Here is a 247935-nt window from a genome sequence, read left to right on the forward strand (position 1 = left end):
CTGAAGGCATTATTACCACATTGCAAGTAAGCATGCCATGTAATTTGTAGCTCACATGTTACTAATTTTGGCCTAAAATTATTGATATTGAAAATCAAATGAATATTGTAATTCTTCCCCGTCACAGCTCATTGTACACTGATATAATCATTATCCTTGCTTTTGCTAATACTCAGCTCTCATATCAAACGTTATGCTAGGAAAGGAATCTGGGTGTGATTCGGCGCTTGTGCTCATCCAGGCTGTTGTCATCTCCCACCTGGACTACTTCAACTCCCTACTTGCTGACACCCTGCGGTGTTGGCCATCAGACTACTGGAGAAAGCTGCTGCTCACCTGGGCCCACATTTATAAACGTTGCGTAGAATCCACATAACTAAGTTCGCTTAGCTAAGTAAGTACAAAAATATATGCACAAAAAATCTCTGATTTATAAAACGCTGCGTATCACAGCCCATGTTGACTTACGCCACGCCAACGCCAGCTGCCCTTTATAAATCACAATCAACACTTAACTTGGCGCATGTGAACGCGTGTTCTGATCACACCCCAATTAACGCCCACAATTGCCTATAAATGGTTAGTGATACGCCCCTAATACATATGCAACGAGAATGGAGCCGAGTGCAAAAGGCAGAAAGAGAGAGATACATTTTACTGAGTGCAGGGTGGAGGTATTGGTCAATGAGGCAGAGACGCACCAAAAGGTTATTTTCGGAACGATGATTTCACATGTGCACAACTGATAAGAGCACCTGTTAGGCCTGAGTGGTCCCAATTAGATTATAATTAAATATCTATCATGCAGGCTATATTGGCATTCATTTAGTGCGGTAGGACTTATTAGTTAGCTGCTGATATCCAAACTGATAATCATTATAAGCCTATAGTGTTGTTGCATGGGTAATGGGGTTAACTTTAAACTGTAACTTCTGTACTCCCAAATGCCCGCCCGTAATCACATTGTGAAGCTGGCTCAGCACCTTGGGGATCAAAGCACGGGGAAGCACCACCTGCACTTGAGAGGCAGTGTCAGAGTGAACTGGGGGCACTCGCACCAACCTAGGGCCGTGCACCTCCAGCTGTGTCCAGATCGAGGCATACTTTCGCATGACTGGATCAGTGGGAGGCTCTAGCTGCTCAGTACCACTGTTCTTAAGATGAATAAGCTGTCGTATTTCCTCATCTTCCATCTGGACTGGGCCAGCTTGTCTAGCTCACTCCCCAGACTAGACTGTGGTGCTTGGTGCTTTGGCTGAACCCCTACTGCTCATATGGCGGGCCCCCCCTGGGGGCAGGCCGATGCTACCTCAGGCTCCATGAAAGCTGGCAACCAAGAGCGTCAGCATTGGCATGCACTTTGCCAGGATGGTGTACAATCCTGTACTGGAAGTTTGCCAGCTGCTCCACCCAGCGAGCCACCTGACCCTCCAGACCCTGAAAATTGTGCAGCCAACGCAAAGAATTATGATCTGTTTGTAAAATAAATTCCTTCCCCAAAAGATAATGTTTAAAGTATTTGGTGAACGTAATCATGCTCAGAAGCTCCTTCTTAGTCGTGGCGTACTTCCTCTCCGATTTTGTCAGCGCACGACTTGCATAAGCTATAACATTCTCTAACCCTGCTTCCTCTTGGGACAACACCGCGCCGATGCACACATCACTGGCATCGGTATCCAAGATGAATGGCTTATTTGGATCTAGGTATGACAGAACAGGGGCAGACAACAAGGAACTTTTCAGCTGATGAAAAGCATGCTGGCATTGCTCCGTCCATTTAAAACGCCTGCCCTTTTTGGTCAACTGATGGAGAGGCCGTGCAATTTCTGCGAACCCCTTCACAAAGCGCCGGTAATAAGACGCCAACCCCACAAAGCTCTGCACCTCTGTCTGATTCTTAGGTACTGGCCACTCTCATACTGCCTGCACTTTACTGGGGTCTGCCTTAATCCCTTCGGCAGACATAACATGGCCAAGATACTGCACCTCTCTAGGGAACAAATTGCACTTGGAGGGCTTAACTTTAAGCTTAGCCTGACACAATTTCTTAAATACCTCGTCTAAACGTGACAGGTGCGCTTGGAAAGTACGCCCAAATACTATAATGTCATCTAAAGAGACAAGACAGGTGTTCCATTGGGCAATCTGCAAGGACCTGTTCCATAAGCCTCTGAAATGTGCTTGGGGAGTTGCACAGCCTGAAACTCAGAACATTAAATTCAAACAGGCCTTGGCGGGTGATGAAAGCGGTCTTATGCTTATCTTTCGGATCCATCTCCACCTGCCAATAGCCGCTGGCTAAATCCAACGTGGAAAACCAACAAGCCTTCTTCAAACTGTCTAGCGCGTCATCAATACGGGGTAGGGGATACGCATCTTTAGTGGTGACATCATTTAACTTGTACTAATCTACGAAATCTACCCCCCATCCTGTCCCTGGCACCAAAACGACCGGAGCCGCCCATGGGCTACAGGAGGGGCGGATAATATAGTTGTCTTGCATTTGCTTCATGTGATCAGCAACCTCCTGTTGCAAGTGGAGAGGGACACGCCGAGGGGGCAATTTGATCGGTTTAGCATCACCCGTGTCAATCTGATGCAATGTAAGGTGCGTTCTTCCCAAATCTGTATCCCCCCGACTAAACACTGGCTGATTACGATATAACAGCTCTTTTACAGCCTGCAACTCGCTGAGAATTACTCTCCCCAGAACCTCCATCCATAGCCCCTTCGAGAATGTCCACATCGGTGCAGAAGGTGCCTACTTTCATCCCTTGTTTAAGAATGAGCTCGTCATCAGTCACATTTATCACCCGGATGGGTAACGTTCCCTTCTCCACTCGGCAAACCACCCGAGCCACTAACACATTGCAATGGTTAGACAACGAGGTAGAGGGCTCCAGCAAACCCTCTATCCGACCACCAGTTGTGTTGAGGACCGCGCCTAGAAGGATCGCCTCACTCCGGGGCGGAACCACCGCATCCGCATGCACTACCACAGCTTGGGGTTTATCATAATCTTGTGGAATTACAAGTGGCAACGTCTTCCCCATAATACGGCACATATTCCCCCCAAAATCTATCACCACCCTATACTTGGCAAGGAAATCAAAGCCCAAGAGTATGTCGGTGGACATCATTCGCTGCCGAAACAGTACCTGCATAGCTGGTTAACTCTGAGCCCCCACCATTAATAGTCAACCAAGTCTGCTTGGGAATCACAGACACTGTAGCCCCACTGTCTACCAACACTAAAAAGTCCAACCCACATACTTTGGCTGCCAGGTAACCAGAACAACCGCTGTTCGTTATAGGGGCCATCACTGAAGAGAGCGGGGAGGGGGCGGGCATTTGGCCCGTTGTGCAGACAGGCGAGACAGTAAGCACTCCTAAAACCCATCCCTCACGCTAGCTGTTCCCCCCCCCACGCTAGCTCGCTATCTTCCCCGCCGGTGGTCCTACCCAGCCACGAACGGATCCCTCCCCCCACGAGTGCAACAGCGGCAATACTGCAGTCTTTAGAGATCTGTAGCCTAAACAATCGGTTCTACCCCCGGCAACCACGCTCACACTCCCGGCTCTGTCTCTTATAGAGTCCCTGGCAGAACGTAAGACACAGGTGATCAGCATCAGAGTCAATTAGGCCTCCTCGGCCAGGTGATCAGTGTTAGTGTCAATCGTGGTGGGCGAAGCTCCATCACAATAGCATATATTATGACACAAATGGGTCAATTCACAGACACATCCAAAGCAATGCAGACATTATTTAGTGATTACGCTACGGTGGCGATTGATTTAATTTAAACTGTGTGACACATTGGAGGGTTTCTTGCAGTGACCGATGTATTTATTATTCAATATGTCATGCGTTTCGCAGACATTCCCAAGTTTCATCCCTCTGCCATCGGAGTCGCGTTTTCCCGTTTCTCCAGAAACTTGCTTATCGTAGTTAAGGGAGGGTCGGAGTGTGCGTAGAGTTGCGCACACATTCTGCCAACTAATCATTAAGCTCGTTTTTTATAAATATGGAAAGTTGCTTAGAAAGTTGCTCCGCATGGATTACGCCGATTTTGTACTTAGGAAACGCTTTTAAATGAGGCCCCTGGTGTCCTACGGCCCCATGTTCTTCCACACAACTTCCCTTCTCCGTTCTCTGCACTGGCTCCCTGTAGCAGCACCCATCCAGTTTAAGACTGTTGCTAGCCTACAGGGCAAATTAAATGAACAGATCCTTCCTACCTGCAGGCCATGGTCAAACCCTACACCCCTGCCCAACCAACTTTCTCTGCTGCATCATCAAGCATCCTCAAGAAATCTTGAGCAACTTTCATTGAAATGAATAGGCAGCCATTTCCAATGCCTTCTCCACTTATATTATACCTCCATGCATCAGACCTTTATGTCAGCTAGGAGCAGCTAACGCAGGAATGTTGTATGAGAATACTATTGACTCTATATAAAAGTCTCACATAAGTGTTATGCAATTATTTCAGCCACATGTTGGTGAGTACAAGCCCAGAGCTTGGTTCAAAGCTGTACAACCGCCCACACAGTTCTGGTCTTTGCACTGCTAAATGCCGTTTCATGTTTAACAAACAGATTTTATGGCTGTGTTGAAGTATGGAGGGCCAAATAACTCAGTAATATTCAATCATTTATTTTTAAATCAATAAATCATTAAATATATGTCTATGTTACAGCATGTCATTTTGAAAGTATGTATGAATTGTCAACACTTCATTTTGAAAATATTTTTTCATAATTGAATTTCACAGTAATGTGAGCTTTTTCATTGATTATTCATTGATGATTTCACAATAATACATTGTGTCTATTGTGTATCCAAGTGTGAGTCAATTCAACTCAAACTTGATTTATAAAGCAAAAACAACAGTGGTTGACCAAAGTGCTGTATAGTACAGGCACTAAACAACAAAATACAACATGCAAATAAATAATAAATAAAAATAAATAGCAAAGAAGATAATAAAAGAAAGACTACATACTGTATAGCCAGACCTATTTCCACACTTCGTTTAAGATGTACCAGTGCTGGAGAAAGGTCTGGCTGGACTCATTACCATTCGGGGATAGGGAGAAAAAAACAGTACTTTTTAAACCAATCACACTTGTCTTGTGAGGTTGTTGTTGTTTCACAAAGTCTGGGAGAATCTCTCATTGCCACTGATTGGCTGACCACATGAATTGACGCCACTGATTGGGAAGTCCTAAACGAATGACAAGGCTTATCCCAAAACCTACATCTGCTGAGTCAGACAGGAGTGACATGACGCCCCAGCATATTTACAAGATGAGTGCACAGTGCCTGTGGACCTGTAGTGGTTTGTTCTGATCTATCTATCTATCTATCCATCCATCCATCCATCCATCCATCCATCCATCCATCCATCCATCCATCCATCCATCCATCCATCCAGCATCCATCCATCCATCCATCCATCCATCCATCCATCCATCCATCCATCCATCCATCCATCCATCCATCCATCCATCCATCCATCCATCCACCCACCCACCCACCCATCCATGAGATATTCAGATATCTATGGGTGATTAAATCTGTGACCCATTCAGCAAACTCTGCAGGCTGCAGCTATAGAAAGCATGCACCAGGCACCAGAGGCAGTAAATCAACTCAATCAGTTAAAATTCACCATTCAAATAATCACTTCCGTGGTACACCTCAAACCAAAAGGATTCTTTTTTCTTTCATGCCAGAAACAAATGGACCCAAAACTGAAGAATCAACTCAATTTCAACACTTGAACAGCAAACTATTGATCTGACTGTAGATAAGGGTTAGCATTCACATTTATGGCCGTTAAAAATGCACTTGCCATGATACAGGTGCATCCTCTAGAATGTGTCTGAAGTGGAATTAGTGTTTGGAAACAGTTTTGTTTTAATAGTATTCTGAGTAGAACACCTTATGTTTTAATGCACGATATTTGAAAGGATTATGAAATTCCACCGTGTATCGTTCTGGAAGTGAAATTAGTTTCTGAAGTTTAATTAGTGATTGGAGACAGACAATTTCATTTTCAAAGTATGCTGAATATCATACCCTGTTATGATATCAGTATAAGAGACATCAAGGCTCCAACAGTGATTTCCACAGTAGTGACTGTCGAGAACTGCTGATCCAAATAATGTTAGAGGCGACACTGCACGTCCAGGGTGCTGAGGAATACAGCCACCGAACGTCAGCTTCATACATCTACCGGTTGCCGAAATAATAATGGACGCTGGACACCGGTCGCTGGTCGTCCTCCATCTCTGCCATTATGTAGAGACATATAGAGAGATGTTTACATACAGTAGGAACAATCTGGATTAGGCTGGAAGTCACCAAGGCTTCACAGAGGACTACTATTCCTTATATGGGTATTTCCATGATGCTGACATGTCTGTGGGCACTGTAGGGTAATTTCAATGAGCGCCCACAGACAGCTGCCAAGGAAACAGGCACCTCAGAACATGTTATATTTTTTCTTTAAAAAAAAAAAAAAAAACAGTCACAAGAACAATACTTGTTTTGTCACAAGAATAATGATTCTTCTTTATTGCTGTATTTAGTTTTTAATTGGGGAAAAATGCAGCTAGCATTTTGCAAAGGTTGGAATGTAAAATGTCACAAAAGGGTTCTATGTCAGACTGTGGTGCACTTGATCCCCCATACTTGCAACAGAAACTGTTGATTTAATGATGAATACCAGATTGCATCATCTCCTTTCTAATATCTATAATGTATTACCACTTTTACACTCCCCTAGAAATTATTACATCCATATTAGTGTTTCTCGGTTCTTAGCAGCGAGCAGCAACTCTATACTGTAGCTGGCTCCTTTTATCAAGGGTGACTGCTTTAAAGAGAGTCCCTTGTTTTGTGGTTGGACATGCTTTTCTTTTCTATTATATATATACAATATTTTGTAAAACCTTTGCTATACTATACAAAAAATAAAGTTTATATTATTATCATTATCTGCCATCCCTCCAGCCCTGAAGCGGGCTAGAAAAGTTGTGGCTGACCCCTCCCACCCTGGTCACAATCTCTTTGAACCATTCCACTCCCATCAGGAAAGACCTCATGCCACAAAAGAAACATCTTACTGACTGCCACCAGCCTCATCAGTAAGGCCGGTCCCCTTTTGCCGACACTGTCCCTTTTGCACTACTTGCACATGACCGCTTACTGTACTGTACATAGGCTCGCACTGCATACACATATCACAACAGCAGACACTGAATATACTGTAAAAACATCACACTCACATTAACACTCTGTAGCCTACACATACTGTATACACACATCGCACACCATTTTGTATTTTGCACTGCTCATTTCCACTGTCCTGTCTTTGCACTGTCCTATCTGGTCCTGCACCCAGTCTGATGTTGTCTACCCATCAGTGTTATGCACCAGAACACATGGTTACTACCCTATCTCCGCTTGCTCTCACCTACTGACTACTTTTCTCTGCCGTTACCTCTGCTCTCGTCGCCCCTGAATCCTTCTCTCTCCTACCCTCTGATACTGCCACTGATCTTCTCCTCTGTACTCTTTCCTCTTCTCTGGACAACCTCTGTCCCCTCACCTCCAGGCAAGCACGCCCAACTCCACCTGCCCCATAGCTGTCAGACTCAGTGCGTACTGATAGACGGAGCCTGAGAATAGCTGAGCGTAAATGGAGAAAAGGCAGACTCCCAGAGGACCTTCTAAATTTCCAATCTCTTCTTTCCACATTCTCCTCCTCCCTATCTGCTGCTAAAACTGCTTTCTCCACTCTAAAATTCTAACCTCTCCTTCCAGTCCTAAATCAGGCCAGGTCCAGCCTGGCTTATGTGCGTGGCTGGCTTGTTTCTGTTCAGGACCGCCACCACCACAGAAGAAGACTACCTCGGAAAAATAAATTCACTCGGACAAAACGCGTCTAAATAAGTTATTTAATGGTAGCGCCGAGGCTTCAAAACCCAGCATTTGTTTAAATAGACCCCTTTGCTTAGGTAAGTGAAGTTTCATGTTTATCTGACACTTGTAAATATGAGCGCCTCTCCTAAATAGGCCGACACCGATTTATTTTGAGGGCGAAGTGAACGGAGGGTGAAAGGACTGTAGTCTGGCATGAGCGAGCATGCGACTACAGGACTGAAAAGGGCTAGGTCCAACCCTGGTCCAACCTCACATACTCTGACAGTGTCTGCACACCGCCCCAAACAAAACCAGCGTTGGATTGGTGTGCCATGTTTGTTGGCGACTGTTAATGTTGGTTGGTTGGATTTTGCAGCTGCATTTTTAACTTCCAACATTCTAACAGCACTGCCATCTTTAGAATCCAAATATTCTTACAGAATACAAATATTCCTATTGAAGTGAGTGTTGATCACTATGATTTTTCTCCTGACACTCCTGCTGCTTACCAGCCCACTGGGTCTCTCCCCTGTATCTGTTTCTGATAGCCTACTTAGGCCCCTATACCCCCTTCTCACGTGGTGATAAGATTAATCTGGCTACTAACAGTCTTCCTCCCAGAGCCCACGCTGCTTATGCCCCAGCAGCGCCCCCCTATGACCTGTGATAGAGGATGCAGCCTGGAGCCACTAGCTACTGGTTAACAACTGCTCTCCCCTAAATGAGATATCTGTTGGTGTGGTTGCCAGAAATAGTTTTAGCAGCTAATATACTTAAGCTACAATGATAGGTTATTTGTAAACCAGGACAACCTATAAGAATCACTGTGCAAGCGTCACCTACTGTAACATTTTACATAACCTAAGTACTCATAAGGATGACAGGAGATAATACTTACTTTTATAATGCTCATACAGCGGTTTATTTAGAATAGAAGGAAATTGCAAGAGGCAGATTTATGCAAGGTATATAATCTAATTTAATAACCTAATCTATAGGTATATAATCTAATTTAATCGAATCAAATCAAAACATAATAAATTGGGAACATGGTTGGAGAGGGATTCTATAAAGATAGCCTATCTTATATAAAACTCCCTATCAGTGCTTCTTACCTACAGAACCAAACAGATTTCAAGTGAGAGAAGTGTCTGGTGACAAATTGACAAGCTTTGACTTGGCTGGCTTACGCCCAATGTTCATGGGGATGCAACTTCCTCTTTTTTGGTTCTGGCAGACGTGACTTCCTCTTTCATGGTTTTGGCAAAAAGCAGAAGTCCTCCTGTAAGGCTACTGCATGAGAGATAAAAAAATTTAGGTTAAATATACTGAGGTGTGCTTATGAACTCACAACATAGTTGAATGCTTTATGCACATCAAATGGAGTGTTTGTACTCTTTTGCTCATGTATCTAGCACAATGATGGGATCGAGTTCCTTAAGCCATTCACTTCCCTTCTTTTTTCTTTTTTTTTAACCCCTTTTTACCTGGGGGTAGGTTTCACCTGGCCCTCAGTCTGTCTGGGAGTCCCAATGTCCCATATACCACACAATCCTTAGGGTAGTCTTATTGGTGAACAAAGGTGGTGTGATTACCTGATTTTGAGTCAAGCTTTGTCAGATCTCTCCTCTGAATGTCCATCGTCCTATAAGGCAGTACTGGGGGACTCATTCCAATTTCTTCAGATGGCCAGCGCGTTGGAGTCCCCAGAATCTCCTGTGTTCTAAGGTTTTATACCTGTCTCTAACCTACTTCTCTCTCCTCCCAGTTTCCATACACCACATGCATGTCAACCAGTCAAATACAACATTGCATTATTATGACTACAACAAAATCAACTTAAGATGATTATTTACTCAGTTTCCTGGAACAAGTTCTGATTACATTTTCCTGGAACAAACAGTAAAACAATGACTTAACGGTAGATTTCTTCTCTCCTCTCACCTCAGCCATGCACAATGTGAACCTACATGCATTCAGTTACACATGCCAACTGCTTTCCATGACTTAGCAATTCATTTCCACAATTGAACAAGCACAGCCCTATCCTATGATTAAGTTACAGCAAGCAACATGGGCTAATCGTCCTTACACTGATTCAAAATACGTGTCTTTCTAGTCTACAGATATGTAATTAATACACATTAATTATAGATGAAATTAATAATAGTTGGTTGCAAGCATTTTACTGTATAATTTTGATCCTGTTTCACCAATCGTCATCAGATGAAAGCCTCTCAGACTGATAGTGATCCCACTGGCTCTGTTTCTCAGGTGATCTCGCTCTGAGACTCGGGATTTGGGTTAGATAGAGCTTCAGATCCATCCTCACTATCATCAGTACTGTTAACCTCACATTCTGTTTGTGCTTCAGGCCAGTAGGCCTCATTCCCTCTCCAGAAGATACAGATCTTTTGACAGATGATATCAACTGGTCTGGGTTGTCATGTTGTTAGTGCAAGTGCTACCAGACCCCTAAAAAAGGGTTAAACAGAACTTACGCCAGACTCCAGATGGGTAGTGTTCACTGAAATCTTTTATTGTTACAATGTTTAACACAGATAGTAGTCATGTGGTTCTTCTCTTTTTAAAAAGCAGCATGATCCTAAACATCGGTCAGGTGTGGCCCATAACACAGGACATGGACGGAGGGCTTGACCCAGAGAGGAACAACACAACTGCACACAGAGAAACCTGCACCTGAAACAGAAGCACACTGACACTGGACCACTAGAGGACCCTAACCACGGCCCCCCACCCAACCATGACCCCCACGCCCCCACCCACCTCCCCCTTTTTGCCACTCCTGCAAAAACGCTGTCCTCACACGGAAAGTATACAACACTGTGAATACGAGCACACTTCCTTTATTTTGTACAGAACTTGCGTGTAAATAACAAAAACATGACAACAAATGTTTTTTAAAAGCACTGTTCCAATGGCTCCCACTAGTACAGTAGTGGCATTATACATTTGATCTATCATCACGTGTTGCCTGAAGAACATTTTGGCACGAGCCTGGCAAAGATACCGAAAAACACTAAAATCAACAACAGTGTACGGAGGGTTTCAAAATAATGCAGAAACCATCGAATCTACCCATGCACCAAGTAAGGCAGCCTACTGCAGATTTTAATATAGAAAGATATATATGGTCCTGCACCATGACGAGTGCTCCTATAGTCTACCACATCTGTAAGGACCGCTATCAGCGATGTCTGCTGAGTCTACGCTGCAACCGAGCTCCTTGCTCAGTGGTGCCTCCGGTGGCCAGAAGGGGCAGGCCACATCCTACTGGACAGCCGATTGCCACAAAAAAAAAAACACGGCTATAACTGCCCACTACCATATTAACAGAATGCAAGGTATGCTCTTATGCTACAGTAGCCATATGGATTTCAACAGGAAAATAGATGTACAGTATCAAACTCCTAATTTGTTATTTTTAGAACTACACATTGATTTGTTTTTTTCTCCTCTACATTTTGATGCCTTTTGTCTAAAAGAAACACTGACACGTTTGCATCAACCAACGTTCTGTATGTGTGTTCATGCACATCTGTACATGTAGTCTACAGAGTGTGTGTGGAAACATGGTGTGTGGTCGTGATGTGGTGATGTGTGGTCGTGTGTTTGGATGTGTGCTGTCTGTGGCGCTTTTTTTCTTCTTTTTTTTTTTACAAATCCTTGGTTTTGATCAGAGTGACCAGCGGCTTGTCGTCGGGGCTGTAGTCTTCGTAGGTGATGGGAGTGGCGTCATACATGGCCGGCCTGGATTTCTTCCCAAATCTGACAGAGGAAATGCAAACGAAAAATTAGCAGAGCATCATATCTGTCTCGAATAAACTCATTTCTACTAAAGCAATGACACACGAATGCTCAGTTTAAGATAAGTAGAACAGTAGAGTAATTAAGTAAGTAAGTAAGTAAGTAAGTAGGTAAGTAAGTAAGTAAGTAAGTACTGTAAGTAAGTAAGTAAGTAAGTAGCCTTGAGAACCAATGGTTCTCGAGCCTAGTGGCCCATAGGGCAGGAGCCTATCTCCTGATCCCTTAGCGTGAGGCAGCTTGATGTACAAGTACACCCCCTGGACATGACGCTAGTATGTCACAGGGACTTAGCCCCAATTCAATCCTTGATGCTGAGTGCCAAGCAAGGGAGGCCATGGGTACCATTTTTTAAGTCTTCGGTATGACTTGGCCAGAGATCGAACCCCCAACCTCCCAATCTCAGGGCGGACACTCCAGAACAGGAGAGCAGCTCTTCATTTCTCCAATGCTGCTCCTTACCTGGCGTGACGGATAGAGGCGATGGCGTTGCTGAACTCGCTGTCGATGCTGCGGCAGTTGTAGAACTCCTGGTAGGCGTGGCGCGATGAGCCCTGGTACTCGATGCGGCTGATGCGACAGATGCCCACAATGAGGATGATGAGCATGAGGACGAAGGCTACGCACAGCGCCCCGATGATGATGTAGAGGGAGTGGCGTGGCATGTTGGTCAGCGTGTCCTCAGGGTGGGCCGGCTTCCACTGCAGGTCTGGGAAAGGCAGACGAGACACAAACACAGCAGGGGTTCCACAGACTAGTCGACTATCAAACCACTAATCAACTGTGGGCATTGCTGGTCAACTAGTCATAAAAAACACAAAAAATAATAAAGTTATGTTTATTGTTTTTTTTGCAGTTGGGGGTGGCTGTGGGTAGTTCATCGTTGTCATTTAATCGTTTTTAAATATTATAATTATAATAATTCTTATTGTTAGTATTATTGCTATTATTATGTGGGAACAGCATTACAGTGGAACCGAGGGTGCTAGGACAGTGGAACCAAGGGTGCTCAGACAGTGGAACCGAGAGTGCTAGGACAGTGGAACCGAGGGTGCTCGGGGCGGACGACTTACGGATCTCACAGCTGGCCCCCACCCAGCCGGGCGGGCAGTGACAGACGAAGCCATTGGATTGGTCGATACATGTGCCTCCGTGATGACAGGGGCCGCCCTCGCACTCGTTCACGTCCACCTCACAGCTCTCCCCTGGAACAACAGGCAGAGTGTTCAGCTCTCCCCTGGAACAACAGACAGAGTGTTCCGCTCTCCACTGGAACAACAGGCAGAGTGTTCAGCTCTCCCCTGGAACAACAGAGAGAGCGCTGTGTCTTTCCATCATCACACGCACATACTGTACACACACACACACTCCACACACACACTCACACAGTTTGACTCTTCTTACCCCGGTATCCGGACGGGCAGACACAGGAAACGTTGAGCCCGGCGCTCTCACAGCGACCCCCGTTCTGACAGCGCACCTTCAGACACGGCTCCCTATACACCTCACAGTGTCTCCCTGCAGGAACACACACACACACACACACACACACTATGATAGACTACTCCACACACCATCCGCACAGATACTGTACCTATTAACACACAAAGATGCTCTCTCTCTCTCTCTCACACACACACACACACGCACACACACACACAGACACACACACACACACACACACACACACAGGCACACACACACAGGCACACACCTTCATATTGAGCGGTGCAGACACACTCATATGCGTTGATGAGGTCCCTGCATGTAGCGTAGTTCTGGCAGGGGGCAGACAGACACTCGTTGTACTCCTCCTCACAGTACAGGCCATGGTAACCTGACACACAGAGGAACACACACACACACACACACAACAACATTGTTTTTGAACATTATTGAATACATATTGAATACATTTGTGAAGTATGTTCTCATGTCAATGATGAGGACAACATCTCTCCCACTCCTATAAGTCACAAAGAGCACAAAGATATCAGATTGTATTGTATATAGGATTGTATTGCATATACAGTAGGATCATATTGTATATAGGATTGTATTGCTTATACAGTAGGATCATATTGTATTTGCCTTTACTTGTTGTCTATTTATTGTTATGCACAAACAGTCCTAAGCAAATTCTTATGTGTGAAAACATATCTACATAAACCTGATTCTGATCAGTATGTAACTGCATGGCTGGTATGTTCATTCAAAACCTCTGCAATGCCTCATAGTTCAAACATCACTGTACTGGAATGGAGTGCGCAATGCAGTTTACTCTGTTTGCCACTAGATGGGAGCGATGCACCAAAGCCGAAAAAGACAAGTCACCTCTGGTTCTCCCCACATTAAAGCAACTCCAAGGTCAGTGAATGCAAATAAACAGAAGATCATTCTGTTCTTAACTCAGTATTCACAAGCCACAAGTGCAAATACTGAATATCTCGTTATAGGGATGAGAGCGGAATACCAACAGAGCTAGAGTGTGTATGTGTGTGTGTGTGTGTGTGTGTGTGTGTGTGTGTGTGTGTTCATACTAGGGGTGTAACAATACATCGTGCCACAATATATCGTGATACAGAAACGTCACAATACGTATCGTCAAGGTGAAAACAATATTGTGATATGTTTATTGTATATCAGTGAACGCTGGCTACACAACGCTGGTAATAAACACGTCTTTTGTCTCTAGGCCTATCCATGATATTACAACAGTTAAGCTTTAAATTCACAAAGTGTATTGGAGTAGAGATGTGGAGAAATGCACTATTGGTGTGAACTGCAGCGCTACTGCAACGCTTCACACCTGCCCTTAGTGTATCGTATCGTATTGTTATCGTCAACCCAATATCGTGTATCGTGTCGTATCGTGAGATTAGTGTATCGTTACACCCCTAGTTCATACAATATTAGTTTTTACTTGCATATGTGTGTGTTTTCTACTCTTAATGTAAATAATGAATAAAATGCCTGGATGAAGTGTAGCTCAAGCCATTCCCAGTGGAATGTGTAGCCCCATCCTTTCCCAGGGTCCATCTGATGTGATCCCCTCTGAGAGGACGAGATCCTCAGATATCAGCTCCCTAATAAGAGCCTCCTCTTTCCATCCTCCAACACACACACCTCTCACACACACACACATCTCACACACACACCTCTCTCACACACACACCTCTGGCACACACACACCTCTCACACACACACCTTTCACACACACACCTCGGGCACTCACACACACACCTCTGGCACACACATCTCTCTCTCTCTCACACACACACACACACCTCTGGAACACACACCTGTCTTTCACACACACACACACACACACACACACACACACACACACACACACACACACACACACACACACCTGTCTCTTACACACACACACACACACACACCTCTCACACACTCACCTCTGACACACACACCTCTCACACACACACACCGCTCACACACACCCACCAGGCACCAGCTGGCATATCGATGAAGAGGAGAAAAGGTCAATTATATCCCCAAACACTGTGGAGTGTGTATGTGTGTGTGTGTGTGTATGTGCATAGGTGTATGTGTATGTGTGCGCGCATGTGAGTGTGTGTGTGTGTGTGCACGCATGTGAGTTTGTGTGTGTGTGGGGGCTGACTGTATCTGTCTCGGATGGTAATTGCAAAAGGCATTTGATTGGACGTCATCCTCTGCCCAAGCTGGTGCAGTCGCAGCTGTGAATGGCGCCTCGGGAAAGCGAAGCAGCCGCTTCGCCATGGCAACCGGTTGATGGATGGAGACGGGGGGGCAGGTGAGGGGTATGGGAGGAGAACAAAAGAGCGCGGGCGGGAAGCGGCGAGCCGCAGATCAGAACACTGAACACGCCAGAGAGAGACGATGACCGCCGGAAAAAACGCCTGCTTCTGCAGAAAGACAGAGCGCTTCCATTCCCAGACCGTCCTAAAGATATCAGCTCAACTACAGAGAGAGAGCTGAATCCTATGGAGGTGAAGAGCCAACCAGATGGTATAGAATGACACGGACGAGAGATTTCATGTCACATGGTGTTTATAGCTCACTGGGGGGGGGGTGAATCTCTCGTCGCCCAACCACTGAAATAGAACGGATGTCTGTTCGTCATCATTCAACACAACTTATTTGGGTATAGTGCCATTAAAATATCAATCACACAGTCATTCATACAGCCGAATGATCCATCCATTCGGGATGATATGTGTACCTGCAGAACGGCTGCATGTGAGTGCAAGGCTACCCTAGATTCACGGAGAGAGAGAGCGAGAGTGAGGGCGGAGCTGACCTGGGACACACAGGCACCTGTAGCTGGTGCCCACGCTGCGGCAGACCCCGTGGGCGCAGGGGTTGAGGGCGCAGAAGTCCAGCAGGCGGGTGCAGGCGGGGCCCGTGAAGCCGGCGGCACAGACGCAGCGGTGGCCCAGGCCGGGCCCCAGAGGGTAGCAGCTGCCATTGTTGTGGCAGGGAGCCGAGGCGCAGGGGTCCACCCTCTGCTCGCACACGCTGCCCTGGTACCCTGGGAGAGACGGGGGGGAGGGAGACAGAGAGATGGGGGGAGGGGGGTAAATGGACTGCACTTATGTAGCACTATCCGAAGCACTTTACACAATGGCCTCTCGTTCACCCATTCACATACACCTTCACACACACCTTCACACATACCTTCACACACACATTCAGGCAGTAGGTGCACGCCTGCTCATTGGGAGCAATTTGGGGTTCAGTGTCTTTGCCCCAGGACGCTTGGATGTGTGGACAGGAGGAGCCGGGATTCGAACCGCCGACCCTGCGGTCATCAGACATACCGCTCCCCCTCCTGAGCCTGGTTGTGTGTAGTTAGTATATTTCCGCTGACTCGTCCAGACCAGTCCTCCCTCTCCCGGTAGACGGTAAGCGTCTGTCGCTGTGAGAGGCTAATGCCCGGCCATGACCCAGACATCCCCTCCGCCCTGCCGGCCATGACCCAGACATCCCCTCCGCCCTGCTGGCCCTGCCGGCCATGACCCAGACATCCCCTCCATCCTGCCGGCCCTGCTGGCCATGACCCAGACATCCCCTCCACCCTGCTGGCCCTGCCGGCCATGACCCAGACATCCCCTCCACCCTGCCGGCCATGACCCAGACATCCCCTCCGCCCTGCCGGCCCTGCTGGCCATGACCCAGACATCCCCTCCGCCCTGCCAGTCATGACCCAGACATCCCCTCCGCCCTGCTGGCCATGACCCAGACATCCCCTCCGCCCTGCCAGTCATGACCCAGACATCCCTCCGCCCTGCCGGCCATGATCCCCACACCACGCCAGGAAGGGAGGGATGGGAGGGAAGATGGAGGAGTATGGAGGGAGGGAGGGATGGATGGAGGGAGGAAGGGAAGGAGGTATGGATGGATGGATGGAGGTATGGATGGATGGAGAGGCAGGAGGGAGGAGGAGTGGGGGCATCTTTATCGAGAGCCAGCGTTGGCAGTAAGAGTTACAAGAGGTTTGAATGAGGGTAACCTTGGTGCACCATCAATCTAACCAGAGTACCAGGATGAGCCAGGCACAGAGCAAACTGCAGCTTTTACTCAGAACCAGGACACATAGAGAAAAAATTAAAACATGGTAGAAAAGGGAAGATGTGGAAGTTAAAAGAAGCAGCAGCGAGAGGAGAAAGAAGCAGCAGCGAGAGGAGAAAGCGAACCTGCCTGCTCCTCCGTCTGCCAGTCACAGACCAGACCTGGAGACTGTCGTCAGGGAGACGGGCAGAGTGTGTGACCCCCCCCCAAGGACCCTCCCCAGACAGGACCACTCAGGACCAGCCATGATTCACTTGGACATGAGGTCTGGGTCAGCGGAGTGAACACTCCAACGTGCATCACACACACACACACGCACACACACACACACACACACACACACACACACACACACACGCACACACACACACACACATACACACACACACACACACCCACACATGCATCCTCTCCGCAAGGAGACACCAAGCACAGATGCAGTATGTTTGTGGGAGGACCTCCCACTTTCTCAACCACTTCCTGAACTAATAGAAGCCTGGATAGACACTTCCTCCTGTTTGTTCCAGACAGTTTACCTGAGTGTTTGCCATGTGTCTTTTGAATTACCATCAATGTAAGTTATGATACCTTATAAAATGTTTGCCATATTGCGGATCATTAGTTGAAATGTATGATGATGGAATGTATTATGGTTTGAGTTTAATGCGCTAATATTCACAATTTGTTTGATGACATTGGATCTTGAGACTGCATAATGTATGTTTGTTTCTTGTTTAGTTTATCCTATTTCCAAGATATTGTAATATTGTTGATTGATTTGTATTTCTTTGTTTAGAACCATGGCAACCTCTTCCAAAATGGGAAATAAATGGAATACTAATTGCTAATTAATACATATCCACATACACACACAGATATACACACATTCACACATATCCACACACACACATACACACATCCACACACACACACACACACACACACACACAAACACACACACACACACACACACACACACACACGCACATGCACTTGCACACATTTCAGCAGAGCCCCAGAGCTCTCTGAAGGGGCAGTCTGAGTTCAGAGATATGTATTTGTGTCCCATAAACCTCTAAATATGGACTTCCTCCTCCCACCCCTCCTCTGGGCAGTCACACAAACCCCAGAACACGGCTGTTCCACAACTCGCAGCCCTAACCTGCTCATCACTATTCAGCACATACACCTGTCTACGAACATGAGAGACAAACTGCAGCATCTGGCCTGCGCTGATCAGGCTGCTCTGATGGCTTCTGCTGTCGCTGTAGTTTGTTATCGTCGTCTGGGGCTGTCTGTCACTTTGATTAACGCACAACGTTCCATGCTGATTACTCCCACCAAGCGGAACATGTGCTGAACTTTGAGTGTGTAGGAAGAGAGAAATGCAGCACCGAACTGGAAAAAAATGTGTGTGTGTTTGTGTGTCTGTGTGCCTGGCTACCTCCCCATCAAGACAAAGATTAATGTCACTTCAGTCAATGTGGGCCCCAGCGCTACAAGAGTTGACGTTTAAAGTTAAGAAACTGGTCAAAAATGAAATCAAACTGAATGAAAAGGAGCAGTGTCCTGCTGATACCTGTAGGGGGAAGGGAGATGGAGCAGCAGACTTCATTTCCCACATGGGGATCATAGACGACTAATTCAGAACTCAAAGTAAGAGTTCTCTGACTGGTACAAATATGCCCTGAAATGCAACCAGTGAAGAAAAATAAATACTTTGTCAACAACATCAGCTACTGTAGAACTCTTCCTTTCTCTCATCTTTGTATTGTTAGATGGGAATCAAATAGACTGTAGCCCTCAGCCCACTACTGAAAAGTGCAGTATGTTTGGCCATAAACAAACCCGGAGGAGAGTCAGGGACCCAGTCCTCTACAGGGAGGGGCCCCAGGCCTCTGGAGTGGCCCTACCTTTGAGCTCAGGAGAATATAGCATGGCGTCTGATCACCTCTGTCCCTATGCAGCCTTCTCTCAGGTCATGTTTTACACTGGCTGTGGATCCCTGACTCATCATTGTACACTGTATTTTAAAGTTAATTGGCCTGCCCTTTCTATATGACGGCTAACTCACTGGTATATTTTTATGCCTCCACCAGGCGATAGCCTGACCGGAGGCATTATGGTTTCGGGTTGTCCGTCCGTCCGTCCGATATTTGTTAATGCAATATCTCGGGAACGCATTGACGGAATTTTTTCACCTTTGGTACAAATGTTCACTGGCACTCACGGATGAACTGCTTAGATTGTGGGAGTCAAAGGTCAAAGTTCAAGGTCACTGTGACCTCACAAAATGTGTTTTTGGCCTGATGAACACAATCTCAAGAAAGGCTTAACGGAATTTGTTCATATTTGGGTAAAATGTCCAGTTGGACTCAAGGATTAACTGATTACATTGTGGGGTCAAAGGTCAAGGGTCACTGACCTCACAAAATGTGTTTTTGGCCTGCTGAACATTATATCTCAAGAACGGCTTGACATAATTTGTACATATTTGGCCAAAATGTCCAGTTGGACTTAATTAGATTAATTGGATTAGATTTTGGTATTCAAATGTCAAAGATCAAGGTCAGCATGACATCACAAAAGGCACTTTTGAACGCTAACGCTAGCTAATGCTAATGCTAGCTAACGCTAATGCTAGCTAGCTAACGCTAATTCTAACACTAATGCTAGCTTTAGCTAGCTAGCTAGCACCGTCAGGTGATGCGCTCTGTGACCGGGCCACAACAGACCCTTGAGAATAATTCTACTCTGTACCTGTGTACTTTGTCAGTACTTGGTATTTTTCGTACTCTGCCACTGTATTACTGTAATCTTTGATTGGGTTCGTACATTGTCATTGTTGCCTGCACGCTGTCACTGTTCTTGTATTTTTCTGTCTGCCACCGAATTACTGTACTATATGTTGTTTGTAAGCAGGGCACATCTGTAAGAGAGACCTGGTCTCAGTATGTTCGCCCCTGTCTAAAAAAAGGCTTCTATCTATCTATCTATCTATCTATCTATCTATCTATCTATCTATCTATCTATCTATCTGTCTGTCTGTCTGTCTGTCTGTCTGTCTGTCTGTCTGTCTGTCTGTCTGTCTGTCTGTCTATCTATCTATCTATCTATCTATCCATAGGCGATTTTACCCTCTGAGAGTAGGGGGGCCACATTTTGACGTGAGAAAAGAAAAGAAAAGAGTTGCCGTCCCATCCCATCTATTTACAAAGAATGCGAGTTGTGAACATATGCTAATAAGAAATCCGTATGACAATTCAATATGTACAACGTTTCAAACTTCATCTAGACACCACAAGCATGTCAATATGACTTTATGACCGAGCACTAGGCCATACCCAACATCACAACATCAAACTGCAACTGCCTGCTGGTGCTAGCTTCCTCGCCAGTCTATTAATACATCCATGTGGTGAAGTTGCTAATGCTAGCTTCGATAGCCTCTGGAGCACTTCTGCATTCGATTGCACTTGTCATTTCGAGTGGTAGCTTCTTCATTAGCATTGCCAGTTTTATTTTCTTTTTTTATGAAGAAGTGGTCAATTGTTTTTATAGCTCTTTTCGCCATTGTGAGCAGGTTGGCTAGTTGTAGCTTGTTGAGCACTGAGCAGTACAGTCAGATCTCATTTTTTGCGGTAACAGATCAAACCGGAAATAGTTGAGGTCGACGGACGAGTTGTGCCATTGGTGGATTATTAATTTTTTTAAATTAAGGTAGCCTAGTTTAAGTAATAAATACACTAAAATGAATGATGACCTAACACGAACTGGTACAAACCACAATTATGTATTTAATAATTGTGTTAATTAGTTTAAAAAAATATATATATATTTTTTAGAATTTGAGCAGAGTTGGGCTGGCCAATCAGGGGGGGGGCACTTGTCCCCCCTGCCCCCCCTATAAAATCGCCCATCTATCTATCTATCTATCTATCTATCTATCTATCTATCTATCTATCTATCTATCTATCTATCTATCTATCTATCTATCTTCTGTCACATTGTTTGGACAGTGTGTTTGTACTGTAGCCCTTCTGTGGATCTGAGCCCGTTGACTGCTGGGAGATGGTAGACGACGTACTGTACCAGGAAGAGAAGACATGATGTCCCGGCAGGTTTTACACTCATCCTCTGTTGTTTCATTTACTGTATGTGTGTGGAAAGGATTATTGCGGCATCTTTGGTGTGTGTGTGTGTGTGTACTTGCGTGCGTGTGTACTGTACGTGCGTGCGTGCGTGTGCATGTGTTTACACACTGTAAGAATGGATGTGAGTGGCCTGGTTCAGAAGTGCTGTTTTAGCAGTAGTTGTGAGCGTTGATTTCCCCTGAGAGGCCAGAGTGGGTCGTTGGACTAATTAGAGCAGCAGAGGAGGGTTTAAATTAAGCTACTGTAGAGATCAGAACTGACACTGACACAGAGATAACCAACGCTAGCGTGATCTGTATATGCACACCACGCACATTCTGAGACACTATTTCGCAAGTATTGTTTAGTTACCATTAAATCAGCAATAGTTAAGGAACAACCAGAAATGGAATTGTCAAGAAATAGGATCCGCAGGAACATACAGTCAAGCCCTGAACATACAGTCAAACCCTGAACATACAGTCAAGCCCTGAACATACAGTCAAACCCTGAACATACAGTCAAGCCCTGAACACACAGTCAAGCTCTGAACATACAGTCAAGCTCTGAACATACAGTCAAGCTCTGAACATACAGTCAAGCTCTGAACACACAGTCAAGCTCTGAACATACAGTCAAGCTCTGAACATACAGTCAAGCCCTGAGTCCTTTTTATGGCAAATGGAAAAGGATATGGAAATCCTGCCCCCTCTGGGCTGACACGATGACAGAGGTTGAGTATGGTACCTACCCTCCAGACATACGTTATGGTAGAGGGTTAGAGGGGTACCTACCCTCCAGACATACCGCTATGGTAGAGGTTTAGTAGGGTACCTACCCTCCAGACATACCGTTATGGTAGAGGGTTAGAGGGGTACCTACCCTCTGGGCAAAGACAGTTCTATGGTAGACGTTGGGCAGAGACAGTTCTATGGTAGAGGTTTAGTAGGGTACCTACCCTCGGGGCAGAGAGAATAATGAAGGTTTAGGAGGGTACCTACCCTCGGGGCAGAGACGGGTATATATGGTAGAGGATAAGGAGGGTACCTACCCTCGGGGCAGAGACAGGTATATATATGGTAGAGGTTTAGTAGGGTACCTACCCTCGGGGCAGAGAGAATAATGAAGGTTTAGGAGGGTACCTACCCTCGGGGCAGAGACAGTTATAGGGTAGAGGGTTAGGAGGGTACCTACCTACCCTCTGGGCAGAGACAGTTATAGGGTAGAGGTTTAGGAGGGTACCTACCCTCTGCGCAGATACAGGTATATGGTAGAGGTTTCGGAGGGTACCTACCCTTGGAGCAGAGACAGTTATAGGGTAGAGGGTTAGGAGGTACCTACCCTTGGGGCAGATAGTTATATACTGTATATGGTAGAGGATTAGGAGGGTACCTACCCTCGGGGCAGAGACGGGTATATATGGTAGAGGATTAGGAGGGTACCTACCCTCGGGGCAGAGACAGGTATATATATGGTAGAGGTTTAGGAGGGTAACTGCCCTCGGGGCAGAGAGAATAATGAAGGTTTAGGAGGGTACCTACCCTCGGGGCAGTAGCACCTGGGTCCGGCCAGGCTGCTGGAGCATGTAGCTCCGTTCCTGCAGGGCTCGGACAGGCAGTGGTCCACCAGCCACTGGCAGCGGTTCCCCTCAAACCCTGGTAGCAGTATAACGTCACCAAGGATCACCACAGTAGAATGTTACAGGATTATACCAATGATCATCACTCCATTAGGAACCAAATAACCACCCAGCCTTGACCCCAGACCAGAGAAACAAACACGCTGCACATGAGAACACGCAAAACTCGGTCTCAACCATTCATACTGGTGGAACCATGCTATGCCATAGTCCTTTACATGAGTGTTACGTAAGGAAAACACTCTCTTCCAGTGAGGAAGTTAACCACGATACGTCAAACCAAAACAGTCAGTTAGCATCCATCATGTATTTCTGAGATCCCTCTGTCTGTCTGTCTGTCTGTCTGTCTGTCTGTCTGTCTGTCTGTCTGTCTGTCTGTCTGTCTGTCTGTCTGTCAGACAGACTGACTGTCTATCAGATTAATCCTGTCTGGCACACTAACCCAACCCTATTGACATTTAGCTCTAATTGGATGTAGCTGACTATCAACAGCAGCTCCAATCTCCAGATCCTCCTCCTGTGGATCAGAACAGCTGACAAAGTCTGGGCCCAGAATACATCTAACTGACAGGATCAAAGAGTGCGTGTCTTCCGTTCCCTTTCTCTCCTTTAGAAACTCACCCATCGCTTTCTAAAAAAAACAGTCTCGACAGCCTAATCAACCCCCCAGAGACAGTCAGACGTGCTCTTTGTACACACACGCACACACACACACACACACACACACACACACACACACACACACACACACACACACACACACACACACACACACACAGACACACACACACACACACACACACACAGACACACACACACCACACAGACACACACAGACACACAGACACACAGACGCACACAGGCGTACCAGGGGGGCAGGTACATGTGAAGTTGCGCCCGTCGCCCCCCTGCCGCAGGTCGCTGCAGGTGGCATTGTTGTGGCAGGGCCTCGGGTGGCAGGCGTCAAACTCCTCACAGAAGATTCCAGAATAGCCGTCCTCACACTCGCAGAAGAAAGTGCTCTGGGGGACAGAGAGGAGGCAAGGAAGCATCAACTGGAGCTCCGAGAGAGGCCAAGAGCTAACAAGAGGCAATGGACGAAGCATTTGTTACTTAAAGACTGATGCTGGCAAGCTAATTAGCGGTGCGCTGACTGTGACACTGATGTGAGGTAAACATCAGCCTTGGCTGTGGACGTTCTGGGATCCACAGCCATGGGTGTCTCCATACTGTAGTTACACGCCCCTGTACCCCAACACACCTCCGCACTGCCCTTCACTTCCTGGCTCAGCTCCCCCAGTGAGGGGAAGGGGGGGGGGGGGGGGTAAAGGTCCCCTCTCACCCCCAGCACACCTTGCTGGTACTCTGTGTACACATTACATGACTTTAGAGCGACATTAGAGCACACACTTGAGGATCAGAGTTGGGGGGTGGTTGGTTTCTTAAATCACTTGATTCGAGCCCCGCCAACGTGACACGGGTGCAAATTTAGATATTTAGATAGCGTTACAAGCCAGCTAGCTAGCGTTCTTACTAGCTATAGGGTTCTTACTAGCTAGATTGCATTCTTACTAGTGTCCTTACTAGCTAGCTATAGAACCCAAGTGAGCAGCAAAGACAAATACAGGCCTCTGTTATAAAGGACTTCTCATCCCATAATTCATAATTCATTCAAATCATAGTATAGTTTCCATGTTCCCGTGGTCGTAAGGCAGCATGGTCTTTCTATGTCCCATTTCCTTTAACCTCTTCATGTTGTGTTGATCCAGCATTATAAAGAAGTACTGTAACCTCATGTTGCCATGCTGAGTCACAACAGGGAAACAAACCACTCTGTTCTGAGTCCTGCCAGCAGCCATAATCACATGAAACTCTGACATGAGGACTGGGTCATTTCAGGAGGAGCACGCCTCTCTGGTCCCTGACAGCTTACCACAGAGGGCTGGGTGACGCACTTCCCCTTCCCAGAGCATTGTGGGTCGCTGAACCGGCTCCCGGGCTCCACACAGCTGCTGGCCTTCACCGTCAGGTTCAGACGCAGCGTCACCTCCGGGCCATTAGGGGGCCCCACCTGCAGCACACCTATGATAGGAGAACCAAAAACGTAGGAGAGAGACACAGCGAGACAAACTTGGTTTTAAACCGTGTCCATTATAATTCAGTTTGTGGATTATCAAATCTGTGTAGTGCGCTGTGTTTGAAGAAGCATCGCATAGATGCATCACTGCCCTAGATAATATGCTGTACTGCACTGCACTGTCACTACAGGAAGATATATACTGTAGTCCCCAGTGGCCAAATGTGTTACTGAAGAGAATACATATCAGTAAATATAAATCTTAACTAAAATAGATTTTGTTTGTTGCGTCATTATTACAGCCAAATCCACTGCAGGCAGTTATAGAAACATCAGCATGAAAACAGATGCAAAGTGAAGATTAAGAGCTGTTATTAGGGACCCGTGTACGAACCAATGAGCCGCAAGCACATCAAGGACCAGATAATGACACTGTGTGGCCAGCCAGCCAATCAGCAGTCAGCCAAAGCTGGTGTGTTCCTCACACCTGACCAAATTTAGCAGCTCAGTGAACCAACAAATGCCCAGTCACTACTCCTCTCTCTATCTCTGATAGTGATGCTCTACACGTACACACACACACACACACACACACACACACACACACACACACACACACACCTGCTTTATCTTTGATACTGATGCTCTGCATGCACACACACGCGCGCACACGCACACACACACACACACACACACACACACACACACACAGGCACAAACGCACACACACGAGCACATAAACCTACACACATACCAGACCAGTACACATTCCAACACAGGTCTTATAAGTCATTCAGAGTGACTCACGGATCAGTCATTTATCCTGAGTGATAACAGAGACAGACAGGAACATCTCACCTCCTGATCCTCTAGTCTCATCCTATCTGCCTTTTGTCTTTCTCCATTTCCTCATATCTCCTTCCGTTCTATCTCTACTCCACCCGCCTGTCTCTCCCCTTCCCCTCTCTCTCACCCCCCCCCCCCTCACCCCCCACCGCCCACCCCCTAATGGCAGCAGCAACGTCCCCTCAGACAGGGAAGGGCTCCCGGCGCTGTGCTCTGAGACAGCTCAAGGTCACCAGGCAGACAGGAGCCGCTGCTCTCTAAGACAGCTCAAGGTCACCAGGCAGACAGGACATGGCGCGGCATCGTGTACAGAGAACAGGCCGAGGAGTACGCTAAAACACAAGGGTTGCCCCGCATCACAGCCGGAGAGCAATGGGATGCCAGTTACCTCCCCACAAGCAGAATATTACTCCACTTCAAAGCACACTGATATTCAGCGGGGAAAAAACGTAAAAGGTGCAGAACTACAATGAGGAGCGATACCAGAGAACACAGACAGTGAATGTGAATGAAAATGGAAAATTATCATCCCAGGTTTCGTGGATACCGTATCACTTTCTGGACTTCAAAGACCGAACTATTTGATTCTCATTAGGTCGTCCTCAGACGAGCTTGACAGCAAAGTCTCCAATCATTTCGGTCTTTCATACATCCAGCCAGTTCCTCTCCACTCTTGTGTCCCTCCTGAGTACATCCACGTATGTTGGTGTGGGGCGTCCTCTTAATCGGTGCCCGTGTGTTGGCTCCCAGAGCACCAGCTTGCTGGCTGGGAGTTCATGGTGTCTGTGGCAGTGGCCAGCAAGTTTCATCCTCCTGGATGCCACTTTCTCACTCAGCTTTGGTAGCCCCCCATATAGGTGCTTGTTGGTAACATGCTTGTTCTGGTTGACATTTAGTACCACATGCAGCATTCTGGTGTAGCACTCATCCAGAGACTGCAGGGAGGGCTTCAGGGTCCAAGTTTCACAGCCGTATCGGAGGACAGACTCTACGGTCGCATGGAAGAAGCTCAGTTTGATGTGTCAAGGGAGATTGGAGTTCCACACACTATTTGTGCCATTCAGGGCTCTCCATGCTAGCACTTTTCTCACCTTAAGGTCCTGTTCTGATGAGTTGACCCAGGAACCCAGGTATTTGAAGTCACTAACTTCTGCTAGAGCATTGCCCCCTGCTGTCTTGAGAGGTGGGTGATCCAGGGGGGTGTTGTAAGTGATTGCCTCAGTTTTCTTTGCATTCAACCTGAGGCCAACCCTGACACATTCTCCCTCTACTCTGTTCAAGAGCTCCTGTGCCTGCTCCACACGGTTGGACATCAGACAGATGTCATCTGCGTTGTCCAGGTCTGCCAGGACTACAGCAGGGTTTCTTCTAGACTTCCTAGGTGTTATTATGAAGCCAAGCTCCTGCTCCTGCCCACTGATGGCTTTCCTAAGCGTGTAGTCCAGGGCTACAATGAAGAGGAAGGGGGCAAGAGTGTTCCCCTGTAGCACCCCTGCTAGGATGTTGAACTCCTCACTGTTGCCATCTGGGGTTACCACTCTGGCTCTTGTGCCCCTGTAGATGGCCTCTATGGCCCGGAGTAGGTTAGGAGGGACCACGTAGGCCTTAAGGATTTTCACCATCACGCCTCTGTGTAATTGACTCAAATGCTTTTTTGAAATCAATAAAACACAGGCCTGCTGTTACAGTAGGTTGTTCTTTTTCACCTCCTCGATGATCCTCCTTAAGGCCAGGATGTGGGCTACCGTGGGCCTTCCTTTTCTGAAGCTATTTTGGTTGTCCCTCAGGTGAGGGTCAATGGCATCTCGAATCCGGTTTAGTATCATGCGGTTGTACATTTTCGCTATGACACATGTCAGGCTAATGCCACGATAGTTGTCTGGCTTAGACAGATCTCCAGATTTCGGCACCGGGATGATGTTGGAGAGGGACCATATATCAGGCTTGATGTTTTCTATCAGAGCTTGGTTGCAGATCTCCAATATGATGCTGTCAAGATCACAGTTCTTAGGGAGCTCTGGGGGGATGCCATCCGGCCCAGCGCTTTTCCCTTGCTTCAGAGCTGACTTCGCTGTGGCAAACTCCGTAGCTTCTCCGTTGCGATTGGTGTTGTTGTGGTATGTGAAGGGTGCATCTTCTGGTCTGAGCCTCACATTGAAGTCCCTCAGGATTATCAGGAAGTTGTGAGCCGGCACATAGTGGATCGCTGTGCTTACATCCTCGTAGAACTTCTCCACTTCCTCAACTGGTGCTGCGTTGGTGGGAGAGTACACACTCATGACAGTTGTTACACCAAGTCAGCGATAAGGATCCTGTCAGTGTGTTGCTGCACCCTACGAAGAGCTTTTCATGCTCGAGGGCTCACCATTAGCCCCACGCCACCTGTGGAGGCCTGGGCATCATTCCGCCATGCAGATGAGGTGATGAACGAACATTCCCCCACTCTGCGGTATACAATTGGCTGGTCAGTATGCACTCTCCTGTGCTCCTGGACTCCCAGGATCTCCACTCCCCTCTCACCAACACAGTGCACTAGTTCCTCTAGCCATATCTCCTCCCTTACTGTGTTTGCGTTGAAGGTTCCCATAATAAATGGTCTCCTACAGTGCAAGAGTGCATTGGACAGTGGGCTGTGGTCAGACTGAACCCTTCCTCTGCAATGGAGAGGGTTTGGGGTCCAGTCGTCATAGTATCCCCCTGAGGGAGGACCAGCACCACCGTCCACTGCTTGGTTCCTGCGGACTCCCGCCGCTGTGCTGGAAGTATAGGATTCTCAATGATCGGTGTCTCCATTGTCAGGCTTTACAATGCTAGTTAAGGACTGTGGGGCGCAACTGCTCACAGCGATATTAAACAGGGGTCTATCGAGTGACTTCCTCACCTTTACAGGAGGAGGGTGAGGTACTAATAATGTTGTAGGCTCTTACTGAGGAAGTAGTTTTGTCCCAGGGGTAGGGAGCGGTCGGGGATCACAAGTCCGTCAGAGGCCTGCTGGAACCACACGATGGTGCCCTCCAGGACGGAGGAGCGCTGGAACCCCTCCTCACCCACGTGCCAGAGCACTGGCGCTACGCTCACGTTCACCACGATCCTGGGGGGAGGGGGTGGAGAGAGAGAGAGAGAGAGAGAGAGATCTGTTAATCTGTTAAATAGGGGATAATACACGACGAGGTGTGCTGTTATCGAAAAATAATGCACGACGTGGAGGCTAGTAACCCCACAAAGTTTGCCTCCGCGAAAGTGCATTATTTTTTGACAAGCACACCTCGGAGTGTATTATCCCGCTTATACCATGTGCACTTGTCAAAGACAAAAATGATGGCCATTTACTCAAATTTTCTACATTAAAATATAAAGAAATATGTCATTTATTCTTTGCTCACTGCTTTCATTATAGTCCCTCAGTGCTAAATCACGTTGCTATGGAATTACAAATTGTATATCATATTCCCTGGAGGAACAGCGATGACATCCAATAGTTAACATGGGTTTGGAACCGTTAGTGAAATGGAAAGGGTCCGTTAGCTTTTCTTTCAGCAATGTCTCTCAACCCTGGATGCTACCTCGCAACCCAAACCCCAATGAGCCTAGCACCCCTCCAGCCAATCAGAATCGAGTATTCACCCAGGCCATGGTATAATGAGCAGTTAACAGCCAAGGTAAAACCATGACCTTTGCACCACAGAGTGACCATAACCCTCACAGCTTGTAGGGTCACGGTAGCAGGCTCTGAGTAACCACTGGTTGTATCTGTCTGTGTGGCCGTGATGCTGCTCCCTGTGGAGACGACGCAGTCCTGAAGGCAGAAGGGAAGAGTCATGGCCCATGTGGTCAAGGGCCATAGTCATCTGAGTCTGGGTCGATTACAGCAAGAGATAGCGTCTGTGTATAGAAAGCAGCAAGGTGAGCAGATGCAAGCAGATGCTTTCTCTTTGTTCTGACTTCAGTTCGTTTTCGAGCCACTAGGGGGCGCCATTGGTTTTTAGTATTGTTTGTGAGCACCGTAGTTAGACTTAGACCGTAGTTTTTCCTTGCCTCGGTGAGAAAGTAGGTCGTGAGCAAGCCCCCAGGATTCGAAATCTAAAGTGAAGGCCTATTGAACCGCGCCATCTTGGCTAGATTTGTAGTCATTCTGCTATTTCCGGTGACTTTTGTACTTGCGCAGTTGAGCTTTTCTGTCCGACGCGCGTCCACGCACGTTCCCGGCTCTCCCCGCTTTGATTTAGCAATGAAAACCGGCTTGCATATTAACCTGTTTTTGTAAAATATATCCATTGGAGAAATTATTTTTTCATCCAGGCATCTTAGATTTAACAGGTTAATTATAACTGAAGATGTTTTGTTTGCTAGTAGATGGTATTCATTCCGTTCGCGATAACGTTATTGCAGCCAGGCTAAATTGGGAGCCAGTGACAAGCGAGTTGAAGAGCTTCACTCCCCGCCAGCAGGAGCTTTGGCCGCTGCTGCCGCATCTCGGATAACCCGCTGAGTTCGTGGCTGCTATTTCACATTCGCCCTTGATCAATCCCAATACCGATCCATGGTAATAATGAATCAATCGTTCAGATCAGATCGGCAGTGCTGCATGCATGTTACAACATCATTTTTAGCTTTATTAACATAACCATAGACTACATTTATCTCTCTAACGTTAGGCTATCCATCTTACACCAGTCGGCCATTCGATAGCTAGAAGCGGTCAACGCCAACGTTGACCGTGGACGTGGACGCGCGTCGGACAGAAAAGCTCAACTGCGCAAGTACAAAAGTCACCGGAAATAGTCAAATGACTACAAATTTGCCAAGATGGCGCGGTTCAATAGGGCTTCATTGTTGATAGCGGTCAGTGAATGGAGTGGCTGTATCCAGTTCTATTAATACATCCATGGTCGTGAGCAATAACGTCACAGCAAGCATTCGTTCATTCTTCCTTGCAATCATTTATAGAAGAATCGTCTGTAAGTAAAAGAAAACTTGTTTTAAGTAAGTTTAGTCAATGTTTGTGGTGGCTATATTAGTTAAATAGGCTATTTGCAGTGCAGTTTGTTGTCCAATGTAGCTACCGTCAGCTGTCTAATTGTAGCTAACGTTACTGTTAGCCGAGCTAGCTATTCAGGCATTGATATTCATAACCTAGCCTATGTGTGATCTGTTACACAAGTTTATAGACAGTATGTTTCAAAAGTACTCAGAATGTTTATTGTATTTCGTAGTTCGTGTGTATCTGTCTGTCTAGTTAAGGAAGGGGACTCGTTGACGAGGGCAGAACACTCTTTCTTCTCTCTCGCTCTCAATCACACGCACGCGCGCACACACACATACGCGCGCACACACGCACCAGTGGCGGCTGGTGACTCAAAAAACAGCAGAAAATTGTCCCAGCCGGAGGCTCAGTAAACATGGAAGTATTCTCACTGACCGGTGAGCGTGAAAACTCTCTACCTGTCGAACACACAGGGAGAGGCTCGAACGCCCGGCCTGAATGAACGAACGCCGTCTGGGGGTCTAGCGCATCTTTTTCGCCGCTAAACCCTGCCACGGGGTCTCGAGAAAACTCCGAACAGGGCAGTACAGCCATAGCACTTGGCCTGGGCGCACACATCCCCTTCGTTAAAAACCCAAACGGTCTGTTTAGAACAGGGGCGGCGAGACCTGCCGTGGTCAAATCTGACTTTCTCACAGACGACCCGGCGGCTCTAGCCGAGTATATTACATTCGCTGAACTGGCGAGAGCTACGCAAAGAAAGACTCCGCGGCTTGAACCGGTTGTACAGCAGCGGCGAGACCTGCCGTGGTCAATTCCGACTTCTTTACGGAAGACCCGGTGGTTCTAGCCGAGAATATTACAGTAGCTGAAACAGGAGGAGATGCGGACTGTACGTGACAACCAGGATAGCGTTGCATTGTTATTGTTATTCCGCGGGGATAAAAGGGAAAATCGCTCACCGCCGCTCTTAAAAGAGAATCAGCCGGAGCATGCGGAGCAGCGAGGTGGCGAGCGAGGAGGAGCCGGTCCTGCTCCAGGCTGCAACACTGCTCCAGGATGTTAGACACAGCCGCCCCAAACAACCCTTCCCTACTGACCGGTGAGTTGAGGAGGACATCTTTGTTTTCCTCGCGCAGACGAGTCAGGGAGAGCCATAGGTGGCGCTGCTGCACCACCGACGTGACCATCACTCCACCCAGACAGGAGGCAGAGACTCTCACAAGCTGAGCAACGGCTCCGGCGGCTTCGGCCATCTCCGCTCTCCTGTCTTCATCCATAGAGGGGGCGGTTTGCTCCATAGCTAGCTGGCCGATGTAAATGGCCAGCATAGCAATGGAAGAGGAGGCAGCCACGGCCTGCGCAGCCAGCGAAAAACTCAAGGACAGGGTTGTCTTGTCCTTGACGTCCGGCATGAGAGGCTTCCTGGCCGAGCCCCAGGCGGAGGAACCAGGCACCAGGACCGCTGCAATGTCGGGTTCCAAGGGAGGAGAGCCGATAGCTGCTACGTCAGTCCAGCCTGTTACCCTCGTAGCTCTGCTGAACTGGCGAAGCGGACCTCTGATGGCCAACAGCAGCTCCCATTCAGCCTCGACGAACGCCTCCAGGTCAGGCATAGCCGGCAGGAGACGAGGGGCAGGCTGGGAGGGACGCCCGTAGCAGACGGAGCTCCACAGGGGGAGCAGCAGCCTCCGGGACGGAGATACCGAGGTGATGCGCGGCTCTCTCCAGCAGCCGGGGCAGGTCGCGATCGAAGGAACCCTGCCCTGGGAAGGAGGCGCCACTAGCCATAGTGGCTTCTGAGGCAGAGAGACCATCGTCTGCCTCGGAGAGCTCTTCCTCATCATCCGTAGGCGGGAGGGAGGTAATCGGGGCCGCCGGTTGTTGCAGGGGCGCGCCGATGTCCTCGCCGTCGACTGCGCCGACCAGCTGGGCCAGACCTTCAGTCTCCAGCGGCGGCAGAGCGAAGAAATGCGCCCGAAGCATCCTCTCCATGGGGTCCAGGAGGGCGCAGATCTCGCAGGCGGGTGACGGAGCCAGACCCGCTCTGGCGTGCTGCAGCCCCAGACAGCGGAAGCAGAGGTGGTGTCCCACGTCGCTGTAGCGGGATCCGCAGACACAAAAACGATCCGGCGGATCAATCGGTGCCGGCAGGGGGTCATCGAGGGATGCCGCCGGCTCCGCTTGGGTCCGCTGGGTAGACATCATTTCTTGATCTTTCTTCTTTCAGTACAATGCAAGCTGAAAATTTCGAAGGAGCAGATGTGCGGGCGAAGCCCGCTTATACAGTGGTGCACCGGACTTGGTTGGACACAGACGTGTATGTTTTTTTCTTCAGTCAATGTGGCTAGCTGGGTTTCGCTAGCCAATAGGAGCTAGCCCTGTGGGGCGGAGCTCCACGAAATAGAACTGTCCTGTTCAGACGGCTCTAGCTCAAAAAGTATTTATGTCAGCTTAGATATTTTGATGGCTAGAATCAAGACAAATAGACGAACAGTTTGATGTATAATATGTCCCATAATACTTTCGGATGTATTATATTATGGAGCTACGAACACACAAAAAGTCTCCAATGGCACAGGGAACAGAAACACAGACATCAACGCTGACTCAATCGGCCTTCACTGTGGTAAATCTGGAATGTGATTGGACTCACAAAATGTCAATCATTAAATCCTTTTCGGACTGTCCTCCCTTGCGGTAATTTTTCAGCGTTTTGGCCAATCACAAATTAGCATGAAAAAATGGCATTACATTGATAGACCCCTAGGAATTCCTCCCTTCCGTAGATATCTGGGTCCTCCAGCTGCATGTTATAGATAATAATGGGTTTTTATCCATAGGGAAAGCCTGATGTATGAACAAAACTGAGGTAATATAAAATATTAATTAAATATTAATTATAAATGAATAAATGCATATTTATATTTGAATCCCTCTCTTCTCTCCAAAAACTGAGGAGGACTGTCCTCCTCTACCTCAATGAACGAGCCTCCTCTGGCACACACACATCTACACTCACAATCTCCACTACTTGAAGACCTGAGTGCTTGCAGCTACGTACATCATTAACATGATCAATTAAATTGATCATGTCAGTCAGTTCAGATCATGATGTACAGTATGTGTGTACTGTGTGTGTTCGTGTGTGTGTGTTTGTGTGTGTGTGTGTGTGCATACAAACACTGTGAGTCACTATAAAAGACACAAACAATAACATTTGCATGTAGCCGTGGCCTAACAATGGCTACTGTATGCTGATCAGGTCTTCTGTTGTGACTTATTTTGGAAATAAACACCATAAAGGGTATGGCACAATCTTCCTGAGCCATACAAGGTATTTCTGAAGTGTTGTGTGTGGTTTTGTGGTATTTCTGAAGTGTATTTGGTTTTGTGGTATTTCGGAAGTGTGTGGTTTTGTGTTACAGTATCTGAAGTGTTGTGTGTGGTTTTGTGTTACAGTATCTGAAGTGTTGTGTGTGGTTTTGTGTTACAGTATCTGAAGTGTTGTGTGTGTTTTTTTGTGGTATTTCTGAAGTGTTGTGTGTTATTTTGTGGTGAAGGGTTGACAGCGTGGAATGCGCTCACTTGACTGCAGTCTCCTCAGGCATCTCCAGGGACAGAGTCAGGGTTCCAGACGGTTCCAGCTCACACAGCTCTGGACTCACACAGCGCAGACCCTCAGTCACCTGCAACAAACACACACACACACACACACACAATATTAAGATAGAGACCCAGAACTAAGAGAGGTTAAGAGGCTTCTCAGGAAGTCTCCATACCTGTTCTCTGAGAGGGTTCTCTGGATGTTTCCATACCTGTTCTTTCTCCCAGGGCACCACCAGCAGCCTCTGTCCAGGCTTGGGTTGCCATGGTGGCAAGGTGTGCGGGGCCTGGGTGGCGGCAGGGGCGGTGGCCGGCTGCGGAGGTCGGGTGGCGACAGTGGGCGTGGCCTGCTCAGGATCGGGGGGCGAGGAGGTGATGGGCGTGGCCTGCTCAGGGCCAGGGGGCGTGGCGGTGGCGGGCGTGGCCTGCTCAGGGCCGGGGGGTGTGGCTGTGGTGGGCGTGGCCTGCTCGGGGGCACGGGGCGTGGCGGTGGTGGGCGTGGCCTGCTCGGGGGCACGGGGCGTGGCGGGGTCCCAGTCGGATGCGGGCAGGTCCAGGATTGGCTGGTCACACTTCTCCCCCTCATAGCCGTCGCCGCACTCGCAGGTGTACGCTGCCCCCTCACTGCTGCGGATACAGTTGCCATGGAGACAAGGGCTGCTGGCACAGGGGTCTGCGAAGAACTGAGAAGAGTCGGAGGAAGAGCGAGACTGAGTAAATATCATAAAGGGACACATGTGAGCAGTACACAGCTGTGGCTTAGGAGGTAGAGCGGGTCGATCAATGAACGAAGGGTCGGCGGTTCGAATCCCGGCTCCTCCTATCCACGTGTTGAAGTGTCCTTGGGCAAGACACTGAACCCCAAATTGCTCTCAATGAGCAGGCTAACACCTTGCATGGCAGCTGCTGCCATTGGTGTGTGAATATGTGTGTGTGTGTGTGTGTGTGTGAATGAGGGGCCATTGTAAAGAGCTTTGGATAAAAGAGCTATACTGTATACCATTTACATAAACATGTTGCCCCCCACCCATGATGCATGTGATAATGATGGAGTGGAAACGTGATGTTTTCTTCATGAATATGTTTTCTTCATGAATAACTCCCATAGCTCTGAACCACAGTAGCTCTGAAAAATCAAAGGGCCCTGGAGCACTTTCTTTCAATTCTGGAAATCCAGAAAACATGACGGTCCTCAGTTGTCCGGCAAAGACGCAGTGTGCATCACTCACTTTATTTTTTTGTTGCTTGTGTCGTGGCAATGTGAAGCAGATGCAGTTATGCTGTTCCTGCATTTGTGAACTATTTGCAGCTAAATCAAATAATTCAGTGTGCTATGATACATTATGTAGCCTCTGACTAATGAGTTTCCTTCGCTCTGGTTCTCGTTCCGACTGCTCGTTCCATCTAAAGTGCGTTTTTCAAAGCACATGCTTGGCTAAAGAATGTGGAAATCCAAAGCACAGTTGTGTGAAGCTTCGCAGAGCTGGATTTTGTTCGTCTGTGCTGTTCAAGAAGACTCATTCCGTCTGAAGTGCAAGCCCCACAGATTCCCTACTTGAGGGCATGACTAACGATGTCCCGGTTGGACACATCAAATCAAACTTTATTTATATAGCGCATTTCATACACAGAGGCACAAGGCACTTTACAGAGAGCAATGGGAGGGTGGGCATAGGTCCCACCCCTACATACTGTATTCCAGAGGGAAGCAAAGTTTGGACACATAGCCATGATCGCTGATCTATCCAACTCGATCGTACTACTTAAATAAGAGTAATCTGATCTATGTTGTGAAATATAACGACTATAACTAATGATAGTACTCACAATGTACCTACCTACAGTACCACAATGACCTATGAGAATCCTAACATTTAGAACAAAAGTAAAACACTCTGGATTTAAAAAGCAGACAAATTCCTGAGTAGAATAGACTAAATTTTTACTGAGACACCAAGCATTGTTATTTTAATCTACAAAGCAAAATGTACTGAGCTGTGACTAGCTGTGCTGATTGGAGACTGTTATGCAAAAGCTGAGAAGATCAACTTGAAAAACAGAATCTCATTAAGCAACTGGCATCAACAATCAGAGACAGTGGTTGGATGAGCTGCTGGACTCACTCCCTCCAGAGACAAACGCACACATGCACACACATACATGCACACGTACACACAGGCACACACACACATGCCCACGCCCACACACACACACTAAACGCTACAGGTGTGTGAGCAGGCTCCACCTCAGGTTATGCGTTTGTTCATTGATTCAAACATAGTGATTAATGTATACTGTCCGGTGTCTGTAATGGATGGGATTAGCAACACTCATGTATTCAATACATGACTGCTTAACAAAGGCATTCCCTGAAATCACAGAAGCACACAGGAGCAAAGGTGATCTCAGGCAGCCCGGCGTGTTGGTGATACAGAGCTGTGTGGTGTTGAGGGGCTGTGTTGGTGGCAGAGCTGTGTGCTGTTGAGGGGCTGTGTTGGTTACACAGAGCTGTGTGATGTTGAGGTGCTGTGCCCTGGGCCTGTGGTTTTAGATGGATTTAGATTAGATTTAGATTAGATTTTATTGTCCCTCAAGGGGAAATTCTTTTTCACAGGACTGCAGCACGATACATTTAACAACGAACAACATTTTACATAGACATTGTAGGTGGACATTACATAGACATTGACAGTACAGTACAGTAACAGACATCACCTCCCATGGACAGACACTACAAAGTTACACCCATCACCATCGCCATTGAACAGACCTCTTTCAGCATGGAATAACTCATAATTGAGCCTGTTTAGTGACTTTATCACCCAGTAAATGTTTATGGCTGAATGGTCTGTGGGCGTTGCGGGGGTAGTTTAAATGGCCAGATACACTGTAGTTAGAACACCCACAATAACCAAGATGCCAGACCTGCTCAACCCAGCAGGAACCTGGAGGCAAACACACAGGAAAGCATCACATGACCATTACATCACATGACCATTACATCACATGACTATTATGTCACATGACCATTACATCACATGACTATTATGTCACATGACCATTACATCACATGACAGGACATCGCATTACAATCAGGCTGCGTTCCGAATCGCATACTACCCTACTATATAGTGTGCCAAAACAGGATGTAGTATGTCCCAATACATAGTATGCCACATGCAGTATGGCAAAAATACCAGGATGTCCTACTACATCCGGTCGTATTTTGCAGTATGCAAGCCAGCAGGCTTTTCTGGCTATTCTGACCCACAATTCTGTGCGCAGCGGAAATGTGCGTCACATGTGCGAGTCGTGACGGCTAGACCATGAGCTAGACGAATGTCGCGTTATGGACAGCAACGGATGTGGGAAAATTTCAAGGCGCAATGTTATGGCAAGGTAGTATGTCCCAATTAGATGACTACTGCTTGCAAAGTACGTACTTTCTAAGGGCAGCTGTAGAAGGTACTGGTAGTAAGAAGTAGAAGTATGCAATTCGGAAAGCAGCCTCAGTGAAGCAGACATGGCTCCCTGGCATGATGTCACCACTTCCAGACATCTGTGTTGCCATAGCTACAGTAACTAGGTTACCTGAAAGCAATTAGCCTTCACAATGTGTGTGTGTGTGTGAGAGAAAGAGAGAGAGAGAGACAGATTGTGTGATTGCGTGCACTGCACAGTGTAGAAGACATACATGAAGCAAGTTTGTGCACTCACACCACAGTACCAGTAGGCTACATTCACACAGTATCCAGAAGCACAAAGTCGCTCACGGTGCTGATGTCCCCCTGTGCACAGGAGGGGGTGGACACATGAGCATGTAGCCCTGAGGACGGTACCTGGCAGGGAATGGAACTGTCTGGTTGAGGTTTCACTAGCAGTACCTGAGGGACACACAGGCCCCTCCCCACACCAGATAGGGTGTTATTGTTTGTGTCCGCCTGTATGGTCTGCGACAGCGTGAGGCTACGGACTCTGAGAGGAGCGGGTGAACATGATTACTACGTCTCCTCTCAACTGTTCACAACCATTTCCCTCCGAGGGGCCATTATCATTGTGGATACACCCTTTTTCATTTACACCTGATTTTTGTACTTGCTTTTCTCCGCAAATAATGTGATTGCTTTTCTCCGCAAATAATGTGATGTATCATGCCAAAACTCGATGGGAAATATTGTGTATATATCTCACAATATTTCCCATCGAGTTTTGTCATGATACATCACATTATTTGCAGAGAAAAGCAAGTACAAAAATCAGGTGCAAATGAAAAAGGGTGTATCCACAATGATAAATGAGGCCACAGGGAGATTTCTTCTTGCATCCGCTTTGAAGAAACTAAGCTAAAACAAAACAAACAAAAAAACATTTGAGTTTAGTTTAGCAGGCAGCTCACACACTCCCATCCCCTGTTTGGCTTGTGTACTAGCGTTACCACATAGATGGGCCAGGGAAAACGGACCAATCAAAGGCAGTGGAATCCTAACGAATGTTGTGTGACAGAAGGGGAATTATGCATTGGGAGAGACATGAGCCAATTAGGAGCAAAACAGCCCAAACGAAGTGTGAAAATTAGAATTAAGGCTGCTGCAAGACAGCATAGAAACCTTCTAGAACGCTCCAGAACTCGGGGTTGTTCATGGTCAGACCACCAGTTGCTACCAGTCAATGTTCCAGACAGGACTGCAGTTTTGATGTATAAGGGCTACTGTATAAAGAGCAGAGGGGCATGAAATCTCGTATTGCCCCCCACTTAATGAAACTGGGTGGAAGGGATTTTAGATCGACAAGTTAGTTAGTTTGTATTTTCGTTCGTTTGTCCCTCACACATGTACCAGAGCCCACCACCTGGGGGCACTCACCACAGTTCATTTTTCCCATTGGTACATTTTGCTTTGTTGTAAACTATGCTTGGTTCTGAGCTTGAGGAGTTTAGTAGCTCTTTTGGTGCTTGTTCTAAATGTCAGGATTCTCATAGGTTAGTATCGGGGTTAGGTGTGGGTCCAATTCTTATTTAGCTAGTTTGATCATGTTTAGAGCTCCAGGAGTTATGTACATAAAATGAATATCACTTAATATATATACACAATATCACGTTTCCACTCCCTTCATGACCCCAAAGGAACATGTATCATGGGTGGGGGGCAACGTGTTCACTGTGCACTGTTCACTGTCCCTAATGAACTGACCGTCTGGGCTCAGTCCCTAATGAGCTGACCGTCTGGGCTCTGTCCCTAATGAGCTGACCGTCTGGGCTCTGTCCCTGACAGCAGTCTGGTCGCAGCCCGGAGGGGAAGGGTGTGGCAGGAAGCAGACAGACAGACTGGATCGGCCCCCGGCGCTACCGTGAGGCAGACAGCCGTGGGTTCAACTGGGGGAGCGAATGGATGTAAAACATGACAGCAGCCTGTCAGTCCACCTCAATACGTCACCTACTGGGCACAGGGTTAAAAGCCTCACATATTGTACATTAACCAGAACAATGGTTCCCTCTTGGCCAGGTCAAAGCTCTTCATTTCTCCTGAATATCCTGCCAGGTAAACGGAGGGAGGTGACTGTAGCTGCAGTTCTTTGCGATACGGTACAATTTCTACCCGAGCCAGGTCCACTTTACAAGCTCTGAGTCAACATGACCTCATACACAGAGTAAACCTGTCTTGTTGGAAGAGACAGGTTTGGAGAGAACTGGGTCTGATTACGTCTGATTTCAACCTCATACCTGTACAGAGCTTCTGTGTATGCTTACGTATCATTATTAGGGGGCCAAGCACAAAGTGCGCGGCACCCTACTGTAATTGGTAGTTTTATTATTATTCTTCTGCCATGGAAGTCAATGGCAGCCCCTATAACTGACTGGTCGATTTTTACAAAACTTAGCACAGTGTTAAAGGGTAATGCCAAGATGCCATGGACCGGATTTTACATCGATTGGCCAAAGGGGGCCCGCATATCTCATGCCTGGTTTGACGTAGAGTCATGAAACTTTTCCCACATATGTCTCTCTAAATGAAGAAAAAAATTGCCTCAAGAAACTATAACCTCTGGTTATGTAGATTCTCTGCTATTTTGAATTTTGGGAAATCTAGAAAATTTCACCAATTTGCATGGGACATGGTAGACAGAATCTAGGGATCAATATCTTAAGTTCCATCTCAGCACAATTTTGAAAACTTGAATTAAACAGCCACTATGAGCCAATGAAGATTGCAGAGGGTGTGGCTTTTCACATAAAGGGGTATAATTTCTGAAGGGTTATACTGTACAGAACACCACAAAACATTGTAGGCACATAACCCGAGAATACTACACCACGAAACGTTGTAGGTGTAGTCCCCACACATAACCTGAGAATAACCCTACTGTACATTATTGGCCCGATCAAACCCAATAGGGGCGCTAGAGAGCTCGTTTCCGGAGAAATATGAAGCAGATTGGCCACAGGGTGGCGCTATAACAAGCCAAAATGCTTAGAAGTGACTAAAACGAAATCAATTGCTGTGGCGCCCCCTGTGGCTAAATGGGTTTCATATTGCTTGAATGGGTAGGTCATCGCATGCTCTACAACTTACTCATTGGACTCGAAATCACCAGATTACATTTTTATGTCGATATAAGCATTTTTGTGAAAAGCCAGCCATCACGCTTTTATAGGCAGGCAGACAGGCATACCTCATGCCCCGTTTGACCTACAGTGACGAAACTTTGTATATATTTGCCTCTCCTTACGAGGAACAAATTTGCCTCAAAAACCCATAACTTTAGGTTATTCATATTTTCCACCATTTTGAATTTTTTGAAAAATGCTTAAAATCTATCTTCTCCTAGGAAGTTTCACCAATCTGTTTGCATCTCGGTAGACATAAACTAGGGACCAATGGTCCATGTAACGTTTATCAGTATAGTTATAAAAATGACATGACTAAATAGAATAATACGTAATTGGTTGCAATATTTCAATTTTGCATTTTTCATACCTGACATTGAATAGAAATTTGACTATGTGGACTTGTTTTTCCAATTGTCAATTTTTGTATACGCTCCTTTGAAAATAAAAATCGAAATATTGACGCAGGTCAGAAACCTGGAGTATTTCCTGATTTTTGGCATGGCTGTAAGCCAGCGCACCATGGATTGCAAATGTCGGGTTGTCCCTATGTCCTGGCGTTGTTGACCTGCAGTTCTATGTTGCCTACCACAAGGGGCAGTGGTCCCAGAACATCAAAACAAAAGACTATGACACCATTGATTTTCAAAAGCTCTGGTGGCCTAGTGGTTAAGGAGCTTGTCTGCCATGCTGAACGTCTGAGTTCAAAACCCACAAAACTTGTGGGTTCAAAACTGGTGTTGTGGGCAGATTTTTGTCACTGGATGTTATAGAAGCTATGTAAAAATGTGGTTACCTGGTGGTTCTATGTCAGTTATTGAATTTATGTGGTAGAGCCACCGCCCATAAATAAACGAGCGTGGGTCATATTTGTTCATTATAGACCCTTTTACAGCCTTCATCAGCACAAGTATGCGCGCGCATTCTTGAAATAGTAGCCGGGGGAGACAGACGAATTCAGAGCGAGACGTATTTTAGTGCAAAGACTAGTATTTTATATACCATCAAGATGTCTGGCTGTTGCGTCTACGGGTGTACAAATCGGCGCTCTAGTGGCAAATTGTATTTGTTTCAAGAGGAAACCGGCCTTTTCAGAACTGGAGTCGCCTGTGGCTACAAGCCATTAAGCGTACGGAATGGACTGAGGACATCATCAGAAATGCCCGCGTTTGCGGTGCCCATTTTATATCAGGTAAGTTATTTTGACTACCTGGTTTCATGTGCCTGCGACCTCCAGCACTCTCTGGATAGGTTCGCAACTGAGTGTGAAGCGGCTGGGATGAAAATCAGCACTTCTAAGTCTGAGGCCATGGTTCTCAGCAGGAAACCGGTGGTTTGTCCGCTCCGAGTAGGAAATGAGTCCTTACCCCAAGTGAAGGAGTTCAAGTATCTGGGGGTCTTGTTCACGAGTGAGGGAACCATGGAGAGGGAGCTTGGCCGGAGAATCGGAGCAGCTGGTGCGGTTCTGCATTCGCTTTACCGCACTGTTGTGACGAAAAGAGAGCTGAGCCAAAAGGCAAAGCTCTCGATCTACCGGTCTATCTTCGTCCCCACCCTCACCTTTGGGAGGTGTTCCAGGCGTGTCCAGCTGGGAGGAGGCCGCGGTGTAGACCCAGGACTAGGACGTAGCACTGTCCATATGCAATTCAACTCAACTTATTATTCGTATCTATCTTTCCAGCTCTTTGGGATCTCTTGAAAATGAGTAGAATTTGCAACCATTCCTCTCATACCGATGGGAGCAATCTGGCGCAAAGCACAGCATTTTTCTCATGAGTGACGTACATAAGCGCTGTAGTCATATTGTAGTCCATTTATGAAACGAATGGAGCAATTTCCAAAATTTGAAAGAAGGCGAAATACTGTTTGAAATTCTCACAGTTAGTAGGTTATTACTGTAAATACACTCACAAGTTTTTGTTTTGATAACTTCACCGAAATGGCTTCGTAGTAATTATTAGAAAATCCGGTCTATAGGAGTTTACTCCTCTCTGATAGGAACAAATCCGCTATGGGCGCATGTTTTCACTTTCCCTCCCTATGTCTATATACTCTATTCATGTAATCGTACCAACATAGCAGATATATTCAAGGCATATATTCACTATTTTCGCCATGTTAAAATCGCTGTGCTACAGTTGCAGTACTGCTAGTTCAATGAAATTGATAGTCTTCTGCTCGATCTAGCCTTCAGTAGGCCTAGGCTGGCCTACTCTGGCCAAATGTCAAGGAGTGGACACGGCCTCTCTTCCTAGAATCTGGTTATGTGCAGATTACATTTCCTTCCGGACAATTAAGTATTTATCTACCTCAATCTTGAGCAGTTTGATTAGTGTCATTATAAGCACGGAGAATAACCAGGCATTGACCCGACCCCCGGTCGGACATTAATTAAATTATCCATTCATTTTCTATGCGGTTGTGTGTGTGAGTGATCCTGCCCACAGAGTAGCCTGTATGAGTCAGAGCTATAGTTTATCTGCATATTATCATAGACTGAGCCTCCAGCGTAGGATAACACTCAAATAAATGGTTGGATGTGCACACAGCTACTCTGACACTGTACATATATGGCATACTACCAGATAATGTAGGCTATGTCATTGTCATATACCCTAGTTCTATACCTGGAATAAAATTTGCATCTGTCTTTGTTTTGTTTGCCAACAATCTAAGGGCTGCAACAGTTACCGTGGATCTTCTCCCTCCCGCACAATGTAGACTATACTGTAGATACCCATATTGCTCTTATAATAGTTGAGCCTTATCCTCCGCTGGAGCCTCAGAGTCTATGATATTTGCCTCAAGATCCCATAACTTCCGGTTATGTCGATTTTCCGCCATTTTGAATTTAAAAAAAAAACGCTTAAAATGTATCTCCTCCTAGGAACTTTGACCAATCTGCATGAAACTCGGTACACAAAATCTAGGGACCAATATCTAAAGTTCCATCTAGGCAAAAGTTTGAAAAGTTAAATTTAACAGCCAATATGAACTAATGATTGCCATGGGCGTGGCTTTTCACATAAAGGGGTATAACTTATCAAGGGTTATACAGAACACCATGAAACTTTGTAGGACTCTCCCCACATACGACACCAAAGTGACTCGGGTGCAAGTAAATACAAGTGGTGCACATGTTTGTGAGTTTGAAATATATTTGTGAACCACAAAAATACATTTGTGAAACAAGAATTTATTTGTGAATCACCAAAAAACACTTGTGAAACAAGAATTTATTTGTGAACCACACAAATTTATTTGTGAATCACCAAAAAACATTTGTGAAACATGTGGTGTATATTGACAAGTATTGAAACAGATCTAACCCCATACACGTGCCTCTTCCCTTCGTCGAGCCAGACAGCACCTACGGACATCGCGCTTCACACACCACTAAGGTTGACACCCAACATTCTCTTTGATGTGTGTGTGATCCCAAGTGTTGTAAACTTAGAGGATTTAGGATAGCCTGTGATAATCTGACATCATTCTTTTCATTTCTGCTGTGTTTTCATATTGCCACCTGTGTTCTTCCATCTATTATTGAATTGTGTTAGAATATTATTTTGATAATTGATTAATATAATTTAAATAAATATTAACTTTTGACCACGTCCGAGCGTCATCACATTATTTTAGGTCACTTGATTGAGTCAAGAACTCCTCCTACAGACTGAGATTGATGAATAAATTAGACTATTGATTAATAAATTAGACTATTGATAAAGGTTATCTTGTTTTCCCTGTACAAAACAGGGTGGTGCCCAATACGAGTTTGATTTAATGCCTTAAATCCATTTTCCTTCATATTTGTGATAACCGCGGTATAATCATAAATTATACCGGTCATAGTCATAGCTCTAACGCTAGAACACGCTACAGCTGCTTGCAGCTATATTTCAAATTTTTTATCATTAAGTAATTGTTAGTTAAATCTACAAATGGATTATAAATGACTTACTGTATAAAGGATAGACTTTTCTGAGTGACAATGATGCTTATCAGACACACCGTGGGGAGTGGAGGTCATTCAGATATCAACTCATCATCCTGAGAGGACGCAGACTGGAGACAGCTACCGTACCATCCCACCCTGACCGCTACGTCGGCCACAACACATCTATAATTAGATCTCATATTCACAAGTAATCGTTCTGTTTTGACTCTGTGCGATCATGTCTGATAGAGTCAGACCGCGAGATGAAGAGTGACAGCTATCAGCCAGGATGTCTGGCAATGATGGACGGGCTGCCCAGAGTGGGAGATATGGACACTGTGGAGTGGTATCTCTCAGAGTGGGAGATATGGACACTGTGGAGTGGTATCTCAGAGTGGGAGATATGGACACTGTGGAGTGGTCACTCTCAGAGTGGGAGATATGGACACTGTGGAGTGGTATCTCTCAGAGTGGGAGATATGGACACTGTGGAGGGGAGATATGGACACTGCGGCGTGGTCACTCTCAGAGTGGGAGATATGGACAATGGTAGGTAGTGACTTTCTTGTTTAATGACATGGTGAGAACTGAGTGGATTGAGAGAGACAGTGAGGCTGGCACACAGAGATGTGATGCCCCCCATGCACACAAACACACAGAGATGTGATGCCCCCCATGCACACAAACACACAGAGATGTGATGCCCCCCATGCACACAAACACACTCTCCCCATGGACACTCTGCCCTGCGTGGTACTTGGTTTCCACATTAAGATGCCACACATCACAGAGGAAAGTCTAGCGCCCTATCAGGCACTGGAGTGGACAGGGAGCACGCAGACATGAGCTTGTCTTTAATGTTATCTACCCCTGCACATCTACCTATTATACCTCTCCCTTGGTCTGTAGCATTGATGGCTATACTCTTAAAAACATGTTTTAAACAAAGAGAACAACTCACACCTAGTAGCATCAATAACCACCCCCAAATCAACCCACTTAAACAGTATAACACCACTAAGTATACACTGAATAGAGAAAGAAAAGAAAGAGAACGGGTGGAGAGAGAGAGAGAGAGAGAGGTGGGGGGGGGGGCGGGTGGAGAGAGAAAGAGAGAGAGGTGATGGGGGAGCGGGTGGAGAGAGAGAGAGGTGGGGGGGAACGGGTGGAGAGAGAGAGAGAGGTGGGGGTCGCGGGTGGAGAGAGAGAGAGGTGGGGGGGCGGGTGGAGAGAGAGAGAGAGAGAGAGAGAGGTGGGGGGGCGGGTGGAGAGAGAGAGAGAGGTGGGGGGATGGGTGGAGAGAGAGAGAGAGGTGATGGGGGAGCGAGTGGAGAGAGAGAGAGAGAGAGAGGTGGGGGGGAGCGGGTGGAGAGAGAGAGTGAGAGAGAGAGAGAGGTGGGGGGGAGCGGGTGGAGAGAGAGAGAGGGTAGACACAGAGAGGGTGGAGAGAGAGAGGGAGAGATATATATATATAGAGAGAGAGAGGATAAAGATAGAGAGGGTGGGGATATATATATATATATATATATATATAGAGAGAGAGAGAGAGAGAGAGAGAGAGAGCGAGAGAGAGAGAGAGAGGATGGAGAGAGAGCTAGAGCAAAGGGAATAGAGAGAAGAGGAAAGAGCAAGATGGCCTCCTGCAGAGGCAGAGGAGCACTGGAAGCAGAGCGACTGTCAGCAGAGCTCTATTTATACCTGGCCAGGTGGGGCGCGCTGACACCGCTCCTGAGGGATGCTGGGAAGGGAGTGTGTCGTCACAGGACATCAACCATCTACAGGGCTGTTTCTCTGCATTTTACCATAAAACTGGTGCACTGTAGTTGTAAAACAAAATAATGAACTGAGATGAGGTCAAGCTAAATACCAAACTGGATGAAACGTGTATCCATGCCTGCGTGGGTGCGGGGGCTGGAAGTATGTTGAAGGGGGGCTGGGAGTTAAATGGGATCTGTTAGTTTTCTAATAGAGATCGACGGATATGCTTTTTTTAGGGCTGCTATGATCATTGGCAAATTGAGGTGGCCGATACTTAAGGCCAATATCGAATGCCGATACTCAATATCACCAATTCACTCTTTTTTTTCAGAGAATGCTGAATTAAAAAGCTATGCAAATAAAATAGTTAATATGTTTTTATTTTGGTCATCACCTGGGCACACATCATGTTGCAGATCACACATATATACAAATTAATTAAAATAAATATTCCATCAGTCCCATGTCCTTCTTTCATAAAAAGCAAATGAAATACAAAATTAAAAAATTAAAAATAATAATATGAAATTGAATGTTTTACAAGCTACAGTAGCTGAACGTTGCCATCTAGAACAGGGCAGGCTACTGAGAGTGAGACTGAACACTGCTACTAAATATAAAACACCTAACCAAGCATGCCCAGTGTAATAAGGTGTCATCAACCTAATACTGAGACTCCTCTGTCTGGTTCATTGGCGATGTGCACAGGCACGCTCGGTAGCGCTCACCAAAATTACATGGCTCTTAGGCAGTGACGCAATATCGGCTTTATGAAGCCGATAGCTGATATGACGGCAAAACGTGTTTGTCATAGAAATTGTAGTTTCACCACCTCAACACCTCCCTCAAACATTCACATAGCTGTGCTAATCTAATTTATGACAGGATCACCTCTCCAGGAGGTTGATACACCAGACACGTCTGCCCTAGAATAACCATCCTTTGTCCCATTGTCCCTGCAAGAATTACCGCCTTTTCTCATGTCACGTGTCTGTATTCTCGACCACTGTTGATGATGCCTGCCATTTAATATGACGTGTACAATGGGTTAGCCAATCACATCCCTGGAAGCATCATACCTGTGTATTGCTTTGAATATAAGGCAAGACCAGACCACGGCAGTTCTGCTGGATACCACTCACGTGCGTTTCCTCTGAAGTCCTTGCGCTCATATGTTTTCTCAATAAGCCAGACTTGACCTCTTTGAGCGAATCTTGGCAAATCCTTTTTGACTAGATCAGTTAAAAATCCATTACAGTGAATATCGGCCATAATTATCGGCCGAGACAATTATTGGTCAATCTCTATTTTCTAGTATATATAATATTGGTTTATAGTCAATCAATGTGTCACATAGACGTACCAGCACAGACACACACACACACACACACACACACACTCACACAGTCCCTCCCTGAGCAGCTCAGATCCATGGCAGTGAGCTGGCCACAGCTAGCCTGAGTACAGACTGATGTCATGCTGTATGGTGATATATAGGAGGTTCGTCCTCCCTCTGACCTACATACAGTACAGCTACCCTGCTGCCTGCAGGGCTGTAAAAACAACCCAAAGAGCCCTGGTACTGCTCATGCCCAAAGAGCCCTGATACTGCTCAGGCCCAAAGAGCCCAGTTACAGCTCAGGCCCAAAGAGTCCTGGTACTGCTCAGGCCCAAAGAGCCCTTCCCCGCGTCACACAGAATCTGCTGTCACTTCACAGTAAAAAAACAACAACACATTGAGTAGATATTCATGGGTAGACATTCATCCATAGACATTCATGGGTTGGTATTAATGGGTAGATATTCATGGTTAGACATTCATGGATAGATATTCATGGGTAGATATTAATGGTTAGACATTCATGGGTAGATATTCATGGGTAGATATTCATGGGTACAGTAGATATTCGTGGGTATGTATTCATGGGTAGACATTCACTCTACAAAATAATTTATTGACAACTCAAATGTACACATCTGGTTATGTAGATTCTCTGCTATTTTGAATTTTGGGAAATCTAGAAAATTTCACCAATTTGCATGGGACATGGTAGACAGAATCTAGGGATCAATATCTTAAGTTCCATCTCAGCACAATTTTGAAAACTTGAATTAAACAGCCACTATGAGCCAATGAAGATTGCAGAGGGTGTGGCTTTTCACATAAAGGGGTATAATTTCTGAAGGGTTATACTGTACAGAACACCACAAAACATTGTAGGCACATAACCCGAGAATACTACACCACGAAACGTTGTAGGTGTAGTCCCCACACATAACCTGAGAATAACCCTACTGTACATTATTGGCCCGATCAAACCCAATAGGGGCGCTAGAGAGCTCGTTTCCGGAGAAATATGAAGCAGATTGGCCACAGGGTGGCGCTATAACAAGCCAAAATGCTTAGAAGTGACTAAAACGAAATCAATTGCTGTGGCGCCCCCTGTGGCTAAATGGGTTTCATATTGCTTGAATGGGTAGGTCATCGCATGCTCTACAACTTACTCATTGGACTCGAAATCACCAGATTACATTTTTATGTCGATATAAGCATTTTTGTGAAAAGCCAGCCATCACGCTTTTATAGGCAGGCAGACAGGCATACCTCATGCCCCGTTTGACCTACAGTGACGAAACTTTGTATATATTTGCCTCTCCTTACGAGGAACAAATTTGCCTCAAAAACCCATAACTTTAGGTTATTCATATTTTCCACCATTTTGAATTTTTTGAAAAATGCTTAAAATCTATCTTCTCCTAGGAAGTTTCACCAATCTGTTTGCATCTCGGTAGACATAAACTAGGGACCAATGGTCCATGTAACGTTTATCAGTATAGTTATAAAAATGACATGACTAAATAGAATAATACGTAATTGGTTGCAATATTTCAATTTTGCATTTTTCATACCTGACATTGAATAGAAATTTGACTGTGGACTTGTTTTTCCAATTGTCAATTTTTGTATACGCTCCTTTGAAAATAAAAATCGAAATATTGACGCAGGTCAGAAACCTGGAGTATTTCCTGATTTTTGGCATGGCTGTAAGCCAGCGCACCATGGATTGCAAATGTCGGGTTGTCCCTATGTCCTGGCGTTGTTGACCTGCAGTTCTATGTTGCCTACCACAAGGGGCAGTGGTCCCAGAACATCAAAACAAAAGACTATGACACCATTGATTTTCAAAAGCTCTGGTGGCCTAGTGGTTAAGGAGCTTGTCTGCCATGCTGAACGTCTGAGTTCAAAACCCACAAAACTTGTGGGTTCAAAACTGGTGTTGTGGGCAGATTTTTGTCACTGGATGTTATAGAAGCTATGTAAAAATGTGGTTACCTGGTGGTTCTATGTCAGTTATTGAATTTATGTGGTAGAGCCACCGCCCATAAATAAACGAGCGTGGGTCATATTTGTTCATTATAGACCCTTTTACAGCCTTCATCAGCACAAGTATGCGCGCGCATTCTTGAAATAGTAGCCGGGGGAGACAGACGAATTCAGAGCGAGACGTATTTTAGTGCAAAGACTAGTATTTTATATACCATCAAGATGTCTGGCTGTTGCGTCTACGGGTGTACAAATCGGCGCTCTAGTGGCAAATTGTATTTGTTTCAAGAGGAAACCGGCCTTTTCAGAACTGGAGTCGCCTGTGGCTACAAGCCATTAAGCGTACGGAATGGACTGAGGACATCATCAGAAATGCCCGCGTTTGCGGTGCCCATTTTATATCAGGTAAGTTATTTTGACTACCTGGTTTCATGTGCCTGCGACCTCCAGCACTCTCTGGATAGGTTCGCAACTGAGTGTGAAGCGGCTGGGATGAAAATCAGCACTTCTAAGTCTGAGGCCATGGTTCTCAGCAGGAAACCGGTGGTTTGTCCGCTCCGAGTAGGAAATGAGTCCTTACCCCAAGTGAAGGAGTTCAAGTATCTGGGGGTCTTGTTCACGAGTGAGGGAACCATGGAGAGGGAGCTTGGCCGGAGAATCGGAGCAGCTGGTGCGGTTCTGCATTCGCTTTACCGCACTGTTGTGACGAAAAGAGAGCTGAGCCAAAAGGCAAAGCTCTCGATCTACCGGTCTATCTTCGTCCCCACCCTCACCTTTGGGAGGTGTTCCAGGCGTGTCCAGCTGGGAGGAGGCCGCGGTGTAGACCCAGGACTAGGACGTAGCACTGTCCATATGCAATTCAACTCAACTTATTATTCGTATCTATCTTTCCAGCTCTTTGGGATCTCTTGAAAATGAGTAGAATTTGCAACCATTCCTCTCATACCGATGGGAGCAATCTGGCGCAAAGCACAGCATTTTTCTCATGAGTGACGTACATAAGCGCTGTAGTCATATTGTAGTCCATTTATGAAACGAATGGAGCAATTTCCAAAATTTGAAAGAAGGCGAAATACTGTTTGAAATTCTCACAGTTAGTAGGTTATTACTGTAAATACACTCACAAGTTTTTGTTTTGATAACTTCACCGAAATGGCTTCGTAGTAATTATTAGAAAATCCGGTCTATAGGAGTTTACTCCTCTCTGATAGGAACAAATCCGCTATGGGCGCATGTTTTCACTTTCCCTCCCTATGTCTATATACTCTATTCATGTAATCGTACCAACATAGCAGATATATTCAAGGCATATATTCACTATTTTCGCCATGTTAAAATCGCTGTGCTACAGTTGCAGTACTGCTAGTTCAATGAAATTGATAGTCTTCTGCTCGATCTAGCCTTCAGTAGGCCTAGGCTGGCCTACTCTGGCCAAATGTCAAGGAGTGGACACGGCCTCTCTTCCTAGAATCTGGTTATGTGCAGATTACATTTCCTTCCGGACAATTAAGTATTTATCTACCTCAATCTTGAGCAGTTTGATTAGTGTCATTATAAGCACGGAGAATAACCAGGCATTGACCCGACCCCCGGTCGGACATTAATTAAATTATCCATTCATTTTCTATGCGGTTGTGTGTGTGAGTGATCCTGCCCACAGAGTAGCCTGTATGAGTCAGAGCTATAGTTTATCTGCATATTATCATAGACTGAGCCTCCAGCGTAGGATAACACTCAAATAAATGGTTGGATGTGCACACAGCTACTCTGACACTGTACATATATGGCATACTACCAGATAATGTAGGCTATGTCATTGTCATATACCCTAGTTCTATACCTGGAATAAAATTTGCATCTGTCTTTGTTTTGTTTGCCAACAATCTAAGGGCTGCAACAGTTACCGTGGATCTTCTCCCTCCCGCACAATGTAGACTATACTGTAGATACCCATATTGCTCTTATAATAGTTGAGCCTTATCCTCCGCTGGAGCCTCAGAGTCTATGATATTTGCCTCAAGATCCCATAACTTCCGGTTATGTCGATTTTCCGCCATTTTGAATTTAAAAAAAAAACGCTTAAAATGTATCTCCTCCTAGGAACTTTGACCAATCTGCATGAAACTCGGTACACAAAATCTAGGGACCAATATCTAAAGTTCCATCTAGGCAAAAGTTTGAAAAGTTAAATTTAACAGCCAATATGAACTAATGATTGCCATGGGCGTGGCTTTTCACATAAAGGGGTATAACTTATCAAGGGTTATACAGAACACCATGAAACTTTGTAGGACTCTCCCCACATACGACACCAAAGTGACTCGGGTGCAAGTAAATACAAGTGGTGCACATGTTTGTGAGTTTGAAATATATTTGTGAACCACAAAAATACATTTGTGAAACAAGAATTTATTTGTGAATCACCAAAAAACACTTGTGAAACAAGAATTTATTTGTGAACCACACAAATTTATTTGTGAATCACCAAAAAACATTTGTGAAACATGTGGTGTATATTGACAAGTATTGAAACAGATCTAACCCCATACACGTGCCTCTTCCCTTCGTCGAGCCAGACAGCACCTACGGACATCGCGCTTCACACACCACTAAGGTTGACACCCAACATTCTCTTTGATGTGTGTGTGATCCCAAGTGTTGTAAACTTAGAGGATTTAGGATAGCCTGTGATAATCTGACATCATTCTTTTCATTTCTGCTGTGTTTTCATATTGCCACCTGTGTTCTTCCATCTATTATTGAATTGTGTTAGAATATTATTTTGATAATTGATTAATATAATTTAAATAAATATTAACTTTTGACCACGTCCGAGCGTCATCACATTATTTTAGGTCACTTGATTGAGTCAAGAACTCCTCCTACAGACTGAGATTGATGAATAAATTAGACTATTGATTAATAAATTAGACTATTGATAAAGGTTATCTTGTTTTCCCTGTACAAAACAGGGTGGTGCCCAATACGAGTTTGATTTAATGCCTTAAATCCATTTTCCTTCATATTTGTGATAACCGCGGTATAATCATAAATTATACCGGTCATAGTCATAGCTCTAACGCTAGAACACGCTACAGCTGCTTGCAGCTATATTTCAAATTTTTTATCATTAAGTAATTGTTAGTTAAATCTACAAATGGATTATAAATGACTTACTGTATAAAGGATAGACTTTTCTGAGTGACAATGATGCTTATCAGACACACCGTGGGGAGTGGAGGTCATTCAGATATCAACTCATCATCCTGAGAGGACGCAGACTGGAGACAGCTACCGTACCATCCCACCCTGACCGCTACGTCGGCCACAACACATCTATAATTAGATCTCATATTCACAAGTAATCGTTCTGTTTTGACTCTGTGCGATCATGTCTGATAGAGTCAGACCGCGAGATGAAGAGTGACAGCTATCAGCCAGGATGTCTGGCAATGATGGACGGGCTGCCCAGAGTGGGAGATATGGACACTGTGGAGTGGTATCTCTCAGAGTGGGAGATATGGACACTGTGGAGTGGTATCTCAGAGTGGGAGATATGGACACTGTGGAGTGGTCACTCTCAGAGTGGGAGATATGGACACTGTGGAGTGGTATCTCTCAGAGTGGGAGATATGGACACTGTGGAGGGGAGATATGGACACTGCGGCGTGGTCACTCTCAGAGTGGGAGATATGGACAATGGTAGGTAGTGACTTTCTTGTTTAATGACATGGTGAGAACTGAGTGGATTGAGAGAGACAGTGAGGCTGGCACACAGAGATGTGATGCCCCCCATGCACACAAACACACAGAGATGTGATGCCCCCCATGCACACAAACACACAGAGATGTGATGCCCCCCATGCACACAAACACACTCTCCCCATGGACACTCTGCCCTGCGTGGTACTTGGTTTCCACATTAAGATGCCACACATCACAGAGGAAAGTCTAGCGCCCTATCAGGCACTGGAGTGGACAGGGAGCACGCAGACATGAGCTTGTCTTTAATGTTATCTACCCCTGCACATCTACCTATTATACCTCTCCCTTGGTCTGTAGCATTGATGGCTATACTCTTAAAAACATGTTTTAAACAAAGAGAACAACTCACACCTAGTAGCATCAATAACCACCCCCAAATCAACCCACTTAAACAGTATAACACCACTAAGTATACACTGAATAGAGAAAGAAAAGAAAGAGAACGGGTGGAGAGAGAGAGAGAGAGAGAGGTGGGGGGGGGGGCGGGTGGAGAGAGAAAGAGAGAGAGGTGATGGGGGAGCGGGTGGAGAGAGAGAGAGGTGGGGGGGAACGGGTGGAGAGAGAGAGAGAGGTGGGGGTCGCGGGTGGAGAGAGAGAGAGGTGGGGGGGCGGGTGGAGAGAGAGAGAGAGAGAGAGAGAGGTGGGGGGGCGGGTGGAGAGAGAGAGAGAGGTGGGGGGATGGGTGGAGAGAGAGAGAGAGGTGATGGGGGAGCGAGTGGAGAGAGAGAGAGAGAGAGAGGTGGGGGGGAGCGGGTGGAGAGAGAGAGTGAGAGAGAGAGAGAGGTGGGGGGGAGCGGGTGGAGAGAGAGAGAGGGTAGACACAGAGAGGGTGGAGAGAGAGAGGGAGAGATATATATATATAGAGAGAGAGAGGATAAAGATAGAGAGGGTGGGGATATATATATATATATATATATATATAGAGAGAGAGAGAGAGAGAGAGAGAGCGAGAGAGAGAGAGAGAGGATGGAGAGAGAGCTAGAGCAAAGGGAATAGAGAGAAGAGGAAAGAGCAAGATGGCCTCCTGCAGAGGCAGAGGAGCACTGGAAGCAGAGCGACTGTCAGCAGAGCTCTATTTATACCTGGCCAGGTGGGGCGCGCTGACACCGCTCCTGAGGGATGCTGGGAAGGGAGTGTGTCGTCACAGGACATCAACCATCTACAGGGCTGTTTCTCTGCATTTTACCATAAAACTGGTGCACTGTAGTTGTAAAACAAAATAATGAACTGAGATGAGGTCAAGCTAAATACCAAACTGGATGAAACGTGTATCCATGCCTGCGTGGGTGCGGGGGCTGGAAGTATGTTGAAGGGGGGCTGGGAGTTAAATGGGATCTGTTAGTTTTCTAATAGAGATCGACGGATATGCTTTTTTTAGGGCTGCTATGATCATTGGCAAATTGAGGTGGCCGATACTTAAGGCCAATATCGAATGCCGATACTCAATATCACCAATTCACTCTTTTTTTTCAGAGAATGCTGAATTAAAAAGCTATGCAAATAAAATAGTTAATATGTTTTTATTTTGGTCATCACCTGGGCACACATCATGTTGCAGATCACACATATATACAAATTAATTAAAATAAATATTCCATCAGTCCCATGTCCTTCTTTCATAAAAAGCAAATGAAATACAAAATTAAAAAATTAAAAATAATAATATGAAATTGAATGTTTTACAAGCTACAGTAGCTGAACGTTGCCATCTAGAACAGGGCAGGCTACTGAGAGTGAGACTGAACACTGCTACTAAATATAAAACACCTAACCAAGCATGCCCAGTGTAATAAGGTGTCATCAACCTAATACTGAGACTCCTCTGTCTGGTTCATTGGCGATGTGCACAGGCACGCTCGGTAGCGCTCACCAAAATTACATGGCTCTTAGGCAGTGACGCAATATCGGCTTTATGAAGCCGATAGCTGATATGACGGCAAAACGTGTTTGTCATAGAAATTGTAGTTTCACCACCTCAACACCTCCCTCAAACATTCACATAGCTGTGCTAATCTAATTTATGACAGGATCACCTCTCCAGGAGGTTGATACACCAGACACGTCTGCCCTAGAATAACCATCCTTTGTCCCATTGTCCCTGCAAGAATTACCGCCTTTTCTCATGTCACGTGTCTGTATTCTCGACCACTGTTGATGATGCCTGCCATTTAATATGACGTGTACAATGGGTTAGCCAATCACATCCCTGGAAGCATCATACCTGTGTATTGCTTTGAATATAAGGCAAGACCAGACCACGGCAGTTCTGCTGGATACCACTCACGTGCGTTTCCTCTGAAGTCCTTGCGCTCATATGTTTTCTCAATAAGCCAGACTTGACCTCTTTGAGCGAATCTTGGCAAATCCTTTTTGACTAGATCAGTTAAAAATCCATTACAGTGAATATCGGCCATAATTATCGGCCGAGACAATTATTGGTCAATCTCTATTTTCTAGTATATATAATATTGGTTTATAGTCAATCAATGTGTCACATAGACGTACCAGCACAGACACACACACACACACACACACACACACTCACACAGTCCCTCCCTGAGCAGCTCAGATCCATGGCAGTGAGCTGGCCACAGCTAGCCTGAGTACAGACTGATGTCATGCTGTATGGTGATATATAGGAGGTTCGTCCTCCCTCTGACCTACATACAGTACAGCTACCCTGCTGCCTGCAGGGCTGTAAAAACAACCCAAAGAGCCCTGGTACTGCTCATGCCCAAAGAGCCCTGATACTGCTCAGGCCCAAAGAGCCCAGTTACAGCTCAGGCCCAAAGAGTCCTGGTACTGCTCAGGCCCAAAGAGCCCTTCCCCGCGTCACACAGAATCTGCTGTCACTTCACAGTAAAAAAACAACAACACATTGAGTAGATATTCATGGGTAGACATTCATCCATAGACATTCATGGGTTGGTATTAATGGGTAGATATTCATGGTTAGACATTCATGGATAGATATTCATGGGTAGATATTAATGGTTAGACATTCATGGGTAGATATTCATGGGTAGATATTCATGGGTACAGTAGATATTCGTGGGTATGTATTCATGGGTAGACATTCACTCTACAAAATAATTTATTGACAACTCAAATGTACGCGTGTTTTAAAGACTGAATAGAGCAGTGCGCACTTTGACCTTCAGCTGCTGGAAGCTGAAACGCGCCAGATCAAAGCGGCGTGGGAGTCACAACACTCACGGACAAACGCGGGAAATAACAGACACCCACCCCCTGTCTAGTTGACATTCACCACCTGGTCATCAGCCCCCAGTCATGACCTCATCAACATGGGAATACCCTGGAATATGGAGGGTTTTCAAAATGGATGGTCTGTAATGCTGACCAGTGTACAGATATAAGCATGCTTGTGTAGGTAACAGAGGAAAGAGTTTCCGTGTCCACCAGTGTACGGTTATAACAGCGCTGTTATGGTTATCAGCTGAGAGATGTAAGGAGTCAGACACATGAACCAAAACATTGGCTTCAAACAAGTGAAAAAAAAAAACTCCAACAGCAACAGTATTGATCCCAGCTTGACATCCCAGGTGACGAGGGCGATAGCAGTGGGTCAGCTGCACTCCAGGAAGCGATCACAGCTCAAGACAGGATCACCCCTCCCACACACACCAAGACAGGATCACCCCTCCCACACACACCAAGCTCCCCAGGCAGGGCCCCACAACCCCCCTCCCACCCCTATCAACACAGAGACCCAGCTGCTCACAGAGACTAATCTAGTCTGACACCCCCGGCTAGTGACAGGTCTGCTAGGAAGGATGCTCTTCTCTCTGTGTGTCTGAGGCACCCTGTGGCTCCTCATGACATGGGGATGTTTAAAGACCAGGTCCCTGTTCTATTGCAGCAGACCTAAAGAAGATGTTCAGGAGGACACACAACATCCTGGCTCTCAATCACACATACCTCCATTAACAAAATACTGCTTGTCAGTTCATGACTGACACACCGTGCTGTCTGTGTGTGTGTGTGTGTGTGTGTGTGTGCGTACAGTATGTGTGTATATGTGTACAGGTATATATATGTGTGTGTGTGTGTATGTGCGTACATGCGTGTGTGTGTGTGTGCGTGCGAACATGCGTGTGTGTGTGTTTGTGCATATATATGTGTGTGTGTGTGTGCGAACATGCGTGTGTGTGTGTGTGTGTTTGTGCATATATCAATCAATCAATCAATCAAAGCTTATATGTGTGTGCGTGCGAACATGCGTGTGTGTGTGTGTGTTTGTGCATATATATGTGTGTGTGTGCGGGCATGCGTGTGTGTGTGCGTATATACTGTATATGTGTGTGTGTGTGTGTGTGTGCGCGTGTGTGCGTGCAAACATGCGTGTGTGTGTGTGTGTGTGTGCGTATATATACAGTATGTGTGTGTGTGCGGGCATGCGCATGTGTTTGCGTATACATGTGTGTGTGCGGGCATGCGTTTGTGTGTGTGTTTGTGTGTATACGTGTGTGTGTGTGCGTATATATGTGTGTGTGCGCGGGCATGCATGTGTGTGTGATTGTGCGTATATATGTGTGTGTGTGTGTGCAGGTATGTGTGTGTGTGCGGGCATGTGTGTGTGTGCAGGCATGTGTGTGTGTGTGTGTAGAAATGATATGAACAGTGGAGGAGACAGCAGGAGATGTGACTGCACTGTTGCTAAGAAACACCTTATCCTGGAAGAATGAAGGGCAAAAGAACAGATGACACACACACACACAAACACACACACATAGATACACACATGCGCGCACACACACATACACACAAAAACACACACACACGCTTACACACACGCAGACACACACAGACCACACACACACACACACAAAAACACACAGCTGATGGTATCTATTTAGAGGCTCTCTCCTCTCAGCCTCACCCTCCTCTCCTCTCTACATATTGATCCTATCCCTAATTTTCCAGAGGGAGGCACAAAAAACAGTCCACCCATTTGAGTCAATATACAGTAGGGGAGCTGTAACAATTATTCCCATCTGACCAGAGGTCTAATGACCATGGGATGGTAGGGGAGTTATTGCTGAGTAACATCCGCTGCCCCTTTTTTAGCCAGCCCTGAGCTGGGTGACGTATGGATCTCTCATTCCTGACCATACGGGTTCAAAATGGCTGCCGGGACGGACAGAGGAGAGAGGACAGAGGAAAGCATGACCATAGAACTGTGCAACACAGATACTGTACATCTAAATAGATTATTTAACATGGGTCTTATTTAAAGGACAGGCCTGGGTTGCACCAGCTGATCGTAAATTGGAACGTAGCTTAATTTGAACATACAGTAACTTCCAAGATTAGGTCGGAGTTTACGAGCTACTAACATTTATGGGTTGCACCACCTGAACGTAGGCATAAGTTATAACTTAAATCTTACACCTAGCCCTTAGTAGGTGTAAGATTTAAGTTATAACTTTAAATAGCGGTTGACATTTAAGTTGAACAGAGTTGAACAGAATGCCATTTTTACCCGTTGAAAGATTTGTGGAGAATAATATATGCAGAGAGAGGGTACTAAGAGACTGAATTCATCCCCTAGTTGAATACAACGATGTACCAGACTCCGATTGTTTTTCACTGCCGTTGTTTTCGTGTTTGGAAATACATGGAGGTGAATGAGTTAGTTAATAGTTAGCAGTCAGCTGCAATCACTCCGATGTATTTCCAAACGCGAAAACAACGGCAGTGAAAAACAATCGGAGTCTGGTAATGATGAGTTTGTAACCCCGATAGTGTATTCAGCCTGTTATTTTGACTATTTTGGTTCTTGAAGTGGTGTTTTTACAGCGAACCTTTAACATTGAAGTCAACGGGCACTTCCGCATCCGCACCCCAGACTGACCAATATGGCTGCCAGGTGAATAAGGCGAATTGGCTCAGTTGCTGGTTAGCGATGAGAGGGGGAGTCCCAGCCGAGTTGATAACCCTCCGTTGCGGGTTGGAGGGATGCAACGGTCGGCTGGGATCCTGCTTCTCATAGCTAACCAGCAACTGCAGTGGACTGTACCAGACAGCCTACGTTATGTCTGAATCAAATAACGTTATCAAACAAGCTTGGGAACTAGCTGGCTAGGATCATTTAAGCATAACAATCCAACAGCTAACTCCCCCAAAATAACCTCTCCACTGCACACGCTTCTCACCAGCCGCAATAATAATAAGCTATTGTTACTACTACCGAGTGCAACGTTAGCCCTGCTAACGTAGATAATTAATTTGGAGGAGAGTGTTGCAGCTGGAGTGCCCCGTTATTGTTCGTTGGATGCTGGATGTCAATTGCTAGTAGGTCAGTGATCCTTAATATATGGGTTCTTGGGAACGGAAAATGCGAGTACAAATTAATATCATCAAAATTGTCTAAGGGGTGTAGCCTATTGCGCAAAATGCGCTGCCGTGGCAAAATAGCGTTTTCTTCATGATCCTCCTCAAAATATCTCTCTCGACGAAGCGCCATGGCCATTGCCGTTAAAATTATGCAAAGGAATACTTACACCTACTAAGGGCTAGGTGTAACATTTAAGTTATAACTTAGGAATTATTTCAGCTGGTGCAACCAAAAAATCTAAGTAGAACTCACCCTAAAACTCCACCCTAAGTTAGAATTTAAGTTCGAACTAGGCTAAGTTTGAACTTACGATCAGCTGGTGCAACCCAGTCCAGTTCACATACAAGATTCGCACTAGACTGGTTGCAACTTGCAACCACCTGCAACACCCAAAACTGCGCTTTGCAACATTCTAAAACTGAACTATTCAAACCAAAGCAACGAGCGGAGACCGTTTACCGTTTCCATAACAACGGCTCTTCTAACCCTCAACCTATTTCCTTATCCAGCAACCTGTTATTTTGTATCTATTAGCTCTACTGTTGTATTATATTTTGTCCGCATTTGTTTAGTCTATTCTGCGATCTTCTGCCTTTTCTGTTCTAAAATCAATGTACAGTAGCCTCTTGTTAACATGAACTAGCCGTTACTGATTACTAACTAACCGGTAGCCTACTAGCCCTCGCGTGAACCCAGAGAGCCTGACACATTGTTGTGTACACGCTCGCGACAGCACACGGGCACAAATTGTTCAGTCGCTGATTAGTTAGAAAATCGTAACAATGGCCCTGACATTATGTTATGTTCTAAAACTTGTTGCTTGCAATTGGAAGTCAAATCTCTTGAGACTCAATCAGCCGGCTTCAGCCGACCTGCGACGGGGTAATTCACACCACTGCAATTTTCCTCTGCAACATTCTAAAACGATTTTGTCACGCTGCGAATCTTGTATGTGAACTGGGCTTAAGACGGAACTTAAGATGGAACTTAAGATCAGCTGGTGCAACCGGCTGTAGGTTTGTTATTTAGCATTATAACCCATGTTATTTATATAAACCGGAGCGGAAGCATACTTTGTCCCAATTTTTTGGTCAGAACATCAACGGACACCAGTGACCACTCAGTGAATTTCCTGTCTTTGAAAACGAGTTTATGGTGTTTTGGAGGGATTTTATCTATGCACCTATGGGTCCATTGAGTGTGTTAGCAGCGACGGGCTATATCTCGAGAGTGCACCATTTGATGAAACGTTGATATTGGCGGTTGTATGTGATCGTAAACAACCTTATAACATGGCTTATAATGTTAAATTCCGTACCTGTCCTTTAAAATGGGTCTTATTTAACACGGGACTCACCACTCGGCCTGATTCTTTTCCTTGCTCTCTCTCTCTTTGTCTCTATCTGATGGACCACAAAAACAGACTCTACTGTATACCTGGCTGACTTGACAACGACACTATTACGGACCCTTGAGTAAAACCATGAAGTACTCAAAACCAGGAATGACAGAGAGGTAGAGAGGTGTAGTTCCTTCTGAGCTGGGTGGTGAGGTATGGATGAAGTCTGTCCCCCTCCCTGGTGAGGTATGGATGAGGTCTGTCTCACCACCCCCCCTCTCTTTCCCCTGGTGAGGTATAGATGAAGTCTGTCCCCCTCCCTGGTGAGGTATGGATGAGGTCTGTCTCTCCCCCCCAATGGTGAAGTCTGTCCCACCCCTCCCTCACCTGGAGAGGTATGGATGAAGTCTGTCTCACCTCAACCGCTGCCCCTGGATCAAAAGGCCAGCCTAGCCAGGTGATGTGTGATATGGAAATGAGTCATAAATTGCAGGTAGAACCTGCACACCGACTGTAGTTTAAAATACTTCTTTATTCATTATCATTGAATAAAGAAGTCTTTTAAACTACAGTCGGTGTGCGGGTTCTACCTAGAATTTATGACTCATCTTTAACCCAGCACCCATTGCCGATGTGCGTATTATATATCTCTCAACTCTGATATGGAAATGAGCCCTCCAAATGGACAAGAGCTCTCCTCTCCTCCACCACATCAAAGGTCATCAACGTGGGGATGAGATATCTGAACAAAAGAGCTCATCTGTCTCATCTCCCTGAAAGAGAGCTACAGAGATACGCAGATGGTTATGTGTAACAAGACTAATTCAAAACCTAGTCTCACGATACCAGACTTTGGAGATCTCTGCTTCCAAAAGTCTGGAAAAACAACGCTACCAAGCAGAGCACTACATTTACATTACATGACAGTCATTTAGCAGATGCTTTTATCCAAAGCGGCTTACAATAACTGCATTTAATGTAGGAAGTCTGTATTCATTATCTAAATTCTGTAAACTGTACTGACTTGTAATGTTTCCTTATTATGGTGACTCAATCTCAGAAACCCAGAGTCCCTTAGTGGGTGTGTGGGAGGAAGGAGAAGGTGAGAGGATGTAGGGGGAGGGTTGGGTGGGCTGAAGGGGGGATGTAGGGGGAGGGTTGGGCGGGCTGAAGGGGGGAATTATGCAGTTTGCATAATGCGTTGTATTTTATTTTTCCTGTTGGGCTTGCGAGACCCTTTCTGTTGCTGTCTTTGTTTGGGTTGAAAGACGACAAAGCATAATCTAGCACTGAAGGCAAGTGCAAGAGTAGCAAACTAAAAATACACCTGCTTGTTGCTTGCAATTGGACAAGTCAAATCTCTTGAGACTCAATCAGCCGGCTTCAGCCGACCTGCGACGGGGTAATTCACACCACTGCAATTTTCCTCTGCAACATTCTAAAACGGTTTCGTCACGCTGCGAATCTTGTATGTGGGCCTTGGAGTGACGGGGCAACACGTCGCCCTGAAGTAGCAGAGCGTAGTGGTCGGGAGGGGGTATAGGGCTTGACCATGGGCCGGAGGTAGGATGGAGCTGTTCCTTTCATTGCCCTGTAGGCTAGTACCAGAGCTTTAAAATGGATGCAAGCTTCTACATGGGAGCCAGTGAAGAGAACGGAGAAGGGAAGTTGTGTGGGAGACCGTGGGATGGTCCAGGAGCTTTCAAGCTCCAGAGGTTTAATGGCTGATACCGGGGCTCCAGCAAGTTGGGAGTTGCAGTAGTCCAGGCAAGAGATGACAAGGGCCTGGATGAGCGCCTGCACCGTTTCATCAATGAGGAAAGGGTGAATCTTGCTGTAGAGCAGGAATCTGCAAGAGTGTGTAATGGATGTAATATGTGTCGAGAACAACAGTTGGTCATCCAAGGTCACACCCAGATTCCTTGCAGTCCGAGTTGGCATCACCACTGTGTCATCAATGGTGATGGCCAGGTCGCGGTGCGGCAGCCCTTCCCCCAGAAGGAACAGCAGCTCAGTCTTGTCCAGGTTGAGTTTGAGGTGGTGTGTTGCCATCAAGCCCCCAGGATTCGAAATCTAAAGTGAAGGCCTATCGAACCGCGCCATCTTGGCTAGATTTGTAGTCACTTGGCTATTTCCGGTTACTTTTGACTTGCGCAGTTGAGCTTCTCTGGCCGACGCGCGTCCACGCACGTTCCCGGCTCTCCCCGCTTTGATTTAGCAATGAAAACCGGCTTGCATATTAACCTGTTTTTGTCAAATATATCAATTGGAGAAATTATTTTTTGATCCTGGCATCTTAGTTTTAACAGGTTAAATATAATTGAACATGTTTTGTTTGCTAGTAGATGGTATTCATTCCGTTCGCGATAACGTTATTGCAGCCAGGCTAAATTCCTCCAGGGAGCCAGTGACAGGCGAGTTGAAGAGCTTCACTCCCCGCCAGCAGGAGCTCTGGCCGCGGCTACCGCATCTCGGTTAACCCGCTGAGTTCCTGGCTGCTATTTCACACTCGCCCTTGATCAATCCCAATACCGATCCATGGTAATAATGAATCAATCGTTCAGATCAGATCGGCAGTGCTGCATGCATGTTACAACATCATTGTTAGCTTTAGTAACATAACCATAGCCTACATTTATCTCTCTAATGTTATATTAGGCTATCCATCTTACACCAGTCGGCCATTCGATAGCTGGAAGCGGTCAACGCCAACGTTGACTGAAAACACCCAAACTCAGTGTATCGTTTCATCTTCATGCTACACATCAACTCCTTTACATTGTATGTGAATAAATTCCTGTTATTCTAAAAATATCCCATTTCTGTCCATTCCTGGAAAAGGCTAATAATTGCTGTCAAATGATCACTCCAGTTTATCACCGTATCCCACTACCATTTCAACTATGCACAGGAGGTTGTCTTGTGGTCATTTTCATTAAAAAATGATTAGCCTGATCAGTTTGTTGTATGTATTAAGCCCTTTTTGAGCGGTATGCTTGTATTAATAGCTTATAGCTTGCCATACTCACCAACCTTGGGACCTCAGAAATAGGGAGCATTTCCAAACCAAATTGCCAAATAACCAAATTTATTCACATACAATGTAAAGGAGTTGATGTGTAGCATGAAGATGAAACGATACACTGAGTTTGGGTGTTTTCAGTCAACGTTGGCGTTCACCGCTTCCATTTATCGAATGGCCGACTGGTGTAAGATGGATAGCCTAACGTTAGAGAGATAAATGTAGGATATGGTTATGTTAATAAAGCTAACAATGATGTTGTAACATGCATGCAGCACTTCCGATCTGATCTGAACGATTGATTCATTGTTACCATGGATCGGTATTGGGATTGATCAAGGGCGAATGTGAAATAGCAGCCAGGAACTCAGCGGGTTAACCGAGATGCGGTAGCCGCGGCCAGAGCTCCTGCTGGCGGGGAGTGAAGCTCTTCAACTCGCCTGTCACTGACTCCCTGGAGGAATTTAGCCTGGCTGCAATAACGTTATCGCGAACGGAATGAATACCATCTACTAGCAAACAAAACATGTTCAATTATATTTAACCTGTTAAAACTAAGATGCCAGGATCAAAAAATAATTTCTCCAATTGATATATTTGACAAAAACAGGTTAATATGCAAGCCGGTTTTCATTGCTAAATCAAAGCGGGGAGAGCAGAGAGAGCCGGGAACGCGCGTCTACATTTCAGATAAATGTGAACTTTTTCGTGGACGCGCGTCGGCCAGAGAAGCTCAACTGCGCAAGTCAAAAGTAACCGGAAATAGCCAAATGACTACAAATTTTGCCAAGATGGCGCGGTTCAATAGGGCTTCATTGTTGATAGCGGCCAGTGAATGGAGTGGCTGTATCCAGTTTATATAATACATCCATGGTTGCCATACACTCCGAGAGGTCAGCCAAGCACCCAGCTATGCGTGCCTCCACTCGTGTGTCAGAAGGGAAGCCATGTGAGCGAATGACAGAACCCAGAGATGTAGTGTAGAGGGAAACAAGGAGAGGACCCAGGACAGACCCTTGTGGAACCCCCATAGTCAGACTACGCAGGTCCAACATCGACCTTCTCCATGTCACCTGTCTACAGAGCCACTGCCTACATCTCCAATAGGGTGAAGGACCCGCCTTACCGGAAATTATGTCCTCCAAACAAACTGGAGTTGATAATAAAAACAAAACAAACATTCACCGACCCATTAGGAAGGAACTCCCTAAAGACTTTTTTTTCTCAAATTGTTTCCACCCACTTTTACCAACGAAATCTGGACAAATGTATTCAGTTTTCATTAGTGTTGTCAATTGATTAAAACATTCAATCAAGTTTATCACAATAATAGGCTGTGATTAATCCTGATGATGAATAAGTTTAAAATACTAGTATTTGCTTGCATTTTTGAGAGGTTTTCGGTATCAAAATATAATACAATGCCATGTCACTACTGCCCTAGAAAGCCTTGCCACAGCAACATTAACAAAGGCCCAATCCAAATCACCCCCCCCCCCCCTTAGCCTACGAAAGGTGAAAGGTTAACGTGTAGAACCAGGGATGGTGCTTCTCAACTTTCACAGCAGTAAAGAACCCTCCCTTATCTGCAACAAATGGTTCTTAGTGTAAACATGGTTCAGCATAACTCTAGAGCCTTTTCCCCCTATCTCAATGCAAATATTCCTGGTTGCAGTCCAGGCCATGGGTGTTCTAGCTAGCAAACTGGAGCAGGAATATTCTCTGCACTCTGCTTTCCACAGCAATGCAGTTATCATGTAAATAGAGTAATGAGGAGTCCCTATGCAGAGGGAGGGGGAGATGCTGTGGGATCTATATTATCATATTCTGTGTGTCTTCTGTCTCTCTCTGCTCCCTAACAAGCCCTGGGTAGAAGCGCAGCCCACACCAAAAGCTGCAGATGCGCTTTGAGCTCTCTCCCTAATTGGATGAGGCTGTATCTCTAGCAATCCAGTGTCCCTCAGAGACAGGAGACGGCCACGTTACACAGAGAGCTGCATCCCTCCCTTGAATTAGTATGCAGTAGGTCCTTGAGACTGGGAGAGGAGGCTGACTGAGTTATCCCCCTGGCGGTGTGAGGTGAGGAGCACTAGAAACCAGAAGACTGCTGCTTGGAAAAACAGATACGCTACTACTATTTATCTTGATAGCTTAAAGCCATATCTAAAAGCTACCGAAGTATTCTTCTTCTTTGGTGCTTCACAACCTCCGGTTCAATGAACGCTTGCATTTTTACAGCAAACGTTAGAAAAATTGAGCGCAGGCAGAACATAAAATGCAACACAACTGCTTCTGCAAAGCAATGACACAGTGTGTTGCAAACGTCCATCCATGACAGCAGACACGCACATGCACAGATACATTAGACCTCAAAGGGGGCTTGAACGCCTGCCGGTCTCCTAGAGAAGTGCCCTCTTTACCTCAGTTGAAGAGTAATACTTTCAGTCACGTGTGCAGTTCTGTTAGTTAGTTAGTTGGTTAGTTAGTTAGTTAGTTAGTTAGTTAGTTAGTTAGTTAGTTAAGAGCCCATTACATTTTGGAGCCAATTTAATCCACAAATTAAAACAAAACTTTGAGCGAAGATTATGCAAAATCTAACATGACCAATTGTCATGAAACTCAGTGGATGGGAGTAGCATGGGCCATGGAAGAACCAATCAAATTTGGTGTGGATCTGAATCATGGGGTGGATCCAAGGATTAAAACAAAACTTTGAGCGAAGCCAGCTCCCCGTGTGGGGGAGTGCTAGAGACACGGGGTGCCCTTTTCTGAATTTGAGCCACTGCCCCTCTTAAAGTCCAGCTGAAATAGACATTTGAGATCATCTAACTTCCATAGTTTGACGTATTTCCAACACAAACAGGCTATAGGGGCGGGACATAACATTTAGAGGAACTTGACTGGAACGTTAACAAGTGGGTGGCACGTTTGGAATGATGCGTGTAATCCCTACGCCTGGTTCTAAAAAAATTGTTCAGAGTATTTCTGCTTAGAAAACAAAAATGTTTAATTAAAAATTGTGATCACTCAACATGGTAAATACAAACATTAAAAACTCTAAACAGAATAGTTTTGGAGTTGTATTGGGGGGTTATTTCGTGACATTTGGAAAGTAGGCTAATCGGCCTAACCTGGTACCAGTGAATGCGGCTAGCTAGGCTAATCGGTCCAGGTCTCGCCACTCCATATTGCACGCACAGAATTGAAAATGCTTCATACTGCTTGTCTCACCCCAGGGAAGATGGAAAACAAGCATATTTCCCAAAATGTTGGCCATGTCCTTTAACCAACCAACCTCTAACTGCCACCATTATACCTGGGACCCAAGGACATTTTCACTTGGTTAAACAAGTCTATTTTTGATGGAAGTCACTTCTGGGACGCTTCAAGTAGGAGAAGAAATGGGAAGTCAGTCCCAACCTCATAATAACCCGTGGCATCAGGCCAGAGGTCAACCGGTCAGAGTGTTCACCGTGGACGACAAGAGGCTCATCCTTAGAAGCCGTTATATGACATCACAGGTCCTTTTTATAAGATCAACCCCAGAAAGGACAAGGCGTAGAATTTCATTGCAGGAGTTTTGGGAGTGGAAGAAAAAATGATATTAAGATGAACCAATGGCTAAGCGATGGGAGATTCTCCCACTGTCCATAGAGATCTGTGTAGGTCAGTTTTGTAGTGCTGTTGTCCCAGATTATTGTCAATGCCGAGCATGGAGGTCTCGCATGGAGGTCTCGAATTCGAACTGTAATTGGAATTGAAGGGTGCGGGGGAGGGGGGTCACATGTGAGAAATTATTTGGCTTGAACACCAGACGGGCTGCAGCGGTCTGGACATGTTGCAGAGGTCTGATGGCGGAGGCAGGCTGCCCGGTCAGTCGTCAGGGCGGGAGATGACAAGCGCCAGGACCGGGAGTTGCTCTGCGTTTGTAGTGAGGAACAGGCCACGTATCCTTCCAATGTTATAGAGGGAGAATCTACAGGAGCGGGCTATCGCTGTGACGGTGGTCGTACAGACAGCTGGTCGTCCAGGATCACACCAAGGTTAACCGCGAACCCCCACCCACCACTCCCTACTCCAGGGAAACGGACTGGCTAATACAGAATGCCTCCGCCATTACTGGACAACACGGTCTTACCGGTCTCACGTCTTACCATAAACTTACCGTACACACACACATACACACAGTCATTATACACTGTATGCACTATTATTTATTTATCCTTAGTAAATGTAATGTTTATTGTGTAATAGATATGTATTCTGTGTCTGTTCTGTGTCATGTGTATCATGCCTTATATTATGTCTTTCACTCCACAAAATATGTTTCTAGTGGAAAATGAAGTACTTTGAATTGAAGGTTCTTGAGATTAAGTGAACCCAGTTAAATCTATTATTATTTTACATATCTAGTTAAGCAGAGAAGCTGAATAATGTAATGGGAGCTCCCTGGCTCCTCATCTTGGGACTGCTGCTACAAACCCCTTTACACCAGTTTACCAAATCATTCAGGGTGTACAATAAGGTCTTCAATTAGGGCTGAACGAGCAGTAAGAGTAGATAATATATCATTTCACTACAAATCCAGTCTTCTTGATGCTAAAACAGACCAAACAGCATATAATCAGTGTGTCCCACTATCCAGGTCACTGGTGAGTCATTTAACATGGCTGAATTTCTCTCCGTATCTAAACCAGCAGGTCTGGGTGAGAGTGGGAGAAAGGTTGAAAGACTGACCCTAAAACAGTAGCACATCCATGAAGACCAAATATTGGCTGTGAAAACATTTGGTCTGCATAATCTCAGTTTTAGCAGATTCACTGAAGACTCACTCTCTCTCTCTCTTTCCCTCCCTCCCTCTCCCTCTCTGTCTCTCTCTCTCTCCCTCCCTCCCTCTCTCTCTCTCTCTCTCTCTCTCCCTCCCTCTCTCTCTCTCTCTCTCTCTGTCCTCAGCCCAGCTCCGTCTGTAGTGTGACGCACAGAGGGAGACAGACAGCCTGACCAAACAGGCCCACTAACAAATCTATATTTAGTACTGCTCTAGTTGCCATGGAGAAAGAAAGGGGGGGGGGCGTGGGGGGGACTGGGAAAAATCAATGAATTCCCCAAAGAGCCCCTCCCATAGGCCGGCCATGTGTGGCGGACGGGGTGCGCTGGGGTAGTTACAGACTGCAGCTGGCCTTCGTTCTATTCCGAGAGATGAAACCAGGACATCCAAGGAGAGGGACGGCGGAAGGGTCCCTGCCTAAATACTCCAGTAAGTGGCGCGTTCCTCACCTGGACACACAGAGTGCTGCACCTGCGCCCCTGAGCCAGGGTGGGGTACAGAGGGATGACACGTGGGGGAAGGACTCCTCAGAGTCACCTTGCTGCTGTAGTATAAATCACACAGACGCTGCCGCAGTTCTGTTTGAGCTTTTTTTAGTCAGTAGTGGAAGCGTTGTCTCCTGCCCCAACACGAGCCTGGAACCACACGACTTCCTGTCCCAGACTCACAAGCTGTCACTGCACACCCACACCGCAGACGTGATGAGGGTCCTCTGGGCCCGTCCAGTCTCCTTGAGGACACAGATAGCAGCAGGGCAGTGTTGGCCGAGGTAAACACGCGCACATTGAACCTGTCCCCCCCCCCCGTCATCATGTACGGTTGTTGAATGAAATTGGTCATCTTCTTGTCAATCTAGTGGTCAGTAAGATCTACCAAAATGTCAAAGAGGTAGACATTATTGGATTCCTCTGGGCCTACAGAATCTAGCTACAGTATATCTGCTTTTGAAACAGTTTGGAGTTGATTAGTGTCGTCATAAGCATGTAGAATAACCGCCCATTGATCTCCATTCAATCTCTATGGTGGCCGGTTTGATACCCATATCTCATGTTCTGGGTGGAGGGGGGTTCTCTATGTGTTTCGTTTCTACTTGGAACCTGTGGCCCATGTCGAGCAAAGTTTACCCACAGAGTAAATAAGATTTGCATATTTGCTTATAAGATTACTATTAACATGTCAGACAGTGTGAGACTTGTCACACCTTTACTGAAAGCTTCAGTGTGATATGGCACATATGAATACTGTGCTTCAGTCACCTGTGCCTCATGTATCCCCACAACCATACTCTCTCTCTGATCTATACAACATGATGCAACTACCTAAATAAGAGCCTATGATCTATGTTGCGAATTATAATGACCTATGAGAATCCTGACATGTAGAACAAGCACCAAAAGAGCTACTAAACACCTCAAGCTCTGAGCTCTGTGGGTTTAGAAAGTAGACAGGCTCCTGAGAGGAACAGACCATACTGTAATTCTACTGAGACACCAAGCTTATAGTGGAGCAGCTTAGCTAAAAAATCAACAACAGTTGTGCATTTTGTGATAAAGGCATGGAATTTGGTACACTTCTAGTCAAAGGTACTGCATGTAAATAAAGGGATATTGAGCCATCATGATAACTCAAATAACTCAGAAAGATGTAAATGAATGAAACTAGGTATGCTGGTCATATCTTTCCTCATGGGGAACAAATATGTCTCAAGAACCCATAGTCTTTGCCATGATGGAAACCTATATAACGTTTCTTGTCAAAATTAATGATGGTTCAATCCATTTTTAGAGTACATTATAACAGCTATAACTGTACCAGATTTCATGCTTTTATCACAAAATGCACAATTGTTATGGTTATCTGCCCCACTAATAGTTTTTTATGTACAGTACAAAGCAAAATGTACTTGGCAATGGGAAAAATGACCTGTGGCAGGTGTCCCCAGGTGGTGGGCTCCAGCCTCTTCAACTAGGCTTGTGTCCCCTCTGACTCCACAGACTCCCCCCCCCGATGAGACTCCGTTGAGACACATGCACACAACTGACTGACTGTACCGTATAGGACGGACCGCACTCACACACCACTGACTGACTGACCGTATAGGACGGACCGCACTCACACACCACTGACTGACTGACCGTATAGGACGGACCGCACTCACACACCACTGACTGACTGACCGTATAGGACGGACCGCACTCACACACCACTGACTGACTGACCGTATAGGACGGACCGCACTCACACACCACTGACTGACTGACCGTATAGGACGGACCGCACTCGCATATCACGCCGCACACACCATATGCACACACTCACATACACACTACACTCTGCACACACACCATATACACACACTCACATACACACTACACTCTGCACACACACCATATACACACACTCACATACACATTACACTCTGCACACACACCATATACACACACTCACATACACATTACACTCTGCACACACACCATATACACACACTCACATACACACTACACTCTGCACACACACTCACATACACACTACACTCTGCACACTCACTGTATACACACTGACCGCACTACTTTTAGTTTTTTTCTTAGCTTATCCTTTTTTGCGCTAACATTTTGTACTCGCTCTTTGCACTGTCCTGTCTTTGCACTGTCCTGTCTCGTCCCTGCACCCTGTCCGATGTTCAAACGGATACGGATTCTGATTCTGATGCTCCAAGGTTTCTCATTTGCTACCAATCAAGACCTCCACACCATGAAATGGAAGATAAACCACCATCTCACAGACATCAGCTGCTCTCTTCAGACTAATAACAAGCTTGTATCAGGTTGTTAACTCTGTGAGGTGTGCTCTGTGAAGCTCAGTGCCATCCTAATAACACAGTACTGCTGTACTGGTATAACATAGTCCTGTCTTCTCCTGGTGATACTGTATAACATAGTCCTGTCTCTCCTGGTGATACTCTATAACATAGTCCTGTCTTCTCCTGGTGGTATAACATAGTACTGTCTCTCCTGGTGCTACTGTACTCTTTCTCCTGGTGGTATAATGTAGTACTCTTTCTCCTGGTGGTATAACACAGTACTCTTTCTCCTGGTGGTATAACATAGTACTCACTTCTACTCCATCCTCCTGTTGCCACAGCAACGCATTACTTCTCTACACATTTCACAAGCTGCACATGCTCCCATTAAAAACTGTCGGCAATCGAAAAACAAAACAATAACAACAGCAACAACCACAATACGCTTACAGTCCAGAATAGCGCCAGGCTGTTCAGGGCACAACACATTAACGCTGCAGCCATTAAGAAACTATAGCGATCGCCGCGCTGTCTCTCACCTCACAGTTGTGTCCGGTGAAGCCAGCGGTGCAGGCGCAGGCGTAACCCCAGACCTCGGGGCCGGGCCGCCGGGCGGAGCAGGAGCCCCCGTTGAGGCAGGGCCAGCCCTCGCAGGGGTCGGGCGGCGGCGTGGTGGGCTCGGCCGGGGCCGGGGTGTCCGGAGCCTGTTTGAAGGCAGAGGGCAGACCCCCGACGCCACCGGCGCCCAACAGGAGCAGCAGAAGGCCGACGGAGAAGCGCCGCAGGGGGGGGGGGGGACGCTGCTTCCGCGCCACACGGAGTCATCCTCTTTCCCTCGCTGTCGTCCCTCTCGGCTCTGTCGTCCCTGTCTGCTCTGTCTGCCTCTGCGCTGCTGTCTGGTGCTGCGCTCTACGCTCCGTCTGCACGAGCCGATGACTGTGAGTTTGGGGCTGAGAGAGAGAGAGAGTGAGAGAGAGAATCAGGCTGGTAAGATGCTCTACCCTGGATGTGTGTTTGTGTGTGTGTGAGAGAGAGAGAGAGAGAGAGAGAGTCAGGCTGGTAGGATGCTGTACCCTGGCTGTGTGTGTGTGTGTGTTTGTGAGAGAGAGAGAGAGAGAGAGAGAGAGAGAGAGAGGGAGCGAGAGAGAGAAAGAGAGAGAGGGAGCGAGAGAGAGGGAGAGAGAGAGGGAGAGAGAGAAAGAGAGGGAGAGAGAGAGAGAGGGAGAGAGAGAGAGGGAGAGAAAGAGAGAGGGAGAGAGAGAGGGAGAGACAGGCTGGTTGATGGAGGCTGAGGAGGGGGGGGGCAGCTCCTGTTCGCTTACAGCCTCTGATTCATATTGACGACACTCTCACTCTCTCTCTCTCTCTCTCTCACACACACACACACACACACACACACACACTGGCAGAACCCTGTGCAGACCTCATTTAGAATATCGTCATTCATAGCCTCTCCTTGGTGCCGGCGTCCGTTCTCTCCGGGCGATGGGGGGGGGGGGGGGGGGCAGACAGGGAGGAGAGGAAGAGGGGACAGGGTTCTCTGCATTACAGCTGATAACAGACAGCATTACCATGGGGGGCAGGTGGCCTGACGTCTAAACTCTCTCTCCACACAGCAGCCTGGCTCACACCTCCGGTCTAGTCTGTGTGCTGGATGAGGATGCTCTAGTCTGTGTGCTGGATGAGGATGCTCTAGTCTGTGTGCTGGATGAGGATGCTCTAGTCTGTGTGCTGGATGAGGATGCTCTAGTCTGTGTGCTGGATGAGGATGCTCTAGTCTGTGTGCTGGATGAGAATGCTCTTGTCTGTGTGCTGGATAAGGATGCTCGCTTCAAATGTATTCTGGCCCTTTCCTTTTGTAATGAAATGTTAAGCCCACATGAAAACAATACTATTAAAATCAAATAAGCTTTATTGGCATGAATGGTAATAAACCGTTGTTGCTAAAGCAGAATAATAATACACAATTATGTACATATACATACATATGACATACACATATACACATTCATTACATAAAATATGTTACATTTGTCAATGCAATCCAATGGAGTATTAACCGGAGAGATATTACTATGTTTACTTACTATCATTAGTTACTATTACTTACCATTGTATAAACACTACCCTCTACTTATAACTATTATCATTATTATTATTATTATTATTTTTGTTGTTGTTATTATTATTATACAGAGTTATACTATAGTATTTACTGTAGTTTTTTGTAAATTCTAGCATTTACTAGTATTTTTGTGCATGGCTAAAATGTCTCCACTTCCCAGTAAACTGTTTGAAATGGAGCACCAACAGAGATGGACTGCTGTTCAACTGGTTCCTGGTTGGCATCATAAAATAAACAATTCCATCCACCAGCAGAGTCCGGTGTGCTTTGGCACTTTCAATCATAGTCATATGAGGCCATTAACAAGTTAATGAGATTGAAAGGTCCCAACCAAATATACTCTTCCCTATATAATGTCCTTAAAAAAATCTCACAAGGCTGGTGTGATTCATGACTTTCATTTGTGTCAGTAGAATGTGTGCCCTGGTCTGAGAGCTACATGCTCACCATGTGTCAGTAGAATGTGTGCCCTGGTCTGAGAGTTACATGCTCACCATGTGGCTGACATGATCAATAAAGCTGTGTGGTCCTCTTTGGTTCTCTAACTCTCCAATCTCCATAATGAGCTCTCTCCCGGGCCAATAAAGCTGTCACCTAAACCTATGGACTCCACTGTGCAGCCACAGAATTCCATTATTGGCCCAGAGCTGTTTGACTTGCATGGATCCATGAATTAAGACACTACAGCATGGGTGCACACAATCCCCACTGAGCCCTTGATTAGTCATGCGGTCAGTCGGGGCGGCTCATAACTCAGGAGGTAGAGCGTCCGGCTGGGGATCGGAAGGTCCCCGGTTCAATCCCAGCTCTTGACTGTGTGCCTAAGTGTCCACCCAAATCGCTCATCTGTGGCACGGTACTTAACAGTGTCGCCTCACAGCTAGAAGGTCTCTGGGCCTTTCTGTGTGGAGTTTGCGTGTTCTCCCCGTGTTTCCTCCATAATGAACCCACTATGGCGAAGATGGACAGGAGTGCTCGGATTGGTTAATATTGATAATTGATTAGTATAACTTCAATAAATATTATTAAGCTTTGATCACGTCCGAGCGTCATCACATGATCTTTAGGTCACTTGATTGAGTCAAGACCTCTTCCTTCAGATACGAGTTGATTTAAAGTATTAAATACATATTCCTTAATATTTATGATAACCGTGGTATAATCCTAAATTATACCTAGTCATATAGCCATATTTCCATAGTTCTAACTCTTAGAATGCTACAGTTACATTCTGTTTTATTTGTTTATGGCTAATCATTATTTATGGATATTCATTATTTATGTCTAGTTTGGTTAAAGGGCAATGCTCGTTTTTGACAACCTGGACCTTATTTACGACATATTATAAGAAGTTTGACTCACCGAGATCACTTTGGTGTAGTTCGGAGGCCTGTAGAACAAATTTAAAATCCAGCGCGAGCCAGTATATCCATGTAATGACGGTGGTCGGGGCACCGAGAATGCAGTTTCTCAAAATCCATTTTCGGCCGCTAATCGGTTGTTTTCATCAATCAGATTGAATGAATCGACAGTTGAGATTCCTCAACGCGAGCCATTGTTGTGGTTTTCAAATACGGGGTCTCTAGCCTCTGTAATATGATCTTTACACGCCTTTCCCCACTTGCTCCAGCACGCATGCGCACAGGCCAGCGCGCAGACTGGCTATTCTCCGGCTCACATTCTCTGCGCTACGATCGTTGTTGGTGCCGAGAATATTGTCGTCGTCATTCATCAGCAACAATCCGATCGTAGTGCAGAGAATGTGAGCCAGTCTGCGCGCTGGCCTGTGCGCATGCGTGCTGGAGCAAGTGGGGAAAGGCGTGTAAAGATCATATTACAGAGGCTAGAGACCTCGTATTTGAAAACCACAACAATGCCTCGCGTTGAGGAATCTCAACTGTCGATTCATTCAATCTGATTGATGAAAACAACCGTTTAGCGGCCGAAAATGGATTTTGAGAAACTGCATTCTCGGTGCCCCGATCACCGTCATTACATGGATATACTGGCTCGCGCTGGATTTTAAATTTCTTCTACAGGCCTCCGAACTACACAAAAGTGATCTCGGTGAGTCAAACTTCTTATAATATGTCGTAAATAAGGTCCAGGTTGTCAAAAACGAGCATTGCCCTTTAAAGCTATAGTGTGGAACATTTGCTCTATGAGCCTGCAACGAGCTAGCAGTGATGGAAAATTCCATCTGCCAAGGCAAAATCACTCTTCAGTCTTAAAAATGCTTCAAACTCCTGATTTGTGTGTTTAGGTATACCCATACTGGCCAGTATTGCTGATTGAATCTCAGCTCATGCACACACTTTTAACCAGGTGTGGCCATGCCTCTATGGAAGGACGCACCCTCAGCCTTATTCAATCTCAGTGGATCATTGCAATGTAGATGTTTAAAAATGTTTATCATCTAACATACTGTAGCTTTAACATTTGAGAAAAAAGCTGTGTGCTGTTGGACCGAGCCACTGCTTTCGCGGCATTCACCATGCTGGCGAGGACGACAAAGATGCTTTCATTGTTGAGGTCGAAGAGGACATTCTGCTCACATTCTGTTTCTTTCTACAGATCAGCCTGGACAAGCTCCATAGAGATCCGTTTAGGCCTGAACAGCATTTGGTTGGGCCAATCAACGTCCTATGAGGAGGAACTACTATACAGGCAGCTACAGGGGTGGTTTAGGTGTGACGCCAGCATGACAGGACTGTTAGCTCGTGATAGATGGTAATGGACGCGCATCTTGGAGCGACGCATACTGATTCACCACGTAACAACCCGCCCCGCTCCGCTCGCTCACCACAACGGTGCTGCCACAGCCGGTTCACGATGGCGACATTTGCACAAGGATCGACTTGATGGATGCCTGCTTTCATGTCCCAATTGCGCAGAAGCACAGGGGTTTTCTCTGTTCTCGCCTTCCTGGGGGCTGCCTACAGTACGAATACACCAGGGTTCTGATTGGCCAAATGCGCGCTCCGCATGTGTTCTCCCGCTTGGTGTCGTGACGGCTCTATGGCCACTGAGTCGCAGAGGCGTCAGAATCCCTACACACCTCCATGATCTCTCCATCCCAGCTCCATCCAGGGAAATGGCGGCCACTCACGCCAGGCTTGACCGCTCACCTCTCAGGCTTGGGGTTCCGGTGACCTGTTAGCATTGACAGAGAATGCTCAGTGTCCCCCGCTGTGGCTCTCTCTCCATCCAGGAGCCATTCACGCGTAAGGCTGTGACAAGCCCGTACGGATTGATGGTTATCATCCTGGATACCTTCTCTCCTCTTCACCAGAGAGGAACGGCTGCATCGTCCATGTTCCGCTAGGGTGCTGCATGGACCGCACAGCATCGATCCGGTTGTCCCAACAACCGTTGTGCTATGAAGCCACTGCCCTTGGCCAGCCGCTCTCTACACAGAGCCCATCTCGTTGGCTGACTGCTTATGATGACTGCTTATGAGTCGGTGGGTCGGTCTGCACCCACCGCTCTTCGATTAGATGAAATTACAGGACCCAAGGGGGGGGGGGGTCTTTATTCAGCCACAGGTAACACACACATTGCACACAGTGAGCGGCGACAAGGCACACACACACATGCAATTTACTTGGGTCGCTGGTGGAAATCTTTCCCTGCATTTCTCCCATCCAAGCCGTCCTCCAGGAGCAGTGGGCAGCCATCGTTCATGGCGCCGGGGAGCAAGTCCAAGTGCTCAGTCCAAGTCACGGACAGGATTGGAGAGCATCTCATCTAGCCTGGTGTCGCCAGTCTGATCTTGCGAGCTCACATTAAGATGACAGAACAGAGGAGCACCATAGAGGCATTTTCGCTGATTGGTTGTAGGTCTATCCAATTGCGAAATAATTCAACTGTTAGCTAACGTTACGATCCCAACAAATGTCCGATTTCCTGTCAACTGCAGAGGTCACGTGATTTCACCGGTTTTGAGGTACTTTTTACATTACTGACTGACTAGCTAAATGCAGAAAAGCTGTGCAGCAGCAGGGTGGTTGGGTCGTGTGGACGATGCAGGTGAAACTGACGCTCTCTTTACCAACCACGGCTCCACCTCCTCCCGGAACGGACAAGGATGACATTGCACCAAGACAAAATGAGTCACTTCATAGGCCAACCATGGGCCTCAGTTTTCGGGTGCAGGGCAATGAGCAAAAGCGTAGTATCTAGTATAGAAAGCACCTAAAGATTTTACAAATTGTCAGTGATAGAATTTGTATTGCTTCATTTGTGTTTAAATTCATTATCACCCTAATGAGAATCAAGGTAAGATTTTTAGTTTTTTCCCCCCCCTATGTACCACAGGTTTTCAAATAATTGAGTTTATTTTGCAGTGGACAGTAGCCTACAATATACCAGAATTAGACATCTGCTAACGGTCCTTTCCTCATTTCAACTACTGTAATGGCATACTGTGGTACAAAAGAGCAGAGCTTCAACACACGGAACCCTATCCAACATTAAATCCAGTATGCTATAACTAGAATGATGACCTCAGCTGTCGACAACCAATAACGCACGTCTGCGTCTCTTGTACCACAGGACTCTCCAGTTAACACAGAACCAACAGAAGGCTTCGGCCTCAGTGCAGGAACAGACAGACGGCTTGAATAAAAGAGAACACTGGACATGAGTCAAACAGTTAACTTTATTTATGTTCAGGTAAAAACATGAACCTGATGCAGTAAATTATTGCAGATCTTAGAAACCAGCACATGAACGATTGAGCCAGAAGAGCATACAGTGGCGCCCTCCCCTGGCCACAGACTGCAGGTGCACACCACGGTTTGTTCCAAGCCAGCAGTGCAAAAAAAAAACTACAGCAAAAAAAAAAATAAAGACAAAATATAGAAAATTAAAAAAGGTAAAGCAGACATTCGCACCCCAAACTGGGTGTGACACTGCATATAAACTTTATTCCTTAAATGAACCTGAAATGCTATCTGGCCATGAAAAGATAAAATGAGACCAGCCAAATGTTGTGCTCAGCTACATTATGGGGACTGGTGTTGCCCAGAGCACACTATGCTGCCCGCAGTCCAACAGAGACACACTACTCTACCAAAGTAAGAGCAAAATAAAGTTTATTTATCCAACACACTGGATAGAACTCTTACATTTGAGCTGAAGCTCTTTTGTAGGCCAGAACACAATTTCAACTTGGGTTAAAAAAAAGAAAAAAAAAAGAAAAGAAAAGATGCTACTCTCATCACTACCCACATTCAACCAACTGCAACTCCCGCTTCCTTGTTTCCACAAATTTATAAGCAAAAACACACAAAGGAATAATAGCTAAACCAAAATGCAACACACAAACTGGGGCAATATAATACAGAAAAGAAAATGCGAACAGACAAAACTGAAGGAAGGAGACGTGAGAACAAAGAGCTATTCTATCAAATGTGTAGAATGAGCAAAGTCTGCAAATTTGTCTGTACAAATGATCTTTGGAGCTAAAGTGAACCTAGCTTGCTCAATGGACCCCCCCCTCCCCAACACACAGTGACATTATCCACCACTCTGGAGAGGAAACATCCCTTTTTTAAATATCACACAGCAATGCAATTTTAAATGTCAACCAGGTTTCCTGTCTTTTTTTCTTCTTTTTTTTTTTTTTAAACATTACTCAGCTACTGATATACGTTTTTCTCTGTTTTTTTTCTCTTTTTAAGTTCTGTGAGTAATGTAATGCCTTTCCGTTTGTAGAGGAGACGGGGGCAGCAAATATATATATCTGAAGTCTCATTTTCTGCAAGCTGCTTTCTACCGAGAAGGCTGTACACATTGCCTTGATGTAAGTGATTACAAAAACAAAACATGAGAAGGAAGTCATGATTTCATCGGTTGCTGTAGAAGGCATTTTAATGTGAGACGAGCGATCAGGACAGGTGGAATGACTGCTGGCCCTCGCGGGCCGCGATCAACAGTTTCTCGCGCATGATCTCGATGCTGGAGTAGTCGGGCAGCTTCAGGTAGTTCACGCAGGTCATGACCGACGGCAGGAAGTCATCCGGGTTCTCCGTTGACTCGAACGTCTTCCTCACGATGGTCAGAGGAGGATTCAGACTCCGGAAACCTGAGGGAAACGGGAGGCGCGGTCAACATCGAGGCCCTGATCCCGACAGGAACATGAGGACGTACGCGGCGGGATCTGAGGAGCCCTTACCTCCCACGGGCAGTCTGGGGCTTCCTGTGACGAACTGCAGAAAGAGTCTCTGCTGCTCTGCGTCAAAACTGCTGAGCACCTCGAACAGGAACCTCACAGCACGACTGGGGAGGGAAACACAAACACACAACCTTCAGGCCTCTAACAACATTCCAGACAAGACGAGCCCTCGCCTAGTTCACACGCACCAACGCCGCTCCACACTCAAATATCTGCCATGTTCTTTCTGAAAGAACCCAGCTCGCCAAAGCAGCTCCCTCTGGGTGGAAGAGAAGCGAAAGGATAACAGTAGGGTTGCCAACAACTCAGTTCTAAAAACTCATACTAACAACTCATGACACACGTCTGTTGTTGATCATTACTTTGAGTAGTTGCAATTTTGCAACCTACAGTCAGCTTAACTTCGATCCTTCGTCCTACCATGTGGCCAGAACGACTGGCGGTAAAATAATTATTACAACCGCAACCACGAGGGGCAGTACAGCATTGCTACAGGGGCAGTAAACTGCTACAGTGTAGTAGGCTACTAGGCTTCTCTGACAAGCTGGTTGCCGTTTCTTATAATGTAGGCTACATTTCTCAGTTTGACTGGTCTGAATTGGACACTGCTTTTTGGATTAGCTACAGCAGAGACGGTAGCCTACATAAAATTGGTTATTTGAGGGGCTATCATTTTACCAACTGATCGGACTTCATTCAGTCTTTAGATTCAAATGCAGAAACTCAGAAATCACTAATTTTCAACCCGTACTTTCAACGATGCAGTCAGAGTAACGGAATTAAATATACAACAATTTGTTCTATTCAAGGCACATGGCTGCCCAAGTGGCACAATCGTTAGTGCAGCAGACTTGTAACATGAAGCTTGCGGGTTCAACTCCCCGTCCTATTGTTTGAGGGTAGTACCTTTAGAATTCTATTAAATTGTTAAGGAAAGACATTATTTTCTGTTATGTATTATTTAATTACTTTTAAGTAACAATGTAACAACAACAATGGTACAGTAGCCTATCCCTCAAGGTCTGCAGCTTTATAAAATAGTTGGTGATGTCTTAGAAAATGCTCATCTTCTTAATACAGTATACTATAGCTATATACTATAACTATTCCTAAACTCATGGTTGTGTCCTAGACTATCCCAGATCTCATAGGCTATTGTATCTTTGCTTTAGAAATCCTAACTATTCAATTCCATCTCAAACGGTCGGTCTGCATTTGAATTGATAGTTTCTCTATCCTACTGGGCTGGAATATTTGGGGCAGATTGCCAGGTCAACACTTAAAATGGGTCTGGTGATACTGTAGGTGTAATGAATTTTTAAGCAAGTAGCCGAGAGAAACAGCAGTAGCCTGGTTAGTTTGCTCAAGCTGCAGTGGACGGAGGGAGGTGGAGCGGTTCATTTGAATATGAATGAACAGGTATCAGGGGGAGGGGTGTTGCAATAGTCCAGGTTCGTTGCTGGAGAGTGGTGAGCTAGTGTAGCAAGCTGAGCCATGGAAAAAATCTAGCAATAAGATGAGTAATATGGACAAACATATCAGTTGACCAGTCATCAAAACGAAATAACATTAAACAGGTAATGCTAGCTTACCGTTTCCAAATAAATGTCAAGCTTGTTTGATTTAACTGCCTATATGGGCAACCTACCAGTCGCAATTGACAGTCAAGTGGTTGCATTTCTTCTGAGCCAGTGAGTCTTAGCAAATTATTATTTAATATTTCAAAAGTCAAAAAATCAATCCCATCAGGAAAATATAGGCCCTATTTTTTCTAAATGAAACAGCTGTTGTACAAGTCATTCAGCCATTTTTTAAGCGATTATCCCAGTAGAACGAGAGAAACAGCAGTAGCCTAGTTAGTTTGTTCCAGCTGCAGTGGGCGGGGGGAGGCTACCAATGCATGATACTTATTTGATTCAAGGCATCCCCAGCCTCGTTTCTACACTTCCTTAGAAGTGACAGCAAAAAAAGTTACACGGTTGTGCTAGGTAAAACAACTCTCCAGGGGAGGGAGTTCCCGTGCCCCCGGACTTGGCTGACCGTGCTCTTCAGGAGGCCATGAAGACAATGTCTCATCCAAGTAAAGACATACTGCCCGGTTGCGCTTTAAGAGTCCCAATACTTAAAGGAGTAGTAAAGGGAAAATGCATGTTTTGCCCTGTTTTAAGGTTATTTATCATCATAATGTTGACAAAACTAGCACTTTTGAGAAAGTCTGATAATTGCTCTACCACCGTTTTGGTCATACAATGGATGTGGGTGGGCACCTTGAAAAATCATTCAAAAACATGTTAAACTCTCGATTTCAAAGACAAGAAGCTCACCGATGGGGTAATTGGTGTCCGTTGGTGTTCTGACATAAAATTCGCCGCAAAGTATGAATCCTGTAGGGTTTTATTGATCATTTTATGAAATCCATTGACTTGTATTTAAGCGACCGTTGTAGATCAATCCACAGAGGGGATTCAGGAAGCGGAACTACTTACGGTAGCTATTGTTATTGTTTATGTTGCTAGGCTACCTAGTTTGCGGAAGTTTACACACGTATGTGCTGTGACTAAATAGTTCTATGCTAAATATTTAAAAAAGCCTTTCCAGATGAACTAGAATCTATGGCGAATTATGTCAGAACGCCAACTAACACCTTGGTGAGTTTCTTGTCTTTGAAATTGAGAGTTTAACATGTTTTTTGAATGATTTTTCAAGGGGCCCACCCACATCCATTGTATGACCAAAACGGTCGTAGAGTAATTATCAGACTTTCTCAAAAGTGCTAGTTTTGTCAACGTTTTGATCTGAACCATTGTATATGATCATAAGTAACCTTAAAACAGGGCTAAACATGCATTTTCCCTTTACTACTCCTTTAAAGCCCCTGGAAAGCCATAATAGCCTTCTATGTAATTTAGGGTCTTATGTACTTAATAGTAAGCATCAAAAAGTATTAGAAATTAGTTTTAATCTAAATTCTAAATATTTATGTTTTTGAACATTCTTGATAGTGTGGTTGAATTGGCCGTGGTTATGCTTGGATATCATTATATAATTATATCCGCAAACCACTTAAAAGAATCCTCGTCAGTTGTCCCACCACAACACTGTTGGGCTTGTTGCTTGGCAATTGGCTAGCTAACTACAGCTAGCCTCGTGGTTCAGGACTGAGGGACTGTTCTGGGGCTGAGGGCAACACTCTAGCCTAGGGATGAGGGCCTGGTCTGGGGCCAGTGTTACAGCAGACCATACGTTAGTCAACCAGTTGGCTCAATGTTTAATCTTTCATTCATTCATAGCAGTGTTAGGTAATGTCGATTTTTGTGACATGCATGCAGATGAGGAGTATTCACTTCCATCATGGCAAGGGAAAAAGACGTAGGTGTGCGTTCGATGGTGTTAGTAACCTGACACGCCAGACGGTTTTGCTTTACATAACCATATGGGAACTCTCCATTGGAAACTCTTTGGAAAAGGGCAGACACTTTCAAAACTACTTGGCAGGTGATTGAATGAACCATCTGAAAAGGTCTATTAGGTGCCAACTTCAATCGCTCCTTGTCATAAGCCCGCCCAGCGTAGCCATTTGTATTTAAAATTCTCAGAACCAGCACTGATTGGTGAGATCATTTTCAGATTGGGCTCAAAATGTTCTCTATGGAGAGTATCCAGGCTGATTTAAGCCTCATCTTGCCCAAAAGGACCTCGAGAGGGTCATTCACGCTCTGATCACCTCTCGCCTAGACTACTGTAATGCCTTATACATCGGCATCGAACAATCTGCTTTACACCGCTTACAGTTAGTCCAAAATGATCAAAATAGTGAAAAAATTATCCAAGTCCAGTATGAAAGATTTTACTTATCTACACTATCTATAAACTATATCTACGTGGCTATCATCAGTCAAGAGGGATGGTGAATGAGATCCTTTGTGAAAACCGTGTCTTTGTAAACTGCTGTTTGGTTTCACTAGAAGTGCTGCATCTGAAATGAGCCCAACTTCTTTATGGCAACTTCCCTAAGGAACTGTGAGAAAGTAGTAATTGGCTCATTAATTAGGCCAGGGGTGAGACTTGTCAGTTGATGCATGCCTGGCTCTAGGAGTAACGTATTGGACCTGTAAGAGCTGGAGTCCCACCTGTCATGTGTGTAGCCATGGTCGGGTCGACAGCACTCCATCAGGGTCTTCACGTCCCAGGTCTCTGATTTGCTGCCACACAGCAGCTGATCCAGCTGAAGAGATGGAGATCGGGCAGCAGTCAATGGACGCACACAGATACAGACAGACACCCACCCACACACGATGGTCAGGGAACACCATGCTGGGAAAGCGTTTGTGGAATAGCACTCACCTCTTCTGGGTAGAAATACTGCAAGTGATGCAGGGGGAAGACTGACTCAAACCCTTCCCTGAACGACTCAAACTGCCTGGAGACCCCTTCGTTGAGCGTCCAGTACACCACCAGCTGGAGGCAAAAACAAATGTTCAATAACTAGAAAAAGTACATTTTCTGAAGAAAAACCGTGTGCTTGGATTTGTATGTTGGAGACGTTTAAGGAAGTTATTGGAATAGTAACTAGGATGTGTGTTTGTTTGACTTACAATAATCACAGTTGGAAAAAAAGAAAGCTAGATTGGTGAATTGAGAGAGGCGAAGTGATATTGATGTCATGAGCGTACTAAGCACTAGTAGTGTAGTGGTCATATCTAAATAGATTTAGTGGGTTAGTCAAGGCCTGGATGGGTGGAGTTGTCATGACTAAATGTGTCCGCTTTTCTGGGGAAAGAAGTCCCGATTGTATTATAACATTTTGTGATCTTTTTGTTGTGGGGTCAGTAAACATATCGTTTCTAATTCATTTGAATGTAACTCCCAAGTAGCTAACGTTTGTGTACCAGATTGCTCAGTTCTATAGATGTATTTTTCATTCACATGAACTAGAAATGTTGATATTATAATATAATATCAAGGTTTCTAGCTCATTAAAATATATTTTATACAACGGTTAGTTCTGGTTCTTGATTCTGATTGGCTGGAAGCCATGTTAAAATACTTTGTAACACACACCTGGGACCGCATATCATTCCATTTTCAGTAATAATGCGCCTCCCATTTGATCCAATGCATTGTAGTTGTTGTTGTTGCTTGGCAACCATTTTGTTAGGGGAACTATTTTGCTCAGCAGAATTGAGGGAATGATGCTTCGTTTGGAATAAATGTTAATATTTTACATTGCTGTGTGTTTATTTTACACTAATAGCTGTAGTAACCATTGTATAAAAGCAATAAACCACTCGAGGCCGTGTGTTAGTGATTTTATAACAGCTAGGGGGCGTTGTTAGGCACGACGCGAAGCAGAGTCTTGTGGTTTATTGCTTAAATCAACACGGCCTCTCGTGGTTTATTGCTTAAATCAACATTTCTAGTTCATGTGAATGAAAAATACAGCTAGTACATATGTTTACTAACCTCAGACAAGTTAGCTAGCTATATTTTTCAGCTAGCAACAAAAAAAAAATGGTCACAAGACAATCAAAAGTCTTACCCTGGACACATTTTGGCATGACAGAGCCATTAGAAAGAGGGTGAGTAAATGACACACAGCTGTGTGTGTGTGTGTGTGTGTGTGTGTGTGTGTGTGTGTGTGTGTGTGTGTGTGTGTGTGTGTGTGTGCGCACTCACCCTGAGGTACTCCTCCAGGTTGTAGATGGTGACGGGGACGTCCTTGCCTCCTTTCTTGAGCTCGATGTTGGGGAACCCTGGCAGGGTGAAGTCCAGGCCCAGGTCCTCCACCGAGCAGCCGTTCATGTTGAGGCTCTCCAGGGCCTGCTGCAGGGTCTCCCTGGTCTGGGGGGTGAACAACACAACCACCTTCTAGGAAACACTACTAAAAAGGTGCCCATGAACTTAATTGTGTGTGTAGGGTTCCTGTGATGACAGAGCGGTGACTGCTGAAGGACCTTCTGACCGGTAGAACCTGCCTGCATCCTTATTATTCAACACAAAGGAAGCACCCACGTCTGGGCAATTTTAAAACCATTTAAGCCATTAGCACTACAGTAGTGAGCCCTTGGGGGTAGTAATCTTCCCTGCGGGATCTCAACGCACCATCTGCGGCATTCCGCACCACCGCTCGCACGCCCATAGAGGGAGAAGTAGGACTACTCATTGACCCATACTGCGCTCGGCTAAACTAGCTGGTGCTCCGTCTTCAAAGCTACTTCCAGGGGTTACGAATGAGGTCTGATGCTGCGTTCCATTTGTTTCGGAGCTCGGGATTTGGTGCCCGGGACGGCGTCGCATCCAAGTTGAATGTTTTCCAGAAACAAAACGCAAAAACACCACTTTCACCCAAAATCACCCAATCTTTGTAGTTCTAAAAGCAAGTTAGCTATTCTTAGCCATTGTTAGCAATACCAGCTGATAACAACAAACTATGCTATTTTGCGCATATGACTTGGACATCACGTCTTGACCCGACATCATATAGATAGAAAGCGTTGATAGATATGTCCGTAATAAAAAATGCATTTGAGAACAAGGTAATAACAATAAAACGTTATTTGTATAGCACCTTTCATACAGATAAATGCAGCTCAAAGTGCTTTACAAGAGAATTTACATGCCGTGCTTCACATAAAAATAGACATAAGGTACTCATCAAATGTTGTGATGTGTATCTGTACTGTGCATGACCTTCATAGAATGTGTGAAATTTAATGATGCAATGATCAGACTCGTCTTCATTCATAGACTATAGGAGAAATACACTGTGAGCCAAGCCTGCTAAATCTGCTGGTGGTGGTGCATCACTGAAATGAAATAACACCCGTCTGAAATCCCACAAGATTTCCCACAGGATTTCCCTGTGAAATGCTGCAGCACTGACAAGTCTAGAAGCTCCCCACTGTATTTACCCTTTACTCAGTCAGTGCCAAGCTTCCATTTGCAGCTATGACTTTTCTTTTTGACATGACCTTTTACTCTTAAAGTGGGGCCCACACATGACCTGAGAGCATCTGGACTGATCCTCATCTGGATGTGTTCATGCTACAGACTCAACTCAGCTCAAACCTTGATACTAAGGGGTACTTGGGGATTCAGAATGTCACTTCTCTACCATTTATGGGTCAAAGACGTGACGCTTGTTTTTTTGTGTCCCTTTGGTTAAGTTTACATTTTTTAGGTAAAAATTTGAAAATAAACATAAAGATTACTTGCATACATTCTTTTCTGACAACCTGCCCTAAAAAGTTGTGGTTTTAATTCATTGAGAGAATTGAGTAAAAATGGCAAAAATGTCTAAGTGGTGTAACCATAAAAACTGAGTACAGAAAAATTCAAATTGCTCAAAAGAGCTGAAAGTAAAAAAATAAAATAAATAGTTTGGCATAATCTTACATAAGAACTATTTTAAAGTTAATAAAAGACGTGGAACTATATTGTTCTGGATATTATAAATAATCTTGGGAATCATGTCAGTCAGGTCAGTGTCTAGATGGTGTAACCACCATATAAGGAGTTTATTTTTTCTTTACAATAAGACAATTTTGGTGGGAAATGTATCACAGAGAAGGACCCCCCTCTGCTCTTCATGGTTGCATGTCAAGGTTCGTAACTCTCTTAGAAATATTGAGATAATTAATAATAATATAATGATTAGGTTTACATGTAAAATGGTGTAACCAGTGGAAAATGGTATAAAATTGATTATTGATCTTTATCATAAAAACAAGTATTTACTTTAAAAAGTATGTTTGAAAGTAGTTAGGTCAACTAGCTAGCTTTCATGGGTGTCCATGTAAATGCCTGACAAATTTGATTTTTAAAGTAAATGTCAAATGGTGTAACCAGTTACACCATTTGACTCAAATATGATTCCTATTAAGGAGACTTAAGTCTTTCTGTTTGATGTTATTTTAGGCAAGGACCAATATTGGAGGTACTGGGAGGCGTTACGTGGGGGTTGGCGTGGCGGCGGGCGCAGACGTGGCTGCTGAGCTCACCTGGGAGCGGTCCTGCTCCAGCCTCTTCTTCTGGCGGATGATGTCCTCCAGGTGCTGGATGGACTTGGCCACGCCGGGGTCGATGTTCACCAGGTCGTGGGAGCTGATGGACGCCTCGTGCCTCAGCATCCACTTGTAGAAGGGCAGCCCGAGGGGCAGGTCCAGCTAGAGGCAGGGGGAGAGGCTCATTAAGGTGGCAGAAGAGAGAAAAATAGCTGCCGCGGGTTGGAAAATATGGCGCCCAGGTCGAGAGCACAAACAGTAGGACGCCATGGAACCCAAGTCATACCAGTCTGAAATCCATAATGGCTTTGGCCATCAGTTTGCCCAGGAAGCGGAACTTCATCTTGATTTTGGCGATGTGCGCCGGTTTGGTTGTTCTTCCGAAAGGAACAGCAAACAGCCCTTTGGAGCTGAACATGTACTTGGTCCCTTCCTGGCTTCCTGTGGACGGACAGACAGACGTTTAGAGACAGACAAGGATAGATTTAGAGGGGAGAAGTTGGAAGTAGTGGTGTCGCCATATACCAGTTTTGCGATAACCGTGGTATTAAAAAAATGAAAATACTAATATGTAAATAATTGTGCCATGATATCATGTGAAGGAAATTCAAAGAGGAATATTACCTCTGAAAACCCTGAAATGGGCACCATTGATTTTTAATGTACACAAAATAAAGATGCATTTTAAGTGATCACATTCTTTTTTTAATTATGGCTATGGATATTAATAATATAGGTAGCTTGATATTTTTGGGCCTGATAATCGTATTGTGAAAATATATAGTGCCACCCTGGTACCTTTAGGGTTGGCCAGGGTGACCTCATCACCCCTCCAGAGCCCGAGGTCGGCCCGCTGGAGCTCCTGGGAGACCAGGGCATAGAACTCCAGGGTCGGGCCCAGACCAGTGCCCACCTGAGGAGAGGAGAGGGGGGCAGAGAGAGAGAAAATCAATCTGTTATCAACACTGTACTCTAGGTGCCGAGGTAATATCTGCAGTGGTTCAACAGTATTTCGTAGGTTCTGGTCTCATCAGTATTTCCTGTTCCAGGTTCTGGTCTCAACAGTATTTCCTGTTCCAGGTTCTGGTCTCAACAGTATTTCCTGTTCCAGGTTGTGTCCGTGTACCTCGTTCTCGTACTGGATCTCCAGCATGGCCCTGGAGCTGCCCAGGTCCTGCATCACAGACTCCGCCTGCTTCAGCAGCTCCTCGCGGTTTATCGTTCGCTGTGGGCAGAAAGACAATGGGTACAGAGAATTATTGGGATGCTAATAACAATAATAAAATAAATAATTTAATATATAATAAAGCCAGTAAAAGCACTTGATCATTGCAGATACTGGTCTGCTAATAAATCAATCCCTCAGTTAGGATACGGCCATGTTTAATCTCATTCCAGAGGTATTTCGGAACAATGTACAGGTCTGCCCGTCGTCGTCACCTTTTTCCTGTCGAGGCGCGGAGCCACCCGGCTGTCCTGGGAGTCGGACTGGTTGATCTCTGGGTTGGTGTCCAGCAGGCGCTGCATGGCCCGGTCGCGGTCGAAGGCCGTCACATAGAACAGCATCTGCCGGGTGTCGAACGGGAAGAAGAAGGGGCTGGGAGTGGAGGGGAGAGATAGAAATACAAGTGACTAAGAAATACAAGTGACTAAGAACACTGGTTATAAAGTGACTAATAGCATTGGTTATAAAGTGACTAATAGCACTGGTTATAAAGTGACTAATAGCACTGGTTATGAAGTGTGATCTTAACAGCCACCAGTCAAGCAGGGCTGTACCTAGTCAGGGTTAGGTCACAGAACTATGGGCAGAGGGGCATAACCAGCGCATCAGCCTACCTTTCAAGTCCAGCTGCATTCAAACATTATTTCACCGGGAGCGTATAGTCGGGACCAAATGAAAAACTAATTAGGTGAAACTTAATTTGGACCTGAATGACCCCGGTAGGCTACGTTGTGTCACACAAAAGTATCATTGCCTTCAAACAAACTCGGAGGCGGATAATCACTTCTTTCCCATCTAAACGGAATGTTTACTTTCAAAAAACTCCCAGATGGGACAGTTAATAAGAGCATGGTCGTTTGCATACCATCAAAGCAGTTTTAGCCCAACTTATCATCTCAATGCTAAACATGTTAATAGCCGTCAGCAAAGGCCTGAACTATACTCCTCAAAAATAGTTTTGAAACGTTATTTCAGTCGATTATTTATCCCCTTTAATAATACCACTTGGTATTGTATTTATATCGTTGGAAAGCCTGATTAGTCACCATTACAACGAGGTACAACTTGTAAGGATCGTGCATTCGTGGAATGAGCAACACAGCTAAACATGTGGGTATTATTAAAGGGAAGAAATAATCGACCAAAATAACGTTTCTGAACTATTTTTGAGGAGTATATTTTACAAGGATATATCCATGAGATTTGGATTTCGGACGGAGCAGGTGTCAACATACAAGTTGATGCTAGGTGTTGGCAATGTGGAAGGCACAAACGCCTCACAGACTCCAGATTGAAATTCATCAGGACAAAATCGTGGAGTCTAACTGCATATGTAAAGCAGGGTGAGTAAGTTAGTGGCATCCATTGTTAGAAAATAAGCCTGTGAGAATGATCTGTTAACTACTAGCTACGTGCTAATTAGCTACTGTACATCAAGCACCTAATGTCTTCGTAGCTTTTAGTGTCAGCGTTGCTGTAAACTGATGTGTGGAGGGAGGTGTGGAGTATCGTACAGCTTGTTTTCTTATAACATTATGGTACAGAAGGCGGGTTTTCTGTATGTTTTAAGAACCATTTTCTTCAAACTAATGACTAGTCTATGAACACAACACAGGACAAGCTTTGTTTGTGGGACACAAAACAATCTTATTGGTTATTATTCTCAGCGTGATTGACAGGTCAAAAAGGTCTATTGAAATATCTTAATTTGGGGGCTGTTGCCAGCAAAAAATGGATATAGGATCAATTTGTGATTAATCGCGATTAATTAATTACAGATCATGTAATTAGATTTTTTTTTTTTTTCCGTTTGACAGCCCTAACAAAAACCTCTTTGAAGTGAGAGTTTACGTGGAAGAAAGTCCCAAGTAAATCGCCCCTTGTGTGCTGGATATGCTACTGACAGCTCGCTAGAGTGCAGGACTCATGAGAGCTTCTGGGTACTCAGAAAGCCTACCTACTCAGCCTAGCCTACTCAGAAACCTGACTAAGAAATTACCTGGTTGAATCTTATTCGTCAGTTTGAAAATGGAACGATTTTAATATTTTTTTAGTTATAGTTAGAGTGGACGGGCCTTAAAGGTCCTATACTGTAGATACCATTTATATGTAGATTAATAATTTAGAAGAAAAAAAAAAGGCTTGTGAGCCAATAGTATTAGGACTCCCGCCTCCCGACATACCCTGTGGTACCCAACGTCGTAGACTATAAAATACTATAGGCTCGTTAGAGGTGGGAACCAAACCTCGAAAATCTCAGACGGAGATAAACAACAACAAGAGTGGGCGGGCCTTAACCTCTACCTCTGAATGCAGAAGTGAGCAGAGGCCTATGAATTAAGTGAGCAGAGGCGTGTCCGGTTATTTACCAGGTCTTGCCGAGTTCGGTGAGCCAGGTGGGGATGTTCCCGGTCATGATGACCAGAGGGTCCTGCAACTGACGGTTGGCCTTGGCCGTCAGCTTACTGTTGATGAACTCACTGGTGGGGATGATCTCCTTACACACCGCATTCTGAAACACACACACACACCATCTCCACTTAAGACCACACCAAGACCCACTTGGCTAACGAGATCTGGCGCTAAAATAGAAGTGGAGTAACAGTTTAATCTAATGAGGAGCCTGTATAATTGTGCCCTGTGTCGACTCACTTCATACAGGTAGAACCAGTATCTACTGATGGAGTGCAGGACCCTCAGCAGGAGGTTGACCTCCAGGGAGGGGTCGTCAAAGGTGATGGTCTCTGGCGGCTCTGATATGAGGTACATCTCCAGGGGGCTGGTCACGCTGGGACACACGCCGTCTGGGGGGGGCGCAGAGCAGCGACAGCTGACAGGAAGTACAGCACAGGAAGGCAAAGCCAGTACCGGCTGCTCAGGGAGCGCGGCGATGAGAGCCGGGAGTCTCCTACCGTGCCACAGCTCATCCTGTTTCTTGGCGTTACGGGGGGAGGTCTTGGTGGGGGCGGTCTGCGCTCTACCCCTCTTCCCCCCCACGGCGTCTTTGCTGCCGTCTTCGTCCTCCCTCACTGGTTTATACCTGACGCAGGGACACGACGCCGAGGCAAGTTTACAAACACACATTCAAGACATGGGTCAAATCGCTTAGAAGAGAGCGTTTTAGAGTGTGTGCGTGAACGCGTACCATATGGTGTGTGTTTTGGTCCAGATGCCGGCTCGTCCGAGCGGGTTGGCCTCGTCGTCGGTGGACTCGCGCTCCTCCTCGGCCTGCAGACTGAATTGCCGGACGGCCTGGTACACGGTCATGTTGTAGGGCAGCAGGTGGTCGCCGATGTAGAACTGCAGCCTGTGGCGCACGCTGCCAGAGTTGAGGAACTGGGCGGCCTGGACCGCGGGAAAGACAGCAGAGGTGGTGGGAAAAGAAAAAGATTCATAAGAATCATGATTCTGTTCTCGGTGATTATCGATCGATTCATAAATCCTGAAAAATTTATTTTCCCATAAATTTACAAAATAAATTTATTTTGGGGATTTTATCCTGTTTTCACAATCATTTTGTGCTTAGGATGTATTTCAGTGTTTCCCCTACCATTGAATGTGTTACTGCAGTCAAATGGTAGATTATTCTATCATAATCAAAAATAATCGATTTGAAATTGAATTGTGATCCCAAGAATCAAAATCAAATCGTGAGATCACTACCAATTCCCACCCTTAAAAGGCAGTAAATCAAGAAGTCAGGTTAAGTTCAAGGTCAGCGAGCAGAGTGAAGTTCAAGGTTCCAAGTTCAGCAAACCACATACCAGTGATTCGTCGATTTCATCATCCGAGCCGTCGTCATCACTGTCCTCGTCCTCTTCTCTGATTCGCCCATAACCTGAACACAAAATGTACCATTGAGTAAACTAGACCCGTTAACAAGACAAGCCGTCATCTGGTAATGGCCGACGGCAGTCCTCACCTCGGACGACCAAGTATCTCTCGATGGCCTGTACCAAGGCCAGGGGGTCGATCTTCACAGGACCCCCCTTCCACTGCTTCACATTGGTGCAGTCCGGGTGCCTCTGCAGTTGACACTTCAGCTGGTGTGTGTTGAAGAACTTCAGTGCCTGAGAACCTCTGGAAAGAGAGACACAGTCAACGCCCAAGCTAATAACCCAGCCAGGGGATACAAAATTAGAGACTGGTAAACGGGGCTCTCCCAAGTCAAATGTCACATTCTCTCTGACCGGTGGGACCCCTGGGTGATTGGCGGGACCGGTGGGACCCCTGGGTGAACGGCGGGACCCCTGGGTGACGGGCGGGACCCCTGGGTGACTAGTGAGACCCCTGGGTGAGGGGCGGGACCACTGGGTGATTGGCAGGACCCCTGGGTGAGGGGCGGGACCACTGGGTGATTGGCAGGACCCCTGGGTGAGGGGCGGGACCCCTGGGTCAGGGGCGGGACCCCTGGGTGAATGCAGACGAGGGGGCGTGGCTGCTGACCTGCTCCCATTGCCGTTGCCGCTGGGGAAGTCGTGCACCTTGACGGGGAACTGCTCCATCTGGCTGAGGCAGTTGTTCATCTTGTGCACCAGCGCCAGGAGAGGCCCGTTCTCGGGCGGCTCCAGGCGACCAGTGTGCTCCGTCCCGGGAGCCTGCTCACCACAAGACACACGCACGCGCGCACACACGCGCACAGGACAGAACTCGGTCAAACATGGCTCAACACACACACAGTACAGCCCTGACACATACTTCTGCAATAAGGAGAGGGAGTGCAGTACCGTGGTTACCTTGTACTACCAGTAACCACGGTGAAGCCCCACCTCCAGTGTTACTGTCTCTATACAACAGCACTGCACACAGCACTGTCTTTTTCTTGGCGAAAAATATGGGGTTGTAGTGTTTTTGCTAAATCGTGTTGCTGTAAGCCTCCTCCACAATCTGAAGTAGTTCTACTTTGTTTACCGTTGCTATAGGCAACCACAACGTATCAAAGCGGAGTGATTTTCCCGTTGGTATATCGTGGTTATCACACACAGCTCCGAATGCCTCTTGGCCAATCACAATTTGCGGTGAGAACTAGCTGTTGTATTCGACTGGCTCAACGTGTGTGAGAAGGGGCGGTCAGATAAACCAGTAGCTGCTTGGCATAGCGCAGTTGGTTGGGCGAGGCCTACGATCTCACCGGGCAGCCGAAGAAGACGTGCAGGAACCTCTTGAGCCGCACGTGGCGGCACACCAGGTCCCGGTCGCTGTGTGAGGTCAGGTAGAGCAGCAGCTGCTTGACCAGCCCGCTGTGCTGGATCTCGAACGACGACACGTCCGACTCCGACACGATGCTGCAGATCTCCACCAGGCACTCCACACCTCCGTCCACCTGTGGGACCAGACACACACGGTCGCTCACCACTGGATCCACACACACCCAGCTTAGGAGACCCAACCCTGAGGGGTGGACATATCGTAAGTGGGGTTAGGATGTATCTGAGGGGAGTTAGGACGTATCTAAGGGGGGTTAGGACATATCTAAGAGGGGTTAGGACGTATCTAAGGGGGGTTAGGACGTATCTAAGGGGGGTTAGGACGTATCTAAGGGGGGTTAGGACGTATCTAAGGGGGGTTAGGACGTATATAAGGGGGGTTAGGACGTATCTAAGAGGGGTTAGGACGTATCTAAGGGGGGTTAGGACGTATCTAAGGGGGGTTAGGACATATCTAAGGGGGGTTAGGACGTATATAAGGGGGGTTAGGACGTATCTAAGGGGGGTTAGGACGTATATAAGGGGGGTTGGCGCTGCTGTACCTGCAGGTTGAGCTGCTCGGTGGCTGTGCAGAGTCTCTGGAGTACATTCAGTGCAGGGTTGCTGCCATCCACGTTCTCGGAGTTGAAGTACCGCTCCACAAACTTGCTGGCCTGCTCTTTGATCCAGGCCTTTATCTTGTCCCTGTGGAGAGACCATCTTCATCGGTTGATCATCATCATCACTCACGACCATTGTGTTGGTTGGCAATAATCGTATTGTAATTTGTACATTGCACTGCATTTTGTTGCACTGTTCTTTGGGGTATTTTGTATTCCGATTGCGTTTGCACTGTTTTGCGTTTTTTGTACAGTTTTTCACTGTCATGTCTTTGCACTGTCCTGTACCTTGTCCTGTGTCATCTACAATAGCGTATGCCTTAACCCTAGTCAAATTCCGAGTCTGTGTGAACCATACCATGGCAGTAAACCCATCTTGAATGATCTAGGACGGTGACCTTCGTACCTGTTGTTGGAGACGGAGTCCTTGGGCGGGGCGCGCGCCATGCCGCTCACCCCCGCGGTACGAGAGGGCTCGGAGCTGGCGCTGTTGGTCTGGGCGCCCAGCTTGCCCCACGTCTTGGGGTTAAGACTGGCCAAGAAGGAGGATTTGGGGGATTGAGTAGTGGTGGGACTCTTGGCTGTGGGGCAGAACAATATTAAGAGACACTGAGAAACAGAGAAGAGAATAAAGAGATAACGACAAACAAAGTCTGCTGGAGTTACAACGGGAGGCCGAAGGGCCGCTTAAATACAGGGCATTGCCGATAATGGGACATGATCATAAGGATAGGAATATAATCACCCTGATTGTCTACTTTGTCATCGTCCCGGGGAGGAGAGTACTTGGGCCTTCTGGGCCCTCTCTTAGGCAGACGTTTCCTCTTCAGTACATCACTTAACCGCCTAGAATAATGGGAACAGTTTAAAATGACCGGTCAAACTCAAATCAAACCAGGTGCCATTACCGATACATTACAATGACATTGCGCGATGTCTGCATTTATTGTTTAGGGCAGGGGGTAGCCTACGATATCCTAATGTTGGTCTTACACTACACAAAAGCAGGAACTCAACAACATGCTTTTTGAGGGGGGGGGGGTCCACTGTGCTAAAGGCAAGGAGAGACGAATCAAGAACATTAATTGCAAGGTGTAGAGCAGAGCAGTGTCGAAACATTGAACATTGTCATAGGTGAGTCATTACTAGCATGAGCTAATCGAGAGATTTTCTGTTGATTTCCTTATGAATGGATGCTCCAGGGGACACTCCAGGTAAGACAACATCTCCAGGGGAGCTCAACGCTGTGATTCTAGTGAGGCGCCCACAGACACACCTATGAGCATGACAAAGACACTGGGCCACATTCACCCACCGTTCTTATGAAGCATTTTCTTCTTAAGCCCACGGGGGCGCTTATTTGGGCTCTAACCACATTTGGTGCTTACACTTGCCATCTCACATGTCAACACCGCCTTAACCGGTTTCACCATCAAAAAGCTAGCGTTTCCACAGCATGGATGGCCAATACTCATACTGAGGGCTGACAGGCGCACAATACCCAATGGTCAAATTTGGGGAATTCTCTTGCGCCAAGTATTCTTAAGTTGTTCTGTTGCGTGCTGTGTGTTTTGTTGCTCTGGAGCTGTACAGCACTTTGGTCAACCTCGGTTGTTTCAAATGTGCTTTATAAATAAAATTTTGAGTTGAGTTGAAGTGTGTAGTTGCGTCCAGTAAAGTGGCGGAATAATGGTGTTAAGCGGCGCAGGTGTGCCTTTCCTAACCCAACCAGGAATGGACGAAGGAGAGAAATGCTTTAGGCGGCAGGAGGACCTCTATGCACTCCTGCTGCGTGAAGAACAAGAGCGCAAATTGCAAAAGCACCAGTATAATGTTAAAGCGTGCGCAGTCACATTTGTTTCAGTAGCTATCATTTTCATTAAATGCTTGAATTCTGTGTGCAGGCCTTTTGAGCCGTCCCCGTCACAGCGTGTCCGTGTCCTGTGTGCACGTCTCACCCCTGGGGGCTCAGGTCCAGGGAGTCGTCCATGCTGTGCTGGAAGCTGGGTGAGCCCAGGTCGGGCGTGGCGTTGGTGGCGGCCGTGGTGGTGGTGGTGGTGGTGGTGGTGCAGACGCTGGTGGAGCCGCTGGTGCAGGCCTTGGGCGGGCTGGTGAGGAAGGCCTCCGACTCCGCCAGGTTCTTCACCTGGTGCATCACACCTGAGGAGAGGCCAGACCGGGAGAAACCTGTGGTCAGGACGCTGGTCCATCAGGAGAGTACGTTATATGATGTTAAATCTTCTACTAGAACATGAGCAGCATTAGCCTAATGTGGAGGAGGCGCCATACGCCATGGCAGGTATTCCCTTCAACAGCAGCGGTGCCGTTGTCTAACTCCTGGGTGCAATAAACGTGCCATGTTCCAGCTGACTGGACTTGTTTTAAATCAGCCACTCTGGAGGAGGGAGGGCAGGGAAGGGGAAAGGTCGCAGGACCCAATACCTTCTCTTCGGAAATAGACGCTGAAGACGTCCGGCAGCTTCTGCATCAGGATCTCGGCCATCTGCAGAGAACCCACTACGATCTTCAGGTCCTGACTGGACAGCATGGAGGCGATGTGACTACGAAAAAAGGATGAAAATACAACACAGGTTTACAGTCATGAAGTAGAAATGGTGCTTGGAGAGCACAGGCCTCCATCCCGTGAGTTCGTGTTGTGTCTGTGTGTGAGCGCGCGTGCGTAGGACATGTTTGAGATTACTGCCTTCGTTAGGTGCAGAGTTTTATTTCTATCTCTGTGACCTTCCCACATCCGAGAAAATTGGCTGTTTCAAGACCAAACTTTGTGATTGGGATCCGCTCCCGAATTTAAGGGGTTCTATGTTGGCCCACGCTACACCCCTCCAAGAGTTATGAAAATCAGTCTGGTAGTTTTTGCGTAATTCTGCGGATGGGTGGACGGACAAACAAACCGACCAGCACAAGCCACCGAAAACATTACCTCTCGCCCTGCGCTGTCGCTGGGGCAGAGTTAACGATCACAGCGCTTGTTGTTAAAATATTGGGTTATTGCCGCCGTCGCCGGACTCGCCGCTCACCTGGACACGGCGTGGTTCCTCAACACGTCCTTGAGCAGCTCAGCGTCCGCAAAGTAGATGATCCTGAGGATGGCGCGAAGGCACTTGTGTCTGACGGCGGGGCCGGCCGAGGAGCTGTACACCTCGTACAGGACGCCGAATAGGGTCTTGATGAAGCACTTGGCCAGCTCGGGGTCCTCCTTCATCAGCTGCGCCCGGGCGTCCTCGCGCCTCGCCTCCTGGTGCCCCCCTGACGACGCGCACATCAAATAAGAGCTCAGAGAATCACGGTTGGGCTTCCGAGAACGGGAAACCTCCAATTCCCAGGGAATCGTTAACATTAAAGGAACACAACAACTTTGGGGGAAATTAGCTCATTTGCCATCTTACCGATGCAGAGCCAGATAAGATGATACATACCGTTCTGTTCTCTGTGAGTGCAATAGGAAGCATCGAGACCCGTTAGCCTAGTTTAGCTGCAATCACTGGGCTTAGCTTGGCACCAGTTACCCTAGACTAACGGGTCTAATGGGTCTCAATGCTTCCTACTGCACGCGAAGAGAAGGGTATGCATCTTCTTATCTGACTTTGGGGAAGATGGCAAATAAGCTAATTATCCCAAAGGTTGGCATGTTCGTAAAGAAATTTAATCCATCTTATTAGTTCCTAAATCAATGTCACTTGGTGCTAGTTTTAGTTAGTCAATTGTGAATATGAATATCACTCGTGTAAAGGTTTTTTTATTTATTTTTTTTTTTTTTTTTTAAATACATTTCTCTACTGTGAAATAAGCATGTGATGTGTTTTGACCACTCCCCTCCAAAAAAGTGGAACTGTAAAGCAGAGTGGGAATCGTTATAAGCCAAACGCTAGAATGTCACCGTTTATAACAGCTTACAGGAGGAGGGCTGTTATAACCTGGTTATAGGAGCTGGGGGGGGGGGGGGGGTCTTACCTGTATTGGGGTTGGCTAGAGGGTTGGGTTTCCTCTGAATCCCTCGCGCAGTGCCCGTGTCCTCATTGATCTGCTGCATTGAGTTGAAGTCTATGGTGTAGACCCGACCCAGGGTGGACAAGCTGATCTCGTCCTCCCCGTTCTGATGGGCCGTCTGGAAGATGACAGATAAACCACAGACCCCCAGACACTGAGATAAGCGGGGGCAGCACTACTCTAGGAACACAGTGAAGCAGTCTGGAAACGCACAGCTCTGATGGGAGCTATAATTTCAGCGTAGGCTTAAACAACAGCATTGTGCTTAAATAACAGAGAGGGGTTAGCGACCTCAATGATGCGGCTGTCTATACGGTTGTAGGGGTGCCACAGTCCCCGGTCATCCCTCCACTGCCAGATGGCGCCCTCCGTGGTCTGGGCGCTGCCCTTCTTCAGCATGAGGTCCACCGCAAAGATGCCCTCTCTGGGCAGGCAGGGCATCAGCTCACTGTGGGGACGTCAACGGCCAAGGTTAGCAAAAGCTGCAATACAGGTGTGCATACTGGTAGCTGCTAGTAGTCTGACTCAATGGATGTAGGTTTTGGGAATAAGCCTTGTCATTTGTTTATTTTATTTTTTTAAATTGTATCTTTATTTGGGAAAGGCAAGAACGTATAACACAGAAAACAAGTAGAGAAGAGAAATTCCCTTCCCATTTTTAGAAGTTTAAAGTCCAGAAAGTGTGAGTCATTAAACACCGAGACACACATGAACAATGAGTGTGCAGTTAATGTCCATTCAATCACCTCTGGTGGATCCCACCCTTTACTAATGACTTCAGTTTATCATCAGTTGTGAGCATGTCACAGCATCCTTTCAAAATACAGTTGCCGTTAGGACTCGGACCAAAAGGGTCTCTGTAATATGATCTTTAGATCTTTAGATGATCTTTAGAAACTCTTTAGAAACGAAATAGCTTCCCCACTTGTGAGGAAGCCATTTCGTTTCTAAAGACGTTTCTAAAGACGTTTCTAAAGATCATATTACAGAGGCATGTGAAAAACCACAACAGACCTACGCTCTATGTAAGCACAACTAGCGATTCATAAAGACAGATTGATATAAACAACCGTTTCACGGCAGAAAATAGATTTTTTAGAAGCTGCATTCTCAGTGCCCCGTCCACCGCCATTACATGGATATACTTGGCTCGCACTGGATTTTAAATTTCTTCTACAGGCCTCCGAATTACACCAAAGTTATCTCGGTGAGTCAAACGTCTTATAATATGCCGTAAATAAGGTCCAAGTTGTCAAAAACGAGCATTGTCCTTTAGGCAACCCTTTGTATGGAAGTTAAGAAGTACTTTGGAGTTAAGTGCTTATTAACTCGTTCGGGAAACTGACGTGTAAGGACGCCTTTAGGTTTAGTTACAATCTTCAATGTTCTTTGTTCAGTAGTTGAAGTCGAATCAAAAAGGCACTGGTGACCGGATCAAATGCAATAGGCTTTATTTGTTGGTACAATCAGTAACAGACAACTAAAACCGGTGGGCTCTCGAGAGATATCACACCCGACTGACTTGTTGACAGCGTCTTATATACTTTATCTTATGAACAGTTTTGAGAGCAACTGCTTTCCTACGCTATGTATTTTCTAGCCTGACTGTTATCTGATACAATGTTTCAATCTCATTTCAACGTTTCTTTTGTGGCATCTGCTTTCCCACAGGAGCCCACAGGAGCTCTCCCCCTCCCTTACAAAACAAACCTCGTGATAGCTGTTCTGGCCCTACTGTCTGTCACAGTATGCTGCTTCTGGCCTAAACTGACTAAGAATAGACACATATAATATAATCTTGATTAGAACAAAGGGTTGAGCCTAATTAGGCAAATTAATACACGACAAAACCCGATTTGTCCATGATTTAAAGCTGGAGTCACCTCTATTGGGAATTTAATCTGAATCCTAGGCAAACCATCTGAATAGTCTCAACAGTTTGTGTATCTTACAGATACTGGTCACCTTCTGCCAAACCTGAAGTGTGTGGTTTAACCATGGGTTCCCCATCCCTTCTAAATGACACATCAAGCCCCTATCAGCAATTACAGCCTGGATGGGGGACTGGTTTGAAAGATTAGACTCTAGCTCCTTCCATTTTAGCCACATATGTTCCATTACACCTGTATAGCAAGGGACATATGTGTAGTAAGTAATAATTTCTTAGACAAGGGAGGCCAATCCCCCGCTCTTCTGGGCCAATTGAAAGGTAACAAATCTAATTCTTGGCTTCTGGCCCTGCCATATAAATCTGGATATCCATTTATCCCATTCACTGACTTAATTATCAGAGACCTCAAATGGTAGGTTTCTGAAAAGGTAGAGCAATCGAGGGAGAGTATTCATTTTGAGTTTTGTCCTTCTCTTCCTGTCCTAAGATATGTCATATTATTCTTATGTTATTCATCATAGTCTATGATGAATAAAACCAGTCTGGTCTAAATCGATAAAGTCAGGTAATCACTTCTCCAATCTATGGGCAAAAATGGAAGTGAATAGTTTATAGTCTAAATTGAGCACACCAATTGGCCGGTAATTCCCACATTCTAGCCTCTTTCCCCTTTTTCGGAATAACCGAGAACCACCTTCCTCCAAGAGTGAGGTGTTCCTCCCTTCTGTAGAACCCAGTTGAATGTCGTATGTAATAATGGCACTAGTTCAGACTGCGGTACCATTGGGAATTGTAACCATCCATCCCTACCGCCTGTCTGGACTTTAACCTAGTGATAGCTGCATTTATTTCCTCTACAGAAATTGGTTTGATTAAATCATTATTTTGTGGATCAGAAAGAGGGTAAATCTAGAGATCTAAAAAAGACATCAATACAATTCTCCTCAGAGGCAAGTGGGCGGGAATACAACTCACTGTAGAAAACCTCAAAACACTCTTGAATTCTCTCTATTTTGGTTTCCAATACACTAGTCTTTGGGTTCTTTATTTGGTATACTATATTCTCCTCCTGCTGTTGCGCAATTTATATGCCAGATATTTTGCAGATTTCCCTCCTCTCTCATAGTACTTCTGTTTCATGAAAAGCAAGTTCTTCTGGGCCTCTTGTGTATAAATGTCATTGAGTTTACCCTGTATTTTCCTAATTTCCCGTTTCAGGATGGGGTTTGGGTTATTGATATCCTCCTGTTTCTGCCTTATATTTCCCTGGATATTCCGCATTTTTTTGTACTTTCAATTTCTTCAGGAAGGAGGTGATAGAAATTATTTCTCTCTCAATACTGGCATAAAGGACCATACCGGTCTAAATATGATTTGATCTTAAACTAGTCACCCAATGTATATCACATTACCACAATACATTTTTTTAAGCAAAGCTCAGGTTAAAAGATCCCTTGTTGCGCTGGCAAACTCGCCCCAGTTAGTTTCAAATAAATTCCACTAGGATCAATCTGGGCTGGGAACCGTCTCTCGGAGGCGATGATAGTGATCTGTGCACTCGATAGTGATCTGTGCATTCGAGCATCTGTAACGCTGTAGATGAGGGGGTCGGTGAAATTCCGTAGATCCTCAGCGTCTCTCTTCTTAAGCCTCCAAAGATGTTAGCTTTGCCTGGAGCTTTTCTTGCAGTGTAATCATCTCAGCCAGTATCTCATTGGCGTTTTGGAGCTCGTCTTCATGCCCAGTGACCCTGGTTTCCACATCCTCGAGCCTCGCCTTAGTTTTGGCCAATTCCCCTCTGATGTCTTGCAGCTGTTGTTTTGTCTTTTTTTTTAAGTCTTTCAGCACTTTACCGACATCTCTTAGCTCCTTCTTTTGGTAGCTGCAACTCGTTGTTTTCAACTTGCATGTTGCCGGACTTTTTACTTTTCCTATTCTTGCTAGACACCATCGTAGTCCCTTCCTAAATGTTTGACGTATTTCGCTGGTTATTTTTTCACTTTGGGGCAGTTTTATTTTCTCTTGTCGATAGCTCTTTCACTAAGCTCTTAGTGAGCACTAAGCTCTTTCACTAAGGCCAATCCAGACTACGTGAAACAACAACCTAGCAACCGCTCCCTGAAGACCATTTGTTTGTTTGGTGCATTGGATCTTTTAGTATTGTTACTCAATCACTGTAAATGAGATTCACACCTCAGCTGATTTTCAAGGTTTAATAACAATAATAGTAATAATAATAATAATAATAATAATAATGATTGTGATTGGTTTAAAGAAATACAGCGTTTTGCCCGCCTTATTGGAAAATGGTAATGAGTCCCGCTAGATCTCTCTCCAGTGTTAGCTAGGGATGAGACAGTATACTGTAAAACCGTGAACCGCGGTACAAAATGTCCACGGTATTAGAACCGTGACATTCCCTGTGTTTACGGTATTACATTTACGGTACTATACTGCTGAAACTTCCCATTTCAAGTAGCTTGCAATAGTTAATTTTGTAATTTAATATAAGCTTGCTATTAATAAACAGCTTAATTACAATAGTGTGTATTTTCCATCATGTGTTGCACTGTAGTTCCTTCAAAGTAAAATACTTGTTTTTTTATGTGTGTTGGGGAGGTGAAATGCCGTATACCGTGAAATACTGTAAACCGTACCGTGTAACTAGATACCGTACTGTAATGCAAAAATCCATACCGTCTCATCCCTAGTGTTAGCACAGTGTAAACCAAGTGTGGAGAGAGTCTGGCTGGTCTGGTCTGGCTACGCAGATAGTGGCCTGTAGGGCTGTCAACTGAGCTCAGAAATGATATTCAGCTTTCTCTGCTATGGCAAAACAAAATGTTTATATTTATGTCTGTATATGACAAGGTAAATTGTTTGTATATTGTACAAATGTTTGTAAATTGTATAAATAACCCCCAAATTCCCTGTTTATTCCTGTTAATTCCCATGGAAAAATTTCAAATTTTGAATATTGCTGGAATTTTGCAATCCTAGTACAAGATAAGGGAGGTGAGTTAGTAAACATGATGTTTGAAGGGAGGAGAGGTCGGTACCAGATAAGGGAGGTGAGTTAGTAAACATGATGTTTGAAGGGAGGAGAAGTCTGTACCAGATAAGGGAGGTGAGTTCGTAGAGCTCCTGCGGGCTCCTTGGCACCAGGTCGATCTGCTCCTGACAGCTACCGTTGGACGCGCCACACAGGAGGAAGCGCAGAGTCTCTGCAATGTCTGAAAATGAAAGGAAAAATCATGTTTATTCGTTAAGGACTTTTCCCAGGCATAGAGCGCCCAACCACTTTAGTTTTAAGTTCATTTATTTTATAGTGACAGTGCACATTGATCAATTGTAGCTGTAGTAAAATAGCAATGTTAAAGCCAGCTGGCTAATTCTCAACTGTAGTCCCTGGGAAGGTTATTTTCTCTTACTCATCACACGTGTCATGGGGTAACAGATGTACAGACTATTCTCAAGCAAATAATCTAAGCCAACACAGCTTTAGTGTGTCAAACTGGGTGCGTGTTCCCTCGGTTGTGTGGGCGTGAGCCACTCACTCTGCTTCATGAGCTGCACGGCCAGGCAGGGGCAGTTGGAGCACATGAGGGAGAACATGCGCACCACCATGATGAACATGCCGGAGCTGAGCACCGGGGGCGTCACCACCAACAGCTGCTGGATGTTGGTCAGCAGGTCCCGCGAGGCCACCTGCTGCAGCAGGTTCTGATGGTACAAACGCACGTGCGCACACACGCGCACACAGACACGCACACAGACACGCACACAGACACGCACACAGACACGCGTGTCAGTCAGGGGTGGGGACCTAGAAGCAAACAAAGTGAACTTAGTACAGTCAAAGAGTTGGTTTACATACCTCCTCATGTTGAAAGTTGTCCACCAGTCTGGCGAAACAGAGACAAGTGCTTTCGACAGATTTCTTGTCCTGTAAGTGAAAACAGAAGACAACATTTAGGTGATGATGAGGGACTTGGGATGCACCGATGCATCGGCCGAACATCGGTATCGGCCGATGTTGGCCTTGTTGACTGCCATCGGCAAATAAAATGGCATTCACCGATGGCAGTGGCCGATGTTATCACAACAATTACTGCTTTTTTTGTTGCAAAACGTAGCCTACCCAGCTGCAGATTCTGAGAATGCCGCAAACGCACGTGTAGTTTGCTTTCATGGTATGATAAATCAGATAAATGCCGTTTCCATTCCAGCTACACTGTGAATACGTTGTTTTGCTTTGCACAAAAATGTATAGCCTAATCTTAAAATATGATGCCAGAAATAGTTCACACCTAGATAAAGAGCCTACCTATTATGCAACTGTGAAAAATTGGCGTTTTGGAACCACACACTTCATTTCTTTGTTTTTTGCACAAAAGGGGGAATTAAAATAAAATAAACATCGGCATCGGCCGGATTGTTATTTTAAACATCGGCATCGGCCCAGAATTTTACAATCAGTGCATCCCTATGAGGGACAACGGCAGAAGTCCAACAGCGACGTTAGAAGCAGAGCGTGTGAACTGGGAGCGGGAAGCTACAGTCAGCCAAACTCCAATCCTTCGCCCGACCACGTGGCCAGGACAATGACAGTGGCGGTAAAATAATGATAACAACCCTCAACCAGGAGGGGCAGTAGAACACCTCTACAGGGGCAGTAGGCAGTTTGCAATTCAGACCATCGACCATCTCCAGACAGTGATACCCAAACTCATTGCGGCTGGTGGTGGCGATACGGGCCACTAGGCCTCCTACTCACTGCGTGTTCGGCTACAGATGGCTTTCATTGGAGTGGTCCAGTTGTGTGGTCGGATAGGCCAATAATAAATTGTATACATAAATTGAGGGCATGTATTTTCAGTGTTTGCTGGAAGCGAATGTCACAGACAAGAGTTGTGACAATTTTGTGAACTTTTTATACCTGTGTATCTAGGACCCTCACCAACCCCAGTGACTGAATGACATTTATACGCCACGTTTAAGCTTTTAAAATACAATCTGAATGACATTGTTCAAGTGGATTAAGTCAATTATAAGCTACATGAGCCATTGCGAACTGACTCATTTCAATAGATTGCATCTACAAATCCACCTCTTATTTCTACACTTCAAAATTATGATTTCCCAGTCGAAATTAGAACTGATTCCCACAGATTATGAACGCAAATGTTCTGTTCTGAGGCAAGATCAAGGCTGTTTTTACAGCGGGGGTAGCTGACCAATGATAGCTGGAAACAGCGCTGACCAGCAGGCTAGAATGTTTAGCTACATTTCAATAGATCGTGTCTACAAACCATCTCTCGTTTCTACACTTCCTTAGAAGTGACAGCAAAAACTTCAATAATAATGTGTCTTATAGACTATGTCAATATACACTATATACAATATGGTGTACAATATACACAATATAATATAAATATACTAAAATAAATGCAAATTTTAAAAAAAATATAGGCAGTTAATGCCAGACAAATTTAGTCGACGGAAAACAACGTCTCCTGGCGGCCATTGTGCAACACTGAATAAGGAGGTGGTCTGGAGTGGTCCCAACGCTCCTCTAAACCTTCGCTGCTGCGGTCGTTGTTGCTCTCCCCATGTGGTGGGGCGAAGTGTTGAGGTTTGGCTGACTGTACCTGGTGACAGTCTCTGGGTCAGCAGTGGTTGACTGTAGTGTTAGGGTTAGTTTGGCTGACTGTAGTGTTAGGGTTAGTTTGGCTGACTGTAGTGTTAGGGTTAGTTTGGCTGACTGTAGTGTTAGGGTTAGCTTGGCTGACTGTAGTGTTAGGGTTAGCTTGGCTGACTGTAGTGTTAGGGTTAGCTTGGCTGACTGTAGTGTTAGGGTTAGCTTGGCTGACTGTAGTGTTAGGGTTAGCTTGGCTGACTGTAGTGTTAGGGTTAGCTTGGCTGACTGTACCTGGTGACTGAGTCTCTGGGTCAGCAGTGGCAGAGAGTCGGCAACAAAGTGGAACTCGTCTGGGGTGATGCTCTGGCAGCAGTTGGCGGCGATGGCCAGCGCGTTCCTCTGGGCGTTGATGCTGAAGAACTCCAGGTACAGCAGGCAATCCGCCAGCCCACCCTGGATAGGAGACAGGACCAGAGGATCAGGCTGAGCTTTGCTGACAATGGCTGAGAGATATTTCTGTTCTCATCTAGTCTGGAAAGACTGAGACACCACCGTCTTACAACAAAAATTAACTTGCTGGGAAATTTATGCGTAACCATTTGTTGGTAAAAGAAAAAGAAATGCACAGTATTTACTAATTATGTTACCATCACTGTAACACATTTTAGAGACAGTTTGGCAGTTTGTTTTAAGACTTTACACATAGATAGGTCAAACATTATACAGGATTCCCACTCCCAAGTCAAATGTCAAAATCCCTTACTTGTCCCCGACTTTCCCTGACTAAAAAGCTGAATTTCCATGACCTATAATGAAGGGAAGAACTGGCCGCATTTGTGTTGAGAAGACATGGCTGTGAAGGGCTTCCTCTCCCATAGTTGATATATCGATAGTAGTTTTACAACAGTTACATTTAGCTTTTCTGACATCTACTCAACACTTTTTTGAAGACGTCCTTTTGTAGCCAAAGTTCTTGAAATGTATATTTTCCTGAAATGTTCAGTTAGCAGGTAAATCTACTGGGTTCCAAGTTGGCCCATGCTACACCATTCAACCAAGATCCATGAAAATGAGTTGGGTATTTTTTGTGTAATCACGAATAACGAATAAACAAATAACCACGCCACCGAAAACATTACCTCTCGCACTGTCGTTGGGGCGGAGGTAATTAATGTTAAAACTAATGGTGACAGTTTTTCTGGTGAGGCTGCACCGAACCTGCCTATAATGAGCCAGCCATAATGAGTTATTATAATACAGTATGGTAATGAGTATAATAATACAGTATGGTAATAACTATTATAGTACAGTATGCGTCAGCATCTCTCTTCGCCTTATTCACCTGGCAGCCATATTGGTCAGTCTGGGGTGCGGATGCGGAAGTGCCCGTTGACTTCAATGTTAAAGGTTTGCTGTAAAAACGCCACTTCAAGAACCGAAAGTCAAAATATCAGGCCGAATACACTATTGGGGTTACAAACTCATCATTACCAGACTCCGATTGTTTTTCACTGCCGTTGTTTTCGCGTTTGGAAATACATGGAGGTGAATGAGCCATAGTTAGCCGTCAGCTGCATTCCCTCCGATGCATTTCCAAACGAGAAAACAACGGCAGTGAAAAACAATCAGTCTGGTAATGATGAGTTTGTAACCCCGATAGTGTATTCAGCCTGTTATTTTGACTATTTTGATTCTTGAAGTGGTGTTTTTACAGCAAACTTTTAACATTGAAGGCAACGGGCACTTCCGCATCCGCACCCCTCATTACGTCAGACTGACCAATATGGCAGCTGAGGTGAATAAGGCGACTAGCCTTCCCGGCCTGATGAGACGGGCAGCACAGGCTTTAACAGAGGAGAGCCACGGGCTTTAACGGAGAGAGCCACGGGCTTTAACGGAGAGAGCCACGGGCTTTAACGGAGAGAGTCACAGGCTTTAACGGAGAGAGTCACAGGCTTTAACGGAGAGAGTCACGGGCTTTAACGGAGAGAGCCACGGGCTTTAACGGAGAGAGTCACAGACTTTAACGGAGAGAGTCACGGGCTTTAACGGAGAGAGTCACGGGCTTTAACGGAGAGAGTCACGGGCTTTAACGGAGAGAGTCACGGGCTTTAACGGAGAGAGTCACGGGCTTTAACGGAGAGAGTCACGGGCTTTAACGGAGAGAGTCACGGGCTTTAACGGAGAGAGTCACGGGCTTTAACGGAGAGAGTCACGGGCTTTAACGGAGAGAGTCACGGGCTTTAACGGAGAGAGTCACAGACGTAAATGGAGAGAGAGTCACGGGCTTTAACGGAGAGAGTCACGGGCTTTAACGGAGAGCAACACTTACAGCCTGCAGGATGGCTTTGCTGTGTCGCCTTGACAACATCTCCAGGGCAGTCAGCGCCTGCTCCGCCACGTCAATGAACTGGATCACCTGAAGCTGCACGCACAGACGGGAGGAAGCATTAGCATATCACAAAAGCAACAGCATATCACTGTAGCGCGCAGATGAAAGGTTAGAGAGGTGGGTCGATGCCGTACCTTCTCTAGGAAGACGGGGATGGCGTCGACCACCACGGCAGAGGAGCGAGGCAGGGCCTCCATCATGTACGTGAGAGCCCGAGAGGCGTGGTTCATCTGTGAGCAGAGGAGACAGACGCACACAACGGCATGCATGACCACAGCACGGGCGAAACACAGACGCAGAACCACAACACTGATGACAGGAGATGTAATACTCACAATGTCAAAGTTATGCTCCATCTGTAACAGTGTGATCTGTAAGGAAGCAGAGCAGGTTAGCGGTAAAGAAGAAATACAGGTGCTGATTCACTAGAGACGACGGCATCAAGAGATGCTTTACATTCCCGTTTAAAATCACCTAGCAACCGCATCCAGCTCCATGGTGGAGATCGCTGAGCTCTGCAGGCTATAGAGACCGTTTCTGTACCATTTGGATTTGCAATATAACAAAATATTATATTCAAGCTTTGTGGTGGGGCACCTACGCATGCAAGTTTAATGTGTAGTCAGTCAGATTCCTTGAACGGCGCAAGGAAAGGTTTGGCTATAAACAACCAAGTGAACCTGTTCATTGAAAGGTGAAAATGAGCAGGAATAGGAATATGGCTCCTCATTGCTTTTCACTGAAAAAAGGCAGAGAGGATCAGAATAAAGGGCACAACTTTTGCCTACCTTAAGAAATTAAAATATGACTGCCCTCAAACATTGCACATATAGGTTATGGACAGCAAAACGTTTTGGCACCGGAACACCTTTGATTCACACTGTTCACACTTCCCTCTCAACCAAGTTGGTCAGTTATTTACAATTTAATTTCATGCTTTGTGTAGCCTAGGCTATAGGGGTCACTATAATTAGGAAAATAGTTCCGATTTTGTTATCAATACGATGAAATCGAGATGTATTTAGCCTACGCAGAACTGGCTTGTGCGCGTGGCTGGCTTGTTTCTGTTCAGGACTGGTAGGACGGAAGCTAGTCATACCACTGAAATAGCTGTGAATTGAAACAACATGAAATAATGTCTGATAAATTAAGATGGGTCTTGTCGCCTGGACACATCAGCTCCAAAACGTAAACAGCATTTGTTTAGCTACATAGACTAGAGGAGTTTCGCTCAGCATAGATGCTAATCTCTGAGAATGTCCCGCTTGGGAGTCCAATGCTGTGACCACTACTCTACTTGTGGAATTTAGGTGAGGGATAAAAAGGTTGGCGTGAAAGGATGAACGTGTGGAGGTTTGGGGTATAGTCCCATAAAGTCATCCCCACCAGGTCTTGAACCCCGGTCTCCCGGGTGGGAGTCCAATGCTCTCACCACTACTCTACTTGTGCAGTGGAGATTGTCGGTTTGCTTTTGGTGTCCTTCTTGATTTTGGTGTGCTGGGACTACTGCCTCTTGTGGTGCCAACAGAGAAATGCTGGCCAACATTGTCCGGAGTAAGGTAGGGAGGGAGGGAGTGATACCCCGACAAATGCTATACTAGCTGCGCGGCTGGCCAGCCACGCACAAAAAGAACGGTTGTTGTTTGTGAAGTTGTGATAGCCTATAGGAATGTTAAAATCAGCGTGTTTACAACAGTAAGAGGGGTCAGAGTGCCAGAGCTTCATGGTAGCCTTCCTTCCTACTGCAGTTTCTAATGCTGAACCAGTTGGAGTACCAGTGCTGGAAGACGAGCATGTCTGCACACACTCTGACATGGCGCAGCAGCCTTCCGGTACCGGACGGGACTCACCAGTGCAGGAACGACGCTCTTGACCGGGAACCCTCCCAGCGTCTCCTCGTTCCCCATGACCAGCAGCTGACACATCTCGATGGCGGCCTGGAGCTGCTGGGACTCGTCCCCGGTGGCCTGCAGACCCTGGAGCAGCTGCTGGGCCTTGGAGCCTGGCGGGGAGGGAGGGGGTTAAACCGGCTCCGGACACACGCACCCACACCGACAGCAGGAACGCAGCTCAGGTCAGTAAACGCTACGCGCCAGACAGCGACAACGCTCCCGGCATTGTTGTTTTCAACGACCGCATGGGTGGCAGGTTTGCCACCCCCATGTGCTGTACAGCGCCACGGAGAAGCAAGGCAGTGGCGCGTCATCGTAGCACACACGGCGCTCGCCCCGGCCACCACCGGCAACCACAGCGCTTCTGCGTTCCGCCACGGCGGCGCAAGACTCCCCCGGCTGCCCTCCGGTGTGTTCAACCGGCCTCAAGTTTTATGGCTTAAAAGTGCAGTGAATCCGCCGATAACACTTTGCTACGGTGGCTCGTGCCCCGACCCCACCCCAACACAGCCTACTCCTCTACCGCCACCCCAACACAGCCCACTCCTCTACCGCCACCCCAACACAGCCTACTCCTCTACCGCCACCCCAACACAGCCCACTCCTCTACCGCTACACTATTCTTCCACAGACAATTAGCTAGCTACCTAGTTTGATCAGGATGCTGTTTATTAACGTAAAGCCCAGCACTACAGCTAACGTTACACTGTAGTACATTTTCTGTTGTGTACAAACTAAGGTGGATCAGGTCAAAATGTAGGCTATGTTCTCAATTTTCCAGATCACTTTGTTGAACTGTTGAAAGAGAAAAGCTGACACTGATGAACAGGACAGTCAGATAGGTTTTAGTCAGGTTGACTAGAGCGTATGTGTCAGGTGGACTAGAGCGTATTTCAGTCAGGTGGACTAGAGAGCATTTGTCAGGTGGACTAGAGCGTATTTCAGTCAGGTGGACTAGAGCGTATTTGTCAGGTGGACTAGAGCGTATGTGTCAGGTGGACTAGAGCGTATGTGTCAGGTGGACTAGAGCGTATGTGTCAGGTGGACTAGAGCGTATGTGTCAGGTGGACTAGAGCGTATGTGTCAGGTGGACTAGAGCGTATGTGTCAGGTGGACTAGAGCGTATGTGTCAGGTGGACTAGAGCGTATGTGTCAGGTGGACTAGAGCGTATGTGTCAGGTGGACTAGAGCGTATGTGTCAGGTGGACTAGAGCGTATGTGTCAGGTGGACTAGAGCGTATGTGTCAGGTGGACTAGAGCGTATGTGTCAGGTGGACTAGAGCGTATGTGTCAGGTGGACTAGAGCGTATGTGTCAGGTGGACTAGAGCGTATGTGTCAGGTGGACTAGAGCGTATGTGTCAGGTGGACTAGAGCGTATGTGTCAGGTGGACTAGAGCGTATTTCTGTCAGGTGGACTAGAGCGTATTTCAGTCAGGTGGACTAGAGCGTATTTCAGTCAGGTGGACTAGAGCGTATTTCAGTCAGGTGGACTAGAGCGTATTTCATAGCAGGAATGCAGATGTTAACATAACAAAGATAGCTAGGCTACAATTAAGTATATTAAAGCTAAATCAACTGCTGGTGGCTAAAGTACAGAGTAGCTACGGTGTGAAATAATAGATATCAACACTGGCAGTTTTCTTCCCTAGAAAAGCCTACATGTACGATCAGTGAAAAAAGTCATGCCAGAAAAGGGCATTGGTAGGGATTGAGACTTAAGTGACAATATGTAATTTATGGTGTGAAGGTAAATTTAGTTTAGAGTGAAGCCTCATCTGAAAAGTCCGATGTCCGAGAAAAGAGAAAAGACCGAATGGGTGTCAAAACCGTAAGTAGCCGCCAAATTGGACATTTTACTGTAATGTGACAAAAAAGCTAGCATAAAACAAGTATAGTTGGTTATTTGATTGCAATTTCAATGCCTTTCCGGTTCTTATAAAGGATATTTATTGATTTATTTTCAGTGTAAATTAAATATTCTTCAATAGGAGAGTAGGCTGGAGCTCAGAGATCTTCTAGAATTGTTTTTATTGGTGCACAGACCAAGACACTGTCCAAATGTTAGTGAGTGGTCTGTGCACCAATAAAGGTCATTCTAAAAGATGGGTTTGTGGTACTGTAGGTCCTACGCACATTCCTGGTTTGGTCCTGAGCCAAAACTGCAGAAACCAGGTGGTCAATATTTGAAAAAGAAACTCGCCACTCAAGTGTAATGCTCTGTACCTTTATTTCAAGCAAACAACGTTTCGATCTGTTAAGATCTTCATATTTTTGTTTTTCTTCTTCTTAAGAGATCGAAACGTTTGCTGAAATAAACGTACGGAGCGTTACACTTGAGCAGCGATCCTCTTTCTAGAAGCTGATCTGTGAGCTCCAGTCTACTCTCCTGTTTGAAACAGATGGTCCATATCTCCATTACAAGGTTTTAGCATGTGAACTTTAACAAATTTGGAAATCAATATTCTATTTTGTAAAATTGGTGTATTTTGACTTCACTTTCAGAGGAACCAACGTTTCAGGGATCCGAACGACCCTCATTCCCGATGGGTTCAGATCTGAGGTTCTGTCCAGCACATGGAGCCTCATTGGAGCAGACAGCCCTCTCCCAGTAAAGCCACAGAACAATGTTCCGTGTTGCTGATTAAATATTAGCAAATAAGCAGCATTTTTTCTAAAACTATGATGTTGACATGCCGCTGAATTTTAAAAATTGCTGCAGCAGAGCCAAACAGACGTCCTCACTGACTGATCCCGTACAATTAATTACAGGACCTGAGGCGTCTTTAATCAACCACATGGTGACAGACACAGGTGAGCGGTGACAAAGCACACAACACACACCCAACTCCGTGAAATGTGTCTTCTGGCTTGGTTCAAAATTAGTTTTGGGCTGTGTGCGTGCACAGACATGTTTGGTATTGCTGCGTTCGTAACATTGAGAGCTTTCTGCCAGTCCAAAATCCCGCATCGAGATATAGCCGTTTCAATATTGTGCCCGCAGTGCCCTCTGGCGGCTAGGCCCAGTCAACTCTACCCCTACCCGGCCCTACGGCTTCTGACATAGTATAGATTATAGGTTTAACATACCGCACAGGAGAATAAAGAGACAAACTCACACATCAGTCCCTGGTCAGAGAGAGAGGAAGGGAAAAAACCTGCACCAGATCAGAGGTGGTGTAACATTACTCACTCGCTCCACTGCCTATGGTCCTGTGGAACAGCTGGGACATGCGGGGTCCCAGAGGGCCGAAGAGGTGTGGGGGCAGACCCCTGGCTTCCAGCAGGGCTGCAGGGGAGAGAACACACAGGTCTCACAACAACCTCCAAGACAGCAGCAAGACCGAACAATACCCACAAACTGACCTTGGAGTTTCACACACACAAAGCCCAACGTCAGGAGAGCAGTAAAAACAACATACCTTGCAGTCTTCCCATTTCAGAGTCATCAGACTCGCTCTCCCCAGAGGTGGTCATGCCCACAGCCCCTGCCACCGAGCTGGAGGCTGAGCAGAAAAAAAACACACTTTAATCTTCACAATCACATCATTCACAACACAATCAGCTTAGATGGGTTCTATAAGGGCTCCGAGCAGAAAACAGGCCTGATTGAATATTATCTTTGTTTAAGAAGAATCTCCTTGGATTCTATTAACAAAGCTTTGGCTCAAGAGTGCTTTGACCGAACGCATTCCAGAAATTCTTGGGATGGTCCACATGTTTGGCTCTGTATGCAGCATACAGTGTATAGTGAGAGAATCTGCACCGTCACACACAGACACACACACACACACACACACACACACACACACAGACACACACGGTGATGGGTGTCCCATCCTCCTAGGTACCTGAAGCTCCCTGTGGCGCCTCGTCAGAGCGAGCAGCCGAGGAGTTGGCCCCGTCCTGGTTGTTGTCAGCGTCGGCCATCTTGTCCTGTCGGCGAGCTTCGGCTGCCCCGCGCTTGCCCAGGCCTGAGCCTCGCCGACTGGTCAGAGACAGACAGCAGGGGGGGGGGGGACCGATGAGCGACAGCGCAGCAAACAGTAGCACACACCAGGCAACCACCAATCACCAGGTGGCACGCGCCGCCAACACGGCTGGTGAGGAGGCATTTTCACACAGAGTGGGTAACAATGTCAGTTAATGTTCATACCTAGGGCTGTCAGAATGAATCTCACAAGTCACATTTCTCCAAATCTTAAACTAAAAAAAGAACAATGACTCATGGGCTCCCACACAAATTGCAATTAGTAGCCTATACAAAGAACTGATAATATGGGCTGGAATAAATGGATGTACTGAAACCAACTGAATAAAGTCTAGGTCTGACGCCTACTACACACCCAGGACTGACAGTGTGAGTGAGGGTCCGGACTGACAGTGTGAGTGAGGGTCCGGACTGACAGTGTGAGTGAGGGTCCGGACTGACAGTGTGAGTGAGGGTCCGGACTGACAGTGTGAGTGAGGGTCAAAGAATTTTGTGTCGTACACCACAGCCTGGCCTGCTGCCAGCACCGTGGGAAAAAGGTGAGTAGAAAGTTGGAAAAATAAAGTAGTGCGATTCAGGAATATAATGGCCACAGGATGAGTGCATTGATAAAAAAAAAAGAGAATGGAACGACTCAAAGGTATAGTTCAGAATTTTTAATCGATTGTTTCTATTTTAATGGCCTCATTTACAACTTAGCCACTATGTCGTTGGTTGATTGAGATCATTTTCAGAACATGTCTGGTGCAGAAATTTACTATGGGAAGTTGAGCTCTGGAATTTGGGAATTTTTGACCTTTTATAGCCAATAACAGCAGCTTTTTTTCAGCAACTTATTTTATATATTTATTTTCGGATTTTGTCCCATTTTCACCCAATTTGGTAGCCAACTGACCTAGTGGCCAGTTACCCCCAACTAACTGTTGAAGATTCGGTGCACAACCTGGCCGGTCGGTGATGCGAGGGGGAGAGTCAACTCCTTGACCAATAGGCCACTCCCTCTGGGATCCGGCCGTACGCGGATCTGGTGAGACCGCCGGTCCCCGGTGGGCAACTGCACTGGAACACGATGCATTAGACCGCTACACCACCGCAGACCCCTATATCAGGGAACATTAATGTAGCCTAGTTGGGGGAAAAAAGCAATTCTAGATTTTGCAGCATGATCTTGATCTTGGGGCGGCTGTAGCTCAGTTGGTAGAGCGGGTCGTTCAATGATCGAAGTGTCAGCGGTTCGAATCCCAGCTTCGACTGTCCACATGTCGAAGTGTCCTTGAGCAAGACACCAAATTGCTCCCAATGAGCAGGTTAGCACCTTGCATGGCAGCTGCCGCCATTGGTGTGTGAATGTGTGTGTGAATGGGTGAATGAGAGGCCATTGTAAAGCGCTTTGAGTGCCGCTAAGGTGGAAAAGCGCTATATAAGTGCAGTCCATTTATAATTTGGTTAACCTCATTTTATGTAAATTCAGTTGACTTTCTACTCTGCACTGTGCATTCCTCCATCACGTGCAACTCATTCTTCCATCACGTGCTCAGCTAATTCAGCATCCTGCACACTACAGCAGGTCTGTAGAATCCATTTAAGTTCTACTCTCAAATAGATAAGTTATAAAAAAATCTTTAAAATTTGTATTAGAAAGGTTTGCCTGCATGTCTGCTTATGACAAAGCAAATGTTTATTTACGTCTGTATATTACAAGGTAAATACAGTAGGTATAAATAAATAACACCCACATTTCCAGTTTATTCCCATTAGTTCCTATAAATTCATGTTAATTCCCATGGAAACATTTCTAATGCTATCCCAACGCAATAGTACAGGATAGCATTCACTACCAACCTCACTTAACACTCCACAGTGCAAAGCAAATAAAATACAGTAAGGCTGCAAATAGTAGGAACGTCCCTGAATCGATTATTGGTAATGTTAACGATCAATCAATCGATTAATTGTCATTTAAATACCCAAATTTCCAAACAATAGCAAAAGTTTTTTTTTTTTCTTAATCCACGCTTTATTACGGACAGGCTGGGTTATTTTTGTCTGCCTGCTGCGCGTCAGTGATGGTGGGTTTGCTGCAGGTGAGATGAGGAGGAGAAACAACTTATCCAAGTGAACGTTCAAGTGATGGAGCATTGCTGTTGTCGTTGTGTTGTACGTGTACACGGCATCACAATAACTGCAAGTGGCTTCTTGTCCTTTCTTTTCGTAGTGGTCCCACACAATGCTTTGCTTCAAAACACGCCGCTGTTGATTTCTCTGCATTTCTCCCGAGATGACTGCTTCGCTACCACGTTGTTTGATAGTACATTGAGTAAATTTCACGTGCTCAAACAAATCCTTAATGATCACTGAATCGATTTTCGACAGTCTATACCAGGGGTGTCAAACATACGGCCCGCGGGCCAAAACCGGCCCGCCAGATGGTTCAAACCGGCCCACGAGACGTCCAAAATTAATAAAAAGGAACAGATATTCCAAATTTGTCCAGCAGAGGTCGCACTGACATAACGAGAGATCCGGAAATAAACAGCACGTGACAGCAACGCGCCCAGAATCATCTGGCAATCTTGCCTTATCGTTATTAAGCTCTTGTTGTCAAAATTACCCACGGTTGCACCGTCATTACCAAAATGTCTGTCAAAACGGAGAAAAGTTGACACAGAGTGCAGAGTTTTCCAAGAAAAATGGACTGATTCTTATTTATTCACAGAAGTGAAAGGGAAACCTGTGTGCTTGGTGTGTAATCAGCAAGTTTCAGTGCTCAAGGAATATAATATTCGACGCCACTATGAGACTCATCATGGTGAAAAATACAACCATTTGCGAGGACAACTGAGAATAGAGAAGATAAATGAATTGTTAGTGGGTCTGAAGAAACAGCAGTCTGTTTTTACCCGTAGCCGAGAGGTCAGTGATGCAGCGGTGAAAGCTAGCTACCTTATTGCTAACGAGTTAATGTTAGGATCCAAGCCATTTTCTGAGGGCGAGTTCGTGAAAACATGCTGAAGGCTGCAGAAATCGTGTGCCCTGAAAAGCGACAGGCCTTTGCCAACATTAGCCTAACGAGGAACACTGTCGCAGATAGAATTTCAGATCTCTCGGCAGACTTGGACAGCCAAATGAATCACAAAGTCAAGTCATTTGTTGCATTTTCGGTTGCAATTGATGAGAGCACTCTGAAGAATACAGTTCTGTTAAAAATAACATTTACTGTGGTAATGTAATATTTAAAGACCATGAACATTGTGCAGTATAATATCAGTCAGCAGCTTCAGCACAAAATAGTTTGGTCTGGTGTAACTCTATTGCTCATGCACTGCTATCACTTTTATGGGTTTTTGAAATGTACAAATTTAATACATTTACAAGGCAGGGTGATAACGTTCTTCATAGCTCCCACTTTAGTTTGTGCATAGTGTGGTGAGTCAGTTCAGGTGGTCAGATGTGAAAATGTATCTACTGTACATTAAAATAAACAAGTTGTTTTAATCAAAGTGAAATGCCATTTTTTCAGTTCCATAGGCCTATCTGTGAATAAATGTTTTGTGCCTTTGTAGATCCACTGTGATCTGTGAGTTATAATGCACATATATAGGCTAAATGATAAATTAAGGCATAATATTGAAATATTGAAAAACAAAGGTAAAGATTTGGAGTTGACGTTATTTCTAGGTTATTTTGCTATTATTTTACTGGCCCGGCCCACTTGAGATCAGATTGGGCTCTATGTGGCCCCTGAAGCAAAATGAGTTTGACACCCCTGGTCTATACCATCATTTTTAAAGTCAAGCTAATGTTGAATGCTTTACTTTGTGGGGACTTAATTTCTCTGTGGAAGTAGGGTGGAGAAGCAATATTTCACATTACCTAGGAATGTAAACACCGGTACTACATTTGTAGGTAATGCATCACTCTGCCGCTCTACTTCCAGAGAAAATTGTGGCGTTTAAGGGAGTTTGGTAGTGGATGCTAGCCTGTACCATTGCATTGCACTGGCATTAGCAAGATGTGCATGCCCAAACGATGGGAAGCATGGAATCAGCTGAAAATTAATCACCATCAACCAATGACATAATGGCGTCGTAAATTAGGCCGGATGTGGAAAATTCTGAGCTATCCCCAACTATCCCTTTAAGAAGTCATAGCTAACTCAGCTGGGTTAACACTAGGCTGTGTCTGACCTGCAGTGAGAAATGTGTACTGTTCCACAGTAAGAGCCATACTGAGACTACATTTGCCAGTGTTTTTCATCCTTCAAAGTCATCACAATCATCCACTGTGGCCCGGGGGTACAGGTTTGCAGTGGAGAGAGGGGGGGGAAGCAAAGAAAAGGGAAAGGGACACAGACATTAAGAGGCGGTCGAGGCCCACAGCCTGAGCGGAGACGAGCGAGGGCAGCAGCTTTGACACTTGCGGCAGAGAATGAAAGAATACGCTGTTCTGATTCCTGTCTCTCTCACACTCTGCGGCTCCAAAACCTGAGGGTTTGAACCTGCCAGAGAAATGCAGACAGGGTAGCTAGCGGACCATAAACCATGACGCAGCCCAGAAGACAAAGCAAGAAAAGTAAAAGTCCCAAATGCCAGTGATCAACTTGGGGTAGAAATAATATCTGTATACATGCATCATCCGTGCACTTCCACATGGGATATTGAGATACACCCCTACTGAGTTCCCATCTGCAGCTAACCTGATTCAGAGGCACCTGCACAAAAACAGGCACAACAACTTTTGTCACCATCTAGGGATGGGACACACAACTCACGATGCAGTAAGATTCACGATACAACATAGTCACACTAGGCTATTTTAAATTAAAGCCCTAAAGATTTTGAGCGTTGGATTTAATGTGCAACCTGCTCCAGCATCTTCGGTTGCAGTGGACCTACCTGTCCTTTATTAAAGCAATACATAGCGTTTTCTCCGGTTTTCTCGATACTGCGCCCCCACAGGCTCTGCGAGTAAGTGCACTGTCGTAACGTTATCAGATTGTCTTTTTCTGGCTTCCTCTGTGATGTTTCGCTTCGGTTTTCTCACCCCTGCCATGATATCATTGAGCTAAAAACGCATGATACCCATAGACGACGGAATAGTTAGCTACTACTGTGTTGTTTAAGCACAACGTTGCGCATGCGCACTTCGACAATGCTGCTTCCCGGGGGCGCGAGTTTTAAAAAGGTAATAAATGTCAATGCATTATCTTTCTGAGTAGACTGTTTGGACGATTCAGCTTACTTTTAGTAAATGTAATTGGAGAATTAGCACCAGACATGTTTGTAAAGGTCCAAAGATCGCGATGTATTGCTTTAAGTTTGAAAGAGGAGATTTTAAGCTTTCCAATGAAAAATGTATTTTCCAACTCCCATGACTGACTGCCTGACATTACTGACTTGACACACCAAGTGTGGGAGCACGCTGGCACACTGTCAATACGCTCAAATGCAAACAATGAGAAATGATTGGATGAAAACTGCTTAAACGCCTACATTGCCTAATGTGACACGTTTTTGTATCACGATAGGCTATATTGTATTACTATAATTCGTCATACGCCTACTACTACCACCTTGTCATTGTCATTACAGTTGCGCACCAAGGAAACAGTAGGGTCAACAATCGTATGTTTCAAGAAATGCAAACCCGCTTGCAACAAGCTTAGGAATACAGTAGAAGGAATATTAGCAGTACTACTTTACTGCTACTGATCACAGCACACACTAGGGCTGTGCGATATGGACAAAATCAAAATATAGGTCATTTCATATCTCAATGACATATCACATTATAGTATGTTTTCAGTAAATTCTAGAACTGTACACAAATTGTCAGTTGAATTGGATTCGGCTGTTCAAATCACAGATTTGGCTGTTCAAATCAGAGATTCGACTATTCCTTCCTTTTTCTCCACGTGTAATGGCGACGGCCTTTCAACTCCATAATGTTCAGGTGGCCGAGTCACCAGAGCTATGGGAATGAACCTGGCCTCAGCTGAACGTACCTGGGGGGCCACTCCCCCACCTCGAGGACATGACCCCAGCCACCCAGGAAATGGACTGTTCCCTCTGCTACGGTCAGGGATGAGATGCCTCACTCACATGGCGAGCACGGAGAGGCTCAGGAAGAGCTTAATAGACTGTTCTCTCTGCTACGTTCAGGGAAGAGATACCGCACTCACATGGCGAGACTGTTCTCTCTGCTACTGTCAGGGAAGAGATACCGCACTCACATGGCGAGCACGGAGAGGCTCAGGAAGAGCTTCTTCCCGCAAGCCATCCAGCTCCTGAATGACTCTACCTAGCAACCCTCCCCCCCAGGATTTTATTTATTTATTTAAATCCATATACCTGTACATGATCCCTCCAGACCCTTATCTATCCCATCCCAGCTAACTGTATACTTATAGAAAGTGTACCTATTGTGTAATTTGTGTTCATTGTAATTTTTGGAATTGAGTATTAAGAGTTTATCTGTAACAATCTTGGACCCGGCAGCAACATTTCACTGTGACTGTACATTACGTGACGAATAAAATAATCTTGAATAACAGTATGATTAGCTACGCCGTGAGCTTCAGTGTGAGATTGTTTCATATAGGCTATAGGCAGGGAAACCTCACATGGCTATAGGCAGGGAAACCACGGAAACACTTGCAATTTAAGGTAATAGCCTAGGTCTTAAATGACTGGCCTGGCAAGTGTCACTGTTGGACTTCTTGTATCCAAACCATGACCAAACCTGGTGCGAAAATAGCGATAGCAATGGTGGAGAGAAATTTCTACAACGGAAAGTTTGGATACTTGATTCTGATTGGCTAGCAGCCGTGGTAAAATACTCTGTAACCCACGGCTGCGACCGCATAACAATTAGTATAAATGCGCCGTCAATCTCATTGACGAGGCCATTGATAAAATCAAGCGGTAGGCTATGCTTTGCGTAGCAACCACTCGCAGCAACCTCGCCTTGTTCGTATCCCATTACAAAAACGCACTCATCAGTCCGACTCCAACACTTCCACACCCCTACCAGCAAAAACGAGTGCTCTGGAGAACTGTTTTAATAACTGCACCATAGCTGGAAATGTTCAAATAAACATGAACAACCCGAATTATGCCTTATGTGAACAAGGCCAACCCAAATAGGCGAGATAGCCTATGTTGCCTGGCAACCATTTAATTCAGAACTATAGCCTATCACGGAAGATTTTGTAAATACTAAAATGATAAGAATGATCAGTAAATAAATGATTGAATGTTACTACTGAGTGTTTTTTGTGAATATATATATGTAGTAACTGTTGTAGAAAAGCAATTGACCACTGAGTGATCGAGGAGGGTCTGGGACCTGTTCCTGGTGTGGGGGAGGGTCTGGGACGTGTCCCTGGTGTGGGGGAGGGTCTGGGACATGTCCCCGGTTAGGGGGAGGGTCTGGGACATGTCCCCGGTGTGGGGGAGGGTCTGGGACCTGTCCCTGGTGTGGGGGAGTGTCTGGGACGTGTCACCGGTGTGGGGGTGATTGGGGAGGGTCTGGGACCTGTCCCCGGTGTGGGGGAGGGTCTGGGACGTGTCCCCGGTGTGGGGGAGGGTCTGGGACATGTCCCCGGTGTGGGGGAGGGTCTGGGACATGTCCCCGGTGTGGGGGAGGGTCTGGGACCTGTCCCTGGTGTGGGGGAGGGTCTGGGATGTGTCACCGGTGTGGGGGTGATTGGGGAGGGTCTGGGACCTGTCCCTGGTGTGGGGGAGGGTCTGGGACGTGTCCCCGGTGTGGGGGTGAGACGGTACCTGGTGCTGGCGCAGGAGCCCGTGGTCTTCTGGCGTGTGCTCCGCCGAAAGCTGGGGAGCTCTGCTGGAGGAGACTCGCTGCGCTTCTTGGTGGACTTCCTCAAACCTGAGGGGAGGAACATGGTCACTGTGAGAACAGGAAACTCTCAGACAAATCACTTCCTCAGTTCATTCATTAATAAAGCCCAGTGTGTTTTAAACCAAAGAGGACCCACCACAGCTGCAAAGACCGACTGGTCAAATCCCAACAACTCCTCCTGAAATATGGCTATAGGTGCAGTTGGATGGTTACCTTCAAGACCAATTCACACCAACCCAACAGTTGGCTGAAAACAGTCCGACCACAGTTTGATGGGAATACCTCAATGTTGGAGCTAAACAGGCTCACTTTCTGCAGGGTCAAAATTGCGTTTTGGGAGCATATGCTCCAGAAATATAATCTGTGCAACCTCAAAATATAATTTGGAACATTTGTGCGAGTGCACATAATTGTTCTGGTGCAACCTTTTTTCCATTCAGACATCCCTCTCTATACATTTGCTAGTAGCACATGTGTTAAACGCCTTGACAGCAATCTGGACATAGGAGGGCCACAGAAGCACAACGTCTGGACCGGGACAAAAGCACGACTCCACCAACACATCTAGCACCTTGAGCTCAAGTTATCAAGCTCAGATGATCAAACACAGACGATGCTTCCTCTATGGGAGTGTGGAGCCTCTTTCTCCATTCATTGACATAAAACCGCTAGTCTACAGTAGCCTACATTTTTGGTACATTATGGTAACAGTGCCTTGATGTGGCCTCACAAATGTTCTCGGATGTTTGTTATTCAAAAATAAAATGGCCTTCATTTTGTCAATGTATGTTGTGTGTATACTAACACGCAAATAATAATAATAATAATAATAATAATAATAACAGTTTAGTTATTATAGTCAAAATCTCATCCCATCCCATGCCTAGCTATAATGCAACAAATCGATTACAAATAGGCCTATTGTTGGTGCTCTTCATGGGTACTCCTAAATGTTTGCTGATACTCCTACTAGGGATGAAACAGTTACCGGATTCATGGCAACCCATGGTGAAAATTCCCAACGATTAGTATTACCGTTTCAAAATAAATCATTAAAACCATGTTCGATTACCGTGCTTTGAATAACCACGGTAAATAGGCTACCATAGACATACAGTCCGCAACATTCCCACTTTCGGCTTCAGAGGAAATTATACGCTTACGCACCCACATCCAAAAATGCCAAATAGCTCACTGCAGCCCTTCCATATTACATAGCAAAGGACATGATGCCCTTTCAACCGTTGAGAGGCCTGGCTTTCCCCATGTTGTGTTTTTTTTAAATAAAAGTTGTTGAAATGATTCCAGACTGTCTATCAGTACTTATTGAGCATTTTCAGCATTTTTTTTTTTTTTTATACCGTGATAATACCGATAAGCACGGTAATTTGTGTCACTATAATCGTGGTATGAAATGTTCATACCGTTACATCCTCCTACCTTTTTATAGTTGAGAACACCAGTGCTAGAAGGTAAAAATATTAATTTTGAGCCCTGTTCTGGTCACTTGAGCTAATCAGAGCACCTCTCCAACTCAGTTTAAAGGACTAGTTAGTTATTCCTTTCTTTGAAAATGGGTTTATGGTGTTTTTGAAGGATAATCTACAAGCCCATAGAGATACATTGTGTACTTAGCTGTGACATGAGCAATGTGCACTAATCTCAAGAGTGCAGTTTGCCAATTTTTTTATATGAACCATCGTATATGATCGTAAACAAACTTATAACAAGGCTTGTAATGCTAAATACCAAACTAGTCCTTTAAGTACCTAGTTAGATATTTACAGTGTAAATCAAAATTTATTCTGTGAACCTTCAATTTAAATGAGTTTGTTATCGCCATTTCCTGGGGGGGGGGGGGGGGGGGGGCAGTTCTGGATTCTGAGGAGTAAGATTCACGTTGTTAAGTATCATTTAATTGCTCAGGATTAACGTATTCATTTTGAGTTGCGATTCTATTGACAATTCACTGAGGTGCTAAGAGGCGTGACTTTCTGTTGGAGCAGTGTGGACACCCTCATTATGATAATGGCTTTGTAAATCTCCAGCCGAATTGCGAGTGACCAGGAGCAGTCAGAAGCACTTGGTCGAATGTCAGACTGGTGATATAGCTAGCCATGTCAAGACAACACCGTGGTTTGTCAAGCAGAGCTCGTCGAGTGGACCCACAGTCATAGTTAGAGCAGTAGAAATTGTTTGTTTGTGAACTAGTGGGCAACAAAGAGGCGTCTTAAACTAAATTGTTAGTTGGGGGTGAAACCGCTTTAGTAGTCTTGCTATGTGGCTGATCTGCCATGAGTGAAAATAGCCCTGTTTACATCAGCTTGATTATCGTTCAGTTAGACTGTGGAAAAATAGGCTCAGAAAAGCGTTGGGAACGACGACTGGTGGAATGAGGTCACCAATCACAACATTGGGAGTAGACACTGACGGCTCTACTGTTAGGCTTTTCACAGGCCCCTGCCACCAACCAAGAGGGTATAAATAGCAACCTCTCACAACAACCTTCACGCTAAACCTATAGGTCCCAATGCTGAAACTCAAACTAGGCATGTTTAGTAGCCTTGGTTGCCATAAGCAAGAGCGCAGAAACACGCCAGCTGACCTTTTACCCAGCACTCGCAATGTGGCGGCTGTCTACAGCAGGCATCCACGCGATCACACACACCGCGCATTCCTGTTCCCAGTAACACCAGTTACCCCATCAACAACCTTATCAAAATGGCCTCTAGCGGCACTTACTTTCAGTTGAATACGACAATGCAACACTGCAGCAAGAAGAACCGGGCGCTCACTCACCATTGTAGCAATCGACGGAGAGAAAACAGGTGAGGGTGAGAGGGTATATCAATGACCACCCCCACACCCCCTCCCGATATGACCCGGTGAGTCACCGCCCCCACCCCCCACCCCGGTGCAAACCTGATGCCTGCCGGTCAGCTGGCTGGTCCGACCCTCTCAGAGGGGCTTCTATTCACATCTGACCGCTTGGACCCCGGCCCCGTGGCGCCGTGCCCAGCCCCAGCCACCACGGCCACCGTCTCGGCCTCCCCTAGGACAGGCCGGCCCTGTTCAGACCGACCCGCCACTGAACCGATCGTCTTCCACTCACCCGCCGCATGCACAGCACTCGTCCCCCCCCACCCCCTCCTCCACATGCTCCAGGTCCAGGTCTGAGCGTCTATGTAACCCAGAGGTCTTCCCCTCATCAAAGACATGCCACAGCAGTTGACTGACCTCCACTCCGCAGTCTGGCCCCATAATACAATTCCTACAATGCACGAGTAGTAGTACAATGCAAGTGTAGTTTGAATACCCTGACCTCAAGAGTTGCCCGTGCTATGCATCCATGTAGCTTTTAGTGACTCCAGTCCTCACGACAGTCAAGAGGCTCACAGTCCCTAACAATGTTAGCAATCAATCACCACTCAGACAGCCTCGCCTCTGAGCCGCCAAAGAATAACCCAGCAGTTGTGAGGCCTGCCTGTCCTACCTTCCTTACCTCTACAATCATCCATTTGTTCCAGTCTACAGCCAGATCCAGCTACGCAACCACACAAGAGTATGTATTTATATCCTCTGGTTCCAGGCTGGTACTGACAGTGGCTGAAATCTGAGCTAGTCCCCGAGCACCCGGTGTTGCCCAGACCCACAGCTAACCAGCACACACACACAGCTGAGAGTGTGAGCGGCGTGAAGAGGTGGCCAAGTGTTTTTATCTGTGATGTATGTCTATCAGTTACATGCGTATGTGGGGTTGATCTGCAAGATAATCCCTGTGTCTATATCCATATAAATCCATCAGCCTTGATTGTGTGTGTGGTTTTATCCCCTTGTTCAGTGAGTGTGTGTGTGTATCGAATGAGTGTGCGTGTTTGTGGCGTGTATCTGGCGTGAGAAGCTGTTACCCAGTAGCAGGTTCCAGTGCAGAGTGAGCTTCTGTAACTGAAGCCTTGACACTGCAAGGGCCACAGGTCCTGTGACATTTAATCCCAGTGAGTAACCTCTACCAAGCCCAGAGGAACACCAGCGACCCACCATAAACTCACAGCCCTGCAAACATCAGAGATTCTGCACTTCACTCCTTGACTGATCCTCACACACTCACTTGCTAGTTTGGCCTGTAGTCCTGAAGGCCCAGGTTTGGAGGCCTCTGTCTTGGAGGATCCGGGCAGGGACAGTTTGGGCTTTGGCAGATTGACTTTGGGGCTGAAGCGGGCCGCCCACTCAAATTTGGAAGAGCCGGCGGCTTTGGCCTGCTCCTTGTCACGGGTGCTCCGGCGAGGGGAGGGGCTGGAGGCGGAGCGTGAGCGCCGTGCCTTGTTCTGGTCTTTGCCCTGCTTGACCCGGGCACCCTGCGGGACAGCGCTGTTGGCGCCTGCGGCGGAGGAGGAGGAGGAAGAAGAGGTGGAGGCAGAAGAGGAAGAGTCCGTCACGGCGCTACACCCAGCTTTGGCTGAGGCCGCCGATTTAGACGCCAGCTTGGAGGGTTTTGCAGACCTGCCGTCAGTACGGTTGGGGAGGGACCCAGCAGCACTGCTCAGACCGGGGAGGGAGTCGGCCTTCTTCCGTTTCTGGGTCGGGGAGGCCCCGGAGGCCCCACTCTTCTTGCCCTGGCCTCGGCCTGCGGGGGCGGGCGGCTCTGGCGCCAGAGGTCTCTTCTTGGACTTGGCTGGGCCCTTCTTCGCCTCTGAGGTACTGTCTCGGGGTGGGTGGGTTTTGGACTTCTTTGCGGGGGCGGGGGCGTAGGCGTTGTTGACGTCGGGGGCCGAGCTTCTCTTCAGCCCGCGGGCGCCGTCGTTTTTGGACTGGTGGCCGGGTCGTTCTCGCTCCGATGTCCCTGCAGCCTCGGGGTCGCCTTGCAGCACGAATGAAGCCACGGACAGAGAGAGGCCACTTCTCCAGGGGAGAGGGAGGGGGAAAGAAAACATCTGATTAACATCAAACAGTTACATTCAGTTACCAAGAGCACAACAGATTGAACGAAGAGCACATTTATCTGGTGTGATACTCTAGTGACAAAGTACACACAGACACACACACAGACACACACACAGTGCTAATGAGAGAGGAGGGGTACCTTTTTGAGCTGTGCCCTCTGGACTGGCCAGAGGTTGAGCTGGACACAACTTTGGGAGCCTTAGAATTCGGTCTTCTACTTTCAGGAGGGGAATTTGCTTTTTGTTTTACCTGCTCTGACTGCAACCTGTAAGGTTGGAGATTGAAGAGCAAGCGACAGTGTGTGTTTGCAATTGCATCATGACTTGCCATGATAAGAGAAGTCATCAATCCCCATGCTAGGCTATACCCGCCCATCACATATAACTCCCAAGGAATGCCTTTGGAGTTTCATGTAAAACAGCTCAGGCTAAATTAATTTGTACCGATATGGCAGACGAGACATTTCCAACAAAATACTTTCCCTCTAACTTAGGCCACTTTCATACCTGAATTTGTTCCAATTCAGGGAGTAATATGTTACAATGTTGCACTTGGACCTTAGCTCGATTCGTGTTCACACGGCAATATGAACAGAGCAAACGATCTCCTGGTCTGCTCTGGTTCTGAATACGCCCTCAACACCACACGCTTGTAAACAGTTTTGTGATTGGTCCAAATTTTGCGGGATGTTTGGATCTCTGGAAATCCTTTCTCCGCTGACAACGGGGATCGACTCATAATGGAAAATGGAGCATCAGCGGCGTGCATGTATAATAGCATTGACTGGTCTTCTCTGGGTCATATGTTCAGTATATGGACAACATATCCAGTTTGAGCAGGCATCAGAACTACGGCTAGAGAACAATGTGCTATTGCATATGATCAGGAGAAGACGCACTGATCAACAAAACGTTGAAAGCCCATTTCCTTCATGCGCTCGCTAAACGGTTTGAGACTTTGTAGACAGTGCAGGGTACAACAATGACTTGTATCGGTTTGTGGGTAACGTGCATTCTCACTGCCAATGAATCGCAGGGGAAATTCTCCCGGTATCGGAACAAGCTAGGTCTGAATGAACCCTTAGGGGCCATTCGTACTCTACGCAAGCTACGCTAGCGCAAGCTAGGTAAGGCTACGCAAGGTGACGGTGACGCGTCCTTGCGTAGCAACCTGTGTCTTGCCAAAAATTTTAACTTTACACGAGCGCAAGTGCCATCATGCGAACCGATAGGGGCGCTGGCGCAAGGCAGCGACCCCCCATGCACTCAGAGTGTACCAAAATACTAGCGTAGAGCCCATGTTCACAGCCGTGTCAGAGTAGCTTGCGTAGAATACGAATCAGGCCTTAAACTTATTTGACACCATTCAGTACAATGACCATTGTCATTGACCAAGACCTCCAGCTCCGATTGAGCTGAGACTTTGTCAGTAACTAGGCAAGTGAGAGAACATTACACCTATCATCTATTACATGTATGCCCCAACAAACATTTGATCACTTAGAAACAAACATACGCTCATATAAAAATACACAAACTGATAGTGAATGGGACCATGCGTGCTGAGCGACTCACCTTCCCGCGACTGTGTGGTCTTGTGGCTGGGTCGCAGCAGTGTTCCTCTGTGAACGGCGCAGTGACCCCCCTGGATTGGAATTAGGCCGGTTGGACATTGGCACCTCTCTCCTGAAGGGACATACCCTTTCTAGACACTACCATTCACTAGAATGGGAGATTTAAAAATAAAAAAAAATAAAAAAATAAAAAAAAAAGGGGGGGGGGGGGGGGGGGGGACACATTAGAGCATCTATTGGGTATATATTTACATCTAGTTCTCGTACCTACTTCACCAGACACCCCTTGACCTTACACTAAATGATCACTCATATGTCTGACTGGTCAACACAAGCCTTTACCAGGAAAGACAGATCAACTGTTTTACTCAGATTACCATTCATTTGGAGGTAGGACGGGGCACTATGAGAAATCAATGATAAAAGGGCTATAGACGGTTCTGATCAGTCCACAGAGAGAGGGCGGGTCGATTCAATCAAAAACAACAGTGGCAGGGCCACAATGGCTCCTCACAAAAAATCAGGACACACTAATGCACACGGATAACAATGGCAGGTGACATGTAGATAAATAAACACCAGTACAACAAATGTCAGACATGTTGAGGTAGACAGTCTCTGAATCCTCCTTCCATTATATAGGTATGCATTTCACTGCCAATCGATCAATAAAAAGCTAAAGAATATCTTCTGGACATCAATTTGCTTTGTTGACAATCAAGGGGGGGGTGAGTTCATGATCAGGAATGGCCCAAAATGTTGCTCTGTATTTAATGTATGCATTAAGGCACACCCACCCTTGTGTGAACATACATTTTAACATTTTAACATTTAATCCAATCAGTCATTTTCCTCCTGGCATATGTAAAAGCTTGGCAAGAGGATTCCTGACAAGCACTGTACCAACAGATAATGGCATCAACTTTGTAATGAGACAATTAGTAAAAGTGTATTTGTTAGTTCATTTAGCTAACTGCTGGCTTTAACTCATTCCCTCTGTGTGTATAAGGCCATCTCACCAGTCTAGTTCATCATACAAGTGAAACATGGCATATTCAATTAATTAATGAATACGTCAGGCCTCCTTAACATCATTAACCATAGCTCATTAACAAGCATATATGATCAACTATTGTCCAGACCCGAGAATAATCGAAATGTATCCCTTAAATTATCCTCTTAGCAAAATAATCAGCCACGTTAGTGTTATGGTTCGGGGGAAAGGCTATGTTGTGTTCATAGAGCGTATGATTGTGTGTGAAAAAATATATCTGCCATCCGATGTGTAATACTGACGACCATTGCTCATTACAGGCTCCAAGTGTGATATATTGATCACAAAAATACGCCACACTTGGCAAGCTCACAAGGCCATTTTAGGCCTACACTGACTGTAAACCCTCCTCGTCTTTGTTTATTCGTCCAATTCAGAATTGGTTTTCTTTATTTTTTTGTACTAAAACGTTATCCTACTGAAATTGACAATTAGCAACTACCATCAACAAGATGATGTTCTCTTCAACCAGACATTTCTTATAGTCTTTTGTGGTTATTTATATCATGTTTTAGGAGGAGGCCTTCATTCTGACGTAGTTCTAGCATTGCCTGCTAGCTTGTCACTAGCAAATCACCGAGTCTAGCTAGCTACGCTGGTTAATGTTAGCTTCAGCTATTTGACAGTAGTTAGCACAGTCCGGCATGAAACACCTGCTAACGTTTTTGATTTAAAGTGAATCCATTCCACTGAACTATGTAGATGAATGTTGGTAACGTTAACAAATGGCACGACGACGAACTCAACATCGAACTTGTCAGTCAGCTAGCCAGCTAACGTTAGCTAGCTAGCTAGTAAGTGAACCAACAAAGCATTAACGTTAACGTTCCCTAGCTCATAATGCAAAATGCAGTCATCGGCTTTACGAACTGGCATTTGCTGTCGTCTATTACTAGCTAACAATCTAGGCAGCTATTAACTTAATATAACTAATTTGGCTGTCGTTAACGTCAGCTAGCTAGGTTAACGTTAGGTTAATTGTAACACATCAACGATACGCCGACGATATGATAAAATAATTACCTGAGCTTAGTATCCATCGAAAATGGCAGCATCGGTCAGATTAATGAAGGTCTTCGCATGACATTACAAATGTATTTGCTAGCCATTTTAGCTAAATTAGCTTATTTGCACCAACTAACAAGCTATGGTAGCCCGAGACGGCTATGCTAACGTGAGACGGCTATTAACGTAGGGAACGTTTGCCGTTTTAGGTAGCTAACGTTAGCTAATCTCGTGTTCCGCATACAGGTCTGGGTTGACTATTTGCCAAGTAATATTGGAATACCCATTAGCTAGCTGACATGCCAAATAGCCAGCTAACGTTAGTCGCAATGTTTAATCGGTCCAGCTAGAATTAGAATTTGCAAACAAGTAACCCGTTGGCTAGCTGCTGAAACCGGACTGAAACTTGTTAACGTACGCAAGCTAAAACGTCACCAAGTCTTGTTTGCCAAGTTAACGCTAGCTGGCTAGCTAAGTTAGCTACATGACCGTGTTCACTATGACAAGTCTAAATACTCGAACGCGAACACGACGCAGGTGTATAGCAGCTAAATGGAGCTAATGTTCAGCTTGTTAACTAGGTGGCTAACCAGTCAGTTACACCATTAGCTAACATAACGCTAACTAGCCTAGCTAGTCCGCTAGCGGTGATCCCAGGCAGCACTTACATTTGCGCAAACTCAATTTATCGCAAGGCATCAATTGACAACCCAAGTTATTTATTTTGAGAAAAATGTTGCTAACTTACGTTAGCTAGCCGGTTACCAACACATGAACATCAGCCCTAATAGCTAGCTAGCTCGGAAACAAGTTGGCTAGCAAACGCTAGCTCATAAAATATTGGGCTAATTTCACCGTCAGGCTAAAACTATGACAATGGGTTCCCATTTAGCAAGGCTCATTGTTTGACAAGCAAAATCTAATTTTGATGAACTGGCTAACCAGCTAACACTTTTCTGTTAGCTCGCTAGCTGAGAAATTGCAAAACGAAATGGCCTCTGAACCTTCTTCTCTGCTTGCATCACACAGACACACAAAAAAACAGGAAAGCAGGAACAGAGAGATGACAATTGGAAACCATATTTTTTCGCGAGACGGGTTCACACAATCCCTCAAGTAATTCGGTTTTACATGATCAAAGATGCCCCTACGACTGTTGAACAACATGTCACTGAACGTAACATATATGATATTATTATTACCTATTTGTTCCAGTGTTGTAGTTGTAACAGACAGTACACCAGCTCCACTCTCTCAGCTATAAGCCAGCTAGCTAGCTAGCTACCTTCACATCAGCTGAGGGACCAGCAACTGCAATATCCATCCGCTCTATACTGTCCCATTCTTCCGCTAGGAACTACCTCTGCTCTTAAAATAATCACATCGACGCAGTCAAGAATAAGACACATATTATTGACAAAATCCAACCTCTTTATTGGGAACAACTTTGCTGCATGGTCTTATTTCGCGCTACAGGCGTCATGTTCGAAGTCTAACGTTTAGTCAGTCAGAGCCTCTGACCTGAGCCCACAGTAGTGTATCTGCGAAGTATCAATGCGCCGGGTCGTGACCCTTAAATCTTGCAACCGTTTTCTGTATTTTTTTTCCTCCACCCTATACATGATCATATCCCCCAGTACTATATTACTTTCAGCCAAACTAAATCACCAGCATCGTTGTACTACATTAAACAACGACATATATTGTTGTTCTCTTTGTTGTCATGGTAACACCATTAGCATCAGAAATGGCGTCTCTACTGGGTGATAAAGTATTTGAAATAACCGGCCAAGCTCCATCCCCTTCAAAAGATTTCTTTCAACTTGTTATTACCAAAACGGAGGTACTTATTGCATTGTGAAACCTTTCAAATATCACTTAATGCAGGGAAAACATTCTCAGAGAGTGAATTTTGAAGATTGATCTGCTGAATTGTAATTTTACATGTCACAACTTAATCAATTGAGTGAGCAACCTGAAATTATGGGAGGCTAATGTCAGCCCTAGGCCACAATATCTTGTCTCGCCCTGATTTTATTGCAGGTGATATGGACATGGTGGAAGATTTCCATACGGATTGGAGCTCGGGGTGTTAGACCTGCACAAAAAAAGGAATCCCACCAGGACTATTTGCATGATAAACAGCTGCAGTGTAAGATTCTCTCACATCAAATCACCATGATTTCTGACATGGATGCATGCCATAATTTTCTCTCTCTCGCTATTGTTCTCTCTCTCTCTCTCTCTCTCTCTCTCTCTCTCTCTCTCTCTCTCACAATAGCTTTTCTCTTAATAAGTGCAATAACATGCCCTGTTTTTAGACCGGGTAAGCGAGGTGTTTGGACAACAGATTCTACAGTACACCCAAGCACTGTGCCAGGGACACTTTGATTATCTTGAACGCCTGCCCAACCACCTACTACTGAGAGTACTGGCCTATCTGAATCTAGAGGACGTAGCAAGGCTTGCCCAGACCACGCAGAGGTTCAGGAAGGTGAGGGCCTTTTTCAAATGCAACATGCTTATTCCTGTAACTTCTCAATTAACAGATGAATTGAGGGTCGTGTTTAGAGAAAGTTCAGCTCAGTCTTGCTGTTTCTCCTCTGTCCCTGTGTGTGTGTGTGTGTGTGTGTGTGTGTGTGTGTGTGTGTGTGTGTGTGTGTGTGTGTGTGTGTGTGTGTGTGTGTGTGTGTGTGTGTGTGTGTGTGGGATGGGATGGGATATCCAAGCTCTTCAACTCTCCAGAGTTTTGGGAGCAGACTGTGAAGAGTCGCTGTCATGATTTCACCACCGACATGGAGGCCCTAACCAATGCCATGGGCTGGAGGAAGTTCTTTTTTACCTTCATCCACAGTAAAGATGATCAGTAGGAGCAGGGCGGTAGTTAACAAACTAAAACTGTCACTCCTCTGGTAATAAAGACCACCAGTACAAAGTATCTACTATATACTGTGTGTGTATACAATATATATATATATATATATATATATATATAGAGAGAGAGAGAGAGAGAGAGAGAGAGAGAGATCAACTTTATCCCTGAAGATCATTTATTTGTTGCATCAAATACACACAATACAAAACACATAACAAAAAGGCACAGAAATATACAAAAGAGGCAGTACAATAAGGCACAAAAATATACAGTATGCAAGATGTACAAAAAGTACATCTTTGTGGGGCTGGAGGGTGGAGATATGCCAAGAGTGCTGGCATAGGATCTGAATTTCTTGTGTCTATTATGATTTAAGATGCAGAATTTATTCTAGATCAGCACTTCTGTGATTCAGGTAAGGAATGATGAAGCAACTTAGTCAACAGTGTTGTTGGAAAAAGTGAAAGAGAGAGACTCTTTGGTGCACTTTAAAACACTGTCACTGAATACCAAATGCCAAGCCAGAAATGTCTTAGCTTTGAGGCCCATATAAACAATATGACAAGGACCTCATTGACCTCATCACCTAAGAAACATTGCCAAGGTGAAACCTTTCCTCTCCCAGACTAATACTGAAAGACTAAGGCATGCTTTTATTACTAGCAGGTTGGACTATAGTAACGCTCTCCTGTCTGGCCTACCAAAAAAGTGATTAGTCAACTCCAGCTGATTCAAAATGCAGCACATTTCACATCACACCAGTTTTAAAATCACTACTCTGGTTACCTATCAGTTTTAGAATAGATTTTAAGATTATTTAGTCTATAAATCCATACATAATCATGCAGCAAAATACATATCAGATATGCTTTTAAAATATACACCCAAGAGATCCCTCAGGTCCTCTGGCACTGAGCTTTTAATGATCCCTAGAGCCAGGACTAAGAGGCATGGGGAGGCAGCTTTTAGTTCTTATGCCCCCTGCCTTTGGAACACCCTGCCAGAGGACCTGAGAATGTCTGAGATCGTGGTCATTTTTAAGCGAGATCTCAATTATTTTTCAGTCAAGTATTTCTCAGTATTCTGAATCTTTAGGGGCTGGGCAGCCTCAGAGGGCAGCCTCAGTGGACAGCCTCAGAGGTCAGCCTCAGAGGGCAGCCTCAGTGGGCAGCCTCAGTGGGCAGCCTCAGAGGGCAGCCTCAGTGGGCAGCCTCAGAGGAGTCCCTCTTTTCTGCATTCTGTTTTATATGACCCTTTATGTGTGTCTTGCACTTTGTCTTGATGCTTTTAATGTCTCATGTAAAGCACTTTGAATTGCTTTGTTGCTTAAATGTGCTATACAAATACACTTGCCTTGCCTCTTATAATATAATTTTATTTCCCAATATTTAGGGGCCAGGCAGCCTCAGCTGCCGGAAACCTCTTGTATTTGCCAATAATGGTATATGGTAAATGGACTGCACTTATATAGCGCTTTTCCACCTTAGCGGCACTCAAAGCGCTTTACAATGGCCTCTCATTCGCCCATTCACACACCAATGGCGGTAGCTGCCAGGCAAGGTGCTAACCTGCTCATTGGGAGCAATTTGGGGTTAGGTGTCTTGCTCAAGGACACTTTGACATGTGGACAGTCGGAGCTTCGTTCATTGAAGGACCCACTCTAGCAACTGAGCTACAGCCGCCCCAATATTCTTCTTTATCCCAGGAAGTCTGACTTCCCATGCATGAAAAATCACCAAAATTTGCACATAGGTCCAGTCCTATGCCAGAAGTCCTCAACTGGTATTGGGGGCCAATAGTCCTGATGGTGGTGCTACAGCAACAGTCTAAAGTTAAAAATAAAATTAAAAAAACATAACAAATCAGCCAGACATATGCATATGTCTTTGCAACCACAACCAACCTGTAGGTCCAAGTGAGCAGAAACTTCCATATGCTAAAAATGTGTCAAACAGACACATTTATTGGTCAATTGACACGCTAATTGCTGCACTAAATCTTCACTGTCCTCCACAAATGATCTCCACAGATTTTTGAAATATCAAAAATGTAGCCCACAGTGTATCAAAATGTTTTACTGTAAACAGTACTGAAAGCAGCTACTGCAAATACTCGCTCAATAAATCTCCAATGTTCATGCAAAAAAGGACACCATTTTCATGGCATGGTAGATGTAGTGTGAACATTTTCAGAATTTTATCTCAACTGAATTTCTGACAGTATTTTGAAGTATGTCCTTATTTTGTCCCCTCAATCTACTGTACTGCTGTTCATACAGGAAAAATACACTACCCACAATCCTATAGTGCAATAGCAATCTCTCCACCAATCAGATACGTTGTTGTTGACAACCTCACCCCAATAGCAGACCCTAGGACTACAACTGGCTAAATTGACTCTGATTGAGAGGACACCTGTGTCACTGATTGTTTGATTTGTTTCCACCTGTCTTGTTAGTCTGTGTATATATAGCCTACATGTACAGTAGCTCCCCTCTTGTTCTTTGTCTGTTCATTATATGCTGTAGCTGTGCATTGTCCCTGGTGTTCCCTGTGCCATTTTAGTGTGTACTTTAGTTTTATTGTTTAGTCTTTGGTTTAGTTTTTTACCCCTTGTGGTGCCTTTAACAAACATTTTGTGGAAACTGATGAAACTTCCATGTTACATACACCTGTGACATTTACAAGCACCCCTCGATTGCTTGTCAGTGTGAAACCAACTTTTCACATGGCAGGTAGCTCAAGAGTTCAAGCCCAGGGGGATGCAGAATAAAAATGCCAATGCATACTCAGGCATTGTGCTGTGATTTTTTAAAGAGATTTTTTATTAAAGAAGGTTTTAATTATGGTCTGGGCAAATACATGAGCACACCATGTATTTAAAAAAAAAAAAAAAAAATTTATCTAACCTTTATTTAGACAGGGAGAGCCCTTGAGAGCAAGCTCTCATTTACAAGGGTGCCCTGTTACAGGGAGAGAAACAACATTATTAAAAACATTATTAAAAACAGAAATACAGGTAGGTTATGAAAAACATGTGCAGTCCATACATACATTGTCTTCAAATAGTGTTCTGAAGGTGTCCAGAGAGACCAAGTGGTCTAGTTTGAGTGAGTCCTGAAGAGTGTTCCATTTATCAGGAGCGTAAAATGAGAAAGCAGTCTTTCCTGTCTCGCTCTTCACACGCGGGGTAAACAGTTTGATGTAGGATTGTGAGCGAGTTTGATAGTTTGAGACACTAGAACTTAGTAGGGATGACAAATACAGAGGGAGCTTACCACATAGGGATTTGTAAATAAACATGAGACAGTGATGTTCCCTTCTCACAGTGAGTGAGGGCCAGCCCACTTTCTGATATAATGTACAGTGATGAGTGAGGAACCCATCACCAGTAATAAAACGCAGAGCACTGTGAAACACTGCATCAAGTGGCTTCAGCGTGGTGGGAGAGGCATGCATATATATGACATCACCATAATGAAAGACAGACATGACCAGTTACTGTACAATGGACTTCCTGCTGACCAGAGAGAAACAAGACTTGTTTCCTCAGGTTTTTGGTAAGATGTTCCATGTGTCAGAAAAGAAGGCTTATATCTAGCCAAATGCCCAGATATTTGTACGAAAATACAACTATTTCTATTTGCTGACCTTGCAGGGTGTGAATGTTAAGACAGTTTTCAGGTTGAGACCTTGTGAACAGCATCCATTTAGTCTTATCAGAGTTTAAAATTAGTTTATGACTAATGAGGGACTGCTGAAATGCATTAAAAGCAGTCTGGAGGCTTGCAACTGCTGAGGCAGGAGTAGGACCTAGGCTATATAGAGCTGTATCATCTGCGTAGTAATGGACGTTACAATGCGGAGAGGGAGAAAAATATGATTTATGTAAAGAGTGAATAGGAGCGGACCAATGATGGACCCCTGTGGAACACCTTTACCATTCATGAAGGGAGCTTGATTTAACCCCATCAGCCACAACAGCCTGCTTTCTCCCAGACAGATAATTGGAGAACCATCTGTCAGGAATAATCTAAACCAAAGGAGGACAGTTTCTTCAATAAAACAACATGATCTATCCTGTCAAATGCCTTTGAGAGGTCAATAAAAAGTGTGGCACAGTGGTGACGATTGTCAAGACCAGTTAAAATGTAATTTACAACAAGGGAAGGTGCTGTGATAGTACTGTGTCCTGGCCTGAACCCTGATTGTTGAGTTTGGAGAATGTTGTGTACTTTCAAGAAGGCCCGTAACTGAACATTCACTAGGGATTCAAGAACCTTTGCCAGGCAGCACAACTTAGATATTGGCCCGTAGTTGTTTAAGTCACATGGATCACACCCTTTGAACAGTGGAACAACTTGTGCAGTTTTCCACACGGCTGGAATTGTACTAGAAGTAAATGTTAAATTAAATATGTAGACTAGTGGAGAGGCAATTAAGAGACCACTAAGGTGCAGGAGAGATGGATAAAGGTCATCCTCACCTTTGGATTTCTTAGTATTTAATTCTGAGAGTGCTTTAAACACGTCAATGACAGTCACGGGTCTAAATGAAAAATTGTTGCCACAGGGGGGAGGATTTGGTTTGCTATCAGACACTGGGTCGTCAATATGATCCACTGAAGCCATACTGTCATGCAACCTATCAAAAAGGTGACCAGAAGCTGCAAAATGTTGGTTGATTTGTTTGAGATTAAAATATTTGAACTGTTGATCTGTGGAGGGAGAGAGCAAGTAAGCCTTTTTAATGACTTTACTGCTTTCCAAAAGTTTGTAGAATTTCCTTGAGCATTCGTAAGAGAGGATACGTAATAGTCAGATTTGGCCTTTCTGATCATACTGATACATTTGTTCCTCAGCTTCCTAAAATGTAACCAGTCTACCTGCGTACCAGCAGATCTGGCTTTCGACCAGGCTGAGTCTCTGAGTTGGAGGACTTCAGTGAGATCAGCAGTAAACCAAGGACTGGAGCGACCTTTTACAGTACTCTGAAATTTTTGTAGGGGGCATGCTTCTCAGTAATGGAGTTAAAAATATTGGAGAAGTGATTGAAGGCTAGATCAGGATCAGGGATTGAATATATTCTTTCCACATCAGAGTAAAACAAATCATATAAGAAGCCTTGCTCAGAGAAATCTTCAAAAATCAGGTCCTTTTGACTTGATGTCCTTGGCCGTTCTAACACAGGCTATGGGGCAATGGTCGCTAATACCTTGGGCAAAAACACCAGTGTGAGGGTATTTAAGTGGTCTGTTGGTCAGCACAAGATCAATCAAGGTAGAGTTTGATGGGTTTTTAAAATTTGGTCTTGTGGGAAGTTGAATGAGCTGAGTCAGGTCTAATTCAATACATAACTCCTTTAGTCTAGCGGAACTCTCAGTGAGCCAGTCTAAATTTAGGTCTCCCATTACAATGAGCTCAGATGCAGTACAGTATAAGAGGAGAACAGTTTTCCCAAGTTCTCCAAGGCCACAGTTGGGGCAGAGGGTGGACGATAGACACCAATAACTGTGATCCCCCCCTACACAGATATCCAGGACAACATATTCAAAACATTTTGGCTCAGAGGAGATAGCAAGAACACATGTAGCTAGGTTATCTTTAACATAAATTATAACACCACCTTCCAGTCTTTCGATCTACTCTAAAAGAAAATATGGTAGCCATTTATAGTAAAATCTGAGCTAGGGGTTCTCCCAGATAGCCAAGACTCAGAGATTACAAATATGTCAGGAGATGCATCCCTGATCAAAATATTAATAAAGTCAAGCTTAGGCAATAGGCTTCTGACATTTAGATCTAAACATTTCAAGCCGTCACAAGTTTGAAGCTCTTGTAGGCACTTAAGCTCACTAGGGCTCAGAGCAGCAGAAGGGACCGAAGAAAAAGGATTGGGGGAGATGCTAAATGCTAAAATTGCCGACTATGGCTCTGCTAGGCCTTGAACAATGACGAGGTAGGCATATTTTTGTAGTCCGGACCGTGGGTATAAAGGATGAGAGAGACCCAAGCCCGGTAGGGAGTCTGCAAGAGTACGAGGTGGAACCATTTTTATAGTGGCTGGGGTCAGGGGAATGTCCAGGAATTTACATCCAAACACCTTAAACCTTTGTCCTGGTAATTATCACCTCCCCCCAAGCCCCCTGCAAAACCCAGTTTCAGTCTCCCCTTTTGTAAATGTAAAACACCTCAAGTCTCCCCCTTTGTAATTGTAAACACACTCTGCATAGCTCTTCCTCATCTCTTTGTTTAAGTCAGAAGGGCCCCACCTTAGTCTTCCTCGTCCTGATTCAGACCTTTGTTTTCTTTGTTGTCACATGTCTATACTCTTGGCCACGCCTGCCATTTCACATGACGTGCAATGAGTAGCCAATCACATCCTCAAAGCGCCGTACCTGTGTTTTGGTTGAATATAAGACTGGGCATGACTTCTCTGACTTCACTTCTCTGACTAACCACCCTTGCTGTGTTTCTCAGGAAGTCCTTGCGCTCGTAATGTTTTCCACAATAAACCAGACTCAACCTTTTGAACGTATCTTGGTAAATCTTTTGACTAGACAAGTCTAAAATACTATCACAGTTTGGCGACGGGGATGGGATCACTGCCTGCGTTTGCTTCGGGATTCCAGTGGATAGGACTGATCGGCAGACGTGTCGGTCCATAGTGGGCGTTGGAAAATCAATTTTCTCTCTTGCGCTAGAGCGCCAGCCGAGATTATTTCCTCAGTTCTTCCACTGGATTCTTGAAGCGCACAGGTACGTTTAAACGAACCCTCTTGTGGTTCTGAGTTGTATTTGCCTTGATTTGGTTCAGTTGTGTTGGTCTGGATTGGTTGAAAACAGGAAACCCCAGCGTGGGTATTAAGTAAGTAACTATCCAAGGAGATGTGAACAGCAATATATATATTTATATCGTATTGTCCTTTGACTTCGTCCTTGTTTCGTTACGAGGGTATAAGCAGTGTTCAGAACAGGCTTCCCTTTTGGCCGGTCGCGGATGAGATTAAAACCGCAGAAAAGTAGCTACAGGGAGTGATTGGTGTTTCCAATCCGCGTTTCTTGGAGAAACGTTTTCCCATTTGATCCCGGGTGGTTTGGTAGACCTAGCGAGAAGTTAGCTTTGACCAGATTGGTAAACCTAACGAGAAGTTAGCTTTGATCAGATTGGTAAACCTAACGAGAAGTTAGCTTTGATCAGATTGGTAAACCTAACGAGAAGTTAGCTTTGATCAGATTGGTAAACCTAACGAGCGTTAGCTTTGACCAAAGCTGTACAGTATTTTGGTAGGATCTAGACATCATGGTTTAGCCTGGACCAAATTGCTAGTGCAGCCGAGAATGATTGTTGTAAACGTGGGCCTTTTGTTTCATGTTTGTGTGTTAAGTCGTATATTAGTCGTTTTTGGTCGTCGTTTGGTCGTCCTTTGTTTGCGTTCCCGTGTGTCTGCTACGTTCTCTCTTTCATGTGCACGGGGGGTTGTTCGTCTTATGTGTTCACTGTTTGAGCCTCGGCTCTTGATTATTGTTTGTTATGCGCGCCATGGATCCAGGTAAAGTATTGTTTTGTACACTTTTAGACTGTTAAAATTCTGCTAGATTCCCAGTAGGCTAGCTAACTGGTTGCCTAGGAGACGCAGGAAAACTCTCGCGGTGTTCTGCCATTGAGCCAGAAGAGAACAAAGCACTTCGCTGACTAGGTGAGTACTAAGCGAATTTAATGTGTCTTAATGTGTGTTTCTTTCGAAATTGTATTCTTTCCCGCCGTGAGTTAACCATAAGGTTTCCTTTCATTGCTGTTTTGGGGTTTTTAGGCTGCGTTGTGGTTATTTGGGATTTGTTTCTTTAAATTTCCCCGCGCTGCCAAAGACAACTTCCGGGTCATACATGCAACATTTTGGGATCACCACTAGGTGTCAATGTAACCCCGGCTAATAACATATGGCTAGAGAATGTAACAGAATTCTACTGCTAGCCTGATGAGATTGATGTGCTAAAGCATTTTCGATTTCTTACATCCACATCTGACATTTTAGTGTTAAATTCTAAGATTCGGGCTCAGCTAGAGGGTTAAGGAAAAAGCCTGTTAATTCTCTAGACTGGTCTGTTTTTAAGATTTGGGAGAGTAGAACGAGAGTTTTTTTTTTTTTTTAGGTCAGGAAGGAATGATAAGGAGATTCAGCAAACAGTCTCTCCACCATTTCCCCAGCAGAATAACTCTGATTTAAAATTAGATTCCCCCTCGACTTGTTGCGCCATTAGCCACGCCCCTTCTCTCTACGAGTTAAGCCACCCCTTTCTACGAGGTATTTGTCCGAACAGGGCCGGAAGGAAGAGCCTCCGATTTTGGGGTCGAGCGCCACCTGCTGGAGTTCCCTTGAACAACCCATAAGGGAGATTTTTAACTAGCCAAGATAGAGATTTTTTTTTTTTAAGATAATGGTGGCAGGATGAAATAGATGTAGAGCCTTTGAGTCTTAAGTTGCTGTTAATGTTTCTGAGCAGATCTTTTAGGTAATAGTGGAGAAATCAAAAGTCTGACAGGGTTTTGAATGTGTGTTTTGAGGAGTTGGCTCTAGGCCTTCTCCTCTGCTATTGAACCCAGTCTGTGTTTTGAGTCTTAATTTTCAGGTGCTATGGACCCTGGGCGGCAGGTCTTTGAGGAGCCTGGATCATGCCTTCCTGGGGACATTAGAACCTGCTGTTGGTCTGTTTAACTGTTGTTTGTTTTGTCTCTCTTTCTGATATGTAGCTTAAGACATAAGGTTTGTGCATAATAGTGGGGGGAATAGATAAGGGTTGCTAGTGTCTTAATCTGAATGCAGCATCTCATAACCCAATTATATTTTTTAAATGGTTATGTTAAATATCTCATGTTTATAGTTTGAGGCACATTCATCGGGCCTGAGTGTTTTTTCTGAGTGGGTTTTTTACAGACAACTGTCGTTCCGGGAGTGATGGGTGAATGCCGAACCAGGAGACGGGCACGTACACCGGAGGTTACTGGCCTGTTTCCCTACAGATGGGCGATCTGGGGTTCGTGAGATGCAGACCAACGCCATGTCACCAACTCACTGTGAGCGACAGATAAGTATGAAACAGGAGCAGTGCCCAAATACTCTGTCCTCAAATGCAGAAGAGGGAGGGTTTAGATATACAAATTTTAGCTATACAAATGAAGCTTTGATGGAGTTTTTTGATTAGTTAATTGTAAATGAAGCCAGTTCATTTTAGTGTCATTTTCTTTGCCCCATTTCTATTTTTATCCTGACTTCAGGAAATTTTTGCTTTCACCCTTAGGGGGTGTTGTTTTGTTGAGACGAGAATATGGGTGGGTCTAGCCCGGGATTGCGCCCTGGATGGGAGGTCCGAAAGACTTAAGCGTATTTTATTTTCATAAAATCGCGAGAGAAATGTTAGAGCCAAATCCAATTGCCTTGATCATGACTGGGGACTGGGCGTGTTGAAGTCATTCTAACGCTGCCCCTGATGTCACTGTAGGCTACTGCAGACTGGCTCTAAAATGACACTTGAACAGACACCCTGTTTAAGCTTTCCTGACTGAATAACAACATTTTTTCCCCAAAGCAGGAGCTTGCGCTTAACCATGTTTCTGAGTATCTCCTACAGACTGTTGAATAACCGTTCCTGACCAAAGAAGGGAACAGGGAGACCAGACCAGAGGACTCTCTTTTTGCTCTTCTGTTTTGTCTCTGTTTGTCTCTCTCATCTGTGGATCCACAGACGGAGCACTTCATCAGCCTGTGCTGGGGGAGCGGGAGCGCCGAGGTGAGCCCTCCAGCAGCACGACCCGGGCCGACCCTACGTGGAGCAGTACAGGGATGGACCGGGTTCAGTTCAAGAGCCTGTACGTGCTGCTGGCGCCCTGGCTGTGTGGTGTCCCACCGCACCTTCACCCTGCTGAACCAAGACAGGGACTCCCTCCTCACCCTCCGAGAGCTCGCTGCAAAAGCTGCAGCTGTCTCTGCTTCCTCCCCTGTGCTTTCTATACTCTCTGTACCATCCACAGACCCTGACAAGATTCCTCCACTGTCCCTGGCAGACATTTCTGACCTACAAGTATCTGCTCCACCTGCGGAGAAAAAGAAATGAAGGAATAAGTGCACATTTCCACCACCAAACTAACCTGTATCTAGGGCCTAATGACAAACCTGTACTACCTCGTTCATGTTTTCATTATGCTTTCAAACTAGCCCACGGGCCAGATCATGTTTCAAAAACAGGGGTGGCGGAGGATGTTAACAGATGTCTCCAACAGAGTGAGGACCGCCATTTCCTGAGGCTAAGGAGAGGTTCCTGCATCATATCTCTCCTGGGGATTGGGTCCTGGTCCACGACCACAGACGAAGGAGCTGGAACTCGCCGAGGTGGCTCGGGCCGTACCAGGTTCTACTCACCACGCAGACAGCGATCTGAGAGGACTTCGTGGACCCATGCAAGCCATTGCCGACGGGTCCAAGCAGCAGAGGACGGTCCACCAGGGGATCGCAAACACCAGGAGATCAGAATGCAGCTGAACCAGAGGGCTCAGAGGCCAAAACCATGGGCCATCACACTGTCCTCTCCTCTGACGAGGAATCGGAGGAAAAATGACCTTGCTGGTCACCTCCTCACAAGATGCACCACACACGCACACACACCTGCACACACTAACATTGAACATAACTGATTTCAAGCAACGCGACATTGAAGTTGCGATCTAGAAGAGAAGACGCCTTGCATTCCCCAGATGACATTCTCCTCTGATGAGCAATCGGACTGCACCTCTGATCGCACACACTGGAACCTACATTAAACATTCAGCGACGCACACATGGAATCTATGTTCCATAGGACATCACATGCAATTATTCACAAGAGTGAATGAACTTTGAAATAATCTGGAAAATATCATATTTGTTTACAAGAGTTGCAATGGTTGAAACATGAGTTGATAAATAAGTTTGGGTTTTTCCTCTAAATTGACCAAGAGGTTTTTTGCCCCTCTTACACTGGTAACCATTTTATCTTTTTTTTGCCTTGTTAAATCAAGTTTGTTTTTTGGTGAATGGTTGTCCACTCTTAGACTATAAATAGTATATAATCATGTCATTTTTTTTTATCTTGTTTCCTATCAAATTTCTGAAGCAAGGGGTTTTGGTGTGTGATTTTGCACGTTGAGAGAAAATAATTAAAAAAAAAAAAAAAAAAAAAGAGATTTTTTTTTTTGCTCCACCTAGTGGAGAGATTATTTCCTTTCCACATGTATAGCATAGCTGACTGTTTACACTGTGTTTGGATTTTATTTTTGTGTGCCTGTTCAGGCACAAATGAGGGATTGTCCAGGAATTTACATCCAAACACCTTAAACCTTTGTCCTGGTAATTATCACCTCCCCCCAAGCCCCCTGCAAAACCCAGTTTCAGTCTCCCCTTTTGTAAATGTAAAACACCTCAAGTCTCCCCCTTTGTAATTGTAAACACACTCTGCATAGCTCTTCCTCATCTCTTTGTTTAAGTCAGAAGGGCCCCACCTTAGTCTTCCTCGTCCTGATTCAGACCTTTGTTTTCTTTGTTGTCACATGTCTATACTCTTGGCCACGCCTGCCATTTCACATGACGTGCAATGAGTAGCCAATCACATCCTCAAAGCGCCGTACCTGTGTTTTGGTTGAATATAAGACTGGGCATGACTTCTCTGACTTCACTTCTCTGACTAACCACCCTTGCTGTGTTTCTCAGGAAGTCCTTGCGCTCGTAATGTTTTCCACAATAAACCAGACTCAACCTTTTGAACGTATCTTGGTAAATCTTTTGACTAGACAAGTCTAAAATACTATCACAGGAACATCAATGGTTAGGGGACCGGTCAGCATTGGGCAGAGGTTGATGCGGCGCGCAAGTAGGGAGAGGAGAGGTGATGAATACAGTAGAAGTTGGAAGAGAGTACTCTAGCACCAGCAGAGTTTAGATGCAGACCGTCCGCTGCATAAAGATCGCTACGCTGCCAGAACAGGTTGACATTGTTGATAAAATTTGTCATTGTCTCCTCGTCTTCTTCCTCCTCTTCTACCTCATGCACACTTTCTCATAGTTTCTTTGTATTGTGGCAACCCAGGCGACAGGGAAGACCACAAATGACAAAATGGCAGTGGCACACAGACAGGAAACCAAAAGTTGCAGAAAATAGCCAGAGGTTGTCTCTTTAATAAACATAGTGTTACAAATGAAAGATCTCACACAAAATCCACACATGAGGCAGCAAGCTTTCTGCCTCACCCCTCTTCTCCCAGGCTTCTTCTGGCCGGAAGTTTCCAGTTTTGGGTGAAGGGACGTGGCTGATTGCTGAGGCAGGTGTGGACAATCAGCCCAGGTAGTCATTAAGCTCTCTGACCCACAACCTGTGGGGTTCTGGGAACTGCAGTCCCACAGATAGCAGCCACTTTGTGGCACAGGTGGCCATTTTGGGTTGTGAGGGCCCCGAGTTGCCACAGTATTCTATCAAAATCCAATCATGTTTTCATGTAAAACAAAATGTGTGCTTACGAACAGTAGTTGGACTGAACAAATTTCAACCAATATGACATCCCCCTCAATCTTCAACTTTCAGCAACACACACCTAAGATTCATTATTTTGCTAGTAACAGCATTGCATGTCTTTGGGTGTTCGCATTACACAAGTCATTTAGCTGACACTTTTATCCAAAGTGACTTACAATAATTACATTTAACATGGGAATTTAGTGTACTTCTATTTACCAAAACTCACAAGTGCATCTCCTTTCTTTTGATTCTATGGCGAAATATGAGCAGTCATGTCGGTGGGCAGTTCACTGTGTGGCCAGGACAGAAAAGAGCTGTTACCATGTCACAACCTCAAACCTTGTTTCATCTAACTGTAGCAGTTAACAGGAAAACATATGCCTGCACCAGTTTGTGTATATATGTGTACAACTACACCCACATATATTTGTTATTTATCTCCTTCTCCTCTTAATCCGCCCGGCTCCGACTCAGTGCTGCACAGCAGCTATAATTAACGTTGCTTTTACCACGTAGCTTAAAGGTATAATATGTTATATGTTGATTAAAATAAAAAATAAAATAAAAAATAATACATCCATAGGGCTTTGCAAAGGCTGCAGTGAAGTATTGCTTTTCCATAAAAAAATATATTTTGTCTGAAATTATTACATTATGACATTTTGACGGCCTGACAATGACACTCTGTTGATATCATACCAGCCAATAGTATTACACCGTTGGTACTGCGCACTGGGTTGCCAGGTACTATTCTAGCTTCACCACTGTGAGATTAGCAGTAGCCAGCTAACGTTATACTTACATGAATTAGCAGCATTAGATGTTGGTTAGCATCAAGTGTGTGTGCGACTATTAGGGGTGTAACAATATATCGTGCCACAATATATTGCGATACAGAAACACCACAATACGTATCGTCAAGGTGAAAACAATATTGTGATATGTTTATTGTATATCAGTGAACACTGGCTACACAACGCTGGTAACAAACACGTCTTTTGTCTCTAGGCCTATCCATGATATTACAACAGTTAAGCTCTAAATTCACAAAGTGTAGTGGAGTAGAAATGTGGAGAAACGCACTATTGGTGTGAACAGCAACACTACTGCAACGCTTCACACCTGCCCTTAGTGTATCGTACTGTTATCGTCAACCCAATATCGTGTATGGTATCGTGAGATTAGTTTATCGTTGCACCCCTAGAGACTATAAAACGGCAGCTTTTCCATCCACTTCCGCTCTCTCTTTTCAGCTAAACGTTTGGTAATATGGCCGAGTTTCGTCGTCCTGCTTCTCCGCCTGAGCCCCGGTGAACCGTGCGATACGAATCTCAAAAGCTCAGTGACCGAAGAAGGAGCAAAAGTCAGATAAATATCGGGCCAGCCTTTGCTTGTTGGACGGAGTTTATGGAGTTTCATTGGATAAAGTCGCATGGTGACATGACTACTTTTCTACTAGACCGGTAAGCTAGCTAACTAGCTATCGTTATCTTTCTTGGAATCTGCATAGCCATACCTGACATTATATCCACACTACAACATCTAACGTGAAATACTTGATTGTGATTACTGATTACATACAACATATTATATATCTTTGTGTTCTTAATTTGCACTCTGTTTTTATAGTTTTTATTCCATTTTACACTTTTAATTTTTAATGCTTTTACTTTTATTGTTTCTTTTAAATCTGTTGTCACATTGTTTATTGGGAGCCAAGCAGCGAAGCTGCCTAGGCCACCATTGTGCTTGTCGGCACAACTCGCTAGGCACAATCTCTAGACTAATGTCTATAAAATTCTTACAGGGATTTGGATCGAAATCGGCGTTGAAGCTGCCAAACAGTGGTGTCGTATCTCAGCAACGTTTTGAGGTATCAAAACCTCATTTGGCAGACTCATCGAGGACATGCCCCTGTCCCCTGACAGCAAGTCTCATGTTGACACCGATGTTCAAAACTCAGGTGCCATTGGATTCCTTGGATCAAGCCAAGTTCATCGCAGTCCATGAGGTCATTTCTGCCATATTGGATTGTCCGCCATATTGGATTTTATTAAAAAGACTACAAATATTTCACAGGCCACAATTGTCTTCGAATCTTTACCATAATTTGCTGAGATGATCTTCAGACAAATTCTCACAAATGGTGTGAGATGGATCTTTGAATTTCCAAAAGTGTTTGCCCATCACATCCAATCGAAATTGGCGGCAAAGTCCTCTTTTAAGAATTTATAGTTGTCTTGTCTTTCCATCAAATAGTAGAAAAGTAGGATATCGATAGTGGGATTGATAAAGACTCGAATCATTAAGCAGTCTCAATAATGGTATCAGTATCTATAAAAATGAACGAGACCCATCTCTATTAATGACAAGACAGTGGTTGTTGGTTCTAGACCCTGAGATGAACCCTTTCTACTCCAATATCCTACTGTATCAAAGGTACATCGATGATCTATTCATAATCTAGACGGGCAGTGAGGAGTCTTTGGGGGCGTTTTATCAGTATTTGAATTCAGCCAACCCACATTTGAGGTTCACTATCGAATCCAGCCACACAAGCTTTAGCTTTTTGGATGTGTTAGTGATAAAAGACGGCAATACCATTAGGACTGACTTGTATCGCAAACCTACAGATAGGAATAACATATTACGTGGTGATAGTTTTCATCCTACGCACCTCATAAGAGGTCTACCTATCAGTCAGTTTCACCGAGCCAGGAGAATCTGTAGCTCTGATGCCTTGTACAAGAAGCAATCCATATACAGGAGGTCTCAGGAGAGAAACTATAGAACAGAGTGGATAGACAGGGCCTCTGAATGCTACAGCACTTCCACACAGGAACAGTGTCTACAACCTAGTGTGAGAACCACCAAGGACCAGTCCATCTTATGCTTTACCAAATATTCTCCAGTTGGTTTTGAGATCAAAAAGACATTGAATAAACACTGGCATACCATTGATTCAGATCCCCAACTCAGACCCATTTTAAGGCACCTCCCTCTGTTGTTTTCAAACGTCCCCCCAACTTGCGAGACCAGCTGGTGAAATCATACATCCCGGAGAAGGCATCCTTCCTTAAGGATATACCTGAGGGCAACTACAAATGTGGTAATTGCGCACCATGTGGCTACACCACCCGCTGCATCACCTACACACATCCCCACAGTGGTAAGACTCTTAAAGTCAGGGGCATCATCACATGCAGCACCACACATGTAGTACCTCATCAAATGCTCTTGTGGTCTTGCCTATGTGGGCAAGACTTATAGACAACTGAGGACTCGCATCAGTGAACACCGGAGCACTAGATGTGGCGATGAGCGTAGTCCAGTTGCTGCACGTTTCAAAAAGGCGGGACACAGCATCAGCTCTCTACCGTACATGGGCATTGAAAGGGTTGATAGACCACCCCGTGGTGGGGACCACATTAAGCTTCTATTGAAAAGGGAGACCTATTATATCTATCAAGTTAAGTCAAGTTTATTTTTAAAGCACATTTAAAAACACAGCCTGGGCTGACCAAAGTGCTGTACAAGATAATAAGATACATATACAAATCAATATGAAAACAATAAAACACAACAGCTCTGTTGGTTGCATTCAAAGCACTGAATGGTCAGTCACCATCATACATCTCAGATCTCATCCACTGGCAATCAACCACTAGGTGTCTGAGATCCACAAATAAATATTTTCTTCAAGTCCCACGATCAAAGCTTAAAGGAAAAGGTGACCGAGCTTTTGCAGTTGCGGCTCCACGATTGTGGAACCAGCTGCCACTAGAAATTAGATGTGCTTCCTCCATCTCAGTTTTTAAATCCATGCTGAAAACGCATTTTTATTCTCTAGCCTTTCGGCCCAGTCTTTTACTGGTTAAATGTGCTTTGCTTTGTGCTTTGTCTCGTTGTTTGCTGTTGTTTGTTTGTTATTGCTATATCTATGCCCTTAACACCATGTCTCCTCATGGCCTCAATGAAGAGTTTGACATCAAACCATTTTTATAAATTGTATCTCACTAGCTAGTTCTGATTTTGCATTGTTTCCATTGCTACTTTTAGACTTGTATTTATTGACATGTGAGCCTGTAGGCTAATGTTTTTACAGTATGACCATCAATACCTCCCATGTGTTTGCCTTTAGTGTGAATGATACACTGTTTCAGGTTATGAGATGTCTAATAGGTTTGGACTCTTTAAGACTTTGACCCTACTCGGGTCCAACCCTCCTGTATATATTTCCCACCGCTTCTCACATGTTTGGTATTGCACCTGACGAAGGCCACATCGGCCCAAACGTTGTGCCATTAAATTCACCCTTGGGAGCATTAAGACAGTGTGCAGACTTCTATTCTTTACTCGTCATATTTTAGTCGAGCACCTGTAACTATCCGTTTGAATGTGCGTGCATCACCCTATCACATTCAAATCTGAAATGCCTGAAAATAAACCTCATGGTTTATAGAAACACTGGAGAAAGTTTCATGCTTTAGTCATAAAGTGCACAATACGTTCTACAGTATAATACCAGCCTATCTGCTCCACTGCTAAGGGCTAGTGAACGGACACGGAGCAACAGGGAATCATTGATGTGAGAGGCTGCAAGACCATTAAGAGCTTTGGGTACAAGTACAAGGACTTGAAGGAGGAGAACTTCTGCACATCTGTAGTGTGACAGGTGCATGCGAGAGAACCAATGGTCAACTTAAAGTAGAGAGAAAGAAGTCCAGCACACTGTCTAAACAACTACTTAATCAAGGTCAGATGACCAAAATGTTGTTTAATAAACTGATTGACTGTAAGTCAAGAAGACAGTGTGCGGGAGTTCTTTCTCAAAGTAGAATGACTTCAAAATCTATTCTAAAAGATGCAGGGAGCCAGTGCAGTTTGGCTTAAACAAGTAATATTCTCTTCCTTGTTTTCGTTAAAAGTCTGGCAGCAGAGTTCTGCATTATCTGTAGTTTCTCAATTTACTTTTTTGGAAGACCAGTAAAAAGAGCATTACAGTAGTCTAGTCTACTTGAAATAAAAGCATGAATGAGCTTCTCAGCATGCTGTTCACTGTATACACCGCTAGGTGTCAGGAAAGAGCTAGGTATCATTATCCTGTATACATACATACACATACTCTCTGTATTGACTATTTATCAAGTTGTCTCCATTGGGTCACTACTGGGGCCTCATTTATCATTGAGGTACGCCTTCTTTTACACGGTCTTTTTCGCGATTTCAGGCGTACGCCATTTGCCCCCCCCACATTGCGATTTATCAAGCCGAAAGGGCGGAAATTTAGTCGCCTTTCTCCGCGCTTTTGTACGACACCTCTCAAGTTGTCCTACCGATTTACACGGTGTTCTACGCCCTTTTTGAACACAGGGGGAACTGGCGACGCAGGTGGTGCGTCGGTGAATTACTATGTTTGACGGAGAGAATAAGAGCGACAGTTCATGAACGCACAATCATGTAGGCTAATAGCCCAATTCAGCACCAACATATATCGCAATGCAAGATTAGACGTGTCCTCTAACCGGCTCATTCATGGTCCGATATGGATTTGTTCCCCAAACTGAACCTATGCGCTGTCCCAAACCTTTCCGCGCTATATGTCACACACCTAATGCAGGCACTCCATCAAACGGCAATAATTGACCAATTAGATTGTCATTAATATGTGATCATGTGGACCTGTTTGCTCTTTGGTAAGCATATAAATGACAGTCCTCCTGTGCGTAATGCGAGCCTAAATGAATCCGGCGCTACTCGGCCTACTGGCCGAGATAGAACTCCAAAGAGGTGACGGCGATGGCGACTGCACCCACATAAGGGCACCATCAGTGAATGAATACGTCTATGTGAATCGCTAAAATGTGCACACTACAAATACCCAAATCATATGTGACGCCGACATGCTCATCACAAGTGTAGTGGCACGGTGGCCTGGCTCCACGCATGACTCCTTCATCCTGGCGCACAGCAGGGTAGGGGCTAGACTGGAGGCAGGCGCTGCGCGTGACGGCTGGCTTGTTGGTGTGTCCATAGCCAAGATACATATTCTTTGTCTTATTTACTTTTAATCTTTATTAGCATTTTCCATCCATACAACGACAATACAATAACACATAAAAACCTACAATAACAGCTTATGGGTACATCCATCCATGCAGCTTTTTTTTCTTACTCAAATATGACAATTTTAATATTAGTGGTATCATCACACTTCCTTCTATAATCCATCCATTTTTCCCATCTCCCTTCAAACTTTCCTTCCTGCATCCTCAATGCATGCGTGAACCTCTCCCTAACATACATCTCCTCCACAACACCCAGCCACTGCTCCTTGGTTGGGCGTTCCACCTTATACCAAGCCCTCGTTATTGTCTTTTTACTAGTAGCAACCAATAGTACTTTCACTAGGTATCTGTCCCCTCCTTGTACATCATCCCGTGTTATGTTTGCCAAGATATATATTCAAAGCTGATAAGAAGGTGGAGGCCGGCGCGCTGGAGGTGGAGGCACTGGAGGTCGTGGCGCTGGAGGTGGAGGCTACAACTCGCGGGGGCACGACCGTCAGGTCAAGGACCACTGCAGACTCCCCCTCCTCTGAGTCCCACCCCACGTCAGAGTCTGGAGAAACAATTTCAATCATTTTCTTTGAGTTTGTCTGTGAACTTGATTATGCATTAAACATTTCATTGTGCAGCCATATTCATTTGATATGTTTTTCTGTTGGCAGTCAAATAAATGCTGTGATTGACCGGGTGATTTAGATGAGTCTTAATTTCCCAGAGGGGAAAATGTTTAATGTGTTCTAACATTATGAAGTGGTCATCTGCGTTATTGTTCCCTGTTTTTGGTCCTAATTTAATCATAGCCTACCACAGAATGTTTGCTTTCCTCACAGCCACATGTTACAGTATGTCCGTGTATGCCAAATCCTAGATGCACAAAACGTAGCTAAAGTAGGCTACTAAGCTGTAGGAGCAAACAGACAAAGGTAGGCTATTAATACCTTCCGAAGAGGATTGTCTTCCTCGCGTGGACCTCACCAACAAGCACATGCACCTCCGTCTCCGAGAAGTTCCTCTTCTTAGCTCTTCGTTCCATGTTTCATTGTCCCGCCTGGGTGCTCCACGCTACCTTTTTAAGCCGGTTCCTTCCGGGAAACCACGTTTGGCCACTCATGGTTTTGACCATATATGGTTGGATTAGGGCGTGGAGAGGGCGGAACACGGGGCGCGTGCGCGTACGCTCTCTTCCCCGCCAGTCTCGGATTTCTCGTGCAGAAAAGGGCGTACGACCTTTTTGATAGATCCGAAAAGCGTGTATATATTCTCGTCGTACGCTACATTTAGCATTTTCCGCGTTTTCGTCGTACGCCCTCTTTTACACCGGAATTTACACGCTCTTTGATAAATGAGGCCCCTGGTGTTGACTGGGGAATCTCCATATGCTTGATTGCAAAAAATTATGTCCAAACTGACTTTCCAAAATAATGTGTGATTTATTTAACAGACTTGGAATTGTACAAAATAAAAGGCAAAGGCAAGCAAACTGAAAGTCCATGCAACTGCAGGGTCAAAAGTTGTGTGCTCCCAGTCAGCCACGCCCACTGCTTAGTCCTCTCCCTATTCAGAGACCTTTTGACCTGTAGAGGGCACACTCACAAACAGAAATACAAATACAGCAAAAAAAAACAATGAAAAATAACAATAGAAAATAAGACGGTATATAGACTTTTAATACAAAATGCAAAATATATAGCCTGCCCTACATGAAAGGGATGGGATGTGTTGAGAGCAGATTAAATTGTACAGTTTAGTTAAATGCATGAGTAGGCTACTTGTGGATCTTGATATACCCTATGTATATTATGTAGGCCCATATGATATATTTTAGTTATGGATATTCACATGTTTATTTACAGAATGTAGATGTGTCCATTCTGAGACTATGGAATATAAGGTGCTGTTGTGCTGAGTCTGAGTATAGCGACTGAGTTTAGTGCTTATTTATTTATTCACTGCCATTTGCAGTGTTTGTGTAGTGCTTTTATTTATTTTCGGACACCACGATGCCTCGTAGAATCGTGACTATAAATGTGATACGTAATTGGAAATGATACAAATATTCTCGTATTTATTTATTATTATAATGCGTTATATGCGTTCAGGAATAAGGACCAATGGGCCTCATTCACCATATCTTCTTAAAGGAGAATGCTCTTTTTCGACAACCTGGGACCTTATTTACGGCATATTATAAGACTCAACGAGATAAATTTGGTGTAATTCGGAGGCCTGTAGAAGAAATTTAAAATCCAAGAGCCAAGTATATCCATGTAATGGCGGCGGACGGGGCACCAAGAATGCAGTTTCTAAAAAATGAAGTCTCTGACGCAAATTCAGACGAGGCACGTACGTCACGCCCGGGGGGGTCAGCAGAAGTTAATGCGTCACGCATGACGCCAGCACCAGCTGACTGTAGCTGTCATAGCATTGGTCAGCTCACTAGAGCACATGTATTTAAGCTGTCAAAACATGTCATTGTTCGCACTTGCCATTACTGCTGGTTGTGCATTGTATGCTCGCTGCTTCCGCGTTTTCTGCTCTGGCGTCCGCTGCCATTGCTGCTATTGCTCGTGTCTGCGCGCTCGCTGCTCCGCGTCTTGCTCGCGTTCCATGCTCATATTGTGATTTGGTGCGTTTGCTACCTGCTGCCCGCGGTGTCCTCGCTGCTTCCGCGTTCTCTGCTCTTGCGTTCCTCTCTGCCCGCGTCGTCTCTCCGGTCCGTGGTTTGGGGGTCCGTTTAGTGGCGTCGTGGAGCGCCGGCTTCCGAGGCCGAGGTGCCCGTCTCCCCGTAGCACCGTCGTGCCATACTTGCGTATGGTTCAGTTGCGCGCATAGCTTGCGTTGGAAGTCCGTTTAAGCATTGCTACGCGCCGGTCACTGGGTTTCATTCATGAGCCGCTGATGTCGGAGGTTGTCCATGCCTCGTCTGCCGCATTCCTCAACTGTCGATGTACGCCGGGTGCATTCACCATTGAAATGTTTGCAGTTTCGGGCGTGGACGTGCTATGTGGATTCTCGTTATGTATTTGGTTCATCTAAGTCCTCCCCTCGCGGCTCGTTCGTGGATTCGCTGGCTGCATGACAGGCTATACTGCTCGTTGCTAACTAGCTGGCGTTCGTCAAGGTTCCCGTATTGCACGTCGGGGCATCATTATGTTAGATTGCTAATACTAGCTCATGATTCTCGCGTTCAATCGTTGCAGCCCGAGGGTTCCAGCCGAACTGCACTCTACTCGCTAGCATCCATATTGCGAGTGCCGCCACGCAGCTAGCGTTAGCCGTTCGGTGTGGCTAATGCTAGCTGTGTCCCCATCAATCAATCTAAGCTTGTTTGATAGCGCATTTCATGCCCTGAGGCGGCACAATGCGCTTTCCAGAGAACATGGGAGGTGGGTATACGTCCCACCCCTACATATTCTGGTAGGGACCTGACGTTCATGAACGCATCGAAATTGCTTCCGGAGATGCAAACAATATAGAGATAAATGAGAAATAAATAAATGAATGTAAGTAAAGAGATAAAGAAACGATAAATATTATAATAATATTAAGGCTGTCTCGCCTGTCTGGTAGGCTGGCTTGTATGGCCGATTGCTTCGGCATGTCCAAACCTCGTTCGGGGACAACGACGGCGATGATGCCTTACCAATTATTGCAGTTTATTGGGTTTATAAATAGTTCGGGTCAGTAGCATCGGGCTACTGCATGGTTCCTTAGGGCAACGTACTGTAAATTGTGCATTGTCATCAATTGATACAAGCCATTATGCTCTGCAATCTGCTGCGTGTGCGCGACTATCCTGGCTGTTTTGGTTTAACGCAGTGCTTATTCCTTCCACCATTTACGTTCGTCGCCTGCTCCTCCGCGGTGTTTGGGGCAGGGTTTACGGGCTTTTATTTCTAAATGTAAAAGGGATGTATGCTGCGCTGGTCACGCTTCAATGTCGGATGTGTCATTTTACGCTGCGTTGGGATCCTGCATCGCTCTTCGCATTTAGCCCTCTGCGTTATTTCAAAGACTAATCACCTGATTATAATGCTGCGTGCATGACATGATCGGTTTGTCGACTGGACGATGGATAGGGTGTTATGCGCGACGTGCAGTTTCTCTATCGTCGTAATATTTGCGGGGCCCCTCAGTGGTCTTGGAAACGCTTCTCTTCTGCAATAACGGTGCACCGTGAATTTTATCAACTATGATCGTTCGTACATTCCGTTCGTCAATAATTCATGCGCTGCTCGCATGGCTGTCCGGGCAGGGGGAAATTATTTTCCACGCATCCTCGTCCCCGGCCTCAACGATCTAATCGCTGACTCGCTTCCCTGTTTGATTTACAGAGTTCTGCAGACTGTGCCAGGCTGCGGGCGGCCCTGTCCGGCCTGGTCTGCCTCTTCAGCAGATGGTTCTGGACCAAGCGATGCCTCGTGCCCTACTGTATCCGCTGCCCGATGCATGAGAGCTGGTCTGGCCCGGACCGCATTGACCAATGCGACTGCATGGTCTCTTTTCGCTGCGTTCTGCTCCACATTTGATGAACCTTCGTGCCCGCTAGCGTTTCGGTTTATCAGCATTTATTGTCCATCGTGTTGGATCCAGACGGCTGCGGCCTTGATCGGTCGAAGTGTCGTAGCAGGCGTACAAATTCACATGCGCTGCCTGGACCCCTTCATCGGCATACGAACGCTACCTGGGGCCCGGCGTCCACTACGTTCTGCTCCATATTCATGTGAACGTCATGCTGTTAATATTCTATACTATCAGCATTCATAGTTCATTGTGTCGTGTCTAGGCGGCTGCGGCCTCAGTCGGTTAAGAGTATTGTTGCAGGTGTTCATTCCACATGCGATGCCTGGACCCCTCCACCGTTTCTCTGCTGGGGAACCGATCCATCCAGCTCCTCCTTAATGGCATCACGAAGAGCATCCCCAAGGAGCTCCTACCTGACGAGCTGACCCCAGGCCGGTGAGGAGGAGCCCCTCTTCATGACGAGAGAGGCAAAGCCCATGACCAGAGCCTGGTTCTCCGCCGGACTCCGCACCCTCTGCCAGGCGTGTGGGCTCCCACCGGACCGGTACACTGCGCACTCCCTCTGCATAGGAGCGCCAACCACCGCCGCCGCATCGCCCCGGTGTCTACCCCGAAGTCCATGGGCCGATGGTTTTCCCTGCACACTCCCTCCGCATAGGAGCGGCAACCACCGCCGCCGCCATCGCCCCGGTGTCTACCCTGAAGTCCATGGGCCGATGGTCTTCGTCTGCTTATGAACGCTACCTACGGCCTGGAGTCCTGGATATTCTGGATGCCCAAAGAGCTATGAGTGGACTGTGACATTGGGTTGGGGGGTACCTCAGTCATCAGTTCATCAGTCAGAGCGCTCTCCGTCAACCCTTCTGCGCATGCGGGCCGCGGAGTTGCTGGTGTGTTCTTTTGGGGGGTAGTCTGTCAGGTATTCCACTAGCGTCGGCTAGTGGATGCCAGAGTAGCCGCTAGCTGGTCTCTGTGGCTTTCCGTGGCGAACGTGGGCCGCTACGTCTCCGAATGGCCATCCAGCGGTCCCTCCGGGCGCCATGGACGCAGAGACACTAGGCTGTATCTCCCGCGGAACCCACGAAGCGTCGGCCCGTGGGGACCAGGGACTATAATGTACAGCAGTATTCCACTAGCGTCGGCTAGTGGATGCCAGAGTAGCCGCTAGCTGGTCTCTGTGGCTTTCCGTGGCGAACGTGGGCCGCTACGTCTCCGAATGGCCATCCAGCGGTCCCTCCGGGCGCTATGGACGCAGAGACACTAGGCTGTATCTCCCGCGGAACCCACGAAGCGTCGGCCCGTGGGGACCAGGGACTATAATGTACAGCAGTATTCCACTAGCGTCGGCTAGTGGATGCCAGAGTAGCCGCTAGCTGGTCTCTGTGGCTTTCCGTGGCGAACGTGGGCCGCTACGTCTCCGAATGGCCATCCAGCGGTCCCTCCGGGCGCCATGGACGCAGAGACACTAGGCTGTATCTCCCGCGGAACCCACGAAGCGTCGGCCCGTGGGGACCAGGGACTATAATGTACAGCAGTCCTCCTGTGGTACTCTTTGACGGTCTTAGTGGGCTGAGTTACCTCCGAGCGTCTTCCCGATCGCGGCCCACTCTGATCGTCATTGAGGCAGGGGGCTAGATGCCGTTCCCCCTTCCTGGCTCTCTGGGCCAAGGGCTTGGCCCAGAGGGGGGGAACACCTAGATTGCCTCCCCCTGCTAACGCGCTCCACGCCGATGGAGCGCTTTCCACGACGGTGGAAGGCAGGGGGCCCCCCGGACAGAGCACACCGCCAAAATTCATATGCTATGTATTATGCCGCTTGTATAATAAATGTTCAAATTTGACAAAAGTGATCTCGACTGAAATGTATTTTCTGCCGCGAAACAGTTGTTTTCATCAATCTATTTTTATGAATTGCTAGTTGTGCTTCCATAGAGCGAGGGCTTGTTGTGGTTTTTACATGCCTCTGTAATATGATCTTTAGAAATGTCTTTAGAAATGAAATACAGCTTCCCCACTAGCTCCAGCACGCATGCGCACAGCACACAGACTGGCTATTCTCCGTCTGTAGGCTACACTCGCAGCTCACATTCTCTACGCTACGATCGGCTTGTTGGTGCCTGGAATATTGTGTGCAATAGGGCTGAATATTTATCAGATTTTGAGGATATAGAAGATGACTTAGAATATGACGGAAGCCGATCGTAGCGTAGCTTTCGCGTTTGGAAATACATGGGAGTGAATGCAGGTGACGGCTAACTATGCCTCATTCACCTCCATATTTCCAAACTCGAAAACAACGGCAGTGAAAAACAATCAGAGTCTGGTAATGATGAGTTTGTAACACCGATAGTGTATTCAGTCTGTTATTTTGACTATTTTGGTTCTTGAAGTGGTGTTTTTACAGTGAACTTTTAACATTGAAGTCAACGGGCACTTCCGCACCCCCAATTATGTCAGACTGACCTGAGGTGAATAAGGCGAATATTCCCAGGAACCACTACAGACATTCTCCTAGCAACCAAAATAATGAAACAGCCAAGCATTCCCAGACCATATAGCCTAGAGCAGGGTTTCCCAACTTGGGGTCCGGGCCCCACTTAGGGGGGTGCCAACGATTGCATGGGGGGCGCCAGGCCTCAGACAATTTGAGGCCTTAATATTAGCTAGACAAATATTTTTCAAAGTTGTTATTGACATGTCACACAGCAATTTTAACAAAATACATGATTATATCTAATGAAGGGCCAAAAATCCTTGTATTTACAGCACTACAATACCATATAAATTCAACAAATTAATGTATGAATCGTGTCAACATTAATATCACTGCTACACTAGCGAAGCGCTTAATTGTACCCTAACCTACACCTGATGGAATTTGCGCACATATGAATACACACAGACTAGACGTTCACAGAGATTTTGGGGGAAGAATTCCATCAGGTGTAAATTAGGGGGGCTCTGGGGCAGAAAGGTTGGGAACCCCTGGCCTAGAGGAAGGTACCAGGGGTTCCGAAGAGACAGATCGCAATTAAGGTTTGGGGATAGTTTCATGTGGAATAATTTATGGGGAGTGCAGTAGGCTAGTCTATGGACATAGTTGTAATGAATCATTTGGGATAATATTATTTCGTTACTGTCTGAAGTGAAAACAGTTTTCAAACGATGAAAGCCTTTTCTACAAGGTGGCTTCAGTTGCAGCCCCCCACCTTTTATATAAAAAACTTTTTTTTACAATTTAATAGCACCGTCACTACTCTGGCTTCGCTATCCTGCTCACGAGTAATGAAATATTTTCTGTAGATACTGAAGTGCAGACCGAGTGACAGAAGTTATTGACACAGTGAATGGTCCCTGACAGGGCGGTATAGCAGGGATATAGCCCCGACTACCGCCCTGGACCAGGGCTAATTTTTGATAGGCCGATTGGATCTCAAGCGTTGCAGAGGTTAATGTTCAATGAAGCGTCATAGCAAAAATAGCTGGAAATGGTGCTCGGAAAGCAGACCTCCGCCCATGGATGCCTTTTGTGTATCTGTGACCTTCCCACGTTGAGATATGGCAGTTTATACCCTCCATCACGCCTAAGCCTAGTCCAAAAAATTTATGGAGGTGAATGGGCGGCCATGCTGGGGCGGAGGTCACTGGTGTCAGTTCAAAGACAAACCTGAAAATTAAGGGTGAAAGTAACAAGATACTGTTTATTTCACAGAAGCAATAAAATACCTGAGATTAATGTTTGGTATCATTCTTTTTATTTTTCAATAATCTTTTTCATCCTGCTGCTTATTTGCAATTTTTATATATTATGATGCATAAAGGTGTTTCAATAAATGTGCAAACATTAGTGAACAAAATAAAGTCCAGGCTTGCCAAAGACCATTGAAATATGGCAGTACATCTTTCAGTTAACCCTCCAAAACCGGGGATAAGAACCCATGTCGGCAGGAAAAATCCCATGTAGGCAGTGATCTTTTTGGCTCCACTCCCTACATGAGACTGACCACACAGTAATGACCCATACCCTGACTTTCGCCTAGAGCTGGTGTCATTTCCCCAATGGAAGACTTCTTTGAGGCAGTATAGGATCTTGTGATCATTCCGTTCCATAGTAGAGTAGTACATTAATGAAATGTTAAATCATGTATCACCTTATAATATGAAAACGCAAGGAGGACCTTAGTTGCAGCAGCCAGAGACAACCTCTATTACCTAACTCCTACACTCACTAATTGAAATGTGTCTGAAAGATACCCTCCAGTTATTGAAGAGTGATGAATGAGATGAACATTGATAAGTACACAATAACAAGACATGATACAAGATATGATATAGGGCAGTGCATATTCCCAGCTGTGGATCCAAAATCCAAATAGACACGAATGGCTTCCTTGCTGATGACTGAACGTACACCATATGTTACTTGGGATTCAGTGGCAGCAGATATTACATAGCAGCAGTGGTTACATGACAGCAGTGGTTACATTGACTTCTCGACTAAGCCCTCTGGATCTCAGAATCATCACAGAGAAACCTTTCAGCTTTGCTCAAATATTTGTTGATGCTGCCATCAAAAGTATAACTCTTTCGCAAAAAGAACAGGGCAAGCAGTCAACATTTCAGATTTTTATAGTCTTTGAGCGTAAAAGTAAAAAATAGTGAACTGTTGACTGTATGTACACAGTAGCTTGTCTATCCTCACACTCTGACATCATCAAACTGGACCTCTGCACTACATCCTAGACTTCCTGTCCAGAGGGCTAGACAAGCTGACTGCACTAGAGTTAAAGCTGTAATCACTGATTTTATTCATGTTGTCAAAACAAATTAAAAACACCTGATATCAGATCGTTTCATTGAGCCTTAGCCACAGCGTGCCTTGCCCCCCCCCCCCCCCCCCCGCCTCCACCCCCAGGACTTACAGGGCTCTGGCTGCCTGTGAGGCCATTGTGAGCATGCAAGCTTCTTCTTGCGAAAGCAGTGATTTCAGAGTTGGCAAACTAATGATGGCAAGCAAAGAATAAAGCACATTCATATGTTTTACTTTAGTATTATTGAAAAAATATGATTCCCTCTCTTCATTTCAGATCTATGTGCATCAGCCTGATGTAGGCCAATAGCTTCTGCAGACCCAGTTTGAAAATCCTCTCTTCCTTCCTCGCCCATGGATGATCAAAGGTATGACAGCTCAACCTACTTTGCTGGATGGATCCCCGATCATAATTACAGGACTGTTATTTCACATTTCATCCCGTTCTATGTGGAGTAGCCCATTGTCATCTACTGTACCTCTTCAAATGCAAGGTGGCTATCTGACGCTTATTCCCCAGTATGTCGACCCACTGTCCATGAAGATTACATTACAGCTCTGCACACAAAGTTAGCTGGTCTCATCCCCAGTCGTGCACAACATTTATTTTTGCTCTCTCCCTCTTCATTTTGGGATTACAGTATATGGACCGCCGGCATATACCTCCTCAATTGTGTAGATGCCATCAGGCAGCTTCATTCATTCCACCTTTATCTCAGACTATCAAATACAGGACAGTTTTTCTACCATATATGGCTTTCTCTCACAACCTATGTATGGCACTGAAATCATTGGCCTGAGTCAATTCAACACCCTATACCGGGGCATCGATCATGGCCCAACTGGGACGGGATGAGGCTGAGGCTGGGTGGGGGAAGAGTGTGCATGGGCTGGGCTCAAGAAGGCAAGGACATCAACAAGAACACTCATTATTTGCGGCACAATAATGCAGATGCCAACATATTTTCCTGAATGTAATTGCTTTGGAATAATGTAACAAATTCACTATGTGACCTATTTCCAAATTTTACCAAATGCAAGTGTTCTTCTGTAATGTAATACATTCATAGATTTTTTTTGTTTAACCAAACTTGTTGGGATACTTTTGCCATAGGTGGGAAAGGGAGAGAGGGGTAGGAGTGGCTTAGCCATTCATTTGTTTACAAGTTTGCGTGAGTCCCTTACTGCCATCTAGTGGAATATATTGGTAAAATAAAATCACTAATCACAGCTTTAAAGTGACTACAATAATTGACTATGTGATCAGCCTGGAGGTCAGGTGAGCTCACTGCCATTAGAAACTACATACTGTTTCCTCAGGTGCTTGAGTTATGTAACCCCACCACCCCCATTCTAATCCAACCCCTTCCCAAGGAGAGCATCAGAACAGAGAGCAGAATTCATGATACACCTCCACCCATGATGGCAATGAATGACTCACAAGCCTCCCCACCTTGACCTTTGGCTTTGACTGCCTACACCAAAAGACAGTGATTGTAGCTAATATAGGAGGAAATAAGTCTGAATTAAAAATAAATAAAAATAATAATAGGATTCGTATTTATGATTATAACATTAAGGAAGCAACTCAAAGTGCCTTTTCATTCATGGATCTTAAATGGTTCAAAGCTTATTTCAGAGATTAACTAGAAATAATAACATTGGCATGAGTAGGTCACACTTCAAGGTGCCATTCAGCAGGCTTTTGCATAAAATTCCTGTCCTTATTTCAAATATTTCCCCTTTTTAAATTTATTTAACAGGCTAGAATTCCTTTTTCTTTTGTTTCATTGTTTGTGGTTGTCATTTTTGTCTGGTCAACAAGGTGTAAGAAATGCAGTTTGACTCCAGGGGGCGCTCTACAGTCTATGAGTCATCCTGCTCTGTGCAGTCCTGGCCCACCACTTTGCCTTCATTCATAGTTGGACTCTCTCCTTCTGAGTCTCTCCGTGAGCGTTGTATTTCTTCAATTTCATGCAGTGATGGCTCTTTGTACATGCAAACTGTGAAAGGGGGTGGGCAGAAGTGAAAGAGAAGGAGAGAGAGGATAAGGGATATTTTACATGTAGTGTGACAGAAGGAAGACAACAAGAGAAAAGAGTGAGAGAGTAGGGGAGAGAAGAAAAAACAGGGCAGATTAAATTAGAGATGAAATATTAACATAAGCTTAGAGTTAAACATTTAACACAACATCTGTGATTAGAATCTACATTTGTCCCTCAGTGCCCCCAAAAAATCAGCATCTCAAATGTTACCGGTCGTAAATGGAGTATCTGAGTATGTCTGTGTCAGTGTAGACTCACCTTCGATGGGTCGGGGCACAAAGTGTGAGCAGGGCCGTGTCTTCTTCACACGGTTGCCCTTCATCACAAAGCCATCCTTGCTGAGACCCAGGAACCAGGCACGGCCCGACTCATGCTGCCGGTACAGCGTTGAAGAGTAGATGACGTAGTAGTTCTCAAATACAGACTCCTTGAATTTACACTCTGCTGTGAATATTTCCTGAGAAAGGAGAGAGAGATAGGACTGACAAGGTCTGTGCTCAGAAAGAGCCAAGCGCTGGAAGAGACCAGTGCTCAGAAAGCTCAGTGTTACTAAAGGTCAACCTCAAACATTCCTTTACCCTCCTGACTCCTTGGGGACACACTGATCTATTTTTCTCATTACAGGAGTCAGATATTTTGCTGGGTTATTGGCGCAATTCACTGTGTGGGGATGGGGTGGCGCTGTCACATTACCTGAGGCAGGTAGCCTATAAAGGTTGTTGTCGTCAGGTGTTGACCCCAGAAGGGCAAATAGGTTTTGTTTGTTTGTATTGAGTCCCGGCATTGGTGAGTATGGGCTGTTTGCTTGTATGTAGATAATAAATGAACGCGATACTGCAAGTAATCGCTTACGGATCCTATATCAGAAAGCAACACAGCAAGCCAATTAATGATTCAACTATAGAGTGCACAGCACGTCAACATTCTCAGTAGCTTACAGTAGTAGACTGAGCTCCTACAACCTAGTCAAAACCTTTGCATCAGTTTTGAGCTTCGAAATTTCAGCATGTTTGGAATATAACAGAGGCGTTTGGAGTAGTCTGCAGCCATCCAGGGATATGGCTGTGGAGACGTAGGAGCTTCAGTGCTAATGCTAGCTGTTTGGAGCATCGGACCATCGGATCACTGCAAAGGCGCCCAATGAGCGGAGGTATGTGTAGCGCTACACTTATGGCCATTTTAAATACATACATGTAAATTCAATGCATTGGTTACCGAAGTGGGGACAATAAACATTGCATTGACTGTTTCTTGCGTTTTGCTGGCTGTGGATTGACTGACTGTTCATCATGGAGAGTTATGACTAGGGTTGCAAAATTCTGGGAATATTCAAAGTTGGAAACTTTCCATGGGAATTAACAGGAATTACACACACACTGACAATATACAGTATAAAGACTAGTGTAAAAAGAAAAGGTCTTACTGATGTGTAAAGGAATCCCTCTCCATTCATGGCAAGGTAGAGACCCGCCTTCACTCCCTGCATGGCCACCACTCTCAAACCCACTGGGATGAGGTTAAACAGGGCTGGGAAGAGAGAAGGTGAAGGAATAGAGAAAGAGAGACAGAGAGAGAGAGGGCATCGGAAATAGCGTCACTCACGTTCAGTACGAAGGTCACGTCCAAATAAGCAGCATAGTTCAGGAACCATCTCATACAGCAGTGGCCTCTAGACATTCTGATTTGTCATGTTGAGTGGATGGATGGAGTGAAATGGTGCAGCACTGACGAGTGCTAGAAGCTCCCCACTGTATACCAGCTGGGAATGTTATTTGTGACTGAGTGGCTGACCATATAATGTGATAGGCAGGCAAATTACTTCAACGTATCAAACAAGCTTAACATTTATTTGGGAACACTAGCTGTCTTTCTAGCATAACCAGTTTTTAAGTTTTATATTGGTCGCTAGCTAGATGCTTGCTCTGTTTACGCTGTGGGCCAGTCCAGTAGGTGTTAAGTTGCTTAAATCAACGGTAAACAATTAATTTGGCTAAAAGCAACGCAATTTAGCTAAATTGAACACTACTAAGCCTTTTGGAACATTTTATATTTCTGTGCTTTCCAGGTAGAACATGTTTCAATAGGCTACTGGATCAATCAATAATGAAAGGGATAGGCCTGGTGGTCACATTCTACGCATGCATTCTAATAACATTAGAATATTTTATTTTCTATATTTAAAAGCGTGTCTTTTGTGTGGTGAACTTTTTTTTTAGAAAATATGCCCCAATATCGGACCTCCCCCGAGTCCTCCCTTCCTCTATGGTTATCAACCTCTTCAGCGTGCACAGAGTTTGGGAGTAAAAAAAAAAGTGCTAAAGAGAAAAGACCTGCCCTTGTTGGAGGCATTGTTGAATTTTTCCCATGGATGTATTAATAGAACTGGATACAGCCACTCCATTCACTGACCGCTATCAAAAGTGAAGGCCTATTGAACCGTGCCATCTTGGCAAATTTGACGCGTTTGACGTATGTCCGGTGCCTTTTGTACTTGCGCAGTTGTGCTATTCTGGCCTACTCGCATGTCCACAAACAGGTTCACGTTCATGTGAAATGTAGACGCGCGTTCCCGGCTCTCCCCGCTATTAACCTGTTTTTGTCAAATATATCCATTGGAGACATCATTTTTTAATCCAGGCATCTTAGTTTTAACAGGTTAATTATAGCTGAACATGTTTTGTTTGCTAGTCGATGGTATTCATTCCATTCGCGATAACGTTATTGCAGCCAGGCTAAATTCCTCCAGGGAGCCAGTGACAGGCGAGTTGAAAAGCTTCACTCCCCGCCAGCAGGAGCTTTGGCCGCTGCTACCGCATCTCGGATAACCCGCTGAGTTCGTGGCTGCTATTTCACATTCGCCCTTGATCAATCCCAATACCTATCCATGGTAATAATGAATCAATCGTTCGGGTCGGCAGTGCTGCATGCATTTTACAACATAATTGTTAGCTTTATTAACATAACCATAGCCTACATTTATCTCTCTAACGTTGAACCCTGGGGGCTTGCTTCTGTTGGCAGGTGAAACGGGTAGCAAAAGAAACATGGCACATGGCAAAATAAATGCATGATAGTCATTGTTGGGCATGTTAGGCTATTGTGACATCTTGTGGAAATTGTGATGAATATCTAGGCTGTTGGTAGGGTCAGACACTGACGTCACACTTGGAGTGTGTTATTTCGGTCTGATAAGCTGACCAGTTACAGCTGGTGGAAGGACATGATTTTGGGTGTTTGGAGAGACAGTGTTTGGTGAAGGACGCAAGCAAACACTGGAATAAGGCATACAGCATGACAAGATTAAGACCCCTGGATGGATGACAGGAGAAGGGTATTTGGGAGTTATGTTCGTAACCCACTGTAGTCGCTGTTCTCATCCTTGTTCCCATTTACGATGCCACTTGGCTTCATCTGCAGGTAGAACCCCTGTTCGCTGAACAGTCTTGTCACGATCCCCTTCAGCTGCTCTGTAACACAACAAAGAGAGGAGCAGGGCAGCAAGGACAGGTTAGGAGGCTGGCTCACCACATCACACTTACAGTACACTCCTTTTTTATTCACAAACAAAACAAAAGAGATCTACAAACCATGTAATGAGCTTAATGTTATACTAAAAATGCATGCATATATATATATATATATATATATATATATATATATACACACACAGTAGGGATGCACCGATTGCAAAATTCTGGGCCGATGCCGATGTTTAAAATAACTGGCAATAATAATTCACTGGCAGAAATAATGCACTGGCACAAACCACATTTGAACAGTTCACAAATTATATATTTTACCCCAGAAACATCAAGAATCAGAAATTACACCGTTATCAGTACTTTGGTTCTAATACGTAAACTCGTAAACGTAAAAAGGTATAGCCTTGTTTCTCCATCAGCATGAAAGTGTTTTCTTCTTAACCTTTGCAAAGGGAGAATGGTTTACAAGCATGGCAACAAGGTTGTTAGTGATAGCATTCTCTGAAAAGTGATCTCTCTCTCCCCAGGAACCCTGTAACTCAAGATAGACCCGCATCACTCACTGCATCATTTGCCATAGAATGACACACTAGCAGATAATTGTGGTCTGACACAAATCTCTCTTATCTTCGAACATTCCAAAAGGGAGTGGTGGTAAATTCTGAGCAATATGCCTTAATCATCTTACTCTAGAATGTGGGTGAGTGGGTCTCACAGAGGGCGTACAGTATCACAGACAGAGTGAAGAGGACATTAGATACATACAGTAGATGGGAGAAATGATGAACCAGAGCATTGATCAAAGAAATATTACCACACCATTATCACAACAAGTAGTTGCCCTATAGTGTTGTACAAGGTTATGGAACTTCTTGGGGGGGATCCAAAAACACCACTGAAATTTCATGCAGGCTTCTTGGTAGAAGTAGTAGTAGAAGTAGTAGTAGTAGAACTGTATTAATTCCTGGGGGGATTGCACTGTTGCAGCAGAGGAAAACAAAGTAACACAGATTAGAATAAAAAATGAATAACTACAAAATATAGGCATCCAAATGTACAGAACAGCAAATACACAAGTGTTTAGCAACTGTACTGTACAGTAGGTATATTCCCTAGGATAATTAAAGTGTGCAAAGCATGTGAAAGTATCCTAAAAAGGTACATGTACCTGTAGTGTTCTGGTTCCTAAGCATGCCTACTGTAGATGTGCAAACATATCAAGGTGTGCAAGAGCTTGTAAGAGTTTTTAGTCTAGTCTAGATGTACATCTAGCCGAGCTGACTCGGGTCCATAGTGTCCAGCCAGTCAGGTGATGCATTGAAGAGGCCCAGTCCCAATGTCCATCCTTACAGACTCTCGGCGCTTGAGGCGCGTTCGTGCTAAGTGTGTGAGGGTTTAGGGCTGTCCCATTGTCAGGGCTTCCTGGCAGACATTTTGAGCTCTTTATGCCCCCTTTCCCTAAGTCTGCACTTCTGCAGACTTTGCCTAAGGGAATTACCCACAGTTCATATCGCTGTGACGTGAAACACAGGGTTACCTGAAGAACGGCCAATAAACAAGCATGGACAGATCAACCAACCCTAACGTTCACTACAAAACAACATATGTTTTCATGTTTTCAGCTGGGCTTACTTACCTGCACAAGCAGCCTTATAATTATTTTGGTTTCTTTATTTTTACGTATAGATTATCAACCCTATGGGTTTGTATAATTTGATTTGTTTTAAAATATGTAGGCTATGGTTATAAATTGCGTTCAAAAGTTTACATACACTTGTAAAGAATATGTATGTCATGGCAATCTTGAGTTTCCAATCATTTCTACAACTCATATTTTTGTGATAGAGTGATTGGAGCACATGCTTTTTTGTTGCAAAAACATTCAGGAAGTTATTTTATGAATTCATTATGGGCCTACTGAAAATGTGACCAAATCTGCTAGGTCAAATAAATATATATATAGAGCATACATTGCATGCATGAAATATATATACAACATTAATTATAAATTTTGGTGATATAGATACAATCATTAGACTCGGCCACAAATGCTACAATGGGAAAGTCAAAAGAAGCTCAGCGTGAATATGAAAAAGAAGATCATTGATTTGAACAAGTCAGGAAAGTCACTTGGAGCCATTTCAAAGCAACTACAGGTCCCAAGATCAACTGTGCAAACAATTGTTAGTAAATATAAAGTGCATGGCACAGTTGTGTCGCTGCCACGATCAGGAAGAAAACACAAGCTATCACCTGCTGCTGAGAGAAAATTGGTCAGGATGGTCAAGAGTCTACAGAGAACCACCAAAAAAAAAGGTCTGCAATGAATTAGAAGCTGCTGGAGCACAGATGTCAGTGTCCACAGTCAAGCCTGTTTTACATCGCCCGCATGCAGCAGAGATGGTGTAGCAATGTCTGTGAAGGAGTGTTTTTGCCACAGAAATTTGAGAATACATGATGTTATTACTAGCTCTATTCATATATTTGAGAAAAAAATAAACCCAAAGCTTTTTTGACTGTAGTAGGATTGACTGAGAGTTCCGAAAAATCGCCACAGAAGACGTTCGTGTGACAGCCTACTGTCAAGATTGGAACGGGATTTACCAGTGTTTATATGATGGGAAGAGGAGGAAAAACAAGTGTCAGCAGCGGCAGGAAGAGCTGATAAAAAGGATCGAGAGCCTATACTCCTTCCAAGAATCAGAGGGAGCATAAAAAGTTGCGCCCCAGTCCGTAAACTCGGACCCAACAGAGTTAAGAGCTTGTTGTAAAGTGGTGTTAAACGGTTAAATTACTGCTTCAAAAATGTGAAATATTGAGACTTTGAGAATATCACATTGGCTCGAATGTCAACTGTCTTATTGGCAGGACTCTGGCTCCCAGGCATTCGAAAGTTAAGTTAATTTGGTAGCTTGTCAATATTTACTGATACGCCTGTGTGAGCAAACTGAGGGTGGTGACCATGAGACTATTAGAAGACTACTGCACGTGATTTGTTAGTGTGAATAGTGTATTTTTACTGTAGGAGTAATGATGTTATGCAACGAGTACGACACTGCAGCCCCCACCTCTGCTTAGGGTCGAGGTGGGGGATGGGCTCCTCTTGGCCTGAGCAAAGAGTAGGCTACCTTTCTGAGACCTCTCATGCCTAATCAGGCAGTGAGACTCCTTTGCTGTGATGTATATGGGGGCTGGTACGGTAGTGACATGGGAGAAGGGTATGGTAGTATTGAACTCAAGTTATCCTTCATGCACTGGAAGAGAAGGCAAGACGATATCTTGCAATAGCAACTGGGAATCTTAATAAATGAAATTCACCACACCATATCTAACAGTCAGTATATTTCACCACAATGTCAAAGTTATCCATCACAATCCTTCTCATTGACAAATGTCATGGTGAAACACTAACACAATATTGTTGAAACCTTTCCTTTATCTTTCAGGTCTTCACCCATTATCAATCCAACAAAATGGTTCACGTAGTCTGCCATCCAGACGATGAAAGAATTAGGAACAACATCAACAATACAAAATGGAAATCAGATGCCACCTTGATTCTGAAGCACAAGGACCTTGGGGAAGAATTAAAGGTGGAAATTCTTCCGCTGATTCAGCGTGAATTGAGAACCCTCTGCAGCCCTAACCAGGGTTTCATGCTGTGGAAGTCACCTGAGGATCTGAAGTCTTTTTCATTTTCCATCTTGGAGTCACATCTCAGCTGTCTGTCACCATTCCTGTTATCCATCTTTGCAACTGTCACCAACTATTCTCGTCCTTCCACTTGTGCTGCGGCTAACAGCTTTGAGAGGAAGAGAACCCTGCCTGTCAGCCTTTGCTCGTTACCTAAACAGCATACTACAGTATGGATGGGCAAAGAAGGCAGTCTTTCAAAGGCTGAGCAAAATGGCCATTACCTCTGTTCACATGAATGCAGTAAAGAAGCAGAAGGAGTTGGCATACACATGTGAGGAGTCTCTTTGGCAGTTAAAGGTGCAGAATGAAGTGTTCCTGAACTCAGAAGCAGATGGGAACATTGATAGTGCTGGTCAACAGGAGGACGCAGGCAGAGATCTCGAGGGAGCGACTGGTACAAACAGTGATTCTGAGATGGGCCTCGACAATGTCTGGAGAAGCATGGAGCAGTTTCACTTGGCAGGTGAGAAGTCAGCTGAGGTGATGATATGTGTCTATGTATAAATTATATATTAAAATTATAACTGTGTTCATATTTTTAAATAGTTGTTTTTATCCAACAGAGGAAATGGCCCAAAACATGGATGATGGCACAGCTGTGTTAGCCTTCAGTACACTGACATTCTGAAACAGCAGATTTGGGGAATAGCTCCACGACAATGACTGTCAACACAGCCCACTCCACCACCTACATATTCCATTGTGTTTGACAACTTGGACTTTTTCATGCGCACACACTATCAGTCCATCGTCCACAGAAAACATCTATACATTGGATCCATCACGTTGCTGTGCAAGACCGAATCCCCATATATGATAATTAAAGACCAGTCCAAGACATCCTTCATTATGATTTCGGTAACTCTCCCCGGACTGGAAACACAAGCGCACATGCGGAGAGAGTTCACTGTCCCTGGAGTCAAATCCTCACACAGTACCTGTCCGTTTCCAAGCTTTTTTCTAAGGTTGTAGTGCATCACATGCCACATCAGTACTCAGAAGAAATGGCACAGTGCTCCACTGATTTAAGTACTTTGATAAATATACTACAAATATATGTGTATATATATAATATAATTATAATCTACTAGCATGATTTGAACACACACCTTAATGTGATTACATTTTGTTATGTTTTGTCTGTTCACAGTACCCCCTGGCACTGCTTTTTAAAGATGAAAACAAGACTGGGGACTAAGCACAATCTGATATTGTCGTGTTGGACTCATTCCTGGAGCATCATAAAAATGTTGTTCCAGGACCATCACTGCAATGGACCAATCATGTTGTTGTGATGTCATAGCTAGAAATTCCCCCCCAAAAAAGCGGGAAGAGAAAGTTGGAGAAAGCGCTTGCCAGTGGCAACTAACTCAAAGGTAATTATTAGTATTTTTTTATTATTTTATTATAATGTGATTGTCTGAGATTGAGTACATTTGTGTTACAGAAAGGCCCAGTGGAATCTAGCTGGTGGAAATCTACAAAACAGCTAACCTTAGCAACTAGCGCGCCCTCTGACGCCGCAGGTGAAGGCTATCACGGTGATTGATGAACGAGCTTACGGCGGAGCTCTGCACACCGGGTCTCAATCATCTAATCAACCTCAACCTACAAGAACCCTGGTCTTCTCGACGCTCATCGCCAGATCTTCCCATTACGTTCCTGTGGCAAGTACCTAGCTAGTTTAGCCAGCTTTGACTGCTGTCCATATCTCAGTTGTGTTTTTTCCGTCATGTTTATTTTTTTCCTTATCATGTTTTCCGTTTATACCCAGACCTGGGGCCTCATTTATAAACATTGCGTAGAATCCACGTAACTAAGTTAGCTTAGCTAAGTGGGTACTAAAATATACGCACAAAAAATCGATTTATAAAACGCTGCGTATCACAACCCATGTTCACTCAGGCACGCCTACGCCAGCTGCCCTTTATAAATCACAATCAACACTTAACTTGCCGCACGTGAACGCGCGTTCTGATCACACCCCAATTAACGCCCACAATTGCCTATAAATGGTCAGTGATACGCCTATACATATGCAACGACAATGGAGCCGAGTGCAAAAGGCAGAAAGAGAAAGATACATTTTAGCGATGCGAGGTGGAGGTATTTGTCAACGAGGTAGAGACGCCGCAAAAGGATCTTTTCGGAACGATGATTTCACATGTGCACGACTGATAAGAGCACCTGTTAGGCCTGAGTGGTCCCATTTAGATTATAATGAATTATCTATCATGCAGGCTATATTGGCATTCGTTTAGTGCGGTAGGCCTTATTAGGTGGCTGCTTATATCCAAACTGATAATCATTATACGCCTATAGTGTTGTTGCATGGGTAATGGGGTTTGGATCTATATTGCACGTAATCTAATGCTTCACAGGGTGGCCCATGAATAAAATGCCTAACTTATCAACGTATAAACGGGTCAATTTACAATGACATCCATAACAATGCAAACATGTAGGCCTATAGTTACTACTTAAGGCAAGTATCCCCAATTTAACTGTACGACAGATCTGAGGGTTCTTTGCAGCAGCAAATTTGTGTATTTTCCGGGATATCATGCATTTCACATACTTTCTCAAAACATTCTGTAGGCATATAGAAGCTGCGTGTTCTAATGGATGTTGCGGGATAGCCAAGCACATATTAGAACATCTGTGCCAAGTACCGGCATATCCAAGGCCCCGTGCGTCATGGCCTACTATAATCCAGCTATATCAGTGCCTGTATCGAGGTCTTGTAAATATATAGGGTCCATGGATGAGTTTCATGTGATTCTATAAAGCGTAATTATAGCTACACACATGACGATTCGGCAAATTAATAATCTAACTTGCTCCCTTGTGTTCTTACAACTTGGAGACGCATCACCTCCATGCGCTGTTTTGCGCACAGCTAATTCTACCAAAGCGGCATGTGAGCATTGGGATGACATGCGTTTTTAGGCCCACATTCCTCGTATGCCTGCTACATGACAATCATAAGACAATATGAGGATATATGATGATGTACAATATAGCCTAATGTAGCCTACAGTTGCCTCAAGTAGGACATTTCCATTCACCGCTCAACATCATTGTAATTGCGGCTTGCCTCAGTGGTCATTCGGGTTTACATAAAAGCCTAATCAAATATAGGCTATAAATACATAAATAAATTAACGAATGAATAGGTGGATAATTAGACATACGAATAATTAACTAAATAAATGATAAACTGAATAAATATACTTCAACGCCGAATGCAACATTTGTTTGGTGCGGTATAGGCCTTATAGTTGTAGGCTATCGACATACGGAATCATTACTATGATAAGCCTATAGGCTCGTGTCGTGTTGTGTTATCAACGTAATGTGGCTTTTATTCATATGCTACTGCCCGTGATGCTTCTCGGGATAGCCTATACATGAATAGGCCTACAACATAACATTATATTATGACACGTAGTATATTTTTATACTGTATTATACTGTATTACATCAATACATTTGTATTACTCTCATGTAGTAATCAATTTACTAAGAATAATGAATAAACTTCACTTTAGGTAGAACTTTGTTAACTTAAGTAGTTTAACATCTAGATGACAACATATGTCCTGTCCTGAGTCAACATTCCTTTGTCCCTGAGGCCAATAAAGATAACACCTCTGAAGAAGAAGTCAGGAAGTCTACAGTTGTAAACGTGATCTTAGGAGCACACAGGAAGAACCCAAAATGGCCCCCATGTCCGGAGGGGGGCAGAGCTCAGTGACCTGTTGACCAATTACAAGCAGATCTGTGTTAATGTACATCCCTTTTATGCAAATTTGTTTGTCATGTGATACTTGGCCTGAAGCCAAGATATAAGCTCGCCACCTCGTAAAAGAACTTTAGTATTGCCGAAGATTTGACCTGTGAGGCGTGCTCAATAAATTGTTGATTTGACCGCATTTTTCTCCTGAAGTACTTTCTTGACCCAAAAGTTAAGAACTGAAAGATACCACACACAAATGGGTCAATTCACAGACACATCCAAAGCAATGCCGACATTAATTCGTGATTAGGCTACGGTGGCGATTGATTCCGTTTAAACTGTGTGACACATTGAAGGGTTTCTTGCAGCGACCGATGTATTTATTATTCAATATGTCATGTGTTTCGCAGACTTTCCCGAGTTTCATCCCTCTGCCATCAGAGTAGCGTTTTCCCCTTTCTCCAGAAACGTGCTTATCGTAGTTAAAGGATGGTCGAAGTGTGCGTAGAGTTACGCACACCTTCCGCCAACTTATCGCTCAGCTCATTTTTTATAAATACCGAAAGTTGCGTAGAAAGTTGCTCAGCATGGGTTACGCACGCTTTTGTACTTACGCAACGTTTATAAATGAGGCCCCTGGTGTGCAGTGCCGCTTGCCTGTCAATCCACCTCTGGACTGATACTATGGATTCCTCGACCCCTGCCTCGCCCCCGACCTCGGATTATATTTACTGGATTACGTACGCCGATCGCCTGACCCCGCCTGTGACTTTGACTCTGATTTTTGCCTTGCCCCCTAACTGTTTTGTTGCACCATTAAAGGCCCTGCTGGGCAAACCGTCCGCTGTCCCCTGAGTCGTGCGTTTGAGTCCTTTGCCAACCAGCCATAACAAGTAGTAGTAGTAGTAGTAGTTGTATTACCTTTTTCAATTTACCATCAGGAGGTGTCTGCAAAAGATCATGGGAAACTTCTTGCAAACATTAACAAGTTGAGGTATAATTCATGTACCATCTGCAATTCTATGAAAAGATACAATCATTTTTGTTGTTCAAGCATTCTCTCAACACGGTGCTGTCTTTCAAAGCTGCCTATCTTTACAGCCTTTCAAATATATTGTTTGCATGTTCTGTGATAACCATTGCTGGCTCCATAATGAACTTATGTACTCCGTACTGGTTGGGAAGGGAACGCACGCAGTCTTCCCATCATGAATTAAGGCATGGCCTTTCCAGGGGAGGTATTTTGGTGTGTGTGTGCATGGGTGCGCACGCACGTGAGTGAGTGTGTGTGTGTCTGTGTGTGAGAGAGGGTGCGTGTGTGTTGTGAAAACCCAGGGAGGGGAAGCTGAGGTGGAGCACAGTAATTCAGATCATGACTGGGGAGCTCGTCCACACTGTAGCGCATTTATTTCCATGAAAACAGAAAAAACTGTTTTCAAAGTTCGATCTCCCGTGGAGACGACCAAAATCCGGGGCTTCGGTAGGCAACTGCTCTGGGCCAGGGTAGGGTTACTGCATTGGCTCCTAAAAGTAACAAAAACCCAGGGTTTACAATCTTCTTCCCAGTCTGCATGGGACACAAACAAGCACATACATGGTACTCACTGAGTCAAATGACCCAGGTCTGTCTCTCTGGCTGGCCTTTTTGAGGTTGTGGGGCTCGTTAGCCGATTGTCTTAAGCCGGGGCTTTCCCTGGCAGTGGCTGATGAGTTGATTTTGGGCAGCTGGGTCGCAGTGTCACCTGGGCAACCACAAAAGGCCCGTACATCCCCTCCATCACCTGGCTGCGCTGTCCATGGTGCTGACTGGGGCTCCTCGGCCGGCTCTACCGGGTAGGCGCTGTCCATGGTGCTGCTGTCTTTGGGAACACTCGCGGCCGCCGAACGCGTACCTGTGGCAGCCTCACTCCGTGCCGGGACATGGAGGATGCCACAGTGTGTGTGTGTGTGTGAGTGATTGTGAGAGAGAGAAGTGCAGTGACACTAACACTACTCATTTATGTTTCACAGGTGAAGTAATGCAAAACAGTCCACATGCTGCCTACAACGCGTAAAAATAATTTGTATTATTACTTCTTGAGTTTTGAGCCTGCGACAAAAGATGGGCAGCGACTCTGCTGTCCTGACATCAGTGGGCAGTTCATTCCACCACTGCGGGGCCAGGACAGAGAAGAGCCGTGACCGTGTCGGAGTGATGGGGCAACCAGTCGCCCCGAGGTAGCAGAGCGTAGCGGCCGGGAGGGGGTGTAGGGTTTGACCATGGCCTGGAGGTAGAAGGGGGCTGTTCCTTTCATTGCCCTGTAGGTTAGTGCCAGAGTTTTAAACTGGATGTGAGCCACTACAGGGGAATTTGTGTGGGAGAACTTGGGGTGGTTGAACACCAGGCGAGCAGCAGCTTTCTGGACAAGTTCCAGAGGTTTTATGGCTGACGCCAGGGCCCCAGCAAGGAGGGAGTTGCAGTAGTCCAGACGGGAGATGACCAGGGCCTGGATGAGTACCTGCGCCGTTTCATCAGTGAGGAAAGGGCGAATCCTCCTGATGTTGTAGAGCATGAATCTGCAGGAGCATGTGACATGTGTGGAAAATGGCAGTTGGTCATCCAGGGTCACACCCAGATTCCTCGCAGTCCGAGTCAGGGTCACCACTGTGTCTTCAATGGTGATGGCCATGTCCCGGTGCGGGCAGCCCTTCCCCGGGAGGAACAGCAGCTCAGTCTTGTCTAGATTGAGCTTGAGGTGATGTGTCGTCATCCACTCCGAGATGTCAGCCAAGCACCCAGCTATGCGTGTCTCCACTAGTGTGTCAGAAGGGAGAAATGACAGGACCAGTTGGGTGTCATCGGCATAGCAGTGATAGGAGAAGCCATGCGAGCGAATGCCAGAGCCCAGAGATGTAGTGTAGAGGGAAAACAGGAGAGGACCCAGGACAGACCCTTGTGGAACCCCCGTAGTCAGACTACACGGTTCCGACATTGACCCTCTCCATGTCACCTGGTAGAAGCGGCCCGTCAGGTAGGATGCAAACAGGGAGTCTGCAGAGCCAGCGACGCCTTTCTCCTCAAGGGTGGAGAGGAGGACCTGGTGGTCTACCGTATCAAATGATGCTGACAGGTCTAGGATATCACGACAGAGGAGAGAGAATTCACTCTCGCGGCATGGAGTGACTCTGTCACTGCAAGGAGGGTGGTCTCTGTCGAGTGGCCAGCTTTGAACCTGGACTGGTGGGGATCTAGGAGGTCGTTCTGGTGGAGGTACGAAGACAGTTGGTTAAAGATAGCACGTTCAAGTGTTTTGGATAGAAAGGATAGAAGGGAAACCGGTCTGTAGTTTTTGACATCAGAGGGGTCGAGAGATGGTTTCTTTAGGAGGGGGGTGACTCTGGCAGTCTTGAAAGCGGAGGGAAAGCGTGCTGATATAAGAGATGCGTTGATGAGGTGGGTAAGGAAGGGAATGAGTTCGGGTGCAACAGACTGAAGGAGAGTCGAGGGAACAGGGTCTATGGGGGGAACAGGGTGATGCCTATGGTGCTAATAGTACTCTGCTTGTTGTCAGTAAGACATTTTCTTCAATGTGTTAACAGAAGTCCCAGATTGTTTCATTCCAGAGGACAGTACTTATGATCATATACAATGGTTCAGATCAAAACAATGACAAAACTAGCACTTTTGAGAAAGTCTGATAATTGCTCTACCACCATTTTGGTCATACAACGGATGACTCGAGAAACTCCAGAAAGCAGGACAAGTCAAACCCGTTTGCAGAAACGCAGGGCATCCCACATAATTTGCTCTGATGTAAGAGCACGGCCACGATGTGATTTGTGTAGTCTAATAATGCCGATTTCAGGCCGGAAAATGTTATTTAGTAGATATGCTACTGGAGTTTGCTGAAAAACGATAACGTTATTATAATCCTCGGGGAATGATAGGGCATCCCATCGCAGTCTTAAAATCCTCTCCCGGTGAAACATGCATGCATTTAAAACTAAACGAAGTAATGCGCTTCCTCATCTGGTAGGGAGAGATGGGGAGACAGTCTGGGTTTTTAGAGTACCTGCTAGCGAGCAGGTTTGGTTCCCAGAGTGAGTTACCATGCTGACTCACGCTGTCAGTGAACTCTCTTCCTGGAACGGGTTTGACTTGCCCTGCTTTCTCGAGTTTGACTTAACTGTCTTCCTGGAACGGAAGAAAGGGCTTAATACTATTGACTGATTAATCAAATGTATTAATAAAAATGACCACAGCACAACATCCCATGCATAATAGTCTAATCATGCATTTCATATAGCGCTTTTCACAATAGTCACTCAAAATAGTTGGGGGTTGGTGATAAAACTTGAGTGATCATTTGACAGAAATGATTTGCCTTTTCCAGAAATGGACAGAGACTTGATATTTTGTAAATAACTGTAATAAACTTTATTCACATACATGGAAATGAGTTGATGTGTAGGCATACAGATTAAATGATAAACTGTCATTCAGCAATTCCACTATAATTAGCCTACTGGTAATACATCTCTGCACTGGCCTGTGAGCCCCCCGAGCTCGGCTCGACTGCATATTAACTAGCCAAGTTAAGATAGCTAGCTAATGTTAGCTAGTGCTAACGTTCGCTGTCTCTGCGGTTTTGCCAAAAACTGACCGTTGTCACTGTCAGAACAGCCGTTTACAGCCTGCACTCTAGCCCAAAAAGTTAAACTTTTTTCAACTGCAAAAAAGCCTAGAGCTCATGGCGCTGCAGCGCTAAAAAGTGCTTGGAACACAGCTCTCGTCTCTATAGCGCTCTAGAGCTCATTACCCATTGTAAACAACGAGAAAAAAGCATCAGCTCTAAAATAGAGCTCCCCAGTGGACACGCACCCTTACTCTACACTAGTTTGACAGAGCGGTGTGCTGCTTTGCCATTTTGTCATTCACAGGCAATCCTGCAAAGTCTACAACCACCAGCCTCTGTCCCAGGCTCTCTCCATCACCAGACTGCCCCAAGCCTCTCCTCACCAGACTGTGGCTCAGACATTCCAAGTCCTGTGCCCTCTCTCCTGAGGTGAGTGTGTGAGACAGTATGTTTGTGGGTGACTAGTATCCTCTTTCTGAGCATGTCAGAGGCCATACACTGTATTCTGTTCTCACATTCTTTGTCATTCTGAGGCAATCCTGCAAAGTCTACAACCACCAGCCTCTGTCCCAGGCTCTCTCCATCACCAGACTGCCCCAAGCCTCTCCTCACCAGACTCCTATGCCAAAGTTATATGCCCTCTTTAATGAAATAATGTTAGATAAACATTTTTGGTGTTTTACCACACCTCAGCACCATAACTTAAATACTGTAGGGGATGTTTTTTTTTTTTAAAGAACAGGGTAGTACACAGAATTACATTTTCATGTATGTGAAAATGGAGCTACCTGTCGTCCAGGTCACAGAGATGCCATTTTAATGGCACTCTATCAAACAGTAGATTTATACTGCAGTGTTCCACAGGGGAGCTGCCTTGGCCCGCTCCTTTATTCAGTATTCACAAATTATTTGTCCTCTGCTATTAGGGAAGCATCCCTGACAATGTACGCAGAGGATTCTACTCTTCATTATGCCGCTCCTACATGTTTTGAGCTCAACCAGGTTTTGACTAAGGAGCTTAGCATCATATACAATATGATTAAGGTAAATAAACTTGTGCTGAACAGATCAAAAAAAGTTACCATGATATTTGGCTCTAAGCATAAGATAGCCCAAGATCCTAAGTCAAATCTTGTCATTGAGGGTGAAATCATTCAACAAGTAAAGAAAATCAAGCTATTGGGACTCTGGCTTGACAGTACTCTGTCTTGGTCCGACCATATTGATATTGTTTGTAGAATGGGTGTAGCAGTAGCTGCGGGGAGAAAATGTGCACCATTTCTTCCATCATCTTTGCTAAATCAAATTATTTGCGCATTGGTTCTCTGTCATCTGGATTATTGCTCAGGGGTGTGGTGGTCATCTGCCTCTAAAAGCCTACTCAGGAAGTTACAAATAATACAAAATAAGGTAGCTCGACTGTGCTGCTCATCTAGGGCTAATGTGGCTGAAATGCATGTGAAACTAAAATGAGTGAGTGTGGAGAAAAGGTTGGCAGCAGTTTTCCAAGTGACATCCGTTTAATTAGTGGTAAGGCTTGTTTAAAAAAAAAAGACTTGAGTATTTCAGTTACGTGCAGTCCGACTTCAGAAACTTGTTTTGTCAGGTTTGTTATTTATAGTCATTCTAGTAAAAAAAACTTCAAGATAACAGTTGCAAATTTGCTTTTTCAATTAAATCAAGTTAAAATTCAGTTTTCCCACCCCATTTTTCTTTGTAAATAGGGACATGTATACAGGGAAATGTTGCATTTTGCCTTTATTATTTTCTCAGAATGCACCAGAATGTTTGATTTACATGTGAAAATCACAAAAAAAATCTTCTGGGGGGGATGCCCCCAGACCGCTCTACAGGGGTTTGGTTTCAAAACTTTCCGCCCCACCTACTATTTTTTTTCACCAGCCGCCACTGATCTATACAAACATGATATTTTGTGTAACTATTATGTGTTGTGTGTAATAGTACATTTATTGATAGTAAAAAGACTTAGAAACCTGAAAAACAGAGGTATGAGCACCCTTTGTTTACTGTTATTTCCGCCCCACTGCTGTGTACTTTCGTCCTGCTCTGTAGGGACCAAAGCACCATTGCACTCGGTCCATTCTCGGCCTATTTATATTAAAGTCATATATCTTAGAATGGAAAATACAGCTGGTAATAGTGAAGGACGTGTGCAGGTTGTGTGTCATAAAACATGGAATCTCTACCTCTAATAATTTCGGAGTAAATGGGATCAAATAAAAAAGTGTTATTTCGTCCCGGCCCTCCCCTACCATTTACAGTAAAACATTTTGATGCACTGTCAGTTAGATTTTTGATATTTCAAAAATCCGGAATGGAGAGTTGTTTCCTAGGAAGAAGAATAAAAAAGAGGAACTGGCAGCTGTGCTGTCCAGCCCTAATAAACAAAAAATGTTTTTGTCCACACACTCTGAACCTGTATAGCTATCATGGTACAGCCATCTTTCTGACAGAATGAAAACAAACCCTCAAGTTGGCATCAGGTTTCCATAGACACAACCTTCTCTGAAGGTTGCCATAGAGATGACGAGAAGCTTCACTGAACCCTAAATGCTAGATGGTGAGCAACACATTTTTTGTCAAGCAACACTAATACATTACGCTTAAGGTGCTCTAGGACAGTCATCACTACTGAGAACAGTCATCACTACTGAGCATCTGGTCTCTGCCAACAGTAATGTTTCAGATGGACCCAGCCAACTGACAGTGATGGGATGGAACGTTAGCAGAGCATGAGCAAATCACAGCACCTTGAGCATTGATCATTTATCATCTTTGTCGGGGCCTTAATGTTAACCTCAGTTAACCTCAGTTACGGTAGACAGACACACACCAACATTCTTCATCAAACACAGTTTCAGTATTATATATTGCAGATTTTAATGCATCTGTTTGTTTTCAGAGAATGATGGCAGAATTTAATATAGGCCCACTCCAGTACACCAGGCAGCCATTACCCTCAGACCACAGACAAAACACACTAGCACAATGACATATACAGAGAGAGAAATACAACATGCTTGAACAGTGTACAGACAGTATTGAGTCTAAAGTATGCATGTATCCTCACCGCATTAAAATAACATTGAAAGTGTAGAATACACAAACTATGCTATGGAAACCATAGGCTACACTAGTTGACATGTCTCCCACCAGGAATGCTAGGGATATAGGTATACGTGTGAGCATTGCCCTGATGCACAGAAATAAATGAACCACTACACCCGTACCTTACTGAAACCTTAGGGAGCTAGAAATCTGCTGCATCAGGATTCTTTCAGCCATTCCCTGAAAAAAAAAAAACAGCCATCCTGATAGCGAGCAGTCCGGATGCTCTACAATGGCAGTAGAAGACCTTAGTCACAGATGCGTCTACCTATAAAAACTCACCTATTAAATCGTTCACCGCAATATAGGCTCATTTAAGCGGCAGGGGCGCCCGTCCTGTGTACGAGCTGCAAGTACCGCAGTCTACAGGCGTGCCACGACTGCCCCGTGCAACCAGACCCATTGCCATCATTCCACACCCATAGCCTGTCTGGAAATGTAAAGTTCCTTACCGACTGCTTTATCTTTAGTCTCCATCTCCCGTTGTGATGAGGTTGGTCAAGGAAGGGCGTTTAGGACGTTGCGTTATTGTAAAATGTGTCTGGTCTGGTCGGGATGCGTCTCTCTTTCCGCGACAGGATTCCAGTTGCCTGCCGATTTGTAGGCTAATCAACAAGCGTGACCCGTGAAAACAGCTGCTTCAAAATGTCTTCAGCTGTCGACTAGATCGACGTGATTTTCAGGTTTGGGCTGGAGGGCTAACAAGTCACTCGGAAATGTTGGAGGTTTCCGAGTAGAGTAATTGGACTCTAGGTATTCTCTGTCCACGCTCGTGCATTACCTGTCTCCGCGCGCCGCTATCGGGAGCTGTCTTCTCTCCTGTGCTGCAGCTCGGGCTGCTATCAAATACGGTGACGTCACGACTCGTGTTTAAAGTCGCACTGAAATGAAAAAAGCATTCTGTCCCATTTTGGTTAACATAATTAGTCATAGTGTTCACCTATTCAACGATGTATGCCAAAAAAATTACAAAATTCTACTTTTGTTGTAATCTTATATCAAAGTATATAATTTCTTACTTCCTGGAAAACGGTAGGTCACGTGCAGTGACGACAACAGGTACCTTAGATTTTTGGCCAATAATCTCACGACATCCACCCGTCAATCAACGCTATCCTTCTATCGAATCTCTCTAAAGTTCTTAAAACCCGTCCACTTGTCAATGTTCCAATCAAATTCCTCTAAACATATGTCCCACCCTCATAACTTGTTTGCATCGGAAATACGTCAAACTATGGAAATTAGATGATCTCAAACGTCCGTTTCAGTGCGATTTTAAAGTCGTACTGAAATGAAAAAAGCATTCTGTCCCATTTTGGTTCACATAATTGGTCATAGTGTTCACCTATTCAACGATGTATGCCAAAAAATTTACAAAATTCTACTTTTGTTGTAATCTTATATCAAAGTATATAATTTCTTACTTCCTGGAAAACGGTAGGTCATGTGCAATGACGACTACAGGTACCTTAGATTTTTGGCCAATAATCTCACGACATCCACCCGTCAATCAACGCTATCCTTCTATCGAATCTGTCTAAAGTTCTTAAAACCCGTCCACTTGTCAATGTTCCAATCAAATTCCTCTAAACATAATGTCCCGCCCTCATAGCTTGTTTGCGTCGGAAATACGTCAAACTACGGAAGTTAGATGATCTCAAACGTCCGTTTCAGTGCGACTTTAAAGCATAAGGACACAGTGGCTGCGCGGCTGCAGCTGGACTGTTCTCAATGGGTCTGCAACCCAGACCACAGCGGAACCATCGACCCCTGCCCGTCTCCCGGCTCTCACTTAAATCTCTTCTCCAGAGTCCCTGGCAGAGTTCGCGGGCAAGGCTGCGGGTGCAGTCCCAAACATTCACACTATCATCGTCACTGCTGCTGCTATTGCTGCTGCTATCCATGGTGGATGTTTAATAATAATAATAATAATAATAATAATAATAATAATAATAGATTGAGTATATCTATAGGCCTATAATATATAATATAGCTAATAGGCTAATGACTGTTAAAGTCAGTAACTGTAACGTTAGCTAGCGTAGACTAACGTTATATCTTGGCTAAATAGTGTCCGTAGTGTCCGTTATTTTTGTGGCTATTCTGCACGCGAGTAGCCTAGTGTCAGCCTTGTAGTAATAGTATGTAACAGTTTAGGCTCTTTCAAATGCCTGCTACCTGCTACTTGCTATATAGCAGGCGAGAAGTAGCATGCTATATAGTACCTACTACTCCACAAAAACGATATAGCAGGCGAGAAAAATGTAGCATGCTACTTGAGTCAGGTGACGGGAATGCGTGGGTTACGTCTTTACGCTGAGGCGAAAAGGCGTTCAGTTACCCAGACCTCGAACCTGTGGTTAGTTTATATTCTGGTTATATTCTGTCAAATATATATTTCACAGAATCTTAGCAAGTAGCAGGCATTTCGGACACAGGCCAAGCGCCAAAACACATAGCGACGCTATAGCTAAAGATCTTGTCCATGGACCATACATCATGCTTGTATGCTGCCACCTGGTGGAGATTTAGCATTAGGCTACTAACGTTACATTCATGGTTTAAAAAATCTGATCAGAAGCCATACAAAAGCACTTGATAGATGAATAGAGATGTGGATGGAAATTATACAATTTGGTTTTTACACTGTGCAAGAACAAGGCTATAGCTATAACAGTATCTAGGTGCATGACATTATTGTAAAATGTAAATTCTTTCACATTTGTTTAGCCCTACAATCGGACTAGGACTTTTGGCAATATTTTTTTTCGACACGAAAGACAACAGTTTAATTATCGGCTTCAACTTTGCTACTTATGTTTATTTTTCTGTAATGTTAGGCCTACTAGATGTCTGGTGTCAGTTCAGTTGATTTTCCACAGTGATCTCCCACACCAAAAAGAGGATTTCTACAGATGGGCTCTTCAACAGGCTCTCGTGCTGTGCTGTCAACATATTCGGCTTGCTGTCATTTTATTGTGACGTGACTTGTCAGGCCAGAGAAATCCGCAGAAAAATCAAAACATTTGCGAAAACAAAAATTTTAGCTTTTGGAACGCGGAAATTTCGCGTTTTTTGTGTGAAGAGACTAATTGAGAAATATGGGTTTTGATTTTATTTTAGTTTTTTCGCAAGAATATTCGCGTTTGGTGTGAAAATACTTTGAATTGAATTGATCTCTACAGGTCCCCCAGACAGGTTATAGCAATGCCGTAAACGTCAAATTAAGGGAAACTGTTTTTGAGTCGTTGAAAAATACAGAAAGACAAAAGACTGGTAATAGTGAGGGATCCTACATGTTTATTTATCACACACATTGATATTGTATGCAACATATCATTGATATGGACCTAACAGCAGATTGTTGCTAAATGTTAAACAATGTATTTTGCTTCTTCTCTAGCTGTTTTCCATCAGGGTTGTTCTTCTGTTTTCCATCAAGGTTGTTAGATACCTTTAATGCATTACAGCTTGTTCAAAACAATAGCATTTAAGCAAATCTCATACAAAATCACTTGTGGATTTGATGAGGTCATTGTCTCTCCAAATCTCCAACATAATATACAGTAGTGTCTCATTTGCCAGTTATTCAGTTATCACATGTACTGTAGATCATCAGACCACTTAACTTGCTTTCTCTTGTATGTCTTTGAAAAAGCAGAGGCTTTCAAAACATTCCTCAAGTCACTGGAATGATTGGTCCATATTGATGGTAAGGCAGTGTGTTTGATCTCTGGTGCGGTTGCATGTTAGGTCCATTCTGACCCATGTCAGGCTTCACTAAATGGGATTTGTCTGACACTGAGGCATCTGTTGGGGCTGATATGGTGCTGGAGTATCTATGCAGTAACTAGGCACAAGTCCAACTCATAGTCCTGTATGTTGTAGAATTTCTTGTTCAATATGGGTTAAGAAGCATAACAGTTCAAGAGTTACCAGAGTTTATTCATCCAAGGATTGTTACAAACACTCAAGTGTGGCTTCTTGTCAAGCAACCTGCATCAAGGCTGGTCAGTTGAGAGAGCGCGCCAATGTGATCTGTCTCCCATTTTAACCAGAAGATCTGCAACTTCCCCTTTCCTGTCCATAAATCTGGATGTTGGACCCTCCCAGTCCCAGGTGTGAAGTTCCCAGATCAAAGGGCTGACCCTTTCCCCACCAGTGTAAAGAAAACCAGCTGTCCAAGGCAATTAGCCCCTCATTCCAAACACACACATCCTCCAAACCTCTCTGTGACCGCAACCCCTTGTCTTCCCATTGTAACACAAATGTTTACCCTTACATGTATTAAAGGTACCCAATGTAGTTTTTGACCACTAGTATGCGCTCTAGAGCAAATTTGAGGTGGTGGTCCCTGAAAATCGTGTACTACGTCATTGTGTCAATACGTTGAGCACATAATAGTGACGTTTCACATATCTTTGTTTTTAAAACATTAGCTAAATATCATTTTGTGAAGAAATTACAAGGTAGGAAAGACATTCAAGTGATTCAACATGTTTATTAGACTACAAGGAACCATATAATCGAGGAATTAAAAAAAAATAAACAAAGAACAGATTGTTTTGATTTACGTTTCGTTGGGTACCTTTAATGAAACAAATAAGTAATAAAATATCTTCATAGAGCAACAAATATGGAAGGTAAGACAGTAGCATTTTTGAGTTATGTAAAAAGGACAAACAAAAGAACGAGGGTCATGGGTTAGCACAACTGAATGTGACACTTGTAAGTTAGGGGTAGGTGTGTGTGTGAGAGAGGGAGAGAGGGAGGTGCGTGACTATGGGTTGTACAGTATGAGTGTTTTCACTAATTGCACTTGAGGATGTTAAATATGGATACTACAACATTGCCACTGTTTTCTAGTTTTTGGCTTAGATATTCTGGATCCTTCTGGAACTGTTCAACATACACAAAGGACAAACATGACTATAACGTGAAATAAGAGATCACTTGTCTTCGACATACATGTTCTTGCTGTAATAACAGTTATGAACATAATAAAACAGTTATATTCAGAACATTCAGCTGAGAAGAAAAGACCAATGGGATTTTGCCTTTCTAAAGAACTACACATTACAAATCATCAATTGAAAGCATTTTTCTCATGATCAATAAAACGCTGTGTCTCTACATTCTGTGCAAAATAAGACTGAAATTCCACACTCCACTCATTTCTCTTCGATTACAGTTCTAAAGGTGTTAAGACATTTCTGAACACCTCTTTCTTAAAGGTGACACAGGGCACTGTGGGGCTAGTTAAAGGAAAATCAGAAAGGCCAGACAAAGCTCTCTGTCCACGAGTGAAAATCTAAACTACTAGAAATCACACATTTTATGAAGATGGTGTATGCATGCTGAAAGAAGTCAACATATCTAATTTAGATGAAAAATGTAAACTAAATATCTAAGTTTTATGACATTAAATGGTCATATATACTATCCATAGTTGCAAGTGAAGTTGAATAGTAAAAAAGTAAATAGATGAACAGAATGGATGGAGAGAGAAAATGGTATATTGAGTTAGATGAACAACACGTGGGAGAGATGGACAGTAATAGTGTGAATAGGCCAAATATTCTATTGGTTTATAGTTGAATTGTTTGTCCTATGAGCCAGATAGATACTGTACCATGTACAATGAATTAAATGCTCTATAATTAAGGTGAATAATATGAAAATGGTGTCAATAGAGAGACAAAGAGTGACAGGATGTTGCGAGATGAACAAGGAGAGGAGGATAGTAGTACATAAACATGCTTAGTGGTGACAACAGCTTTTGAGTAACATCACTAAAATAGATGGAAGAATTGTTGAGTGATGGATGGATAGATAGATGGATGGGTGGATGGCTGGATGTAGAAATGAACAAAGAGTGTGAGTGAACCAATGACTGTAGAGACCCATCACCCTTTAACCTGTGTTACACAAAGCAAACTGATGCAATTGTGATTGCGCAACTGGATTGCATGCACTTTGATAGTTACACTATGCAACCTGTTATTTCAATGCAATCAAAATGTATGTGACTGCGTGCATTCAAAAGACGCAACCAAAGTGTATACGTCATTTCAGCAGAACGTAAACAAAATTTAGCGCAATTCTTCATGGTGATTTGTGCAACACTGTACACATGTACTCAAGAGCTCTACTATTGATTTGTTTTGAAAAGTCCAAAATATGGAACTATGCAGACTCAACAATGCCCAGTCTGGAATGTAAAAGGAATTGAATTGCAGTTTATGGGGCATTTTGGGGGTATAAACAAATGGTATTAACATGGAGGTCATATTCTAAACATTGTGAAACTGGATTTAAGTCTCTAGCTCAAACCGTTAAAAGAGGAGACACACGGACGAGAAATGAGGCGGAGAAGGAAACTCAAAGAAAACGTAACGAAAAGGAGCTTGAGTGTTTTTTTCAAGAACTCGTTAGGCTAATTAAGTCAAAGGAGAAGGGGAGGGAGACATGGGAAGCACAACATTTGAAGTCTCAGAAGAATTTGTCATCGATGCGGAAGTGCGGGCGCGTGACGTCGTCAGGGTTGATGAACACAGAGATGGACTTCCCTGGGTTCTCTGTCACCAGCTGCTGCAGTTTCTTAGCTAGCCGGTCGTCAGGCTGGTGCTCCCCACCCGCGTCGGACTGGGGCGAGGGCAGGTTGGAGGCGCTGCCACGCCACTGCAGATCCAGCGTCAGACGATTGGCAGCCTTGGCGTGCTCGATGGTGGTGCGCAGGTGTTCGACAGGGTCGGAGCGTACAGAGGAGAGCTTGCGGGCGTGCAGTATGGCCGTCTCGTCGGACAGGTGCTCCAGCATGTTGCATTGTGGGATGAAATAGTTGGGGCACATCTTGTTGACCAGGCAGTGCTGCAAGTCGTCGATGAGGCCCAGCAGGAAGTGGGCGGAGAAGTCGTCTTGGGCAAGGTAGCTGGTCGGGAGCCGGTCGCAGGACCACAGCATCATGCTGCGCAGGTGGTATGGATTGATGGCCTTGGGCCTGGACAGCAGTTTAATGATAATGGCCTTGCAGGCCTGGTAGGCCTGCATCAGACTGGAAGAGATGCACTTCTTTAGCTGCACCTCACTGCGGGCAAATGAGAGGCGCCACTCGTTCTCCTTACGGCCTTTGAAGGAGCAAGCAGGGACCAGGTAGAAGCCGCTGATCACCTCCTCCTCTGTGATCTTCCCATCCCAGAAGTGGTTTTCCATCAGCCAGCTCTGAGCCACGGCCGGCCAGCCCTTGAAGGACACTACTGGCACGATGTCGTAGAGCATGCGGCTGCTGCCCACACCCAGGATGACGGAGATGATGGTGCCGTTCCTCTCCACCTTCTCCACTCTGGGCATCCCGCGCTGGGGCTTCTTCTGGATCTCCACCAGAACCACACTTATGGACTCATAGAACCAGTCTGCCACGAGCGTGGGAGAGAAGAAGTAATTTGTGGCCCCGTTGATGTGGTCTACGATGGTGCAGCAGTCCTTCCACTTGCTGATGGTGCCCTCGTCAAAGAGGCGCAGGCTGAGCCAGGAGTGGCACAGGGCGGAGTGGCGCATGTCCAGAGTGACGGGCTGGTTGCGGTCATGGAGCTTGAGCGCAGGCACCAGCAAGGTGAAGTCCATGTCGTAGTCTGTACCGCGGGCGTAGACACTCAGGTCATCCAGGTCCATGTCTACCACTCCCTCCCGAACCCCGCCCGACAACAGCAGGTATTCATTGGCGACAGGGAGCTTCTGGTCCAATTTCTGCACCATACCTGAGGAAGATGATAAATGATTAGATTTAGGAATAGACACTGGGTGATTTTGTTACATTTCAAATGTACACTTTCAGTGGACAAACTACTGTGTATGGTATATTGTATTTGCACTGTTTTTTGTGCTGTTTTGCACTGTCATGTCTTCGCACTGTCCTGTCCTGTCCTGCATCCTGTCCTATGTCATCTACAACAGCATTTGCTTTAACCCTGGTCAAATTTCTAGTATGTTTGAACTATATACATGGCAATAAACAGATCTTGAGTCTTGACAAGTGCAGAGTAAACGTGTTGTCCCCCACAAATGATCGGCCCATTGTGGCAATGGAGCAGTGGAAGCAAGTGTGAAAAGTTGGGATTCATCTGAAGCTTTATTCTACTAATAATATTGTGATCAGATGGACGAGGTAAGCTTCTGCAAGGTCTCCTATCTGAAGACATCATCACCAGGCTACTGAGGAGTCACACTCTTTGTTAGACAAGAGGAAGGTAAAACCGCAAGTGCCAGCTAAATACCTGTCACACCTACACAAATGCCCCACCGCCCCTACACACACCACCACTACCAGCACCTTCCTCCTCAACGCCCTCTCTAGCCCCAAAGCTATTTGAGGATGCTACAAGATTTGGAGTAGTTGCAAACCACTATAGGCTACATTTAACACATGCACAAAGTTTCTATTAGTTAGGCTATTTAAATATATTTTGTGTTAATCAGTGACTTTTAAAATGTAAAATTGGCTCTTAAAATGTAAAATTGTTAGTGTTAAAAACCAATATGGCAATGCCATTTGAAGTTCAGAGTTGTTCTCTAAGGTAATTGTTGGAAGTTAAAGATGTTTACAATTGTATGAATGGATTAATTAATTAATGAGTGAATGAATGAAGTCATCTTTCATGACATTTACCAGCTAAACTGTTCCTCCATGCATTTTTTTCCAGAATGCTCAATGTTAGAGAGAAGGGACAGAGTTTGTAGTCATGGTGCTGGAGCCTGCAGGTAGGTGGGTGGGTGGGTGAGTGATGACAACACCCAGACAGCACAATGAGAATAATCTTCTATGAAAGACTCACAGCCTAATGTTTGATAATCAAACTTGGTCAATGATACTCAATATCCCTGCTCCCAATGAGCTGCATATAGAATATCAGGAAATGGCTGGAAATTGGTTAAAATTTGAAATGAAATTTCTAGTGAGTGTGTCTCAATTTCTAGTGTGTCTCATCCCAACCTCATCTAAAATCACATCTACCAGCTGCCAATGGTTGAAAATAATATGGTAAATTGTAAATAGATTATTGAGTAATTTGCAATTAGCTCTGACAGGTTGCCATACATAAAATGAAGCTAAACGAGGAATGTATGACTACCCAACCGTGCCTGACTACGACGAGATACTTATTTTTGTAGACAATGGTGCCATCCCAAAATAACTATGGACAATCTGGAGTGGCTACCCCATATAAAATATTCCGGACATGCCGGTGAGTATTGGTAGGCTATCGACAGACAGGCCTTCTTCTTCACCCTATTTGGAACTGATATGAGCATTTAAAAATGATATTGGTAGGCGACATCCTTAGCACGAACCCAAATATTGACATTTGATCATGCAGATTTAGCCTGCATGCATTTATCATGCTTTCTGAAATCACCCCGGATCTGTTACCTGTTTCATTGGGCCTTAGTGCACATTATTCTAGGTATGCATACACATCATATGTGTCATATATATATCCCCATAACCACACAAATTAGCCTAACAATTCATGGAATGTCCTCTATCAGGCAGCAACAGTAGCCTAAGTATAAGATGGAAGCAAAACCATAGTTGGAAACAACACGTTGATGATGTTGTTTGCCAAACTCTGCCTATTCAAACTGGCGATTGATAAACACGCGATTCTAAACAAATAGGCTAATGAACACAGACGTGCAGCTTCTTTGTTCAAATGTGTTGAGAATGTGTATGCAGGGCATGCACCTCACCGAGCATGGAGAAAATGAAATCCTTGGCTGTATGGATCTCCAACGCTCTCTGGTCGTCATATTCTCGCTGATCGTGTTTACTAAATTCCTGAATCAATTTGTTTAAATCCTCGACCGTAGCCCCGGACCTGAAATCGAGCTCAGGGTAGCTTGGGACGACCTTATTGTTGTTTATGGAGCTGGGAGTCGCAGTGGGACTGTTTCCCAGGCTGTTTACGGACCCAGCCCGGCTGGTGAGAGCAGGGGCCGCCATGACTGCTAGTGCTGGATGAACGCAGGCGTACCAGGATCCGTGAACCTCTGGCTGTTTTTGCGGAGTAAGATAGAATCGAAAGAGTGGGAATACGACTCGTTTGTCCCGTTACACTCTCTGGTGTGAAAACCGTCAAAAAAATAGCAACGTGTGCTTTCGTTTATTGCGTGTCATCATAAAAATCAATAACAAGAAACGAAATGATCAAAAGTGTGGACTTCCACTTGGATAGGCCTACAGGAGCGAAACGAGCCCCAGGACCCAGAGCCCCGCCTAGCCGACGTCATCGAGGCCGGCGACTTTTTGTTTTGTTTTTTTGCATGGATATTTTTGAGGCCGCGAGGTGATGTCATCTATGGGTGATGTCGACATTTTGTAGGCTAGTATTTCCGCCATTGTTGGATGTAGTCCAAATCAGTTTAAAGTCGCACAGAAACGGACGTTTGAGATCATAGATATATAGAACACTAGATCACTCGCCCTACGCTGCTGACCAATGAAAAGCGCGTTGCCACACGGCCGCCATCTGGGGACGGGGTTTCGCTCCCGTTTGCTCCCTCTTGCCTATCTATGCATGTACTATAATAACCATTGCTTGCTCAATTTTCAACCGATTTTCAAACGGTTTGGTGTTTAAGCCCGTTCATTTCACGTTTACGAAACTGAAACTGTACCATCTCACCGCGTCGGCTCGGGGCCGGGGGGTGGGGGGCGCCGTAGGGGGGGTGGTGAGGTTCGCCCAGGGTGGCACATAAGCTAGAAACGCTACTGTTTTTCCAGTTTAACGAGTGATAAACATTATCTAACTAAAGCTGATGAGGTGGGTTTTTGCCCCCTCCTGGACAGGCCGTGACTCCAAAGGTCAAGATCTATTTTGGTGGTGTTATTCGGGTCAGGTTAACGGTGTGATTCACAGTTTGGGCGGACTTGCCCAACATTGCTTCAGAGGACACTATCATTTCCTGTCTTCCGTAAATGGCAACAAGTAGAATGACCAATTGAAATCTGTACTGATAACGACTGACCAATGACCAAACGGCAGACCGTTTGGACATACCTTGTTTAGACTAAAGGAATGTAAATCAGGGCTTATAAGCCAAACATCTATGTGATAAAGCTTTAGCTTTGTGTGAACTAAAACTTTGCTGTATCAACTTGCATGAGAGGCAATAAACCTGGATTAACCTTTTTCTCGTCTGACATCCTCTTTATTTAAGGACCCTAAAAACATTACAGTAAGATAACCTTTCTTTGAATAACTATTTGATCAAGTAAAATTGTGTAAAGAATGTTCCAACATCAAAATGGCGTTGTCGGCAAGGATTGTTAATATTATAAGCTATTATTACAACTGAAAAACTCTGATAGAGGCGCAAAACAAGTATTTTACCTATGCAAACAGCGCGCACAATAACAATGTATAGGAGATCTGCTTTAAATAAGCCAAATCAAGAGTAAAAGTATAAAATGCTTATTCAATCAAAAGAACCTGTTGGAACTGATTAGTTAAAGGTCAATGTATGTTGAACGAGAAAAATGCCAGATTTTAAGCTGTGTGAGAATTTGCATGAGTTTGAAGTGTGAAACAATTGTCACTAATTAACAGGATAACGATGCTTAGAGTATGTATGTTTGAGCACCAACCGCCAGTCAGTGCTATTTCCCAGAAATTCGATAAATTTGGAAATAAGTGAAGTAGGCTAGTATAGATTTTCCTTAGAAGTGAATGAAATACAGACGCATTGTTAAGATCTAAGGGAAAGGACCGACCGCTGGCAGCTGGCCAGGACTGACACAGTCGTTTTCCCTGCGTTGTAATCAAAAACAGAAAAACAAGGGACCCCAGATAGTGACTTCTCGATTGGATGGGTTGATTATAAAACTGCAGATTTTAGGCGCATCACCTTGGCAGAATAGTGGAAATAAAAACGATTCCGCGGGGAAGGAATGTAGAAACGGGGCCTGATTTCAGGGTAGAAGGTCGAGAAGTCATTCGGTCATAATTGTACCGGTACCGTACCTAATTTGATAATTTAACCGCAAACTAACGGATACAAACACCAGACCAGGGAATTCGAAAACAAGTGACATTTGTAGGTTACGCCAGATTCCAGTAAATGAATTGTAGTTGAAAGCGTCAGGAAAAATAAGTCAGAAAAAGAAGAAGTGACAACTTGCATGACAAAGAAAATAACCTCAATGGAGCACACACACACACGCACGCACACACACCTAAATGTCACACACACACACGCACGCACACACACCTAAATGTCACACACACACACGCATGCACACACACCTAGATGAAACGCATACACATACGGGCGTCTACGCATGAACAAACATACACAAGAGCCCAGACATTCCAGGGAAAAACATTGTAAATACAATCCCAAATATTGCATGCTGAGTAACCGTGTGATGACTAACAAGAAATGGAAAATTGCATAATAACGACGCATGTGTGTTTTAATATGTATAATTACATTTAAAAAATAATAATAATAATAATAATAATAATAATAAAAAGGTACCTGTTAAAAATAAATAATAAATACAAAGGGCAATCTCTCTATAAGAAATTTGCCCTTAAAACAGTAATAGACTTGAAACATAACAATAAAAGACATAATCGGACTGGAAAAATAATCTGCCATTTATTATCTGAAAAACAATTACAAGAAATAATGGCATGACAATACCAGAATAAGGAAATCACTGTAAGCCTGATAAAACAATAAGCAATGGGTTTTTTGTCTCCCCAGCCGCCTGGCCTCAGATAAAGAACCCAGAGGGCAAAAAACCACTCTGTAAGTTCTCTCTCTCCCTCTCCCTCTTTTTTCTTTTTTCTGTCTTTTATCAAGATATCAAAATGCTACGCCTGTGCATTTGTTACACAGTGTTATTGACCCTACACCCAATTCAAGACTAACACCGGCCAGGTTCGAGGATGCAAGCCCCAGCTGATAAGATCCTGGCTCTGCGCCACCCGCTCTTGAGATCAATAATCGAACGCGTGAACCAGAGATGGCATCGAAGGACGAAAGGGACTCCAAACGAATGGCCTGTAACAGGGACTTTCGATATAACCACATGTATAAATATGGAAACTACATTAAAACTTCATAAATTAGGACAAAAGTCTGCAGCCCGACAGGTTAAACGAGACGAAGAGATAGCGGTGATTAATCTTTATAAAAAAGAAGCACGACGCAGACTCGAATTTCATGAAGCCGTAGAAAGCAGAAATGCATCAAAAAGAATAGCTCCCAAGGCGCCTATACTTAAAATAACGGCTCCCGCACCGTATCAAATGCCCATGAAAACGCTGGATACGGAACAATTCACATTCACTGGCCGTGCAAGCGAATCTTCCGAAACTCACGTTGTAGGAGCGGAGGAGGCGAGCCGCCCGAGAAGCGAGAGGGAAGAGCAGGCGGAGCCGGGAGCATACGCAGGGGTGAGGGAGCAGCTGCGCAAAATCGAGGCCCGGGCTTCAACCGAGGCCCAGTTTCGGACTCCAAACGGAGGACGCACGGCTCCCCGAGAAAGACAAAGGCAGGCTTATGAAATTGACACCGACTCCCTGGACCGTGACATGGAGTACGAAATGCAAAAATTGATCTTAGACGACTCTGAGCATTTAAGAACAAGCTCCTGTGTTGAGGGAATAATGACCGGCCAAATGAAATTTACCCCGTATCCCGAGGCTCACCCAGGCTACGCGAAAACCCGGACATATGATCTGATGGAGGGGGGAGCGAGACGAAAAACATTCACTAGAGACATAGGCCTACCCCCTGACTCGCTCTATCCTCAACCCCTCGGCGAGCACCAGGACGGGGCACACGGAGGCGAAAAGCAAGCCCAGTACCCTGTCCTGGTGCGAGGCCAGAACCTGAACTATGTTCCTTGGTCCACCTTAGATCTTGAAGGATTAATAAATCGTATGCCAGCAGTGCAAGAGGGTGCAAATAATTGGGTTCTCGCGTTTGAAGAAGAAACAGTAGGACACCTATTAGCAGTAGGAGACATAAAAGCAATTCTGGGAAAAATACTAGGAGTTCCTTCTATGCAAAATCTGCTCCTAGATACTACGCTGCAGAACTTCACGCTCACGCAAGCTCACGATGGCGATTTATTTAATGCACATCGTCCGTCGGTGTGGGCACGACTAAGGGAAGAATATCCGGTTCGAATTCGGCCAGGGGTGCTAGCCGGAGAGATAATTGGAGACCTTGAAAATCCTACTACATACGTTTACAAAATGCTAAGACAGTGGAAACGCGAGTTAGGTCAGGACCCAGACTGCGACCCGCTGAAACAAGCTCTGTTCAGAGAAGCAATATGCAAAGGGATGCCAGACCCAGCAAAGTCCCGCCTACAAGATGTGGTGGGATTAAGCTCAATGCCATTTCCCCAGTTCTGCGATCACGTGGTCCATGCCGTGGAAAAATATCGCACAGAGATAAAACGTGTGTTAGACCAGGACAAAAATGAGCTGAGAAAACTGACACAACAGCAATTAATTGCCAGCAAAAAACATATTCAGGGACTTGTGTCACCTGTTCAGACCATCGCGCACGAGCCCCCTCCCCCTCAACCTCTCCGGTTGCAAGCTCGGCCCGATTGGGCCCGGAGAGGGGGGTGGAGGGGGGGAATGCCGAGAGGATTTGGGACACAGGGTGGATTCCAAAGAAGGACACAGTCTTCCGGCTCCTTGAGCTGCTGGAACTGTGGAGGTCCCCATTTTAGACGAGAATGCCCTCAGGAAGAAACTGACATGCCACCAATGCAATATAAAAACACATCCGGGCCCGCAAATCCGTGGCGCGGTCCTCAGAGAGGTTACTGAAAAATTCCAGAGAATCCAGAGGGACAAAGCCAGCTGCCCCTAGTCTCACAGGGAGCTGGCGAAGAACCCAGACTGCAGGTTCAATTAGGGGGCAAGGAAATACCTATGCTAGTGGACTCTGGAGCAACATTCACATGCGTAAGGTTTAAAGATGCCTCTCACCTCCCAAGGTCAGGCCAATATGTCAAGACCATTGGATTCTCTGGAAAAACGCAGCTCATACCATCTACTATTCCCGTATCCCTAAAAATTGATAAAAATAAGATACAGTTGCCTGTTTTAATCTCCGAAGAGTCCCCTGTAAACCTATTAGGAAGAGACGCGCTCTGTCAGTTAAACTGTAGGCTTTGGTGCTCTCCTGACGGGGTGTTTTTAGATGAAGGAACTACACAATGTCCAGTATTGTATTCATATACTAAACCAGTAGTATATTGGCTCGGAGACATAAATTGTGAAGTCAATAAAGAAATAACATCCTGGGCGCCGTTTATAAAAGCACAGTTGCCAAATGCCAGAGAACCAGAACTGGATTATCACTGTACCCTGCAATATCACAAACACAGTGTGGAAGAAGAGAATCGAAAATGGCTGGCGGCTCAGCCAACTCGAGTTAATCTTGTAGCTGCTGCAATCATCATCGGTAAACAGGGAGCTGCCTTGAAGGTGGAAAACAGTGACTTTTTAACTAAACAATTTCTTGTTCCACACTCTGCCCCACACATCACAATTATGATAGGCCAGGACTATGAGTCAAAAGACATTGGATATATGACCAAAGAAGCCCAAACGGCTATCTGGGAGCCAACCATCAATCCTCTGATATGGCACAGCAAAGACAAGAATTTCATCAAAGTCATGGTATCATTAAATGTCGATGCCAAGCCTCAAGTGATTAAACTGGACTCCGTTACAATGCAACCAAACTGTGCTTTGGGCTCAGAGGCCCTGAAACTTGAAATGTTGAAACAGGTGCCTGACCAGCTGTGGTCAAAACACGACACGGATGTAGGCCTAATAAAAAATGTCCCCCCGATAGACATTAAATTAAAGAGGGGTTGCAGGCCTCCTTATTTGGCACAATATCCACTAAAACCGGAGGCAGAGAGAGGGATTGAGAAAACCATAGACGGCTTACTGGCCGCAGGTGTGCTAAAAGAAACTAGGTCACCGGCAAATACCCCCATCTGTCCCCTGTTAAAGTCAGATCGTTTGAGATACCGTTTGGTGCATGACCTACGAGCAATTAATGAGGTGGTGGAAGACTTTGTAGCAGAAGTGCCAAATCCGCACACGCTCCTCACAAATGTCCCTCAGTCAGCTGAGTATTTTACAGTGATAGATTTATGCTCGGCCTTTTTCAGTGTACCAATAAGTCAGGAGTCCCAATACCTATTTGCCTTTACATTTAAAAACCGTCAATTAACGTATCAGCGTTGCCCCCAGGGGTTTAAGCATTCTCCCCATTTGTTTAATCAAATATTAAAGGAGAGTCTGGCTAATGTCAAAGATCAAGTAACCAGTACTGTTATCATGTATGTGGATGACATTCTGATTTGTTCAGAAACCTTGGAACAATGCCATCAAGACTCTGTAACAGTATTAAGAGAACTGGCTCAGATGGGACACAAAGCCTCACAGAAAAAACTACAGTATTGCCTCCCACAGGTCGAATACCTGGCTAGAATACTAGCAAAAGGAACAAAAAGCATTTCTCCCACGCAGATTGAGGCCGTCTTAAAGGCGCCAAAACCCCAATCTGTCCGACATATGATGGCGTTTTTAGGATTGGCAGGCTATAGTGCAGACTGGATCCCTGACTTCACTGCTATTGTTACTCCCTTAAGAACATTGATCAAGGAAGCGGGCACCACTATTCTCCGCGCGCCACTGAAATGGACAACGGAAGCTGAACTTGCATTTGACATAATTAAGCAGAAACTGAGCCAGGCACCGGCGTTAGCCTGTCCTGATTACACGCTCCCATTTTACTTATTTGTCTCAAACAGATCAGATTACGCAACAGCTGTGCTTGCACAGAGCTCGGGAGTGGGAAAACCTAAACAACCCATTGCTTATTATTCAGTAATGTTATCTCCTGTCGAACAGGGATTTCCCCCGTGCTACAAAGGGCTTGCGGCCGTTTATTTAATGTATGAGAAAGCTAGTGCTATTACGATGGGATACAATATTGAGATACACACACATCATAAGATTGCTAATTTAATAGACAGAGGGAAGTTTGTGTTAACAGCCCCGCGGTTAAAAAACTATTATAATATGTTGCAATATCCTGATGTAACCATCCGTGTGTGTCAGGTAAATAATCTTGCGGACAGTATTCCGTTGCCATGGGAAGGGGAACCCCATGATTGCGAGCTCCAGGTTTCTCAATTTGTAAAACTAAGAACCGATTTACAAGCTAATCCGTTAGAAAGACCAGACAAAATACTCTTTGTGGATGGCTCATGCTATCGTGAGGGGGAGGGGCTACGCGCTGGGTATGCGGTTGTACTGTGGGAACATGACAAGTTTACAGTACTTGAATCTGCTGCCTGTAAACAACCTTGCTCTGCCCAAAAGGCGGAACTAATAGCGCTTACACGAGCATGTATGTTGGGAGAAAAGGAGAGAGTCACTATTTATACGGATAGCGCTTATTCTTTGGGGGTGTGCCATCTTTTTGGATCAATTTGGAAAGCTAGAGGGTTTAAGAAAACAGATGGGTCCCCTATATTACATCACACTGAAGTAATTGCTCTCATAAAAGCTATGATGTTACCTAGCCAGATTGCCATTGTAAAATGTAAAGCACACAGCAAAGACGACTCTTTTGAAACTGTTGGTAATAACGCGGCTGATGAGGCCGCCAAAGCGGCCACTGTAATAACTAATCAAGCTGTGTTAATAACTGCACCTAATCTAACACCCTCTATTCCTGATAGGGACTTGGCCGAACTCCAGGCAGCTGCAGCATACTCTGAACAGACTTTGTGGAGCCAGAGAGGAGCCTGTAGAGATGCAGAAGGAATTTGGAGAAATCATGAGGGCTTAGCAGTCGCTTCCACAAATTTCCTTTCCCTCTTAATATTAGAGAACCATGGGCTGGACCATTGTGGTCGAGAAGAGGTCCAGAGAAAAATTAGAAAAGAGGGCTTTTGGGCTCCTAACTTAAGAATACAGATTGATGCTCTATTGAGTCAGTGTGCTATCTGCTTAACTAACAATGTGAGGCGTGGCATAGCTACACCGGCTGGGTTCGCGCCAACTCCTCAGGGCCCTTTTAAAGTCCTTGAGATGGATTATGCTGACATGATAAAACCAGTAGATGGGAAACGATACCTGTTAGTCATAACTGACAAATTTAGCCGCTGGGTGGAAGCAATCCCAGCCCGAAGGCAGACTGCGGATATAGTGATTAAATTCCTGTGTAGAGAAGTGATTCCTAGATTTGGTATACCCTCACTAATTGGATCAGATAACGGACGGGCGTTTATTGACAAAGTAGCCAGAGGGGTGTTCCAGAAACTGGGAATACGACAAAAAATGGGATGTCTTTACAATCCCAAAGGACAGGGTCTAACAGAACACTATAATTTGATCTTAAAAACAAAAATACAAAAGATTTGTGCTACAACAGGATTAAATTGGGTCGACGCGTTGCCACTCGCCCTAATGGCAGCTAGAACTCAAACTAATCGTATAACCCATTTGACCCCACATGAAATGATGACAGGCAGGGCATTCCCGACCCCTCCCCATCGGCTCCTGCAGAAGGGTCCTCTCTTAGACATTTTGGAACAAGACCTTAAACAGTATGTTCAGCAATTGTCTAAAATCCATAAGGTCATTTTTCTGCAGGAGAAAAGGAGAGAGGAGGAGAGGAGAGCCGAGAGGGCGGAGCCAGAGCCAAGGGTCAAGCCGGGGGACCAGGTCTACGTCAAGGTGTTCAAGCGAAAGTGGAACACCCCGAGACGAGAAGGCCCCTATACGGTGGTTCGATCCACAGACCATGCCCTCCAGGTCGCGGGATCGCCGGCCTGGTACCATGTCAATCACTGCTGCCTGGCTCCTGAAAGTAAAGCAAAAAATGACTCCGCCCCTCCCTGTGAAGGCACTGTTTCTGATGGCGGTCTTTCTGTGGCTGCTGAATCGGGCCGAGACCGAGACAGTTCCGGTCAGGTCGGCCCCAAATCCTCCAGCAGACTGCTGCCGGGGGCTGACGAACTGTCCAACCAACGCGCCAGAGACCCCGAGAATGTCAACCAACGCGCCAGAGACCCTGACAATGTCAACAGACCCGCCAGGGACTCTGACAACCCCACCAGACCCGCTCGGGACCCTGACACTGACACCCCCGACACCCACCCCCGACCCCAGACTGAGCAAAGACAGGGACGCTCAGACCAAAGCACCTATAAAGGCCCCGAAACGAGAGCACGCGCAAAACGGCTCTCTGATCACCCCGTCTCCATCTCCTTCTACCACAATGAAGACGGGTGTGAATGGAACGCAAAGACCCCAGAAAAAACTGACCCCGACTCAGACGACCCCGCGGCCTTTTATTGGACCGCTGACTTCCCCACCATCGACTATTCGTCCCTCCCAATCCACATGTGACACGCATCACCTTCGCCGAGGAGATAGTGTACCTGACCTTTCTTGCGTATCTGCTGCAGTCGCTGGAGCTATTCCCGAATTGAAAAAAATATGGGGAATAACTGCGGCGGTCAGACGAAGTGGGGAGGGAATTGAGATTTTGTTAGATGAAACCTGGCTGGTGGTATCTAATCATGCATGTTGCCTCACCTCAAACACTGAACAAGTAACATTTCATATGATGTGCTTCAGATCTGTGTGCTCCACAGAGCAGCAGCCCTGGGAAGCTGGACGAGAGACAGCTCGACTCATGGAACAGCTCGAGTACGAACGAATGCCAGTTGGACCGTTGACAATTCTCCACGCATTCCCTTTGGTAATGTACCAAGCTACGAGCCCTTATGAAGCAGAACAACAACAAATCTTAAACTGCGCCCTCAATGTCTTATGCGCTCGCATCCCACACCAATACTTTCACAATGCCTGTGAATTTGACATTCAATGGTCTGTAATAACTTCCAAATTAACAATCACCTTGTCTGGCTCCCAGTGGGAAGCGAGATTAAGTCACGCACAGGATATCTGTGAACTCCCAGACGAGAGCATAGATTATCAACGCACAATTTCTTGCTGGAAGGACAGATGCCAGACCACATATGGAAAAAGACGGCCCAGGCTGACAACGGGATACAGTCAAATGGAGTTCAGAAAGCGTGCGACAGGTGTTGCGGATTTCAAGAACATTCCATTCTGTGCTCTACAGCTGGGACAGAGAGATACGCAAATTGACGCAGAATGGAAAAAGCCTAGTTACTCTCTCAATCTCCGAATCTCCAGCTCTGATAGAAACTGGCAGAGCTGTGTAGTGGCAGCTTGGCTCCGAACCAGGGAAGAATTCTTCACCTTCCCCCGCACGGCTCCTCGCACACACTCACATTGGTCTCTCAGGGTTTCTATCTTGGTCTCCAGAGGCGTGACCACGTGGGTCATGAAGGTTGCAGGCATTCTGGCAGATTCTGAATACAAAATCACTTTATCAGTAGTCACGGGACTGTGTCATCATGCGGACTCTACCGACAAAGAACAGTTAATATTTGTTGTGTGTAAACAAGCACTCTGCTCTGTGGCTGCACCCCAGGAAGAGTGGACAGGACCGAACAACCTGTTAAAACACACATTCCAAAGGCCAAAGGTACTGAAAACAGAAGAGGGAGTAGTCCGCCCGGCAAACATCTATCAATTACAAAGACTGCATAGAGCAACACCAAAATATTGGCAGAGAATCGAGAATGTGGAGGTGGCCCTGAGAATGGAAGATTGTCTGCTTGCAGCCATCGTTCTCTTGATTGCTCCAACCTCAAAAAATGAAGTGTGCACACTCAGAGCCTCTGTTCTTCGAACACCAAGCTATCTTATCATCCGATCTGAGTCTTTGGGGTGGGCATGGACAGCGGCCATTCAGAGTTATGGGTGCCTCCCTCCTGACACATATCCTATTGATTTGCGTGTAGGATGTTATCAAGGCCAATGCATGCTCGACAGAGAAGAACAAGCGTGGATGACAAAACAACAGGCCAGAACTCTCTGGCCTCACCCATTGCCAGGTGCACGAGGGCAAATCTCATTCTTGGACAATTGCGAAATCGCCTTGCCACGAGGGGGGAGGTTCAGAAGAAGCTTACCGAACCCCCCCCCCCTCTCCTGACCTCATAGCCCACATCCCAGGACAATTCGTGAGAACGGATGACATGCAACGCACCCTCACTATCCTCGCAGGAATAACTCATCTGTGCTCCATGACAATGCACAAAAGCACAGGTGAAAGTTCAAGAGGAAGCGACCAGTGCTCCATAACCCTGATCCCAGGATCTTACAACTGGTGTGCCGAAATAACCCTGGCCCCGCAATGGCTGCCAGCAACGGAGACGTTCATGCTTGAGGTGGTTGTAACCCGATCTACCCGAAAAAAGTACACAGGCGTGGTGGGGGTGGAAAAAACGGAGGGAAAAGGTCGGTGCCCCTCTGCTGTCCAGACCCCCCCTCTTGTCAAAACCGACCCGGAGCCTTTGGCGGTCTCCCTTGAAATTCCCCTGGATGATGGCCACGAACAAATGCCGGTCATCTCGGCCCTGACTCAGGTCAGAACTGAAAAACAGGAAAGAACAGGAACTGGAGACGTGCAACAACAAGACGCCCTGCCAGGCTCTGTCGAAATCCCACCGAATCCCCGAGATGAGATGCCAGCCCCCCCAGAGGACACTGACCTCGAGTTGCCTGAAAGTCAGGAAGTAGGGAGGCTCGTACTAAAAACACAAGGTCAGAGGACGAGTGAAGAAAGAGCACCGATCGAGGAAATCCGTTCCCACCCCCGCCAGACTGAAATAGAGGACAAAGTTGAAGAAAAAGAACAAAAAAAGGACAAAATGACGCCCCTGGTGGACGAGGACGAGACACACGATGGCCCTCCACCTGCTGGCAAATACCTGGACGGCCTTCCAGACCAGTGGGTTGTGCCCGTCCAGCCACCTCCCATTGAAACAGAACGAATTGGAGAGATAGTAGGCCAAGCATCTGACAAGGTCGTCAATGGGGTGGGAGATTTCTTTAAGAACATTCTAGCTTGGCGTCCGACCCGCAATATCACAACCTTTTCATCACCTAAGGAGGCGACAAAAACACTCTCCCCACACGACCGCTTCCGAGCACCCACAACAAACAGCTGGTACGAATGGGTGAAGTACACCGGGCGCCAGGCAAACTGGTCCAATTGCTATGTGTGTACAACTTCACGGATAGAGCGGCTGTATGTTACGAACTCTGAACTCAGTTGGAGGGCCTGTGAGACAATGATCAACAAATGGTTGGAGACGTGCGACCCCCGATGTGCAACGCACAGTGCCTATCAGCGTCAATACTGTACGGAGGAATGTGCGCGTCATCTGGGATATGCTGAATTCTTGAACGCCAAGGTCCCCAGGCCCTCCTGCAAAGCCGAATGTCTTGCTTACTTAGGATCCACTGAATACCTGGAGGTTTTTCAGTGGCCGGGGGGAAGATCAGATGTCGGAAAGGAATGTGACAGCCTAGATGTGCGCCTGTCCACCAACAACGCTGTTCAAACAGAACCAATTGGAGCGGAACTCTGGCTAAAAGGCAGCTTCGAATGCTTTGAAAAACAGGGAACACACCCAGTGGGACACCTGCCAGAATACCTTTGCAGCACAATCTGGAATGTGACGGACAACTGCCCCACAAAACAGCCTGATGTGGCTGGAACCAATGCAAAAGTAATCAAAGGGGAACCAAGCGACCCTGAACCGCCGACCTGCCCATACCATTACCAAGATCAGGCAGTGGCGGATCAGTACTGGCTGTGTAACAAGCATCACCTGCACTCAACCTTGCCCACAGGATGGTCAGGACGGTGTGCCAGAGTACAGGCCACAATGGGGCTGATAGTGCTTCCTCGTCATCTGATAGACAACAAGGCCATTGATACACAAAGATCCAAGCGCAGTTACGAACCTGACCCGGAAGTTTACCTGGATGCAATTGGACAGCCCAGAGGAATCCCAGATGAATTCAAGGCCAGAAATGAAATTGCCTCAGGATTCGAATCAATCTTGCCCTGGATCACAGCCAACAAAAACACGGAGTGGATCAACTATCTGTACTACAATCAACAAAGGTTCGTAAACTACAGTGCCATCGCATTCAAGGCTCTAGGAGAACAATTGGCAGCAACGTCAGCAATGACATGGCAAAACAGACAGGCACTGGACTGGATTCTTGCAGAAAAAGGAGGAGTCTGTGCCTTGATTGGAGATGTGTGCTGTGTGTTTATTCCGGACCACATGGGAGGAGACGGAGATTTCACCATGGCCATGAAAAAATTGAACAGTCTGAAAGAGGAGGTGACGGCAAATGCAGGCCACCAGCCTGACTGGTTTTCATGGGTGGAGGGAAGTTGGGGGCGGATGGGGACAGCTTTGGCCAAAATGGGAATAATGATTTTGATTTGCCTAATAATTTTGGGCGTAGTCTTCTGTTGTTGTGTCCCTGTGATAAGGAAGCTGATAACGTCCAAACTCGCATCCCAGATGGTGGTCTCGAAGGGATCCGACCCGCTGGCGGCTGATGGAAATCAGCCAATGTACCCCGTGACGTACTGGGAGTGTAGCGATCCAGGGGGGGACACCAGTGAGGACGAGACGGCCATGGGGCTGTGACGAAATTGTTTGTAACCAAAGCACCACACGACCCCGTATATGTTAGCCTACTTCATCACAATCTTTCTTTAGAAATGTTCTACCTTATTGTGTTGACTTGGGTTGGTGGGTTAGTTAATGGTGGTGTCATGAAACGCTGTAAGCAATATTTTTAAGTCAACAGCCCTTCACATGGTGTGATTGTATAAGCAAGACTTTTCAGCCATTTACTGTAAATCCATTCCTAGTACGACTGCTTAACTTTAAAAGTAAGAGTTACTTGTGTGGGAGGGAATTCGGGAAAAATTGTTTTGAAAGACATTGGAGTGTTTAATCCTAATGCTTGCGTTTTTTCATTTATGTTTTGTGTATTTGTCAAACTGAGCCTCTGAGGGTCCGGAGTGGGAGATAGTGCGAGCTGTTGCTCCGTGGCCGCCATCGTGTGGCCAGACTCGTGAACTCCCCCCGACTGGAGACGTCGCTCAAGCTTCCGTCTACATTAAAATTGTTTTAATGTGGTAGTTGAGTGATGTTCTCAGTTGTTCTGAACAGACCTTGATACATGAGTGTCTGTTACCCTGATTACGGTATATCTGTTGTGTTATGAGTTATATTATTGTGTTTTGGTTTAGTCCTAAGATAGTACAGTAGTGTTTGATGTTATGTTTATTTTTATCATGCTTTGTGAGGATAGAGGGGCCGTGCCCCTCTAGGGGGGGTCTCTGAGGTGGGTTTTTGCCCCCTCCTGGACAGGCCGTGACTCCAAAGGTCAAGATCTATTTTGGTGGTGTTATTCGGGTCAGGTTAACGGTGTGATTCACAGTTTGGGCGGACTTGCCCAACATTGCTTCAGAGGACACTATCATTTCCTGTCTTCCGTAAATGGCAACAAGTAGAATGACCAATTGAAATCTGTACTGATAACGACTGACCAATGACCAAACGGCAGACCGTTTGGACATACCTTGTTTAGACTAAAGGAATGTAAATCAGGGCTTATAAGCCAAACATCTATGTGATAAAGCTTTAGCTTTGTGTGAACTAAAACTTTGCTGTATCAACTTGCATGAGAGGCAATAAACCTGGATTAACCTTTTTCTCGTCTGACATCCTCTTTATTTAAGGACCCTAAAAACATTACAGTAAGATAACCTTTCTTTGAATAACTATTTGATCAAGTAAAATTGTGTAAAGAATGTTCCAACATCACTGACTACATAAAATACCATTTGTAAATTGGAGAGGTTTGCGAATGTGTTCAAATTTCAACAAATACAGTAATTTCATCAATTTACCAGCAAATGTGCCCCAGAAACATTTAAAATGACTAAGCTTCCACCCTGGAACTATACAGTAGTGTTTTGGAACTTCAGGTAGCCACGACATACGTTCAATAGCTCAAATGTGGATATGGTCTGTCGCTTGTTGCCTTTGATACGCTTGTTGCGCTTGGCCCCCTTTATTGCTGCTTACAGCAGCTATATTTTTAGTCTAATGCATTGCTCCAAGCTATTATTTTTTTCAATAGAACCTGCTCTTATCCGTCCATCCCCAGGCCCCATTCATTGCCAGAGCCCATTATAGAATAGACAGCGATTACTTTATAAGTTTTACTACTGAAAAAATGTCAGTAGTTTCCTATTATGCAGAAAGTGAAACAAGAGGTGCAGCAAAGGGTTACTGTAGATGCAATGGTCATTTTATTTATACTGCAAGAACCAAATTATTATTTGCAGCAGGTCAAAAACATACACATTCATATGCTTGGTGAAGAGGTTTAGGATCCTATACCAACACAGGCATGAATTATAAGGAAAAGGCACCAGGCTGAGGTAGGAAACCTAGTTATATCAGGGTTTTCTGTCTGAATCAGAACATCTTTTCATAAAATTTGATCAATATTCATATGAATATGCAGGGTCTGAAGTCCACTAGCCATCCATAGAGCTATGTAGCATGTGCATGTTGGTGTCATGGTGATGTAAAACAGTGCGACACACAGGAAGGTCCCACAGTATCTGGCAGCACTCATGAGGTTAGGTTACTATCGCTCACGTTCACGTTCAGCAGCTTCAGATGAGTGTGTTCAGTTCAACATGAGTGCGTTCAGTGAACGGCGCTCTTTTAGCGCGTTCATGCACAACACTGCTGTTGGGGAACCTCTTGTTCTTCTCTAAACTAGAAAAGTCCACTGCACTTCAACAACTGTAGAGGCTGACGACATGCATCAACAGGCAGAGATCTGCGCTCCGCGAGTGCCCTTTTCTAGTGTTACTGTAGCTGTTAAAGACATTGTATCTGTATGCATAGATAGATATATAACACACCGTGTTGCAGATTTTATAAATACAGCTAATTCACTGCCTGCTCAGATGTTTGTTCTGCGCTGGCTGGCTCATATCAATGTCCATAATGCAACCATAACTCAGATCATAACAATGTAATTCTCTCTAGTAATGTCAGAAGGCTGTTAAGGCATTCTCTTTCAGACAGAAATGATTAAAATGCTACAGTATTAATGTATGGAGAAAAGGGACATAACACCCCCAACATGGACTTACTCTGCTATTTACACGCCTTTTTATTTTGCCAGGATAAATGACAAGTTAAAAAGTCAAAACAAAATATTATTTTAATGTAATAATGCAGCACATTAAAGTACTTTCATTCATTCAGTGTCTTTCCCCAATGACACTGACTTTACTCATAAGATTTGTCATTATAACCAGTGTTGCAGAGAGAAGTCGTAGGTTTACGTAGACTAATACTGTTAATTTCTCACAATGTAACCGAAGACAATGTGTTGTCTTGCTACAAAACCGGACATTAATAAAATACTGAATATATAAGTTACTTTGATACTTAAAGGTGATAACATTATAGATAAAATATGTAGACAAATCATTTTGAAAGAAGTAACAACTCTAACGGTTGGGCTGGTGAGCCAATAGTAATACGACTCCCCGACGCTGTGATACCATGTGGTACCAGACTCATCGACACAGTGATACCATGTGGTACCAGACTCATCGACACAGTGATACCATGTGGTACCAGACTCATCGACACAGTGATACCATGTGGTACCAGACTCATCGACACAGTGATACCATGTGGTACCAGACTCATCGACACAGTGATACCATGTGGTACCAGACTCATCGACACAGTGATACCATGTGGTACCAGACTCCCCGACGCTGTGATACCATGTGGTTGTGGTACAAACGTTGTAATATTGAGCCTTGTTAGAGTTGGGAACCAAACCTCAGACAACTCGGAGATGAACAACATTCACTTCAGACCCGTCAACATTTTTTTTTTATGACAAATTCATAATCAATCCCCCAAAAAATATTTGTGTGAGGCACAATACTTCTATTCTGCACCTTTCTAAAAGCTATGTTCACTATGTGGTTTATTTTAATGATTAGTCTACATAAAAATCACCTTTAACCGTGAACAGCAGAAGCCAATGAGAAAAAAGAAGACATGAAAAAAATAGTATGATGCAAGTGTCTCTGAAAGACATTAAAGCAACTGAACACAGTTTCATTCAGTGGACACAGCAACAGAGCAGCAAAAACTGTAGTCAGATGCTATTGTAGTGATGCCACGGTGGCTACACATCAGAGAGCCTGTTCAAATGTCAACCCTCTTCACCCTCTCATGGCTCTCACTGATCAGATAGGCTACACAAATCGCAGAATTAACAGTAGACCGTTTGAGACAATTTGGCAATCGGCAAAGTGTGCGTACCAAGTGATCATCTAGACTAGAGGTATGTCTTGAACAATATGAGTCATGGTTTGTAAACCTTTGGGATATGGTCACCACAGAAAAATGACAATGCAACGTGACATTTGACAGAGCAACTCATTGTCTCTATATTCTCAAATGTAGTTGCATTAAAATGTAACCGACAGCCAAAAAACAAGTGTCCAATGCTAAAACATTCTTAGGAGAGCAATAATGAAACTGACATGAGAGTTGTGTTGATCCTCTCTTATACTGACATCTTTACAATAAAGTCATGGCAAAGTGGCTAAAGGGCTACGTACATAACTGACAGCGCCCTTTAGAAAGGGCTACGCTCACAAACAAAAAGAAAACTCACAGAAAATCACATTCTGATATAAATATGAAATAAATATAATGCAAAAATTCAAACCCACACATTCATTATCTTCCTCTCCCACCCGGACTTATGACTGAAGAGTTAGGGAGCAGCTGCAAACCGCTGGCCCCTTCCAGAGTTCCCCAAAAAAAACATCTGCTTTTCACTCTTTCTGACAGGATTCTGACAGGGTCTATGGACAGAAACATAAACGACAACCAAACATGGATGAGTGTGAATTGAACACAGTGCCATATAATGAAACGTGGTACATGAGGGCAGGATTGTGTGGGGCGGTGTGTCATCCAGTAGTCAGACTAAGCAGCACCTCAGTGCTGGGCTTTGGCACGTGGAGGGGAGGGGGGGGGGGGGGATTGCATTGTAGCCATGAGACGTGCTTACAGCAGCTTCAGACACTCCCAACGACATTCCTAAAGAATAACAATCGCAAAGTTTGACACCCCTCCCCGCTCCGCAGCTGAGATCACAATATTGCACTCTCATGAGGGCAGAGAGCAGCAGGAACCTCATGACAACCCTTCAACTAGAATGTTCCATGTCCGCCACGTTACATCCTCCATGGCGTGTGTGTGGGGGAGGCAGAGAACCTGTGTGTGGACATACTCAACATACTCAAGAGAGAGGGGGGGTTGCAGGGCGTTTTGGAGGGTGAGAGTCAAGGACAGGTGACCTAAGACTGGACAACATCATGCAGCATTCCACATACAATTCAAAGCCAACACACACACTCACACACACACACACACGTCGGTCGAAAAAAAAGAAAACATTCAAGAGAAAACCGATAAAGCCATGCAGACACACACGCACGCATCGGCTGCCTTCTGATACGCAACAGAGAAAAGTGCTGATAGTCACGCCCTTCCTCTGACCTGGGACATGAAAAGCATGCTTGGCACACACTCCCTCCATGATTGTGAAGATTACGCTGAGATGTCGACTCCGTCAGTGGTAGAGGGTATTGTTCATGTGCCACAACTGATATGTTTCATAGACATCTGGCACAAAATGGCTGGCATGGCGGTTCGTCCCCCATAGCGATCTGAGGTGCATGGCAGGGGGATGGAGGGTCATTGTGGGCAGGAGGGGAGAGGAGATGGGTGAGGGGCGCACACATGCACGCGCACGCACGTACACACGCACGCACACACACACACGACGGATCCTCAAATGCACACACATTTTCCAGAGAGCAGCATGCTGTTGAGGTACACACTCACCACTCTCACACTCACAAACACACACACACACACATTTGGCAAAATACACTCCTTTGTATACACTAGTCTGTCCATGTCCACTCCAGTGAAAACACTCCTTCTTATTGATATTGACTAGTTGGTCAGTGCTCCCTCCCTTGGCTACTCTCCTGTCTGTGTGGAACCAAGGTCAGGCGGGGATCGTTTCATGTCGCTAATTTGATCTATCGGCAGTTGCTCATGTTGTCCCTCTCCTCCTTCAACGCCGGAGGGCGCTAAGAGACAACCGGTCTGTGGAACACGTCACACTCCCAGCACCCCCGAGGGCCGCCATCTGCCAAACAAGCACCTCCTCCTCCGTAACCATCTCTCCTCCTCCTCCTGTCCTCCGAGGCGGTGGGAGTGTGGCGGCCCGGTGAAGCAGCGCTCCGGTCCCTACGCCATGTAGATGAAGGTGTTGATGTCCGTCTCGTCCCTCTTGATGTACTTGTGCTCGATGAGCCACTCGATCTGCTCCTTGATCATCTTCTTCTGGGGCAGGAACATGTTCTTCAGGATCTCCACCAGCTCCGTCTGCAGCTGGGCATTGCTGATGCGCTTCCTCATCTTCATGATCTGGATGATGGCTTCCTGAGAGAGAGAGAGAGAGCAGAGACAGACAGCAGAGAGAGGGAGCAGAGAGAGAGAGGGAGCAGAGAGAGAGAGCAGAGAGAGGGAGCAGAGAGAGAGAGCAGAGAGAGGGAGCAGAGAGAGAGAGGGAGCAGAGAGAGAGAGCAGAGAGAGGGAGCAGAGAGAGAGAGCAGAGAGAGAGCAGAGACAGACAGCAGAGAGAGGGAGCAGAGAGAGGGAGCAGAGAGAGAGAGGGAGCAGAGAGAGGGAGCAGAGAGAGAGAGCAGAGAGAGGGAGCAGAGAGAGAGAGAGCAGAGAGAGAGGGAGAGCAGAGAGAGAGAGAGCAGAGACAGACAGCAGAGAGAGAGAGAGCAGAGAGAGGGAGCAGAGAGAGAGCAGAGAGAGAGAGGGAGCAGAGAGAGGGAGCAGAGAGAGGGAGCAGAGAGAGGGAGCAGAGCGAGAGAGCAGAGAGAGAGAGAGCAGAGAGAGGGAGCAGAGAGAGAGAGCAGAGAGAGGGAGCAGAGAGAGGGAGCAGAGCGAGAGAGAGCAGAGAGAGAGAGAGCAGAGAGAGAGGGAGAGCAGAGAGAGCAGAGACAGACAGCAGAGAGAGAGAGAGCAGAGAGAGGGAGCAGAGAGAGAGAGGGAGCAGAGAGAGAGAGCAGAGAGAGGGAGCAGAGAGAGGGAGCAGAGAGAGAGAGCAGAGAGAGAGAGAGCAGAGAGAGAGAGAGAGCAGAGAGAGGGAGCAGAGAGAGAGAGAGCAGAGAGAGGGAGCAGAGAGAGAGAGCAGAGAGAGGGAGCAGAGAGAGGGAGAGCAGAGAGAGAGAGCAGAGAGAGAGGGAGAGCAGAGAGAGGGAGAGCAGAGAGAGGGAGCAGAGAGAGGGAGAGCAGAGAGAGAGAGCAGAGAGAGAGGGAGAGCAGAGAGAGGGAGAGCAGAGAGAGGGAGCAGAGAGAGAGCAGAGAGAGAGAGCAGAGAGGGAGAGCAGAGAGAGAGAGAGCAGAGACAGACAGCAGAGAGAGAGAGAGCAGAGAGAGGGAGCAGAGAGAGAGCAGAGAGAGAGAGCAGAGAGGGAGCAGAGAGAGGGAGCAGAGAGAGGGAGCAGAGAGAGAGAGAGCAGAGAGAGAGGGAGCAGAGAGAGGGAGAGCAGAGAGAGAGAGCAGAGAGAGGGAGTAGAGAGAGAGAGAGAGCAGAGAGAGAGAGAGAGCAGAGAGAGCAGAGAGAGAGGGAGAGCAGAGAGAGAGCAGAGAGAGCAGGAGCAGAGAGAGAGGAAGCAGAGAGAGAGCAGAGAGAGAGGGAGAGCAGAGAGAGAGGGAGAGCAGAGAGAGAGGGAGAGCAGAGAGAGAGCAGAGAGAGAGCAGAGAGAGAGCAGAGAGAGAGGGAGAGCAGAGAGAGAGCAGAGAGAGCAGGAGCAGAGAGAGAGGAAGCAGAGAGAGAGGGACCAGAGAGAGAGGGAGCAGAGAGCAGAGAGGGAGAGAGATAATGGGAGGGGGAAGACAGGAAGATGGAGAGAAAGGGAGAGACTCAGATGAATAAAGAAGTAGAGATTGTGCTACAGTATTTCAGTGTTGTGTTTTTAACTGATTTACTAAGTCATCATAAATGATGGTCTCATTAAGCATCCAAACAGCTTGACAGATCTCTGAACTCACTTGAGTTCTTCATATTCTACAGGGGTGCAAAAACGCATCAGGGGTGAAAAAGGTGACAAAGATGTGAACCCCTTAGTTTTTTTTTGTTTTTTTAATATCAGTTTAAAAAAATGATTTACAGTGGATTAGCATGAGGATATAGGGATTTGTAAGTAAGTAAGTAAAACTTAATTTGTATAGCGCTCTTCACAGCACGGATGCACAGAGTGCTGCACAGGGATTAAAAACAATATAAGAAAGCTCGTTTTTGACAACCTGGACCTTATTTACGACATATTATAAGACGTTTGACTCACCGAGATCACTTTGGTGTACAGAGTGCTGCACAGGGATTAAAAACAATATAAGAAATCTGTCTTGATGAATCGCTAGTTGTGCTTACATAAAGCATAGGCCTGTTGTGGTTTTTCACATGCCTCTGTAATATGATCTTTAGAAACGTCTTTAGACGTTTCTAAAGACGCTAAAGACGCTTGACTCACCGAGATCACTTTGGTGTAGTTCGGAGGCATGTAGAAGAAATTTAAAATCCAGCGCGAGCCAGTATATCCATGTAATGGCGGTGGTCGGGGCACTTAGAATGCAGTTTCTAAAAATCTATTTTCTGCCGCGAAACGGTTGTTTTCATCAATCTGTCTTGATGTATTGCTAGTTGTGCTTACATAGAGCATAGGCCTGTTGTGGTTTTTCACATGCCTCTGTAATATGATCTTTAGAAACGTCTTTAGACACGAAATAGCTTCCTCACTTGCTCCAGCATGCATGCGCACAGCGTGCTGGAGCAACGATTGCGCGCTGTGCGTATGCGTGCTGGAGCAAGTGAGGAAGCTATTTCGTTTCGAAAGACGTTTCTAAAGATCATGGCATGTGAAAACCACAACAGGCCTATGCTCTATGTAAGCACAACTAGCGATTCATCAAGACAGATTGATGAAAACAACCGTTTCGCGGCAGAAAATAGATTGAGAAACTGCATTCTAAGTGCCCCGACCACCGCCATTACATGGATATACTGGCTCGCGCTGGATTTTAAATTTCTTCTACATGCCTCCGAACTACACCAAAGTGATCTCGGTGAGTCAAGCGTCTTATAATATGTCGTAAATAAGGTCCAGGTTGTCAAAAACGAGCATTGTCCTTTAATAACTGCACCACAGCTGGAAATATTCAAATAAACGTGAACCACCCGAATTATGCCTTATGGCTTATGTGAACAAGGCCAACCCGAATAGGCGAGATAGCCTATGTTGACAAAAGAGACACCAGCACCTGAAAAGATGCAGGAACAAAATAAAAATGCCAGTGCTTTCCATTGACTGTGACTTGCACTTTGCTTTATTATATTGTTTTTAATCCCTGTGCAGCACTCTGTGCACTCTGTACACCAAAGTGATCTCGGTGAGTCAAACGTCTTATAATATGTCGTAAATAAGGTCCAGGTTGTCAAAAACGAGCATTGTCCTTTAAAACAGTTCTCCAGAGCACTCGTTTTTGCTGGTAGGGGTGTGGAAGTGTTGGAGTCGGACTGATGAATGCGTTTTTGTAATAGGATACGAAAAAGGCGAGGTTGCTGCGAGTGGTTGCTATGCAAAGCATAGCCTACTGCTTGATCTTATCGATGGCCTCGTCAATGAGATTGACGGCACATTAATACTAATTGTTATGCGGTCGCATCCGTGGGTTACAGAGTATTTTACCACGGCTGCTAGCCAATCAGAATCAAGTATCCAAACTCTCTGTTGTAGAAACTCTTTATAGTTTGACTAGTAGCACTAACCAGAACATTTGATTTAGTGTTCACCTGGATTCTTAATATTGTTTACTCACCTGAGTTCTTAATATTCTGAGTTGAACTATGCCCTCGTTCTCCTCTTCTCTCATTCGCTCAGTGGTCAGCTGTAGCCGACCAATCAGATTAATCTTTCCCCTCTTCTGGACCTTTGAGTTTTTACTGTGAATCACAAAGGGACAAAACGACCTAATCAATATTCCATACAACCACAAATAGAGTCTGTGACGGAGAATCGTGAAAGTCAATATTAGAATTAATGTTTATACTGTTAAATGTGGAATAGCGCGGAAACATTGAGAGTGATACACTGCAAGACAATGAAACCTACACAAGTAATAGCGCTAGTTGCTAAATGATATGGACAATGCTAGTAATGCCTTCAGATGACTGGAGGGGAGTGAGGATGAGGTTGTGGGGATGAGAATGAGCTTGTGGATGAGGTTGTGGGCGGCCTACATGAGGGAGAACTCCTGGTTGACGTAGAAGAGCGTGCTGTCGGTGAAGTCTTTGGGAGAGCAGACGGACGGCTCGTAGGACAGAACCTGCCTCTTCAGCTTGGGAAACGCCACCAGAGACTGCAGGGAAACATGCGGACGGTTCACTGATGGGCTGAGACCACCTATCCAGTGTGTGTACAGTACGTGCGCGTGTATGTGTGTGTGCTTGCGTGCGTGCACACGCGTGTGTGAGGGTATGTGAGTGTGTATGTGTGTGTGGGTACTGTATGTGTGTGCGCTTGTGTGTGTGTATGTGTGTGTATTCCTGTGTGTGTGCTTGTGTGTGTGCTTGTAAATGTGTAGGTGTGTGTGTGTGTGTGTGTGTGTGCGCTTGTGCTTGTGTGTGTGTGTCTGTGTATGTATGTGTGTGTGTGTGTGTGTGTGTGTGCAGGCGTGTGTGTGTGTGTCTCTCACCCAGAGCGTGCGTCGTAGCTCTGCATCAGGCAGCTCGGAGGCCAGTTTGAGGTTCTCAAAGCTGATTCGCTCGCGGGGCCGCTGGTTCCAGGCAAACAGCACGGCCAGCTGGAAGGTCGTGACCTCCAGGTCGTACTGGCCCACCTCGTTCCTGAACGTGATCTGACAGGACGGGGGAAAACATACAAACAAACAAAGCTTTATTTGTATAGCACATTTCATACACAGAGGCAACACAATGCGCTTTACAGAGAACAAGGGAGGTGGGCATACGTCCCACCCCTACATATTCCACAGGGAAGCCAAAAAAACAGTATCACCAAGGGGCCAGATAAGTGAGCTGTAAAAATTCTTCCCTGACCTCTCTCAATGAGACGATCGAGCAAGCTCCTGGAGAGTATGAAAACTGTCTGTACAGAGTTCATTCCTCTTGGGTGTGTTGGTGTTTGTGTGGGTGTGGTGTGCGTTCTGCTCACAATGCCATTGGACATGAGGTGGTGCCAGTGCAGCTTGCGTCCGCTGTGGTTCCTCTTGTAGAAGTCCTCCACCTCCGGGATCAGGTCCTCCAGCTCGGTGGGCAGAGACACAAACACCTTCTCACTGCTGCGCGACCACGCCCCCGCGTTCAGGATCTTGATATTCACACTGTCCGCTGGAGGGACGGGGGTCACATTATCCAACAGTGTGTGTGTGTGGGGGGGGGGGGGGGGGGGAGTGTGTGTGTATATGTGTGTGTGTCTGTCTGTGTATCTGCGTGTGGGTGTGTGTTAGGGCTGTCAAAAGTGCCATGAAATTGAGTTAGAATATAATCGAATTAATTTAGTAGAGTTCGAACGATATTCAAATTTATATCTTTAAAAAAAAAAGAAAGAAGATTTTCATGAATATAATAGCCTAATAAAATAACCCTTGACTGTAATATTGTACTGTGAACACTGTTACCCCTCGCTGAGGTGTTAACTTTCATCTTTCGATAAGGTGCTGGGTCTGGATTATTGGATTATTGCCCGTAAATAAATTGTAGTAGCCTATAAATGTTAAGCCTACTTATTCAATAACCTACAAGGGACAGCGATAAATAATATTATTTATTAATATTACAATATTTGAACTCACACATTTAGGTTCGAACTTAAAATTGATTTGATTTTTTTTTGACAGCCCTAGTGTGTGTGCCGGCACGTTTCTCACCTGGTAGTGCAAGCCTGTTGTGCTTGTGCATTTCCTTGAAGACCTGGTTGAGATCCTCAGACACCTTGATATCCTGGAACATCCTGGCCAGCTTGTTGACGTAGTCGGCGGGCATACCCACCTCCTACACACACACACGCACACACACATGCACACACACACACACACACACGCACGCACACATGCAGCACAAGGAGGGAGGAGGAGAGGAGACAAGGGTCTTTGAAAGAAGGGCTGGGCATCTTCACTGGTCTCACAATTCCATTTGATTACGACTATCCTGTCTACAATTCCATATCACGATGCGTTGCATCCTCAATTTTCTATATTCCTGCGCATGGCTTGTCCATGCCATCAACCGCTCTCACTTGTCACTGGCTAACTATGGATATGCAGTGTAATGAGAAATAAATGTTTGTTTTAACGCCCAAACCAGCGGACTTTAAGATTGCAAAACGTTTTTAGCATAAGTCAATAGGGTTTAACACAGCGAAAATTAGCATGGCTATATCTGACGGAGTGAGAGACTGAGATGATGAAATAAACAATATTTCCGGTTCATTATGAGACTGTGGTGGAACATGATAGGAAACGCTGTAGCTATATACATATAACCAGTCGTCCATCGTAGCTAGCTACCCTTTGCTAGCTACCAGGAAGTTATTTTGAGCTTAATTGTCCAGCCGCGCCCATCGATGCAGAATCGTTTAAAGGTTTAAAAATATGCAAATACAAAGGAAATGTGTGTGTGTGTACTGCATTGCTCACCCTCAGCCACTCCACCATGTTCTCCTCTATCTCGCTGTCTGCTGAGATGTCCAGGATGAGCCGCCTGGTGAGGTGAGCTTTGTGATAGCGCATAAACACGTCCTTATTCTGCACGTACTTCAACACCAGGAGCTTAGACAGAGAGAGGTGGAGGGAGAGAAAGAGAGGTAGAGATTACATGGATACCAGTTCTGCTATATACACTATATAATGCGAATCCTCCCAGGGTGCAGCAGACCCAGACAGCGAGCGGCTGACCCCCCCCCCCCCCCCCTCACCACGTGTTTGAGTTTGAGTTCCGTCTCCTCCGAGGTCAGCTTCTTGCTCAGGGGGGTTTTCCTCAGCAGCATGTCACAGTAGTTAGCCAGCAGCTCTGGGCACTTGGACTCTGGCTGGGTCTTCAGACCGACCCTGTCCACACACGCACACCCACAATTCACTTTTGGTTTCATTTAAAAGCACACACACAGACTGACCTAACCGCCCCCCCCCCCCACACACACACAATTCACTTTCGGTTTCATGTAACAGCACACAGACAGACTGACGTAACCCCCCCCCCACACACACGCACGCACACACTGACCTACCGACACACAGATCAACAGATCAAGTAACTCTTACCCTTTCTGTTTCAAAGGCAGCTCCAGTTTAAATATGGTGGCGTCGTTGACAACTGCTTTGTAAGCCTGGGGGAGTGAAGACATTATAGCAGCGCATAAAAACTACGGAGGCATCAGAAATTGACAACGTATGATATTTCCAACTGAGCGCCCGGTAGAGATACCCAGTATTGTGCTCCGTGGTGTGTGTGGTGCTCTGTGGTGTGTGTGGTGCTCTGTGGTGTGTGTGGTGCTCCGTGGTGTGTGTGGTGCTCTGTGGTGTGTATGGTGCTCTGTGGTGTGTGTGGTGCTCTGTGGTGTGTGTGGTGCTCTGTGGTGTGTATGGTGCTCCGTGGTGTGTGTGGTGCTCTGTGGTGTGTATGGTGCTCCGTGGTGTGTGTGGTGCTCTGTGGTGTGTATGGTGCTCTGTGGTGTGTATGGTGCTCTGTGGTGTGTATGGTGCTCTGTGGTGTGTGTGGTGCTCTGTGGTGTGTGTGGTGCTCTGTGGTGTGTGTGGTGCTCCGTGGTGTGTGTGGTGCTCCGTGGTGTGTATGGTGCTCTGTGGTGTGTGTGGTGCTCTGTGGTGTGTGTGGTGCTCTGTGGTGTGTGTGGTGCTCCGTGGTGTGTGTGGTGCTCCGTGGTGTGTGTGGTGCTCTGTGGTGTGTATGGTGCTCTGTGGTGTGTGTGGTGCTCTGTGGTGTGTATGGTGCTCTGTGGTGTGTATGGTGCTCTGTGGTGTGTGTGGTGCTCTGTGGTGTGTGTGGTGCTCTGTGGTGTGTGTGGTGCGGAGGCTGCTCACCTTGTCTCTGGCTGTGAGGAAACGAGGGTCGTCCTGAAAGGCCTCCTTCACCAGCTTGCTGAAGCGGTTGAACAGAGTCAACAGTTGTTCTACGTACTTCTCAGAGTCCTGGACACAGAAGCATGCACACACACACACACACACGAAACACATAGTGCAAATGTATGTTTCAAATAGCTGGAACTAAAACTATAGAAATATGGTGTGTTTGTGTGGGTGTGTGTGGGGGGGGTTACATACAGTAGTGATAGTCTCGGCAGCAGCCACCATGTCTGCTAGTCCAGCGTTGATGATGTGATACTCCAGGTCCTTCAGCATGGGCTCAATCCCACTAGGAACCTTGTCCATCAGAGAGAACATCAGATGCAGCTCTGTAGGAGGAAGGATACTGGCGTTACACACTGGCCTTTTTGGTCCACGCTATAGCTCCAGACCCTGATCTCTCCCTCTACTGTGTCTGTCTCTATAGCTCTCCTCTGGTCTCTCTCTGTACCGTCTGTCTGCCTCTATAGCTCTCCTCTGGTCTCTCTGTACTCACTGTCTGTCTCGTTCCTCTTGATCATCCCGGGACACTCTGCCAGGATGGTCTCTTTGAACGACGTCACCAGAGCGTTCACACAACATTCCATAAGCTGGTGGGAAACACGATGCACAGCGAGCACACATCACACAACCGCCTTTTAAACATGGTGACTCACTGAATCTTCACCTGTGATCCACACAGTAAAGCCATATTCCATGACAGGATTTGCCATAGAGATTTACAAGCAAAATGTCATCCTGTTAGGATTAGAGCAAATGTTGAGGACAGTGTTTATCCACGGTCATCCTACTCACTGCTTGGACTGAGTTACATTCACGGCACGTCTCTAGGTATCTGAGTGCTCTCTTCTCCTCTTCTCTCAGCTTAGTGTCTGCCTGCAAGACACACAAACGTTCATCAGGTCTGTACCAGACGGTATTTACAGTACAGTTCACACACCAGCGTGCCACACATGCGCACACACACATGCACGCATGCACGCACGTACATATTTCATGTAGTTCTGGACTCCGTTCTGTTGGAGGTATGAGGGCGCCTGCGTGCGGTAGAACCTCTCGGTGGAGTCCAGGTAGGCCTTCTCAAAGTTGTCCCGGTAGATCTGCAGCTTGTCTTCTGGGTTTGAGCAGAGGTTCACTGGAGGGACAGAGAGAGGGAGAGAGAGGGAGGGAGAGAGGGAGAGGGAGAGAGAGAGAGAGAGAGAGGGAGGGAGAGAGGGAGAGAGGGAGGGAGAGAGTGAGAGAGAGAGAGAAGGAGAGAGAGGGAGAGAGTGAGAGAGAGAGAGGGGGAGAGAAAGAGGGAGAGAGTGATTGAGAGAGAGAGGGAGGGAGAGAGAGAGAGAGAGGGAGGGAGAGAGGGAGAGAGAGAGAAGGAGAGAGAGGGAGAGAGAAAGGAGAGAGGGAGGGAGAGAGAGAGGGAGAGAGAAAGGAGAGAGGGAGGGAGAGAGAGAGGGGGGGAGAGAGAGAGAGAGAGGGGGGAAAGAGAGAGAGGAGAGAGAGAGGGAGAGAGAGAGCAGGAGAGAAAGAGGGTGAGAAAATTAGTATAATTTTCACAAGGGAATTGGATCACAATCACCAGATGAAGTGATATAAAATTACTTGTGCAGGAAATGTGTGTGTCTGTGTGTGTCTGTGTGTGTGTCTCACCGTAGGACTCTCGTACTCCTATGACTAGTTGGGAGTCGAAGGCCTCTCCCAGTCTCTCTGCATGCAGCAGTTTCATTGCGCTGTCCTGCAGACGAGTCTTGATGTTAGAGAAGATGGACTCACTCCACGTGTCCAGCATCAGCTACAGAGGGACAGACCAGGAGAGAAACACAGCAGACCAATAAGCTCAGTGTGCATCACCTACTTATGGACGTTCAAAGTTACGCAGAGGTTGCACCTATGGTAGAGTTGGGACCGATCCTCTCACCTTCCTCCTCATCTCCCTCCTCCACCTCCCTCATCTCTCTCCTCCTCCCTCTCACTTCCCTCTCCCTCCTGCACCTCCCTCTCACCTCCCTCTCCCTCACCTCTCTCCTCCTCCCACTCTCTCCTCCTCCTCCCTCTCACTGATAGTTCCAAATAAGACAACTGTACTTACTAAACTCAGTTTATTTATGCTCTCAGCAGCATAGTGGCCACAGCCAACTGAACACCAAAAACACCGACTCCAGCGCACAGCGCACCTTCCGCCTTCCACCAGTTTACCGTAAAGACTGCATTAGAAGAAACTCACAAAACTGTATGAGGGCTATCGTATTAACTGTACTATAAGCACCCACCAAAGTTAACTTAACATCACTTCCCTCTCCCTCCTCCTTCTCCTTCCTCCTCCTCCCTCTCACCTCCCTCCTCCTTCCACTCCCTCCTCCTCCTCCCTCTCACCTTCCTCTCCCTCCTCCTCCTCTCTCTCACCTTCCTCTCACTCCTCCTCCTCCCTCCTTCTCCTCCCTCTCACCTTCCTCTCCCTCTCTCTCCTCCTCCTCCTCCTTCTCCCTCTCACCTTCCTAACGATGCTGTCCTCCACATTGGACTTCTTGTTGCTGCCCTGCTTGCCCATCAGGGTGATCTCCAACTGGCAGAAGGGCTTCGGCAGGATGTCGCACTGTGTGAAGAACTTCCTCCACTCCAGGATGTAAGCCTTCAGCAGGGCCGTGTCGTCCTGGTGACTCAGCACCCGCTGCAACGGCAACACACACACACACAGGTCAGAGGTTACACAAGTGGTTCTAGATCCAAGCCCTGTTTGAATTCTTCCTCCTCTCCTGCTTGAGGTTTTAACAAAAAAGAAGATTTGCTTCTAATAGTATGCTGATTGAATCTACTGTCCTGGACCAGAGAGAGTATCAGTATCAGAGCTGCTCTCCTGACCATGGTTATCAGAGCTGCTCTCAGGGACAGGTAAAGATGCCTGATAACATGGGCTGTATTACCTGATATTGATCTGCTATGACATGCATCAGGTTAAGACCAGAGCGTCTGTAGCCTGATCATGCTGCAGTATCTACAGGACCAGACTGTCCACTTGTCTCTCTCCCTCTCATTATATGCACACTCCATACCCTGCCTGCCTGCCTGCTTGCCCCTCTCTCTCCTCCACACACTCCATACATTGGCCCTCATTTACTAAGCGATCGTAGGACAGAAAACTGGGCGTATGGTCATTTCCACGGCAAGTTCAGCATTTATCAATTTGGACGTGAGCGGAGACTGTGACCAAATCTCACGTCACGTCTCAGCTCGTGTACGCAAGTTTGAGAACGGTCATGGGACTGATTCTGACTGGCATCTAAACACAGCACAGCCACATAGGCCTGTTCATCACTTCAAAATATGTAGCCTACTCTATGGCAAAATATTATATTTTGTAAAGGCCTCTTCTATGTGTCATATATCCCCATAAATGGGTATTTTCCAATTGTTTGCAAGTAATGGGGTGAACAGGTGTTCGTGTAAGATAATTTCGCTTTCATTGTGAGCCTACTTAGACTATGCAGCCTTACCAGTCTCAAAATGAATGTTACCCCAATCAATGTACTGGTGACATAATTACTAGCAATCAAAATGAATAAATGAAAAGCAATAGGTAGGCTTCAGTCACATTTAAATAAGAGCTTTGACAGGCATATCGGTAATGCCATGCTCTAGGAGATTAAGTTAAGGGGCCGGTTGCACCAGCTGCGTGACTTGCTCGTGAGACTAGGCCTAGGAGATTATGCCTACCTCCGAGTAGGTGTAAAAGAGAAATACCTGACAAGTTTCCATGGTGATACATTTTAAAGAAAAATATTTGGCAAGTTTCGGTATGGCGTGTTGAATATACCGACTACACAACCAGAGAGGGTTTTTGAGAGATTGCTGGATTGGACGTTGCTGGTGTCTTGTTTGCAATCCATCCTTGTCTGGGTGATTGTCTGCACCTGTGTCTCGTCAGATCTTGTTGCACAGCTGTCCGTCATTCTTGGATTGTTCTCCCTGTGTATTTAAGCCCTCATGTCCTCTGTCGGTTCATTGTCAATGTAAGTGCGTTTCTCCCTGGTGTTCCGCTCTTTATTTTGCTACTTGGAATTAAAATCTTTTTTAAAACCTACGCCTGCCTGCGGTCTGCATTTTAGGTCCCATAACCCTATAACCCATAACCCTATAACCCTGCATTTTAGGTCCCATAACCCTAACACAATCCTCAAATTGACAGCAATGTGCAATGTTTTTGGATAGGCTACACAATTAAACAAGGAACCAGCTCGCATGCTGGCTGATTGTGAATTTACCACCACCATAAAATTGTAAAATGCAAGATGGTTTTCCGGAATCTTTCCATGGAGAGTGAAGAGTTGTTATTGGACGGGTCGGAAAAACCTCATTTTGGCCGTATTTCCTATCTCCATGCCGTAAACTACAGGGGTGAGGCCAGAATATGTAGGAGAGTGATATTTAAATGATTATTGTTTTCCTCCGCCACATTTATCAAGGCCCGCTCATGCATACGATGAGATTGGCAGCATACGAATGTTTGATAGATCACACGTGGACGCTGTCGTGCCATCATTTCTGCGATCGGATCTGTGCTCAGGTCTGCGCTCCTTTGATAAATGAGGGCCACTGTCTCCCTCTCTCTCTCTCTCTCACACACACACACTTACAGCCTGTGCTTGTTTGATGAACTCTAGGATGTCTTCTTTGAGAGCCTGGTGGATCTTGGCGGGGCCCTTGTCGTCCCATAGACATACAGCGTGGACATCTCTGCAGGGGAGAGTAGCACGGTGAGAGGCCTGCTGCTGGTCAGAGTATCTGACATGTTCTCTGAACTATGAACTGATCAAACTAGCCCACGTAATGCAGGCCTGTGTAAAGCACAATGCATGCTACAGGGAACGAAGCCTAACTATTCCAAGTGCAAATGGTTGATTTCACTAAAATAGCATGCAACTAAATGGGAAAGATTTGGTTACAGTGAGGTATTAAGAAATCCAAATTATCTTAAACATGATTTTGACAGTGAGTTTGTTCTTGAGGAGAGAGAGGCAGGTGTGTGTGTGTGTGTGTGTGTGTGTGTGTGTGTGTAAAACAGACAGAGACAGTCATCACACAACTGAATTCAGCGGCAGACATCGAAACATGAGCCCTGACAGAGAGAGGAGAGTTTCACCAGGGACAGAGTTTCTCTCTGGAAGACACACTACTCCTGGAGCAGGCCAGAGGGGGGGGCACTGTGATCGAATTTCAGGCTTTTCAGAGATAAGTTCAATTTTTTAAGTTCCAGCTGTTTCTTTACTGCCCTGGCCTCCTGTTTGCAACCTACTGGCCTCCTTTGAAGCTTGACCTCTGCCTGTGTTTTTCTTCATTTATGGCAGGATACCCTCTCTGGGGGGGGGATTAAAACGACACCTCCAGGCCTTGTTTATGATCCTAGTGTTTAATAAACTGGGGCTTCCCATTGTGTGATTGTCTTTCCTGAACCATTTGATCATATCACTTCTGTTGTACCACGTGTTGACCTTGTTAGTTCGCTATTGTTGATGACGTGTAAATGATGAGTTAGCCAATCAGATCCTAGAAACGTCATATGCGGGTCTAACTTTGAATATAAGAACACGCAAAAGAGAATTCTTCAGTTCTTGGGTAAAATGCTGTTTTGTGTTCTATTAAAGAGTCTGGTTGCAACTGTATTTATTTTTGGAATAAAGAACCAGTCTTTGAACTGCTGTTGGGGTTGTTGTCAATCTCAGAACAATACAGCACCACTGCCGTAATGAGCTGTCCTGCAATGAAAATGACTACCGAAGGCCTGGATTACACTAGCGCGGATGTCCATTGCTACCTTTTCGAACGGGGAAAATAATCCGTGGTTACACACGAAATTAAAGATCTGTTAAAATTTCTTATCACACTAACATGCCCAAAATCGCATCACACCACCATTAAAGAGCATATCAAACAAGTGATTTACGAGTTTGAGCTATAGCAATCAAGGGTATATTTTTCTTGGCTAGTAGCATAGTCTATAATATTGTGAGGTTAAAATGCATTCATGCACACCAGACATATAACACAAACAGGGATGGAAATGTATTTGTTGGTGACTGTTGGCATTGGTTGGGTGGCTGGACAGCTGGATTTTAAACTCACAACTAAGGTAACATTTAAATTTTTATTAAAGGAGAAGGCTCTTTTTTGACAACCTGGTCCTTATTTACGTCATATTATAAGACGTTTGACTCACCGAGATAACTTTGCTGTAATTCGGAGGCCTGTAGAAGAAATTTAAAATCCAGCACGAGCCAAGTATATCCATGTAATGGCGGCAGACGGGGCATTCTCTATGCTACGATCGGCTTGTTGGTGCCTGGAATATTGTGTGCAATATGGCTAAATATTTATCAGATTTTGAGGATATAGAAGATGACTTAGAATATGATGGAAGCCGATCGTGGCGTAGAGAATGTGAGCCGCGAGTGTAGCCTACAGATGGAGGATAGCCAGTCTGCGCGCTGTGCGCATGCGTGCTGGAGCAAGTGGGGAAGCTTTATTCCGTTTCTGAAGACGTTTCTAAAGATCATATTACAGAGGCATGTGAAAACCACAACAATCCCTCGCTCAATGGAAGCACAACTAGCGATTCATAAAAATAGATTGATGAAAACAACCGTTTCGCGGCAGAAAATACATTTTTTAGAAGCTGCATTCTCGGTGCCCCGTCTGCCGCCATTACATGGATATACTTGGCTTGCGCTGGATTTTAAATTTCTTCTACAGGACTCTGATTTACACCAAAGTTATCTTGGCGAGTCAAACGTCTTATAATAGGGCTTGGGAAAATGTAGTCCCAGACACGACCATCTTGTTTCTACACAGGTGTATCTATTAGTCTGATTGCATAGAATTCTATGCAGTAATTCTATGCAGTAGATCCAATCAGACAAATATATACACCTGTGTAGAAACAAGATGGTCGTGTCTGGGACTACATTTTCCCAAGCCCTATATGCCGTAAATAAGATCCAGGTAGTCGAAAAAGAGCCTTCTCCTTTAATAGACTTATTGTATTTTGTGTGTAGTGAAATCATTCTCACCAGGGCCCCCTAGTTCTTGTCAGATGGCGCATGCATGTGAGGACACTGTATTCTGTAAAACTTAAAAAATAAAATTACATTCAACATTCATTGGAGTGGTCCAGTTGTTGGTTGTAAAGGCTAATAATAGCCTATTATAAATAAATTAAGGACATGTATTTTCAGTGTTTGCTAGTAGCGAATGTCACAGAAAGACAGGGAGGAAATCTATTCAAATGTTTGTGATGATTACGCTATTGATGACATAGCCTATTCACACGCATTCACCATTGGGCCTACAGACAAATTCATGATATTCATGAATGGATATTATAGTCCATTCATTGCAGAAGTGTTTGAATGGCAAAGGTTTGCGAGTGGGCAATGTAATGGAAAATTCTGTTATTAGACATTTTTTGAATTCATTTGACATACTAGACCTTGGTTAGATCTCTCTAACACTGTCTGCTGTTTAGGCCACAGAACTGGCCTCTCATACCTTGGCTAGAGAAAGAATGCTATGTACTTTGTAATCTTATGTTTTTGTAGAAGTGACTGTCTCTGCTCACACCCCGGCCTTGCCAGTCTCTCTGTGGACAAAACAGGAATCCGGGGGGTGGGAAGAGAGGGCAGGGAAGTAACTCAGACACCAAGGTTGTTTTCGACTGTATAAATGTTGACTGTAACCGCAGATCTGGACCGCCATATCTCATATCGCAGACTGCTGTGTGCATGAAGCAACTGAGGTTTGACGGTCCCCTTCACGAGACGGGTTATTGGGGGTGTTTGTTTGTTACTGTGGTGTTTGTATGTATTGTATGTGGTGCTTGCCTGTTTGCATGTAATAATAAAGCATTATGGAACGAGAAGCAGTGGGATGTCACGGATATCGCCACGGCTAGCGGGAGTGGTTAGGCTCGACGCGCAGCACAGTGCCGTTACACCCCACTAGCTGTGGCGATATCCGTGCCATCCCGCTGCTTGTCGTTCCATAATGCTTTTATACAACGGTTGCCACATTTATCCGTCAATATAAAAATTTTAAAAAAGACAATACAAACTTTAAATAAATGTATTTTTAATGGAACTATTTGTTAATCAATTGCAGATACTTCCGCTGAAAAAGGGAACGTTGCCAGGCAATGAGAATGCTACAGCCCATCTTTGTAAACATTGATCTGGAAAATTAATAAGAGGTGGATTGATATTAAAAGATGTGTGAACATTCCATTTTAGCGTGGGGCCATAGTGGTTATCGCAACAGCTGGAATGCAAACTGACCAATAGAGATAATGGACCGGATCTATACCGTTGTATAAACTTTGTTAAACTTAGAATGTTGGCATTCACTCTCTCCTGAACAATACTCTGTGACAGAAATTTCCACAACAAGGAGTACGTACGCCATATTTACATTTAATTTACATTTAAACCATTAAGTAAGCTCCAGAGAAATAAAGGGAAGGACAACATTTTGTGTGTGTGTGGAGGACAGGGTGGGGCTGTGCTCACGAGAAGAGGTCGAACCACTGCTGCTTGGTCACAGACTCCTGTCTCAGCAGCTTGAGAACGATGGGCCGCATTAGGTCCCACTTGTCCTCAAACTGAAGGGATCCTTTATTCTAGAGCAGGGAAGGAAGGGGAGAGGAAGTTAATAATAGGGCTTCCCCAACACCATCTTACAGGAGTACTTGTTGGTGGGAATGAGCGAATAGCGAATAGTATTCGTTCTGAACCTCTAGGTGGCAGCATTGCATAATCTATATGTACCGGTGACAAGCGGAGCAATGCGCCAGACAATCAGTCCCTTGTTGTTCAACTTTTACCTTCTGCTACTTGTAGATTGTTGCTAGATTCTGTAGCTTGCTACAGTAGCTGAGTATTGTTCATGATTTAATCATGTGTGGGTTTATTTTATCATGGCTGTGTCAGTTTGCCCAAGTTTAGGTTTCACTTTCTGACAAGTTTCATATTCGCGTTCTGGCTACATCCATAAACTATTGAAAACCACTTCCAATTCGGTTTTATGAAAATAAATTTTGTACCACAATAAACTAGAAGCTGATAGTAGCCTACCAAGTCAATCAAAACTCAAAATGGCTTAAACAACGTTTTGAGCTGTTTGCTACCAAACGTAGGCTACAGTACGTCATCCTAGCCTAAGCCTAGCCCCGATGTGACCCCAGAGATACGCTGTCGCTCCTCTAATCTGGGGGTATATAAGGATATAGAAAAGGGTGACCGGACTATTCCAAACGGTGAATTTCAAATCTGACGATCTCACCATGCATTCCTGTAGATGTCTTTTGTCAAATCGGGGCCTTCTCGGTTCGTTTATAGGTGAAATAACCACTGTTATAGCCTATTTTTCACTCACTGTTCCTTTGTTTCAGGGTTTTCTGCTTCTTCTTCTACGCTCTACCGGAAATAGCGCGCGCTCTGTGCGATATGTCACAGTGCTGCCACCAGTCGGTTAATTTCGCACACTAACTTTTGGTGTTTTTTTTGTGCATTTTTGCAGTTTAAAGTCGCACTGAAATAAATTTAAAAAAAGCATTCTGTCCCATTTTGGTTCACATAATTGGTCAGTGTTCACCTATTCAACGATATATACCCCAAAAAATAAAAAATGTCTTACTTCCTGGAAAACGGTAGGTCACGTGCAATGACGACAACAGGTACCTTAGATTTTAGGCCAATAATCTCACGACATCCACCTGTCAATCAACGCTATCCTTCTATCAAATCTCTAAAGTTCTTAAAACCCGTCCACTTGTCAATGTTCCAATCAAATTCCTCTAAATGCATGTCCCACCCTCATAGCTTGTTTGCGTCGGAAATAAGTCGAACTACGGAAGTTAGATCATCTCAAACTTCCCGTTTCTGTGCGACTTTAAAATCAGGACACAGCACACTACCAGTTGCCACTCAAGCGGTGTGAAATTAAACTTACCGGTAGCGTTCTTTCAAGGACTTTCAAAATAAAAGTAAGGGAAAACAAATCTACTTTTTTTTTTACTCAATTGGCATTGGTCCGAATGATATACTGTATACTGAATTATGAAGTATATTGAATCTGATATACTGACGCATAGCTGGGTGCTTGGCTGACATCTCGGAGTGGATGACGACACATCACCTCAAGCTCAATCTAGACAAGACTGAGCTGCTGTTCCTCCCGGGGAAGGGCTGCCCGCACCGGGACCTGGCCATCACCATTGAAGACACAGTGGTGACCCCGACTTGGACTGCGAGGAATCTGGGTGTGACCCTGGATGACCAACTGTCGTTTTCCGCACACGTCACATCCGTCACACACTCCTGCAGATTCATGCTCTACAACATCAGGAAGATTCGCCCTTTCCTCACTGATGAAATGGCACAGGTACTCATCCAGGCCCTGGTCATCTCCCGCCTGGACTACTGCAACTCCCTCCTCGCTGGGGCCCCAGCGTCAGCCATTAAACCTCTGGAACTTGTCCAGAAAGCTGCTGCTCGCCTGGTGTTCAACCACCCCAAGTTCTCCCACACAACTTCCCTCCTCCGTTCCCTACACTGGCTCCCTGTAGCGGCTCGCATCCAGTTTAAAACTCTGGCGCTAACCTACAGGGCAATGAAAGGAACAGCCCCCTCCTACCTCCAGGCCATGGTCAAACCCTACACCCCCCTCCAGACCGCTACGCTCTGCTACCTCGGGGCGACTGGTTGCCCCATCACTCCGACACGGTCACGGCTCTTCTCTGTCCGGCCCCCGCAGTGGTGGAATGAACTGCCCACTGATTTCAGGACAGCAGAGTCACTGCCCATCTTTCGTCGCAGGCTCAAAACTCATCTCTTCAAGAAGTACTACAACAGTCCTCCCTCCTAAGCACTTATTGTATTGTATTGTATTGCACTGCACTGTACTTTAGATTGCTATTCTTGCACTTTCAGCACTAGATTATGCTCTTGGTCACTTGTTTTAGAAAGAAGATGTACTTGTGAGTTCTGGCGAGTAGTAGTACATTGGCTTTTCCTACGTTAAATGCAATTATTGTTAGTCGCTTTGGATAAAAGCGTCTGCTAAATGACTAATGTAATGTAATGTAATGTAAAGAATAGCCTAATATTTGGAGGACCTGTTCATCAGTTAAGGACAACCTTAATTGAAATGTATGCGTTCACACAATGCCCCTATGTACTAATATCATACAAAACACCAGAAAGTAAGGTTCCCACTGTATTATCCCTGAAAGAATGACATGAAGCTAGCTAGAGTTGTGAACCGGTTACTCACAAAATAAAACTTTAGAGCCACAGAAGGCATTTATTGCAGTGAATACATTACATACAAACATTAATACCTAAAATTAGCTACATGGCAGCTGGATGGAAGGAGGTGTTCCAATAAAGGTCCAATCTTCCAAGGGGAGGGAGGGGAGGGGGGTTGTCAATATACAACATGACCGAGTTGTCAGCTACGACTGGGTCATCATACGTCTCGCTAATCAACGTTAACGGGAAGCTAGCATAGCATTAGCTAGCTTACTACCGTTAGGGGTAATCATGTTGCTAACCTCTTGATCACCTGGACAAGCTTGTATATTCGACCGCAATTCATATAAGGACATGGGGTCTTTCAGAAATAAAGCATAAGGTTCACTAGTACTGTAGTGGTTTTGTGCTAATTTAGTGTGACAACGTATGCCGGTTCAAAGCTAGCTGTCAGTGCAAAACTGGCAAACTAGCTGTGCTTACATACCTTGCTAAGCTAGCCTAGCTGCTAGCAGGCTAACTAGCAAGGGGAGACCAGACCTTTGTATTGAGTGCAAAACTGCATCTTTAAAAACAGCGTCCGCAGGAAGATTCTTTGAACACACGTTTATTAATTTCGTTGAACACAGACAATGGGCAACGAGGTGCATACATGTGCACATAGATGTGAAAATATGATTAATTTAAGTGCTTCTTACCTTTAACAAATTCGACGTCGCCATGTTTCCTCAACTTATCGCCTCGCGCAGTCAGTCTCGCGAGTTGAGGCTCCAGCTGTTCGTCCTGTCTCGAGCAGAATGGACTAGGTAAGGACCTACTTATCTGTAAATAGCAAAATAACTCATAATTCCTCGAGTGGGCATTTGCAGCTGTGGGTCATACAACTTTTAATGTCTTTTCAGCTATTTGGTCTCACTCATCATCATGTAAGTCATCAGATCTTTCAGGTGTTTTTCCGTCTGTGCCAGTCTAAACATAGCTTATGAGCTCTGTATCAAATTCATACAGTCGCACAGTCGTATGCGGTGCATGTCAAATTTGACTACAAGAAAGCATTATGCCTGCTGACCTCTGGAAGCTGGATTTGCACGAGTTTGGAGATGCTGTAGCCCCCTCTACATCAACCTCTTTGGCTTTGCATGCCATGGACACACTGGAAAAATTGAACTACTCACTATGAATGTAGCCTACACGGTCGATAAACAATCAAGAACTCAAGAATAAATACAATCTAAACAATTGACCAGCGTTACCAACTGGCCAAAATAAATGGTGAATGAGAATGATTGTCTCTGTACTTCAACGCGTGCTGCTCCGTGCCACTGTCAAACTCCATCTGATGTTACTTTTCCCCATGAAGAGTGGAGACCAGCCTGGGCGCGCGCACCCTCTCAGCATGTTTCAGCCCAGCTCTTAACTGACTAACTAATAACTATTAACAATTACCGTTAACAGTTAAATAAATACTAACCTTTTATACAGTGCTAACTTATAACGTATTAACGCTATGCAATAAATAGATAGTTAGATATCGACTTAAGAAATAAATTTAATTAAGCAAATAAATTAATTCTGTACAATATATAAATGCTATAAATAAATAGTATATAATGCAGACATGCTATACAATAACTATTCACATATTAATACAACTATTTACATACAGTAGCGTACATATTCATATAAAACACTATACAATAACTATTTACAGGCAAAAGCAGGCCTGTGCTGCTCTGCCTGTCCTTTTTGTGCGTGGCTGTAAGCCAGCACACCATAGATAGCATTTGTCAGGTTGTCAATCCCTCCGTCCCGTTGTTGACCTGCTTTTCTATATTGCCACCACAAGAGACAGTGGTCCCAGCACACCAAAATAAAAACACTATGACATCCCACACTTTCGAGTTCCTTGGTAGTGTAGTGCCCGACTCCTATGTAGATCCTGTTTGATTTTTAACTTTATCCACAACCTTTGTTCCTCTCCTCTCTGCCCCCTTTTTTCAGACGGATGGGAGAGATCCCATGGGAACAAAACGTTCTTTGTTTTTTTTAAAGGAAATGTACAGTCTGTTTTGCAGATGAATTAACTGTGTCATCGTTCCGTTGTTAACCTGCATTTCTATGTTGCCACCACAAGAGACAGTGGTCCCAGCACACCAAAATAAAAACACTATGACATCCTGCACTTTCAAGTTCCTTGGTAGTGTAGTGGATAAAGCGCCTGAGTTCCATGCTGAAGGTCATGGGTACGATTTCCGTTTGAGCACGAGCCTGTTTGATTTTTAACTTAAGCCACTACCTCTTCCTCTCCTCTCTGCCCCCTTTTTTCAGACGGACAGGAGAGATCCCATGGGAACAAAACATTTATTTTTATTATTTTTTAAGGAAATGTACAGTCTGTTTTGCAGATGAATTAACTGTGTCACTGTCCCGACTATACCCCAAACCTCCACACGTTCATCCTTTCACTCCAACCTTTTCCCAGATAGCACACCATCGGTCACCATGCCATCGGTCCTCCATCGGAATCAGAGCGACAATCCGCTGGAGTGTTTCTACTGGGGGGTGTCTAGAGGGGCACCGTTGTTAAACAGCTGGAGAATTTCTGCTGGGCGAGTCGGTAGTGGTCTCCGAGCAGAATTCCACTCGCATTCGCACACGCTGACGCCCGGCCCTGTCGCTTTTCTGATGGTAAAACTCATGTGGACCTCTGTTGGGATACTGTCGGAATTCCACTTGCATGGCATGCCCTCCCCTGTCCCTTTTCCCATGGTGGAACTTGGTTGGGATATGAAGGTAAGTCTTTTATTAATATAGAGATGGATAACAGTGAACAAGGTGATGAAAGTGTACTGGTTCAATTCCTTAATGGTGAGATTCTAACAGGATGTTTTATCATTGCTTAGAAATATGGGATTTATATTTAACATTTATATTTAGCATTTATATTAAACATTTATATTTAACATTTATATTTATATTTATATTTAACATTTATATTTAACATTTAACTATCAAATAATTACTAGGCTACAAAACATCAACTGTGAAAAAGGTTACCTTATTTTACACGAATTTTATGCTAAATGTGGAAAAAAGTGACATACGGAAACTTTTCAATGTGTGTTAAATCTGGTAAAACTGAGCTTTTATTTACAGATGCAAGGGTTTACATTCGGCACCCCATATAGAAATGCCTGGTAGATTAGTGTAACTGTTCTTTGTTTGATTTTTATGTTCATTATGTTCTGTTGTCCAAGTATGATTTAGTCCACGTTCTTGTTAGTTGCCTACAACGTGTATTACCGGTGATAGACTACATTGACCATTTTCGGCCACGGGAGGGCAGCAACAGGCTTAGATAGATTGTGTTCCTTGTTCAGTTTCAGCAATGCAATGAGTATTTGAGTTAGGCTATTTAGTTATTTGTGTATTTCTGTTAGTTAAATATCATATTTCTTTATTATTTCAGAGACCACACACTCACTGTCTGTTTATGTAAGTGACGAGAATTGAAAGGTCACATAATGCTTATTAAGGGTCAAAGGAGGAGGAGTCATCCTCCACTGACTTTGAGATCATGTCCCTTAACACTGTGTCCCCAATAGCTCACATACAGGACATCAGAGCAGACCTTAATCTCATGTCTGCACAAGTCATCCTCCTCCAGGAGACATCACTTCCAGCCAATCAGCAGCTGGAGCAGCCATTCCACCTGGAATGCAGACTCAGCCACTTCAACAGCACAGGACACAGGAAAGGCCTCGCCGCCTGCTTCCCAGAAGACTTCACATTCTGTAGAGATGCCACGGATGACCAAGTTCAAAATAACATCCATCTCATCAGATCTGCTGACCATCACTACTATCTACAGGTCTAACGCTGATCCCATGACTTCTTGACTGCCCTGTCAGATTTCATACAAGATGACTCCATCTCGCACATTATCCTGAGAGACTGGAACTTTTGCCAGAGAGATGACACCAATCATCCAGTCAGGCAATTTCTGGAGTTGCATCAGTTCCAAGCTGCCATTCACCCTCAAGCTACTCACATAAAGGGCCGATGTCTGGACCAGATATACATTAGATTCACCTCTCCAAGTGTACAGTGTATAACCACGTGTGTCAAAACATGCTACTACTTAGACCATGAAACCGTTTCAATTACACTTCAATTAGACCGTCAGATAATGTAGGTCTGCAGTCCCTTATACTATGTGGGTAGTGTTGCTTTCTTTGTCTGATCAAAGGAACCTCTCCAGCACTGACAGATGTGTATTTATGACAGCTCTGTGATGAGACAGGCCCTCACTATAGGGTGATTTGATGTTAAGCCAAACTGTCAGATAGTCCCCTGTAGGGGGTGGGTTAGGGTCAGGGGTAGTAGGGGTCTCCCACGGTGGGTCTGGGTAAGTAGAGGACTGGGGCTGGGAGACCGGATGGGATTAAACTTAATACACTATGAGTGGGGATTGGGTTTTACTAATTTGAACCAAACATCTGATAGTGCCTACAATCAAACAGTGAGGAGGGGTTGGGTGGAAACACATGCATGCTATACGGTGTTGTCTCTCTCTCCCCTCCCTTGTGTCTCTCCATGTGCTATTCTATCTCTCAGCCTCTCCCTCCAACCAAGTCCCACCCCCACTACTGTGGAAGTCAAGCACCAAATCACAGCTATATCTGAGAAGTGCCCACAAGACAGTAAGTGAAACCATTGCCTCAAAACAATTTTTGGATCACCTCAATTTCTCACACTGCTCTCATTGATTACATTTACCAATATTAGTTTCTTAGATACAACTGATCGGCTGAGGACAGGTCCATGTGGAAGGACAGAACACCCAACATTAGGAGATTAATATGCCATCAACTCCACCTTTTATTAACAGACAGTTCAATCAATCAATCAAAGCTTTATTTATATAGCGCATTTCATACCCAGAGGCAACACAACGCAATGCACAGTTCTCACACACACAAGTGTTGGTACTAGCCACCATATAAACACACACATTCCACGATTCATACGCCATGAACCCCACCTTTTATGAGTATACAATTCACACACACAGACACACATACACACACAACCAAACACACCTGTGTAGATACTACCCAGCATACAAACACACAAGTCCTGCTTGTATGCAGAACTACTCAGTTGGCAAAATGTCTTCTCGCATTTTACCCCATTTATACCCCATAGGACAATGAAGACCTATCAACACTGCAAACCAATCCTGAAGATTTTGTCCAGATGTAGTCTTCAAAACAGCACTGTCTATATGTATATACCTGTTTGTTTGTGTGTGCTTTATTATTATTATATATTTATTTTTACTTCTATGCACATTTACATGGAAATGGCTACATGTGCATTACAAGCCTCTCTTTACAAAGATGGTCACAACCCCAACATGTCCTGAGAGCACATGCAAAATTACAACTTATGGCTACTTTTAATGTGTAGGCTATGTCTGTGTGTAAAGCATTTAGGAAAAGTTTCAGTCATAACTTGTGTATAACCTATTCTGTTCAGTACTATGTTTACAATTGTTCATTCATGATATTACGATTGGCCTTTCAAGTCTGCCTACACTTAGCTTACTTAGCTAAGAATCATTTTAATTACAATTTACTTCTAGGGCGAATACTTAACTGTAGGCTACTTTCATATGTTCATATCAATATAATATCAAGATCCTATATATATAGTAAAAAGAAGCCTATTAACACTTCACTATTTACAAACAACATTGCTGCTGACTCAATCAAATAGATGTCCAGATAACTCACTGTCTTGGTCTACTTATTCACCACCTGAAGGGAAGTGCAAAACAGCAGGTAATGCCTTTTGTCCAGAAACAGAAGTTGAACCAATTACAGCAAAATAGGTAACGTTATAGGAATCATCCGTGTAACTGCTTTAGCCACTGACCGCTACCATTAATGTTATGGAAGCTGCTGCTAGTTGTTGTGAGCTCATGAGCTAACTGGCTATCTCACTCTTATTGTGAGAACAGTCCAGCTGCAGCCGCGCAGTGCGCAGTCTATGTGGAAGGGGCGCGGGCTGGAGAGGCGTGAGGACGCTACTGCGGTCAAGCCAGCCTTCAATTCGGAAATACAAGTCACGTGGGCCACAGCCAATTCCCCTTTGCGCAAACATTAGCGTCATTAGGGTAAATCGTTTTTTCTCTTGGAAGGACTTATCACCGTCGCATTCACCGACAAGTAGTGAAGTCAAATAACGATGGTTTGATTAAAGAAGTGAAAGGCGGTTGTGGTGTGGCATTTCAAAATAAAGGACCTCTAAATTGTCATAACTATATTTCCTTAATATTCAGATTAGAAATAAAAGGAAATCGCCCATAATACCGCACCTACTCCAATCCAGAGAGCTAGCAGACCACCCCTGGCTCTGGGTATATTCCAGTGATTTTCAGGACATTCTGATGTGGCATTTCAAAATAAAGGCTCTCTAAACTGTTCTATACAACCTACTGTTTCCTGCAATTTCATGTTAGGATTAAAAGGAGACCGCCCATAATGCATCAACACTTCCACTCCACAGTACTGGTAGACTACCCGAGGATGTCACCCAGTGATTTTCAGGACATTCTGATGTGGCATTTCAAAATAAAGGCCCTCTAAACTGTCCTATACGACCTACTGTTTCCTGCAAATTAGGATTAAAAGGAGACCGCCCATAATGCATCAACACTTCCACTTCACAGTACTAGTTGACCACCTCAGGGTGTCAACCAGTGATTTTCAGGACATTCTGATGTGGCATTTCAAAATAAAGGCCCTCTAAACTGTCCTATACGACCTACTGTTTCCTGCAATTTCAGATTAGGATTAAAAGGAGACCGCACATTATGCATCACCACTTCCACTTCAGAGTACTAGTAGACCACCTCAGGGTGTCACCCAGTGACTTTCAGGACATTCTGATGTGGCATTTCAAAATAAAGGCCCTCTTAACTGTCCTATACGACCTACTGTTTCCTGCAATTTCAGATTAGGATTAAAAGGAGACCGCCCATAATGCATCAACACTTCCACATCAGAGTACTAGTAGACCACCTCAGGGTGTCACCCAGTGATTTTCAGGACATTCTGATGTGGCATTTCAAAATAAAGGCCCTCTCAACTGTGCTATACGACCTACTGTTTCCTGCAATTTCAGATTAGGATTAAAAGGAGACCGCCCATAATGCATCAACAATTCCCCATCAGAGTACTAGTAGACCAGCTCCGGGTGTCACCCAGTGATTTTCAGGACATTCTGATGTGGCATTTAAAAATAAAGGCCCTCTAAACTGTGCTATGACCTACTGTTTTCTGCAATTTAAAATTAGGATTAAAAGGAGACCACCCATAATGCCCCAACACTTCCACTTCCGTATACTAGAAGACCACCTCGCGGTGTCACCCAGTTATTTTCAGGACATTCTGATGTGACATTTAAAAATAAAGGCCCTCTAAACTGTGCTATACGACCTACTCTTTCTTGAAATTTCAGATTAGGATTAAAAAGAGACCTCCCATAATGCATCAACACTTCCACTTCACAGTACTAGTAGACCACCTCAGGGTGTCACCCAGTGACTTTCAGGACATTCTGATGTGGCCTTTCAAAATAAAGGTCCTCTAAACTGTCCTATACGACCTACTGTTTCCTGCAATTTCAGATTTGGATTCAAAGGAGACCGCCCATAATGCATCAACACTTCCACTTCACAGTACTAGTAGACCACCTCAGGGTGTCACCCAGTTATTTCCAGGACATTCTGATGTGGCATTTCAAAATAAAGGCCCTCTAAACTGTACTATATGACCTACTGTTTCCTGCAATTTTAGATGAGGATTGAAAGGAGACCGCCCATAATGCCTCAACACTTCCATGTCAGATTACTAGTAGACCACCTCAAGGTGTCACACAGTGGTTTTCACGACATTTTGATGTGGCATTTCAAAATAAAAGCCCTCTAAACTGTCTTATACAACCTACTGTTTCCTGCAATTTCAGATTAGGATTAAAAGGAGACCGGCCATAATGCCTCAACACTTCCACTTCAAAGCACTAGTAGACCACCTCAGGGTGTCACCCAGTGATTTTCACGACATTCTGATGTGGCATTTCAAAATAAAAGCCCTCTAAACTGTTTTATACAACCTACTGTTTCCTGCAATTTCAGATTAGGATTAAAAGGAGACCGGCCATAATGCCTCAACACTTCCACTTCAAAGCACTAGTAGACCACCTCAGGGTGTCACCCAGTGATGGTCTGATGCAGGATCTCAAAATAAAAGCCTTTTAAAGTGTCAAAAACTGCTTAAATCAGGGTTAAATCAGGATCAAAAGAAAAACACCCATAATGCAACGGCAAAGGCATAATGCCTTTGAATTTGCCCACTCTTTGTATACTTTTTGTTATGTTATTAGGTTGTGATAACTTGTTAACTTGTGATATTACTATTACTATTACCACTATTTCTTTCTTTCTTTCTTTCTTTCTTTCTTATTATTCTCCTCAGTGTTTTGGCCCTTAAAGGAGAATGCACAGCGTGCTGGAGCAACGCTTGCATGCTGTGCGCATGCGTGCTGGAGCAAGTGGGGAAGCTATTTCGTTTCTAAAGACGTTTCTAAAGATCATATTACAGAGGCATGTGAAAAACCACAACAAGCCCTCGCTCTATGTAAGCACAACTAGCGATTCATAAAGACAGATTGATGAAAACAACCGTTTCGCGGCAGAAAATAGATTTTTTAGAAGCTGCATTCTCGGTGCCCCGTCCGCCGCCATTACATGGATATACTGGCTCGCGCTGGATTTTAAATTTCTTCTACAGGCCTCCGAATTACACCAAAGTTATCTCGGTGAGTGAAACGTCTTATAATATGCCGTAAATAAGGTCCAGGTTGTCAAAAACGAGCATTCTCCTTTAACTACTTCTTCATACTTTGTGCTAGAAACTTCATTCAAACTTTAAAATGTTCGTCTTTAGCTGTTTCCCGGATGTATTCAGATTTTGTATAGTTTTTTTTTAATAGTTTTTTAGTAATTTAACTTTTAATAGTAATTTTTGTGCCATTGAAACTGCTGGTGGAATGTTCCGTATCATTATGTTTTTAGAGTGGTGGCAGCTGTTGCTTTGAAAATATTCACACATTTTGTAAACTGCTGGCACTCCTACAGTTTTGAAAGGTCACACACATATTATACATCAAAACGTTCACACAACTGTGCTGATTCGTACAATGTAAGTATCTAAGCTGTGTGACTTACCGTTTTTGAGGTATGACGATTTGTTCGGCAACTGCGCTCCCCATTGAAACATATGGTGCCACACTAACTTTTGAGCTGCTAATTTTGCATTTTTACCCTTTTTCTAACTTGTTGCCATGGTGTCAATATATAAGCTGTAACATTTATAGTTTTTGTGATAGAGCTGTCTGAAGCGGACCATGTCTAGGATCAGAGTGTCAGTTGGGATAAGAGTGGTGGCAGCTGTTGCTTTTTTGAATTTGTGTGAATGTGCAGCCTCTCTTAAAGGTACAGGCACCCTTTTATAACTAATGTGGTAGCACAGAACTCAGCCAAAGTGGAAAAGAGACACATGATCTTCACTCCACAGAACCCACTTTTCAGCCCTGAGTGGGCTAGAGACACACAGTCTTCAATGGTGGATGCATGGAAATTGCCCGGAGGTCACTGTACTGTCCCTGACTAGCTGTGACCCAAGGGGGCGGAGCCTAACCAGTATGCCACTATCCACGCCACGGGCCCCACAACTCAGACCCTGAGTGGGCTAGAGACACACGGTTTTCACCGGTGGAGTCAGGTAGGTGGCCCGGAGAGGGGTACACTGTCCCCGACTGGCTCTGACCTGAGGGGGCGGAGTCTCGCCACCACACCACGGACCCCCCCTGAGTGGGCTAGAGATGCACGGTCTTCGCCGGTGGGTGCATGGAGATTGCCTGGTCCGTAGTAGTTCTAGCAGTAGCTGTTACATACAACTGCAGCAGGTAGCCCACCTCACATTTTCTCCAGGAAATGTACTTTCTAGTTTATTTTACTATGCATTTTTTGTCACCTGCACCTTATGTGAAGCACTCTGTGCATCCGTGCTGAGAGGGATGCTATACAAATAAACTTTTACTTACTTACTATAAAAGCCTTTTTAAGTGTCAAAACTGCTTAAATCAGGATTAAATCAGGATTAAAAGAAAACTACCAATAATGCAACGGGTTCTATACTACACAGTGGCGGTAGGCCCGTCTCGGTATGAATCATAAAGTTTCACGAGATTCTGATGTGCCATTTCAAAATAAAAGCCTTCTAAATTCTAAAAACTGCTTAAATCAAGATAAAATCAGGATTAAAGAAAACTACCGGGTTCTATACTACACAGTGGTAGTAGGCCTCGTCCTAGTCTGACTCATGAAGGTTCAAGAGATTCTGATGTTCATCCATCCATCTTCATCCGCTTATCCGGGGTCGGGTTGCGGAGGCAGCAGCTCAAGCAGGGGGCCCCAGACATCCCTTTCCCTAGCAGCATCAACCAGCTCCGCCTGGGGAATCTTTAGCCACTCACAGGCCAGTGCGGAGATGTAGTCCCACCACCTAGTCCTGGGTCTACCCTGCGGCCTCCTCCCAGCTGGACACGCCTGGAACACCTCCCTATTGAGGCGCCCAGGAGGCATCCTCACTAGATGCCCGAACCACCTCAACTGGCTTCTTTCGACGCAAAGGAGCAGCAGTTCTACTCCGAGTCTCTCCCGGATGACTGAATTTCTCACCCAATCTCTCAGGGAGACCCCAGCCACCCTCCGGAGAAAACTAATTTCGGCCGCTTGTATCCGTGATCTCATTCTTTCAGTCATGACCCATCCTTCATGACCATAGGTGAGGGTGGGGACGAAGATAGACCGGTAGATCGAGAGCTTTGCCTTTTGGCTCAGCTCTCTTTTCGTCACAACAGTGCGGTAAAGCGACTGCAGAACCGCACCAGCTGCTCCGATTCTCCGGCCAAACTCCCTCTCCATGGTTCCCTCACTTGTGAACAAGACCCCCAGATACTTGAACTCCTTCACTTGGGGTAAGGACTCAATTCCTACTTGGAGCGGACAGGCTTCCGGTTTCCTGCTGAGAACCATGGCCTCAGATTTAGAGGTGCTGATTCTCATCCCAGCCACTTCACACTCAGTTGCGAACCTATCCAGAGAGTGCTGGAGGTCGCAGGCAGATGATGCCATCAGGACCACATCATCTGCAAATAGCAGCGACGCGATCCCCAGCTCTCTGAACTGCAAACCCACCTCCCCACGGCTACGCCTCGATAGCCTGTCCATGAAAATCACAAACAGGATTGGTGACAAAGCGCAGCCCTGGCGGAGGCCAACCCACACCGGAAAGGAAGACAACTTACTGCCGAGGACCCGGACACAGTTCTCGCTCTGGGTGTACAGGGATTGGATAGCCCTAAGTAGGGACCCCCTCACCCCATACTCCCGCATAACCCTCCACAAGACCTCTCGAGGGACCCAGTCGTAAGCCTTCTCCAAGTCCACAAAACACATGTAGACAGGTTGGGCAAACTCCCAAGCCCCCTCCAAGATCCTCGCGAGAGTGAAGAGCTGGTCGGTGGTTCCACGACCAGGACGAAATCCGCATTGTTCCTCTTCGATCTGAGGTTCGACTATCGGCCGGACCCTCCTTTCCAGCACCTTGGAGTACACTTTCCCTGGGAGGCTGAGTAATGCGATGCCTCTATAATTGGCACACACCCTCTGGTCCCCTTTTTTGAATATTGGGACCACCACCCCAGTCTGCCACTCCTTTGGCACTGACCCAGACTTCCACGCAATGTTAAACAGGCGTGTCAACCAAGACAGCCCCTCAACACCCAGCGCCTTCAGCATTTCTGGACGGATCTCATCAGTGCCTGGGGCTTTGCCACTGTGGAGTTTGACTACCTCAGTGACCTCCTCCAAGGTAATTGATGACCCCCCATCATCTTCCGGCTCTGCCTCGATTGTAGAGGGTGGATTATTTGGGTTCAGGAGTTCCGCAAAGTCCTCCTTCCTTTGAACACCGACCACTCATGATCAATGTCCCCAACCTCCACAGGGATGCCTGAGAAGCTCAGCCGGAGGTGGCAGTTGAAATCTCTCCGGACAGGCTCTTCCTCCAGACATTCCCAGTTCACCCTCACTACACGCTTGGGTTTTCCAGGTCTGTCCAGGACCTTCCCCCGCCATCGAAACCAGCTCACCACCAGATGGTGATCAGTGGACAGCTTTGCCCCTCTCTTTACCCGAGTGTCCAAAACACATGGCCTCAGATCAGATGATACGATAACAAAATCGATCATTGACCTACGGCCTAAGGTGTTATGATGCCAGGTGTACTTGTGGGCATCCTTGTGTTCGAACATGGTGTTTGTTATGGACAAACCGTGACTAGCACAGAAGTCCAACAACAAAATACCACTTGGGTTCAGATCGTGGTGGCCATGCCTCCCAATCACGCCCCTCCAAGTTTCTCCATCATTGCCCATGTGTGCATTGAAGGTCCCCAATAGGACAGTGGAGTCCCCTGAGGAGCCCCAAATAGGACTCCACTTACTGTAGGGTCTGCAGGAAGGCCGAGTACTCTGAACTACTGTTAGGTGCATAAGCACAAACCACAGTCAGAGTCCCCCCCCCCACAGTCCTAAGGCGCAGGGAGGCGGCCCTCTCGTCCACTGGGGTGAACTCTAGCACAGAGGCGCTCAGCTGGGGGCTAGCTAGTATAGCCACAACTGCCTTACGCCTCATACCGTGAGCAACTCCGGAGAAGAACAGGGTTCAACCCCTATCCAGGAGTTTGGTTCCGGCGTCTGTGCTGTGCGTGGAGGATAGCCCCACCAGGTGTAATTGGTATCGCTCCACCTCCCTCATAAATAATGCATTTGGTTCTATACTACACAGTGGTATTAGGCTTCCTCTCGATCTGACTCATTTAAAAATAAAAGCCTTCTAAAATCTAAAAAACTGCTGACATCAGGATTAAAAGAAAACTACCCATAATGCAACGGGTTCTATACTACACAGTGGTAGTATACACCTTCACGGTCTGACTTATGGAGTTTCACAAGATACTGATGTGCCATTTCAAAATAAAAGCTGTTTAAAGTGTAAAAAACTGCTTAAATCAGGATAAAATCTGGATTCTTTTTTATAATTTAGAAGGATTTTATTTTGAAATGGCACATCAGAATCTCATGCCACTTCATGATTCAGACCGAGAGGGGGCTTACTACCACTGTGTAGTATAGAACCTGTTGCATTATGGTTAGTTTTCTTTTAATCCTGATGTCAGCAGTTTTTTTTAGAAGGCTTTTATTTTGAATCTGGATTCTTTTTTATAATTTAGAAGGATTTTATTTTGAAATGGCACATCAGAATCTCGTTAAACTTCATGAGTCAGACCGAGAGGAAGCCTAATACCACTGTGTAGTATAGAACCAGTTGCATTATGGGTAGTTTTATTTAAATCCTGATTTAAGCAGTTTTGGGCATTTTTTTGGAATGGCACATCAGAATCTCGTGAAACTCCGTGAGTCAGACCCAGAGGGGGCCTACTACTACTGAGTAGTATAAAAACCCATTGCATTATGGGTATTTCTCTTTTAATCCTGAATTAACCCTGATTTAAGCAGTTTGACACTTTAAAATGCTTTTATTTTGAAATGCCACATCAGAATGTCCTGAAAATCACTGGGTGACACCCTGAGGTGGTCTACTAGTACTGTGAAGTGGAAGTGTTGATGCATTATGGACGGTCTCCTTTCAATCCTAATCTGAAATTGCAGGAAACAGTAGGTCGTATAGGACAGTTTAGAGGGCCTTTATTTTGAAATGCCACATCAGAATGTCCTGAAGATCACTGGGTGACACCCTGAGGTGGTCTACTAGTACTGTGAAGTGGAAGTGTTGATGCATTATGTGCGGTCTCCTTTTAATCTTAATCTGAAATTGCAGGAAACAGTAGGTTGTATAGGACAGTTTAGAGAGCCTTTATTTTGAAATGCCACATCAGAATGTCCTGTAAATCACTGGGTGACACCCTGACGTGGTCTACTAGTACTGTGAAGTGGAAGTGTTGATGCATTATGGGCGGTCTCCCTTTAATCCTAATCTGAAATTGCAGGAAACAGTAGGTCATATAGGACAGTTTAGAGGGCCTTTATTTTGAAATGACACATCAGAATGTCATATAAATCACAGGGTGACACCCTGACGTGGTCTACTAGTACTGTGAAGTCGAAGTGTTGATGCATTATGTGCGGTCTCCTTTTAATCCTAATCTGAAATTGCAGGAAACAGTAGGTTGTATAGGACAGTTTAGAGAGCCTTTATTTTGAAATGCCACATCAGAATGTCATATAAATCACAGGGTAACACCCTGAGATGGTCTACTAGTACTGTGAAGTGGAAGTGTTGATGCATTATGGACGGTCTCCTTTCAATCCTAATCTGAAATTGCAGGAAACAGTAGGTCGTATAGGACAGTTTAGAGGGCCTTTATTTTGAAATGCCACATCAGAATGTCCTGAAGATCACTGGGTGACACCCTGAGGTGGTCTACTAGTACTGTGAAGTGGAAGTGTTGATGCATTATGGGCGGTCTCCTTTTAATCCTAATCTGAATTTGCAGGAAACAGTAGATTGTATAGGACAGTTTAGAGAGCCTTTATTTTGAAATGCCACATCAGAATGTAATATAAATCACAGGGTGACACCCTGAGGTGGTCTACTAGTACTGTGAAGTGGAAGTGTTGATGCATTATGGACGGTCTCCTTTCAATCCTAATCTGAAATTGCAGGAAACAGTAGGTCGTATAGGACAGTTTAGAGGGCCTTTATTTTGAAATGCCACATCAGAATGTCCTGAAAATCACTGGGTGACATCCTCAGGTGGTCTACTAGTACTGTAAAGTGGAAGGGTTGATGCATTATGGGCGGTCTCCTTTTAATCCTAACCTGAAATTGCAGGAAACAGTAGGTTGTATAGAACAGTTTAGAGAGCCTTTATTCTGAAATGCCACATCAGAATGTCCTGAAAATCACTGGGATATACCCAGAGCCAGGGGTGGTCTGCTAGCTCTCTGGACTGGAGTAGGTGCCGCATTATGGGCGATTTCCTTTTATTTCCAATCTGAATATTAAGGAAATATAGTTATGACAATTTAGAGGTCCTTTATTTTGAAATGCCACACCACAACCGCCTTTCACTTCTTTAATCAAACCATAGTTTTTTGACTTCACTACTTGTCGGTGAATGCGACGGTGGTAAGTCCTTACAAGAGAAATAACGATGTACCAAAGGGGAATTGGCTGTGGCCCACATGACTTGTATTTCCAAATTGAAGGCTGGCTTGACCGCAGTAGGACGCTGGCGGGGCCTTCGGAGTGAACACGGGCAAATTACTCCACAGCAAAAAACTACTCACTCACTCAAACAACTACACTACAGCAAAATAGGCACGATAGCAAAAGGACCCCTGGATAGCTATGACCTTATGTCATAGGCTATCCAAATGAAGGGCCCCGAGCGACGGTTCCAGCGGCCTCTAGTAGAGGCTCCGCTAACAGGCCACAGGTGAGTTGAGTTATTGGCGGAGGATGGAGTCCGCGCCCCCGGGTTGCGCGCCTCGCTCGCCCTGCCACGCCGGTTCCGCGGCCGCGGACCTGACCCAGAGTGACTCGACTCCCGGACCGGACCCGAAGTCCGAGCCGGGCCCGCATAACAGCCCTGTCTAA

General features: G+C 45.3%; 6 protein-coding genes across 10 annotated transcripts; 1 reads left to right on the top strand and 5 right to left on the bottom strand.

The window, feature by feature from the left end:
• Positions 1 to 11610: 11610 nt before the first annotated feature.
• dner (delta/notch-like EGF repeat containing) lies at positions 11611 to 75044 on the bottom strand (the record flags this gene model as incomplete). Its single annotated transcript, XM_084460347.1, has 15 exons — positions 11611 to 11722; positions 12221 to 12467; positions 12832 to 12963; positions 13163 to 13276; positions 13473 to 13595; positions 16065 to 16295; positions 23010 to 23123; positions 23976 to 24129; positions 25041 to 25189; positions 28958 to 29121; positions 34603 to 34703; positions 34833 to 35006; positions 35124 to 35303; positions 72899 to 73159; positions 74979 to 75044. The coding sequence occupies 15 exons, from the start codon at positions 75042 to 75044 to the stop codon at positions 11611 to 11613; spliced, it is 2322 nt and encodes a 773-aa protein (XP_084316473.1).
• A 4170-nt stretch (positions 75045 to 79214) lies between these two features.
• On the bottom strand, positions 79215 to 133246 carry trip12 (thyroid hormone receptor interactor 12). 5 transcript variants are annotated; one of them, XM_084443874.1, is made up of 42 exons: positions 133148 to 133246; positions 129888 to 130034; positions 128453 to 128578; positions 127481 to 128268; positions 123294 to 123399; positions 115370 to 115506; positions 114941 to 115024; positions 114712 to 114807; positions 111479 to 111630; positions 109964 to 109999; positions 109763 to 109858; positions 109569 to 109661; positions 107528 to 107689; positions 105473 to 105541; positions 105153 to 105318; positions 104711 to 104828; positions 99996 to 100152; positions 99669 to 99822; positions 98735 to 98963; positions 98139 to 98257; positions 97655 to 97856; positions 96442 to 96542; positions 96103 to 96277; positions 95640 to 95781; positions 95022 to 95213; positions 94337 to 94488; positions 93813 to 93970; positions 93655 to 93728; positions 93036 to 93235; positions 92803 to 92930; positions 92543 to 92694; positions 92260 to 92402; positions 90106 to 90262; positions 89792 to 89890; positions 89464 to 89578; positions 88952 to 89106; positions 88663 to 88827; positions 86339 to 86503; positions 85007 to 85120; positions 84793 to 84887; positions 80663 to 80766; positions 79217 to 80572 (listed from the first exon to the last, which is right to left on the bottom strand). In XM_084443874.1, the coding sequence occupies exons 2-42, from the start codon at positions 129983 to 129985 to the stop codon at positions 80376 to 80378; spliced, it is 6171 nt and encodes a 2056-aa protein (XP_084300000.1). In that variant the 5' UTR covers positions 129986 to 130034; positions 133148 to 133246; the 3' UTR covers positions 79217 to 80375. The 5 variants fall into 5 exon arrangements, with proteins under 5 accessions (XP_084299996.1, XP_084299997.1, XP_084299998.1 ...); XM_084443873.1 differs by having other exon boundaries at positions 127481 to 128271; XM_084443870.1 differs by having other exon boundaries at positions 79215 to 80572; positions 92543 to 92930; positions 127481 to 128271.
• Positions 133247 to 133692: 446 nt separating this feature from the next.
• fbxo36a (F-box protein 36a) lies at positions 133693 to 134815 on the top strand (the record flags this gene model as incomplete). The annotated part of the gene is made up of 4 exons (XM_084460448.1): positions 133693 to 133788; positions 133989 to 134097; positions 134267 to 134439; positions 134705 to 134815. 4 exons carry the CDS (start codon positions 133693 to 133695, stop codon positions 134813 to 134815), a joined length of 489 nt encoding a protein of 162 aa, XP_084316574.1.
• Positions 134816 to 164629: 29814 nt separating this feature from the next.
• On the bottom strand, positions 164630 to 184237 carry LOC311316360 (fibroblast growth factor 12-like; the record flags this gene model as incomplete). The annotated part of the gene is made up of 5 exons (XM_084447201.1): positions 183923 to 184237; positions 168168 to 168275; positions 166232 to 166335; positions 165067 to 165265; positions 164630 to 164766 (listed from the first exon to the last, which is right to left on the bottom strand). Exons 1-5 carry the CDS (start codon positions 183945 to 183947, stop codon positions 164630 to 164632), a joined length of 573 nt encoding a protein of 190 aa, XP_084303327.1. The 5' UTR covers positions 183948 to 184237.
• A 2600-nt stretch (positions 184238 to 186837) lies between these two features.
• LOC311311025 (nucleotidyltransferase MB21D2) lies at positions 186838 to 193703 on the bottom strand. The gene is made up of 2 exons (XM_084440638.1): positions 193218 to 193703; positions 186838 to 191227 (listed from the first exon to the last, which is right to left on the bottom strand). The coding sequence occupies exons 1-2, from the start codon at positions 193468 to 193470 to the stop codon at positions 189963 to 189965; spliced, it is 1518 nt and encodes a 505-aa protein (XP_084296764.1). The 5' UTR covers positions 193471 to 193703; the 3' UTR covers positions 186838 to 189962.
• A 17964-nt stretch (positions 193704 to 211667) lies between these two features.
• LOC311308719 (cullin-5-like) lies at positions 211668 to 232863 on the bottom strand. The gene is made up of 19 exons (XM_084437736.1): positions 232817 to 232863; positions 229377 to 229486; positions 225456 to 225555; positions 223316 to 223492; positions 222475 to 222616; positions 221820 to 221965; positions 221626 to 221706; positions 221327 to 221420; positions 221029 to 221159; positions 220789 to 220896; positions 220012 to 220076; positions 219666 to 219798; positions 219388 to 219519; positions 218620 to 218743; positions 217905 to 218080; positions 217429 to 217590; positions 216974 to 217092; positions 216553 to 216676; positions 211668 to 213099 (listed from the first exon to the last, which is right to left on the bottom strand). The coding sequence occupies exons 1-19, from the start codon at positions 232838 to 232840 to the stop codon at positions 212905 to 212907; spliced, it is 2343 nt and encodes a 780-aa protein (XP_084293862.1). The 5' UTR covers positions 232841 to 232863; the 3' UTR covers positions 211668 to 212904.
• Between the last annotated feature and the right edge of the window lie 15072 nt (positions 232864 to 247935).

Source organism: Borostomias antarcticus (genome assembly GCF_949987555.1).
Source record: "Borostomias antarcticus genome assembly, chromosome: 1".
Taxonomy (NCBI): Eukaryota; Metazoa; Chordata; class Actinopteri; order Stomiiformes; family Stomiidae; genus Borostomias; species Borostomias antarcticus.

Coding starts and splice junctions, on each gene's coding strand:
- LOC311311025 (XM_084440638.1), bottom strand. CDS start 193,470: ATGGCGGCCCCTGCTCTCACCAGCCGGGCTGGGTCCGTAAACAGCCTG. Junction 191,228..193,217: donor TTTCATTTTCTCCATGCTCG/GTGAGGTGCATG, acceptor CATCTTCCTCAG/GTATGGTGCAGAAATTGGAC.
- LOC311308719 (XM_084437736.1), bottom strand. CDS start 232,840: ATGGCGACGTCGAATTTGTTAAAG. Junction 222,617..223,315: donor AGGACAGCATCGTTAGGAAG/GTGAGAGGGAGA, acceptor GTCCCTCTGTAG/CTGATGCTGGACACGTGGAG. Junction 213,100..216,552: donor TCAGAATATTAAGAACTCAG/GTGAGTAAACAA, acceptor TCTCTCTCTCAG/GAAGCCATCATCCAGATCAT.
- trip12 (XM_084443870.1), bottom strand. CDS start 129,985: ATGTCCAACCGGCCTAATTCCAATCCAGGGGGGTCACTGCGCCGTTCA. Junction 98,964..99,668: donor TCTAGCCAACCCCAATACAG/GTAAGACCCCCC, acceptor GCGCGTCGTCAG/GGGGGCACCAGGAGGCGAGG. Junction 80,573..80,662: donor CCCCAGACTGCCCGTGGGAG/GTAAGGGCTCCT, acceptor CGTTTCCCTCAG/GTTTCCGGAGTCTGAATCCT.